Raw genomic sequence first — 283,900 nt, forward strand, 5'->3', positions numbered from 1 at the left:
ACTACCCTGTCACTGCTGGAGCAGAGAGATACTTCTCCTTTCTTATCTGGGAAGACCTGTGCATGTCCTGCATCCCTGGTGGGTTGCTGGCCATAGCATTTGTGCTCTGGGTGTGGAGAAGCCTAAAAAGACTCTTAAATAAGGTTCAAGGAGGCCCATTGGTGGTTTTATAATGGCTAATCCTTGGGGGAGGAGAGTGGGGAGATACAGAAAATGCTTTTTTCTGAAATCTTTTTCTCTCCTTAAACAGGATTGAAAACCTGATACTTCTTATGAGGATCTGAACCATTTTGTTCTGTATTTTTAATCTTTTAAGGTTTACTTTTGAGTTTGGGTATGGTATACATTGTCAAATTCCTCTAAACTAACATTTAATGCAGTAAGGATATAAATATGCAAATTTTTACAGAAAGCGAAGCAACAATCAAAATGATTAATATTGACTTCTATTCCATGGAGCTTTTAATGAAATTGGAAAAGTTTTGTATAGTATTTGATTTTGATGTAAATTGTTTTTAATTGCATATTTTTAATTGCAACACATCTGAGCAGTTGTTTTGAGTGGTTCTGCAGCAATTGCCCTACAAGAGCTAATTTAATTATGCCTGAGTTGCTCTGAATTCTATAGCTTATAGATGGCACTGCACTGGAACAGAAAAGGTAGATTTCCTAAGGGGAAGTGAAATAATACAGTGCAGAAAATGGGCCATGAACGACTGCCAGATCAGAGGACTCTGACTTTGTCCTGTGGACTCTTGCACTGCCTTTTGCCAGTTGTCTGTGTTGTTGAGACAAGAAGATATTTTATATCCTGGGGGGGAGGACGTGACTGATTCCAAGAGCAAGAGGGTTTACCTGCCTTCAAAGGGGTGATGTTTGCTGACCTTCTCACGCAAGCAACATTTTTCAAAGGCTTTGAGGGAGATCTGCTACTTCTGAAGACACCAGGAAACAGAATGGGCTGATGCAGGAGGGCAGTTTGGCATCGGCAGGGAAACATCAGCATAATTCTGTGATAGGCAGTGGGTCTAAGTGCTGGGAATAAGAAAATCTATTTCTCCAGCCTTCAGTGGTGGCTTCTTGTCAAATTGGTTGACTTTGCAGGAAAACTCGGAAATAGTCCCTGCAGGAGGAGACGGCAAGCTCCTTTCTTGTCCGCCTGGGATGACAGCTGTTCATGCAGGTGTGGGCAGGCTCCTGCAAGGTTCCTGCACCCCTGGGAGCTGGTAGAGCAGGTCATCCTTTGCAGAGCCTTCACAGAAGCCTGCTCTAGAGAAGCTCCAATGTCTTATTCCCAGCACAATTACAGGTAACTGGTACCTATAATGTCTGGGGAACTGGGGCAGAGTTTGCGAAGGTGTTGTCAAGTAGGTGTAAATTGTCTGAAAAGTCAGGAATAAGAGCTGGGAGCTGTACTTTAAGGGAGGTAGGTATTCATGCATTTTCATGTGGCTATTGTTTGAAAGTGAATTATATTGTAGCTGTAGCTTAACTTGCTAATTATTTGGAGATACTAACTTTTAGGAAATACAAAACCTCTTTGTAAGGACTGTGTGAAGGTAGGTGGTGTATCAGTGAAGCTGACAAGTTTGTCTTTAATTAGAAATGTCTTGTAAGCTTAGTTCGGAAGAATTTGAGCCTCTGTAGAGCTGGGCGACAGCAAACTCATGTAAAACAGAATTGTTTCACTGTGGTGCAAAATTAAAGGAGGTTAGAGCATTAAAGCGTCAATCCTCAATTTATGCCTGAAGGAGAAATCTCATAAATCTTACGAGCTATTTTCCCTGTATATAGTATATCCCAGTATAAATTGCAGAGCTCATCTGTGTTTGTAGCTGCTTGTGGAGCATATTCTCTTCATGTTTTCAGAATTTGGAAGAACAGATGGTGAAAGCTTTGTCTAAATAAACTGACTCCCAACTAGAGCTCTCAACATGAGCAAATCCTGGATATTAAAACCACAAAGAATCCACCAGCTTACAACCACATCTCTATCCTTGCACTACTGTGTGCTGAACTGATACCTTTCTGTACAGGAAGTTTTTGAGAAAATCCTCATTGACTAAGGCTGTTATGAGCAAGAGATGCAATCGTATCGAAGGCATATGCTGGAGCAGCCATGGAAAAAATAAGCGGCAGCACATGCTGGGCTTCACACAATTCTGGCTCTCCTGAGCTGGGAGGCCAAACAAAAGATGAGGTCACCGCTCCTCATGCTTGCTCAGGTTCTTTGTCTTCTCCTCCCCAGGTAGCTTCAACTTGAAAAAAGACAAAGGGAAAAAACCCCGAAACAAATCCAGCAGCAATGACCTTAATGGTGTCAATACTGTTTAGGTCTCCAATTTATTCCTTGCACAGTAGCTGAGTCATGCTGTGATGGAAATCAGTTTCATTTTTGGTGTAAGGAGTTTAGTGTGCTGATCAGAGTAGGGTGCGTTTATGCTGTGCTTTTGTCTTAGAAGTCCTGCTGGGAGCTGTGAGCATTTTGGCATTTCCTATGAGCTAATTTCAGTGCAATTTTTATCACTGCAATAGGTGAGCTCCTGGGTATTCATCACTGTAAAAAATTACGTTATTTAACTAGGAGCCCATGCATTTTAGGAACTTAAGTTTAAACTCACTTTTAAAAATCATGGCTCAGTTTAACATGAAGCAATCTTTGAATAGCCTTGGTCTTTGAAAAAATGAATGTAGTAGTGAAGGTGAACTGGGGGTTGTTATATGCTGCTCCAAGTTACCCTTGATCAGGTTCTAGTAGGAAATGAAGGTGAAAAGGGAGAAGGGGGAGTCTGTGTGTTGCTGACAGCTCTTCTGTTCCAGTTACTGACGCTAGAGCAGTGGACTGTGTGCTGGCTCAGGTCACCTGCTTAGCCTGGTGGTTAGTGCAGCAGTTTGAGGGATACTGAGATAACTTTTGAAATAATTGGATATCATTGACAGGTCTAGAAATCATCTGGAAAGCTCTGAGGACAGAATTGATTTCTGCAGTGGTCATCCTTACTCCCTATTGCATACTGCATTGAAGTGGTTTTTGTGAGTGTGGTTTTTTTTTGCCTGTGTTTTTTTTTTTTTTTGCTTATTTTTTTCTTTATTTTATGTTTTATAAGAAAAGCACCTAATGAAAGTCTTTGAAGTCATTCAGATAATACTCATGATAGAACTATTTCTAAATCTTTTCCAGAGCCACATAAAGTCAGTGACGAGATGTGGTAATTTTTAAGGGTACCAGTTAATCTGTTTCTATTTTTCTTTAGTAAACCTTATTAACCAGGATTTAAATAGTTTCAGAAAATAGTGCCAAGTGTCTGTAGATTAAACTAGTTTTCCTCAGATTCCTGATTTAGCTGGGACGTAAAACCAACTTAAAATTAGATTATTACGTTGTTCATGCAAATGCATTCAAGCTGTATTTTGGACCATACATTAACTGCGCACAGTGTGTCACTATTTGTTAACTGTGGGTGTTGCATGAGCATTTTTTTAGGTGAAAGTCCATTGTTGGCAAAGGCAGTTCACAGTCATCCTCCCAGAGCATCTGAACTACACTGAGTTGTAATCTTCATCCATGTTCCTATCTCTATACTAAAATCCTCTTCCAGTACTTTAAAATTTTAGTTTAAGGATAAACCATTGTGTTTTCCAATGAACAAAGCATGAAACCCTGCCAGGTGGTGGTATATGGGGGGCTTAGGCAGAAGAGGATGTTTGTTCAGAGCCAAATTTAGGGAGTTTGAAGTTTCATGGCAGATTCTCCATTATTGGTTTTGAGGCCTGTAAATATGATTCTCAATGTTTGCAGACAGATCCTTGCAGTAAACCAAACAGTTAAGAAACAGAACAGTGATTTTTCTTTTTGCATAGGTTTAATGGTTCACTCAGTAGAAACTAGAGCACTTCTCTCAAGTGCCCACTTCACATTAGCTTCCATCAGAAAAGGTGCTCCAGTCACTTCTCAAATCAACAGCATCAGCAGGGCTCTTGGAGAACTAGGAGGCAAATATGCCTGGACCATGGAATGGTAAAAGGGTAGCCCCAGTTTCCCTACTCTGCCAGCTGGAAACCTCTGCTTGGAATATTGCAGATAAATGTGAGTTTTCCCATGGGCAAGAGAGCTTTCCCTCCAGGCGCTGCCCCAGGCTACTTGTACAAAGGGAGGAAAAAGGCAGTGGGTTTGTATTTAGGGGTGTGTATTGGTGCTCTGCAGCAACTGCCTGTGTGCTAATATTCTCCAGCAGTGGGTGTAAGCTCGTGTGCCCTAGCTTTTGAAGGCAAACTGCCTCATCCTTACTGTAAGGAAAGCGCGCACAGCCAGACTGCTTGCATGAGGTTGCTCTGACACCATGCCATGTCTGCCTCACTGAGAATGATTTCTGAAGCCTTGAAGGGCTTTTGCTCCTCTTGGCTCCTGTAGCTGAAATATAAGAACACTTGCTCTTAACTTCACTAGCCATAGTGAAGTGCCTAAAGGATATTGTGATGTGTTTGACCCACCTGTCTTTAGGTGTGATCTTTATTTGGTGTAGAAGTCACGTAGTTCATATACTCTGCATCATATTGGTTCCTTTTGAAGGACTGTTAAAATTGAGTTGGGTGTGGATATCATGTGAACAGGGAAAAGGGCTTCATAAAATTTTGCTAGCCCAAAGGTTGAGAAAAGTTAAACCTTTATCTTAAAAATAAAGGTAAACCAGGGAAGGTGAAAGAGACAACTTGGTGGAAAAAAAAAAAGCTGGTGAAGGAAGGAGAGACAAAATGAGGCTGAAGAACTTATATCATCAGTTGTTTTTCCACATTTCTGCAAATATCACGCTTATGTAGCTTTTATTGCTTTGCTAACAGTGCTGTTCAAGGATTAGCCTTTCACCTTGAGTCCTTTTTCTTCATTTTCTTTAAATTGGGTCAACCTTCAGCTGGCAGCAGTGGCTCCCTTTAGGATATGAAATGGCTAACTTTTTTACAGTGCAGTAGTAGCATCAGGGATAAGGGTCTAGCAAAGTTTTTGAGAGTGTTCTTCAAACTAATTCTTAGTTTCTCGTGCTACAGATAAAAACTTTAATTTGGGTTTCCGTTTTAAGTTGCTTTTAATATCTTTGTGATCTGATCAAGGAGAACCTGCGGATGAAGCACTGTATAGACAGGTAGGAAAAGCCTCACGCTCACAGGCCCTCGTTCTCATGGGTGACTTCAACCACCCTGACATCTGTTGGAATGACGGTACGGCCCCGCACAAGCAATCCAGAAGGTTCCTCGATTGTGTGGAAGACAACTTCCTTCTGCAAGTAACAGAGGAGCCGACAAGGAGAGGTGCCATGCTTGACCTCGTGCTCACCAACGGGGAAGGGCTCATTGGAAATGTGATGCTCCAGGGCAGCCTTGGATGCAGCGACCACGAGATGGTTGAATTTGAGATCCTCAGGACAGTGAGAAGAGCATGCAGCAAGCTCACTGCCCTGGACTTCACGAGAGCAGACTTTGGCCTCTTCAGGAACCTGCTTAGTAAGGTTCCATGGGATATAGCCCTAGAGGGCAGGGGGGCCCAAGACACTTGGTTGATAGTGAAGGATCACCTGCTACAAGCTCAGGAGTGTTGCATCCCAACCAGAAGGAAGTGCAGCAGGAGGGCCAGGAGACCTCCTTGGATGGATAAGGAGCTCCTGAGGAAAATTCAAATGAAAAAAGAGGCTTATAAAAGGTGTAAGCAAGGACAGGCGGCCTGGGAAGAGTACAGGGATGTTGTCCAGGAAGCTAGGGACCAGGTTAGGAAAGCTAAGGCCCAGTTAGAACTGAACTTGGCTAGGGATATTAAGGATAACAGGAAGGGATTCTACAGGTACACAGCAAGTAAAAAACAGACTAGGGAGAATGTAGGCCCCCTCAGGAAGCTCTCGGGTGAACTAGCTACACAGGATTTGGAGAAGGCTGAGGTTCTGAATGACTTCTTTGCCTCAGTCTTCACTGGCAAAGGCCCTGACCACACCACCCAAGTCTTGGAAGACAGACACAGGGACTGTGAGAATGAAGACCTTGGGCCCACTGTAAGAGAGGAACTGGTTTGAGACCATCTTAAAAATCTGAATGTGCACAAGTCCATGGGTCCTGATGAAATCCATCCGCGGGTCCTGAAGGAGCTGGTGAATGAAGTTGCTAAGCCGCTGGCCATCGTATTTGAAAAATCATGGCAGTCAGGTGAAGTTCTTGATGACCAGAAAAGGGAAATATAACCCCCATTTTCAAGAAGGGGAAAATGGATGACCCGGGGAATTACAGAGCAGTCAGCCTCACCTCTGTGCCTGGCAAAATCTTGGAGCAGATTCTCCTGGAAGGCATGCTAAGGCACATGAAAATCAACAAGGTGCTTGGTGACAGCCAGCATGGCTTCACTAAGGGCAAATCCTGCCTGACCAATTTGGTGGCCTTTTATGGTGGGGCTACAGAACTGATGGACAGCGGTAAAGCAGTTGATGTCATCTACCTGGATTTGTGCAAAGCGTTCGACACTGTCCCACACGACATCCTTGTCTCTAAATTGGAGACATCAATTTGATGAATGGAGCACTCGGTGGATAAAGAACTGACTGGATGGCCGCACACAAAGAGTTGTGGTCAATGGCTCAATGTCCAAGGGAGACCAGTAACAAGTGGTGTCCCTCGGGGATCTGTGTTTGGACCAGTCTTCTTTAACATCTTCATCTCTGACATGGACAGTGGGATTGAGTGCGCCCTCAGCAAGTTTGCCGATGACACCAAGCTGTGTGGTTTGGTTGATACGCTGGAGGGAAGGAATGCCATCCAGAGGGACCTTGGCACACTTGTAAGGCAGGCTGATGCTAACCTGATGAAGTTTAACCATGCCAAGTGCAAGGTCCTACACCTGGGTCAGAGCAATCCCAGGCACAGCTACAGGCTGGGCAAAGAGATTCAGAGCAGCCCTGCAGAGAAGGACTTGGGGATGCTGGTCGATGAGAAAATGAATATGAGCCGGCAGTGTGTGCTTGCAGCCCAGAAAGCCAACCATATCCTGGGCTGCATCAAAAGGAGCGTGACCAGCAGGTCAAAGGAGGTGATCCTGCCCCTTTATTCTGCTCTTGTGAGACCTCACTTGGAGTATTGTGTGCAGTTCTGGTGTCCTCAACATAAAAAGGACATGGAACCGTTGGAACAAGTCCAGAGGAGGGCCACGAGGATGATCAGGGGACTGGAGCACCTCCCTCATGAAGATAGGCTGAGAAAGTTGGGGCTGTTCAGCCTGGAGAAGAGAAGGCTGCATGGAGACCTCATAGCAGGCTTCCAGTATCTGAAGGGGGCCTATAGGGATGCTGGGGATGGACTCTTCATTAGGGACTGTAGTGATAGGACAAGGGGTAATGGGTTCAAACTTAAACAGGGGAAGTTTAGGTTGGATATAAGGAGGAAATTCTTTCCTGTTAGGGCGGTGAGGCACTGGAATGGGTTGCCCAGGGAGGTTGTGAATGCTCCATCCCTGGCAGTGTTCAAGACGAGGTTGGATGATGCTTTGGGTAATATGGTTTAGTGTCAGGTGTCCCTGCCCATGGCAGGGGGGTTGGAACATGATGATCTTAAGATTCTTTCCAACCCTAAGTATTCTATGATTCTATGATCTTTTCAGACTTGAATATCTTCTTTGTCACTGATTCTTTCTTCCCTTGTTCCCCTTTTATCATTCATTAATTAATTTCCTTTTCTGTCTTATTTTGATTTTGAGTCAGGCATGTATTATAAAGCACTGGATTATATTTAGAAGGTACTGTACCTCTGGAGTAAGAAATCTCATTATGCTTGTGGGATATTATCCCATTTCAAGTCACTTGATATAACTTGTCCTAGGCCTGCATAATGCCTGATATCATGGCAAAAGGTTATATCTTTTAGTGTTTGGATTGTTGGCCATAGTGAACTCTCTAGTTTCAAACACGTACCAAATAAAATACCAATAGCTTCTTAATGTCCACCTGCCTTTGCTGTAGCACACCAGAGGCAAACAGCTATGTGGTAAAATATCATGTAGAACATTAGCTGGAAAACAGTTCTGGATATTCTTTACTGCTTCTGACACCAGAATTTCAAGCCCTGCCCAGTCCTCAGAAGGATAATGTTACTTGGACTCTGTCAAATTTGGGATCCTTTGAGGCCTGAAACAGTGTTTATTCTTCTGTACCCCAGACCTGATTTTAGTAAGGGAATGATGTTGACCAGTGACACTGAATTAGGTGGGGAAATATTGTCTGTGCTCTGACACTGGGGGGAGGGGAAAAAAAGAAGTTTCATTTGTGAGCCAAATTACTGCTGTTGCATGTATAATGCAGCAGAACTTGTGCAGCACTTGCTGCCTCCTCTGGTGTGGAGAGGGAAGGCTGCCCAGAGCGAGGGTGTGATGGTGTGGGAGGAAGCCAATGTGGTTGTTAACAGTGGGAAAGCTGGAAGGGTGTAATTGGAAACATGAAGACTGTGGGGTTTTCCTGTGGAATTCCATGGAACTATGAGACAGTCTTGGCTGGTGTTCTTTCTTAGCAGTGCAGCTGCTGATGGTGCCAGAGGACTGTTTAAAACAAAACCCAAGTTGGAGATGAAGACTTGAAATACCTTGGGTTAACTGTAAGAAAGTCCCTGTGCTTTTCATATGGAGAAGAGAAACCTGGGCTGTTGACTGACACAATAGAGCTGAAAGACATCATGTTTTGCTTTTTGAAGAATTTGTCTGTGCTTCTTAATACACGCCAGGATGTCCAGTAGGTTGTTTAAATTTGAAAGTATGACTTGCACCACTGTTGAAGCAAATATTGGCTTGGCTGATGTCCATCACTACACTAGGCCATCCTATTCCTTTAGTCACTTGAAAGGGATGAATAAAGAGAAAGACAAGTACTGCATTAGCAGGCAAAATTTTCTTTCTTACTGTTCAGGAACTTGCACTCCAGTATGTGATTATGATGTAAAAAAGTATATGCAACAAAAACCAACCAACAAAAACCAAACAAAAAAGCCCCAAGCAACAAAAAAACCCCAAACACCAACAAACAAACCAGTATGCAAGAAAAAAACATTTTCAGGTGTTTTGCTTGAATCTTCTAAAGGGGAATATTTGCCATTAAAACTAATCACTGAGCTAAAGGACAGAGGGGATTTCATGATCTTAAACCTGACTGATACTGGAATTTTGGCTATTGGAATTCTGGATATTGAAAAATAGACAGATAGGCTGTAGGGTAACATCAGGAAATTTGGATCAACTGAAGAATTCTCAAGTTCTGAAAGGCTGTTTATAAAATAAAAATATTGACAAGTCTTTTATAGTTCACTGATTAGAACTCATATCTATTGGCATTATATTGCTAGAGATGAGTTTGCTTGTGTTACTTAAAATGCTTGGAACTGGTTTGCTTTAAGATGTTGTAAAGAGCTATTTTACATTTTGCTAGAAGGAAGTGGGGGAAAACATCTTGGTCATTAGAAGCAGTTTCCAATCTCTGAAATGGGTATTTGGGTATCTTTTTTTGTTCTCTGAAGTACATAATTAATATTTTTAACCCAACAATTCTCAATCTCTGTGAAAACAAAGGACTTTGAAAGCCTATGTGTAATGCTCAGGTGTATCTAAAACAAACTTACGTGTATTGCTGCATTTGTGTTGTACACAAATGCACATGGCAATCGGGGTGTTCCAGGCCCAGCATTATTTGCTGACTGATAGTTAAAAACAGACCAGCTTTCAAAAGGAAAGAATGATTTGTACAGACTGTCCTCAGCCCAGCAAGGCACATGAGTAAGTTTCTAGGGGGAAAGGGTGTGAACTGGTCTTGTGACTTCAATGCAATTAGTTTAGTTCCTTAACTTATGTACAATGTTGATCAGTTTGTTGAAGATAGTCCTAATGCGGTTAATATGAACAAGTTTGAGCTCTTAACACAGCAACGTAAGTGTTTGCTTACAATGGCTCCTGCTTTCAGTGAGGTTAAACAATGTTGCACTTCTCTGTGAAAGTTATCACAGCTCCCTGACATTTCTAGTACAACATCTTTTTTGGACTGGCTCTGTGTATAGCCAGAATTCATTTTGCTGCTTCCAACTTTAGCCAAATGTTCTCTGCAGTTCAGTATGACATTTCAGTTATTACTTCAGAAACCTGAAAGGTTTAGCAATATTGCAGATTTCCATCTTTCCTAACATTTTGGTCTTCCTACTGAGGATGCAGTCACTACATTTTGACAACATATTTTACATTTCATTTTCTGTGCAGTGTTTTATTAGATTAACTTGGATAGGAAGAATGGCTTCACATTTATCATGAGTGACTTGCACATTCAGTCAAACACTGTGTGATATTGAGTAGTTTAAATCTCCAGTGTATGAACTGTAAATTAACATTAAAGGCCTCTCTTAACATCCATTACTCTGTTTAAACAGTCAAGCAGAATTATTAGTTACAAGTAATTTCTTCTTGAATACAAATATATCATCTGTTCTAATGCTGTCTTAACTCTTGATCTGCATGTTATGAAGAGAATATCCTGAAATTAGGAAATGGCAGGGCTTAATACTGTAATGGATAATTGAGACTTATTGCCATTTAGTACAAGTTTCAAGTTTGCTTGCAACTCAAGTTACTAATTTTACTAAGAGTTAATGATACTGTGCTTGCTGAGCACAGTCCCAGAGGCTAAATACCCATCCTGCTGGGACTATTGATTCAACGTTTTCATAGTCTTAGCATAAAAATCTGACCTGTGGAGATGTTAAGGATGCACTCTTCTGTTGCAAGGGGTGACTTTCTTTACTCAGTAAAGTAGCCCTTTTAGGCATCCAGGTACAAGAGTGTGGGGAGTATTCACTACAGAGTTTTTTTTCTTTTGATACACAGAGAATTTCAGACCCCAGGGCTTTCCATTTATCACATTGCCCAAGTGTGAGTATCTTGGACATAGGCACAGTAAATAAATCAGCAAAAAACCCACAGAGTATGCTACAGGACACATTTCAGAGTGGAATCTAAAAGCAGAACTGTTACTGAAGAGCTTGTCATTTCCAGTTCATGTAGCAGCTGTGAAAAACATCTTAGCTTCTTCATAATACTGCAGCAGTTTATTGATTTGCACTATAAGTACTAGGATCTCTGCTTCATAAGGAGCTTAGGAAGCCCAGTGACATGCACGCAATACTTCTGAAGATTGAAAGGGGAAACTATGGCTACTGAAATCTGTACTGTTCGCACCCATCCATGATAATACCTTCTCACTGTTTTGCTACATACTCGCCCCACCGCGGCATGTCTCTACCTGCTTCTCCTGCTTCCTGTTACCTTTGCTGACTCTTACTGCATGCTGCAACTTGCACAGTACTATACAGTAAAACCTTACCTCCTCATCCACTCTCCATCCCTTCTTGCAACCTGCTGTGCATATTTTTCCAACCTCATGTAGCTAAACAAGGCAAATTAGGGAGCTGGAAATTCATTAGTTCTTTTCAGAACTTTTGATCATGCCTGAATATTACTTGTTTTAAGCTACATGGGGATTAAGATTGTTTGAAGTAACTTGATTACTGTTTAGGGAAAATGAAATGCCAGTTTAAGCTTATGATCTTTTGTAACAGCATATAGAACTTCAGCATTCAAATTTATACTTAAAACAGCTGTTATAGAGTCATATTTAACCAGAAATTATTTAGCCTGGGGGAAAAAAAATGACTAAAACTTGATTATATTTAAGTTTGTATTTCAGTTTCCATCTGTGGCAAAATCAAGACCTATTCAGCTTGATTTTTATTCTTATAGATTTCAAATGTCTTGCTTATTGTCTTTATATATTAAAAATGACCTTATTTTAAAATTCTTCATATTTTAACTTTCTTAGTAGGAACATTATCATGCACAGCTAGTTGAAACTTCTGCAGTGAAAAAAGGCACATGTTCTAGTAACAGAAGTGTGGCTTTGTCCCTGTATTTGCACTGCTTATTTGATCTGTGCAAAAGCTGATCTGTGTTACTGCTTAATAATGGCATATGACAGCTGGCTGTATGTAATGGTAGATCAGTTGTTATAATTAATACATCTACACCTAAGCTATCCTTGTTTTTCTATATCTAATGCTCACTGTACTCATCACTAGTGTGATACTAAGTGCCCTGCATAGATAGATAGACAAACATCCATGGAGCAGACAGTCTCGGATATAGCTGTTTTGCAGAAATATTTGATGAGAAACAACTCTCCTCAAGCAATAAAACGTGAAGCAGTTGACTGCTTAAATCAAAGTATACATTTGAAGTGATCTTAAAAAAACAATAAAATTTTTCCCAGCATGTAAGCTTCCTGTGCTGTGAGGCTGTCATGCCAAATGTCTTGTGGAATAACTGCTGTATAAATAGTGGTCATGCCCATTCTCTGCAGCCATAAAAGAGCGTCTGTTGCTGATTACGTAGACTTCAATGTCTTCTACTATCAATATCCACTTTGTGGCAGTCTGGTGCAACCCTAGCTAAATTAGGCTATCAGGTGTATTTAGAAAGCAAATGTTGGTCTGTCAGGAAAAGTCTATGCTGTAAGCTTGAATGAGCTTAACCTGTCAAGACTGAGGTGCTGCAATGCATGTTTTAAATATTTTTAGTTCACATACTCATTGGACAAAGACTCTTCTGCTTCTTCATTATAACTGTAATAGCTACTATATTAGTAGCTGTCTGTGGATCTGTTTAGGAACAGCTGTAAAAGCGCTGTCATCATGTGAGAATGAAGATGTTAGGAAGATCTTTGTTCCAGCTGACTAAAGTCTACAAGTAACATTCAGAGGTCTGCGTACGTGTGAGGGGCATGATACAGTCAAGCACTGAGACAAGACTGTAAAGAATTTAGTGGGCTGGTAATGCCTGCATCTTCTTATCAAAACCTGCTGCAGTTGGAAAGCTTGCGTCTTGCTGTAGGTACAGGGATGATGATAAACCTTCACCTGGGGGGAGCAGGTATTTAGTTGGTAAAATTTAATTTTTCTTTGAGTTTTGTGCTTTGTACATTTTCTAGCTTCATGTTCACATAACAGCATCCCTCATTTTTTTTTTGTTTTAGTCTTATTTCTTGTGATTAACATTACACTGTTTATGCTAATGGATTCATCTGGGGTTGATGTGCAGTGTGTTCAAGCTGGAGTTTGTACCCTCCTAATCCTAGGTCTCCTTCATGAATATCTTCCTTGCCTGTAGCCTGGGTAGAACCTGTTCTGTCCCACACTGGCATGTGAGCAGACGATTCATAGTTTTCAGTCAATTCATCATTATTTATGATATAATCTGTGTCATCATCCTTCAGTTGATCCTGCATTCAAACAAAAAAAAAATCAGTGGAAGCAAGACTCTTGAGGAGGAATTTTGTTAACGCTTAAATAGAGAACAATTCTAAAGCAATTCCACTTTCATCTCATTGTTTGCTTATTTTTTCAGGTATTAATTTACCACCTTGATGTTGATTTAAAATGAACAATTGCTTACCATATTCTGTTTTCCAGCAGTGTTGAGAAACATAATCTACTCTTCAGATCTTAAAGATATAATTTCAGTGCTAAAATATCACTCATGCGGCCAATGCTTTAAGCACCTGACTGAATTATTTTCAACATGTCACTCATGTTTGAATCTCTTGAGGTATTAGTGGACATTCTTGAAAACGTAGCACTGTACCTTCTGAGGCCTCTTATCCATGACACTGAAGAGATTGTGTAATGATGAGCCTTGAAAGTAATAGGCTTTGGAAAAGGGAGTTTACCAAAGGGTTCTGTTGAGGATGTCAGGGTTTAGATTACACCTTAAATAAAATTAAGCAAACTGAGTACTTACACCATATGCACTGGGGCTGGTCAGAAGCCTGGCAACAGGATTACACCATTCAGGTAATGTCGTTGTAAGTGGTGGACCAGCATGGGTTAAGATAGGTTTTAAGTATCTGTAAAGTTTGTTAAAGAATATTTCTTATAGAAATATTGTTACTAACATGTTTTTCTAGTACACAAATAAATCCCTTTTTAAATAAGGGCATTGTCTAACTGAATGGAAAGAAAAAATACCATCTCTTTACCCATCCATTACTGCATATCTTCACTTGTCATCAGAGTTGTCTAATGTTTTTCAGTAACAACAAACAAACCCGCACACCAAACCAAGCAAAAAACCCACTCCTCATCATGCTCAAAACCAAACCCCCAACCACAAAACAAACTCCCAAATATTTCGATGCTCAAAGTGTGTTACATTCTGAAGGCTATTGGAATGGCTGAAGGGTGATGTGTTGTGGAATACGTAAATGCAGTAGGAAGTGGAAGAGTGGAAACGTGTACTAAATTATCCTGTTTACTGTTATCATCTATTGTTTGCTGTAAGTGTTTAACAGGAAACAAATTAAGATGCAACTGTATCAGTTGCTTTATGTAAGAACAGTAGTGAACACTTTCTGAAACATACTCAGCCTTTTGTAAAATCAATGCATTTTTCTTCAGTAGGCAAAGTATATTTTGGCTAATAAGTTTATTGCTGAGAGTGTGTATAAGTTATGCGCATCTCTGGCTTTTCTGCGTTCAATGTATTTATTTAACACTTGATGTGTCAATACTTCTTTCTATAAAATTATGTTACTATGTTAGGAACAGGCTTTAAGCTATTGTCTTGCACCAATATTTTAATCCAAAAGTCCTTTATTGAGATAAAAGAAAAACCTGCTCATCTTTAACCATTATATCATCCTCATATCTGTCAGTAATTACTTTCCCATGATTCCCTCAAGTTGGCTTACCTTCTCTGCTTTTTTACTTGCAAAATAATTTTCAATGTTCTTAGGAAGCAAGTCTGTCAGCTATTTTTGCTATTAAGGAAAATTTGCTTTATTGATGGCTGTCCTGCTTTCTCTCCCCTGCTCCTTTCTCTTGCTTGCTTTCTTGCGCTTTCTCCCTCATGCTTTCTCTCTGCCTCCTTAAAGAAGGAGGGAACAAATGTAAAACTGAGCAGTGGTTAGAGCTCTGCATCAATACTGTAGAAATACTGAGTAACTAACAGTGAGTCTTAACCATACCTGTGTCTCCTTTTCTTTACTGGTTGTTTATGGTATCACTGTTTTACTCAAAGTACAAATTCTGTATTCTGAGAAATGCCATGTACAATATATATCCTTATGATCTTGGTTACAGATTGAAAGGCTAAACAACTTGCTCTGCTATCCTCTGTGTTACAGCCATGTAAGTTCTATAGTATCTGGTGTGGTTCTACAGTATTTGTGCATTTTTAATTTTTTTTTTTAACTGAATCTGTCAGAAAATTGTGCATTTCCTTTGTCCAAGGTCTCATACTGAGTTAGTGTGAATTAAAATAAAATGTTGTAATACTTTAATTTAAATTATTATCAGAGTGATGATCAGGGTGGAATCTCATTAGGTCAAATTGTAATTGGAAAGTTTAGAGCCTCTTGCTTCTGAAAGAATAAAATCAAACCAAAAAATCCTTTTCTGATCAACTCCTAATTTTATTTGAAACCTCTGAAGTGCCAAACAGTTAATAACTGTTATTAAAAGCTATATATGAAAGCTGTCATAATTTTTGTTTTCAGCATTTGGTAAAAACATACTTTCATTTCTGGTTTTGTAATTAGGAGCCTAATTTCAGATTTTTAATTTTTGGAAATCTTGTCTTTGTTAGTACAAACAACCTGGATTGTTTGAACTGAGTTGTCAGATCCAGCCTGAAAAATACAGGCTTGTAATGGAAGCTTTGTATGATTATACTGAATTCCATCTGCTCTGTTCTTTTATTCTCTTCCAGAACAAGTAACTGAAGATGAATATTCCTCTACTCTTTCTCCTTTACCCTGATGATCTCGGGGATAGGTCTTAAGCTAAGCTGCTTTATAACTTTGTAGTGAGCTTTTCCACCTCACAGTAAAAATTTGAGTCCTGTTTTCCTCCCACATTTGCATGGAGGCCAGCACTAGATCAGATAGGAATAAGGTGTGCATTCTGAAACAGGCAGTCTACTTAGCCACCACAGTAGTCTTCAGATTTTTTGAGGCACCTCTACTTTTAGTGCATCTGGTGTGCTTAATTTGTTGCCATATGTGTAACACTGGTGTTCTTGAATGATGGCTTTATTTTGGGTCCTCTAATTCCCCTTTTTCTGCATGTACTCTAACACATTCATCGTGTTGTCCATGCTTCTGCTTTGAGGCCTCTTGGGATGCAGTTTAAAGTGAAGACAATTTTCTTGTGCTTATTGCAATACTTCTGATTCTGTAATAAATTATTTATCTCTTTATTCCTTACTTAACTAGCTACTATTCAGCCTGCTATAAAGGGGCTTAAATTCCACTGCCTATTTTTCATTGTTTTAATAACCTATGCTGTAAATGTTTCCTCCTTATTGTTGACACAGTTGCTTTATAGTATTACAGGTATAATCACATCATTCAGTGCAGCATGAAAAAAATCCTAATCCATGTGCAGTCCTGGCATTTCAAAAGTATATCAGACTTGGGTCTATAGCATTTTAAGGCTGGCAAGAAGTCTTATCACACTCCAGCTGCTCTAGTTGCACCTCCCAGCATCGCCATGGAGAAATTATTTAAATAGTGAAATAGAAAAAGGTAAATTTTACATTAAGGCTGCTTTAAAAATTGGAGGAGACTAAGTATAAACCTCAGCATAACTCATAAATTACTGCTGAGGTAAACTCATGCCTTCGTAAATCATGGATAGGGAAAAGATAGCACAAATATATTTCATCAGTCATCCCACTTTTAGATTTGCACTTCATGCTTCCCTCGGCCAAGCAGCCCATCTGCATAGCTCAGCTTCTACACTATGTAATATACTGTTAAACATTAATATTATAAAGGTGGTATCTTCTAGTTGTGGCTTAAGCTCAGACAGCAACTAAGTACCATGCAGCTGCTTACTTTGCCCTTTCTTCCGGTGGGATGGGGAAGAGAACTGGAAAATAGGTAAAACCCTGTGGGTTGAGATGAGAACAGTTTTTAGTAAGTGTGAAATAAGTAAAATATATTATAAATAGAAGGAAATAGAAAGGAAGCAATAAATCCTGACACCTTCCCCCTTTCCCCCCCCGCAAAAGGCCCAATCCAAAACAACAAACCCCTAACAAACAAAAAATCCCAAAACACAGGTGATGCACAATACAATTGCTCACTACCCACTGACCAATACCAAGCCAGACTCAAGCAGTTATCAGTCCTTCCCAGCTAACTCCCTGCAGTTTTATATACTGGGCATGGTGTGCTCTGGGATGGAATATCACTTTGGGTAGTTTGGGTCAACTAGCCTGTCTCTGCCGCCTCCTGGCTTCCTTTGCCTCCTCCTCACTTGTGGAGCCTGAGAGGCTGAAGAGTCTTTGGTGAGGGTAGGTGCTACTTAGCAAAAACTAAAACATCTCTGTAATATCAACATTATTCTCACACTAAAGCAAGAAGCATCATTGTATCAGCTGAGAGAAAAATGAACTCTAACCCAGCCAAAACCAGGACACTTCTAGGTTGGGAAACTGAATTCAAGATGCCTGTATATGCACATGTATAGAATTTTAGCTAGTTTGCAGTACTGGCATATTAGTATGCCATACTTTCTTAATCAAATAACAATTTTCCCATTGATTCACCATATCTGCAGTCTTCCACTCCCAGTTCACGTGCTCAGAAATGTTTACTCTGGGTCCTCTCATTGATATTTGAACATCCCTTTGTCCAGCCAGGTTGTCTTCCCTTGCCACTAGCTAGGTACAGCTCCTCTCCCATCCTGTCTCACTGACATCAGACTCAACACGTAAATCTGTCTACCCCTTCCGTGTATAGCTTCAATCTCTTTTGGGTTTGATTCCATATGATGTTCTCTTCTCTCTTGCCCAGCAATAAGCAAAGAAGGCAATGCCATCGTAGACAAGACAGCTGGCAAGTGTCTGAGCAACGTAGCTTAGCTGAATCACAGGCAGGTTGTCTGATGGGGCTGATGAGGCTGAGCAATTCATAGAGGGGCTGTGGAAGGGTACAGCATGTTCAATAGCAACAGGACCTTCAGAATCTAGCTCTTGAAAATAAGTTTTCTTTTTTGGTTTTTTTTTTTCTTAAGTGTACAAATAGCCAAATTTTCAAAGTTTCACAGTGTGATCTAGTTTAGGCTAAATGGCAAAAGGCATCTCCAGGGTTGAATATGAGGGTTTTTTCCTCTAAGTGTAATGTGTTTAACAATAATCCAATTGTCTGAAACCTCTGTGATGGGAACTTTCCAGGCTTTTCAAGTATTGGGTAATATTGGTGAGAAACACTACTGACACTAGCCATATTGCAGAAGATTTAGGATTTCCATTATGCAGGAAATTTTGAGATTTCAAAATAGTTTTTGTGGCATGTCAGAATGGAAAAATCGGAATCTCAAAATTTCTGTTCTTATAGCCAATAATCATCAATTACTGCACTGTTGGTAAAAATCAGTATTTATCCTTTTGCTAAAATGGCACTAGCATGTTCAAATAGAAAAAAAAATATTCTGGCAGAAACATTGTGGTTATTTTGAGTCAGACCTAAAGGAGGTTCACTTTTCTGTGTTGGAGGAACTGATTCCTAATCCAGCTGTGGCTCTGCTGAGGAGTATAATAGTAAGAGAAATAACTTGCAGCTGAGGGGATGGGGACAGACAAAACCCAATGACAAACACCCCACAACAACAACAACAAAAACCCCAAAAGCAAACACCTGTCACACCCCCCACCAAAGCAGACGATGTGGCCACTCTTAGAAATATGTATAGCAGCTCTGCTTCAACTCAGAGCCCTGTATTGGCCCAGGAGGTGTTTGCCTTTTGCCTCATTGCATAATAGGGGCTCTGTAACTCAAGGTAATCCCATCCTCCCTTCCTGCCAATTTGTTCATGCTATTATATTTACTGTTACATATAGTGTTTTTTTTTCCAGAGACTATATTCCTATTTCAAACTGTGCTATAAATACACATTTGTTAAAAATACATTATTTAATATTCTATTGCTAGGTGTGATGTTTCTGCTGTAGGCATAAGAGGTACATTTCACCATTCCCAGGATCTTTTGTGGCATTTTTCTTAAGATTTCTTGAGTTTTGCAGCTTTTTATTTTAAAGTGTCCCTTTCATGAGTCTTTTTATTGAAGTCTGAGTCTGTTATTTTTTTTTATGAGTTTCATATTACTCTTTGTACATAAGAAATGCATCAAAGAAAAGATGTCACTTCTATTTGTCTCTTAAAAAGAAGGGTTATGGTATTAGCTATGTGATAGTCTAAAGAGCAAACACTGCCATTTTATGATCTGGCTAAGTCTTGCACGTGACTGACCTCTGCTAACAGCTGACTGAGATTATTTGGTGAGTTTATACAACAGCTTGTGTGTATGACTGAGCTGGTAAGGCACAGAGACATCTCCAGGTTTTAAGTGCATGCACAGCAGAATAAAATTGCCCCTAAAAGGAGATTATTTTCAAGGGGACTCTCTTCCTGACTTGCACAAGAGTGGGTGTTATTTTTTCATATAACATGGAATTTTCTTCAGAAGGTGGGGAGTGATCAGCGTTGACTGGCTGAAGAGTGCAGGCATGGTTATATTAGATTTGGTAGAATAACAGGTATGCTATTGTAAGGACCATAACGTCTAAAGTCTCTTAACATATAATCTAATCTGTCCTATGGAAAAAGCTGAAAGGTAATACTAAATCTGGTATAAATGATATTTTGAATTGTAGTTGTTACTAGTAAATTCTGCTCTAGTTGCTTGTGGCTTTTTTCTCTTTTTATGGAGTGGATAAAAAAAGAAAAAAAATCCTGCTACCATGTAACTTAAATACGAAACACCCAAGGATAAATGGAATCATACTGTAGTCCTGCAAATTCAAATCATCAGGTCTTCTTCCACTTCCCCTGTTTTTGAGATTCATTCTCTCTGTGTTTGGTTTTTTCATGTCTGAGACTGGGGAGAGTGGATGAAAATCAGTGGTAATAAGAGCAAGTTCAATGCATCCTTAGCAAAGCCTGTCTGACTGTCAGATTCTTGAGCCAGATGTTATGTCAGACCCAAAAAACTAACTGGCTTTTATGTGGAATATGGCTAAAAATTTGCTGCTTTCAACTTCGAAACTGGAAGCATTGTAGAGATGTGGGCAAAATGGAGGAAGTTAAAAGAACTGATCTTGGTCAGATCTTTGTATACATAAGTAGCTGCAGAGAAGTGGCTTGTTCTCTAGTATGTTCTGAGTAAAATGTCTGGGGTATCTACAGACCACGGTCTTCTAGTTGTGAGCTCACTGACGCAGAGAGGAAAATTGAGCTATCTTCCTGAAGTTATTTGAAGTCTATTATGTCCCAAATACAACATCTCCATGAAAAGAAAAAATCTGAGGCATAAATGGAGACTTGGTTATATAATTTGATGAGTGGTTAATGAAGGTACTCTTGAAAATGGAAGTATAGGGGAAGCAAAAAGGATAGAAGAATACTCACATAAGTTTCAAAATGAGTATATGAACAGGCACTAATGTCAGACAAATTAATGTCAAAGAGCTTTGGAGGATGCAGGCTATGCGAGGCAGCTGAAGTGAAAATACCTCCCTGACAACAGTTGTATAATAACAAGAAAATGACCATCTACTGAACAAATAAAACCCCAACCAAAATGCAACCACCAACAACAATAAAAATACACCACCAGAGACACATGAGTCAGCTACACACACAGTGAAGACAGAAGACTGAGGTACTAGTTGGCATTGATAACAGGCATGTGACTTTTCAGAAGTATGTGTGTTACTCAAGGTTGATATCACTAGTAGGAGTAATCTCCCCTATCTTCAGACAACTTATAGTAGGATACCTGAAAGAAATCTAGTCTACCAGTCTTACTTGTCCATCAGTAGACAAATGGCCAAATGCCAAGGCAGTTATTCTTATCTTGCAGTGCTGGAGTTAACTGAAAGGAATTGAAACTGGGATGAGTTAATTTCCCTTTATTTTGACTATAGAAGAGGCTGAACAACTAGATAAGTCTTAGATGGCTAATAATTAAGTATCTAAAATTTGGTGAAATTAATCTAATTTCAGGACATAAGAAAGTAGGACCCCTGAAGCAAAATATAAGAAACCAAACACATCCTCCTTCATGCCAAGGAAACTAGGAGTGTATGAAAGGCATCCACTTTCATAATTAAGAAATACTGTATTAAATGTATTTAGAAGAAAAAAAAATAAAAGAATATGTTAACTTCTGTGTAATACTTATGGCATCAAAGCCAGCAACAGAAACAAGAACTTTTAAAATCATTAAGTTTGTGAAAACCTGAATGACCATGGAGTTAATAAAAAGAAATTTCACCTCAGAAAACTTTTAAAGATTTCCTGGCATGTTTGAAGGCATAGAAAATTTTTCAGGACATTGCAAAACTGGCCTACCCATAGCTTGGCAATAGGGTTTCTTTTCCTGCAGAAAATGAACTTCTGCATGTGGTACATCTTTAGCATGATTACAAAATTGGAGATGCCATTGGCATTAGTAAGCTAAAGTATAGCATTAGAAAGGATGAACACTGGTGTGACCTGGCTGTGCATAGACCCTTAAGGCCTTTAAAAAAAGACTCTGATGCCAGCTGCCTGAGATGAGATCACTTTCAAGCTCTTCACGTGAAGTGTATTCATTGTATAAAATGCTTCAGCCCTGGTACTGGCACAAAGAATGAACGTAGAAGAGCAAGGTAGGGATTTCTGCATTCCCTGTGGAAGATTGTTTCATGAGCGTCCTTGGCATCACCATCTGCCTGAGGAACATTTCAGAAAACAGATGTGTGAAGAACAAGGACTGGCAGCAGTTATACACCTTGCTAATGACAGTCTAATACCAGTGGCACCACAAATCTAATAATTTGCAAGATGCAGGGATAGTAGACTTTAAAGATTAAATGCAATGAAGAACATGTACAAATAATTTTTGATCAGATGAATTACTTCAATCACATCACAGAGGAAGAGAGAAAAAGTCTGAACCAAATAAAGTGAAAGCTATAAAGCTTTTAAAAACATCTCATCAATAAATCATATCAGGTACAATGAAATTGCAGCTACTAAGACAGGTGCTGAGAATTGCAATGGTTGCAGAGTCTCTACCCTCGGAGAGGAGCACCAGGAGGATGGGGAAAGGAGTGGATAGTGAGAAAGTAATGTGACCAGGACTTTCCAAACAAGAAGGGCATCATTTGGCTCAAACTAAAAATACTACAGTGAAAGCTAAGCAATAAAATGGCTGCTACAACTTTGTAAGTAACGGCTGGAGTAATATTCTTGCTACAGCCCTCTGGTGACATGGATTGAGAGTTAAAGCCAGTGCACAAAATTATACTGAAATAGGAAAATAATTTTTGGCATTTTTCAGAAAGTTAGATATTTAATCATTATATAGGTACAACTGCACAGTAACAGTTAAAATAGTTCACAGATCTGTAGAGACTGTTTTTGACAAATCTACAGCTTCTGCATTGCAAATAATCAGAGGATGCTCTCCGTTATAAAGGTGCATATGATCCCCTATGAGAAAATCCTGTAAGGAACTACTGTTGCACAATTTTGTTGAAGGATGAGCTATGAAATTGGAGGAAGGCTTGGATAAACAATGTGCCTTCTGATGATTTCAAAGATGCTAACAAAATCAAAGAAACAAAAGTGATAATTCACTGAATCTTTTAGGAGAGAAAAATAAAGGTCAGCTGTGTAAAAAATAACAGAATCTCTCTTCCTCTATTGGTAGACTATAGAATAAAGCATAAATAAGAAGATGGGTGTCATGCCAGAAAAGAGAACAGTAGCTCTAAAGAAAATGAATTCTGAAAGGTTTTTTGAGGACTGGTTGGTACAGTAGTGAAGATAGACCAGAGAGCTGTACTCTTGGCCCAGTATCAGTGTACAAACAGATGTGTATCCCTATAGAACATAAAACTAGGGAGCCAAGGTGACTTGTGCTGGGTGAAGCCCGTGACAAAGCTGCCAACAACAGGGTAACATATATAATGTGTTCATGAAAATATATTATTGCTTATTTGTACAGCTGTGAGAAACAATGCTTATTTTAGATATGGAAGTAGGTTCAAAACCTGTGACAAGATCAGGATGTGGTTTAGCACTTTTGCAGAAGAGTGTTTTACTCAGTAATGTACTGTACCAGTTAAGTAATGAGTAAGAGGTGCTGGGGGTGACTTAAAAAAAAAGCAGTCTCTTAATCTCCCTATGATGAGCTGAGCCTCTGAGAGAAGGATATCTTTAGTAAAGCTTTGTTAATAGAAAGCTTGTTTAGTTTAATATATGCTCTAAGAATCACTACTCCTGTGAGTGGATTGGTCCAAAGATTATGTCTTCAGATTCACCAGCAGTTTTTTCCAGTGTAACCCATGTTACAAGCACAGTTAGCTAGCTGGATAAAGTTAGATGTCCTAATAGGTTTGTGAAGAAAGCACATCAAGAAGTGGAGGGCTCAGTGTTGAGGAAATGAAGACATTGCACCCGAACAGGCTCCACTGTAATCCAAAGAAAGCAGCCTTCTGGCAAGGCAGATCTTTCCTTCTGTAAAGATATCTTAAACCAGAGGAAGACTAGTTAGTATGTAAATTTCAATGCAAAGAGCAATTGAGGATAATCAACTATGGCAGATATCCTAGGGAAAAAGAAACTACTAAACAAGGATAACAGCAGCTTTTGTACTGCTAGGAGTGAAATAAATGTGAGGTATTTATCCTAACATTACAGTTTAAAATTCCAAATAGGTAAACTGGGATATTTTGTTTAGGAGCAGTAGCAGATTAAAGTAACAGTACAGAGACTACATACTGAAAGAGATCAAACTGACTTTGATCAGCAGTGAAGTTTATCAAATATAAAACAAATAGGAAAAGCTAGCACTAACCTCCTAGTTAGGATAGTTCAACTCACTGTCCCGTCACCATATTAGTCTGGAGGGTTGTAACTGTCTGCACAAAACTCTTTCCTGAGTGCCTGTAAATGCTACAAAGAAGCACGCTCAGTGAGGACAGCGTGCTGTCATGGAGAAAGTTGAAGATACGTGATGTTGGAGGGTGGGTGAGTAGGGCGTTAACAAGACAGATTTCTGCAAATGTGACAAATGACTTTTATGGCTGATTAGAAATATAGTTGTGCAAATGTGGAAAAATAATTTTTTTACTAGAGTGAAGGTATGAAGGGGATAAATCTTTGCAAAGCTATGGTATTCCAGATAAGAAGCTGCAAGGAGTATTTCTAAGCTTTTCTCCTGTTTTACTACATTTTTAAAAGAATGTGGGACCTTAATAAAATTAAAGGGCACTCACTTTCAGGCAAGCAGAAAGATGTATGATTTTTAAAGCAGGTATTCAAGGTGCAACAATCATTGCCTGAAGAAATCATGGAGCCTGTGATAAAAATCTGATACTGTTAACACAATTATAGCTGTGCGAGGTAAGGCAACAGGGGTGTCAGATATTAGGCCCTTGGGAGAGATGGGAGGATTCCCCCCCTTTTTTTCTGTACAACCCCAGGAGAGGTAATTTGAGGATTTTATTTCTTCCATCTACTGCTAGAACATCAGCATGATGGTAAATAATAGATCTGCTGCAGTAGGAGGAAACCTGTGCTCTGCTGATGTTGTCATTGCTGTGTTTGGCTAAAATATAAAATACTTTCATAATTCTTTCTAATGGATTATTTCACATGTTATTAGAGAAGTTGCAGGTCAGGCACCAGTTTCAGAAAGTTTAAGCCAGTTTCTTTAAGCTTGCCTACCTCACATCTAACAGTTTGTTTCCAGTGAAAAATTCTGAAAACAGATTAAGAAAGCTATTTTTGATTTAAGTTGGCACCATTCTCTTCTATTTATTGGCACAATATACTGTGCACATGTACCAATGCTGGCACTGACTCAAATACAAGCAATAATAGAGGTGGGGAAAAGTACAGTGCAGCATGAATGAGCATGAGATTTTCTCATTCTCTGTGTTCCATTAGATGGAGAGGTCAGCTATTGGGGTTCTTGTCACAAGTTACTCATAATACAAATGCCAGCTGTACTGTACATCAGCAAGTGTAGCTGCTCCATGAATGTGATTTTGTTAAGAAACATATTCATGGAGATCACTGCTTTTCTTTTCCTTTCCCATTTCTGGCAACAACTCCACTCAACTCCCAATCCAGATCTGATTTAAAAACTATTTGCTGCCCAGATTTCACACTAATGGCTAGTTTCAAAATATCTCCACATTTTAGTTGATTTGTATTCAAAAGCCTAACTCTTTGTGAAGTTATGCTCAATTTATTTCCTTTTTTCACAGCTTTTTTTCCCCACATAAAATTTGCTTAGTTTTTTTTGTTTGTTTGTTTGTTTTTTGTTTGTTTTTTCCCAGAGGTACAGCCTATTCTGATTCAGTGAACTTAAAAAACTATTGCTTGGCTGTTGATGACAGGTTTTAGAGGGGTCAGTAGAAAATCTGATATTTGGTAACTTCACCACTGTGAAATCTCTGATGATAAAACATGTGGATGATGCAGGACTACATCATGAGGACATAACAGTCATGTACACATACCTTGTACACGTTTCCTAGTAAACTGGTCTCATTAAAACATATTTCCTATAATTATACTCCTGAAAATCAATAAACAAGGAGGGCAAGTTTCCCTGCAGTGCTTGTGGGTTGTAGTGCCATGACTTCTCATGAGCTCTGAGGGAAGTGATGCATGCAAACTGTAAGTAGACAACAAAAGTGGTGTGCCAGTGCTTCTGTATTAGATATTAGTGAGGTCAGTTCTGGAATACCATGCCCAGTGTGGTGGTGGTCCTTGTTTTAAACTGGTTTCCAAGAAGCTAGAAAGGATATAAGAAAGCAGGAGCCCTCTCATTCTTCCCAGAAAATACTAAAAATAAAGGAAAATGTAAAACAGTTATTTAATGAACTTTTGAATTTTTTTTCATGAAAAAATGCAAGATACTGGAATGTTTATTTTTAAAAGATAAATGCAGGCTATAAGCTAAATCTGTGCTAAAAGACACAAACCAGATGTTTTAACAGTGACTAAGCACTGGAATATATTCCTAAGGGAAGCAATGAACTCTCCATTGCTGGTATCTTCTCATCAGGAATGGATGCTTTTCTAATTTCTGGTATCCTTTAGATCACACAAGTTTCTGAAATCAATGCAAGATGAAATTTAAGTCTGATGTCCCAGAGTTCAGACTTGATAGTTTAAAAGGCCCTGTGCAGCCTCAAATTTAAATTTTATGAATTCAGTGAATTATCACCTTAGAAGCTTTTTTACACTAGGAAAATCATAGAAGTGCTCACTGAAGTTATTTCCCTCTGGAACTATAGTTGGCTTAATATATAAGAAATATTTAAGCTTTAAACATCTCTCTTTTTGTATTTATTTTCCTAATTTTAAGTGACTGGTTATCCTAGGTTATACCTGTGTGACTATACTTGCTAAACCCTGCCTTTCTACTTGCTTAGCTCTGCTTTATTTAGCTTGCTAATATTCTGTGGAAGCACAGCATCTAAGCTCCTTGTTCTCTACAAGTGGAATAAGTATTCAGGCTCTTGAATGAGTTTTACAATGCTGTATTAGCTTTTTTCTCGATTATTTTTATTAGCTTCAAGTTTGTCAATAACAGACTACAGAGGGCACTTAACTCATTTAGCATCTTGAGAACATTGCTGTGTGCAAGGTATTTAGATTTAAAGAAATACTGGTGATTTTTTTTTTTTTTTTAACTCCTATCTCAAATATATATGAATACAATTACAGTAATGGACTACTCTGGAAAAATATTTCCAAATCACATTGAAGATCTCATGGAAATGGACACCAGTTGAGAGATTTATCTATCTCTGCAGAACTGTTAATATGCTCTGGCTAGGCACAGCATGGTGCATAGTAAAAACGTTACCCCAGCCAGGATATAATTAGTGGTAGGCAGCTTTCAGAGGGTCAAATGTTTATTTTGTTACAGGTGTCACACAGAGGAGGTGTCCCAGGCAACAGGTACCTTCAGTACTGTCGCAGAAGCTGACTTGTTAACTATAACTTGTAAACTATGTTAACATAGTCTATGTTAGCTAGACTCAATCTTCACACACATCATCATGACAAATGTTTTTAACTGGTGAACGGTAATAAAATTGCCACACTGTGGCATTATCTACAATACTATTTTATTTGTGTGACCCTGTATCACCCTGAATATCTGGGACCATCCTCTGTCTATGCTGTCTTTCACTCCTGTGCTGTCCAGTTCTTATCCTACTGTTTTGCACAGCCCCTGCTTCTCCTGGGGAAGGACTGCTTTTTCCTCTTTACTCCCTAGCCGGTGGTGCTACTTCCTCTACTCCCTAAAGAGCCAGAGACAACTTGTGTGTGATCAGCTGGGGATACCTCAGCCTAGAAAAACAGGAGCAAAGAAAGAAGCTGTGTGTGGGTAGGCTGTTGGAAGTGCCTCTGCCCGTGACAGGTTCTTTCCCAGGGACAGATGCTCATCTTCTGGGGAGTCAGTGAGACATGAGAGCGAGATACTAGGTACGGTCTCCAGAAACCTAATTAGCTACTTATACAGAAGGCCTAATAGTGTAGCAGTAGTTGACAGGTAGTGCATGATGATTTGTGGCTATCGGTAGGTATCATGAAAGACTTAAATGAAGTTGCCCCTCCTTAGTTTCACTTTAGCAGCCCAGCTTCCTTTCATCCGTCTGCATTTTTGGCATTGCCATGACCCAGATGAGAGATTATGAGACCTTTAGTAAAAATATATGTATTTTTCTTCTATAGCTAATAATTTTATTCTGGAGCACCACTAGAGCAGCTCCCTCTGCTATTTTTGGCACGCACACCCCTAGATTACAGACTAGAGCGCTCTGTCTGCCCCTTCCTAAATTATGATTTTCTGTTTTTAAGTATAATGGTGGGTGTTATTCTGGATTCTGTCACAGTGGTTATTGACTATTGCATATCCATAAAAGCATTTTTTGATCAGAGTAAGGGACTCACAATTTCTGTGAGATGCTAAATTAACATTTATAATAAATATCTTTGACTGCTCAGAAAATATTTCTGGGTTTAGATGCTTGACACTTCAGTGAAGAGTCAGAACTTTCCAAGGGTATTTTCATTTAGTTGAAAGCTGCTTTTTCTGTTGAAAACAGTTATGAGGGAAAATATTTGACCAGCACAAGTAAGGTCCAACTATATATACAAATACAGTTTTGTCTGACCTAGGATAGTAGTCAAGGACAGAGAATTATAAATATTTTGGGTCAAGGATGGATATATAAGTCTGACCTCAGTATGAAGCCAAGTCTTTGAACACCTTTTGAAGGAAAAGGGTAATCTAAGGACATGAAGTTCCATGGAAAATTGTATAAAATGCAATGTGTTTTTTAACAAAAGCCGATTGTGTCAGACTAGACCAGTATCTATCTTTGATAAGATAAGAGTAGACCAGTATCTATCTTTGATAAGATAACTGATTTGCTAGGCAAGGTTGAAATAACAGATCAAACTTATATTTAGGCTTAAGTAAAGCATATTACATGCATTGCCTCATGGTAAAATATTCAAGAGACAAAATGCAGTAGTGTGCATTAGAAGATAAATTATTTTTTTGTTTAGCCAGCTTGGGTCCTCTTAAAAAGGGTGTTTAAGAATGAGAGAGGCTGTATGGTGTGTGCCTCAGGCCCTAGTCTTGGGAACATATAGCTGTGAGTCTTTTGGCCTGTTTACAAATGGCTGTGTTGGTTTTTGTTTCCTAGTATTTGTGTTCATGTACTTATGCAGTGGTCAAAAAGAAGCATCTTTCATGTGCCTTACAGCAATAATAAGAGCAGCTAGGCAGATGTCCAACATATATAATACTATTAGGGATTCTCTAGAACTTATCCTTCTGAACTTTCCTGCTGTTTTTGATTTTTTTTTTTTTTGCTCTCTTCTGTGAGAATGGATGTACAGTATATGAAGTTAACAGGCTTCCACATATTGTTTTATGGCTCATGGAAAAGATTTGTTAATCTTAGTTAATGTGGGTTTATATATGCACCAACTAGGTTTTATGCAGCAATTTTCTTCCAAATGTCTGAACTTCCCTATTTGACACTTTTTGTAGGGTTGTATACAAGATACTTTATTTGGACCTATGAGAAAATCTATGAGAATTCTCGACTTTTGTTTATTCACTTGTGTCCAAAGGAACAAAGTAATGAGTTGCTGTATAATGCCCGATTTGGTTTTTCACCCTTTTTACTTGCTGACTCCTGAATTAATTCAAGCAAGTTTGTTTAGTTTAATGGTATTGCAGATGAGTAGACCCAATTCATTACACACAGCATATTAATAGGTCATCTGAACATATTTTCCTTTTGCATTGCAAATGATCTCTCTTTTCCTACCAGGACAAAGATGAAAATGGGAAAATTAATTGCTGATCAGCAATTGTGAATGACAAATTCCAGAAAAAAAGTGTTTAAAAGAATTTAAATTGAAAGCCCTGACCCTTAAAATTCAAACTTTTTCCAGCCAAGTTACTGTTCAGTGATGCTATGTAGCAGGAGGAGAAACGGATTTCTCAAAAATCTGTAGACTGTTCTCCATAATCATATGTTGGAGGCTTTCACCGTTTTATAAAGTAATGGAAAACAACACTGGAATAATACTAGAAAATGTGGCTAGAAACTGTTGTCTTAAACTATTGGAGCTCGTTATTGAACCCTGTGCTAATACTATGAGACATGGTGATATTATTGATTTTGGTGTCTGGCGCTAAACAGTTTGGTGAACTTGCATAATTTCAAAGATGATGTGTCTGCCACATTGGTCTCTGTTAGTGGTAAAGTCAGTCACCTCATAAAACACTTGGAAATGTATGGGTCCAAAAGTCACCATATATGTTTCATAGTTACCCTTTTTGAACAGTATTCATGGAGGAATTCAAGGGCTGAGCAGGGAACTGAGCCACTGTTGCTGCTGAATGCACTTGTTCCAAGACAGATCTGAGTACAGGAGCTGGATGTAGTTCTGGGCAATCTGATCTAGTTGAAGGTGTTCCTGTCATTGCAGGGGGATTGGACAAATGACCTTTGAAGGTCCCTTCCAACCCGAACTATTCTATGATTCTGTGATAGGAAGGTGTTGATGGTGTATTGTAATAATGCATGAATATCTTTTGCTGTGTTTGTGAATATTAGTAACCATAAAATTGTTACACTTCCTCTCTGTATAATTCCCTCCTTGATTTTTCTACTTCTACTTATTTCTCTCTAGTATCAAGCTGATTGTCACTTACAGTAAAGCTGTCTGACAATGTGAGAAAGGTGCCTGAGAAGTACATGTTTCCACTCCTGTCACTCTGGGTCACTGAGGTATTCTCCTGTAAACCTTGTCAGGTGAGCAAACTGAAAGTAGCCCATGACATATTAAGTGGAAGGAATTTAAGACACAATGGTTTAATATCAAAGCACTCTTTTGACTTCACCATTTTGACAAAGTCTTACAATGTTATTTTACCTTGAGGCAAGCAGAGGGCTTTTTTTCCTGAACGAAAAGGTGACAGCAAATTATCTTTTATGGCTGCAATAACTTTATCTGAATGGATGAATTGGACTCCTATGTTTGTTTAAGGATGAGACAGAACTTTGAACAGACCTAGCATCATTTTGAAATGCTGTTTGTCAGGTAGTTTAAGTTGCCTGTGTCTCAATTCTATCACTGACAAATCCGAGATGAATCATTTGTCTTTAGCCATAACCTGCTGAGCTACATCAGCTTCAAATTCTTCCCCTAACATCAACAAAGTACCAAAAATACTCCCTAGATTCCTTTACGAATTGAGGCCTGAAGGTCCCAACTCCCAGGCAGTATTTGTGGCCCTGCTGTATGAAGTCATTCTGGCTTACTCTACATTACATGGTCTTTACCTGCAGAGTTTGATTTTAAGTTAAGATCTAGCAACATGTCACTGTGTGTGTGTGTGTATGTCTGATAGCATTATGGGATGGCCTAATAAAGTGCAAAAACTCAAATACACAATACCAATACTATCTGATTTTCTTATTGGTGCTTTAGTGCTACCTAAAAGCATCCCACTCAGATTAGATAGTGTGTTATAATCTAAATAGTGTTATAAAACACCTGAAGTTTTACTTCATGGTACCCTTATGAAAATAGGAAAGTAGTTAAATAGCTACATTATTTCAGCTCATAAATAGTTTTCCATTTTAAATTCTTTTCTTCCTCTTTCCCTTCTCTCCCCTCTCTCTTCTCCCCCCTCCCCCATTCCTCTTTCCCTCTGTTGCTAAGGAATGATTGTTTTAGGAAGACCTGTGGTTCACTTTTTCCTCCAGTTCTGAACCTGCACTAATCATTTTTGTCTCTGAGACGCAAGATAAACTATTGTACATATGCATTTGGACTTGCACAGTATAAGTTATACAAGCATGAAGGGATTAGGAGGTAATAATAAGGGATGAAGAATAGTGTAACTGGATGAATTTTGCATTTGGGTGTCTGTCAGGCAAGCTAGATGGAGGGATTGGGGAAGGAAGCTTACCAAATTAGTTGTTTTACACTCACTCCTTCAATACCCAAACTATTCTGCTGTCATATACTGTCTGATAACTTCCTGATATATCTTTATCTGTATCTCTTTATGGCATTCTTTCCTGTGCATTGTTGCCCTGTAGGGTGTGTGGGAGATTTTTTTGGCTTTTGTATAGTATTGAGCACAGTAGAGCCTCTAGTTTGTTACTGAAGGTTCTAAAAACAAATAGTACAGAAATAACGATTAAAAAAAATTAACATATGATTTTGTATTTATATTGTGCAGAAGTTTTCTATCATGATGTTTATATACACACTCTCCTTCATACCCCACCCCCCAAACTTTAGGTATAAAATGAGATTGAAAATTAAAATAGTGCTCACTCATATGATTTTAATTATTCGTTTAAAGACCAAAATTAAAACTAGAGAATGTTAACAAAAAAACTTATTCAAACCCTAAGAAATAACAAATAGCAATAAACCCCATATTGTTTATCTTCTTGTCTTTCAGCTTGCTTTTATTCAGTACCATTTTACCCAATGCAGGATTGCTTTCTTCAAAATTATCCTTCCCTTTGGCTTTAATGCACTCATTTCTACTACTGAATATTATCAGATCCTGAAACAGACTATAATGAATGATAGAATGTTCCTGTCAATCACAGCTGCTTATGTGAGGTTTTTTGGGGATGGAAACTGAAAATTCCTTAATAGTGTTGTGTTGGAACTTAGGTATTTCTTCACAAGGGCCAAATGGTGTTCTCTTCCTCCTTGCCCCTCTGTATGCTTTGTACCTGTGACCAGCTAGAGTGGTTATTCTGCCATGCAAAGTGTTGGGGTGAACCTGTTCATTTCACCCTGTGAAATGTGAGGAATGCAGTGGTAGGAAGATGTTAGCTGAGCTCGGGAACTAGCTGTGTTAATCAGCTATTCTTAAGCACTGCAGCAACACAACTGGTGCAGCAGTTGCTGAAAGGTAAAGCTATTGCTGCTCTATAAGACATGAAGGAAAATTCTGACCCACTGCAGGCAGCTGCTTTACCTAGGTTTTGCAGGATACTGCTTGCTTCCTCTCTACCTGCCCCACTCCCAGGAGATGTTAGAATAACATAACATTCAGATATCTGTCCCCAGACTAACAACTGTTATGAATAATTCATAATTTTGTTAGCAAGGCTTGTGTTTACAGGGGTGCCATAAGTTTAAATCATACGCAAAATTTAATGAAAACTGGGAAAGAACAAAAGGAAACATGGTTTTATAAAGTGATGGTAGAAAATTAATTTGTACAAAAGAAATTAAAAATAAAATGGAGTTGTGAAGTATGGGAGAAACCCTCACACTAAACCCATAATTTTCTTGATCTGTGTGACAGAGCTGCTTAAGGACCATTTTCTTTTTTTATTCTTTTTTTATTACTCAATCTCAGTGTTTGTGGATAGCATAATATTAAAGTCTGATTTCTGTCTAACTAAGGTATTGATCTCAGCTTCTTCAGAACTGATAAAACATTCTTTTTTTTTCAAGTTGTTTCATGCACCTTCTGTTGTATATTTGATGAAGTAGGTTGTGTCATAGACTTTGTGGAAAATGTGGTTTAAATCGATAAAAGCATAACATAAGCCAAGCTGTCATACGGCTTCTAGCACAGCACATAGTCTTGGTGCTTAGGAAGTCTCAGGGAATTAACAAACGGGATTCAAAAAATTGTAGCCAGGGGAAAACAAACAGATTTCAGACTCCCTTCCCTGTTTGCATTTCTGAGTAAATAGAACATCTTGGGAAAATAAGCAGAGAACCTCTATGTGTTAATGAAAGCGTGATAACACGTTAGCCTAGCTGAGTGCAATACTTTCTCACAAGAGCGTAGGCTGGTGCTGAATGCACACGAGCTGTGCCGAGCAAATAAAAGGTCTTGGCAACTGTCATGGTCTAGAGACAGAAGATGGCTACTGATAAACATGTCACAGCCTTTGTCAAGTGAGAATGCCTTAGTGTCACAGGCAGAGTTCACTCTATTCCTTTCTTTGGAGCACTGATATTTGTTTTTTAAATAAATTCTTAAAATGGAGTAAACACCTTCCTTATTTGCAACCAACACAATCAAATGCCACCTAGTCTCAGAAGCATTTAAAACATTCTCAATCTGGGTAATTAAACTTCATTTATATGATTAAAAGATTAATGAAGTAGCTTTGCTTACAGGCATGGAGAAATTGCAAAAATATTACCTAAACCACAGGATTAGTCTCAGGTTTTGATTTTAAGGATTTAGTCTATGTAACTATTCATATGAAACAGCTTGAAAAGCAGGTGTAAAAAGTCCAGTTTGTTTCAGAGAGAAACTTTTGAAGTCCTGTTGACATCAGAGTTTTTGATGAAAGCATTGCATGCTGATGATGAAGACACAGAATCCCCATATTGTATGTGTGCACAGATGAATCTATCCACACCAGGAGCCAGTGCAAAACAGATGTTACCTTCAAAAAATTAATTGTAAAGCTTATTTAATCTGTTAGTGTTATGTTGGCATCTCTTCAAAGAACTACTAAAATGCTCAGACTTCGCTGTTTTGCTACTTAATTTGTTAGTTTAGGGCATATTTATACTCAGAGCTGTACTCCTGAAACCTAAATCAAATAATTCAATCATAAATAAGGTGCGTTCAGTGTCTACTGCACTACAGGTGTCCACTCAAGGTTTTGCACTGCTTTAAATAAGTCAGTTTTAAAATATCACCCTTGAGCCAACATGACTTTGAGTAAAGATTGGATGTAAGTTCTCCAACCTGTTTAACTGGGAACAGGAGAAGAGATATTTTTCATAAATAAACCTAGCAGGGCAGCAGTCACATAAAACAAACTGCCAGCTGAAAATAGTTAGCAAGCTTATGCAACACAGTCCTCCAAAGATGGATTGCTTCCCTTTTCTTTTATCCTGTCTAGCCAGTGTGATTGGGCAGGGCTCTTTTCTGAAACAGGAATACTCTGTGCCACTGCCTGGGCTGGGAATCTCTCTTTTGAGAACAGAAAAGGAAGTAACTATTTTCAAAATCAATTGTCAACCAAGTTAAGTGGTAGATAATAATTATTAAAAAAAGTTAATCAAGATTTACATGTAGTTATGAATCTCTTTTGTTATAATAGGTCAAGAGATTCAGTTCTGTAGTCCTTGCTGATTATCTGCTTTCCCACCAAACCCTGATAAGCCTCATCTGTGAAGGTGCCACTTAATGTGCGCAGGAGCTACAGAACTGCACCTGCTGATAGTCTTTATGAAAATTATTTCTAAAACTGATTCTTGGGGTACTTAGGTGTTGTAACACTCAGCAGTGCCCCTAGGATTCCAAACTGCCTGCTGGAATTGTGAGGTTTGGGCTCTAAAATAACAAGACTTAGGCATAAAGAGACTTTAGAGCCCAGATGAGTGAGCATCCACTGCAGTTGCAGAAAATGAGATGCTGAAGGAGGTAGGAAGTACCTCTACTCTTGCAGGCTCTGCCATCAGGAGATCTGTCTTTTCTTGGGATCTTGAACTGGAATCTGGTATTAGACATCCTCTGTGAAAATAATACCTTGTCTTCATATATCCAAACACCTAATGGCCTGGGGGCTGGGGCACCTTCAAAAGACTTGGTTCAGATTTACTCCAAATGATCCAGAGTTGGAAACTGAACCACAGCCAGGCCTGTGTGGCATACTGTGGTTGATCTTCTGGTGTGTCCCATCTGTTAATAGCAGCATAGTAGTATTACATTTGGACATGGCCCTGAGCCTCAGTTTTCCCCACATAAGGCACAGACAGGCTTTAGAGTCCATTCTTCTCTCTGCCTCATGGAGTACTTAATTCCTAGGAAAAGTCATGTAGTTGTAATGGGAGATTTAAGAAAATGAGATATAGTCTCTGATGCAAACCTGTTGTTCTTTATATTTTACACAGCCAGTAAGCTCTGCTGGGATGGGGAAAAGCTGCACACAAATGGTGTTGTCCTCTTCTGAGGACACCTAAAGAATAGGAGCAGGCTGGCAATGTAGGCAGGGGATGCCAGTTTTGCGAGTCACAGTCTAGGATGACAGCAGCAGTTAAGTTGCATGCTTTGTCCACTGGTAGAAATACAGACATTTTGGGGAGAAATTTAGCCACCACAAAATGTAGTTATTTCTGGGGATAGCTTAAATGAAGAATACAATATCTGCCATTTAGGTTGATCAGCATATACAAAAGTTTGGAAGCTTCTAAGTTGTTTTGGACACTTTTTGGGGATCTATAGGACTCTGAAGACCTTTAGTTGAGTATACTAAAAGTGTGTTCTTGAATTTAATGGTTTTGTTTCTTTGGGCTTATGCTCTAATTAATGCTATAGCTATATGAAAAAAGATTAGACCCCTAAATATATCAGGATCATACTATATATTTTAGCTCAGCACTGCAACCATTTCAGAAAATTATTTACACACTCATGTGAGACCTCTATGCAAATCAAGTCAGCATATACTAGAAACCAGCAAGTATTTGATATACTTGGATGACAGGCTAAAGAGGAAAGAGAAAAGAAGTCCTTAACTGTGAGGGTGGTGAAGCACTGGAGCAGGTTGCCCAAGGAAGTGGTAAATGCCCCATCCCTAGCAGTGTTCAGGACAGGTTGAACAGAGCCTTGGGCAACATGGTCTAGTGTGAGGCATCCCTGCCTGTAGCAGTTCGGTCGGAACTAGATGATCTTAAGGTCCTTTCCAACCCAAACCATTCTATGAATCTATGAAATGTAAAAATTATTGTTAGAAAGTCTGTTTAGGACATGTGCCTGCAAAGTGGCAGAATAATTTATGAAATTCCATTTACACTATTTAGCCAAGAAGAATATTTACTGTGAAAAATGTTACCTATTCTTTAACTTTGGATTGGTCCTCTCTGCTTTCAAATGCAGCACAGTCCAGTGCTGAGATATGCATTCATGTCTGCAGGCTTAGATGCTTAGCCAGAAGTTTATTTTCTACTCACACTAAGGATTTCCTGTACTGAAAAATCCAGGTGTGTGGGGCATAGTATTTTCTCATAAAGTGGGCCCTCTTCCAACATTATAACTGTTTCTATTTTAGTACCCAGATAGACACATCCTTTGTGTGTTTGAAACTGAACAGTAAAAAAAGCCTCCTTTGCTTGGGACCTTGCTCCCCCCTGGCCAGGGCTATGGAAAGATGCCCATCCTAAGTGGATAAAGCCCCTGAGAAAAGCAGGAAAGGAGACAGCTGGATAGTGTGGGAGACTTTCAGTGTGACCACACAGAGAAGGGGGGAGGTCTATACAATTGTAATTTCCTTCCTTGGTGTCTTTGTTAGACTGAGATTCATGTAATATTGCTTATTTCACTGCTGAATTGAGCTAGGGCAATTTATGTGTATGGTTGGGTCACCATTTTAGTCACTCACAGATAAAGCAAACATCCTGTAATCTCAACTGAATGCCCTCCCTGCTTGTCTTTTGCCTTTTTGTAGCATCTGTTCCAGGTATCTTTCTCTTCCCAGTGACTCACTTTTTAATATACAAGTAATAACTCATCTTCCCCCTTCCCATCAGTGTAATCAGGGATTACATGGCAAATTTCTTGTGTAGTATTGAATATAGGTTGTTTTTTGTAGATCAGTTATAATTTACTCTAGCTTTTAGAAAAGCAATAATTAATGGCACTGCTTGGTATCTTGCCAAATAACAGCAGGAAACATTCAAGTTTCTACTCTCAAATCTAAACATATTCTTTAGTTGTCACCTGAAACACGTTTAACCAATCGACTGCTCTGCTGAAAGCGCATCCTCCATTGAGGAAAAATTTCCTTAGTGTTGTTTGATAGTTACTACAGGATAAGTGAAGCCTGGAGATCTATCTTGTTTTTCATTCTAGCTTGGATTTGTTATCAGGCATTAGGTTTAATACTAGGGACTGAACAATCTGTGCCTTCCTCAGTATAAAATTTGTCTGTATTATGCATTTATCATGTAATTCATTGGTGCTTGAGAAACATTCTGGCTGTCCTCTGAGGAGCAATTAAATATTCCTATTCAGTAGAGATATTAAATTAGTACTGATAGAGTTAACTTTCTTCTTGGTACAGGGCTGTGTTTTGACTTTAGTCTGAGAATATTAATAACACAGATGTTTTAGTTGTTCGTTACTGCTATTTTTTTTTTTCCAGTTACTTTGCTGTTCTTATCTCAACCCATCGGTTTTACTTTTTCCCTATTCTCCTCTCCATCTTACCCAGAGGACGGTTTGAGCAAGCAGTTGCATCTACATAGTTGGCCATCAAAGTTAAGCCAAGCTTAACCACAGCAAATAGTTTATCTGCATCTTCATTAAAAAAAATAGAGTTCCTATTCTTCCTGCTTGCTTATATATAACCTGAACTCCTGTTTTAGTTTGAACCCATTCCCCCTTGTCCTATTGCTGGAGTCCCTGATGAAGAGTCCCTCTCCAGCTTCCATATAGGCCTCCTTCAGATACTGGAAGGCTGCTATGAGCTTTCTCAGCCTGTCTTCATACAGGAGGTGCTCCAGCCCCCTGATCATCCTCGTGACCCTCCTCTGGACTTGTTCCAACATTTCCATGTCCTTCTTATGTTGAGGACACCAGAACTGCACACAATACTCCAAGTGAGGTCTCATGAGAGCAGAGTAGAGGGGCAGGATCACCTCCTTCGACCTGCTGGTCATGCTCCTTTTGATGCAGCCCAAGATACAGATGGTTTTCTGGGCTGCAAGCACGCACTGATGGCTCATGTTTGGTTTCTCGTCAACCAACAAAAAGAATGGAAAATGATTTTTTGATACTTCATGTGGAATGATACCTCTTACCCATCCTGTCCTGAAGTTCATGATATGCATGTCTTTCACACCTATCAAAATAACAAAAGCTCGTTCCTCTGTATATGACAGATATTACTGCAGCTACAGACATGCCATCGTAGTATGGTGTAAGGTCACAGTGTCCTTAAACTTAAAAGAAAAACAAGCTTCTCTTCAATAAAGTTTTCTTAATCTGGTAAATTTGACTCCATCAACATTGCTGATGGCAGTTTGTTTTAGATTGGCAGTATTATCTGCTTCCCAGAAATATGACAAAAGGGCAGATGAGGAAGACATCACTTACTCTGAGATTCTCATCATGATCTTTGATGGAATTCAGAGCCACACCAGAAACTTCAAGATAAGATAACTAAATCTAGCCTACAATAAAGATACCTGAAGGTCACACGTCATAGGTATATCACCCTACTGGTAAACACAGTTTTTTTGAGACAAGATACAAAGAAGGCAAAACAGAGAAAATTTCATAAAATGGAGATTAAAAAAAAAAGCAAAAAAATAGGGTTGTGCCATGTTCTTTAGAATTTCTTCTAAGAGTTGGGATGCTAGTTAAGAACCAGGGCTTGGAGCTATTCAGTTAATCTATGAAGCCTCTATGTGGCAGCCTGATATGTGAAACAAATGAGTCTGAGTGGTGCTCTGCATAAGCTTCAGTCTGTTTAAAAACTTGTCAGCTAGTAAAGACAAAGCATAGTTAGTATTTTTAGTCATCTGAACAATGCAAGAAGGTGAATTCTTAGTCCCATTTTTACCAACTGTGGTACTTTAGAGCTATTTCCCCAAATTAGATAACTGCAAAGGTAAATAATGTTGCCTGAGAAGAGATGAAGAAATGCACAGTACTTCTCAAATAACCATATGTGCTCATTTGGGTTTTCCAAGAATACGGAAGTTTGGCAGTCCGGCTGCAGAAACTAGTGAATCATTCCCCTCAGAAAACACATACATCAGTTTTTCTCCCTTACAGGGAAAGAAGACTGAGAAGAAAAATGTAATAATAATCCATGGGAATGAAAAAGAGGTCTAACATGAATTTTCAAACAGTAAATGAAATAATTTTTTGGGAGTCTGTATAGTAAGATGCTGCTTTTCTATCATATAAAAATATATTTTGTGTTTGTGGTGGACGAGAAAATAAAAATATAGATCTTTTAATGTTGGTGTGCATTTTTGGAAAGACACTATTAGACTTCTCCCCAGTAGGAAGTCTTCTGAAACCATCAGGCTTCCACATACAAGTAGGTCAGGGAAGACTTCTTTCAAAATTTGTAGTTTTTTAGCTTCAAATAAAAAAATATTTCTTATTTTTATGTAAAAAGGCCATATTAAACCTGACTTCAAGTTTATGTACAGTTTTTCTTGACCTTTATTTAGAATCCCTTCTGCTAGAAAACTGCCTTTTGTTGTCACTTAAAATACACTTCACTGTCAGCACTAGTCAGTATTCAAAGAGAAAAGTTTTCAATCCAGCACAAAGGTACAGTGGAATCCTGACTTCATTGATGTCAGGGGAAATGTTTCCACCTATTGTGGCACTAAGATTTTTTTTTCCACCTGCTTTATTATATCAACTGCTTTCCTTATTTCCCCCCCCTCTATTTTCTTCTCTGGACTACAAAGAAAAACCCCTTCTTTTGACAGAGCAGCATGTATATTTGTATATAGAGAAACATTCAGTTCTGCATTTATGCAGTGACAGTTACATTTGTGTAACTGTGGCATTTTCATCACTCTCATCTTTATGAAAGAAACATTTTTTTTTCTGCTTCTCTTGAGTTGCATAACATCTGCACAAAAGCAGAATTGTCAAACATGCTTCTTGTTATTTCTTCTAAATATCAGCCTACTTTTTTTGTAACAAGAACAGTGACCCTGCCTGCAGACAGCATGCTGATAGCATAAGAAATGCTCACTAGTGAGTTTTGTGGCTTGTTTCTCTCATGATGCCAGATTTGATGAGAAAGTTTTGATAAGTGCTGGGACAATAGCAAAATAGGGATCTATCAAGTTACTGTTTTCTTTTTTACCATTTTTAAATACTCTAGGTTTTTCTCCAGACTAACACAATTTTTTCCATCTCTTGGCAAGTACTTTTGTATCCACAGCTTGTGAAAATAAAATCATAAGAAGTGTAAATAATCTTTGAATGCAAAGGCACAAATTACTGCATGTGTAGAAAGGGACATCTGGGTCAACAACTCGCACCTTAACTACTGTGTGTTGTGGTTTATTCAGCTGCAAAAAGGAAACAGTAATGCTTTTATCATAGGCTACTTTGAAAGCATAAACATTGCAAGGTGCTTTGAGACCTATGCTGATGAGCTACTGATACATGCATTACAGATCATTGGTTTGAAAACTGGGCCCCCAAAAAAGCCCAAATCTGCATGTATTAAATTGGGTGGAAAAGCTGCCCTTGACTTCAGTGCTGATCATGGCCTATGCCACTTCTGTGAAGTTACACAGTGAAACTGTTGTGAGCCTGGGAACAGAAGCCTAAGATCCTTTAATTTGCAAACTTCTGTCATATACTTAAGTAGATGGTAAAGTAGGGGCTTCCTGATACTCTTCTTAAAACATCAGCGGATTTCTAATTCAGGTATTCTTGAAGATTTTGCATATTTTGTGAAATGTATTTCCTAAAACTGGAGAACTTTTTAAGGGGAGAAAAGAAATATCATAGAAGCTGTGCAATAACATTGGTTTTTATGTCCAAGCAGTATTAACGAAATTAAGATGCATAGCAGCGTCATGAAAACAAACTTGCATGCTCTTTTGGCACGTGCATCTCATGGAAGGGTTGCTAATTAGTGAAAATGCCAGTCCTTACACAAAGTGATTCATTCTCAGGAGTAGATGGTATCTACCAGTGCCACATGGCATAGAATCAGTGGTGTGGGAACTGGTCATGACCAATAAGGTATTTGGGAAACATTTCAGCTTTTTAAAATATGCCTCCCACAAAAAGAATTGTACTTTTACCCAGTTTTCAGCTTAGAAAAGGAAGAGCTGCTTTTAGGGGAACACTGGAGTAAAGAAAAATAAATAAATTTTGAAGGAAAAAAAATCTAGGTATCCATATTCTTAATTCTGGTAAAAAGAAAAAACTGCTTCATGCACTCCAAGCTCATGTAGTGATGCTGGAGAAAGAACACCAGTTATGAGGGCAATGATTTGGTGTGAGCACTCTAAGTGCTCAGTTGTTTCCTGACAGAGTAGGTAGGTTTTACTAAAGCCCTGCACTGGGGAGCGGGGTGGTGCTGCATCTGGAGACACAGTCACAGGGCACAGCTGCTGGCATTTCACTAGCTGAACATGCTGTCCTGAGAAAGGGTGGAAAAGTGAGTGGGTGAGCTGTACCTCTGTTCTGTCCCTTTGTTCTTAAGTATTTCCCCAAATGTTCCCCTGTGCCCTCAGCAGTGGGGATATACCTTATCATGTATGCATCTTATGAAAATCATGCAGTCTTCTGCCCATTCTCATTTCCCCAGACTGCAGACTTACCTAAATACCTGAAAAGCTGTCAGCTTCGTGAGCCAGGACATTGTTTTGCTTATGAAATCCAAAGGTTATTCTTACCCTCTAGATTCAATGATATACTTAGTACTTCTGTCAGAGGTGCAACTGCAGCTTCGGTTAGCTAGGTTGGGCTCTGACAGCAGTGCAGGAGCAGCATGGCTTAGCCTGGGCTAATAGCTAGGGAATGTACTCAGCTTTCACAACAGGCATTGCACTGCTACAAGCGAAGAGGCAAGAGTTGTCACAGTCATTAGTCAGATCTAGTAAGATACAGGGCATGCTCTCATCTGTCAGAACAAAGAGCAAGTTATGTTTCATGAACAGGACATTATCAAATGCTTATGAAAACCACAAAATAAGCTTCCATTCACACAAGACTATAAATTTGCTTTCTCCAGTGACTGCTAGTCACAGGCTGTTGGTAATATAGGCTACAATTTCCTAAGCAGTGGCTGTGCTGACAGTATATCTAGATGAAGAAACAGGAAACCTTGAGAGACTTTCACTTGAACTGTGAAGAATAACATCTTTTAAAAGTTTCTAAACAGAATGTAGGTTATTAAATGTTTTGTGGCAATGAAGTGCTGATTTGCAAATGGAGAACAGCTTGGTGCTTTTGTTGGGGAAAAAAAAAGGCAAGCAAGGCTGCTTTGGAGTTTCGCAGACTACCGAGAGGCAATTTTGTTAATGGAGCAGTGGGCAGCACTTCTCCTTTTCTGGCCATATCAAAACAACCATTGCAGAGAAAGGCATTTTATTCTCTGCCATGGAGATTTCTCCAGGTACTGGAGAAAATACCACAGCAGGCTTCTCCGAATCGCAATTTTGCTGGCTTGCAATTTTTAGGTTCAAGGTGGAGAGCTACGTTTAAATATGTGGTCTTGTATTTCCCCCCTTATAGATCAGATCAAAACACAGCAATTGGTCCTTGTGGGGAAGAACAGGGATGATTACAGTGGTGGTAGGCTCTGTGTGTAATTATGGAAATAACCTTGCCACAGTAAATATAGAGCTTTTAAATGTCTCAGTTTGGAGTTTTATTATATTGAATATGGCTTAACTAATAATTATGATCAGGGTTGTGCTTGATTCTTGCATATATCTATTTCTTATCATTTAGCAGTCATGTAAGAAGCCTAAAAATGCAGATTGTACTATATGTGTACTTATGGTAAAATCTGCCAGTCACGAGGCATCTTTAAAGTCTGAAAATGCTACATTGATGGTTTAACTGAAAAAATAGTTGATTCCAGTAAAAATGATGCATCTGTGGGAATGTAGAAGCATATGCTCAGATAACACAACTTTTACAGGTGTAATTAAAATGCAGGGACCAAGGGGACTAGCTGAAATCTGTGCAGAATCACTATGCCCCCTGACATTCCAAGCTCTTTCTCATTTACTGTGAAATTTGTGCTAGGAGACTTTTCTCTCTCTTCTTTTGCTTCCATTTTCCTGAAGTGTGTGCACTCTAGCAGCAGTCGTCAAAACTGCAGGTATTAAAACATAGGGTACAGAAATAGAAGAATCCAATAATCTCCTGACTTCGTGTGATAGATCATAGCCCTTTAGAATTGGTCTTGAGCATTGTTTGATAGTGAGTTAGTGACACTCAGTAGCTCTAAAAATGCTTATTGCTGAGAAGCTTACACCCACCTCTGTAGGCAACTAGGATCCAAGTTAATGATAATTGTTCATACAGCAGAAGGAGAAAAGAATGCAAAATAATTTCTCTCCTGAAGCAGCCTGTCTCCTTGACTCTGTCAGGAGAAGGAACACATACGTTAGGAAATCAGTCTTCTCTTGTTAATTCCAGCTGAAATGTCTCAAAAAGGTTTCTTGCAAGTGTTTTGACAGAAAGTGCAGAGCACTATAAGAGACCTATTCCTCTGGTACTTCAGCTGGAATTAACACAGGAAGGCTTTTAAAGAGGAATATAGTGAGGGTGCTCCACAGTCAAAATAGGAGCTTATGCATTATCTTCTGAGCTGAAGTAAAGCTTCTACATCTGAAAAATTAAAAGCAAAACAAAATAAAAAGCAGGATAACCTTGCTGAAAAACAAAAGCATTTTGACAGAGCAAAAATATTTAACAGATGGAAATAGGGACTTAATAGTCTTCTCCAGTGTCCAAAAGAAAAAGGGCTCACAGGGGCTGGTGCTGACAGCATATAAGCTTATGAAAGGAAGTCAGGGAGGGCCCCATGCACATAAAATGCAAAGCTAATAAGCAATTAAATTCAATCTGCCAAAATTAATTAGAAACAAGATTAACCCCCCCCTTACAATCAGATGAAGCATTAGCTTGTTAATGTTAATTCCTGTTCTGTTATTGTTTGTGATAAACTGAGTCATAGCTATTTGTTTTGCAGCTGACGAACTTCTCTACAGAATGTGAATTTTTTTTTATTCACCTCTGAAGGTTTGAGTGGAAATATCTGTGTGTAACCATATCTAACTGTATCTGTGTGTTGCTGGGGCTGGTGTAGCTCCTGTGCTTGGAGTTGTAGTAGCTACGTTGTCTGTTGTAGTCAGTTTGAGTAGCTGCTGTACTTATCACTGGGATTGGTGTAGCTGTTGTATTTGGAGTTGGAGTAGCTGTATTGTCTGTTGCTTTGCCATCAGTGTAGCTGCTTCCACCATGGTAAGCACATGGTGCTTGCTTGCCGGCTTGGTGGGAGTGTGATATAGTCAATCTGCCAGGCCTCCCCATATTTGTGCTTCAGCCATCGTCCTCCATACCAAGTATTAGCTGAGCCTGACCCTGCTTAGCTTCCGAGATCAGATGAGATTGGGCATTTTCAGGGTGGTGTGGCCGTAGGCCACAACCTCATATGAGGTGTAGTGACAACCTCATAGCCTACCTCCTTAGCTGTGGGGGGAGGGAGGTTTTGGGGGCAAGGCTTCTGCTGCAGGAAGTCCTGTCCCCACCTTAGGGAGCGGCACACCTTTCAGCGAGGGTTATGGGAGTGGGTCTCAGATGTATCTTGCAAGGAGCTTCTGAGAAAGTGTTTCTGACTTTTTTGCCTTGAGCTTCCAACCTGATCTAATCCATGGATATTTGCTACAGCTTCCTAACTGTATTTCTTAGCATATCTACTTTGTCTTTTTTGCCATATGCACTCAAGATATAGTAGCTCTGTCTTGGCACTGCTCTCGTGCAGTGCAGTTTTCAGATTGCAATTACCTTGCACGTGGCCGCAAAGCAAGCATATGCCTGTTTGCTAGCAAATGTGTAGCCTTTTTTGCTCATTTGCATTGATTGGACTTGCCACTCTGTGCATGAAATCACACTTCAAATTTTGTTTATGCCTTATGTCAGGTTTGAGCTGAACAATTCATTAGTAAGATAGTATTGTAAATCCCACTGTGTGATGATGGGGTATTATGCACTCTTGGAAGAACAGCTAAGTGGCTGGACTGAGTGTGGCAAGGTTTGGTCCAGATGTTTATATTGATCAGATCTACGTTAAGAAAACTTTGTAGAGTTGGTATTTTATACTGACTTTGACTAACCACAAGTCACCTGCATTATTAGCCAAAAATCCCTTTAGGTTCCTAACCATATCTCTATGAATGCTAAGAAGCAACCTGGGGTGGGAACAGAAGCATCAGGGGTAGACATCTTAGTATCACTGTAATTTGGACAGGGTTGTGGAGATGTTTCATTTCTGCCTTATTTCCTAGAGTGACATGATAAGTTCTGTGTCCTCGTAGCATCCCTAATTCATTAAGACAGCAGTGAACTCAACCAAAAAATCTCAGCTGCCAGGTGAGTTACTGGCCAATTTTTACATAATAGCCTAGGTGTTAAAGCACTGATCTGGGAATGGAAAGATCAGGATTTTTGGTTCCTCTTAGCCTGAGAGGGTTTGAATCAACTATTTCTATTTCCTAAAAATGTATCCTAGCAGGCAAGATACAGACCAGCCTGTGTGAGGCCATGTTTTCTCTATTGAATCCTGCTACACTGTTATATAAGTGAGAATGAAAGCTGGAGAAACACCAGTTGAAAAATATGTTCAATATTTCTATGCATGCATATATATTTTATTATTCTTATTCTTTCCTTACGCTTAAGATTTAAGGTATTAGTGAATTGAGTATCACAGATAATTAAACATAAAAAGAGTGTCTTTATATTATCTTTTTAAATTCGTGTAGCAACCTGTGGAACAATCAGCTCCAGAGCTGCTTTATCTGCACTTTCATGGATCATTAACAAATAGCATTTTCTGCATAGCAGAAAATATAAGTTTCTAGCTTAGCTAGAAGGACCAGTCCCTGAAGACCAATTACATATTTATTCACTTCAGTTCCCACTGATATTCACCATGATACAAAATATCAATAGCAGCTTAAGGATGTCTAAGCAGACAATATATACGTATTTTTTATATCCAAGTTTTAATTAAATGTGTATGAACCTGATATGCAGTTATTTGTGCAGCAAGTGTAATCATATCTTATGCCTTTGAAAATTTTGGATGCTGGCAGTACATGAAAAGCACTTTATGGGAATTGCATTATTGCATATTTCATTATAATGTAATTCTATGTTAGATATTCTATTTATGCAGAATCCAAAAATAGTTTGTGCTGTGTAGCAATGCAAATTTCAGTGAATAATCCACAAAGAATTTCAAAGCCTTAACTATTTCTGACATGTGCTATTTTGTATCTTTGTTGAGGACTCAATCTTCGAATAAATCATACTAGGCTTTTTATGAGCAGAGTCAATTTCTGTACTTCCCCGGTAAAGAAGGGTCTATCACATCTTTATCATTGAAAATATTTGGGAGGTTATCATTACTCTTCAAAATTCCTCAAACTGGTTTTAGATGTTCTACAAATAGTTAAAGTCTAAATCTGTTTTCTGTACTCTAAGGCTATACTCTCCCTTTTCCACCTGAGGGCTGATTAATGGAAAATGAGAAAGCATAAGCAGTCTCATGACCAAAATGCTATGTAGGATAGGACAATAGCTGAGGAAAAATCCACTTTCCTCACTTTTTCTTCTTAAGGAATCCAATTTAAATCTGTGATGAATGGAGGGAATTTCTTTCCCACTAATTTTGGGAAACTGGATAAGAATAGGGATGCTTTGTTTTACCTGGTATTACTGAGACTCTTAAGATCCTGAACCCAAAGACCTGCTTAATGAAAAGCTTGAGGGCTGTATGCATTGACAGCTTCTCTTGTACTGGTGTAAACTAAGACTAAGGAATTATGCTGAAGTTAATGGTATTACACTGGTGTAACAATCACAGTCATCTCTGAGTTTAGATCACAGCTCCTTAGCAGTGTACTAAACACAGAATGAAACAAGCAAGGAACTTCTTAAACTACTTACAAAAGTTGCAAAGCTGGAGCTTTCTATTCTTTAAACTAGGTAGTACCAAGCAGAATTTTGGCTAATGAGTCTATAAGAAACAAAAACTTACTGTTTAAAATGTCAAGATTATGGTCAATGCCAATTGATTATTTCAACAAATTGTGTGTTTCAAAAAGTGTAGGGCAATGGTTCATTTTTTCAACTGGTTTTCCCTACTTCTGCATACAAAATTAAATATTTAAGGTATCATCATGTGGTTAAAGAATCAGTTCAGGAAATCACCAGCTTGCTTTTAGCAGATTGGAAAAAAACACTCCCTATAAATTTCTAATGAACAGACAGCAAAACACTCAAAGTCCATCAGCACTGCCTAGGAACTTTATAGAACTGGAGTGAGGTTTTACCATTCATAGCACAGCTGTGTTCTCAATACATAACCACAAGGAAGACAAAAAAAGGAAAAACCCACTGTAAAAATTGTCTGTGTAAATAATACATCATTTGCAATAAATTTTAAATAAATATTTAACAGATTAAAACTCTTTTCATCAGATATAATAGTAAAAGCTTGTGGTTTTTTCTTTTCTTTTTCTTTTTTTTTAAAGATCGTAATCACCGGCCCAAAATACTTATTCCATTTCTTCATGTAATTAGGTATGCATTTTTGAACCTGCTGTGATGGTATTTCTTGCTTTTTGAAAATGCAGCTCCAGCACATTGAACCCACTAAATTTTGGTATTATTTTTATGACCTTTTAGGTAAACTAATATCTACTTTGTCAAAGTTGTTATTTTAAAACCTATCTTTATCTCTGTCCATCTGCACACCTATAGGAACAATTATGACCAAGCCATAAAGGAAGCATCTGCAAATGTTCTGTGCTGCCACCTATTCCTCTACTGTTCACCTTTAAGAATGGCTTATTTTTCTAAAAGTAGAAATAACAGAGTTCATAATAATTGTGAGGTCCCATTCTGCTGCAGACCAAACCCTCCAAGTCATAACATTTTCATATACCCTTCTGTTGCTACAAATGGAAAGTAGCAGTTTTTATGCTGCTATCAGAGCAGTTGAACTGGTCCTGTAATTGGATCTGCAGCTTTATCTGTACATCAAACCGGACTCTTTATGACAGCTTGATGCATACTAAAGTTCTAAAAATAATGTCACCAAGATTTTTTTGGCTTCTGGGCCAGCAAGAGAAGATTATATTAATCTGAATGCTGTATTTACGACGAATAACTATGTCACACTGTACAAAGACGGTCAGGTCAGGATGGTAAGTTCTGTCAGCCTTCACTGAGAAGCCCACAAACGTTCAGCTGGAAGGTGTGGTGCTGGCTTTACAGAGAAAAACTATGCTAGGATGACTCAAAGCTACAGAAGTCAAGAGGATCTTGAGTTCTAGGTCTATACTTAAAAACAAACAAACAAACAAACAAAAAAACCCAAAAAATCCCCAAACTGACCACAGCTGATTTTTTAATTTTTTTTTTTTTTTTAGGCATCTAAATTGAGAAATACATGTTTCTATGGGCAATATAATCTGACTTCCACTGTACTTCAAGCTTGCACTATAGTGTGAGATGAAAGGTAGCCTTTGTTTCTCCTGTTTGGGACTTCTGCATTCTCCGACGATAGTTCAAGTGAGCTCATAAGATGTGTTGATGTGCTGCAGTACCTCATACTAACTTGTCAGCCTTAAACCAGTATTTTCATTCTTGTGATTTATCTTCTCTACCTTTCCTTATCATCCCCTTGAGAAGAAGTGCTGAATTAAGAACTGGTACTAAGATTGGTTGATCCACAATATATTTGAATATGTGATGATGCATGTGTTCTAGTGAATCAGGCACCTACTTCAATATCAGAAAATAGAAAATGGCTCTTGAGTTTCTGTGCTGCGAAGCATTGCGTTATTTTGAATCACTGATTGCTAGAGTGTTCTTAAAATTAGAGGCAAATAATTTTTGTCCCTTCGCACATACGCATATTTGCTTCAGCCTTACTGGTGACGCTGTTAGAGTGCGTTAGAGTAGTTTAACTCAAAGCTCTCATTGCCAGCACAAACTAAGGACACCAACAGTGCTCTTTCCAGAGCAACCATCCTAAAATTGAAAGAATGCCACTGTACATGCTGAGCTTCTACATAAGACCTGGATTGAGAGCCTCATGCACGTCCACTGAAAGCAGGGAAGCATGTCAGTGACTTTAAGGGTTTTGCATCTAGACACTAGCTTTCCATAAGAGTTCAATTCAAGAATACTTTCTAATGGAAAAAAATCATTAACGTGCCCTTTGGCAGTCCTGGTGGTAACCTTAATCATACAGCATTCCTTCAGTCTCACAGCTTTTACAGGAATACTATTGTAATTTAACATTAATAACAGACCCTTATTAAGAAGTATTATTAATTTCTTGTTGAGGTGATGTTATAATTAACAATATCTTGCTGTGACAATTGCTGCTGTAAAAGAAGTGCCACTTATAGATGGTATTACATGTACAGTCTGTGCTGCACGTGCATCCAAGAATTCCAATATATGCTAAGTGACTGAAAAGGCAACAGTGAAAGATATACAATGCAAAAAAATATTTAAAACCACTTCAAATGCAATGCAAAGTAGTTTTTTACACATACAGGTCTGCAAGTGAAATAATAAGCTACTTGAAATAAAGTTTAAGTTATGCTTGATTAAATCTGTGTTATAAGTTTCCAGTACTCTTATATCATACTTAGGTCTCCTGAGTGCTATTAAGTATTGTCAGCCAACAAACTATAATTTCATGGTCAAGTGGACTAGTACAAGCCTAGGCTTCTGCTGCTTTGTACAATCAGACTACAGTATGCTGTAATAATAAAGTGAGAAGGAGAGGAAAAAATAAAGTAAAATAAAATATTCTCATGCAGAATAGTAATTAATATGTACCAGTAAAATCAGATGCCTTAATCTATAATTTGTTGAGGTCAATAAACTGAGTCCATTTACTTCACTAGGCTTTAGATCAGCTGATTCAAGTTCTGTATTTTGATTTGACAGGCACTCAAAGACAGCTATGCAGCTAGAAGTAAGCTGCAGAAATGGAAGGGATTTTTTTAAATGCAACAATTTTTCTAGTTGTGACTTTTTTCCATGCCAGGACATTTTGTTGTTGGTCAATAGCTATTAATTTAGCACCTCTGAAATACGTCTGTAAGAGGGATCCTCTGTACTTAGTTTTGCTTTGGTAGAGTATGTGCTGCATTTCTCTTATGCTAAAGTGTACATCTTTAATATCTTTAGTACACAACAAACCAGTTCTGTAACCTGGATTGCCTGACTGAGGCCTTGGTTTTATGGGGTGCTGTGTTCCCTTGGTGGGACTTGTAAGCATCTGTTGTTCTGCTGAACAGATTCAGAAATGGCTCTTGGTAAATCTGAGAGGAATGGCTCAGGTATTTCAGCTCTTGGGTGTAGTGCAAAGGTTACTCAGGTCAGGGGACTGACCTGAGCATTTTAATATATTTTTTCATTAAAAAAAGGTAACAGTCACATAAAGCCCAATGCATTTATACTGGGGCCACTGTGGTCTATGAAAGAGTTGTTATCAGAAATTTAGAGAACCCCTTGAACAGCACGAATAAAAGGTATGCTACGACAAACGAGTTAGGATGTTAAATAGAAAAGCTGGTGATTCTACACTGAGTTGTGTAGAATAAGCTGTAGGCCAGGTAATGCCTCAGATGCCATGCAAAAGTCTTACAAAAATCAATGATTATTCAATGCAAAGAGCAGAAAATAGAACCTGGCCCAGCATGTCTCTGATGGTTAACAACAAGGATTCAGTAACAGCTTACAAAACATTTGTGGTTTTGTGGACTTTATGTTGAATCACTTTTCACATTAAAGCACTTCCCTTTTCTCAGATTGCAACAATAATGACAATTTGTCCCATGCCTGTACTGTTTAACCACTATTTCGACCACTGACTTTTAAAAATCCCGTAAAGTTTCCCCCCATGTGTCTCTTTATTTCTTCCTTTAAAGGGAAAAGCACTGTGTGCTACTATGAAGGCTTTAAAGAAATCAAGAAATTTGATATCAGGTCTTTGCTTCCAAGTGAAACCTTTTGCAAAAAAAAAAAAAAAAAGTATTTTTCCAGAATTACTTAGTTCTTGTATTTTATATAACTATCAGATAAAATTAGACTATGAAAGAGGATCTAATATTTCTGTTTTCTTCCTTGTCAGTTACCTTTCTCCCTAGCTTCATTCACCCTCCCCCCTTTTTTTTTTTCCTAAATTTTATTTTAAACATGTAAATAGACTTTTCTGCTGTGTACTGAATATTAGTGTCAGGATGAAAAATCTAAACAGTAAAAACTTCAAACTTTATCTCCTTTTGATTATATTTTGTGGAATCAAAATTCCTGCATCTCTTTTCTTCCTTAGAATCATGGTGGCGAAAGGGTGAATTCAAAGACTTGTATTTCGTAATTAAATTATCAAGAAACTATCACAAATAATCTTTACATATGTCTCAGTGCCATGGAAGAGTGATAAGGATACGTCAAATATTTGTAAAAGAGCCAGAGTTTTAATTTAAAATGAGTATTTAACTCATGTTTAATAATTTTTCCGTATAAAAATACCTGGCTGTGAATGAGATCTTCAAAGAATTGACTTGTATATTCAGCATGGAATTGTGTAAGAATGATTTATCCAGGTTTCTGTGAATGGAGGACAAACTGAGGTCACTTATTATTCCGGTTAATCATTAGCCATGTTTATTTATTAGGTTAATTTGCAGAGTTTCAACAATCTTGCGTCCTTGGAAAGGGTCAGGAAGTAGCACCAAATCAGATATACTGATTATCTGTGCTTTAAAAAGAATAGTGAGTTTTTCTAGATCATGTACTTGAAAATCTGTTAGTGGAATGAATTTTGAACCAAGTTCAGGCAATTGTTGCTAATGATACAATACCTCCTGGCAATACAGTACTGCTTAAGGTTGCTGTGTTTGAGAAAGCCTTAGGATATAGGCAGCTGCTCTTGTGTCATGTTCATGTTACAACCACTGTAATTCTTTTATTAAGAACTCTCAGTTTTTATTGTGATCTGTTTGTAATACCTGTAAAACTGATTCTTGCTCTCTATAGGCAAGAATGGTACCTGAATTTGCTTACATCACATTATCTGGTGCTTCCTCAAGTCATAATTAGACTGGAGTGTCTCTGAAATAAGATTTTTTTCTGTGTTTAAAAATTGTCTAGCAAAATGAGGTTCTGGTCCAAAACTAGGGCACTCTGTGCTATTTTGTTTTTGCCACTGAAGTGACAAAGAATACGAAATTGGAATATTAGTAATTAAGAAACATTTAATTCTCCAGCAGATAAAAGCAAATGGTGTGCACATGCATGCTTTTACAGTCTCTTGTCTCTTTTTCCTAAATATATCTATCTCTGATATGAGAGTGGCAGGCCATCCCATAAGGAAAATTCAGCTGCAGACCATAAAACGCTGAACTTTTCTTTGATTGTCAGTTCACCCTGGAACTCACTTTTGCTTTTAGTAGCTTTTCCATTTTCACACAGGCACAGAATAGTACTTATCTTACTTCATAGGCGGCCATTATGTCTGTTTTATCCACATAGAAAGCACAGGAGAAATAAAATGATAGGTGTCCTGATAAGGGGGATAAACTCTTGAAGTCTACAGATAATGCAATTCCTTTTGGCTGGTTGATTTCGGGTAAGTGCAAAGGACATAAACAACCATTCTTTTAAACTGAAAGGAATGCATCTGGATGATGGATTACTGCAGCTCAAGTAGAAACACTTCTACAAGTTGCTTTATGGAGAATTGGCTCATTCTGTCCCAAACTCCTGTTACTTTTCAGTGTAACTGAATGTTAGATCCTCAGGTTGGAAAGAAATCTGTAAAGAAGGAGAAAGCTTTACTTCTTCTACTCTACACATGGTAGTGTGCATGTGAGCTGCTCAAAAAGCTAAGCTCTGTGCCAGTTAGCTACATTGCTGTTTGATAGCTTGGAGCAGTACTGAGAATGCAGTAGGTGTGTCACTGCAATACTTATAATATCCATTCTATCGAGCCAAAAAAAAATAATCATCATACCTCTCTTGCTCCCTCTCACTGCTCATGTGTTTTTTGGTCTTGGAGAACCATATCACATGCAATCTCATCCTCACCCCACTGACAGAAAAAAAATTGATTAGCCTTGTCTGCGGGTGGGCCCAACATCAGTATCTTGCAATTTAACACTTACTAAATATTTAAAGAAACTTACCATGCATTTGAAGTCTTTGTCTGTCTTCCTTCCCTTCTTGCTTTCTTCTATTGTAATCTTGCATATGTTTTCCTGTTATGCAGCAACTACTTTTTTTCTCAATGCATGTTTCTGTGTGTACTATTAAAGTATATATCCTGCAACATAATCCTGCAACATAGTGCAGCTTCTCTTTTATGGATGATGGTGAACATTTATAGATGGAAAGATCTTGAAATATTATACTCTCTCTTTTCATCTGCAGTTCAGTTATTTTGCACTTCTGTATTTTAGTGTGGCAATTCCAAATCCTTCCTGTCCTCTTGGTATACAGCATGAGAAGCTGGGAGAACACTGTAGTCATCTTTCTCACTGGTGCTACAGAACAGCCAGTGAGAGCAGAACAGCCCTTATGTGAGGAAGTGAGAATTATATGAATACAGAGAGAAAAGGAAGCCTTAGTAAACAAAAAGTCTTGTGTAAGATCATGTTAAACCAGAAATGATTACAGTTCAGTCTGAAGTAGCTGGAAAAACTGGTGGAGATTGCAAGATCCTTCTATTATATTTTATGTAAATTTTTAGTGGCAGATTGTAACCGGAAATACAGACCTATGCAGAGAAGGTGCTCTAACTCTAGTCAGGTACATAATGTCTTGGGATGAGGCAGGCAAAACCCAATGACATTTGCTGGAGGAAGCGAGTAAAGAGGTTTGGACTGAGAAGAGTTGGGAGCAAATTTCTACTAGCAAGGTAGAAGCGAAATTCTGGGAGCAAAGTTACATTTAATTGAGCTCTGCCCTAATACAGAATCATAGAATAGTTAGGGTTGGAAAGCAACTTAAGATCATCTAGTTCCAATCCCCCTGCCATGGGCAGAGGCACTTTGCACTAAACCATGTCACCCACGGCTCTGTCCAACTTGGCCTTGAACACCGCTAGGGATGGAGTATTCACAACCTCCCTGGGCAATCCATTCCAGTGCCCCACCACCCTCACAGGAAAGAATTTCCTCCTTATATCCAATCTAAACTTCCCCTGTTTAAGTTTTAACCCATTACCCCTTGCTCTGTCACTACAGTTCCTAATGAAGAGTCCTTCCCCAGCATCCCTATAGGCCCCCTTCAGATACTGGAAGGCTCCTATGAGGTCTCCACGCAGCCTTCTCTTCTCCAGGCTGAACAGCCCTAACTTTCTCAGCCTGTCTTCATGCAGGAGGTGCTCCAGCTCCTTGATCATTCTCATGGCCCTATACAAACACAGGCTCTTGCCCTTGTATGACAAGATTTCCACCTACTTATTCATTTGCTTGCTAAATATGGCTACACCTGCCTTGAAAAGACACAAATAACAGTATAAAGCTATGTATATAGTGCTGGAATCTTGGGTGTCGTACTCTGCCCCCCCAATAAATTCTTAAATACCTTTGTTTATGCCCTCACTTTTCCACTACAGCTACAGCCTCAAATGGTAATGCATTGTAAGAAGTAAAACCTAAGAAACTGACGTAGATGTTCTGGAATTTCCCCACTATCACATACCAAGTATTCTATTTTGTTTTTTTCTTCTTTAAATTAATCGAGGTGAAAATCCAAGAGGATACCTCTGAGCATTTAAAGGATCTGTTCTTCATTTTTATTATTCCAATATTAACATTTCTTAGCCTAGATTTCAGAGAATGTTTTGCTTTTTTCAAGTGTCCATACTTGATTCAAAGATACTTCCTTAAGGAAAACGGCCTTTATTGAAGCCAGCTGCCTCTGGATCAGGCTCCTACTGTTTCTTTCAAAATAAAAAAAAAAATTATCAGATTCTCAAACAGAATTTTGGGGTGGTTGTATAGTCCTATCCTAGCAAGGCATGTTGCCATTGCCTAAGGCCACTGAACAAAGTGAAAAATCATTCATATGGGCAGCAAAGGACAGCACACCTTTTTTTTATTTCCTCAGTGATATTTCCTCCCTCTTGCTTTTCCCTTGTGAAATAAATAGGAATAAGGAATATTACTGCCAGAAGAGTGGGTAGATTTGTGATAATGTTTAAGAGCAAATGTCAAACTATAGAAACGTTATGGTTTTGTATGCTTTCGAAGTATATAACCAGATTATTATTTTGCTGTATCTTTTCTTTGAAAACTCTCTAATTGTCTATGCAGTTTTGTACTGGGCACAAACACTGTGCTACATTGTAATTGCTTCTTTTAGATTTTACATCAGAGCTTTGTAACATTAGGCAGGGAAAGGCAAACGAAAGTTTGGGTGGATAATTTCTCTCTCCCTGAAAAGAATGTCTTTCAGCAGAAGTCATTCCAAATGAATGTTCAGAGCTGTGAGTCACAGCATTAGTGGGTTGAACCATTATTCTCTGCAAGTATATGGGCATATATTTTCAGGATTAGTAAAATGGAGAAATATCATTTGTAATAAAAATATATTTTAGGATAATAGCAGGGTTATAATCTCTGAAATTCTAAAGAAAGATTATGACTTGACTGGAAGAGGGATTGACACATGAATAAATCTGTTCTTTTTTAAGAACTTAAAAAAAAATCACTTAAGATATTTGTTTGAACTGCAAAATACATGGAAGGGCAGACTTTCTAGAATAGAGCATGAGACATCCATATTAAAGATCTCTGCCATGGATAACCTCTGAGAAGTGGTGCTTCTGGTGCCTTCTACAGTCCTTTCATTTTGCACATTGTTTGACATTTTCATATTGATTTCTCTTTCCCTCCTGCCTCTGTCCCTTGTTTTCTAGCTCTACCTGAGTCTCTGTAATGTATTTTTTTAACTCATGTCTCTGTCCTGTTTTTACCTTCACGTTTTTTTTTATATATATATATATATATTTTAGCCCAGAGCAAATTTCTACTCCCCCTTCACCTTCCTTGTACGTCTGTTCATTGACTTTCTGACTTATAGTTTGAGAGATACCACAACCACAGGCTGTTCCTTCTGAAAAAGAAGTGGAACTGGGTGTTAGTTAAAGCCAGTTATGCTGGTACTCAGCATTAATATTTAAACGCATTTTGCCCCTTTATATAGCATTCACCTACTATGTCCAGGAATTGTTCTAGTGAAATTTTGAAGAATTGTTCTAGTGAAACATTTTAATGCTAAGTGCTTTTTGGCCTTTAAGATCTGCTCTGGTAGATTAACTTGGGCAATACATTCATTTTTAACAAAAAAGAATCTTTTTCCCATCAAAAGTATCTTTGAAGGATAACTTCACTTGAGCCCTCTAAGGAAGATGTATTCCCAAAGAGTTACATTTTATCAGATGAAATACTTCATCCTAGTTTGCTGCAGCTGGTATCAGAAAAACACCTGTAGCCTGAACATTAATCTATACTCACTAGTGAAGGGTAATGGACCAATAGATCTGCTATTGAATAATGGAGACTACTGGTAGATCTTTGCCTGTTCAGTTCCTGAAGCAGTGTGCATGGAAATTAGCAGATAGGCTTCTCTTACATTCATCATGCATTTCTGTGAAAGGCTTAAGGCATGTTTTTATTGTGGGATCTCACTGATAGCTATGCAAAGCCTTTGCAGAGTCAGTTTAAAATGGCAATAAATTTGAATGTTAGCTTTTGCCATCTTTCCATCGGCACTAGTGTAGTATGGGTGTCCAAGAGTGTATGTTCTACCTTGATTTTGGGAGGATATTCTTTTATTAGTATTTAAAATAATATAACAATATAAAAAAATCAAAACTTTTCTTGAAATGCAAAAGATGAGGGAAACTAAACTTTCTAGAAGAAAGCATCAGCCATGCACATTCAAGATCTCTACACACATGCCTCAGTAGGAATGTGAATAGAAGCGGGAAGGCTCATAAATCCAGGGAATAGGACTTCCTTGGAGCATTTATCTCCTGGGAACTACATGTTCAGATGGGGTGCGTCTTCCTCTGTAAGAGGTGTGGGTAAACCAGTGTTGTCTTATTTTTACTTTCTCTTTGATAGCTGCTGCTTTCTGAATATGCAGTCAGGCTGCAGCCACTGGGCTGCTTCAGCCTCCAACCTTCTGGTTTCCAAAATACAGAATTTACATGCTGATTAATAATGAACTTAGTTTTATTCTGGAATTTATAAAGGTTTATTTAGATAAACCTATTTTCTATCTACTAATGTAGGGCAGAGTTTGTTATCTCTCCCTATACCCTCAATCAGGAATGTACTGCCACTGCACTGCCCAGCTTCACTAGACCTTCTGTTTCTCTGAACTTTCAAAATCTCTTTACTAAACACGTTAAAATACACTACATTTTTGTTTTCAGCATTAGATTCCTGAGCATTCTGACGGTGCCAGTTATAACACATTTATCACCAATGGTTTATAAGAAGAAAGGATACTTATGGTCAAAGCTATACCATATTCTGAACAGCCATGCACTCTCAGCTTTGGTTGTATTTTTATCTGGGTTAGATGCACTCTGCAAAATAAATGAATGAAGTTAAAAATATTTTTATAGTATACATAAAACATGGACTTCCAATATTAAAAAAACCCATGTCAAACCAAATTACAATTAAACTGCACTCCCCCCCCCCCCCCCCGATTCAGAAAGCTTCTTTGGCACACAAATATCATCTCTGAATCACTTCAAGAACAACCTGGCTCATATAGCATTGCTATACACTCATTGTAAGAGTGCAGCATTTATTTTTATTGATTATATCAATTTTATTAAGCAGCTGAGAAGCAATGTATTCTGAGATCAATAAAATGATATTTCAATTTAATTGCCATTGTAGGATTACTTCAGTTTACTCCTACAAGATCAGATGCTATTTGTGTATGTCTAACAAAATGTCATTCCCAAAGGGATCATGATATTCTAATGACACAACTTTCCCTTCTGTATTTCTTTCCAAGGGAGGAGGACCATAACTTGAGTCAACAAGATTGAAAACACTGCTCTCCGTTCTGCAAGATAATTCTGGGCTGTGTTGCACAGGTAGATGGACTGTCCTTTTACTCAGGATTATTTGGAATGATTATTTGGAATGATACATCAGAAACAGCTGTACAAAGACAGCTAATTGTGTTATTCTCTGGGCATAGCATTAGCACTAGCAGAAGAATAAGTGGCAGAATGGAACTAGGAATGGGCTTGCCAGTTCTCTAAGGATATTTCATTATCATCTTGTTTGTGTTTTGCTGCAAGTTAGACTTTTTTTAAAATGGGAATATTTTTCTTTATGCAACGTAATTTATCTATTTTTTTATGCTTTAGAAATATATTAAACATTTCCTATTATATATTAGCTTTCATGTAAATTGGCTGATGATAATAATGTCAGTGGTCTGATCCTCAAAACAGTAAGGTACTAAGCCAACCTGTACATAGGAACTATGACACTGATTTCAGTGAATTTTGACTACGGTTACATAGAGACAGAAACCTTATTGTAGCAGTTATGATTTTGTTAACATCAAAGTGCTCACAGTGAACTTACAAATGCACCAAATAGGCCAAAAGTTATTTTTGGGATTAATTTCCGTGTTACTGAATTGATTATTTTCACAACTCCCTGTAGCAACTGGGGAGGCTGGAGGTGGGAAGAAGATGGTACTAACCTCTAACCGAGCAGAACACTCTTCCAAGACCTTCATATCTGATAGTGCATTTTGGCAGGATAGAGACAGGTAAGGGAAAAGGGTTGAAACATTTAAGCAGGAAGTTTAATGACAAGGAAGGTCTATGTTAGGTCAGAACAACAAGAACACTGAAAGAAAGAAGGTGAGGGATGAGGGTGGACAGGGATAGAGATGAGAAAGAGGACAGGTATGGAAACACACATATCGTGGAGTGGGCTGCAGCAAGCAGCCAATAAGTGCAACACAGAGGAAGGCTGTAAATGGCCCATGTGTCCTTGGTTTGACTACTAATATTTCTGGAAGCCATAGTGTTGTTGGTTAATTCCTCTTTCCAAACTCATTGTGTATGTAGCTTCCTCTTCCGGGAAAAAGATTCCTTGTATTGGAACACGAATTGTTCCTGTATAAAAGCAGTGGACAAAAAGTCTGTGTGAGAGTATAATTCTCTAAGAATTTCCTGGTCCTGACCTGAAACTGCTTGTATTTCTTGCATTCTTTCTTGTATTGTTTCTTTGCTCCGCACCTGCTCTGTTGGCCTGTATTCTCTGGCTTATGTAAGCTCTGTGAGTCTCACGTGTTGCGCCTTCCTCCTTTTGTATATGAAATCTGTGTTGTGTTTACAGCTTTTCTGTTTGTTGAGAATGTGGGTAGTTATTTGTAGTGAAGGTCCTCCTTAAAAAGGACAGACAAGGGATGGCAGGAGATGTTGGTATGAGTGCTTTTTGCACTGTTATAGGTCTTTGGATCCTATGATCTTAGAAAGTAACGTTTCACTTTCCCTGCCGTTCAGAGAGGTAGAAGTAGGGGAGACAGCCCACTACCTATTCTGGACAACTTTTTCTCTGGGAAGTGAGAATGCCAACGTTTCTCACCTCTTACTTTGGAATTATGCTTAGAGAGATTATTCACTTGCAATAAAATCACCAACCAGCTGGCTGATGAAACTGCTGGGGAAAGTATAAATACTTGGTATACTAATAAATATATCAGGTGCTTATTTTTAAAGGTATCAGGTAATTTATTTTGAAAATAAACTATTAGTTTGAGAGAGATAATATTGACATGTGTTTTGCAGGGTATTTCATTTTCTCCTGAGATCAATACTGCGCCTACAACATTTTCCCAGAATGCTTGTAGAAAATATATTCTTACACTGTCTTGGCAGAGATTAACATAGTAAAATTTGAGATACAGAAACCATCTGAATAAAATGGTATTAACTGTTTGGTTTTTCTTTTTCTAACGGGGAATGAGTTAAAAAGCCAACTGCCATAAAAGATTTGGCCTTTTAATAGAGCAACTCTGTAACTCCGCTTAGTGATTATGTATTCTGCATTCTGCTTATTAGTGTTAGATTTAGGTGTTCATACTATGAATGGTATGCAGCAAGCTACTTTTGCTTTTATATATTATTTCCTATAAAATAATATACATTACCTGTAGTATGTATTATGCAATTCATTTATTTCAGAAAAGAGTTATGATGGTGCATCAATAAATAAATGGATAAGAATATGAGGCTATTATTTCTTATATTTATTCTTAGATTGTGACAATGATTTAATGATAAACACCTTTAAGGAAAGCAAGGCAGAACTGACACAAAGAACCTGAGTGATGCTTTTGATGGATGAGGTCACAGTATGGTGAAGACCAGATGCTAGTTATATAATAAAAGGCTTTACACCTTTGCTAGAGATGGAGTCCTGGATTCCAAGTCTTACAGCTTGAACTGGAATTTGCTGCTAGTGGAGTGCTAACATTACCAGTTGAGCCAGCCCAGAATAGAGCATAATCAGAAGTCCAGAAACAACTGTGTACATGGGAGTCTTGACTAAATACATCAAATTCCTTCAGGAAAGAAAAAAATGAATTTATGGCAGGGAAGGAAAGAAGGGAGATCAAGTTGAAATAGGAAAGGAAAAGCGTTATGCAGCCATGTAGCTGCTATGTTCTCTGACATAGTACTCACAAGGTTGAAGGTGTTTAAGATTTTTTCTGCCCCTGAAAATTCCAGGTCTGGTTATAGATACAGACTGAGAGGTTCTTACAACAAGATACCCCATGTACTGGTATTTAGAGTGGTCAGAGAGGAGGTTAGGTTCAAATCTCCACAGTAGACCCTGTGGCTTCACTGTTCTGGCTGAGTCGTCTGGCTGAGGAGAAGCCTAGAGGCTTGTTTTGCACTAAGTTTGCTGTCTTTTAAACATCTTATTCATGAAAAGATATTCAGTTCTTATTTGTGGTACAATCCCCCTGAAGCACATGTTTTCAAGTTCATCTGGGTGAGAGCTTTAACTGGCACTTGATAGGTTACTTGTCTAGTGATATATGCAACAAAACCAACTCCTTTCACTGTGAAGACACACTAACATAGAAAGTGAAAATTAGATAAACTGAATAAAAATATTGTCTTAGAAATAAAGGAGAGAAGAAAGACAAGAAAGGGGAGGAAGAGTTGTGAGATGGAGATGAGATGAAAGAGAATATTAAAAGAAATAACCTGACATAAATTGAATAACTGACATAAATAACTCAGATAAGTACTGTATTAAAGAGGGCTGCAGAGAATGCAGCAAAGGTCTGAATTAGTAAAAGGTTGAGATTTCAAATATAAAAATGTCAGAAAAAGTAGAGTACCACAAGAAGGAAAAAGAATAATCAGAGCAGTGACACTATCTTCTAAGTTAAAATTTGCTACTATAAGGAATGCTGACTTGAACATGATAGGGCATGAAAGGTGTTACATTTATTTACACCTTTTGTGTTGTATAGCTGGGTTTTGTCAACAGAGATAGGTGTTAATTCACAGGGCACAGCTGGGAAACTAAATGTGTTATTGTTATTCATAAACATGATTATTTCAATTTTTAACAATAGAAAGAGGAAATTAGATGCCTATTGACTTCTGAAGAAATCAGGTTTTCACAAAGCATGCATTCAGTCAATTTTATACTACATTCCATTCTCTGGTATTTGATAGTTCTTGAGTGCTGCAAAGTAGAAAATTTCTGACATGATGTTCTCTTTAAAAACCAGTCAAGAATAAATTAAGGTTCTATATTCTGACCTTGGTCAGAATTTGGGTAGAGACATTGCAGGAATTTGCATCAAGGTGTTTAGGAGAGTGATAGTAGTGATTAGTCCCCTCAAACTCAGAATAAATCAGTATCTTGACGTGGTGCAATGGAGTTATACTAGCCCTTCTGATAGTGACTGAGTTGTAAAATTAAGAATATGGTCAGATATGAATAATGTTGTTGGGTTTTTTTGTTTGTTTGTTTTATTTTTCTTCCCCCAAAGAAACAGGAGGACATTAGGCACCTGAATTCCATCCAGTTTCCATCAATGACCTAAATGAGATCCTAAATGCCTTCAGATAGGTGCAAAGGTGTAAATGTTAAGACAGTTCAGTATGTAAGATTTATTAAAATTCTGCTTAATTATATCTTTAATGTATTTCCAAGTGAATAGAGTATCTTATTCATGTCTTACAAATGTAAAAAACAATTTAAGGCATCACCGAGTCATTTAAATTTCAGTTCCTAGTTGCGCAGTCTGAAAGAGTGCATGAGATGGTATTACCTAGAAACAGGAACACAGTATTAGGTACTTTTTTGCTTTGGCAACTTGTCAGCTGTAGCATTGCTTCTCCCTAATTGTACTGCTCTTCCACTTACTGTACGGAAGCACATGTCGTGTCTCTGAGTATTGACTTACTATAGATTTCTACTGTTGTTGCAGGCAGTGCTACATTTGAAATAATGCCATACATGTATGACAAAAAAGGGAAGGTGACAGTTGAACAGCTGCACCTTGTTAAATAGCCTGCTTCAGTTTACAGTTTTCAAGTTCACAATGTACTTAGGTTCCCATGTGAAAAATATTTCCAGAAACCTGATCTCCTAGAATTGAGCATTGCACCTTCTCCTATTTTATTGTAGCAAATGAAATATTGTTCTGGCTAATTTCTATAGATGCAGCATTCTGAAGGTGATAAATATATGGATGTATCAAGGCAGTACTTCTGTTATTTTGTTTATTAGACTTCTCAGGGTATCTTCACGTTTATTTACAGTTTTCTTAAAACTAATAGTTTTAGTTAAAAAATTTCATCATTATATCCACATTCAAAAAACAAATATACCCTTTGTACTTTATAAGATAAAGATACTTTTCAGCTCCTTTTTATTTTCAACCTGACTGTTTTAAACATTTTCAGCAATAACACTGTTTCTGACAAACATGAGCTACCAACAGTTGAACAGATTTTTAATAGAGTATGTATGTCTACAATCATGACATACCTGACTTGCAGCTTCTGCTTTCAGATCTTCATCTGGATCTACGCCAACTCTGTTAAAAAAATCCAAAACAAAGACATATGGTAATGATATGATGTATATTAGAGAGCTTTGAGGGTAGAAATGTTTCTCTTGTGCCACTCATTTCCTGCTAAGTGAGAGATGTGAAGAAGAGCTGAGAAAACATTAAGATCAGGTTTTTTTAATCAAGGAATTTCTTAAGTTTTTTGGAAAATTGAGAGTCTCTTTAACAGCCGGTCATAACACCTGAGATTATATCTTTACCCTGGCTTTGATCCATATCTGTGGCGATAAAATGAAGTCATTAACCTGTGCTATGAAATCCTTAATTACTGGCAGAAGAGGAGTGTTGAGAAGGAACTGGAGTTGGGTATGAGGACAAGACTACCGGACTCTGGCATTTCTTACTGTACTGCATTATAGCTAGCTTGTAGCATTTGGAAAGGGCTTTAGTTGGCACAGAAGGTATGGGAAAACAAACCCAGAGAGGAAATTGCAGTGGGTGATGTGCAAGATGATGAGAACCTGGGTGGCATTTTACTCATACGGACGGGGAAAAAACATTGGCTGTTAAGTGATGTGGTGGAAGAACTGACATATCTTGAATACTGCTCATACTCAGAACTGAGTAGTGCAACTGAGAAATGTTGAGTTGAATGACAGAAGCTTGTGCTGGTGTTCATACCACTAACAGAAGGAGAGCAATGAGGGTCATGAATAATGAAACTTATCACTGGAATCTGAAGCCCACAGCTAGCTAGCTAGCCCACCAATAGTCCCTGAAAACCTCCCACATAGTATCAGGTCCACCGAGATAATGGAAAAGTTACTGATGTGAATACAAGGTACTCTTTCACTAGATTCTAGATACTCATTTAAGATCACTTTACTGTTTTTCTGACAGTCTTCCTTCTTATGTTTTTGATTTTGGAAATAACACATCAAAATACATTTTTAAATAATACTAAATATTAACAGTTACATACTTCAGCCTTATTTCCTGTAAATATTATGCATGCTTATTCAGTCTGAGACAATAACAGGACCTATATGCAAAGCAGATGCTTTGTAGATGTAAATATTGCATGAAAGAGAAAATATATTTGTTTCTATCATAGTTCTTGAGCTTTCAAAAACCTGAGTTCTTCAGGCATAAATATTTAAATCTTTTTATAAAAATTAGTCCTTTTTTTGTCCTATTGTTTTTTAAATTTCTTGAAAATGCTTCTGATGGCACTAACCTATTCATTACTTTGGAGTAAAGCAAGTTAGGTATTTCCATTTTAATGAAATTGAAGTATTTACACGGGAAAAAAAAGAAACATTACACAGAGGTTTAGCCATCTGTCTGACAGTGGGTTTGTTGTTGTCATATACAGAGCAGTCTAGGACCTTCTCTCTTCTCAGTACTGTAAAACAAAGCAGTGTGAGACAGATGCTGTTGTAAAAGTAACAGTGTGCAGACGGAAGAGTGTACAGAGTAAATACAGCAAATTATGCAGCTTGAAGCAGTGGCACAAATGTAGGTGTAATGGTCCCAAATTTATAAAACAGGTCACAGTCAGAGAATCCCAGTCTCCTAAATGCAATTACATACCCTGTTTATTAGACCATGTTTATTTGCTAGATGTGTTCACCAGGAACACTACTTGACCAAAACAAAAATACCAGCAGTACAATAGTTAAGGGTCTGCACAGTTCTGAAAAGTAAAAAAATTCAAAGCATTTACGCATGACAGGTGGCAGCTGAAAGGCAGGGCTACAGCACAAACTTCTCTCTCACTCTCCTGTCTTTAATGAGCTTAACTTTGACCTCAAAGAATCGGTCTCCTGGGACAGAAGTAATTCAGCCTTCAAGCAGTTCTGGACATACTGGAGTAGAGACACTGCCACTTCTGATTGATTGTGTGTGTTGGAGTTGTGATGCGTTTATTATAGAATGAGCTAAGACAACAGAAAACATTTCACCTGGGACTAAAAGGACTTTAATAGTAAATGTAAAAAAGAGTAGGCAATGGAGCCAGGAGGAACCAGAGTTTCTGACTATGATACTATTTCAGTAACTGTCATGGAACTACTAAGTAATCACATTCACAACAGCAAACCACTGGCACAGGAAAAATTCTGGATTTATAGAGTTTCACAGGATTTGTGGTATGCTTGAGTTTCTTTGCATGTATAACTTCTAATCCTTATAGCTGCAGAGACAGCTAGTTGTTCTACCTTGTTTATTCTGCAGACAATATATTATAATACGGCACATACACAGAGAGTCACATGAAATCTTAACAAGAGTATTATGTTTAAAGCCAAACAATCCCTACCCCTCACCCCAGCAATAAATCACACTTAAATTCAGTGGAATCACCCTTCTGTCCTAGATTTTTCACATATGAAAAAGAAAAGAAAGCATGACACATGAAAGACACATGAAAGACATGGATCCACAGAGAATGCTTTCCTTTGATCTGGTCTCTGTTCTTGTTTAAGACACAGGTGCAGATGCTCTTGCTGTTTTTCTCATGGAATAATATCTTGCTACTGCAAATCATAAAATCATAGAATAGTTTGGGTTGGAAGGGACCTTCAGAGGTCATCTAGTCCAACCCCCCTGCAATGAGCAGGAACATCTTCAACTAGATCAGGTTGCACAGAACCACATCCAGCCTGACCTTGAATGTCTCCAGGAATGGCATATCCACTGGATGGGCAACCTGTGCCAGGATTTTACCACCCTCATTTTAAAATACTTCTTCCATGCTTCTAGAGTGAATCTCCCCTCTCTAGTTTAAAACCATCATCTCTCTCCTATTGCAACAGGCCCTGCTAAAAATTCTCCCTGTCTTTCTTATAGGACCCTTTTAAGTACTGAAAGGTGCAATAAGTTCTCCCTGGTGTCTTCTCTTCTCCGGGCTGAACAATCCTAACTCTTTCAGCCTTTCCTCACAAGAGAGTTGTTCTAGCCCTCTGATCACTTTTGTGGCTCTTCTCTGGACCATCTGCAACAGGTCCATATCTTTCTGTATTGAAGACTCCAGAGCTGGATGCAGTACTTCAGGTAGGGTCTTACCAGAGCAGAGTAGAGGGGCAGATGTGGCTAGCAAAATCTTATGTATTGATTTAAAGCCCCTTGGGAAAAGGACCAATCATTCTTTGTGTTCTATAGGAGAGTTTTTAAATGCATTAATATAGGAATACATTTCTGTAGTAACTTGACCATTAACAACTTTATTAAGTATGCACTAAGCAGATTGAGTTCAGTCACTTCTGAATTGGAAGCTAATTATTTCATATCCAAATATAGGCTTGGGAGCTTAACACTGAACATTGAAAATCATGGTCTGCTATAATTAACTCTGATACACTTGCCATGAACTAGAATGATGTTTTTAAACTGCAAATGTTGAAAAAACAAAGTATAACAAATTACATGTGACAGTCAAGACAACTGAAATTAAGCACAGACATACACTTCAAGTTTACGTCCTTCCTCAAAAGACCTGCTATAGGTCTAATGGTATTGCACTAGAATTCCAAACTTAAAATTTGTATAAATTACTACAAATACCTCTAAGAAATACTCTGTTGTTAATACTTGTATAAGTATCTCTTTCCTTTTTAACTTTTTTGGTTTTCCTTTTCTGTGAGAATTTTTTGTAGTATTTTTTTTCTCCTTTCTCACTGTCAACTTTGTTTCTTCTGTTATCTTCTTGTACTTCTTGTAGTCTCCCTTTTCCATTCCTCTCTCCCACTTCTCTGGTTGCTCTCTATTCCTAATTCATTTCTTCTTGGCATTCTTCTAAATATTGTATGTTTTTATCTCTACCTTTCTATTTTTGAATATTTTTATTCTATACATTAAACATTTAGGATGACTTCTATAAAAACAAATGGAACAAGTGCAATGACTTTTTAATTAGATCTATATCGCAGTGGAATTTGTCTGCTCTTACAGGCTTTAGTAATACCTTTAGATTCAAATATCCTAGATATGAAAGAATTCAAATTCTTAAAAATTCCATTATGGTGGGTTGTTTTTTTTTATGCCTTCTTTTTGGTGAGTGGGGAGGGAATAGGAGTTGTGGGTTTTTTTGTATTTAAATAAAGGCTGGATAAAAACCTGAATTCAGAGATTGTTAAAATTTCTACATTTGAAATCTGGAAGTAAAGCTTGTGACTTCAGGCAGTCTTGAGGAATTATGCCTAAGCATTGCTAGGAACTGTGCATTAGTTTGCAGAAGTACACTTTACAGCTGATGGTATTTAAATCCCCGTGTACTACCAAGTGTATAATTTTTTTTTTTTTAGCAACAGACAGAATGCAATTTGTAATAAGAGGAGGAATTTGTCACTGAATACAAAGCAGTTGATAACATCTTTTCTTATGTGGTTGAAATGAAAATGGATGGAAAGATAAATCCCAGACTGTAAAGCAAACAAGCAGCAAAAAATACAACAATCCATAGGGACAGAGAGTAGTAAATCACTGTTCAGGCACTGCAAACTTTTAATTCTCTCACTTCAAATCACCACAAAGTCAACACTATATGGTAATATATATGCTTTCTACAGTGGAAGCCACAGGAAAATGAATATACTCATGAATTCATGAGGATCTAGGCACACGGAGCAGAACTTCTGGTGTCTATACTTACAAGTGTGATTCTCAGCCCTCCCTCACTTTAGCTGCCAAGAAATCTGTAAATAGACACATTTCTCTGAAATCTGAATTCTAATTAGTGAAATTCTACTTCTGGGCTTGTACAGGCTTTGTGTATTTGCAGAACAGAGCCTGGTTCATGCAAGTTGAATCTTACTTGCAGTCCCACCTAGTCTAGTTTGCACCTACCATATACCCACACTGGTTAGCAGTATTCCAGATGAGGCAGTGAGGACTGCTTTTAATTGAAAAATATGTCCTTAGAGCATGTAGTTGATTCCACTCCTTCTTTATTGAACAAAAGATCAATTTGAGTGTCCTGTGAAGAACTGGGAAGCTTAGTTTCATTAGTCACCTCAAACTGAGGAGAGTCCATACCATGCCTCTCAGAAGTGCCATAAATACTGGCCTGAGTGGTACAGGTGGTAGCACAATCCATTGTCCTCCTGCTATTGTCCTGTTGCACCAAGCATCTTTCAATTTCAAGCACCAATGAAGACCCTGGAAACAGTTGTTTATAGATGTATTATTTAATCCATCTAATGATTTAATGAACAAAACTTCAGGCTTGGGAATTTACAAGAGAAATGTCTCTTAATGTGACTAACAATCTTCCTGTACCTAAATGTATGTGAATGTGCTCCTGATGCCATATATTACAGAGGTGTCAGATAAGGATTAGAATTAGCCATGTCTTCTCTACTTCCTTTTCTAGATCTGTGGTGAAAACAAAGGTGACTCAAGAGGAAAAAAGTCTGCCTTTCTGTTTCTGGCCTTATACTATAAAATGGGGATAATAACATTCCCTCCATCCCAGTGCTCATCTGCATATCCCTTATTATGTTTGTACAAGATTTGGCTTAGTAGAGCAAAAAAATTTGGTTTGGAGCCCTAGGAGTGCTCCTGTACAATAATTATGAACAGTATTAGCTTCTTTGCTTGTCAAAGGTTTTACCGGAAGAACTCACCTTCTCAGTGCAATTGCTTCAGCCTTCCATGGGCTGTCTCATTTTAACTAAAACAGTCTTTAATCCTCAGTTTATATTTCAAAACCTGCACATAGCGGGAAAGGCTTTTTTGAGTGATTTATAACGCAATATGTGATTTATAACCCAATTTTCAAATGGCATTAAACAATATTTGCAACAAGAGTCTTGAATATTTTTGCATGAAGAAATCTGAAGCTTGTAGTTATCCATCATCAGAATATTGTGTTCAGTATGGAATTGTTAACTGTAAAGACTAGAAACATGAGCAAACTAAAAAAAAAAAAAAATTGTTTCACCATCTCTAATAAGTCATTACAATTGAAATTAAAAAATATTCGGCATAAATAATGACTGCTCAGGCCATTATTCTTGTCCCCATGGCAGTAAGTATGATTTGTATTCCTAACACACTGACACTGAAAATCTGCTTTTGCTTCTAGATTGCTATATTGCTGCTATATATTGCTACTGCTATGGACTGATGCTGTCAGAAACATCTGTTTTTTTTATAGTACTTTTGTTTGATTGGCACAAACCCCACAGGGAATTATGGCATGAATATAGACCGTCAAAGTTCATCTCAAGCTGATTTTGTTAATAAATGAAAACACTTCAAGGGAAGAATAATCACTTGTGTCTCATAGGAGAAAGAACAAATCAGTTTAATTTCATGCTGAGAAGGATTAAAATAATTTATTAGGTAAATGATGTTTTCTAAATGGTTATGACAGCTGCTTTTCACATGGCTAAAGCTTTCTATTATATACACAACATATAAATGGAACAAAGAGTATGATTTTTAAACCTAGAATCATGCAAGTGAGAGATAATTGTGACATAGTTTGACTTTTGAACTTGCTGTTTCATGAAACTGGGAAAATTATGTTTTGAGAGATGCTGCTGCAAAACAGTCCTATGCTCAAGGTCTATGGACTACTTTGGGTGGGCACATGGAGAAATACGTGGTTGCAGAGTTACCAATTAATGCGATAACTGTATAAATTGCAAGTAAAGAAAGGTTGCAATGGATGAAGATAATGTGTAAATGCAAATAAAAGATAAGGTGGATGAAGGAAATATAGTGCTCTATAATAGATGCACAAGTTACAGTCTCTAGATGTGATCTGAAATATCAAAAAGATTGTGATATTGTAGATAATGTCACTGCATAAAATTTTACCAATTACTTCTGCAGCTGTGCAGCTGTGCGAAGTAAAATGCTAAAATTTAAAAATAGATGATGGCTTGCATTTACATTTACATTATCTGCTTATGTGAATAGTAACTAGAATGATGAATGGGATATTTAGCTATCTTGTATCTGATTCTCTATTCTGTTAATCCTTTCTTTATCTTGAGATATTGGTGGGGGAGGAGGGTGAAATAGTTTGGTCACTTTGAAGTAACAGGGTACATCTGTATGGCAGAATGCACTACTGATGTCTGTAATCATGACATCATGGCGCTTCAGCTTAGAAGTTCTGAAAAGTAGTGATTTATGACTGTAATGCTTCTGGCACATGCAGTAGATTATGAATGTCATTGTGCTATGTAAATATACCTGTGGTGAGGAATCAGGCCTCTGGCTTACAAATATGAAACAAGCTGACTAGAATAAGCATCATTTAACTTATGTGAATGTTTTAGAAATCAGCAGTTGTAGTTGTTTCAGGGCATGTGAATAAGTTGGAATAAAGTCAGCATGAAGGTTGGCAGCAACCAAAATAATGTGATCTTCCGTGTGGCAGCAATGTATGAAGTGGGACTTGTTTTCAGATTCAAGGTAAGATCATTGTAGTAGATTCTTATTATAGAATATGAGGTGTTTGTTACATTGTTCAGTATATTATGACACTCAGGCTTGTTATATGAGTTTATCAGATCTAGATGGATAGTGAATGCAGGTTGTGTTTATGTCTACAGACAACAGTAATTGCATGAATTACACTGAATTCCACATCAAACTGGAAAAATAACAGCTACTGACTCTGCCAAACCCACTCATCATGCTTACTTTGCCCTAATGCCATACTGCTTATAGCTAACTATTGCACATTGTTACAAGTCAGTTCAGAACTTCTTTATATTCAGGCAGTAGGCTGAATGTGATTCAGATTTTAAAACTTGATTCTGAAAAATGTAGGTCAAGGCTGGTTTCCATTCATATCTATAGCTGTACATATGTCCAGTCTTTAGGTATCCAAACTCACAGTTGCTTCTTGCCTCTAACACTGAGTGCAGGAGAAACTTGGTTTCTGTACTTTCTCTAGAACTTGTTTTCTTGGACTTCAAGAGTTGCTCAATTAAATACCTTCACTGTGTGGCCTTTAAACTCTAGTGAAAGCCACAGAGCCCTGGCACCAGTGTTGAACATCCACTCAGTACATCAGCTGATCAGCACTATTTTGCTTCTTTTTTGTGCTGACGTATCTTCTGTGCAACTCTCCCTCACTTCCTCTCTCCCCTGCCTAGTTTTTGGTTTTCATTTTTTTTGTCTTTCCTATTTATATATGCTTATAATCATAAGTTGTTCCTGTACCTTTTATTGCACTGTGGTATGTGATCCAGCTATAGAATCATGGAATAGTTTTGGTTGGAAGTGACCTTCAAAGGTTATCTAGTCCTACTCCCCTGCAATAACAGGGACAGCTTCAACCTACTGCTTTCTGTGTATAACTCTGCTTTATCAAGTAATAATATACTTGCATGTTTTATTTTCTACTTCTGCCTTAGGGATAAGTCTTTAATAAAATGGCATTTTTAGTAGTCCAAATTTAGATTAATAAGCTTTCTGTTTCAAAGTATGTGGAAAAGTTCACTACTCTCCCCCCCCTTTTTATATCCTTATCTGGAAAATGTGTACCTCAAACACAGTTTTTCTAGGAACCTGTCAACATTCAGATCTCTGTGGTAGTTTGGCAAAGCTTTGCTCTATTCCCCATTCCTTAGTAAGGTCTGGATTGCATGCCATGTGCTTGTGTGTCAGCTGTTCCTCTATCCCTGCCCCAAAAGAGTAATTTTTCTTCATTTTTTGTTGTTCTAAAATGCCCCTATGGTTTTTGTGTGGACTCTGATTTACAGTGTGAGGGGAGGCTTTCGCAAGGCTCTCAGCATGCTGCCAACTGCTCCTGTTCAAGGCAAGGTCACTGGTGTCATTGGCTTCAAAAGGAGCCAAGTTAGACCAGCACTGAGTGCTTCCAAAGAGCCATTCCTTAATATTTTTGCCATCTCTCAGCATTCCTGAGATATACAAGGATATGGTTGTCAGTTTAACTTTCCACTTACTGTGCTAGCTTCATTTTCTGATGCAGGTTTCATTAACAGATCAACTGGTGAATAGATAATTTCACACATCTCATTTATGCAAAAATCAAGACCTATAGAACAAGGTAAGCACTTTACTGTCTGCTTTTCAAGCATTTAAACTCTGTAACTTACCCTTGTTTTGAAGAACAGGAAGTCCAGAACAGTGTCAAGAGGTTACATGGCCACAGTCAGTTAATAGTCACAGTTCTTTTCCAGTTACACTCTTTACTCATTAAGCAGGTATGTGATTACTTGTAGGCAAACACAGATTTATGGGCAAAGGATGGGAAAGCTTAAAAGGACTGTAATCTTCCTAAATTTTTATTTTTAATCTTAGCTGCAGAAAAATCCTCAAACCCCAAACCCTCAGCAAATCTAAAGCTTGGGGCAACTCCATTGCTACTAGGATGAAATTGTCATGCTAACAGTAGAATATTTAATCCTAAAATGTTACAAAATTATTAAAAACTGGGTTTGTTCAGTTAAGATGCAAACATCTCTGGATTAAAATGTGGTTACAAGGTCACAAGTCCTACATTGTGATAAGAGAAACTGAAAAATAACGCATGAAAAATAGTGTAACTTAAATAATTTTCTAAAGCTGCAAGAGAAGATGAGATTTGAGGAATGTGCATGGAGGTAGCTGGGATATACACTGTAATTACCACTTTGTCATTAAGGCTGCATTTTGTTATTTAGTTTTCATCCGAATTTCATGTCTGACATTGACAGGTGGGACTCCTAGAATAACAGGATCGATTGACAGCACATTATAGCACTGGCGAAGCATTGTCTTGGGATAAAGGATGGGATTTGGTACCTTGTTGGGTAGTAATGAGGTTACTTCTTGTATCAACCCGGTAAATCCCCAAGCAGTCGCGCTTTTGAAATACTGGAGCACAGAGTGGCAAGGTTGTCATGAGGGAACTGTGATGCCTCCCATCCAAGCCCTTTATCATGTAATTGGTTTTGTTTTGCTTTTATTTTTTTTAGCGGGGGAAGGAAAAGGGAAGGAAGACATGGTTTGTTTTCCCTTACTTTAAACCAAATGATCTTGTATTTAGAATATACTGTGACTGTTAGCAGCATACATGTGTTAAGGGACAAGTGATTATGCAAAGAGAAGGAGACACCAGCGATGGCAGGAGATTTTTTGCTTTACTTTAAGGTGTTGCAAAATAGAGAAGTGTGGACACAGATATATCTCCGAATAATCCTCTCAATAAGAGGCAGTACACAAAACAGAATATTGGTCAGCCTCCACATGCTTTAAGAAAGTTGGTATTATTGCCATGCCTCTCCTCCTGCTGCGAGGAAGGCTATAGATCAAATGCTCTGTAGGCAACATTGGAACTGTATTAATAAAACACCCATAACATTATGAAATATGCATTTTCAGTTAATGCAAAAAGATAGAAACATTACTGCATTACAAGTAGCATCATTTTTGCACATAGCAAATGTCCTAATTGCTACTTCTATGAACTCTATGGAGATGAATACAGCTTTCAAAAAAAAAAATAATCAGGAATTGGGCCTTTTTGTTGGCATCTTACTCAGACTATTAATGAGCTTTGCCAGCCAGGAAAAATGAGAGCTGATTGTACAAAAGATCTGTATGAGGAAAAGAAACTGTGCTCAGATGTATTTTGACAATTTCCTACAGATGAGCTTAGTTAATTTGTGGCTCAGAAACAACAGTTCCCTCCAGTGAATTATGTCAATGATTTTTAGAGTAGTAAAATGTTTCTTCTCTGAATCACTTTAGGTGTCTGTTCCTTTGTTTTCCTTGAACATAAACAGCACAGCTTTGGCAAGAAGCCCAAGCCATTGCAGATGCATTACATTATTGTTAATGTGATTAACCCAAAGTAAAACATTAAATGCTCCTGAGGCATTAGTTGAAATAACGAGATGACCAACTCCCAAGTTCCCTGGGCTCACAGCATGGGGACAAACATATCATGTACTTCATCTTTTGCACTGACATTTGAAATTTATCATATAAAGCTGGTACTGGGAGCAATTCTGTGCATAGTCATTTGAAGTGTTGAGTAATGCTGGTCAAACTAAATGTATGTTACAACCAAAACACACTAATTGCTACTGTCTTTGCTGCCAAGAACTGACAAGGTACCTTACATGTAAAGCTGTCACTAATCTTTCTATTTAGGCTGCTCTTTTCAGAAGCAGTTTGTAAAACAGCTGCATTGCTGAAGTTCATATTTCATTCCTGGATTATAATATGTTCACGTAAGTTCTGTCTGAAACACTCAGAACAGCAGGAAAAGATAGTAAGGACTTGTATGGATTTATTGACCCAAGGCTGCATAAAACTACGGTTTATTGGAGAATATAACTTCAAATATATGCTGTACAATTGTTTTATCGAAGGGTAAATCAAAATTGCATTTCTGAATTAGTGAAATGATGAATTAACGAACCATGCAGCACAATGGCCTTTAGAGCCGAGGTCATTACATTCAGAAGCAGGTGCACTGCAATTGGTAATGTGAGTAAGCATTGATACGATTTTTTTCATGTTTCCTCATCTAGAAATAAATATTGTAGGACAGAGAGTGCTAAGTTAGATGTAGCTAACTTAGTGCTTGTGCTTAGTTAGATGTAGCACGTAGATGGAAATATATCTTGCTATGAAATAAAAATATCTGTTTTCAGATCAGATGCATACTCATTAATTTTTTCCAACTCTGGGCATTCAAATTCTTATGTTTGAAATTACAAATCAAGCTCTATAAAGGAAGAACTTTTTGCTCCCCTTCATCATCCAGTGTGTATCTCATTCCATGTCTCATTCAGACACTCTCCAAACCTTTATGCTACAGAGGTTCCAGAGGGAAGAAATATTTTCTAGTGTAGTTGCCAAATTTGGACCAAATGTCATCCATGATATTGCAAGTTCTCCTAGTCACACAGTGATCATGGAGCATTATATAGCTTTGATAGAATGTTATTCAGTTTGTTGATGTTTGTTTGCTTGTTTCTGTTTTGATTTTATGGAGAGTTTTACTTATACAACAGCAACAAAGATAAATACTTCTACCTAATTGCTGTATTTATCCAGAACTACAAGAAATGTCTTTATTTCACAGTATGTGTGGCTTGATTTTTTAGTAGTCTTACGTTTTTAAATATTCATGACTTGTTCATTTGGAGAGAATTAGAACTTAAGTAGAATTTAATTTATTTAGAACCCCAAGTCTGGTACCCTAACATAGGTGAAATTCAGCTTACCCACGTTTGCATTATACTGTATTCGGAATAATTTAGGAAATATCCAGCACCTATTTTGTATTTGCATATACTCATTCTGGGAAAGCGAAGCTTTAAAGTGTTAATGATGGCTTTTCCTTTTGTGTCAGCAACTCAATTGTGGCTAGAAACCTCTTGATTCTGGTAATTCGATTCATCTCAACTAAAATAATTCCTTTTTTTGGTAGTGAACTGAATAGTCATTCTTGTCTGGTTTACTGAGGGCTCTCTCCTTGTTCTATTTTGAGATTTTTATGCTACCTGTATCTGTCCTTGCAAGCCTTTTATGACTACCCAGGAGGAGGGTTAGTTACCCCCTTGTCGAGTTATAGTTATTAACTGTGACACTGTAGTTAAGGTTGATAAAACACTTTCATTTTAATTAATTAAAGCCTTCATCTTTTTATAAGAGCATTTGGAGATGCTCTTCAAAGCTTCTAGATATTTGTAATTTTAAAAAAATTCTCTTTATAATCATATACAGCTTGAGCATAAAGCCTCAAGCACCTCTTTTGAGTTGGCTGCCATTTAAAATGAATGCAGTGAAAAAGGAATGCTGGGAGGGGAAATAGCTTCATAATTTTATCTATGCTTCTTGTGTTGTATTGCAGTGTGTTGGAAGGTGTTTGCTGCATTAGGGTTAAGAAAGCATGTGAGCAATCATTCTTCTGTAGACTACCTAATAACATACTGGAAGATCTGAACTCATCTTTTCTACAAAGATTACTGCACTTTAGTTGGTGATTCATTTTACATGAAACAGAAACACTTACTTGGACAGGAGCTGAAACCTCCCTAGTGAACGCATTCACCACTAGTCTACAGAATAATTTTGTCACGTTTTCTGGTTCAGTTAATTAAAATTATTTTCTGACTTTGCTTTACTCATCTCATGGATACATGCATACGTGCGTAGAACTGGCGAGGCTAGAATTCTTCCAGAAGGGTGAGGAGGAAATACATATGGGAAAAAAAAAAATCTGAGAAAGACTGAAATATTTTTTTTTCAGACTGAAATGGTAAATATTATATGATGAAAACTTTTATCCCCTTGAAAGGAAACCTTCATTTTAGATTTTCTTGCTTAAGAAATTCTAATATCCTTTGTCAAGCAAAATGGGAGAAGAATGCACATAAAAACTTCGGAAGTTAAGCAAACTAATAAATGTGAAGAATATATTAATTTCATACCCTACTATTTTTTGAGCCAGCTCACAGTATTTCACAGCTCTTAAAATATGAAAGTTCAGTGAGTTTCCAGAGTAATTATTGTGCAAAAAAGCAACCATATCTGATCAATAATAGAGCAAGTTAAGGGATACCTTGCAGGGATATAAGATTCAACTCAGTAAATGTAATCATTTTTTTCTAGAGGCAAGATTTCATACCACATTACCACATATTTATCTCAAACTTTTAAATGTTAAAATTATTTTTCTCTACCCTCTATTTACCCTTTAGCAACACATTTTTAGCATATGCTTAAAGTCAAGGGATCTGTGCTTGCACTAATTTAATTTGGTGTATTAGTTAGAGGTCAAATTAATTTGTCATATTTTGGTAGAAAATAGTAAATCATTACTTTTGTTCTAAAGTCCCATATAATTAATGAAGATATTCCCTAGGAGTTGTTCCAGATAGGCTTCCTTGATTCATTATTTGTAATTGGGGCAATTTCGCTATGTTCATTCCTGCATAGCAGCTACCTTTTCTATGACAGACAGATATGTTTTAATGGAAGAAATAATATGATTCCATAAAATGGAAGAAAGTTGTTGGTTTGTGTTGGGGTTTTTTTGGTTGTTTGTTTTTGGTTTTTTTTTGGAGGGTGGGGGGTTCATACTTGGACTCTTCGAAGTAACTTTATTTTAAAAGATTACAAAAGAAATATTTTAATTGACACAAATCCTGCTGGATGGATTCTATGCCAGGCTGTAGGTTTATTTATAATTTTCTAAAAGTATATACAAACAATTCTGGGGTTTTGGCATGCAGAAAATTCCTCCTAGAATTTATTCCTAGTAAACTGTGAAAAGTATGAATCTCTTTTACTGCTCTGTAATTTCCCTTTCTCCTGTAACAAATATTTTAGCAATAAAAACATATCTTTCATTCCTTCCTTCCTTTTTTGGTTTTCAATAGCCATGTAGAACTAGAAATATGATGTATGTGAGGTGGGATGTTAGGAGACTGGGGCCAAAATTAGATCCCTCTGGCCTATACAGACCAACAGATTTGACAGCAAGAGTCAGGTACATGTCATGCACAAGTCACAACTGCAATCCAAAATCTTCTATTCAATAGCTGTCCAGAACTGCCTTTCACAGTCAGTCAGAAAGCCCAAGTCCTCTTTATTCTGGTCTTTTGTTATCAAGCACAAATGTTTATAAACCTTGTTCAGTATCATTCAGGAGAAATACTATGGTAAGTAACTCTGAGAGACCAAATGCACACCTTATCTTAGCAGAAAAGTACCTTGCAAATAAATAATAGGCCTTTCAAGAGATCACTGAGATTCATTACCTGGATGATTTCTCATTTTCAGATAGAAATGAAAGGAAATCATCCAATTTCTTTTTTATAATAACATCCAATACATTTAATGTACAGTTTCATCCTGCTTCATGATTTACAGCATTTACTAGGCTAATCATGCTTTAGCCACTATTATAAAAGCAGCTATTCTATTAACCCTTTCAGTGTGGGTGTGCCCCAAGAAGCGTTTTCTTTGCTCACAGGTATGAAGTGTGATGTTGACTATCTCAGGATTTGAAACAGAATGCCATTTCCATAACACATCTTTAGTCAAGAATACCAGACCATTTCCTATTTCTTGTAGATGCTACATACACTGTGGGTATACATGCCCGCAAATCCAGAACTGGTGCCAAAGGCTCCCACGCAAAGGGAAAGTATCCTGTATAGCAATATTTTTTCTAATAAAAAAATACTCTAACTAGGATCTAAACCAATATTTTAGTCTGTGCTACTACAGGAGATCGAAGGGAACAAAGTGATAAAGCCGAGTTGTCCTGGGGTTAGCAGTAGCAGTCAATTTTTCTCCTTCTTGGTAGCTGGTGCAGTGCTGTGTTTTGACTTTCAGCCTGGGAACAGAGCTGATAACACCAGTTGTTTTTAGTTGTTGCTAAGTAATGTTTACTCTGACCAAGGACTTAGGGAGCCTCATGCTGTGCCAGGGAGGAGGGGAAGGCAGGAGGAAGCAGAGACAGGACACCTGACACAAACTAGCCAAAGAGGTATTCCATACCACAGCACGTCATGCCCGGGGGGGTAACTGGGAGTTACCTGGAAGGACATGGGGTCTTCTGGGTCAGACTCGTTTTTCGGTGGGTGGTATCATTATTTTCTCTTATCATTGTTGTCGTTGGTGGTAGCAGTGGTGATTTGTATTGTACATTGGTTGCTGGACTGTTCTTGTCTCAGCCTGTGGGAGTTTCATTCTTTCGATTCTCCTCCCCATCCCTCTGGGAGCGGGGAAGAAAGAGGGAGGAAAAGGGGAGGGGGAGTGAGTGAACGAGCTGTCTGGCTGGGTTTAAACCATGACAGTTCTTTTTGGCACCCAAAGTGGGGCCTGAAGGGTTGAGATAATGACAGATCTGACCAGATTAATAGTCACTTGTCACAATGCTGATTTACTGGCTCTCAAAGTTGTTTCTCTTGATCTCACAGTTCCAGAATGTAGTACATTACTTAGACCCCGTATTTGCTGTGTTAGCGTTTATCAAGTGTGGGGTTTGGGCTAAGGTTCTTCTTTATGGCAATGACTTGTAATATGGGCGGGCTCCAGCAGCAGGGTGGGACGGACGTTGCTGTGGACTGGTACCTGGCTGTCTGGCTGCTCCTCACCGTCCTGGCCCTCGCCCTCGCCTCCGTCTGTGTAAGGCCGCGGGGAGCCGAGGGGGGAGCGGCCCCGGGAGCTGGCGGTGGTCGAAGAGGCCCGGGAGAGCGGCCCCAGCGACCAAGTGGCAGCGGGAACAGGGCCGGAGTCCGGCAAGGAGCGACTGCCGGTGGAGGAGGTTGGGGAGGTCAAGGAGTGGGAGAAGGCGGCTGCTGAGCAGCGGCAGAAGGCAGTGGAGGAGCCGAGCCCCGCTGAGGAGCCGAGCCCTGCGGGCGAGCCCAACCCCATGATGGCCGAGTGCATTGCCCAGAAGCTGCCCACTGAGCCCCAGGAGGATGCAGGAGACCACACAGCATTTCCCAGCAAGGCAGAGGAGGAAGATCTGGACTCAGGAAAAGAGAAGCTGGTGGTGGGAGAGCCGGCAAGCATAGCAGTTACACCAGCCCCAGTGACAAGTACAGCAGCAGCATCTGAGAGTTCAGAGGGTTTTGAATGGCTTTTGGGTACCTTTGGGACCTGCCTGCTGATTGTGATGGGGATCACCATGTTGACACACATGCAGAGTATTATTTTGCCCATGACCATTTTGTCTGATTTCAAAAGTTAAGCTGAGTCAGGTTTGGGTCTTGTCTGGGATTAAACAACAATATAGGAGGACCAAGAGATTTTCCCTGAGGCTGGACAGTCATGAGTGTCAGGGTGTGTGGGATAGTATGGGCAAGTATCTAGGTCAGTGGCCCCCCCCCTTTGGAATTTCACCACCAAGCAACTTCAAAATCCAGAAGACTTGGTAAAACACTTAAATGAGGTGTCTGGTCATTCTGGCCATACCAGAGATGGACAAATCATGGCAACGTGCTGGGTCTTGGCCTATGCTTACAGGGCCTTGTTCAACACTATCCAGCACCTTCAAAAGGAAAAAAATGTCGCTGGATCTGAGGGCAAAGCAACAGTCAGTACAGTTACTCCAGCTCCAAGCACAGCAGCTACACCACCCCCAGCAACAAGTAAAGTCGCTACTCAAATTTTGGCTGCAATGAACAGCGCAGCTACCCAGCAGCAAGTACAGCAGCTACTCAAACTTCAACTGCAACAGACAGCACAGCTACCCCAGCTCCAAGCACAGCAGCTACCCCACCCCCACAAAATAATAATAATGATAAAGGAATAATAAGGGAAGAGAATATAACACCTTAGCACCAGCCAACTGATAACTCGCCCTCCCCAGCCTGACCAAGCACTGACTGATAACCCCGTCCAATCACGCAGTCCACTAGCCCTTCCCTCCCTCAGCTCCCCGCAGGATGGAAGGACACGGGGTCCAATCTTATGCTGTGACACATCACAAGTAATCAATAGATTACTGTGCAAATTACACAAATGCTTAAATCACAATGATATCTAATGTGTTGAACCAAACTTGAAAATGCTGATATGCAGTTACAGTGGCAAAATTTCTTACAGCTGAAGGTAAACTCTGCCTCTTCCTCTGTCCTGACAGAGTGGCTGACAGCTATGCAGTTTCCCAAGTCAACTCTGAACTGCAATTTTTCTGCTTGTACCCAGAGTATTGTGTGGGAGCAAGGATGTGGCTCAACAGCAAAACTATGTGTCTTTAAGGTAACACTCTGATAATTGCAGGACAATGTCTTCTCTAAGCTATTGTTTCTGACTGTCCAGGAACTCATAAAAAAGCTTCCTTATTAGTTTAATTTGAATAATTTTCAACATGTTCTTTGCAGTTGTGAAACTTACCTTTTAAGTAGCAATGTAGAATTTGTGACCTAAGTGTCTGCACATAAATCAGTAATATCCTAATGCTGAGAGCTTCAGGAGTCAGCAACATAGTTTCTCACGTACATGCAATTTGTGTTTGCTAGTGCAGGAACATTCAAACTGTCATCAGTATGAAAGGTGGTAGGAAAAGTGCTGTCCTTTAGATGTTCATACATGCAGAAGTTGGCCACCTAAGAACAGCAGTAATGTTATAATAACTAAATGGATAGACTTGTATATTAAATTACATGTATTTCTGGATTTCAGAGGGTTTTGTTAGGGTTTAAAAGACTTTCCAAGCAAAGACTCTGATCTCTGTAGAAAGTGTATCTGGATGAAAAGAAGCTCCATTGGCTGAAGAGGCTAAAACCGGGCTCTCAATAGAATTTATTGCAGCATGATTTAAAATAATCACTGTACCTGCTAACCAGGAGCATGACCCTGGAAACAAAGAATGACATTTGTGTATTGGAGCTATTTCTGTTACTGAGAATACCAGTTAAGCTGATTATGAATATTCTGAAAACAAAACAAAATAATACATGGTACAAAGTGCACAGGAATATAACAGCACTTCAAAACATACTGCCTTTAATTGAACTATTTGTCTCTGTGTTGTGGTTACTTGCAAATTACAGCTAAAGATACTTGGGCTGACATTCTGTTTTCAATAGTAAATCAACAGATCTTCCAGTAAACTGTTTTCCAGGACTCTAGGGGAAATATGACCCAAAGGAATATAGTTATAGAAAAGAGAATGTGCCAAATCGAGGAGAAAACCTTTAATTAAGCCTCCTTTCCTAAATTGGCTTTCTTTACTCTTGACAAACGGTGAAAAGAAAATGTGTTCAAAGGAACACAAACTAAACAGTTAAGTGGGTTCATAACAATTTATAATTGTGAATTATGGATCACATTCTCTTGGCTGTTGCATTCAGAGTATCAAGGGCTAGCTGTGTTTCAGGAGTGGTAATCCTTGTGCACCTGTATGAGGGTGAAAAAGGAAGGCTAAGATACATTTACTCAGAATAAGCATTCCACCTAATTTAGGAATAAATGAGGAGCAGTAGAGATCAAGATCCTATAAGAATCTAGTCATAACAAATGATCGCAAGGCAATGTACTATCTCATGCTCTTCTGTATGAGGAGAGCAGAATTCAGCAACGGAGTACAGTATTCTGATGAGGCTCCTCTTCACCAGGCAGCAGGATCCCTCCTCCTCGCCTTGGCTGACTGCAGCCTCTCTGCTTGGATCAGCTGTCAGGTCACTATTCTTTTTAGTACCATGGTCGTGTCTTATTCTGGTTAAGACTCAAGAAGGCATTTCTTCAGTTATCATCACATGAAACTGTCTGATTCTAAGCCACATTTGACGGCAGAAATTTGCAATATGGCATAGAACGTGTGTTTAAGACTTACTATTATTTGTTTCATGGTTTGGGAATTTACAGTAAATAGTTTATCACTGAAAGTTTTAATACAGTTAGAAGAGTCTCAAGTTTCTCACTACTTGTATTTACAGTGACAGATAGTGTCTCAGGAGCTGAGGGAGCTTAGTCTCCTGCTGGGAAGCAATAATGAGGGCCCAGTACAGTTTGCTCTTAAAGTTTTGTGGCAAGAGCTTGTCAAGCATATGCAAATGCTTTCAGGTCAGTGGAAGGCTGAGATACATGTGACTTCTGCCTGAGTTTATGTGTTTGACCTATGTTTGACCATCTTCTTAAAGTTCCATAATACTAGAGACAGGTGCTGCCAGTACTTTTGGACTGGTAAACTTTTGCAGGTTGTATCCATCCTCTGCATCTGAAAGCCTTCTTCCTCATTATAAGGTAAAGATGCAGAACCCCAATTTGGACAGTGATGGAAGAAGCCTTAAACAAGAGGAATTTCCTGACTAGTTAAATGTGAGCAGTTTTGGGTAATGGCTTGACCACTGAGTACAGTGTTAACACAATTTCAACCTTGTGCCCATAGCATAGCAGATGCTGCGAAGAGAGGGTGATGTGAAAATCCTGAGCTTTAAAATTGTTTATGTCTTGTTTAGATAACTTTAGAATCAGTCTTACTGTCTGAAGAACAATTCTGTTTAGCAAACACTGTGGCTCTCAAGAGTCCAGTTATATCATCACCTCTCCCATAAATTCCATTCATACAGATTTCTAAAAATTTGGTCTTGAAGCAGGTTTCTCTTATAGTTAAATTGACAAAGGCAAGTGAATAAATCTATCCAGCTATAAGCCATATGATGGCAAATCAGAACTTAACTCAGGCAGAACTCAGAAACAGGTATATTTTTGTATAAGAAAGACTTGAATGTCATTATAAAAAAAAGGAAAAATATAGCAATCTTTCTGTAGAACTGGCAAAATATGTAATATAGGCAGCACCATCCACCCTGTCTAAAACAATCTGTTAATCTTTTGATCTAAAGTGTAACCTTCTTTGTTCTTAGGCTGTGGAAAAAGAAGGTTTCTTCTCAGCATCACCTTGCTCTGGAGCCCTGAGGTTCAGTCATATTTTTACCACTATTTCAGCCCTTGAGATTTCTTACCACAACTGTTGTCTTTCTAGATACGGCAGAACTCTTTCCAAACCCCATGATATTGTGGTTTGTTTGTTTGTGGTTGGGTTTTTTGGTTGGGTTTTTTTTTTGGGGGGGGGGGGGGGTGATTGGAAGAGCTTCTTCTGGGAAGCAGAAAGAACAACTTTGGAAGCTTAAAGGACAGCCCAAATCTGATCAAAGCTTCCTACTTAGCAGCAATAAGCACTACCACTGTGGCATTCTAAACTATCTTTCTGCGGCATCTCTTTGAACACAGCTGAATATAGGGAATACTGCTATAGAGTTTGGGAATAATGAATATTTTTGTTACTGAAACAGTAACGCTGTAATACTGGCCAAGGTCATGTTGTTAGCCTAGTTGCTCTATCATAAAGTTCTGTCTTTCAGCATTCTATAATGAGTTGATAAAGGGCTGGGTTAAACAAAGAATCATACTGTACCAACCAATTCTTTTCTTTTTCTGGTAGACAGCCATGGTCACAGCAGTCAAAGCACAGTATTTAGCCCCACTGCCCACCTGCATCCTTAATGCAATGTTCTGGTAAACATACACAGGACCTTAGCCTTTGATAATGGAGCAGTGGATTCAAGTGTTGGATATTGAAGGAACCAAAATCTCAGTTTCTTGAAAGAACAGCTTATCTATGCAGCATTTTCATTGTAAAGGGGTATACTAGCATTCTCCATGACTGGACTCCGCTGGCTCGTGACTTCTGGCTGCTGATGTTTGCTGAATGCTCATTTCGTTTTGTACAGTGGGTTGGAAATATGGAAGTTGGTGGGAATTTAGGAGGCAGCAGTGTTTTGATCATCCAACTATTACACTGTAACACTGATTAATGTTATAATTTTATGTTTCAGATGTGATATAGTCAAATAGTTGGACTTATTTCAAAAGCATTAACAGCAAAGCCAGATTCTCAAAATGTTTTGAGTACAGCTTTATCATGTTTTTTTCATTTTCATTTAGAAAACAGTGCTGTAGCCACGCCATAAGGAAATGCCCACAAAAGAACACGGTCTGTTTATGTTTTGTGGTGGAACTTCTAGAAGTGGAACAATAAAAACTCAGAATAAAACTTTAGAATTTTCTTTTAAAAGCTGACTTTGTCAAAATGCTAATATATCATGTGAGTTGGCTAGAAGTCCTCCACTAGATCTTTGCACAACTTCTAGTCTGAGTTCTTATGTTCTGTCCGTGTTATGTTGTGCCAGGTGAGGTTTAGATTGGATATTAGGAAAAATTTCTTCAACAAAAGGGTTATCAAGCATTGGAACAGGCTGCCTAGGAAAGTGTTTGCGTCACTGTCCTTGAGGTATTTAAAGGACATGTAAATGTGGTGCTAAGGGACATGGTTTAGTGGGGGAACTTGGCAGTGTTACTGTTAATGGTTAGTGTTAATGGTTGGACTTGATAATCTTAAAAGTCTTTTCCAACCTAAAAAGTTCTATGATTCCATGAATAAGTGAACCCTTGAGGCAACTGTTGACCTCGGTGGCTTCATAGCAGTGATAGAGATATGTCTACATATGATCTGTAAATGATTTTGCTTTTCCTTCATTGCTTAACTCTTGGGCAGGGGTTACCGCCTGCTTGACCCTTTCAAATGGCAGATCACTTTTTCATGCTGTTAACAATACTGGTCCCAGTTTACCTGCACTCTACTCCTAGCCAGTTAGCACTGCTTCGCGTACAAAACATAAAGGAGTCTCCACACCAATGATACCACTTTTGCTTATGTACTCATTTCAAACAGATCTGAGGAAAACTTAATTTACAAGATGTGAATCCTCTCCTCTTATTCTTGTTGCATGCATTATATTGTTTTTTCAGTTATATTTTTTACACTTGATGCATTTCTATGTTTTATATTCTCAGAGATCACTGACTATATAAAGCTATGTTGTATTTGTGCCAGTGTAGTGTGGATGAGTGACCAGCTGCTGTTCACTATTAGAGACCTTCTGGCTTCACTGATGCAAAGAAAGTTTCAGAAGCATATAACCTTGACATTTTTAGGTTTAGTTTTGCCTAGATGAGCAAAGAGAAATAGCTGTCTGTAGTTATAAAGCTGGAATCTGACAGTGAAAAGAATAAACAGAGCTTTGGGAAAACTCTGGAAATTAATCTAAAAGTTGGGTCAATTAGAATTAAGGAAGGCAACAACTGAATATTAGAATAGTTTGTGTTGATTAATTTAATTTTCTGGATTGGTACTTTCTCTTAGAAAAGCACAATGAGGAGTTGCTCCTGCTGAGTGTGAGTTTGTACTCATATTCTTGGTCACCCCTCAAAAATGTGTTATGTCAGCTCTCTGGCATCAGTGATTAGAGAAGTTTGGAGGTTTGGAATTGAAGTTTTAGGCAAACTGGAAATGGAATGTTTTGAAGTACAACCAGGGACAGAGGTAGAGGCAGTTTGTAAAACGCATACTCAAGGCAATGGCCAGATAGGTGCAGTATTGAAAGTTACTATTCAGTGCTGCCTCGTATTTATTTAGAATATGGAATAAAAATCTCCTCATTCACTGAAGAGCTGTTGCAAAGAGATGCAAAAAAGGTATGGAAATCCCTTGACAAACCTTTACACAGGAGGTGATGATAAACAAACAGGACCTAATACCTAGCACAATGCCTTTGTAGGACATGTTTTATTAACAGCTTTGTATTTTTGCTTTGCCTGTCAGGTGAATCCTTTATTCCCAAACCTCTCATTGCAGATTTGCTGTAAAATGTAGCTCTCTATTTTTAATCAGAGTATGGGGAATGGAGACATGTATCCAAAAGCATTAGCAGGTAATACTCAGTATCTCTGAAGGCGCATTTATTGAATACTTCAATTTGACTGTGAACTCAAATGACTTAGTTTTGCTGTTGATGTATCATGATATTACTCTCATACACTGATGCAGGTTTATTCATTATCTGCCAAGGGCAGTATATTGTAGTCTTTTCACAGGGGGAGAAAAGGCAATATATATATATATATATATATTTTTGTTACTTGTAACTCTCAGATAAGGCAAAAGACAATGTATTTGCTTAGGAACCTGGTGCAACCAGTTCTGCTCTCAGTGTGCCAGCTGATAACACTGTAACAGACTGTGCATATGCCTATGTACTCAGGAATGTTATATTACTGTGCCACACAACTGGGAACACTTAAATAGGACCACATTTTCAGAAAGGGAGCACTCAACACTTCCTGAAGGTCAGAGCTTCAGGTATCTAAAGAAAAGAGACAGCTAAAATAACTAAATTTCTGAAAATGTATGTCTCATTCTTTTAGAACAATTAAAAAAATTCATACTTTTTCAAGAATGTTAAGACTCATTTTGAAGGCTACTCTGTAAGAGTAAATATACCAGTAATAAGAAATGTAGCTGTAGATTTATTTTAAAACTGTATTTTTACATATAGAAACACATAGACGTTGATTGTGCCATTAGCAGGCCAGGTTTCCAAGGCTTTCAGAGCCTGTCTTATATTAAAGCTAAGGCTTAAGTAGGAGCATGTTTCAGTGTAATTCGTTTGTTAAATGAAGGAATCTAGAATTGTGAATCTTAATAAACTTGGGTGAACTGCTGGGATCCATTTAGGCTTCTTTTTACAAAAGCCTTCAGCACAGCTGGCCTTTGCAACCTTTTGAGATAGCTGAGTAATATTGCTGCATTAAATGGGAGATGGAAATGGAGACTTTTTCAGTAGCACATGGTTGGTTTTGATTATATATCTTACTATGTGTTTTGGCAACAATTTGCAAGTGTTGTATAAGCCACACATATTCCTGGAATAACTCAGCTAGTAGTTATCTTTGAGGACACATCTTCTCTAAAAATAGAGTGACAGATTATATTTACATAAAGTTGAATTTTAACTAAAAAAAAAATATCAAATCTGATGCTATTGCTGTGAGGAGAGGTGGAAGATTATGGGAATTCCAGCTATTATAGAAACAAAATTGATTTTTCAGAAGACTATTTCTACTATTTTTTAAAAATTGTCATTGTTCTAGTCCCTTATACTCTGCTGATACATAAGGAGTCTTGGCCACCATGACGAGAATTTCACAATGTAAGTTACAGAGAGTGCAATAAATCATTGAAACATAGCATAATATGTAGAAAATAGTATACAATAAGAAGGCTGCACAGATCTTGAATACTCTCTTTTATGTTGACTAGCATTGTAATGCATTATGGTAGAGCAAATGGTAAATAAACTAGTGTTATTTGTAATCTATATTATTTTTACATATCTTCAACTTAATGGATGATAGATTTATTCATGTTTTAAAACGAAAATGTGGCTAAGTTAGTCTGTAACATATAAACCCAAAACACTGCTCTTTAGGGTAAGACAAACTTGATCAACCTTGAGGAGTTAAGAGGTGTATTTTCTGAAATACTGATAGGAACTATAGTCCCTCTTCTGTGCATACATACATAGTTGCTTCACCCCTTTTTCCTATAATTGATGACATACCAAGCCATTCCAATGAGTCTTTTCACAGATAGTCGTAACATTTTTGTACTCATAATACAGTTTCCCTTGGTTTTATGAGATGAACCCTTCAAATGAGCATGAAAAATAGAATATTTTTCTTCTAATTTCATATGTTAAAAAAAAGATGGGGATAGACACAGCTCAGAATTGCCATTCAGGCACAGCTCCAAGCATAATGGGGTTAGTACAGCAAGCAAGGTGGTGTAATTTGGAGTCTTACTTAAGACTAAAATGACAAATGCTAGTAGCTAAGGTCAAAATTCTGTACTGAAGTGTAATAAATTATAAAGACAGTTAAATATATGCAATAGAAAGAGGAATCAAAGCCTCAAGATATATTTGTAATTAAAGATGTCTGTTTTAAGTTTTATCTCATTTTGACTACACTCTCATAATTTATGAAGCTGTATGTTCTGATATCAAGAAGTGGGAGTTGTGAACCTAATAGCTTTATAGTAAGAAAATCTACATCCCAGTTACAAACGCAAATTGATTGGTAAATCTGCTTTGCAGATCTGCTGGGATTCAGCAGACATCACCAAAGAGATGAGCATTTCAGACCAATAATGACTGCCTACTTTCAGCATCTTTGGTAAAATCAGTTGTACAGGTGGGTAAAGAAAGCACATGCTTGCATTGAAGGGTATAGTTAATATGAGAAACAACCCCTCACTTGCAGTCTTGTGGTCCTTCCCACTTCTGGGTAGCACTAAGTAGCAGAAGAAATGCCATTGCGTTCAACTAAATTTCTTGTGTTAGTGAAAGCACTTGACAGTATTAATTTAAAAATTACCTAAAGATCTAGACCAGGTCAGGCATCTAGTGACCTAAGTCCTTAGACTATACGCATGACTACTGTCTACCTCCTTTTCCCCTTACTGTATTCTCAGAAGTATTCCTTAATCTCCTGTTACAGTAATCCAAACTCATTTGGTCCACAAGATTTAATGAGAATACTGCTTCTCACCCAGTTGCCATATACAGCAACCCTATTGCTGACTGACAGTGAAAAAGTGGCAAATCTCAGAAAGATGGCTAGTGCTGGCAGAGTATATCCAAACTTAATTGACATTATTGGAAATGAGAGATGTCATGAAAAATAATCGAACTGTCACAGAAATAGAAAGCATATGGATGCCTGCATTTTTGTTTATACAGTACACTCGTACACTAGGCCTTATTTTGTTTGCAAGCTTTTATGTATGATTTTTGTTAAAGCTCCAATTTAGTTATCTTTAGCTGGTATTTTATAGCACCAGTCTGACAGAAAGGCTTGTTAATCAGACATCATTTTGTAAACAAAGAAAGCATATGCTATATAAAATAAATGATAGGGAATTCTGAATTACAAGGCTATCTTGGTACTGAGTTTTGATGACCTTATGAATCATGGCAGTGAGTTCTAAATGGATTATGAAGTAACCAGAACTCAGGAATAGCATCACACAATGATAAAAGTGGGTTTCAAAAAAGCTCATTGCAGGATATGACTTTTAAATTAGATACTTCTTATTCCAGCTTCCTATTTCCCTCTCTCTTATTTAACCTCCAGTGTCTTTCATAGTTTTCTGTGAATAAAAGTGATTATGAAGTAATGTAAAAAATAATACAGTGAAGGAGCATATATAAAACAATGAGTAATAAATTAATGGCTGAATGATGCACCAATCCAGGCTGAATGATATACCAATGCAGGTAAACTTTTCTAGTATATTCACATTATAATGAGAAATCATTTATGACATGTTTGTGTAATAAGTACATATTTCTAGATGAGGGAAAAGTCTGACTTTATAGCTTGCTCTTCAATAGTAAGGAGGATATGGCAAACATTCACAGTGTTTAAAAGGAACAGTAGGGAAACAAATTCTTACAAAATGAGGTTAGGTCTGACCTAGGTCCAACTCCATAATGAATTTGAGAAGAACCAGTTCCTTGTGGTCTGGGTCCTCTACCAGGTAGCCAAATACTTCATTCATGCTTGTAAAAGTGTATTTAAAACCATGCAAGATCCTACACCTGGGTCGGAACAATCCCAGACACAGCTACAGGCTGGGCAGAGAAGAGATTCAGAGCAGCCCTGCGGAAAAGGACTTGGGGGTGCTGGTCGATGAGAAAATGAACATGAGCCAGCAGTGTGTGCTTGCAGCCCAGAAAGCCAACTGTATCCTGGGCTGCATCAAAAGGAGCGTGACCAGCAGGTCAAAGGAGGTGATCCTGCCCCTCTATTCTGCTTTCGTGAGACCTCACTTGGAGTATTGTGTGCAGTTCTGATGTCTCAACATAAAAAGGACATGGATCTGTTGGAACAAGTCCAGAGGAGGGCCACAAGAATGATCAGGGGACTGGAGCACCTCCCATATGAAGATCGGCTGAGAAAGCTGGGACTGTTCAGCCTGGAGAAGAGAAGGCTGCGTGGAGACCTCATAGCAGCCTTCCAGTATCTGAAGGAGGCCTATAGGGATGCTGGGGATGGACCCTTCATTAGGGACTGTAGTGACAGGACAAGGGGTAATGGGTTCAAACTTAAACAGGGGAAGTTTAGATTGGATATAAGGAGGAAATTCTTTCCTGTTAGGGTGGTGAGGCACTGTAATAGGTTGCCCAGGGAGGTTGTGAATGCTCCATCCCTGGCATTGTTCAAGGCCAGTTTGGATGAGGCCTTGGGTGGTATGGTTTAGAGCGAGGTGTCCCTGCCCATGGCAGGGGGGTTGGAACTTGATGATCTTAAGGTCCTTTCCAACCCTAACTATTCTATGATTATATAAGTAACCTTAGAAAGCTGTAGGGATTTAGTGATTGATCTATAGTGATTGTGTGCTATTTTGATTGTTAATATTGTAAAGACAGTACTAACCTTATCTGAAGCCATGTTAGCATCGGTGTTGTGCCCCCACCAAATACCCAGACTGTGAAAAGCACGATAAGCAGTGCTGTTGTAAACATCATCTGTTTGGGTTGGGATTCTGTGTCTCGAATAGCCAATGCAAATGCTATTGCACCACGTAAACCTAAAAAAAAGGTCAAGAATTATAAACTTAATGTGATGGAAAAACAGAATTTTACTCTTTTCAGCCTAAACTTAATTCCTAGGGCAGAGGAAATTTTCAGGCCATGATTATATTTATAAAATGGTGAATTGTCCTGATTGAGAGGATGGTGCTTAATGCAATGTAAGCAACTTTGCAAAAGTGGACAATGAAGAGTCACATAATAATCAAGCATTTTCTTTACATCCAGGGATTTTTTTTTGTGTTGAATAATTGCAAATTGAACAGCAAATAAAACTTTAGGCATGCTAGAGAAGAAATCTATTCCCTATGTTGATTTACTGACTTCAGTGGGACTACTCATGAAATCAAATGCAAGTGAGAAAGAGTGTTGGCATTAAAACCAGTACCCAAATAGGTTACACATTTCTTGCTTCAAACAATAGATTTCTTTAAAATTTTATTAAAATATTCTAATGTGCTAAGAACAGTCAGAAAAATGACTTGAAACCAATGCTTCTTAAAAGATGATTTTAAGTATTTAAAAAAGGGGATACAAAATAACTGTAGATTTTTAGCTCTTAATGTACTTGAAATATTGCAGTAGTTGTAAAATTATAAACCTACAGAGACTTGAATAAACAAAACCTTACAAACATAGACAAAATAGTTAACGAGTTTTTAAAAAAGCCCCATAGGTAGTAATAAGCTGACTAAATAGGTCCTCACAGACTGATACATTTTGAAAAAGGGGAAAAAATGCCTGCTAGTGCCTCCAGCCCCAGATGCATAAACCAAATAATACTCTATATTTCCCAGTGTTTTTCATGTATCTATTTAAATTTACTTTATAGTTTTCTAAAAAAAATAAGTAATCCATAAAAGAAGTCTAGAGATCAAAGCCATTACATGTATACATTACACACTGAATCCAAAATGTACTTTGCAAGTATTCAGAGAATAAATCTAGTAATTAAACCTCTTGTAAAGCTCTGATGGTATATGCAGAATCATTTAATCAGCTGCTAAATGCAGCTATTTTTGAAATAGAATTTTAAAGCTTTTTAAGATTGCATAGCTAGAATGTGAATTATTTGGTGTACAAGAGGGGACAGTTTATCCAGAGAATTAACACAAAGCCATTTCTGCAAGTAAGTACCAGACTGTAGCTTTACGCTAGCTGAAAACGGTTAGTTGCAGTAGGTTTAAAATCTCTGCTTGTATGAAAATAATGCTACAGTCAACAAGTGGTCTTGTCCTTGATTTTAGTAAAATACATCTCTAAGGATGCACATACCTTGCTATTTTCTTATGGGAAAAGAAATATCACTTATTTTAAACATATCTGAGGATGGATTGAGCCATTCTTGAAATGATTTTTTTCCTGGTGGTTATAGTGGTAATCTCTAGATGACTAGCTCAGATGAAATGCTTAAATTACTTATTGATGGCTTTCTTTGGGTGGACAACAATGCTGTTTTCCACAACTGCATCACAGCGATACGTACAATATTAAATTTAGACTATCTCTTTTGGTAAGAGGAAATTTACATATATAAAAACATTGATTACTATGTCATTAAGACTCTGCTTATTGAGCAGTGGGATGGGTATTTCTTCAGTTTAGAGGAAAAGTGAGTGCTTCCACTGCATTTTTTCATAAATGAAAGGCTCAACATAGGAGAGCTAATTCAGTTTCAACAAAAACCATGTCTAAAGTCAAATAAATAATCAAACAAAGCATTTGCTTCCAACTAAAGCAGTGGGAAGCAGACAAATGCAAACTAAAATGTAAAGACTCAATGAGAAGCAAGGAACACTATTATATATATATTAAAATACATGCCAGGTAACAACATGAAGGAAAGGAATCTTAGCTATCTAAGAAAAGACAGTAAGATACTGAAATAGACTGAAGATAAGGAAGGTTACATTTTCTGTAACACCTCAGGAAAAATACCAACAAAGCACAATGGAATGATTTGCTCCAGTGAACTTTGGTACCCTAGCTACACTGGAGAGAGTGGCACAGTAGAAGGAAAACAGTGATGAACCTTTAGCAAAGATTCTCTCCCCTCATCTCTCAGAGATGCAGCACTGATACCAGCTCCACATCTGTAATGTGATCTGTTGCTCCTTTGGGCTCTATCACATATTTTCTATCAGATTTTTTTGTGCTACCTGTGCCAACCATTAAAGGATACTCTTTACTGTGTCAAGGCTTCTAAAACCACCCTTAGGGTTAAGATTCAGAGGCCCACAGAATAGAAGAGGTGTGTCCTATTGGGCTTTTACCCATCCTTTGCTCATGCTCCACACACACACATCACTCAGAACCCATACCCCTGAAGAGGCTTTGAGGGCAGTACTGTTTGTGGGTAGTGTGGAGAGAATCTGCCATGAGAGGAGACTTTCTGTATGTAAATCTGGTGTTTTGGTTTCAACCATAGTTCTCTGCTCTTTTCTTCCTTGCTTTCTTTTCTCTTTTAGCTGGTTTCATATCTGTGTTCTTGGACAGGTTTACTTTGACACTTCCCACCACCATGTATGTGCGAGTGTGCAGATGTAAATGTCTGCACAGCAGCTGCCTGTACACAGGCATTCTTTTTTATTTTGCTCCTGCACTTGTGTTTGACTCTTTCAGACTCTGCTGCTGTTGTAATGTCTTATTTTAACAACAGTCATCTTTGTAGCATAGTATCCAACCATACTCTCTCTTGCTGATTTTTATGCTGAAGAGAAGAGGAAAGCACAGTAAAAAGTAAATAGAGATATTGGACAGAGAATGGAAGGTGAAGTATTGATGTTGTGAAATAGTCCCCTCCTGGTCATGTGGCAGTAATACCTAAATATCAGACATGTTAGTGGCATGAATAAGCACATCCGGATCCATTTAGTTTCCTTCCCTTTTAATTTTTCTTACCAGTTAAAAAGCATCATAGCCAGGACTGAACTGAAGTGAGGCATTTTTCATGCAGCATGGAACACTAGTTTTATTGATAGCTCATTTACAATTTAAGACATTAAAATATTTCTTTTTCACATGAGCAGAGACTGCTGGCATCCACATTTTAGCTGATGCTGAACTTCACCTGAGAAGCTTGGGCTTAATTATGAGAGGACTAATCTAGTTTTGATTTACAATGGAATACTCTCAGGAATCATGATTAAACATGTTTGCAAAAGTAAAGTGAATCCACCCTCTGTCATGCATTGTTAGAGGAGTGACAGAAGCAGAAGAATGTAATAAATCAAAACGCTACATAATCCACTTCCAAGGCTAACTCTTCCACCTTTTCTCAAATTTGTTAATACACCTCAAAAAGTAGAACTTAATGACTTCAGCAGTATTCTTTGCAGAGTAAGGTATACACAAATGCTAACCAGCAGTGCACTTGCCTGACCATAGCTGCATTTTTCAGACTTCGATATTCATGGTGATTATGGCAGTAAAACTCAGTAAGTAAAGCAGTAAATGTTTGGAGCATTCATTAGTGATAAAATAAAAAAAAAAACAAACAACCCAAACCTAACCCCAAATTCATTGTTTAAATCTGAGTGTGTGATACAGTGGTGAGGTATGCCCAGTGTTCCCCCGACTGACTAGAACCTGATGCAACACAGAAATATCGCTGTTGATCTTGTGTAGGCAGTAAGTGTCTTCCTCCAAACTCAAATTCCATGCTTTGTTTACTTGTGTCAGAAGCATGTCTGTTATGGCAGTAGTTTTCTTCTCTGTTTATTGCTACATACAGTATGATCAGTTTCTAGTAAATAAGGATGTTATTGGTAAGTAAGCACAAATCCTAATGCATATTAAAAAAATACAGTTACACAGAAACCCTATATATCTGAAATGTTCTGTGAAGTGTGAATCTGCTGGCAGTGTGAGAGGTAGTCAGTCTTTATTGCTTTACTTGCAGATGATGCCATTTACTTTTTTTTATAGTGTTGTAAAGACATTTTTCTCTACAAAATTCAGTGATTCTTTGAAAACAGTTAAAAACTGCTTTTCCAAGAATTTGAGCATTTATATTTTAGAAGTTTTGAATGTTACTATTTTCAGTTCTCAGCAGCCAGATTGTAGTGGAATGCTCAACACGTGACTCCTCATGTTCAGTAGTTAGCTGCAGGCTGCTCTCTGCTCCTAGCTCTGGGGAGAATGAAATTTGAGTGGAGAAAACAAGGACAGAAAAGGTGACTGATAAGATATAGTTTTGAAGATTTTTAATTCTGTAGTTTAGAAAGCATTCTTTCTATACTGATAAAAACCAAAACAAATAATTGAGTCCAGATGCCAAGTAACTAATGATACAAAGCTATTTCTCATGCTCTTGGCCACCTGCTAACTTTACTAGAGTGATCTACATATAAATCTTACATGGCTAACAACTGTAGGTGAGCAGGCAGTCTGAAACCCAGTTCCTAATGGATGTATGTCATCATTTCTCACTACAGTCTACCTGGTATTAACTGACATTTTCAATGGGAGCTTTTAGCAAAAGGATTGAATGGATACAGAAATGAACCGCTGTGTCACTGCCTAGAGAGATGAAATTACATATGTACACAAATGAGGCACCCTGATGTGGAGAACTCCTGATGAGGAAGCTTGAAATGTGGTGCATTTTATTTTTACTTGTTATCTGGCTGCATAGATCAGTGTACATCAAGGCTGTTAATCAAGAACTTTTATCCATAAAAACCTGGAACTTGTTTTTGTATAAAAAGCAGGAAAATGAGGAAAATAAAATTTTATAAAATTATTTCAGAAATGGCATTGTGCTACTGTGTTTCTGTCTTTTACTAAACAAATATTCTTAGCTTAGAAGTGAGTTTTTCCTAACTAGCGTTATAAAGTCAAGTGGAGATATTTCTAGCTTGGGGAAATAAAAAAATACAGAATCTTGCTGAGATTTTAACAGTACAGGTGATGATGTACAAATCAGTATAGAGCATCACCCCCTCTTCTGGATTTTTCTTTTTTTAAATTCTATAATATTAACCTGTTAAAAATAAATAAAATCTGAATTTGGAAAATAAAGTATTCAAATATCAGGCTGGCATATGTATGAAAAGTTCTGTGTAATTAAACTCTCCTAGTCTTATGTTTCAAAGTAAAACTGTTCCTAAAGCTAAAGAACTTACCACAGACCACTGATTTGAGTATCAGTACGAACACTTTAACAGTTGCATCCTTATTTGCTGGTACATAAGCATCTTGTCAGGTGTACTACAAATGCTTCTAAAACAACACAACAAAAAAACATGGTATCCCAAATTGACATGGGAGTGTAGACAGATGGAGGACAATGGGTTGAAAGATCAGTTTTCTGGGTGGGAGGTTTCAAAAAAGTTCATTAAAATAGGTGCAGAGCACAGTGAGGTTAATGAGAATACATTCATTTGCTTCATTAGCTTTGAAAAGACTATAATGAGTTTTAAGATAATGATAACTTTGTAATAGATGTGGCTTTTCTAGTGTTAGATTTCTATCTTAATTAGTTGTTAAATGGACAGGAAAAATAGCAAAATAGAACATACCTGAGAACATCATCATGTGCTGAAAGTTCCTGGCAATCTTTTGTTTTCGACCCAAATTCAAAAGGAAAGTAAGCGGGTATATGTTGCAAGCTCTTGCGACAAAAACTGCCACCTAAAATGTAAAATGTTGAGGAAAATGGTGGAGGAACTTCTGACAAAACCAGTTAACTTAAACCCAGCATTTATCCAAATTTATTTTAAAAGTGTAATTAAAATGAATATTAGATTATATTCCTTCATATTTTACATGTCAGATCTTTCTGGTTCCAATTTCATTATAGAACTGTTCCGTGGCAGAGATTGTCTTCCCCAGACATCCTGGTTATATATTCATCATTACATATCCAACTTGAATCACTCCACTTCTACTCACTGCATTTATATCGCATGTGACTTCATCTTCATTCCTGCAGTAAAATGGCCAACATCAATTGCAGAGATGGCATTATCTCCTTGAGCAGCAATTTGCAAAGAATAGATGCACTTTTGGACATGATTACTGCTTTCTTATTTCCTGACAATTCATATTGTCTATATCCAGCACTCTTGGTTTTGTTTTCTTTTTTTTTTTTTTTGGTTGTTTTATTTGGGTTTTTTTAAAATGTTTTTTCTTTGGCAATTTTTCTAAAGGGATCCTCTCTGACTCCTGTGTGATGATCACAAAAGTTGTCTTAATTAGAAACATGAGGTTATTTCAGATTAAAAAAAAAAAGAGAGAGACAATCAGAGCTCCTTATATATGTTTTTAGCACGTTCTGCCCTTTCCTTGTCTTGTGACACTTAGGGCTGGGTTTTGGCACTTTTAGTCTGGGAGATGCTGTGGAGCTTAGAATAGAGAAAATACTTGAGTGGCAGTGTCTGTAAGTTTTGTATCTGCTGGGCTAAGATCTGCTTAAAGCTCCTATAGGCTTCGGAGAACATACATTAGCAGCGGTTGCTTCACATGTCCTGTGCAACCCTGTTGTGGTCTGTTGGCTCTTAGTGAGAGGAAATGATAGAGCCAGGTCCCTGCAGTGCTCTGCAGTACAGTCCCCAACTGGGGTGCTCAGTGCTGTTCCTACATTCAACTGTCTTCCCATGCTATGAGTGCAGGACACAGTATTGTACTCACATTCTTGTGGTGGTGGGGTGGAATAGGCTATTGGGATCCTCTCTGCCATCTAACCCAACCTGTAGCCAAGGGAGCTGTGATGCAGTTCTTAGTATTCGTTTGGAAATGACAGGAATTACTGCAAGAGTATGATCCCAACTTTCAAAGCTATTGCAGTTCATCAAAAAGTAGTAAGCAAAGGGCTGCTGCTCTAAGCCAAAAGAATCATTGTGTAAATTGTCAGTGTGAAAAGAATCTGTACCACTGTACAAGGAAGCAACACATTTATGGCAGATTTAGACACAGACTCTTCTTACAAATCCTTTAGGTGTAAATAAATCCATGTACGCTGAAAATATGACATACAAAGAAGGAAAGATTGGAGAAATTCAGAACTGTTTTATTTTTAAGGACATTTTAGGTAGCTTTGGGGAAGTTCTGCTCATGGCACATGTCTGTCTGGAGGCAGTTCTACAGTTTGTGGATCTGCACTGGCCCTGGACAGGCAAAAAGGTTTTGTGTGCCTGCACCTGTTCCTGCTTGTGTCCCTGCACACATCGTCATTTCCCACCCCATTTGTAAACTGGTGGCAAAAGTTCCCCACCTGGATTAAAGTTCTTTGCCTTATAGCAGATCTGCAAAACAGCAACTGCCAGAAGACCATGTGCTTACATGCATTGAGCCAGTTATTGAAATATATGTAATGAACATGATTACCTTCTGACTTGACCAAAAATTTGATTTTTAGTATTTAAGAAACTTACTGGTTTGCTTGTTGACTTTTTTTTTCCATATGGAACACGTTCTTTATATGTATAAATATATATATGCACATACACATGTAGATAGATATACACTTCTTTAAAGCAAAGGATACAAATGCACCAAAGATGAAAAGAGGATTGAAGATATGATTTTGAAACGTGAATAGTGCAAGTCCCATGTAACAGAAGATGACATTCTCAGCCAAAAAATTCATGAATTCGAACAACTTAAAGGAGAGAGAAAGAACATAATTATGACTCATGCCTGTAATGAACTACTGTTTGCCACCAGGTTCCTGGGAAATACAGAACTGTTTAGATGAAAGGAACAGAAATTGCACCTATTTCAAGGGTGGATTGCAAAACCATCTAATTTGCTATACCATATAAATGGTGTCTTTTAGCTTTAAAAAATATAGTTGCTTGCAAGTTTTTCTCTGATTTATGTATGAAAGCTTGACACAGACAACTGATGGAATATGTAAACACCAAGTAAGTTATACAAGCTTTAAGGCAAACTGTAAGGAAGTTGAGAGAATTTAAGCTCACTCTTGTTTACACAGGTGAGCCTGTGGAGCCACAGGGAGCTCCTGACTGCACAGTGGCTATGCATAACACAGTGCTGGATATGGGTACACTAATGTCAAGAGAGAAAAAGCTAATTCCTAAATGGATTTCTAAGAATTTATGCCCATAAAATATAACATGATCTTTTTTTATTACTATGAATATTATGCTGCAGGTGAAAACTTCTGTTGCGGTGTATGAACATCAATATTAATTACTCATTTTAAACCAAACTATTTAATATATAATTTAAACATATTATAAAATAAGCATAAAATACATGATTGTGGTATGATTTCTCCGTGAAAAAACAATCAAAGCCAAAATATTCATTTGCCTTGAGGGGATGTTCTTGATTGCATTTGCAGCTGATTCTATAAAAACTAATAATATAAATTTTCATATTTATTCAGATCTGGAAAAAATCAATCGCTGCTGCCAAGTAACTACAGAAGAGAGAAAGAAAAGGTCTTTTAACTTCTGAAGTTACTTTTGGGCTCAGGAGACTATGCTAACAGATCCTGATACAGAATTAGGGCTGAAGTTTGTCAATCTGTCTACAATCAGTCATAAATCACTATCCAGAATGTTACTATGGAGATATTTTATTCATCCTCAATGGGCTTATGTATTTTTTTGTAATATGTTTGTGCTTCTAAAAATAAATATCCAATAACAGTCACTGAGATCTAACAAAGGAAAAATGACAGCTGTCGGCATTATTATTTAAAACAAATTTCAGAGGCAAAATGGCATAAAATCTACTAGTGTATGGAGAGGTACTTTGCGCCCCATGGCAGCACCATCAATTATCCCAAACAAACATTCCACAACCCCCAGTTTGTACTGCAGTGCTGAACAACATGCAAACAAACGAAATATTAGCTAGTTAGAGGACTTAAATTATTTCAGTTAAATTTAAATGAGAGAAACCAGTTGTCGAAAAACAAAGTATGTGATCTTGTGACCCATAGAAGTTATTGTGATAAATCTTTGCATTTCCATTTTGGGAGCAAACACAATCCCACTTCTTTGTGGGAATGTCATTTGACACATTTTTCTAATTCTTCAAAAAATGTATGGGGAGCATCATGACAAGATCTACATATATATATATACACACACATATATATATGTGTATATACATATGCATATATATATACACATATGTAAAAGTATTTGTGTATATATAAAAACCTTTTGATGGAAGCATACTGTTATGAGGAGCCACAGCAGCATACTTTAGCTGTTGGGATAAAATAAAGGTGCTCCAGTGGTTTTAAAGTTGAATGATATTTCAGTCTTCATTTGTGAAATCTTATTCAAGACTTAAAGAAATGTAAAGTAGATGTATTTTAGAAATTGAAGTTTCTTTCTTGTATTTTCCAAACTTTTTGTTGACACAGTTTTAAAGGAAAACAGATTTTGCTATATCATTACGGCTGCTGTGTACTCTTTCTCAGCTATCTGTAACAATAAATTCAACCATAGTCTCGCCCCAAATGCACTGGGACAATGTTTTCTGTGCTCCCATCATAGTTCTAATAGTTTTCTTAGGCTATATATGCAGTGTACATAAAACTTCCTAGTCATTCATCTATGTCAGATACACGCAATGTTGTAATCTATTCCAGTTCTTGAATCGTATTGCTGGACACCAACTTCGGTTTGTTTGCAAGAGCAAATATAATCCAAATCCCTCTTTTCCTCTTTTTCTTTTCTTCACCTGTGAATTTTGGTGCTAAACTGTGCCGGTTCCCCCTTACCCCTTACCTCTAGTTTCTTTGGTTTTTGATCTTTCACTATCGGAGCACTGCCTACTTGCTAGACTGAATCCAGATTAGTTCCCTTCCTTTGTACAGTAAAAAGCCAGGTACTATTTCAATAGCTAATTTAGAGAAGGCTCCTTCCTAGCCTAGGTACAGCCATGATATGGTCTCTTATGAAAGATTCATCTCTTCGGAATCATAAAACTAGCTTGGTAGCTTCATTCAGAGTCTTTTGTATTCCCTATGTAGTTTGTATTCCCTATGTAGTTTGCTCCTCCTTTTTTAAAAGTATATCACTCTTATGACACATCTATTTATGGAGTGCAACCTAACCAAATTTCTCACCATGAGTTAACAAAAAGAAAACTAAATTAAAAAAATATCAACTGCTTCAGACCACTTATTGTCATAAAAGAAGTGATATCTGGATGCCTTTTCCTGGGACATAATGCTTGTGGAAATAACATAAAATGTATTCATTGTCCTTCAGACTTCACTTTTATTCCTGTATTCAGTGTAGCGTTTTATTTAGTGTTTCTTCAACTTCTGTGTTTTTTTCAACAGCAATACAGAGCCATGCAGATACTCTGTTAAGCACTTAACTGTCAGTGCTGTGCAGCATAAAAGCCATCAGAACAAAACAATTTATTCTAAAGAGATCTTCTGAAAACCATGTTAAGAAATAGCTTCCATAGATTCATTTTCCCAAATAGTTATGCTTTTCTCACAAAAGTTTCTGTCATTATTTTAAAAATGAGATGTCAAGACCTTTTTATGAGAAGCAGAAGAATAGGAGGAATAGGTTTTCATCTGGAATTTATAATTTCCTGGGACACCCAAGTAGTTCCAAGAAGAATTGCAACCTCCACATTAACCTCTGAGAAACATCCTCTTTTGTCTGAGGGGCCATAATGACCATGATATTGTCCACGGTCTGCTTAAATGCCATTCAAAAATGTTCCATATTTTGAATATGTACTTGCAAGTGGGATTACTTGCTTTAAAAAAAAAAGAAAGTTAAGATTAGAATCCTTGTTATTAAGTCCTTGGTATATTTTGTCTATAACCATAAATTCCTTTCCCTTGCCTCCCGCGCAGATAGCTAACTTCTTTCTACTCTAAATGAAATTGGCATTAAATTGCTCATATGCTGCCATTAGTTTTCCCAAGGCTACCAGAAAATTATGCTAGAAACCATTTATAACATAAACATAGTAATAAGACATTTTTTCTGTATAAAACTAAAACCCCTCATTTGTAATGTGTCATTTCTACTTTTCCACTAAGTCTATAAATCTGCTGATAGCTTTAAAGTAAGAGTTGTAATAAATCACCAATGTCAACACATTGCAGAGTAGAGTATTTACAAAAACACCAATTCAGAACCAATCCAGGCACTTAAGAGTAAGGTCTTAGCTCAGTGGGTTAGCGAAACTGATACTTGGTTTGCTTTATTTTCTCCGTAAAAAGTCTCTATTAAAAGATTTATGTTAGAAATATCTATTAAAGTAGACATAATATTTATGTATTCAAAACCACACCATACACTGAACATGATTAGTTTTTCTGTTATTCTTAGTTATTGTAAGTACTAAAAGGGATATAAAAAAATCAGTTTTGAGTTGGGATATTCTTCTGAACTTGCAGTTTATTTCTCACTGGCAGAGCAAAGAATCGGTACAGGTTATCTACACCTTAAGACTTGCTTTAAGTTTATCTTATAATGATGTTTTATTTTAACCCAAGTGAAAAATTTAATATGATATAAAAACTGTATTATTTTTATCTTTGGAGTGAGATAAGGGAAGTGCTTTTTCTCTTATCTTTCCTTCCCTCCACCCTCCCCAGTTACATTAAAGTTAATTAGAGAAACAAGCTATATGAAAATAGGTTTTGCAACTTGATCCATTTTATAGAACTACTTAAATTTTCACTGTTTGAGATTATCTAGGTAATTAGTGTACCTGGAAGATGGGACATACAAAGTTCCCATCTCAGCTGCAATAAAAATAGAATTCTTTAAAGGAGCATCGAAAGGAGAAAATTTATATCTTCTATGCCACAGTCCCCCTGTGGCTGGAGAGATGGAAAATATAAGATTTCTCAAATCCTAATATTTTAAACAGCATTCTTTCATCTCAAGTGAATAATGTTAGTACAAGGGTATTGGGTAAAAGCTGAATTACATCCACAACTTATTTCCCGCAAAACTCACTGAACTTCACTCACTGATGGCAATATTACATTCTTTGACCTGATTTATTATCTTCCGAAGGAATGTCATTCACCTCTTGCAGGTACCTGCAAGCCTTCTCTATTTGCATTGATTTTTCTAGCAACACGGAGGAATGCCATCTGTCTAGGGTTTACATCTTGGAGTAACATACTCTTGAATGACATCAAAATAAGGAGAGTTTCAGTAGTCCAACAGCAACTAGGAAGCTGGGATGTAAAATTGATTATACTTTTTAAGAGAGATTTGAAGGAGACAGAGCTATTAAAATTCCAAGCAGTCAGTGTTAAGTGATGGTTATAAAATTTATTATATTTGAATAATGCTATTTAATTAGAACACAGCTATCAAAAATCTTCCATGAAGTCAAGGATATTGATAAATCAATAGTTGATGAAAATTGCTTTTCCCTATTTTGAATTAAAATATTGTGAAAATTCCAACTACCATAATTTTCCTTAGATTGTAGAAGCTTTTATTATAGTCTAATTGCTTTATTTAATCTGTCTCTTTTGATTAGAGGCTTCAAAATCAGGTTTGAATTTGAACCTCTTGCCTGAAATCCTTTATACAACTATAATGAATCTTCACAGCAAAGTGATATAATGCTTATTTCTAGAATAACATACTTAGATGAATCAGCAGAAGTAACTCAGATTCATGATGGAATACAAACTTGTTTATGAAGTTAATTTTGATAGCCAAGCATATATGACTGTAAACTTACAAACCCACCATCAAAGAGAGATTCTTATAAGATCTTTTATGCCCTGCGGCAAAAATCCTGGCTTTTTTTATCAGTACACTTTGCTACTGAATTAAATGAATTTCACCCAACAGATTTAAGGAAGGCACTCAATAACTTTCTATTTTCCTTTAGAGCTGGGAGGTTGAAAAGATTCCCAAGTCCTGAGGAAGAACTAGGAAAGTAAAAAGAGAAAGAAATAAAGAAAACAGCAGCACCAAGCAATAGGAAAAGCTAGCAAGGTTTTGTATTTACCCAGTATGGATTAGTCTTTTCTGGCATAATTTTCACACTGCCACAAAAGTTCTGGTACAGGGAATCTTAATTAGGGACTGTAGTGATAGGACAAGGGGTAATGGGTTCAAACTTACATAGGGGAACTTCAGGTTAGGTATAAGGAAGTTCCCTGTGAGGGTGGTGAGTTGAAACTAGATGATCTTAAGGTCCTTTCCAACCCTAACTATTCTTTGATTCTGTGAATACACTTCTGACAAGCAACAGTAAAGAAAAAGCATTGGCCCAGACATCAAGGCAAATCCTTTCTATTATTAAAAATGCTATAGGTTTTGAATGGCTTTGCTGGGTAGGAGAAGTTTAATTAATTAGACAGCTAAATTAGAATCTTTTTCTTGTTCTAAACTACTTGGAGCAATGAAAACCAGAGGGAAAATTAGTTATGAAGTAAAACATTCAGAACTTTTAAAAAGGCTTGACCTCAAGGGTGAATGGAAACTGTGTTTTGTATTTACAGTGAATCTGTCAACATCATTAATTGTAGGATTCAAATTAAGCCTCATAAAGAACTTTGCTGTTTGATTTTATCAATTGACAATGACTCTGTTCAAAATCTAACACTCAATATACTTATTTCTTTTACATATAAGGCATGGGGGCAGTAGAAACCTTGGTCTACACTTTTAGTAGTATAGCCAGATTCAGAGCCTCCTGAGAATTTCTGTGTTGCCTTCAATAGACATGGGATCTAGCTGTAGAAAAAATAATTATTCATTCTATCAGTAGTCTTGCGAAGTTGCCTAGGAAAGGGGTTTCTGCAAACTTATATTTTTTTTTGTTTCAAACATTGATCAGTTTGTAAGAGAGGTAACATTTTTAGATCACTATCTCCCTTTCCTGCATCACAGCTGACTTTTGTTATCATACATCAGGCAGGCATTAAGTTGTACCTAAAAATAACCCAAGAATGACACCTTAATGGAAAGTATCTCCAAAACAGAGTAGATGATGCTGTTGCTCCTACAGCTTTTCATCTAAGTTATCATTTGGTTCACAAACTAGAAATAACCACTTTCAAAGTGCTTATTTATCCTAAATTCCTGAACTGAGATGTTGCAGGCAGAAAGGAAGGAGGAGTCATCAGTGCTCTGTTGTATGAAGATAATGTGCTCAGGGGATTACTGCAGTTGAAGCTCTCTACATTTAATTTAGCAGTACTGTATTATTCTGCAAGTATTAAGGAAAGGTCCTGATCAAGATAAGGCGTAACAGTGTAGCTGGAAAACTGTTTGAAGGTATATAAAAAACTTTTAACTGGCCAGAAATTAATGGTGGTACTAGAATCACTCTGCTAGGAATGATTTTGGAAATTTTTGGGGCTATTGACGGCTATTCAATTTTCTGATAGAGAGGGATAATGATGGCAATGGCAAATGAAGGGGCTATGAACAGCCTGTGCTATCTAGGATTAAGATAATATTCTTATAAAGCTGAATTCAGAGAATAAACTGTGTACAAGAAAAAGAATTTAAAAGGCTGCCAAATAATAATAACATCAATAAAAATGAAGGTTAAGTTTATGACCTGTTCTGAACAACTTGAAAGGTACTTTCTTGGAAGGCATCTTTCTGGGGAAGCAAATCTCCAAGCAGGTGGAGGCAGGGAACATGATGGATTTGACAGTGAACAGCTATATTGAACAACAGTTAAAAAAAATAAGCAAAAGAATGAGTAAATTTGTGGCTTTGCCAAAGCCAATTTCAGCTAACAAAGGAGACTTAGATGCTTTAAAACATCACTGTTCTCCTTCTGGTCACAGTAAAATAGTAATGTTATCAGTGTAATCCAGTTGTCTTTGAAATTGCAATGAACTAATGGATTTTTTTGTGTTTCTCTATGTTCAAATTAGAGCTACTGCTGCTGATTTTTCCAAAGTAAAAAACACAACCAATTTCATCTTCCTCTTGTCACCCTTCTCAAGGGCTTTTTGTTTTGTTTTGTTTCCTGTGACTTGCCACCACAGTCCTAACGTTAAGTGATCAATTCAGTTTCTAAGGAGGACAAATGCAATATATTCCATTTCAATTTGCTGAGAGGAAATATTCTCTTATATTAATTCTTGAAGTGAGTTCATAAAAATAATTTCTTTCCTTGTCAAGTTTTGGGTGTTGGAAAGTAAACAATATCAGGGCCTTTAACCTATTAGGAAAGAAAAAACCTACAAAGATTCTTATGAAGTCTGCATGTCTTTTCTCTATGCTTTCCAGCAAAATCAAGAATGCAAAAAATTATCTGATGCTCATGACTTGAAAATTTCCATTTCACTGCATATCTGACATATTACAGGACAAACACTTATTCTCCTTGAAACTGTTCTAGAGAAATTATACTACAGCTTCTGTCTATCTATATTGATGCTTCCCTTTACCATCTAATTCTGTAGAAAACTCCTGTAGAACAGTAAATCAGGAAATACTCTGATCTAGAACACAGTAACGGGATTTGCATGTTTTTCTGGCAACATGCTGTTTTGTTTTTATTTGCTGCCTAATATAAGATGAAAATGTTTACTCAATAAGTTCTCTACTTTCTGTGCCACTGTTATTTTTTCAGGGTTTTCCATATGTGTATACCTGTTTTTTTATAGATCTGTTCATAGAGTCTGGAGGAGAGTGGACACAAGATCTTACCTCTTTCTAAGCTAGGCAGAGCATCCTCCCTCTGAGGACATTTCTTGCTCTAATTGGTATTAAATAGCATGAGATCCTCATGACATTAAGCTCCATTTATTATTCTCCAAGACCTATTACTGATGAGCCAACTTTTAACAATGTTACCTTGGCAGAATGCTATCCTATAGTTATATTTGGTGGTATTATTTGCAATTACTCTGCAGGTTCTAGTACCAGTTTATGAAGCAGGATACTGGCTTAATAGGTTCACTTAATAGGTTCACTGCTCTTATGTTTAGGGTGGGAATTTGGGGGATTCTTATGTTCCATTTCTACAGTTCTCTTTAAACACCCTCCTTGCCTCTTCACGTAGGCTACTATTCAATAATTGATGATTTATTGGGACAAAAAGACTTAGAAATGTGAATAGCAACTGGTTTTGTGTTATATTTTTTTCTTAAGTATTAGAGTGCATGACTTTCCTCATGTAACAGTCCTTTGCACTTAAAGATATAATCTAGAGTGGAGACTGTATGGAGATAATTGAGACATAGTATGTGAGGGGGAACATTATGTGTACTTAAACATTCTGTGAAAGGGTTAGTTTTTAAATGTAGAAAATGTCAGATACTCACTGGTGGGGTACTTTTTGAAAACACTACAAAGGACCATCTTTTAGATAAAGCACAAGAAAGCTGTCATCAAATGCAAGTTAGCTTCCAAGTGGCTGCAACCTTGGCAATTCAACTCTGAGCAAATAATTGGCTGTGGCAAAGGGCTGTCTAACACCCTGCACTTGCATCTGTGGAATGCATCAGAAAAACTGCAGATGAAGGATAATTGGAAAAAATGAACTTGGAGGAAATTATTAGTGCTGTTTATACATGCCTTTTACATAGCACAGAGTGTCTGTGTGCCCATGAGTGTATGTGCATACACTAATAGTATGTGTAAAGGCCGATGGAGATGAATCTGTAGTATTAAGCAGAAACAAGGCAAAGATTAATAATGTCAAAACTTCAAAAGCTACAGCAGTTAGATGTTACTAGGGTTCAAAGACTAAAAAGTGAAATCTTGCTCTCAAAATAAATGCAAACTCAAAGTGAGCCCGTGGATATTTGAATTCAAATGATAGTTTCATAATTAATTTCAATGGGGTAGGTTTGCATCTGGCTATAATGAGACTCTGGCTGAAACCACAGAATAGAAGTTGCTGCAGAAAGTATTGTAAGGATTTCCAGTGTTTTCAGGTCTACTAAATTACCAGTGATTTCCTTGTTTCAGAAACTCCAGAAAAAAAAAAGAAAACACAATCATCACATTAAACTAAAAGGAATTTAAAAATCCTAAACAAATATACAACTTCAACTGTACTTAAATCTGTGATCCTAAGACACTTTCTTTTATATAAAATTGAATATCTGTAGTGAAGAGGCAACTACTCATTCTTTAATGCACCTTAAAAATAACTTCAATAAGAATCTATAGGAAAACAAAAGGTGTGGCTAGGGAAGTACTATCTGGCACCTCATACAGAGAAATGCTTTCTCAATAAAAGTATTAGTCACTACATGAGTGTCTGCTGAGTATGCTGAACGGTGGTCTGGAATTCTCAAACACTCAGAACTCTTCTCAAGCCCACTGGAGGTAAAGGGCAGACAACACCCCCCTAAATTAGTGGAACTGAAGCAGAATTAGATGTCAAAAGCTTGAAATAGATGCTCAAACTTCCATGCTCTTTTTATTACTTTAGATAAATGAAAGCAGATAGGTATGAAAATGTGTGGAAAGAGAAGGCACTTATTTGAATGCTAGTCATGATTTCGACATTTAATCCAACAGATTTTGACAAAGGGCTTTTTAGCCCTTAATTGTTCTCACAGACAGGATCAAGAGAAAGAGATGAGCTATAGTCAGCTGTTTAGTTTTATTTTTTATCTCTGTCACAAATTCTCAGATGGGAGAGTTGGGACTGACTAAGTGAATGTTGTAATTTTCAAGTTTACAAAACATGAAATTGAATAAGCTAAACTAAGTATGTAATGTTAACCTACAGTCTGCTCTGTTTCAGCACATGTTGATAATTCAAGAATATGTTCATAGCCCAGGATTAGCTTGACCTTGGTTTGGTTTTTATGCCTATGCATTCCGAAGTTGCAGTGATGATGAAGGCTGCAATAATTAGGAAGGGACTTGATTTGATAGTGTACATTGAGGAAATTTTCTACACAAGACAGAATATTTGCCAGGACGCAGAGTTAAAAACTAGGGATAAGGGCTATGTACCCACAGTGAGGACCGTTTTCAGACCACTTGTAAGAACACTGGGACAGACGCAATAACATGGCCTGCATGGTTATGTGAACCAGTTTTTGATTCTGCAGTAGCTTACGTAGCTACATACAGTTTGACTCCATGGCACAGATGAAGACATATGAGAATCTCATTTGTGATTCAGGGAACCTTTCAAAGAAACTACAACATGTGTCTAAGCTTGGAATTTCATGACATATTTCTCCATATGCCAGTTATATCTTGGCCTATAGGTTTTAATTCCAATTGGTGTATGTTAGCTAACTCCTGGCATCTGTTATTGTGCTGCAAAGAGTAAACTGGAACCTTAACAATCAAAGAACTTTATTAATATTTAAAGAAAATGTTTAATGTTTAAACAGATTGTAAAATCTTCAATGAAGCCGTTTGGAAACTAGTTTGCATATGGCATTATGTTCCTTAGCCTACCAGCATCAAAAATGACAGCATTTTCAGCAAGATGAGGTTCTCTGTAGAAATACTGTTTTCACTGCAGTTCTGGGTTTCGTCATGGTATGAACTACATTTGAGCACGTGTATTTTCCAGTTCTCATGCTTAAGCAAAATTGTTGATTTCCTTGCTGTTTTCAAGAGAATATATCTTTTTCATAGGTCCAAAATTCTGTTTATTCATAGGGGGAGGCACGTGTAAGATACTAGAATATGGTATTTCTTACAAAATGCTGATGATAAAGGGTCACATGATTGGTGGGAACTAATGAGGCCAGAGTAAATCTGCACATTTTCAGTTAAGGAATCACTAAAGCAAGTATGCAAAAAAAAAAAAAAAAAAAAAAGAGAAAGAAAAGAGGGAAAATGGAGATAAGGAAGTCTAGAACTGAATATTCTAATGGGATTTCTATATGTGGAGATCCAATATTTTCAATATTATGGATAGGATAAAGGATAGAAGCTATTTTATGATATGAATCAAAAATGATGCAGCTAATTACTTGATAAACCACAGTTATAAAGTCCACTGTTACCAGTTTACTTCTAGCAGTGCTTCCTAGCTGTTTACCACCCATCGTGTAGCTCACAGCTAAAAGGAAACAATTACAGCATTTCCACATAAATTTAAGGGGAGACACATGTCATGAGACTGCAGATTAACATTCTTTTAGCATAGTTAAGCAACCAGGAACATCAGTCAGATAATGAGGGATTTTGTTAAGATTCAGATTGAAAGACATGGTAGTATAATTCCTTTTTGTCGAAACCAAGATTTTTTTGTGTTATGATTTTTCTTGTTAAACCGATACAGTAAGAAGCTTTAGCTTTCTTTATAGCATTATACTATTCTACAGGGTTTCATAAGATCTTATTGTACATCTGGTCAAACAATGCATCTGGCACATTTCCAGTCTTCAGCTTTTTCTGCTAAATACAGAAAATAGCTGTGTATAGAACTGGAATTCATTGTACATTTCTTGTCAATTGCAATCCATTTTAAAGGTAATAATTATTACAAGCACTGTGCATGTGGTGCATATTCAATTAGCAATAAGAAGGCAATTTATAAACGAGGGCAGGCTGTTTGTAACAGACCCGGTTGCTCTGCAGAGAGCCATTGAGTTACCAAGCTATGATCGTCCAGCTCAGGAACACAAGGCTTAGCCAGCATGCCTGTGACACAGCTGGAGTTCATTAGTGCCTCAGGCTGGGAAAGCTGGAGGTTACAAGGGAAAGCACAGAACAAGAATGAGAGGTTGCTTGGTTGCTTCTTTTTGGGGTACTTAGGCTAGAGCTGTAATGATAGTTAATACCTAGAGACGTGAGCTTTTGGACTTTTACATGGGCCTAAAACTGTGACTTCTATTGTTTGCAATGTAAGTTAGGTGTCTCAAAGACAGCAGAAATTTAGACCTACAATTTCTGGTACCTCCTCCTAACAGCCACGTGCTATATGCAGGATAAACCATTCATTTTTTTAACTCTGTGCTTACAATGTTTTTATGTCTTTATCATTTTCTTCTCTCTGAAAGAAAAAGAACCAGGGGCATTTCTGTGTCTTCCCTGATCATTTTGAACAGCTGCAAAACAGAGATTTTACTAAATGCCTTGTCTTAAGAAACCCCAACCAACCACCACCCAAAAAGCCTGACCAAACCAAACAAAACCCAATCTGGGTAAAATATAAGAAAACAAGAGCAAGCTTTTCCTCTAATGTAACTTGTTTCCAAAGTATTTGCTTTAAGCAACACAATTTAAAACAAGGGCAAAACTATACTGATAGTATTCCTATACAAATGAATCTTCTCAAATACTATTTTTTTCCTATTATCAGAAGTAGCTGATTCTTCAGACCTTTCTGTTGACCACTGTAAATTCATCATCTGGACTCTTTCCTGAGCAGCACTGCCTGAAGCCCCAATCTTTATTGCTTTTGAGTCTGAACTTGCAAGATTTCAGGGAGATCAGAGATTAGAGGGTTTTCTTTCAGCTGCAGAAAGGGAACCATGAGACAGGAGGAGACACTGCCCATCAGAGCTACCTTTTATGCTTAGTCTCCACTTAAATGGAAGAAAGTACTTAATATATGCAACCTGTTCAATCCTAATTAGGAATTTGGACGTTACTGGATCCTTTAGGCAAAGACCTCCTGAATACTTTTTGAAGAGTGCCAGGCCTAAATGCGGTGTATTAGTTAAAAAGAATTCCCAGTTTATCCTCAGGCAGAGCATTAGTCATCAAATGTTATCCTATATCAGGTGGCCAATGGTGCTATATACTTAAGAAGATAATGGAAAAAACATTCTAGTATGAAATTTTCCTGCAGGCACTGTGATTGTGGTGTGCTGGAAAAACATATTCCTCCTGCACACCACATATGCAAAGACTGATAAGAATCTAGTACTGGTAGTAATCTTGTTTGAAAGATAACTTTCTTTTATTTCAGTCTTTTCTTTGCCAGTAATTTGCATGGAAACATCTGACCTCTTGCAGTGCCTTAAAGGTAATATTTTTCCTACCTAGAGCTCCTGAACAAATCACAACAGCAGCTGCCAATTAGGCTGCACATTTCAAAAGGATGAGAACTATATTTTGTGGTGGTTGCTGCTTTGCTAATTATTCAGGACATTTTGCTGTAAGTAGGGTTTTCCTCAGTCTAGAAGTAACTTTTAAAAGTCAAGAGGTTGACTTGTAAAAACCATTATACCCTGCGAATTGCGCGGCCTTCCCAGAAATGTAAACTAATTATCTACAAACAGTCCAACGCCTGATAACAAAAAATAGTAGGTATATTAACTAGAGATAAATTCAAGTAGGTTGTGTGCTTTGGAAGTAAGCACAGCTGTAGTTATTTGGACTTTTAAATACTCATATAAATAGCAGGACCAAACCCACAGGGCCCACACAAGTCCTGTGTGACTGTGGAGCATTTAAGATAACGGCACTAAACCCATTTAATTTTGTATTGTTTTTTCCTATGATTTTAGAGGGTGCATCTCCCAAATACAATATGGGTGCTACATATCTGGAGTGGGACACCTCACAGATTGACACAGTTTTGGCAGTAGTAGTACATAGCTGTCTCAACTCAGCTGCTCCCCTTCTCTCACAGAAAGATAAAAACGGTAGATGCAGTTGCTGGCATGTGCTTTTGACAAGAAACTCATGAGATATCATTCTGCTACTGGAGCAGAATTTGCAGTGCATTATTCCTTTTCTTATGGAGAGATAGCTGTCAGGAGAATCCTGTCAGATAGTCATTGTAACATGAACCTACAGAATGTGAACTTCTTGTTTCCAGGCTGAGTGTAGGGCTGCTTGTAGCTAGTTTATGAGATAATTAGGCCAGCAGAAAAGTAGTAGAATGACTAGATCACAGGAATGGTGCTTCATTTGGATATAGAAACCTAAAACCTGATTTCAGCCACCTCTTTGCCTTCTAGTCTACAGTGCTGTTTGTAGTAAACATTGCCTGATGCTGTTGGTTCCCCTTCTGCCCTTCTTCAGTAGATTTGGACATATTCATTGCCATACTTTACTTTCTAGTTTATAGTCTCTTATTCCAATTTACTTCAGAGGTGAACTCACTATGGATGGAACAGCATCAGTGATGATGCTATTCAGTGGCACGTCATAGTCAAGAGACTCTGATTTGATTTACAGTTTTTGAGGCATTAAAAAAAAATGTTTCATGACTGTTTTGTCAGCTCGTTTCAAATAATAGGAGTAATTAACATTAAATTAATATGTTTATAAACACAAACCTTTTACACCAAACTCTGTTTGGAATACAGCTCAGTTTATGATCCAGCAATAAGCTGATTGATCCCTAGCCTGTTTCCTTGTTGGAAAATGTATAGCTATATCATAAATGAGCCAAGCACTTTTTAAAATGTAATGTATTTTCAAGAGATTTGCAGGGGATATTAGCTGCTCCTCTGTAAAGTGATGACTTTCAATAATTGGAGATGATGATGCCTGTGTTATAGTGTGGAAATTAAAATGTGAAGCAAGTGGTACTACGTCCATCAGTGAGGAAAGACCAATCTGAACTTTCAGTCCTTCAGTGTAAGTTAATTTGCTCAAGCAGTCTTAGTAAGAACACATGCCTTGCTAAAGCTGCTCAAAAGTTATGTAGCACAGTGTTCTCTTGTTTTACCCTCACCCTGTTCTCAAACCTGCATAAAACCTTGGAGGTGAAGGGCTGCTGAAATCTTAATGTGGTATCTTGTGCATACTGCACGCCCAGTGCAGCTGAACAATCAGGCCAGAAGTTTTGTCTATAAGTCAGGTGTTCCCTAATGGGTTTGTTATCAGGATCAGTGAAAAATGTAACTGTTTAACTTAAAATGTGATTAAAGAGACTATTATACCTAACCTGAGAAGGCAACCTTCAAGAGCTTGTTAGAACAACTATTTCAGAGCTGACTATGCAAACAAGGGTTAGACTAGTGGAATGAACAGAGACAGGCGGGGCAGTGTGTGACATACCCCCTTGCTGGTTGGACATGCTTTCCTGTGTCTTCTAGTAATTCTCTGGCTCTTCTTCGATAGGAGATGTTTTCTTTCAGAATTCCCTTCCCAGAATTTATTTGTTGGCACTGTATTTTGTGTGAAAGCAGAATTTTCCATACCCTTGCATACTTAACCAAAGAGAGATAGTGCTGTTTTCTGGTCTCTTCATTGTAGCTATTCTCTGGAGTTAAGGGAACATAAATAATATAACTCACAAGTACGATGGATAAAATTTACAGCCATTACAGAAAGGCAGAAGCCTCTCTTAATACTCCACTACTAGGAAACTGTGTTGGTCTCAGCCTGGTATTTGAGTAAAAGTGCTAGAGGGCAGAGAGGAAAAAATAGCATGGAATTTCGTCTCTTTCTGTAGAAAACACAGTGGTGTCCATGCATCTCTTTCTAGAGATGACCTGTAGGATTTTACAGTCTACCCACTTTCAACAAACCAGTAATTTCTGTTTATCTAGCAACACCCTGCCTAGCCACTGACTGACTTGCAGCTGAGCAAATCCACACAACCCAACTGTGCATCTGAAGAACCTAATGTAAAATCTGAACTACAATGTCCCAAGAATTAGAAGCAACTGTTGCTTGCCTGCAGCATAATATGAGGTTATAATAGTAGCTGTAAATAATTCGAGAAAGCTGCACAGAATCAAATAGCTTTCGATCAGGTCCTAACGGTTTCATCCTCCCCTTTGTTAAAGACATATTGGATAAATTAAACTTTAAATGTATGACCGAACCTTTTTTCCACGGATGGCAGTGTCAATTTTAATGTTGAAATAACAATGACCATAGTCAGGTCAATGGTGATGACAAGTTAAAAATACTGGTATCAAACATCACTCATGTTAAAAAAATAAAAATAAAATAAAAACACCCAACCAAAACCCACACAAAGTTAATGTTTATAGGTACTTAAGAGAGAATTGGGATAATTGGACTGAATGAAACCTCTCTAAAGCCTGCATTTTCACTAAACATTTATTATCTTACTTATGACAATGTTAAAATAAGCCATTGATTTTGACAAAATTTGTAAGATTCTTTAAGCTTCAGATGCTTAGAATCTAATATTTCTCTTTCACAGACTGTCAAACAGTGATTGACTAGATAATAAAGGATACATGGGGACTAATAATTACACAGCATCTTTTGATGAACGTTCTTAATAGAGGTCCTTGAATTCTCATTTAAGAACTGTAGATAAGTTTTCATTTTATATCAGTATCTGAAGAAAATCATACCAGGTTTGTTATTTCTTTTTTTTTAATCTATTTTTTTTAAGGCAAATGATGAGGTATTGTGAGAAATGCAGAACTCCCTATCATGGCCAGAAATACAGCCTCTATCATTGTGTACCAGATTTTACCATCAAGCTATGAAACTTTAATAGCTGGTAAAAATGTAAAGAAAAATGTGCGAAGCAGTACAGAAAAAGCATTTGTTTAAAAACAGGTAACACAATTTCATAATCTGATTTACAGTTTTAAATCTAATTTCTGTGGGGTTTGTTAGCTTTAGCTTTGGTCTTAACTTACTGTTCTGTCAGTGTGCATTATAGTTCACCAGTCCTTATTGAAAGGTCTGTCATATTGTAACAAAAGAAGCTGCTTTAGAATAATTCAGTAAGTGAACTGAAGCACCCTTGCTTTTGGCCTGTAATGAGTGATAAAAATGACTTAGATTAGGAGCAAAGCTGTCTGTCCAAGCAACCATATTAACTTAAAATGTTCTCAAGTCATATAGGATTGTGAGAATGCCAAGTGTTTGGCTTAGTAAATTTGCTTGAGAAGAATTCTTTTGGGGAGAGAAAGAAAGAGGTAGTGCAGGTCTTGCTGAAACAGCTGCATATGAAAGGGTAATCTTTGGATTAGAAAAGAAATTAGAAGAATTCACAGGAATTTAACAAAAATTTTTGAACCACATTGAAAGGGAGGTAAGGATTAAGAGCTCATAGGGGAAGAGAAAAACAGAAGGGGTGCATAAAACTCACAGCTCTATAGAGAAACACATAATCCCTTTTCTGTGTGTTCAAGGGTAGATTCAGTTTATTTTCACTGTTTTGTTTTGCACTGTTGAATGCAAGGGAATAACAGAATAAACATGAACAAAACCACTATGCATTTAAACTAAATGTTAGTTACTTCTGTAGTTGAAAAGCTTCCTATGTAAGTAGAAATACCATGGCCTCTCTTTTTTAATTTCTCTCTCTGAGGCTATGCATCACTAAATCATGCAGATGAATCCCTGAAAAAGTCTTGTATTCAAACTGTAACAGTCAGATGCAAGGGTAGTAATGGCATATGCAATTCAGTATTTCTGTAAAATAGTAGTAAACATAAATGTTATTCCCTTATTGTGCAGTTATCAGAGAAAGGTTATTTTTTTTGCTGGAATGTTTTTGGAAACATCCGTCCCTGCTGGTATGAAGAAATGCAATCCTGTTCAATAGGTAACAGTATATTCTAGAAACACTGTCCAGAAACTGCTTTGGTGATTTAAAATCTGAGAAAGTCTGACAGTTGAACTGATACTGTGGCCAGTATTTTTTTCTATCTGCTTTTGTTAGAAAATTGGATTTTTTTATTAAACTGTGACGTAAAAGAGCCATCAAAATTTTCTAAGTAAAATTTCTGATGCTTAAAACAGAGGAACTGCTGAAAAAGGTACCAGATAGAATCATGAAAATTCTCGTCACAGACCATATGTTTCCATTTAGTTCTAGGAGATAGAGTTTCTCCAACCAAGGCTTCTTGGGACATTTGTGTCAACATTAAAAGGGAAGAAAACTGCATTTAAATGACTTCTTATAGGACCTAGGTAATGATGAAGTAGTTTAAAATTACCCCTTGTTCTGAAAAGCATTTTGAACATTGCAATGACACATATCTAGTACTGAGAACAGCCCCCAGTTTTAAAAAGATAATTACAATTGGACTAGTAACCTGTACAAACAAAAAATGGGTGCCCAAATTTCTCCGTTCTTTAAACTAAATAGGCCAACATAAAAAAGTCATTATCTTTCTAGTTATGTCAGATTCTTAATGAGGCAGAAAATAAATTATGTCACTGCTCATGTCTGTGGGCTGGGCTGCAGTTTATACAGTCCCTTTGCAAAAAATCCACATGGATCCAGTGTCTCAGACCACTTCTCTCTGATTTACTGGAGCTCTTTGATTTCCTTAACTTCACAGCATTTTTGTACTGAAACTAGCATAAATTGTTATTTCCTTACCCTTCATCTCCTCAACTAACATTTCAGGTCTCTTGGGAAGAACAGATTCTTATGGTTTTTGCTTATCCAGAAAATTGTTACTGTTTTTTTGGCAAAATCTCCAGTCTTTCCCCTAATGAAAACATAAGCCTCTTCCTTTGCATTAATAATGAAGTCCCTTCCGGATACATTCCAGTACCTCTGAGCATCTCTTACCCCATTTGAAGACACAAAGTCAGTTATTTCTGTGTCATACCTGTTTAGTTCTCATTTTGGAATCTGGCGACAGATTGTTGTAGGTATAATGTGCCTGTGTGACTCCACAGAAAAGGACTGCAACAATACCTGAAATTCAGAGAGAAAACCAGAGTTAGCTGCTTCTGTTTTCTTAAGTTTTCCAAAAGGCTGCATAAAAAAGTTAGATTGTTAGTAGCATTTTATAAGAAAATAACTTTAAGATATAGAATCACAAAATCATAGAATAATTAGGGTTGGAAAGGACCTTAAGATCATCTAGTTCCAACCCTCCTGCCATAGGCAGGGAGACATCAAGTAAACCATCTCACCCAAGGCTGTGTCCAACCTGGCCAGGGATGGAGCATTCACAACTTTCCTGTGCAGCCCATTCCCGGGCCTAACAGGAAAGAATTTCCTCCTTATAGCCAATCTAAACTTCCCCTGTTTAACCTGTTATCCCTTGTCCTGTCACTACAGTCCCTAATGAAGAGTCCCTCTCCAGCATCCTTACAGGCCCCCTTCAGGTACTGGAAGGCTGATATGAGGTCTCCACGCAGCCTTCTCTTCTCCAGGCTGATCAGCCCCAACTTTCTCAGCCGATCTCATATGTGAGGTGCTCCAGTCCCCTGATCATTCTCATGGCCCTCTTCTGGACTTGTTCCAACAGTTCCATGTCCTTTTTATGTTGAGGACACCAGAACTGTACACAATACTCCAAGTGAGGTCTCACAAGAGCAGAATAGAGGGGCAGGATCACCTTCGACCTGTTGGTCACACTCCTTTTGATGCAGCCCAGGATACGGTTGGCTTTCTGGGCTGCAAGCGCACACTGAAGCCGGTTCATGTTCATTTTCTCATTGACAAGCACCCTTCTCTGCAGGGCTGCTCTGAATCTCTTCTCTGCACAGCCTGTAGCTGTGCCTGCGATTGCTCTGACCCAGGTGCAAGGCCTTGCACTTGGCATGGTTTTATAAGGCATCTTTCAAAGAAACTAGATTTTTCTTTTCTTTGCTAAAAGTTAGGAAGGTCTTGAGTCTTCTACCTGGTCCATCACACATTCCATTGCTATGTATTTGGCTAAAACTGTAGAAAATTTCTTATAATTAATACATGGTAGCATCTGACCATAATCTGACTGACAATTAGGCAAGATTAACATAATCATAACATGAAGGACTTTTGGAAAATTTTGGCAGAGGCTGGTAAGCCAAAAATAATTTTATTACATTTTAAAAAATGTAATACTGGTCCAGAATGACTGAAATCAGGGAAAGTCATTTCAGTCTGTGCCTGATTTTTAGCCTTATCATAAACAGTGTGTAACAGTTTGCAAGGTAGACAACACAACATCACTTATAAAGTGATACTATGGCAAGTGTGAGCTGCTTTGCACAGGATGACTAAGTTTTCTGTAGTCATGTGGCAGTAATTATACTTCCCAGCTTCTGGAAGGTCTTAAGGAGAAGGGTATCATGTTTGTCAGGAAAAGTGACTCTGTATTGTAGTGATATTTCTAATTTTTTAAAACTTCCTCTCTGGCCCTGGTTCTAATTCACTAGAATCATTGAGTAACATCACTGTAACGCAATATTATAATTAAAGTAGCCGATAAGAGTGTAGCTGCAATTTTGTGTCAGCTCCAGACACTGATAAGGCAGAAGGAACGCACACAGGGAGAAAATAGAAAACAAACAAGCAAAACATATCACCAGTAATCATACATAAATGCCCATGGAGAAAGAAAGTTCTATGCTTTCCTTAAACTTGGGGCATGTCTACATAGACAATTATTTACGCAACAGCTCAGGGCTTGTTCGTGTCCATTCCAATCATCATTCCCCTGGAAACCTCCACATGCATTTCCTGAAGTATGTGGAGCATGCAAGTTCTGCTCAGTTTCTGTCTAGTTTTGCAAAAAGAGCACAAGAGCAATGACCGGTTTTACGCAAAGCCGGACTGCAGTGTGATCACTGCACACCTGTGATCTCTGGGGTTCACATATAGGTAGTTTTCCACCATCCCACAGTGCTTTAGTTCTTGTGCCTTTCAGTCCTACTCACTGCTTCCCCTCTGAGCCCTAATTAGCATTTTAGTTCTGCTTCCTCATGGGCTGCTCTGCAAATTGTTAGGAAATATTTAGCTCATAGGCTGCTCACTTGTACTGAGACAACACTGATGAATCCAAGGAAACACACTGAGGCAATAAAGGAAGCAAAAAGATACCCGTCCAGGTTTAGGCAATATCCATCCTTGTAATATGCAGCAGCTTTCTAGGCATTTATTGGGTTAAATTAGCATGAACCGAAACATATAAACCAGTACTGAAAGCCAAAAGCATGAAGTACAATTGTGAAAATAATCCCAGTCTGTGCCTTCAGTCCTGGACTTGAAATTGGGTAAGGATTCCTCCATCTGCTCCAGGATGGTGACTCTCCTGAATTTACAAAGGCTGTCAAGAAGGGGCTCAGCGAGGGGGCAGAATCTACAGTGCTGCAGGCTTTAGCATGGCAAACATGATATAAAACAATCTGCTACTTCAAAAGGATTAATAGAAGCAGGCCAGGCTTCACATGGTCACAGGAAAAAATGGATGGTAATGTGCTGACCAAGTTATCAGGGGAAAGCACTGGTGTCTCAGTAAGTACTTTAACAGGTTTATGCTCCTCCCCTAAAGCATTGTACAGATAAGGAAACATGGCAAAGGAAAAATTTAGACAATGCTGAAACTACTTCAGTGGGGGGAGTGTGTGAATGTGTGTGTGTGTGTGTGTGTGTACACTACACACTGCCACATACCAGTTAATGTAATTAGTACCTCACCATGCTTTTCTCATATTTCTGATTCTATTTGGATTGCTAATGATGAAAGTGCTGTCCAATAAAATCCAGCTTCCTTTACTTGCAATCCCCTCTTTTTTCTGGGAAGAACTGAAGCCTGGCATTAATATGCCTTTGATGGAAGAAAAAAGTATGGAATAAAAAATTCTGAGATGAATTTGGCACAAGGGATAACTGCCATCAGAAAGAAAATGAGCAAGCAAATCTTTTCTTTCCCCCACAAACCACAATGGACATCTTTGCTTCTGGGTTCTCTTTATATTGTAAATTTACCTGTACTACTTCTACAGAACACAGTCTCTGTAGCCAAGAGAAATTCCACTGAGCTTTAACTTCTGTGCCTTTGTTGTTTAATATTTATTTTCTTATGTCTGTTTTGATATTTAGATTTTATAACTACACTAAGACTTTTCTTCACAATGTGGGGAGTAGTGAGATTGTTACTTCCTAAATACATTCCAGAAATCCATGTTTTTCTGAGGTCTAATTGTTCTCTTCAATGCATCTAAATCTTTTTTCTCAGTAAGTGTGTTTGATTGTGCAGAACTGATCTGGGGAGTTTAAAAATTCTCAAGGCATTAATAATATGCAAGGGGATGCTCAAACAATGAAATTTCAGTAAAAAGAAACAAACCAGCCAATCAGTAATGTTGCCAAGTATCACTGGGCTCAGTAACAGAAATGGAGATAAGAGTTTCTGATTCAATTTCTTCTAGATGAATCATCATGCCAAGTCTTGCATTTTTAATATTGACTATTAAATTCCACTATGATTATAAATGTTTTTTTGACTGCTAAGAAACTGTTATTTAGAGGTAGTGAGAGAACTGAGTGACATGAGGAATAAAATAGCTAAATCTAATTTTACAATAGGAATAAATGATCTGAACCATGCAATTATGCAAGTGTAGAAACCAGATACCCTGTTTCCAGGGAAGACTGGGGGAATGCAGTGGAATATTTCAATTGCAGCAATTGAAGGCTGAATATGCACCAGCCATGCCTCTCAGAATGAATGGTTCATTAAAAGGCTTGGAGGAAATTGTTTGTAATGCATTGCCATAAAAATGATTACTTAAAAGTAATGACCAATTACATGTTAATGCAACAACAAAGGATAGAGAAGTACCTAAAGAGGCAAACACAGAACTTTTTAGTTAGAAGGAAAAAAAAACCTGGATTTCTTTGTAAGGCTATCAAAGCTGGATTTTAAAGTTAGCTGGGTATCTAAATATTGTATGAATGGTGCATGGCAGATTAATTAGGTAATTAAATTGTTGTAGGCTTTTTTTCACAGAGAAACAGGTAAGACCAAACATGATAATATTGAGATTGGAAACAGAAAGTATTTATTAGATGAAGGGAGGCAGATAAAGTGAGATGGTCCTTTGACCTGTCCTTATTGCTCAGTGCTATAATTTTGGGATGTTGGAGTCTTAGCTCACATTTTCAGTGCTGTCACATTGTTTCATTTTTAAGTGGCAAATTTAGTAATTACTAAGATACTTCGTACTATAATTGCTGATTTATTTAATTACTAACCTAAAATAAGCAGGGAACATTTTTAATGGAAATGTGTGATTGCTTGTTAAGTGCAATACAGCTGCTTGTGTTTATTAGTGAAGTTAGTGATTTTTTTCACTAACTCACAATAAAATGGTTATAGTCACGATAAACTTTCACCTGCAACTCAAACTCTTTGAAAAGGTTTTATTAGAAATAAAATCCTAACATTTTATTTTATATTTTTTTTTGTAACACAGAGAAATAGTGATAGGTTGTTAATACAATTAGAGAAATTATTCATACGTTACTTTTGCCCAGTACTTGTAGTTGAAACCGTTGTTAGAACAAAAGCTTGTAATATCAAAAGATAATATAGGATAAAGGAGTAACTTGTATTTTTAAAAGCATTTTGCTGGCAGTGTGAACATTAGCATGATAGTGTAAGCATTAATTTACAAGTGTTAATCTAAAAACAATTCCTATGTTGTTTCCAAAAGACAAATCTTGGTTTGGATAATTTTACAAATAGGCAAAATATAACATACCCTTGCTTTTTAATATCTGGTGCTAAGAGAGAAACTGTAAAAAGGTTTGTCTTTTGTCATAGAAGGCCAGCAGGTACAGTGTGCTTTTAATGCAAACCCGGAAGTGGCTGTCTACAATTTAAACTTCAGAATTTGCTAATCTAAGAGAATAAAACTGACATTATGTTTCCAGCTGTCAGGTCTTTTAGTGGTTAAAAAAAAAACTAAACTCAGAACAAACAAACGATCCAACCTCCATCTAATAAGGGAGTGGATGAAATGTATAACTCCATTTGAAAAGATCTACAGGTAAACTGACTGATTTTCGTCCCAAATTTGAAGCATCTCAGAGCTTTTGAGATGCATTTTTATGATGCACAATATTCTGCAAATGCCACAGTAAAACAAGCAACAAAAACTGGTCTTTCACCAGTGACAGTGAAATATGTGAAAAAGAGAATAACGAGTACTGGGTAATAGAGAAATTATTTAAGTCAGATAACGTTTACTTTGGAGTCATATTTATGTCAGAGTATCCCTACAGCAGTTACTGGGCACATCCCAGTGCATACTGATTTTGTGAGTGGCAGGAAATGAGGCACTGTGTTCTTCATCAACTTGTTGCAATAATAAGGCTATAAACCCAGTAGCAACAATATCCCTATTCAGCCTGTTTTCACTGAGGGTATGAAGTGTGACAAATCATTTTCTTGATACTAAAGCAAAGATTTAAGGTTTCTTTCCCCAGACCTGCACCAATGCAGAACCAAAGCTGGTCCTTTGTTCATGAAGCTTTTATCTCTGAAGTTGTCTGAGATTGATTTTATGTTGAAGTGACTTAAAGGAACAAAAGACAGAGCTGAGAGTTTTTTAGGCCCTCATATGAGGACTGATCATTGGTATTGCACTTGACTGCTTCAAGCGAGACCTGAGTGTTGTACTGTTGTAATCAGAAATGAATTGCTGAATTCTATTTGGATTGGAACTCCTATGCTGAAACATAACAGGTTTTATTCTAGATACACTGAATGCTTACCTGTTTATCCTGAACCTATTCACTAGCAGTAAGGCTTCCCTGCTATGCAACTGATCAATGATCTCAGTTAGAGCTCCGTGCTAGAATATGTACTTTTCTCTAAAAAACACCCTTCTGTTTTTCTCTTACACTGTTCTAGAAGGATGTCCCTCCAACAGGACCTAAATTAGTCGAAGCCAAGCATTAACTCAAATATGCACGTAGACTGGTCAAGTGATGCTGTTGAATGGGATAACTGAAACTACACAGGCTATTGGATCTAGCTTATATGTCACCATAGTATGTCTAGAGCTTCCGCTGAAGTAAAGAGTCCACCTGAGTTTAGAGCCATCTCTGAAGGTCTGTAGGCAAGTAACAGATTAGTAACTCATAGCAATCTAGCCCAGTTGTCACCTGAATCTACACAGCAGTCCAAATGCTGTCTACTTATCTATGAATAGATATCTAAGAATAGCTAGTATCTATCTAATTAGACCTAAATTTCATCCTTCCCTCCTAGGATGGCAGAACTACAGCTTAAGGCAGTTGAGGTCTCTTTCCTTTTGACCTAGAAACCAAGCTCAAATCATCCTCATTGCTGGGAGAAGCCTGTCTACTTCTCTGTATAACATAACATGGCACATTACTTATAAAGAAAGGAAAGAAAACCACAAAGTTTAGAACTTAAAACCCAGAATAACTTCCTTTTCTTGAATTATGTCAGCTCTGTGAACTAAAGCCAATCAGGTACCAACCTGCATTATGATCACAGTGCAGTCAGAAATGCTTGGGTAGATCCCTTCTGAGAGTGATACAAGAATAACCAGTCACAACATTTTAAATAAGGGAAGATACAAAGCACAAAACTGCCCCAGTGACAGACTAGATCTTCAGACTTGTCCTGGGTACATCAGTCATAATAAGCTGCTGCTTATTACCATTTTTTTTGAAGAAAACCTTTCTCACTACGTATACTCTCTGCTCCTGTGAGCCCCTGAATGAGAAGGCAAATGTCAGACATATATCACAAAATGTTCAGATAAGAATTGCTGAAGGTAAGGAAGCAGCAGTAATTTATTATCACAAGTTATTTCCTTTATAATGATCAGAAAACAAGAATTTTGGGCTGGGCTCTGAAAACCAATAAAGGAAAAAAGATGAACCCACCGAAGATATTTTTTATTAAAGATCTATTGTCTTTCTTGGCTTCATAGCACAGGTCTTTAGCATGTAAAATTTAGAGGTGGGTGGCCATACTTTTGATGCTTTTGCACTGATAGATTCTACATGACTTTGAAGTACGCACTTATTAATTACATGCATGCAAATAAATTCACATACATATATTTGAGTGCTTTTTTTTGCAGGTATATTAGTTTCTTTTTATTTGAATGGCATTTAGTTCAAACAGTTGTAGATGGAGAAGGTCTAACTGGGGTGAACGTTAAACGACCACGCACATCATGGAATCTTTCTCAGACTAATGACCAAGTATTTATGATTTCATATTTTTTTTTAAGAGCCTGCTAGTAAATACTCTACAATGAAGCTTGAAAGTTAAAGCAACACTGACCTTACTATAAGACTATTATTGCGACTTTGATCCACAGTCAGGTGGCATGTTTTAGTGTGAGGTGTCCCTGCCCATGGCAGGAGGGTTGGAACTAGATGATCTTGAGGTCCTTTCCAACCGTAACTATTCTATGATTCTGTGATCTACTTCTGGGCAAATCAGGAAGTGCACAAATTAGATTCTATTCTATCAGAATCAATTCATCATGCATATGTCACAGCCTGATGATAATCGCTATAAGATTAATAACCATAACATTAATTTATTATTTACATTTATCAGTGTAACAATAATTGTGTACTCATCCCAGTTTTTTATTTTGATTTTCTGTTTTGATCACATCCAGTTTTCAACAAGGGCCAGGCCATACATTGTGTGTTCTATATCATGGGATATGTTGAGGTAGAGGAATAAAATATTTTATAAAATGTCCACTTGCTCTACTCTCCATTTGTATTTTACTTTAAAAATCTGCAAGCTAAATGAGTGAGTGCCACCACCTACTATACTTACACAAAGCCAGTATAGCCTATTATTTATAAATTATGACATACTTCGATATTAGACTTCAAACGACCCATAGTGATTGAAGAACTAGTATGGAAAGCATTATAAGAATAAATTATTTTGCAATTATATTACTTAATAGCCACAGGGAAATATCTATGTCTAGTGTTAATCTTTTGAAGATGAAGAAAATGAAAAGGAGTATAGGCATAAGTGTACAATGTATCAAGTTAATTTTTGAAGCAAGTCTAAAGTTAAAAGACTGCAAACTAGGAATTCAGTTAATTGAACAGAGTGGTCAAGCAGTGTTGCATGGTTATGATGCGCTCTTACTTCTAATAATTGCTTTTGAGGATAAATACACTTGTCTGTAAAACTAGACGTATGCATTAAGAGAGACAAAGGGAGTAAGCTGGAAAAGATTGGAAATGATAGTCAGTGGATTAAGAACTGTGTTCAGAAGGATAACAGGCTTTTTCCTGGGCTCTCCACACCTTCTGCAACAGGTATTTCAAACATAACATACCAGTGTGGGAGACTGCACACAATAACTGCATTTTCACAAATTTCTTAACCATTACAGTAATTCTCCTGCTGAACTGGATGTTTAAAGTAATATTTTGAAAGGAGGGCAGTTCGAGCTATTTCAGATGAGACTGAGAGATGAGAGCAATATAAAACTTGGTTAAACCAGACAACTAAAAATAACCACTCTAAAGTGTAGTGTTAGCACAGTGCTAATAAAATCAATGCATTTGCAAAACACAGCTTTGAACTTCTGAAGCTACAAAAAAGGCTCCATGAGTTTTTTTTTTTCCACTCTAACAGCTTCTAACAAAAGCCTTTCACTGAAACTAAATGAGAAAGACTCAACTGATGAAACCTTCAAGATTAAACTTTGCCTTCTCACAAAAGTATGATTAAACAATCTGCACCTGAAACTCAGAACACACCCATGAATTAAGGCTAGTGACAGACCCAAAAAGACTTGATATGTTTCCTTGGAATCTGTGTGTTGGCAGAGCACTTCTGCTTTTTATGCCTACATCAAGTCCTTTATTTATAAGAAACAGATAAATTTCCCAATAATTTTCTATTTTTTCGCTTAAGTTACAACTTTACTTTTATTCCAATCTCTTTCTTTGGCTCTTCCTCTGTTGACTTAAAATTCCTTCCCATCTGTGGTGTTTAATAATTAAGTTTTTTCTTTCAGATATTTTATAGATTGCAAAAGAAAAGTGAAAGGAATAGCTTTTCAGAGTGACTGCCAGGAGAAACTATGCTGTCTGTCATCACATCTGCAATACACAAAAAAGGCACGCCAATTATTTTTTGGCTGGACATACAGTCTGTTCCTATGCCCAAGAAATGGAATTGCCTTTGGTGCAGGCTGTGAAAGATATTAGTGTTTCCCTTACAAATCCACTTTTTGGGTATAATGTATAACTTCTCAGTTGTGCATTTGCTGAAACATAGCATCCTTGTTCTCTTCTAGGAATGTATTTTTAAACAGACTTCTTCCATGTCATTGGATTAGGAAATCAGTACCCCCAGTTAGGGGCAAGTGATTATCTATCATCCTTCTTTGCTTCCATTTTTGTGAAGTAATCAAGTCACATTTTTAAGGGCTTGTTGTGGTTTAACCCCAGCTGGCAACTAAGAGCTAAGCCCCACATAGCTGCACACTCACCTTCCCTTGGTGGGATGGGGGAAGATTAAAAGTGAGAAAACTCATGGGTTCAGATAAAGGCAGTTTATAGGTAAAGGAAAAGCTGTGCACACAAACAAAGCAAGGAATTTATTTGCTGCTTCCCATTAGCTGACAGGTGTTTGGCCATCTCCAGCAAAGCAGGCTCCATCCTGCATAATGGTGACTTGGGAAGACAGACACCACCACTTCAAATGTCTTCCCCTTTCCCTCTTCTCCCCCTCAGCTTTACATGCTAGGATATTTCATATATAACATCATATGGTATGGGATATCCCTTGGATCAGTTGGGGTCAGCTGTCCTGCTTGTGTCCTCTCTCAACTCTCTGTGCACTCCCAGTCTACTTGATGACAGGGTGGCGTGAGGAGAGGAGCAGAAAGGCCTTGGTTCTGTGTAAGCACTGCTCAGCAATAATGAAAACATTCCTGAATTATCAACACTGTTTCCAGCACAAATCCAAAACACAGCCGCATCCCAGCTATTCAGCCCAAACCAGCACAGAGATGTCAGAAAATGGACTTTTATTTCAGCTGGTATCAGATTTTCATCCATGTGATGAAATATCACACTTTTGTTTAGTCCATGTGCCCCTCTTTTTATTCATTGGCCTGAAGATTTTGGCAGCAAACACGATGCAAAATTGTATGTTTAATAAGGCAAAGTTGCCTAAGATGCAGACGTTAATAACCATTTGGAAATAGTAAGATTGTGTGGCTAATATTAAAAAAGTAACATGCTGGCTCCATAAAAGCCAGTAAAAATATAACTGTTGACTCCAAAGAACTTTGAATAATTTTGCAAACAGAACAGCATGGGCTGCATTAACACTCCATTAAGCAGTTTTCTTCCCCTGCCTTACCCTGACTTTAATTGGAGCACTAGATTTCAGAGGTGACAGCATCAAGAACATTAAAATGACCAGGGTCTTACCAACTTTGTTCTTTCAAATCAAACTATACAATAGGTTGCCGTCTAGGTAAACTACACCCATTTTCAATTTTTGCTTAAACTCCTGTGGATTCTGTAATGCAGTCCCTGGGTATGTACTTGACTGTGATTGTACAACTCCTTTCTCAGTGTTAATAAAAAAACCAATCAGATCGCAAGTCTTTCTACCTGTTACTGGGACATGACTGTACCCCTCCTGCTGCAATAGGTGCGCCGAACAACGTGATTTTAAAAAAACCCAAAAAACAAAACAAAAAACCATCCAGAGATGGCTGCAACCCACTGGCAGTGTTGAGGATGGCCCTGTCCAACGTTTAGTCATGGATGGAAAAAAGGAGAGACCAGGACAGGCAGTGCATGCAGAGGAGCACACAGTCTCTGACAGTCACCCGGCACTGCGCATTTGCTCCCTAGTAGTTACCGACATCTTTGGTTCTATAGCTGGGCAGAAAATAGTGGGATTCATAGTGGCATAGTGGGACTCATAGGAATGGGACAATGTAAGTAACATAAGCAAAAAAGACTGAGGACTTTAGCCTGATCTAGTAAGTCTGTCTGGAAGAGCTATCCAGTGTCTCTACAGATTTGTTCTTAAAGATGAAACTATCTTCAATATGGTAACTGGGTTTTAGAAGCTTTATGTATGATGTCATGCCCAATATAAATGTACCATTTTCCCATACTAGAGGCATATTATGAAACTGCTTTTATTCAGTATGATGCAACACTTACCTGTAAGACCAGCAGCTTCTGCTGACAAGAAGGCACTCCAGGACAGGAGGAAAAACAGACCTGTTTCCAACATAGGAAACTCATGCAGCTTTGTAAATTTTGTCAAGTGCAAAAAGATTACTAAGGAAAAATAAAATCCCAAATGTTTTGTAAGTGAAAATTGCCCCCAACCTGATAAAGGATGAAAGAAAGCAAGCTACCTCCCTACACCACCTATACATGTTGAGTTCAGAAAAAACTGCACACCTTCTAAATTATCTTAAAGAGGAAAATCCAGTGGAGGTTTTAAACAGATAAATTCTACAAGTCAGCTATCTCAAGTAGTTTTGTGAGTTTTGAATTAGTGCCTCACTGGTTGCATTTGATATTCTTTGCGCAGGAAAAGGGAAAAGTAAGTCATTTTTTTCCAGTTTTGTAAACAAACTGGCATTTATTTACCTTTGCATCAATGCAAGAAACATGAAAATCACTGCTCTTTCTACAGTTGTATTTTACAGTAAAAATGCAGGACAACAGATATACCTTGTATTTCTAACTTAGATAAACTGATGGACTGGGTTTGTAGTCTAGTGTTTTAACCTCAAAGTACTTCAAAACACTTCCCTGAAAAACTAACTATAAATAGTAAAATAAAGACCAGAGTCTTGCCTAATGTTGAAAAAAATTTCTTTGTGGCTTCTGACAGATGAACTTTCCTGGCAGTTTATGATTTGACAATTTGTTTGAGAAGTCTTGAATCACCAGAGGAAAGGTTAAGGCTCAAACTAAGGATGTTCAGTCTTAGATATCACACATATTTTTGAACATCTATAGATTTTCTCTCTGAAAACAAACCATAAAGGATATTAAAGCTGTGACAATAGCATAAGAAGATCCCATGGCAAATGATCCAGCAAATATTCCCAGGAAATTTCCCACTGACTGGAAGAAAGCAGCGGCATCAAATGTGTTAGGATTCTCCTTAGGACTGTAAATGGATATGGAGCTGAAAAGAAAATGAAGGGATGGGGGAGAGGAAGAGAAAAGGGAATAATTAAGTCAATCACATTGCTATGATTTTGGAATGAATAATTGAAAATGGACATCTTAGGGACTCAAAATGCAAAACAAGGCTTCTCTCAAGGCTTCTTGTCTCTCTTAATGCATAATGGCAGATTGGAGAGCAAAGCAGATGGTGACTAGGGGGGTGGATGGACCAGTTTATTTTCAAGGTATCATAGTGGAAATCAGTAATCTACTGCCAGTCAGTAAACATTTTTGTTCTAGAAGTGCCATAAAAATATTATTTCTAGGCCAACTAAACATTAAAAGGTGGTAGGTGTATAAGAAAATTGCAGGGAACATAAATAACTTTGAATTATTTATTGGTCATATGTCTTCAGAGCAGTTACATATTCACAAATATTCTTGATAAAAAGTGCAGCTTTATGGCTGAGGCTCAAATGGGTGACACAAATCACAGTAGGTACCAAATCTGCACAGCAATCTTGTCATAAACTATCTAATAGTTCCCTTCTTGATATAAATAGAGCTTCATAAATAGAGCTGAAACCCTATCAAGAGCTCACCAGTAGAAAACCTTGTGGACAGAATGAATATTGTCCCACAGAAAGAAACTGCTGCAGTTGACAAAGGTCACCTTCTGCATCCCAGCCCTGGGTACAGCCAGTATGAGTACTTCTGAATGGGAAATGATGCTACCAAAGGGAAGGCTGTGCACTAAAGCATTTTTCAGTGTCAGAGCTGTTACTTGCCTCTAGTCAGTTATTGCCCAGAATACTAGTAACACAAAGTATGTATGCCTTTTTTCTTGTCCAAACATTAAATTTAACAGGCACAAAATAGTTCTAAGCCTCCCAAACTAATTAAGCAACATTTTAGATCTTTGTGGTTCTGTTGCTTTCAGTACTGTAGGTCTTTTATGTTCGTTGTCAAAGAAAATGTAGTCAACTTGGCACTGGATTCAAGAAAGCAGATTGGATTGCTGGAAAATGATTGGTATTTTAAGCATTAAAAATTTAGAATCTTAAAAATGGTTTGAATATTTTAAGCTCTTGCATATTAAGACTCTGATCCCTGCAGTCTGATGTCTTCCATCTGGAGATGAGGTTTGGAGATGAAGCTCTGTATGGAGGATATTCTAAAAAGTTGCATTCATTTAGGAATTCATTTAGGAATGATGAAGACATGTGAAAAGAGATCTTATGCTTTCAGTCTGTAAAAAAGGCACAAGGATTCTAAAGGCATATGATGGAGAACTACTAAAAATGACTGGTGAATATTTATCCTCTACAACAGTGTCCTGGGGGGAGAATGGGGGAGCGAGAGAGCAGCTGCATGGTTCTGAGCTACTGCCTGGGCTTAAACCACAACAAACAGAAATTACATAGCACCAAAATCTGGCATCTCCAGTTACGCTGATTAGCACCACTACAAAAAATAGTGAGATGATTTGTAGCAGAAAGTGCTATTAATGTAAGTACATAAAATATGTTTCCCAGAAGAAATGCTAATTAACAACATGTTCTATCTAAATTCTCAGCCCTCTTTCAATTGTGACTCTCCTGGATCAGGGGTCAGTTATAATTCTTTGCTTTTCTTGCCTTCAGATGATTCTTGAAATGTTTATCATCTCTGTCCTACTCAAAATGTATTGCTTTAGACCCCATATGAAATAAAGAATTGTATTAAGTCATAGATACATTCTGTAAACTGATGGAATAGTTCTATCAAAGGAAATGCTATCAGCTGTGACATTGTATCTTTGTAGACTAATTTACTAAGTGTATTTTGTATACTTAAGGAGGGCTTTGGTTTAGTCAGTTATTTAAAGTTGAAACTATTTGGTAGTGTAGCTGGAACTGTAGGACCTAAAACTTTTAGGCGGGTCTTGACACCAAAGCAACCACTTGGTTCTCTGATTTGCCCCAAATAAGTATACAGCTGCTGTTTTGTATTGCTTAGTGAATTATAAATCCAGAAATGATCTGTTGTGCCACAGGTGCTGCTGCAAGTATTGAGTGGTGAATTCAGAGAGGTCAACCTGACTACATCGTAAAATCAAGGAAAATTATTCTATGATATTGATAGGCTCTGCCTATGGAAGGGATGATCAGTAATAAAAAATAAAAGAAACAAACAAAAAAACCCCAAAACAAAAAAAACCCACCTCCAGCTTGATATGGAGTAAAAGTTTAGTAGTCAAACGTAAGCCATAGTCATTAACTGACTTGATATTATATACTAAATGTAAAGTTAAGATACTTTATATGAAGTAAGTTAACCTTAAGTCAAGGGAAGTTGACTTTGTTAAGACCAGTTAGAGTTCCAGTTTGCTCTCCAGTTTACCAACATCTTTCAGGTATGGAGAAAACAAGAAGAAAGCATCCTATTCTTAAGGTAGCTATTTCAGGAACAAATATGGAGTGACTCATTCTCACTGGGAAAATTTTCTATTCAATATACCCCCAAACCCCATGATTTTTTAAAAGCATCATAACACAACATATGCTCATTATGCTAACTGTGGTTTCTGGTCTAAATCTTTCCAGATCCCAGGCATCCCTGCAGCTCAAAGAGTATTTAGTTCTATTTTTCATTTTGCATTGTTCTGTACTAGAGCTATAATTTCTTTTTCTAAATATGTTCCTTATTTAACACTAACTTTTAACCCTTTCAGGGATCTAAAATGCATACTAATTTACCTGGTAATTTTTATATGTATCTGCTGTATTTCAACAGAACAGCATTTCATCCTGTTTATTCTAGTACTTCCTGCCAAGCCAATTATTTGACCTATAACCAAAATTACAGAGTTTAACACTAGAGAGAACCATAACTAAAAGTACAGTGCCTCTACTCTTACTTCTTTTCATCAGCAATGCAAGAAACATGCTGCATGACTTGCCATTTCTGCTATCTGTGCCTGATTCAAAGGGGTTTATCACAATTCATTAACAAGCAGTATGTGAGAGTTTGATACTAAATTTGAAACTGTATTTAGTTTTTAACTATTAGGGGTAATTGTTGACCCAGTATAAGAAAAAGGTGGGTTTATTGCCCTAAATTTGTATCGGAGTTGAATTAAGCAAATCCTGAAAATAAATGCAGTAGAAAATTATTTTTTCAAAGATTGATAAATGAACAGAACTAATAAAAGTTATGCTTTATTGGCCACCCATTATGAAATAGAGTGGAGGGATACGAATAAAAGGTTTTGTTGGTTCCTCACCGAATGCTTGACTGACATATCTCACAAACACCTGCCCCAGTCCCTACTATCTATACGTAAGTTTGGTTACCTCTGTCTCTCCTTCAGGTTGGAGCTATGAATACTACTTAGGTCCTTCGCTGGTTCTTATAAGGATTATCCAGCACTTTCTATATTAGAAAACTATTTAATAGGTCCCTTTTTCTTTCCAGTTCTGCTGTGCTTCCTTGACCAAGTAACAGTGGACAGGGTTAAGTGCTTTTCCAGCTTTTATAAAAAGGAAATCTAGGCAATATGTATTTATACAACAAATTGCAAGTTAGGATGGTAGCTTTTGCTTTAAACAGAAAGAAGGATTAACAGCTTGTGTCAGTTTTACCACGCGGATGATTCCGTTTCTTCCCTCTCTCATCTGTTGAGATCATTTTAGGATGAAAGCTCAACACGATGAAGAATGTTTCTTTCTATGGACTTCTATAGTGATATCATACTAAAGGTCTTCACGACAAGCAGAAGTGCTATTGCAATGGAAAGTATGCAGTCATGTTTCCAGTTACATCTTATTTGGTTACTTTTTACATCTTCAGTTGTGCTCAAGGAAAATATCATTTATTCATAAGATCTGTTTCTTCCTGTATCTTTTTTTTTCCTGTAAGTTTTCCCAGCCTGTGAATATAGCACAAACAGCTTTTTTATCTTTAGAAAGGAAGATTTCTTTCCATTTGCTATGTCTAAGAGCTTTCTTTTGCCCAGTAAGCTCCTTCCTATTTGCCATACTATCATGCACCACATAATATTGCACAGAGGAGGATCAGAAACAATCTAAAGTTAAAAAAAAAAAAATATCATATCTGAAAATCCAAGAAGGTCACATATTCCTTGAAACAACTTCACTGAAGTGGGATCTCCCTCTGGTGATGAATAAATATAGAACTACACAGTGATTTCATCAGCTTCTAATTAAGAAAAATAAAGCAGGCCAGGAAAAAATATTCTGAAGTTCAAGGTTATTTTTAAGAGGGGAAGGAGGTTACTTCTTCCTGACATTATAGAGAAAATGGTAGGTCACTACGTTAGAAAACTTGTAGCTTTCAGAGAAGTGGATTGAACTAAACAATTTCTGTTCCCACACAACTTTTTAACTACGTAGTTTTCCTAAAAGTGTTGGAGGAAAGATGAAAGGACTGAACTATAATTTTCCCCAGAATGTAAGCGTTTGAGCTAGAAGTCAGATGTGAAAGTTCAAGTATAGCACCTGCCACCTACATCTTCTCTTGACAAGTTATACGTTGGTAAAAGCTTTCTCATAAAACAGCTTCTCACACAGTAAGTGTAAGTAGATGAGCTATAAAAATGAAAACAGATAAAAGAAGCTTGGGATATGTGCTAAGTCAACAAAAGCAAATATGAAGTAGAGAAGGTTTGCAGACAATTAAGGGAGAGCAAAGAGACACAATAGTGCAGGAAGACTTTAGGACTAGTAAAAGCAGCCAGTTGTAGCAGTAGTTTGAGGCAAATTATAGAGAACTTCTAGATGAAAATTTCCTACAACAAACTCACTGTCAGATGTGTTTAAAACACTGATCAGTAAGCAACACAAATGCACAGAAGGTGCAATGAAAGAACATAGATGAGTTCTCTGTACATCTTTCTGCATAAAGAAATCTGTCTCCCTGGAGTTAATTCCTGACAATATTTGCAAATGTTTAGAGATTTAAGGCTTCAGAAACATGAATTTCACAGAAATACACATCTTAAACTTTCTATTCATATGTGTATAAGAACTGCAAAACAAAAATATTGCTAGTGGCAGCATTACTGCTCAAGTGGCTAGCATCTGAACCTTCATTTTTCTAGATATCTAAAACTTTATTCTCCTTGGAAATACATCACATTATGTTTTTTATTCCACTCACAGCCTGGTTTCAGCTCACTGCTAGCAGTGCTATTGGTTTTAATTCTAGAAAAAGGTCCAATAGTATTTTAGAAACTATCTTTTAGCTGGGATTACACTATTCTTTTTCTCCATGTCATGGCATATTTGCTTCCTCTCTTTTCTGTTCTAACTTTTGTGACTGTCTAGTCTTTTCCAGACTTTATAAACTATTAGAGGACATTTTATTACTTTGAACCAAACTAAAGCTTACTGTTGTCATATATAAGACTTTTACTGTTCATGGAAACCTTTCTCAGTATGGATTGTTACCAGTTTCAAACTGGATGGCTGATGGCAGATGCCAAAGCACTAGCCAACCTGGAAAGGTAAAGCTGTCACAGACTTTATGGAAAACATAAGTTTTCCCATTTATGAGGAAAAACACCATCTGCATGAAAATAAAAAGTGGAAATCAGGCTCTCTGCTAGATTTTCACTTAACATAAAATATCATAGGCTAGGTCTACACTCAGGCTCCTTTTTATGTGATGTAAAGCATTCTCATACCTGATGTAACTGGATAGCTTAATACATTTCTCAGTGGTATTACAAAGCAGATGCAGAATTTGAGTGACACTGTCCATTAACATGGGCAGTCAGAAATCATTTTAGCTCATCAGGAGTCATTTTTGGCTGTGAATGATAAATAATTTCCACACCAGTAACTACTTCAGTTTTGTTCTGTGATCAGACCCAAGCTGACACAGCAGCAGTTTGCAGTACTGTCAGAGAAAATAATGAGTAGCTTGTGATGTTCCAGGTACTTTCCATAATGCAGATCTTACTTCTCATCTACCTTCAAACATCGGAGACTGCAAAAGTCTGTCATTCTCCCTCCTTCTTCTCTCCCTCCCTAGCCATTACTCAGGAAACCTGCTCTACCTCCTTAGGGAGCCCTGGAAACCATCTCTTTATCATGGTGATCTCATTCTTGCCCTGCAAATTCTAACACCTTTGCCTTTAAATTATCTGGTAGCTCACCCACCCCGTTGGGGTTGAACCCAATATCCTAGTGCCTAGGAGAAACCTCTTTGAGCCCCTCTTGACATCGGTGCTGGGAACACTGATTACAACCCTGATTACAACTCAGACCTGTAGTCGTTTGAGACATGTAGAAAGGAGATGTGAGATGATAGTCTTGACAATGAGTAATGGCCTAATGGGCCAGTGAGACGAACAGTTTCAATCCTGAAGTCATATCCGATCTTGTGTGGACCTTCTCTAGCCCTGCACATCTGAGAAATCGTATGTGCTGTCTTAATGCGTCTGTACAAGTATCTTAACTTTTCATCTTTTCATTACTTCATTCTAGGGAGAGGTAAAAAATCCTGATGAACAGCAACTCGGACTTAAAATTCTTTGTAAAAGAAAACTAAGGCTTTAATAGTAAAATATACTCTCATTTATCTGAGGCTTGGTACAGGAATATTTCATTCTTAAATCATTGCTATTGCTTCTAAATATCTAATTTTCATAAATCTATTTGAAAATATCACAGTTGTTTTCCAGTGACAACTCTTTTACAAAAAGCTTGTCCCATGTCTTTGAAAAGGAATGAAGCACAGCAGCAGAAAACAGATGGCTGATAGTGGGTCATCTGTGACAGTATGTGCTACATTCTGTGTTACGCTATTACCAGCATCTGACTGCCTTTACTTAGGAGCTGATCATACCAAAAGGCACATAATTTACAGATTTCTGAGACTGCAACTATGATCCTGTCTCATCTGGATACCAGAACTGTAATCCAACTCATCGTTTCCAGTCTTTTCAAATGTTGCTTGAAAAGAAATGGCCTGTGCATCTACAGCAGCTTGAAATCTGCCCTCCCAGTTAGGGAGCTCTTAGTGCTTCATCTACTGCATAGATGCTTATAGTGCAAAGAATTAGAAACACAGAATCAACTATGAAGGATAATATATCTATAGAACTAATTATTATTGTATTAATATTAAGAGCTCAATTTCTCCTCTGCCTTGCATATCTGTTATGAGAGAGATATGCCTACTCTCTTATGCCTACTCAAAATAGAACTTATAAATTAGAATGATACTGTAAAAGATACATATTTTTCTGCATAGAAAACGTGGCTGTAAAAGTTACAAACCAGTGATTTGTCAAACCACCAACTCTCTGAGTTAACAACAAACAATGAATGAGGAAGAAGCTCTCCAGTCAGTATCTAGAGGAAAAAAGAAATACATTCCTACATGTTATCAAATCCTGTATGTTATTCTATTCTTATATGAATCAAATCTGCTGCATGCTAGTTAAACAACCCAGGCAGAGCACATTCAATGAATAATAGTACCTCATACTTTGTAAAGGCATCTTCAGGCACCTAAGAAATGCAATAATCCTTAAGAAACATTTCAGTTAAAACTGTTTCCTGAACAAAAAGAAAATGGAAAAAAAAAAAAAAAAGAAATCCTAAAAAATTTAAACATATATATTTGCCATTAATGAAATTAGATGTGCTGATAACGCTATTACTAACATTTGTTTATGAGCCTGAACTATATTTTGCCTTCCTCCTTCTGGTACTCTTGTCGAGAGTTATCATTCACTCACAGCTCTCACACTCAACAATCTGAACTTGTAAAATGCCTGAATGATTTGTATTTCTTTAACAACAACATAGTGTGCAGCACTTCCTTCCTTCATAGAGGGATAGATCTTTATCTCCTGTCATCTTTCATAAAACCACAGAATGGTTTGGGTTGGAAGGGACCTTAATGACCATCCAGTTCCAACCCCCTGCCATGGGCACAGACACCTTCCACTAGACCAGGTTGCTCAAAGCCCCATCCAGCCTGGCCTCAAACACTTTCAGGGATGGGGCAGCCACATCTTCTCTGGGTAACCTGTGCCAGTGCCTCAACACCCTCACCTTTTTTTCCTACTGTCTAATCTAAATCTGTCCTCTTCTAGTTTAAAGCCATTTTCTGTTGTCCTGTCACTATGTGCCTGTGTATAAAGTCCCCCTCCAGCTTTCTTGAAGGCTTCTTTAGGTACTCGAAGGCTGCTCTAAAATATCTCCAGAGTCTTCCCTTCTCCAGGCTGACCAAGCCCAACTCTCTCAGCTTGTCTTCACAGGACAGGTGCTCCAGCGCTCTGATCGTCTTCATGGCTCTCCTCTAGATGTGCTCCCGCAGATGCACATCCTTATGTTGAGGGCTTATTCTTCCCCATTATAGCATTCTTTACTTTTGTATTACCCTTTAATTTCTTGTCTGTGAGCCACAAGTCTCCAAAGTTGCTCAGTTGATAAATAATTATAAAAAACATCTACAAAGTCTTCCATTTATGTGACCTTGCCACCAGTTCAGGGTGATGAGACCCTGTAACAGGGATTTTCAGTGAAAATTATGTATGTCTTCAAAAAGTCAAAAATTGAATTGATGTGTATTTGCAAGTGTTCTATGAGTGTAGGCAAAAGAGTTTAATGTGCTCTTGGAGGCTTAATTCCATCCACAGCTCAGGTTTATTTGTACAAAAATGGCAAAATATGATACTATGAGACTTGATTTGCTCTACACACATGGACTCCAAAGAATAAAACATTAGAGCACAGTAAGCAAGTAGCTGACTGGTGTGTCTGTAAGAGGTAGGGAAGGTGATTACTGGAAAGATGGGTGGTCTTAATTAAACTCCCCTTCCATACTAAAATTGCAGGGATAACTCTAGGATGAGGTAATGAAGCCTTTCAACCACCCTTGTCTTTTACAGTGACCACACTCTTGCAAATAAATGTGACGCTTGTCTATGTCAATTGAATTCTACCTCCCTGTTGATAGAACGATGTAGCCTGACGGTTGCCTGCACTGAGTGATACACGTTAAAACACTGGAGCCGATTGCCACTAAATGACTATGATTTACCGTCATTCTGCTTGAGCACTCTAGATGAGACACTGCCTCAAACTACCATTAGAATGATGAGTATCTGAAGTAACTCCAATGATTCAAGGCAGCTGTTCCAGATTTACACTGGTGTTAAAAATAAGTAGAATATGACCCAAACACTTTAGAGAACCTCTCAAAGACCTTGGTTATTCATGAAAAATCCTTTGCTATTATGGGCAACTAGTAGAGATTAAGCAGAAATAGTCTGCACTAAACTTTTATTGAATTGGAATTTTCTTAGGATCACACAGCCCATGATTTTGCTCAGGAGAAGCTTAAGGCTGAAATAACAGAACATTATGTATATTTTATTCCAGACAGCATTATCTTCATTAGGGTTTGACTCATAACATTGTAGCAGAACTCGCTACACCTGTCTGCAGTGTGAAATACTAAGGGATGAATAGCAGCCTTTCCTTTGTAATAATAGCTAGTCCTTGTCCTTCACAAATGCATAGTCCTACTCACATCACCCTCCTCTGGGGTTTAAATTAACTCCTCCCTGAGAGTTAGATGGTTTAACAGTACTGCAGTACACTACAATCTTCTCTGAACCCCTTGAATGAATCTGAACGAAGGCATGGAGGGGCAACATAAAATTACTGATCAATGGAAGAACGTATACAGCAGGCTCTTACTTAATATTCAGAGCTTTCTTTTTTTTTCTGTGTCCTCTGCATATGAAGATCCTGTGACTGATGCTTTCAAGGGTTGTGCATCTGATTTGTGTTCACAGACAGCATTCCAAATTCACTCCCAAAGACAGCATGAGGAATCTTTAAGTGCCCAGTCCTCCCTGTATTGAGGAAAACAAGCAGCCTGTTCTTCCACTCCTTCTCTCCTCTTTGTCAGCAAAACAGCAAAGAACCCCATTCTTACCACTGGTCAGCCAAACCTCAACTGTTCCGTGTAACTGCCCTGTTTTAGGTGTAATAGAGGTGTCAAGAGGAAGGACAGAACTGGGACCATGCTACTGGTGATATGATACAAAGAATTCAAAGCATTAAGAGAAGGAACAGGAGAAAATGGAAGGAAACTGTATCTTTGTGATTTCTATCAGATCTCAGTTCCTTAAAAATATAATGTACGAACCACATGCTTTCATAATTTTTTCTCAGGCACAACAGAAGTAGGTTCTGTTTTTCTTCTGTTTTTCCTCTATTTTACCTCCCTGACATAAATTGTCCATGACATAAAAGTAATTTAATGAAGCTGGACTATAAATCTTTGGAATAAATCTAGAGTTTAGTAAGTAGTCATTGAAACATGGATACTCTTTGTCTGTTAAGAAACCTGTAAGCTACTGTTTGCATTTAAAATAAAACCTATACAGAGCTAAGTCTGCTGCTAGAGGATGCAGGTGGTCACTAGGTCACTAGGGATAGCCTATTGCCAATATTGAAGTGCTGTGCCACATTTCTGGCCTCTAAACAGCCTCAGGCTTTTTCACTTCCTGAATGCTTTCTATAAGAGATTGAGAAAGGATGCCCCAGTCTCCCTTCACACAACTCCAGCATCTTTAGGAACCTGTGAACAGAGTACACTGAGGGTCCTGATGCTGAATGAAATTGGTGAAGATAAACTACATTAAATCACATAAGAATTAAGAGTGAAAGGACTCTGAAAGTCTATCCATTTTTTTTTTCTATTTCAGTGTTCTCCCTCACTCTTGCCTAAGACTCTCCCTCACTCTTGCCTAAGACTCTCCAATGTGTAACAAATAGGAAGACGCATGATCCACAATATGGTATACCATCCCCGTACTGTCTGTGCTTGCAAAAACTTATTTACCATAGTCAGAAGGGGTTTAAATAGGAAAATAATTTTACGTTTCATGCACATTTGCCATCTCTGGAGTGCAGTTTGTCAATCTGATACCTAGATTCTTGTGGAGTTAAAAAAAAAAAAGATAAATTGAATGCTTTGAGAAATATTGGAAACAGATTCAAACAAAGTGGTCTATGTGATTTCTAATGTACCTGGGCCATAAGCTGGACAAGCCTACCTCAATTCTGACTTGGAACAACATGGCCTTGAGGTCAGTGCAAACCCTCTCTCTTTAGCCACATTTTAATACGGAAAACAGCACACTAAAATCTCAGGTAACATAGTACGTTGCAAGAGACATGAAGCAAAATCTTAAGGGAAGGTAGTTCATTTTGAACACTTTTGTGTTAACATTGTAAACTGCCTATGAATCTTTCCTTTGCATTAGACATTAACACGTTTCAAGAATGGGTCACATCTTCCCCTCCTCCCCTCCCCCCAGTGAAGGTACACCCAGTGTACCCAGTTTGCTGTTTGTTCTGTGCTTGGCTACCCCTATCAATTTTTTTTGCCCACTAAACAGATGATAATTTTGCCTCTTGCTAATCTAGATTTGATATGAGCCAGTAACCTAAAGAAGAAAGTCTTTTAAATCTCCAGAGCTGTTCAATCCCACCTACACTTTATTATAGAAAATATTTTCTGTATAGCTCTTTTAAAAAATAGGGCTAGTGAAAAATGACTCTGGCATTGTCTGAACGAAATACTATACTGATAACAGCTTCTCTCTCAAATATTAGTTCCACTTCTATTGCTTTATAATAAATGGTTGCAGCTGTTGCTATGGCAATTTCATTTTAAAAAATGTTTCCGAGTGAAGACAAGAAATGCAGCTGTTATCGTGAGAAAGTCTAAAATAAAACCAGATGTGAATTGTATGCTCTAGTGTTGGCAGTAATAATGTCAGAAACAAAATATGTTACATGTATTGTTTTCTTGATTTACTGGAGCTGAGGATGGGGATTTAGGGATATTCTGAATTGTGGGTCTCTGTTCCTGATCCAAATATAGCAAATGAATAGAATGAAATTTCACCTTAGGGAAAGGCACTTCACTTGCTAGAAAAGTTGGTCAGCCTTGCATAAAGAATAGCAGTAATATTCCTGTAAAAGCAAAATATTCCTGTAAGAGCAAAAAGGCCTGAAGCTTTCCTCATTTACCTTTCTGATAATATGCCAGCATTCTACTTTTTACAGCTTAGAAAAATTCAAGCCATGGTAGAAATTAAAAAATTGCAGCCTTACCTATTGCTTGTTACCTTGTCACTCTGTAGCCTGAAGTTCTCTAAAGTCACTGCTATAGCTTTAATGTTAGACACAGAACATAAAACCAAAATGACTGGGCAGTTCTCCTCAAAGAAGGTGCAATTCAACAAGTCCCAACACATGTACTAATAGTAATCTGCTGTAAAAATGCACTCTGTTGGGGAAGTATAGTCCATTCAGTTCACTTAGGAGAAAAAACTATTAAAAGAGAATTTCTGAGAAGCTGAGAGAGGAATAGCGCTGGAGTTACTTCAAAGTGGAAAAAAAAAAGAAATAAAAAAATTGCAGTTATATGTCTGGTAAATGCTGTCTGAAAAGCAATTGGCCAAATCTTGAACAAGAGGTGTTTACAGATGGACCGCGCAGTCTCACACAGTATGGGACTCGGTCAGGATGGTGCACGGATTGAAAGGTGGCTTTGCATCTGTCTTGTACCTTTTCTCCTTGCCTAGGAGCTGCAAAAGACCATTTGGCTGAAGCCATTCTGAACTGTAGCTGGCTATCCACAGTCGCAGTAGCTCATTTAAGCAGCTTGGGGCTGCTGAGGACAACAGAATTGTAGCTGCTGAACCTTGCGGAAATTGTTTTGCTCAAGAGTTAAGTCAGTGGTAATTATGACACCTGCAAGTAATCATTACTCTGGGGGATTACTCATTGTCAGTCATGGTAAAATAAAACAAAGAGGAGGAATTACTAGGCAGGCAGCGAAGTTGATGTGGATAGAATTACAGTCCCAAACTCTAAGGCAATCACAATGGTAAAAATTCTTTTTATCTTTAAAGGTTATAGTAAGAAGAAAAATACTAGAACACACACATTCCATTTTTCTGATTTCTATCTTCAGGGATAGTTTTCTCAAAACTGTTGCTACAGTCTTTATTTCCCTATCCCTGGGACGGAAGTTTCAAATGATAAGCCAGTTTCAAGCAGTGCTACATAAACATATGCCACTCTTGAAGAAAATTCTAAAAGCTATTTGGAATTGTGACAATAATCTGGATAATATAATCCTAACACTCCCCTCCCCTCCTCCCCCCCAGCTTTCCTAAATACACTGCAAATCACTTAATCTAAGAGACTTTATACCAAATATACCGGATGGGAGTTCTTGCTTTGATAAGAATACATTATTCAGAAGTATATATGCTAAGATTTTTTAACATGTAACTGTCAGCTGGTAGTGAACTATTCCTCAAAGGTAAGATTAAGAGTCAAGTAAGATCTCCCTGTGTTTAAAATTAAGGTATCTGCTATTACCTGTGGCCTAGATCCAATGACTATGGAAAATCTCACAGAAATGATAGGCAAATAGACAATATTTCTTTCTGGATTTGTGAAGACTTCATTGATTTATGGATAAACATTTAGTATAACACACTAATTTTCACCAGTTAGTTTTAAAATAGATACTTCCTCTTGACAGGCACTTCCATGAGGCTTAAACGCAGCTATTAATAAAATGGAAATAATTCTGGCTAGCTTCATTACCCTCATAATTACTAGAACGAAGGAGTCTTGCCTCACAGGTTTTTGCATTTACTTCAATCTAACAATGCACAATGAAACAGTGAAAACACTCTCCTAGCTATGGGCTAAGCCCTGCTAACTCTAGAAATAGAATGTAAAACTATGAGCGTCCTAAAATGTTGGTTTAGAAATACCTTTAACATTACTCTGTAGGTATAAAAATACTGTAATAAAGATGTACACTGCTAAATGATCCAGGAGGCTGAAATATTTTCATTCAGCTATAATCTTTTCTCAAATGTGTCTAAGGGAGAGAACAGAAGTCTGCTAGGCACTCTATTATTCTCATCTCACTATCGTTTTGGCTGTGCTTGCTACAGATCAGTAGAACAATGTAGAAAGGAAGAACTGTTTGATTTCTTTTAAGCAAGTATAAATATGCAATGAATGGGGATGCAAAATGAAAATGCTGTATGCTTAAAAATTATTTAACTTTTGTGAGATTTTGTAATGACGAAATTACTTAGAGAAAATTGTGAATATCAGTTTATTCAGTGCATTGTTGGATAGTATTTTATTCAACGTTTTAATCATATTTAAACCTTCCTTTTCAAATCCAGATTCTAACGTCAGTAGGTATTCTCAGAAATATACTGAAATTTCATTATGAATCCAAATGACATACACATATGCATACTGCATTCAGAATAACTCAATCATTATAATTAGCAATTAGTTAGGGAACATCAAAGTACCAAACACATTAAGAGGAAACTGGTAGCAAGACTGGATTTTTTCTTCTTTGGTACAATGGTCTTTACAGGACATGCTCAGAAGTCCCATTTCCCTGAACACAGCAGAAATGAACAAGCTTTGTCATACTGTCCTCTTTCAGGGCCACTTGCACAACTGCTGTCCTCAATGTTTCTCCTCTTTCAGTCTAGCTCATACCTGCAGTATGACAGGAAATGCTCTAATTTTATTTGGGTTGTGTTTTTGCATGGTTTGTGACTTTGCCACAACAACACCATTTAGGTTACATTTCTGTGCTGCATTTGCACTTTTTGTGACTACTGTTTCTTTAAAAAAAATAAATCAGCTGTTTTGCAGAACCAGTACAAAGAGAATACATTTGTGCTTATCTTGGACAGAAACCTTACAACTACATAATTACAACGCTGTGCCACTTTGAAATTCAGACTTGTCACTTCTAAGGGGAGGAAATAGGAAATTGCCCATCTGTTACTCATGCATCTTTCACCCTTCTGAAAATGTGCCAAAACTGAGCAATTTTTTAAGGTTTCTGAAATGTTTAGTTGACAAATCTCAGCAAAAAAATCTGATAAACTTCAATAGCTAAAAATCTAAGCTCTCATTTGTATTAGGCATGTGCCATCTAAAACTCATGCATTTTTTTTTCCTGCTATTGCTGATCCCCAAACTCTGCAATCTACTGTTCTGCCAGCTTTCAGAACTGATCAGCAGCATCGCTCTGTCTGGTCATCTGTCACAATGCAATAAGGAGGTTAACAAAGAGGTGTGCCTATCTGAAAGAAAGACAGGGTATCTCTTGGCTTTAGGGAACGAAGGCGATTGGGTTAAGAGTTTACAGTCCTAGCTTATCTTTAGAAATATTTTCTTTCCATCTCAGGTGGGAGACAAAAGAACTGGTGACTGCAACAGGATTGTTGGGGTAGGTCATGCAATTCAGGAGAATGGGTAGAACAAGACAAGAGATGGTGACTCTTATCTATTGGAAAAATAAAGGCAAGAGAAGGAGTAAGATTGAGACCAAAGCAACAGCAGATGGAAACAATGAGTGAGTGAGGCTCTATAATCATTAGAATAAATCCTAAAACCAGAAATTTGCTGAGTCTTACTATTTAAGCAGCTATGAAATGCAGTAGCTAGAAGTATGCAGTCTCTCCTGATGTGCCTGGCACTCAAGGAAGTCAGCTGCATGCTACTCTTATGAATTATTTGCTTTGCTCAAGTGATAAAAAGTGTATTCTGAAAATGCTGACGTTCCTAATCTGAAAGGTGAAATGTACACACTGAAATGATGCCTTGGGTATGGAGAGGGGGAGGTTTCTTTGAAGGATAAAATGAACCTAAAAAATTACATTTGATTAAAACATTTACAGAAGGTGCCTCTCGGCTCTTCTTCTGTAAGACATGAAAATCTTGGGGCATTATGTAGCATTTGAGTACTTGATAACCTTTGCATTATTTTGATGTGCTTTATGGATAATTCTCCATGCACACATAAGTAGGTACGTACACATGTGCACACGCAAAAAAATTTCATGTCAAGTTATGTCAGTTCACTCTAACAGACTCAGTAACTTAAGGATTTGAGCCTTAAAAGATCAAGGCTTGCAGCAGGAATGAGTTTACCTGATGTTGTTCTTAGTAAATAAAAAGGTTTTAAAAAAGGATTTAGTGCAGGTCAGAATGATGAAATTCAAATTAAACTGCATGTAGAGCACATAGCTTCTGGAGGGGTTCACAGAAGGATCCCTAGGGACTTCAGTCTTTCCAAGTGCTTCTGGGTAGCCAATGGAAATATGCCGTCCATTCTGCCACAGTGTGAAGGGGTTCCTCTTTCATGTAATCACAACTTGATCTTCAAAGAAGAAAACAATTTTGATGGGAGTTTTTCTTCTTGTAACAAAACCTAAGTCATTTTGAGATAGCTGTACTCTTCAATATTGTATTTCTGGAATGAATTTGAACAATTAATAAGTATTGGTGGCTACCCAGTAGCTGGAATGGCAAGCTCTCACCCACCTTTCTGATACATTCTCCTCTTCTGTCTTCCCTTCCAAGAAGACTTGAAAAATATGTTGATCTACTGTAAGTCCTAGACAGACTCTTATGTATAGTATCTCATCCAGAGAGGATGAAATGAGCTTTCTTTTGGAACACTTCAAGGGAAAAAGTATCAATACATTCATTTTAAACTGAAAGGGAGTTGTCTCAGTAAGTAGAATTAGACTCTGAATGTAATTATCTTGCTCTCAGAAAACCTGTCTTTTTCACTGGAGAAAGGTTATTTGGATAAGGGAAAAACATCTGGAAGAGCTCACAAACAAGCTGACTTTTACCAGGGTGTATTTCAGTTCTGAAGAGTTCCCAATAGAAATCTTTGAAATAAAGATTTGATGTTGTTTTGATCATTTGTACAGAAAATGTAGCTAAATAATTGCATTTTAGATGTGATTTGCAAGCACTGTAAGCAGCATTCATAATTCTGAACTTGCAGTTCATATTTTTTAATTTTATTGGTTTGTTGGTGTATAAGTGGACAGATATACCTGCAGCTACTTTGATTTTATTAGATATGACAAGTACACACATTCCCAGCTGATTTCAGCTAAGCTATGTTTTCATACATCCCTGAGGGCAATCTCTGTAACAGTCCTCACTGAAATCTATTCTAGTTTAGCAGACTGCAACTGAAGGCTGCCTATTCAAATATATCCCTTATATAAACAAAACAGAGCCAATTAGGTTACTGTGGTGGGTTGACCTTGGCTGGACACCAGGTGCCCACCAATTCACTCTACCACCCCCCTCCTTGTCAGGGAAGAAGAGTAAACAAGATAGGAAAAAGCTTGCGGGTCACAATAAAGGAAATTTAATAAAGCAAAAGCCGTATGTGGAAGCAAAGAAAAATGAAAGATTTATTCTCTACTTCCTATCAGTAGGCGATGTCCAGCCAGTTCCCAGGAAGCAGGGCTTAAGTAGGCTTAGTGGTTGCTCCAGAAGACAAATGTTGTAAGAATGAATGCCCCGTTCCTCCTTCTTTCTGTTAGCTTTTATTGCTGAGCAGACATTATATGATGTGGAATACCCCTTTGGTCAGTTTGGGTCAGCTAGCCTGGCTGTGTCCCAAGATCTTCCCCACCCCTAGCATACTCGGGGGGGGGGGATGTTGGATGCCCTGATGCTGTGGGAGCACTGTTTAGCAATAGTCAAAACACTCTTGTGTTGTTAACACTGTTCTACCTACCAATACAAAGCACAGCTCTATGAGTTCTGCTATGGGGAAAATGAACTCCATTTCAAACAGACCTAATACAATATCATACAGCTAGAAAGACCTTTAGCATTTATTAACTAGAAGCTAAGTAGAATTTTAATGTGATACTAGAAAAGGAGATATGAAATAGTAAAAACTGGAAAAAACAGAATGATGAGAATTACCTCCTAAAACCACTCTGGTCAAAATCACCATTTTCACACTGAAATTCCATCAATAACAAGCATTACAGACATTCCAGCACATTTCCCCCCAGTTTATGCACAACACTGGTCAGTACAGTAAGGCTCATGGAACAAAAAGAAAAGAAGTTTTATTAAGTAAGGACACCATCATTTTATGTAGGATTTGCTCTATTCTGGGAAAGAAGCTCTTTTAAAGTTCCTGCTAATAGCAAGTTTGGTTAGTTTCCCAGTGCTCACATCTCCTGTTCCAGATGGTCAATGACGTGAAGCTCTAATTATCATCAACAAAATAAGCTGGGAGTAAACCCTTCCTCAAAGGTAAAAAGAGCAGATGGACAACCATAATTTCATTATTATAGAAATAATAGATGGAAAGGATTCCTCATCCATCTTTTAAAATCATTCACTAACTTGTTGCACAACTCTGTTATATCAGTGGTTTCCATGGTACATAAGGCTTGGTACATAAGCCTTTCTCTAAACATTTAGAGGAGTAGCCACATTCATCTTGTTTAAGAGGCGGGGCAGTAAGTGAAATGTTTGGGCTGAGAGTCCATCCAGCATTTTGCTTTCTTTCAAGTAATTCTATTTTATTCTCCTCCAAAGTGTGACAGTCATCCTTCCTCAGGAAACTTTGTGGGAATAAATTTGCAAATAATATTTATTTGGAATGAGGTAATGGTCAATTCTAGAGATCCAGTTAGTCATTTGTCCAGATCTGCAGCTCAGAGGCACTGAAAACCCTAGATTGTCAAGATTCAAGGTCATGCAACTCAGTACCATTGAGCAACACTTCCTATGCCTGTTGTGGTCCAGCGCTGGTCTTACTTTGATCTGCATGTCCTATGCCGGGTTTTGTGAAGGCAACCACCTCTCTAGGCCTGCCACAGGGCTCATAGAAGCCTCAGTTCCTCTAGCTCTGCCAAGTGAATTTACATTAAGACAGCTACCAAGAAAAGGTCTGGGAGAAACTCCCTTTCTGGCAGAATCTCATTCCTTTTCTGAATTCAGATGCATTGCCTGATTACAGTGTACTGCTCTTTAGAGCTGCTGTTCTAATTCCTATACTTTTCACAGTTTCTTTACAGTTCAGGAGCACATTTTCATGTCCTGCGTAAGGATTTTAAACATAGACGTTCCTAAAAAACCAACACAGAATGCAAAATTTCACCAGAGAAAAATAATCAGTTATTTTATCTGCAGCCCTATGAGTAAACAATCTTTTTTCCCCTCTAAAGTGCCCTAGCTACAGGACTGACAGGATCTGTATCTACACAGTATGCCTTATCTTTGTTTCTCACCATGTCTTGTGTTTTCTCACCCTTGTTTCTTTTTTCTAGCCAGGTCTTCACAATGTCCATTTGTTACTTTCAACAGTTCAGTTTCTTACTTTCTCTTTCATCTCCCATTTCACCATCTTTTCCCACACTTAGAAACCTATGTGCCACCTATTTTCTTTAAGCAGGAAAATGTTGCATGTGTTAATCCCTTTTACATTTTTGTCATCTGATGGCACAGGTGCTTCTATTTCCCTCTTTTCTTCCTGGGCTAGAAGCATGACTCTGTGCACACTTTATGCAATAGCTGGCAAGGAATGAGGCTTATACACTTTGGAAAGAAAAGCTGAACATTATTATGTGTAGGTACACTAAAGCTACTAACTGTGTGCGCATAAGAGCCCACTTAGGAATAGAAGTGGGTTTTTTCACACTATTACTTACGTACTGATATGCCCAGGATGAGTGAATAACATCTTGTCTGCACTCAGATACATGTTGGAAATAAATAGAACTTAAATAAGTTTCTTTTTCACTCCAGTGGCTGAAATAGTATGGTAAAAGACACTAAGAAATTGCATGAATAAATGGTTTAAAAAAAAAAAAGGCTAAAAATACAAGGGCAATAGAGAAACATCCTTTTTTTATCTGTAATGACTCAACACTGAAGCATTCATATTTTTTGCCTAACAATGCCTAATATGTCCTCAGCATGAGGTATGGGATAAAGGCTGACAGACATCACCATATTCATACATTGAATGAACTCCCAGATACCTGCGGATGAGAAGAAAACTGAAACAAAGACAAAAGTACTGACTGATAAAAAATTCCTTGTTTCTTAATTGATTAAACATGATAGAAAAGAGTTTGAGACAGTATGAATGGAAGCCCACAATGTCCCTTTTGAAGGCCACTTTCTGAATATAACCACGATTTAAGTGAAAAATATGAGAATGTTCAGCTGACTTTCCTCTGCAAAACTTGTTATTCAGTGGGTTCAGGGATCAAAGTGTGGCAAAATTCATACAGAATAATACCCCAAAAACTGAAGGGCAAAGGATCCAAATTAGAGACAGTCCATGACAAAAGAACAAAGCTTAAAATAGTCCTAAAGGAGCCTCACATCTGCTGAGATATGCATCAAGGAGACACTCATCACAGCTTTCAAAGCTGATACTACTTCCTGCAAATCCCAGCTCCCAACTTCATTATTCAGCAGCACTGTTACATCTTTTCATGTCCTTTATAGAACTGCTGTTTTTAATGTACAATACACAAAGAATCACAATTAGAAATTGTGAAAAGTAGGAAAGTAGCACTTACAGATAATGGATAGTTACCTCACCAGGTCAACGACAAAGTGAAACATAAACTGAATACTTGTACCTTTATTTGGTGTTTGTCCAATGTCTGTTTCTTCAGTCTCTGATTACATTTTCTTCCTGTGTAAACTATCTTCAGGTTCAATGACATAATAACAGAATTAAAACCACTGAAGTAACAAACATGTAGGGAAATCAATAACCAAACCCAGAAGGGTTTAAAGGTTCCTATGGATTTTCTATTTGAGGTCCATTTGATGAAAAAAAGTTTTGTAAAGTTTGAAGAGATCTAAACTGAACTAAAATTAATAATATTATGATTGTACCTATCAGTATGAATAACCAGTGTGACATAAGGAATTCCCTGACTTCCTAAGTCAGTTACAGTGATCACTGAGGAATGTCAGCCTCAGAGGGTGCTCAGCACAAGCTGAGTGGAGCTCTGGCTTCTGAGTTATTTCTCCTGGAAGCCATGCTGGGTTTCAAGAAATCTGTCTCAGTTACTTTTGCCGTGTTATTCTAGAAAGCCCCATACAAGTTTTCAGCAGAACTTCTGCCAAGAAAGAATAGTGTGAGCATTATTTTAACTTGTATATATTACTAGACTAGAATGAAAGTATTTTTTGAGCAGGAAAGAGGTACGCTATGACATATGTTGGTATATGCATATCCTTGAAATATTTAAGATGAGCGATGATACTACTTTTACAAGGAATTTCCTCACTGGACATTGTAAAGCTGACCATTATCTTTATCAATTTGCCCTGCCTGTTTTCCCCTCAATACTTTGAATGCACATTGAATAATTAGAGTTCCTCCTTTACAATTTATCCTACTGTAGCAGAAAAGCTCTGTTTATACTACAGAAGGAAACACAAAAGCAAGGTGAAATGGGCAACCTGCAAACAATTTGTCATAAATTTCAAGCCTTTTAAACTATTAAAAAGGGGTCTGGATTCCATGGAGAGTTAATTTATCAAGCACAGATATAGTGTCATACATTGTAGCTAGATCATGAAAAACGGACTTGAAATACATCTATTGTTAGAGAAAATGTTATATTCCAAGAACTTTGGAAAATGAACTTTCTTCATCATGGTAAAACACTTAGTAAATCTTTGACCCAATCCATAGAAGCTTATTATGTAGAAGGGGGTTGCAGTACTGTTCTACAATCACAGATTTTTTTGGGGTGAAAATAAAAAACCAACTTGACTGTTACCTATTTATTTGAGACCATCTTATCTGGCCAATAGATGCTCACTGAATGTCTGCTTCTGTGAGCATCACTGGAAATATGCATCTCACCCACAAATACTGTTCTTATCAGCAAGGGTCATAAAATAACAGGATTACACCTCCAGTTCTTACCTAGTTCTAAGAATTTACCCTTTTGGGGCTGGTCCTAGACTTTTGCCAAGGGAGCCTTATGGCCTGACTGTATCAAGTCTGCACCTTCCATTGCCAATTTTTTTGCAAATAGGCATCAATAAGCTTTGTAGAAATCTAAACAATCAATAGATACTTTACACAAGCTGCAGGATACCCATTTGAAAACAGTTCCCTTTTTGGGGGGATCTTTACTTTCCTTTTTACTTTTGTCTGAACCTCCAAGTTTATCATCTCTTCCTTTATATACCTAAGGTATATCACTTAAAAATGGCAAAGCAAACTTTACAAGAAAACTATGCTTGTAGTATTACTTTTACCTCTGCCCCAAAATACCTCTACTTCTAAGCCTTCTAGGCAATTAGCATTTTGACATGAGAGGTCCTCATTTCATGTGTCAGCTAGTTTCTGTATTCACTGGTTTCACTGCCATGTGATCATCAACCACACTTTTTATCTCCAGGATTTCCACTTCATTCATGTATCTAACTTGACTTGTGCATAACAAGTTAGTAAATTCATTCCTTGCTGTATGTCTCACATGTGACAATGTCACATGTCCTGTGTCCCCTGGCTGCCACTCACTTGTTTTGATTACCTGTGAAAGACTGCCATATGTTGATGTCCTTGCTGACCATGTGACTTCCACACTATCACCTCTTTCAGGAAGTGGATGAAACTTCATCAGGCCTACTGAGCAATGATACAGAGCCAGCAGAGAGATGAAGTCATGTCTTTCACATAATGATGATACAAACACTTCTGACATTAGTTACAATGGAAACATCTCTCATGTAATGTTCTCTTAGATAATTTGTTAGCAGGAAACATGTATCAGTATTCATTACTGCTTTATACATCCTGCACTCACTGAGCACTCAGCATGAGAAAGATCAAATAGCTCTGCTAAATACACTGCCTCAATGCTAATGACCTGCTCAGCTACTTCTCAGTCACATCTTAAGCTATTCAGTGCTTTTTCTACAACTTTTCCACACTTTCTTCATCAAATTTATCTGCAGATGTGCACCACCCATGCCAAGCCCAAAACTATAGTATGTGCACTCAAAATATACGCAGGTGTTTTCTTCAACAAGTGATATATCATACCAAGACAGAACAACAAAAAAAGGATGAAAGTGAAAAAAAGGTTAACCTTATTTGCTCAAAAATATCCATAAATAATTTATTCAGGGACTTGGATGGCAGAAGGTTAAGTTTATAGCTAACAGAACGGCTTATGTGTGCTGGAACATCTGCAAGCTATATTTTGCTGTTAATGTTTTTGCAAAAAAGCTGAAGAAGTTGAAACCTCAGGAGTTAGGGGATATAAGCAGTGGTAAAAAAAGCCATCATCTGGAATCTTGTATGAAAGTACTCACTGCATCATAGACCAACACCCAAGAAAACAAAAGAAGTCATTCCATACAGTATATATTATGAGAGAGCAATACAAGAAACGTAATCTTAGGTGACATTCTTTCACTCTGGAAGCTACAGAATAAACTCAGGTAAACCTCTTGGTGATGAAGTACAATGTACCTAAGAATTATTTCTTTCTTAAAAATTGTAATACAAATATGATTGGAAAGACCTTTTCATAAAAAAGTTGCAGTATTTTGTTGTCTAAAATTAAATTCCAGAGAGTGAAACAATCTGTAATTGTAAAGACTATAAGGATATTTAAACACATGTAGAAGAAGCTCAAATATCTTCAGATATATTTTGCTACATATGTTTTATTTGTTTGCTTTAATGTTAGCATATATAAAATACTTCTACAGAAAAAGTTTATGCTGCAGGTAGACGTAGAAGGTGGACAGGGCTGCCAAGTCAATTTTCTGGAAAACAAAGTATGTAGGAAACACTTGTGGTGCTATTACTCATATAGGTTTTTCTGGGTAAAAGCAGACACGTTTAGTTATCTAATAAGTATTGTAGGGCTTTGTTTTCTTAAGTGTCTTGAATCCTTGACATAAAAGAGGCTCAAAAATTACTCATTCTGAATATCTGAATTTCCATTTTCTTCCAAAACTTTATTTTCTGTGAGAATTCTCACAAACTTTCTGTTAAAAGGAGACTTTTGTCCTAATAATGAAAAGTTGTAAGCAACTCGGTGAGTTACTTATGTAGAAAATCCTTGTTACAGCTACAATACCCTTATAGAGAGGCTCTTGTGTGTATGACCTCTCCAGATGCACAACAGCTTGTCAGCCTTTTTGCAGCTATGATTGTCAATTTGATTCACACTGATCCCTCCTGCATGGATTATCTTGAAATAGCATAGTATAAATGAAATATTGCAATTATTACAAATATTCAGGTGTTTGTTATGGCAAGATGGCCTATAGGAGAGTTGCTGATTTGACCTGGAGAACTTGTGTGCTTGATAAATATTTTCTGAGGACAACTGGCCCTGTGCACACAGCCACAGCAACATGCAGCTTGTCGTTGAAACAGTAGTGGTAGCTGGTCCTGCTGCTGTCGTTTTTAAACTAAGTGATAAATAGCACAGGAAAAATAGAGGTTGGAGGGAGAAGCTGAAGGAAAAGGGAGATACCATATAAAGCCTTGTTGGCCCACAGCCATGCTACCTTTGGCTTGCCAAATTGCCACAGCTAGCCATCAAGGCCTTCCCTTTTTTCTTTTCCTCCCTTTCCTGCAGTGAGTCACTCTTGCAGACATTCACTGGGTTATTTTGTGAGCTGATGAAACACACTGTGTATTCTCTTAATCTGTTTTCTGTTCACCATTACATAGTGTACAAAATTACTTAATATTGCTTTTCTAGATTTGTAAACATTATTCTCACACCTTTTAAAATAGTTCCCTATTACTGTAACTATGAACATGTTGTGTTTGCACAGCCTGAGAAGTGTTATGTGTTACAGAGACAAAAAGTAGCTGTTCTTTTGTTGTGAGAGATAAATAATATTCTTCATTTATACTCAGTTTGGTTTAGTGGGGTGTTAATGCACTGAGGCTGATATTATCAAGAGGGTATCCTTACTTAAAAGGCAACAGGAAGGAAAATCATGTTAAATTGTGGAAACATTGCATTTTTGCAGAAGCTGATTATTTAAGCCAGAAATTAATGAAACATGGAACTGATGACATCATATATTCTCTCCAGTCTCTAGAAATTATTAAATATGTTAGATAAATCAAAGTATCAGTCACACTGAATATACAGAAAAATATGCTATTTTCCAGTGACAACACACATTCTGTAATAAAGAAGACTTGCAATACCCCATGTATACCAAAGAAAACAAGAGAAGGAGATGGCCAGCATTTGCATCAGGCATCCTTCCTATAGGTTTCTGTATCCATGTGCAGGCTGAGGGTCATAACTAGGACTTGAGTACTGGGAAGAGTAGAGGTTAGAAACTCGTGAGTCATATACTATCTGATAGTACTTTTCTTTCTAGATTTGCTTTGCAGTTGAGTTGCACCTTTAAGAGATCTATGTGCTTTGACACCACAGCAATGGAAAACTAGACAGTTAAAGTATTTTAGGTCTCCTTGAGCTCCTTGTAGCCTAACAGTTCCCCAGTCTATAGGAACCTTACACTAACAGATGAAGAATCTAAATGAACTATGAATGTTCAGGCCTTTATTAAATAAAGCTTAATGCGAGAGAAAAAAAATCACCGACGCACTTATTTCCAATTCTAATAGCTACTTTAATGCTTTTCTGTCTGTTCTCTCTGTGGAGTTTTCTATTCTCTGCTCAGTTTTCCTTTTGCGTTTTTTTTTATTTGATGTACTAGATGCTCTCCTAAGTGACACATTCCAACCACAGCCATTGCATGTGACAGCCATGCTGTATCTAGTCATGAAATGCTGTGCTCAGGCACTTGACAGCATTTGAGAAAAAAAACTCTCTTGCTCTAAAACCAGTGTGAGGTGTTTAGCTTAGGTGAATGTAACTAGACTGATAATTGCAGAATGATAAATTAAATAGGAATACTATTTTTTGTATTGTGAAACAATTTTGAGTATTTTTGCAATTCAACTATTTTAAGTTTCTAAATGAGATTTCATAAAATATAAACAAAAAGAATACAGACAAAATATAAACCTCACTTTTTAATGCCTGTAAACTCTGTAAAAGTCTGTTTTCTGAAGGATGGAATAAATCCTTGTTCAAGGATCTGTGTTTTAAGGAGAGAAAGGGGGGACTGAATTGAAGCTTACTGTGAAGCATCTTCAAGCATCCTGGAAAACTGAATTCAATTCTGCAGAGTTCTGTTACTTTCAAGATTATCTGAGAGGATTATTTGTATTTCTAGCTAAGCTCCAGGAAGCATATAATACATATAGAGTGGAGTTATAAAGCTGAGATCCTGTTAATCATGTACTTGGCATCTGTGCTTTTAGGACAGCACTTGTGTGATTTTGGTCCACCATTTGTGATCTGTTTGAGGATTTCTGAGAATAAAAAAGCTATATATAAATTTAAGATAATATTATCAGATGAAGGTCTGTCAGATTCAATAATCTTAGGTAGACAAACTGAGTTCCTGTGTACCACTTTGTGGTTTTAATTTTGGAAAATAGCAGATTGCAAAAAATAAAAAGAACCTGTCTCCAAATTTATCATTGCCCTATGTCCTAGGAGCTCATTCAGCATTATTTATTCAAGATATCTTGTTGAGAAAGTAAATAATAATAAATTAAACTGACATATTTTACAGAATATAGTGCTTTCTAGGTTGAAGAAAATGAACTAAAATTGCATTTTAAATACTCAGTTACCATTAACAGTATTGGAAACCTGGTGTTAAACAAACCAAGAATGACTCCAGAACTACACCTCTGTAATGAGATCTTCAAATGTTTTATCTCTAACATAAACTATATCAGTGAGTATCGTATCAGCAATTCAAGCCTGTAAATATCTCACTAAGAATGGAGGTGGGTATACTTACTAAGTCAGCACGATAGCCACGGCATCATTTAGGACACTTTCTCCAAACAGGAGTGTGTACAAATCTGTATCTACATGCAGCTCATGGAAAATAGCAAGAACTGTCACTGTATGGAGACAAAGCAAAATGAGTCTGTTATTTTCATATTCCTCTGGCAGTTCAAGAAATAAAGCAATGCTAGAATATGGCTTTTGAGAAGTCCAGTCCTATTTACTGCCCAAGTGGATAACAATAAGTTAAAAGGGATCAACTGAAGTATATAATCCAGCAAGTCTATGAGTTTTGATGCTTCAACTGAGCTAGGAAGAAACTTTATTTTTCACACAGAGAATCATGAATAAATGAAAATGTCACAGCATATTTTACTGTGCATAAAGTATTATGATTTTGTGACCAAGGAGAAATAAGGGTGCTGAAAAGACTTGGGTTTTGCCATGGACTTTGTGTGCAATGAGTAGTAGTTTACGTATTTTAAGAAGGATATATAATAACACTTATCTACCTGTTAATGCATGCTCGCTGAGAAACATGTATAATAACCTCATACGCTGTCCCACTAACAGCATAACCACTTTCACCTGAGGTGTAGCATATCTGTAGTTATGAAGCTCTCTCATCCACATTTGGATATCTGATACTTGTAACCCATTTTAAGGTTCCTTCAGCATATCACTAATTTAAGTCTTTACCTTCTCCTTAAGTTACATGCTATATTTGATTGTTATCTTACCAGTGAAATAGAAAACATAGAATGTGTTGAATTTAAATTGAAGTTGGATAAATAATTTAGACATACATTTCCAAGGGCATTTAGATGCTTGGATGATATCCAGGTAATTAAGTCCTATTGATATTGAAGAACGCCTTATTTGTTTTATGCCTTGGTTTTCTTATCTGTAAACAGGAGATCACAGTCCATCCCAAGATTCACCTAGCACTTTATAATCTCCAAATGAAGGTGGCTATCAGTGTGCTGTGTTGATATTATTATTATTTCTTTGCATGGACAAAGCAGAGCATTCTCTTTTCAAACAATTTAATGCAATGGGTCCCAATTATTTGTATGGTTAAAAATTACATGTTAACTCACTGCTTCACTGGTGCTCATTCTAGTACATAATTGTGCAATTGACTCAATCTTTGTAGCCCAGGGATCCCAAAGATTAGCAGTGCTTCTGGGATGCCACATTAACATCTGACATTTCAGAAATGAAAATTACTTTTACATTGAGATGGTTGCTGATAATTCACACAAAAACATGAACAGGTGAATATGCTTTGCCTTAATAACGTTTCTTGGAACTTTGAAATCATTGCCGATAAGATTTTCTAATGGCACTTAAATGTCTGTTTAATCTAAAAATCAGTTTATAAACCCAAAGTAGACTCTCAGTTCTCCTGTGAGGTTTTATGTCAAAGTGATCTCTGTTGATGTGTTATCTTTGAAGAATTTTGGAAGTGTTATTCTACAGAAGACAATCTGGGATATGTGCGTAGCTGAACATTTGCTGATATAGCCATATTTAAATTAGATAGTTATATTTAACCATCCTGGTAATCTCACCCATGTACTCCCAATGCCGTTATAATTTAAACTAGGAAGAGAGCTCTTTCTCCAAAAAAACACAAAGGTGTAGGAATAAATTTTTTTAGCAACAGATACCTTCATGGTTCATTAATACCTATATTCAGGTTTTTGCTTGATTAGCAAAAGCCTTAATGTGCTAAATTTGGACCCAGTTTAGGTTCCTGTTCTTTGATGTCATTGGCTTGTTTTCTACAACTATTTGCCACTTTCAGCTTTTGCTTATTAGCTAATTAGTTTGGGCTCACGTTAATAGAAGAAAAAGAAAATACTAATCAAAGTCCGGCGTACTGTTGGTATGTATGTGTAGCAGGCCAAGCCAATCAGACAGATGCCTACACATTCCTCTCGTTCCTCTTGCCTCCTAAAAAATCAGTTTTATCTTCTTGCTTTCTCTTACAACTCTACCACAAAAATCTGACTTAAAATCTTTCCAAATGAAAGTGGAATAATAAAGCAAGCAACACAATAATGCATTAGTTGTCTTTTCTGGGAGAGATTGTCCAGTTCACCCATTTCTTCCATTCCCAATGGCAGTTACTGCATCTTCTTTGCAGCATTGCCTGTACCTGACTGAGTAATTCTAGTTTCTTCTCTGTCCCTGTGTTTTCCTGGCCCAAGACACAGCAAGCTGCAGCCATATTACTGGTGACAGATATTTGTCTGATGATGCTAGTTCCACAAATTGCAAGGGAGATTAACCCACTCTTCAGTATTCAGTTTATAAATGCAGTTATTCCTGAATTACTAACCTAAATCTCACCTCTTTCTCTTCAAGTCTGTAATTTCCATTCCTAGCCTAATGAGAAACAAATAATTTGTCACATTTATCCCCTTTTCTTTTCAGCAATATTTTACCTATTCAAAGACTCATTTAATCTCCTGCCTAAACTGACTCATTTCTTTCAACCTCCTCCTTTCAGTGAGTTTTCTAGCCTGCTAATCAATCCTAATCAATTGATAACTTTCGTGACATCAGTGCCCAAAATCAGATCCAACGACTGTAGGTGACATTTTCTGTTGAGAAGAAAGAAAAAAGAAGGGATGTGAAAAGATGCTTTAGAACAAGTAAATAAATTCTGGGTTTCGTTTTGTTTTTTTTTTTTTTTTTTTTTTTTTGCTACGTATTGGTACTGATACATATTCATTCAAAATTTTCAGATTGTAAACTTGAAGTTTTTCAGCAGTGAATGCTTATTTCTGATCTTCTACCTATGAAGTTGATTATTTCCAAGCGTATCATTTATCCTTGTTGATTTTAAATCATTGCAAGAATCACACTGAATTCTAACTATTCCTTCAAAGTGTTTACAATCTCCTTTCAGCATAGGGTTATACATTAAAGAAGCATTCTCTATTGCAATAGCCAACTCATTAATGAAAATGTTAAATAGTGTCTGCATAAGAACAGAGGACTGCATAACTTTTAGCACATTCACCCCATTTAAAAGTTCAATAAAACATTTTCACTTTGTTTTGCCAACCACCAATCATTTCCTCAAGACCACATTTGCCTTCATTAATTAAGAGAATTTATGGATATAGTTCAGAATGAGCATATTAAAAGGACATGATACTCTACTATGGAGAAAAGTTAATTTAAAGTATTCTCTGGATAGAATAATACTCAATGAATAGTCATTATTGCCCAGAGTAGTCACATCACATTTTGTCTGACGGGAGACTTTAAGACTCAAGGGAATAAATTTCAAAATTCAGTATTGGCAATCATATACTACTGTAACATATCTACTCTGAGAAATTCCATATCTAAGGCTTTCTGAAGGCACTTTTGAGGAAGAGTAGTTAGGGCTTGGTTTTTGTGTAGTAATTACTTCAAGTATTGTATCATTTATTAGATTCAATATGTATTATGAAAATGCCAAACTACTTTTCATTAAAGTACACAGCATCTCTTAATCTCTTATTTCAATTAAGCATATGAGGACAGAGATATAGGTAAAAAACTAGATGGCTAGAAGGACAGCTAATTGGGGAACAGCAAACAAGCATCTTTTATGGCAGGAGGATACTAAACCAAATAGAAGTAACAAGTACCAGAGTTTCTGACTCAGAAAGGGGTTGTGAACTTTATTAAAACAGTCAGTGATGGGAAGCATGGAATAGTGAAGCATCTAAGATTTTCACAGTGTTTGTGACAACAGAAATCTCATTCAATTCTTCCTTAACTTCATAGACTGAGGCCACATCTGTTAGATGTTAAGCCCAGCATGATTTGGATTGTACCCGTCAGGACAAGTGTCTGTAGACCTGTTTGTGAAAGATGTCTTTTGATATATGTAGAAACAAATTGGCTTGTTCCTAATTCCTGTAAAATGTATGTCTAACTGAAATACAAGCAAACCACAATAATCCCTGTTAACTGTATCCAATACTTCACTGTTATGTTTGAAGGTCAGAGAATAAATTAGACCATTATATAAAGTACTGGTATTATATATACCCCAATCTTCTGACTAGAACTATTAATATACTTCATAGCTCATGGGTCTGAATTCTTTTGGGAGGGCAGTATCACATGGGCAGAAAATAAGATGAGAGAAATCTCGCATTTCCTATTGATTTTTCTCTTAAAAATAACAATTCTAATTTTAATTATAGCTTCCTTTCCCTACTAATCTGTCATGACACTCACAGATTAGCTCAGTTTTGAATAAAGTATACAAATATTTTAACTAAAACCACATTTATAAACAGTCTTCTATAACCAGTGTAGAAAATATATTAACTTACTCTATTTATGCATTATGCTTATAATGCAAAATCCTTTGGTTTTATGAGAAACTGCTCTGATAAATATCCAATTTTATCAATAAAAACAGTAGTGCAACTCACATCTCCAGCTCTGCTGTAACCATAGTAACTTCAAATAGAGAAGAGCCTTGTGATTATCAATTTGACCAAAGGTAAGGGAGTTCATATAGTTCAGAAATAGCTGTGCTTCAGCAAACTTTGTGAAGGTAAATGTTTTCTATGCTTGAAATGTCAAAAGTTATAAAAAAAAGAAGTGTTAAAGATACATGAAATATCTTTGGATTGGAAGGTCATTGTGCAGAATGTGTTAATAACACCAGCAAAGACAAACTGCCAGAGTTGTACTTTTCAGTTATTTTTTGGTAGCTCAGGCTGAGGTCAAATCTTTTCACTCTTTTTTTTTTTTGACAGTTTTTTTCTGTCATTCACCTTATTCCATTACAACCACTGATACCCTGAAGCAGCCTATTGCTGGGGCTTATTGCTGTGTCTGCCTTTCAGCCACAGAGGACAATTGTCAGAATGTCCTTATCCATGCTCAGAAATAAGGCAGTTTCAATCTGAAGGTCTCTGATGCTCAGGGACTGAGAGCTGGAGGCTCCACTCCCCACACCAGCACCTTTCCCACTGTTTCTTTGCTGCTCCTGATGACCGATGCGTGTAGAAGAACATACGGACAAACTACTCCATTTCCTTTGAAGGGATTACACCAAAAAGATTCCAGAGTCAGGTTATATAAGAAATCAAAACACAATTCTGCACAAAGAAACCCTTTCAACAGCAAAACAGTGAAATCTGGTATTTTACACAGATGAAATAACAAGAAGAGATGATTTCCCCAAACACACGGTAAATGATACCTGTTAATCAGAATAAGGGAAACCATAAATCCTGGTGTGATGTTTTACATCAAAGACTAACAAATGGAGAATTTTTGAATTTTTAAAATTCTACTTTAAAATTCCTCTTATCTGAAGTCTTGAATTGTGAAACTTTTTCTGCTGGAAATGATAAATTATTGGAAGGAGATATTTCCTGTAATATGAATGATTCACTTGAAGTAACCTTGTTTTGACCCTAAAGTTTCTACCTTTTCTTTCTAGAGATGTGAGAGTTTTTTGCGGCATTCCTGAGTATCACCAGAGTCTACAATGCAAAAAAAAAACCTAACATTTAGACACCAGAGTCTACAATGCAAAAAAAAAACCTAACAACACGTTCCTAAGTATATCCAGTCATAAATTATTTTCTTAATCTTAGTTCAAGTGCTAGTTTTCTATATAAAGAAAACCCCAGCATATAAGATAAATTCTTCTGAATTGATTTTATGGAAAAAAATCTGTATATTAAAAATCTTCAAATGCTTTTCAAAAATAAACCCTACATAATGCTATGACATTATTTCCTTCTTCCTAACAATATTCATAACTTTTACCTGGCATACATTTGTTTACTGCACTAGTAGTGAAATTATTCTTTTGACATGTAAACATCTACCGGTTATCTTTACTATTACAATGGAGCACAACCAGAACAATTTCTGTCAAGTCAGCAGATCAGTTTTTAACATCTTTTGAGACTTAATTGCTTTCCTCAGCCAAGGGAAATTAAATCTCCTTTTGAAATGATCTTATAATCCTACACAGTGAAGAATTAAATAAAGATCAGGTAGCAAACCTGGCAGGAATTTGTTATTTCATCTTAGGATAGTAATTTATTATTCTATCCTAATTCTATAACACTAACAACATTTTATCAGATTTATTTATTTTTTTAAGCTACATATCACTTATAAAATCATTAGACTGACTATTTTATGCCCTAGTACATATCAGTTCTCCAGGGTACCATATGTTAACTGATTTTGGAATTCCAATGAGCTCTTTACATGGCTTGAGATTATAAATAACTAACAAATCCTAGCACACAATGCAACATTTTCAACAGTTTCTACCATTTAATTAATAAAGGTTAATTCAAAGTACTTTAAGTGTTTGAGGGACTCAAATATATAGATAAGACTAGTAAAAAATATTTAACAGCTTAGAATACTGTGAACAGACAACAGAGGGAGCAAGACTGAACACTAAAAAAACTCTTGGACATGCACAGACACTATAAGCATAAGATTAATTACAAACTGTTTAGTTCATCACACTAGAAGTAGTTTTCTCAACTGCAGTGTCAGCTTTTTAAGCCTATTTAAAAATCTGGGAGAAGTAATCCTTGTCACTTCTTATTCCTTCCAGCACAAGAGGAGCTTCTCTTCCTCCCTGCTCCCTCCCCCTGCCAATGATTGTTTCAGATGAATCAGTGGTGATTTAATGCTATTATAATCAAAATCAGTGCATCTGTCTTAGATATAGTTCTTCTCATAAGTCCATGCATTCATTTGTGAGACTAAATTGTATTGGACTGGAAAATGGGAAAAGAAACTAAGCCAACTGCAAAACTCTATTCATAGCACAATCAAGAAATGTATTTGGAAGCTGTAAGCAGCCTTTTATTCCATAAGCAATTTGTTTTCCCAGGTTTTCTTTGTGCTTTCAGTTTCTGTGTTTTTCTCTTGCTCTGAGGACAGGCTGCAATCATGTGCTAAATCTTATTAAAGTACTTGGGTGATTTTATAAGTGGCAGCATATTGGATGCTTGGATTAATTTGAGAATAACAATTTGATGCAGCTTTTACAGCAACCTACCACAACTAGTTTTGTGGAAATAAGTTGTTTTACACTATATTTTTAAGCCATCGGAATGATAAATCACAAGTTGAAAGTGTTCTGTTAAATAGTGGGTGTTTAAAGAATGAAACAGATTTGTAGAACAGTGTTTCTTTCTGTCTTTTCTTTTAATAGCCATGAATTTGAAAGATTTATTTTGAAAGAAGCTTCTCAAGGGTAGTTAATATTAATGCAGCATGTCATGTGCATCACAAAATACTTTTTGTTCCACTTCCTGTAACAGTTCAACTGATTTTTTTTCTTTTTTTCTTTTTTTTTTTTTCCCCTCTAAATCCAATGTATATTTGCAGGCTCTGAACTGTGTCTCCCTGTAACAATGTATCAAAAAATCCTTTTCACTTCCTCTTTCACTGTTGTTCCACTGATGCAGAAACCAATGTTTTCATTTTAATATCAGAGTACTATTTACATTATCAGCGTAACAAAACCTAGACAAATGGAAACCTACACTGACTCTGAGGTTAGCCCTGTTTTGATTAGGAGGTTGGACTAGAGGATCTCCAGATGTGCCTTCAAATCCAGAATCTTCTGATTCCAAAATTCACTGAGTCTGTTTCCCAGACTTGGAGATTTAGTGTAACTTTAGTCTTTAAATCTCAAGTCTGCAATTTCAAGTCATCCTTGTATGTACCTTACTAGAATTCTATTTAACATGAAACACTGCATTCAAATTGTAAACTGCCACCTGATAAACAGTATTTCTATGGCCAAATCTGAAAGCTACATTTCCTGTATCTTTAAACTGAGTTAGATCACACATGAATGCAATGTCTAAACTATTAACCATGAGGCTTTGGTTGGAGCAGTTTTCATATCAGTAATGAGCAGATTGGTGTCCTGAAGACTGAAAAACATTTTTCCAGTCTCCCCAGCAATCTCATTTACAAAGTTTGTGAGCTAAACATAGGTAAACCAGTTACTAAAGAGGCCACAAGGGATCTCTGGAGCAAATTTGACTTATGATTATCATAATATCAGACATTTAATACCTATGGGAATAAAAATATCCAGAACAGAGACTTGAAACGTTTCTAGGGCACATGCAGTTGATACATTCTTTTTTACTCTTCTGACTTTTGAAAAAGTAGTTTATTTAAAATGTTACCTGGATCTGTGGCAGACATCAGAGATCCAAAAAATAAACAGTCAGTGAAGTGGAATTCCCATTCTTTCAACTGGCCAATGTGTACCATGGCCTTCACAAAACCATACATTATCAACCTGTCAGGGGAAAGATAAGATGGCATCCAGACAGAGTATATAACACTTATGCTTAATTTACAGTGTTAATTAGGTTCTTATTCTCTTAGCTTCTTTTAAATAAACATATCACGTGAATGTTGAACACAAACTGATAGCATATAAAAATTCTATTCCATATTCAAGTATCGTATTAAAATGTCACAGACAATTCCAAAGCAAAGACTTTTCTGAATAACTGTCATTGCTGGCAGCAGAAGACGAAGGAAAGATAACGTAAGCTTCAGAAAACATTATTAAGGCTAATTTGGCTAATGTTGTAGAGCATTTAAAGAAAGACAGTTCTACTGTCAGCTCTATGGCTTGCTCTAATATTTCAAAATGAATTGTTTTATTCTATAAGCTTTTAAATGTTAGCTGTATTCAAAGTTCCAGATAAGGTCTCCAAATGTGACAGATATTTAACAACTTACAGTGACAGCAAGGCAACAAAGTCACACTTCAAAATGCACTGCTAAATCCTCACTAGCATCACAGGAAATGCTATCACTGGTTTATATAACGAGGTAATGCTATCCAAGGTGTGTATTCTAACCAGGATCTTGAAATATATAGAAAAAAGAAATTCTTGTTAGAACCTGTTGTAGATTTTTTAATTTTTATACATTTCCAATTTAGTTAATAAAAAAATCCCATAGCATTTAATACCTTTTCCATAAACACAACACATAAATTGACAACTGTGCTCTTCTAACTACAGGCTTTAAAAAAATAATTGAAGCAGAGCTACATGCATTCACACAGCTACATTTTGCCCTGAGCTGAGATGTTCCTGAAGTCATGTACAAGCAGATTTGAGCAACAGATAATATGGTACAAAATAAACAGCCTAAGAGTTAATTACAAATCATTTTCAGATACTTTACCAAGCTGTAGATCTTCTGAAGTTTTGTAACCTTATTACATTACGAGGGAAGCAGAGAGTTCACCACAGAATTTCCCAGTGGTCCTATGTATTTGTGCATATATTTACATAAGCTGCCTAGCTAAGAGCTCATAGATCATAGAATGGTTAGGGTTAGAAAGGACTTTAAGATCATCTAGGACCAACACCAAAATTACCCACCAATTGTTCTTAAATAGTTTATCCAATTGAGGGTCTCCTTGATTGATAAGCACACTTTCTCTCCACTCCCAAAGAATAACGATTCAAGACCCTTCAGTGGAGTTAGTCTTTTTATCCCCAGCATGAAGATTCCTGATAAGAAATGGGTTCTTCAAAAACTGACTGTAGTGCTGTATCCTGATTTGCAATTGCCTCAAAAGTCAACAGGAATGGAAATGAACATATGCATGCCTTTTACAAATATTGCCCAAACCTGCTTGCTATTTTGACAAATGATTCAGTTATAAATATTTTAAAATATCAAATAAAATTAAGTTTTGACTATCCAGCAAATTTACTTGGGGCAATTGTTTAAACACCTGATGTAGACATCATCCTGGTCTTTAGCATTCTTTCTTTACACGTTATTAAATATTTTCAGTATGCCTCAGTTTACCATCTGTACAAAGTTGCAGATGAACTGGGCAAAACTGGATTCAGGAGTCTTTCATTCACATAGAAGGTCTACATTTGCCATCAAGTTTAGTACAGGACCTAGTCTTACTTCATATACCATCCAATTCTTGGCTGCACTGAAATGGGAAATAAAACTGAAGATCAGACGAAATGGTGCTGATCTAGTCACCGAGATGTTAAACTTTATCCATCAGAGAAAGAGAACAGCAAACTCAGAGTATGATACCTTCTTATTTTTTTAATTAATTAACCACTTAATACATTTTGGTAATGCTAAAATGGTAAAAGTCCAAAAAACCCAACTAAGTGCAGACAAGCATTTGGAGTATGTGAGAAACTGCTGCTTTAAATAAACCACAAGAATCTCTATTTGTATCTTCTCCATCTAGTACATATGAAAACATGCACAGAAATAATTTCCTACTGTAAATTACCTTTTAAACCACACTGGCTTATCTTTTCTTTAGGAGCTGTGCATTTTTAATAAAGGTAATACATTTAAGTGACCATTAATTATCGTTTATCAGTGATTTCTTAGTAGACACAGCCATAAAAAGTGCAACCCTGCTTTCACTTTAAATAACTTTAACTGTAAATATTTTTACAAAAAAATTTAAACCAGAAATAACTTTTTTTTTCAGCTATGATTTTCTAGTCATATCAAAATTTGGTTACTTATTATCTTCTCGAGTTCTGAACTGGAGTAAGTTGTCTGTTTGCAAGATTAACAGAAACATGACAGTTTATACCAGCTGAGAGATTGTAAATAATTTAATAAATTCATTGTAATACAGGATATACTCACACATCCACTAAAAAAAAGGGTATTTACCTTATTGTATTCTTCTAGATATACCATAAGCTGAATATGTCATGTTTTTAGTATTCTTTAAATTGCGAAATTTAAATAATAAAGCAATTTATCTATGAGAAATGTTAATAACTCTTTTGAGAGTAGTAGTTGATGATGTAGTGTAACTATTCCACTCTACATTGAAAAGTTGGATCTCAGCTGGATACCTGAGCTCCCAACAATAGTGATGTAAATATCCAGTTCTATACAGCATAGCTGTTCTTAATGAAAATCCAAAGAGGAAAACATACCCCAGTGACAGCAGGAAACACCCCGCAGTGATGCCCCTATTGCTATTATAAGCTAGAACTGAAAAAAAATAACCTTTTTGATTTTTAGGGCTGCTGTCATATCATTTGATACATTAAAGTTATTTTTAGCAAGCTTACACCCACCAAGTTTCAACAAATCTGATTGTTTTATTAATCTTCAAAAATCCATTTATATGGTAAAAAAAATGTATTAACATATCTGTTAAAAAGTTGTAAATCGTTAAAAGTGTCAGTGACTGAATTTCCTCCAGAATGTTCCTGTACCACTAAAATGGGACAACCAGTGCTCAGCCCAGTGCTCACTGTTGACAGAGAGCAAGCCATCGACACAAGTCAGGCTAATAATGTTAGGAACTCAGAAGAATCTTTTCAGTTCCAGTTCCTGTCTGTGAGATCTTTTTTTTTTTTTTCCCACTTCACTTTTTACTAATCTAGAATGCTAAATTATTTTTTTTTTATTCTTTTAGAATATTAGAACTGAGCCCTTTAAGACTGCATAAAGGAAATAGCAGCTGAGTTGCAAATCAATGTAACCCTTATTTCCAATGTGCTATGAAAATCTGAACATTAAAATACACCTGTAATGTAATTTTAATTCATAGACTTTTTAATCTTGCTTTTAATTTATCTTACAAATTCTTTAGGAAAGTGGTTGTTCCATAGACTATGGAACTAACCAGTAAGAAACCGTCCCTGGAGACTTCTCACCCGGACTTAGTAATGGTTCAGTACTGACAGTAATGTTTGTGAACCACTGATTTGGTCATGGATTTGGAGCATTAATAAACTAATAAAGTAGAAGAACAAAACTCAGATTAGCTGTGCTGCAGGAGAGCTGACATTTTCTCCACCCAAAAATCTTTTCATATTGTGGGAGGAGCCCATCATGTATTTTGCCACTTCAACAGGGAAAGAAATCCAGTGATGTACCAAAACTCAGGAGAATTCAGAATTTTCCAGATTATGCAAGTCTGGCAATTACAAAGTGCCTCATCTCTAAAAAATGCTACATATGAAGCTGTAGTGGAGATACCATATAAACACTGACCTGCTGAAGCAAGAATCATTTTCTGGCAACCTGCACTGTAAATACCATCATTTCCAGTACAAATCATCAAGTGGACATAAAATCTCAGGACAGCTATGTAAAATAAACTTTAGCCTGACAAAAAACACCAAAGTAAATAAGAGACAGTGAAGAAGCAGAGTAAAACCTGTCAGGTTTAATGGTTCTGAGTATTGGGTTGTCCTTACATTTTTGAAGCTGGATGGAATTAAGGCTTGCCTCTGTGAAAAAAGGGGTAAGAATATGTGTAAAAGGTCCAGGTTTTTTACTGCCACCAGTTCTGCTGCTACTAACCTTTTATTGCCATGCATCAAGGAAAGGAGTTGGGAAAGTACACTGGCTGTCTGGGTACTGCTGGAAGTTTCCAGTGAATTTATTTATAAAGCAGCTGTCTAGGAAGGCTGCTCTTGGACTGGCACACTCTTGATCTAGCTGCTGTTTAAACGCAGAGGGAAAAAAAAGGAGTTCTCTCCTAAGGACTTTACAGACTAATTACTACACAAGAAACTAAATGCTAAGAAGAGCTTTAGGTGCAGCTGAACAGAAACCTATTTTTTGCAAGAGTTTTCTTTAACACCAGTTGGTTTTAAGAAGGGATCTAAAAAGTGATACTGAAGTTTCTTTGGGTTTTTTGGGGAAGTTCTTGTCAGGAAGTTCTAAATAGTGAAACTTTTATCCAGCATTCCGCTAGTAAAAGAGAGATAATTTGTAGTTTTAAAGTAGAGACAAGCAGGGTATGTCTGATGCAGAACTGAATAAGGAGGCTAGAGGAAAGATGCAATGGAGGAAGCTGTCAAGGGACCGGGAGAATGATTTTAACAGAATCATGTGAATAGCCATAAATGGGATCACACTAGTCTGTGAAGGAAAAAGGTACTGGAGTCATCTAGACAGGAAAGATGAGAGTCTGGCAAGAGCTTCAGCCACATATGTGGATGAGAAAAGGCATATAAAGAATATGTCAGTAAGCAGCATACTAGACATCTAAATATACAAAAAAAAGGCTGTACTGGACTTAAATGCAGCTCATAAAAATACAACCCCAGTTACCAACATTTCTGGGACCACAACATGTGTCCAAAAGAACTGTTGAGATGGGGTATACACACACAAACCATGAAGAAAGGGGGACAAGATGACAGTGACAAGCAGGCTACTTTTGTGATATGAGACAACACTAGTTGAAATGTATCTTACAAATCTCTCATGGTAAAAATATGCCTGAATGGTGCAGTCAGGTGAGAAAAGCTGTGCTGAGATTTGTTTCCTAAGAAAAACTGGCCAAATCTGTAGCTTGCAGAAACTGGCATCACAGCACCTATTCCTCCGCATTAGAGCAAACTGAAATATTTATGTCAATAAATAAATACTGGCATGCTAGTTTATAGGATACAGCTTCTCAAATGAGCAACTGCATCCTCACATGCAAACTACTTGGAAAACCAATCAGTTCTAAAAGACCCTACTCTTAATTTAAAGCTGTCTGGGACAGAATGTAGCAGAAACCGCCAAGTGAAGATGTACAGTACACATACCATGTCCTCAGTACAGACAGACACATCTGCCTAATGTTTTTGTCAGCAGTTGTATTTTCTTCAGTTTTGTTATTCATTGCAACATAATTACTGAGTCTCACTGCTAAGGGTCTTTATTATGTTAAAGGTTTAAAAAGCATAATTCCAAATTTAAGGTGTTTGTACAGTTATGCTATGTAGCATGAATGAGACTTGTAATTTAAATCTTTCTTGCAAAATATATTTTATAACCTGCTGAGAATTTTTCTTCTCATATTCTAACTCCCTAAAGATTCCTACTCTATCTAGACATGATTATCTTGTAGCCTGAAGCCAGTTGAACATAGCTGCAGATTGTAATCATGCAAGCAAAAGATGAAAAAGAACTGAGTTGCATTTCTTTCTTTTCAGAAGGAATAGTAATATTAATAAGCCAAGAATAGGAAAAAATAAATTATTTTATTCTTGCTTGTGCATGAAATAGCATAGTGACTGACTGATATCACAACAGTAACAAAAAGTCACTAGTCAGAATTTAAAATATATGCTGGGAAACATAAACAGTAGAGATGAAAATGAAATACACATTCCTTTATTCTGATCTATTTCTACCATACCAATATATTCCTATAACTTTTTCTATATAGGGGAATGCTTCATATCAAATGTTTTGGCTACAGTGATTCATTATTTGAAAGTGCTTTATGTACTATTATATTCTTCTTTTTGTCATCTTTTAAATCAGTTTTGTCACTAGAAAGGGTTTTATGGGTTTTTCTTCAAGAAATCATTTTCTAATTCAAAAAAACCCTCAGTGAAGTGTCTCTGGTACAAATAAAGCAATAATAAATTTACCTTAAGCTATTCTGTATAAATTGAATAAGAAGAAAACCCCTTTGGCTGTAGAAATAACAGGAAGAACAGAAAAGAAACTGGCTTTACAATTCCAGTGCATACCTAGTTACCTGAGGCACAGTGACTGCTCAACAGCTGAGTATTAGAAATATAAGCATAGCTTTAGGTTATAGATCTGACAAACAGTTCAAGTGAGCACAGCTGTGCTCCTGGCAGAACATTTGGTGATGTAAGAAGTGCTTTTGCTTATCATTTTCCACTGAGCAATGGGAAACACCAAGTAGTTTTTTAGTAGTCACAGATTACCTTCTGTTTGCTTCGTAAATCAGAAGTTTTGATGGGAAGGCCTACTGGAGAGAAACACACTTTACACCTCAGAGATATGTATGTGGAAGAAAGGCTGTGTTTCAGCCACCATAGCTCTATAGGTAACTCAACTTACTAAGGTATTCCTGTGGTAGTGGACTTTTGGGATAGTAATGCCTGTTCAGATTTATTTAAACAATCAAGCAAACAGATACAGAACATGGATTAAAACATCCAGCACAGGTTTCTGTATCAGTAATTTGGGGACCATCAGTAACAGAAAAAGTAGAGATGTGATACATGCTTCAAAAGGTTTACCTCAGGTTCTGCAACCCATCTTTACTGTTACAGGACCAAAGTGAGAGATGGCCCTTAATGCTGAAACCGGGAGAGATCAATTGAAACGCATGCAAACACATTTATTTGATGCTTTAGGACTGGCTTTAATGAGACTGTGCAGAATGCCTGTAGTGGTCAGAAAGCCTGAATGTCTGAGACTTTCCTTGCTTAAAAACAACCTCCTATGGAGTTATGCTCATCTGAAGACCTGCTACATGTCAGTATGAATTTTATTTCGGTTAGTCTTCCATTGTACATTTGACCATAGAAAATATCAACTGAGATACAGACATTCTTTCATTTAAAACAGAAAAAACATTTTGCCCAGGTTTAAAATTTCAAGATGCAGTTGTAGATTTTGCAAAGTATGCTAACAATACAATATAACAAAAGTGAGTGAGGAGTGAAGAAAGGGGAGTAAAGTGTGGACTATATATATAAGCTGAAAAGTACTGTACTGTAGTTTTACAATGTTTGGCATCAAAGACATATAAATCAATTCACCACAGCTCACAACTGCACAGTACTATTTAATGTGTTTTTAATATGCCTCTAATGAGGAAAACAAAGCTTCAGGATCTCTGTGTTCCTGAGCTCTATTTAAATCAGATTCATTATGCATTACATACATAAAACCCTGAATCTCTTTATAATTAAAAAGCTGTATTCAGTCTTTGAGTGATGACCAAAATCTCATCATTACTTGCGTAAATGAGCCATAAAACAGTGTCAACTGTACTGTGTCCATATCATAGTGACACTGAATATTTAATTGCACTACAAAAATTTAAACATTAATTCAAGATTTACTTTACTCAGTATTATTAATGAGAGAATCTCCAATAGATAATGAATAACTGACAATCCTACACACATATTTTGAGACAGATATGTTTATGACAGTAAAAATAAAATCTAAAAAAATCAATCAGACATAAAATCTTCCAGATATAACAATGGTAATTATTTTAGAAATGCCTAAATCATGGCTGTACAGAAGGTGGTGGAATTCTACACAAAATATTAGTGACACTAAGAGACTTCCATATGAAAAGAGAAAGATTGAAAATACCTACTTTACATAGGGAAAATAAAATAGTGACAGTAGCACCTACAGTGGCTAAAAACATTGTAATTAAATGTCAGTAATTCTGAGTTCTCAGATTACAAAACTGTTGTCACATGCTGAACTAGAACATAGTTCAGTCAGGGTATTAGGTAATTCAGATTCATTACTTGGCTAAATCATTCAGTCAACAATTAATGCAGTCCATCAACTAATTATTTCAGTTGCTATCGTTATTACAGCAATCATAACGTGCAAGGTTCTTCTTTACCTACAAGATGTCAATTTATCCTCAAACCATCCAAGAGTTTTATAAACTCAAGAAAACCTGTTGCAGCAGTTATAAAATCGCCTTCTCTAAGAGAAGTTTCTTTCTATTTCTTAGCTGAGTGGGTGTTTTATATTCTGAAATGTGAAGACTCCTAATCTCATCTCATTATCAATATAAATGTCTGACGCTATTAAAAACTCTGCTAAATCCACAGCTTTAACAACATCTGATAGCATTAAGTATATCATGGATTAGCTACAGACCAAGAACAAAAGTCCGTATCCATTTTCTTCACCTTTGAAGCTTTAGATGTGCTAACCTTTAATATCACTATCACCTCATTATTATATTGACAGAGGGATATATAAGGATCATTTTGTCTTTCCTTTTCAACCTCAAGAATATTCCATGTGCCAAAAGAAAACTTTTATATGAGTTTTGTTCAGAGCTGCATGTAACAGCAAAATCCTACTTTGAGAAGTAGGTTTCAGGACAGCTGACAATGTTAGTATAAAAGACCTGTCTAGGGAAATTCTTCAAACCTCACAGACCTGAATGATTAAAAGACAAAAGAAAGTCTGATTAAGCAGAAATTCAGAAGAAAAGTAATTTGAGTCAAGAAACTGAGAACCAATAATGTTTTGAACTCCTTCTCCAAGTATAGAAACATTGCTAGATACTGACCTGCAATCTGGTCTATGTTTCTGGTAATTATTCAACACTAAACTAATACATGAATAATTCAGCTATTCTCTAAATTTCAGAACTAATGCCCCCAAAGATTCTAAAAAAGCAACATTTTTCCCTGCATTTAAACATACAGTGTAAATATTGAATTTTAAAGATAAAATATGAAAACAATTTCATTTACTATTTCCCATTAAAATAAACCCCATGACCTTATTTGCAGCAACCTATTACAGTAGATTTTCACTGGAGCACCTGATGTTCCCTTTAAACAAGCTTGTATTACCATTAAAAGATAATGACTAGTTTATGATTTCAGAATAATGTAAATTAGCTTAGAGAATAACCTGCTGTAAAATAGGGCATGAAATGAACTATAGAGAAACACATTTGAAACCACTTCAGCATTTTTACTGGATTATCTCAGTCAAATTATGATACAAGTGCTCAAGAACAAACAACAGAATTCATACTCACACCGTGAGAGAAGGCTGTCATGTGCCAATGATGGACGTTTAATTTACAGTGAAGTTTTGAAACGTAAAATATATAGTTTGGGGAAATAGCTGACTGGTTTTAGAACAGACAGGGATCTTGCTATGGCTTGAGAGTTCTCAGGTATCTATCTGGGCTTAGTCCAATCTCTCACAGAAATAAAGGAAACTTAAGAATACCAATCCTAAATTTCACGTTTCTAGGTTAGGGTGTAGTTACCTCTTGGGATATAGTTCAGTCTTATGCCAGATTTTCTGCCTTAGTAACTGAAATCCAAAACTTAGCACTCTGAAAGGTTAAGAGTCTCTGTAAGTGTGTAGACAGCAAAAGAAAACTATCCAACCTTTACCAAACATATTAAATTTGATTTTATTTTTTTAAACAGCACTCTTTCTATAGCAAACAAAGGTGGAGGAGAATGACAAGTTTTCTTATGTCCAGGCTAGCTCTTGTTTCATGGGATACAATAGTACTTATGTGCAATACTGTTAATTGGTGAGGTGAAAACTGTGGTATTTTTCCTGAAAAAAAAACCCAACAAAACAGAACCAAAACAAACCTTAATGACAGGCATAGAGGTAGGTCTAATGTGTCATGAAACTACTGTGATAAACTTTTACAAAGAGAAACCTTCTAGGCCAGTAAGTAACCTCTAAGGGTGAAAGTATTTGTCCTGATATCACTCAGAATGAGTCATCGGGACATGACGTTTACAACACTTACTTAACTCCTGGCAAACAGGTTATCTCTTGCTAATATTGCTACCCTTAACTCCTGTGCTGGATAGAAATGTTCTTTTAATACATTAAATATAGCTGCAGAGTCCCAAAGCCCACTGTTGTGCTACCATTTTTTTTTATTTTAAAACACCCTTATTTAATAGGTTTGTGGCTTCTAAAGTTGTAATAATATAAAATTTGGCAAGTATTGGTGTCCTAAAGAGATGTTGAGGCTGCAGTTATGAGTTTGCAGTATTACAAGAGCTGTATCTTCCCCAACTTGATTATATTACTGTCCCATACACATCACCTTGTTCAGCAGGTACACAAATATTTTAATCAAATCCTTCACACAGTGTTGTTTTTCTGTTCCATAGAATCTAGCTCTCTCTTCATTGTAGTTTTGTTATTTTTATATTAAAATGCATCAAATATGCATCTGCTAAAATAGTTCTTGATTTATGATTAATTATGAGAAGAGCAGTGTTGTGCTGAAGACCTGACTATTTTGTCTCTGATGCCACAAGAGTGGTCTCTGATGCCAAAAAAGGCAAAGATAGCTCAGTTAGTTACCATATGTGAGGAGCACTGGGAATGGGGAAAGAGTGAATACTGGGCAACTAGATGGAAATAAGAGGACTTGTGTTTCTACACTCACTGCCCATTCCCGTCCCTACTCCTCAGGCAGCCTCAGAAGTAGTCTATGCCACTGAAAGGAGGTCCCGGAAACTTCTGCCAGATTGGTTGCCAAAAATATCTACCTTCAGCCTCGAGAGGACTTTGAACTAACTTGCTTCAGCTTTTTCTCAAAATCCCTTGGGGCAAATACTAATAATAACCAAACATGTTGCATGCTAGGCATCTGCTTTTTGGGGAGAGTGTGAGGGATGGGATTTGAGAAGCCATTCCCTAATTCTCTGCTTTTAAGTATGTTTAAAAGCAACTCACAAACTCAAGGTAATGAATGACAACGCAAATGAAAACCCCCTGTGCACGCTACCAAGAATATACTAGATAACCCAAGTGCATGCTGCTTTTTGTCAGGCCTGCCCCATACCAGGGTGATCCATAAACTTCTGCCTCACAGGCTTGAACCCTGTAAAAAGCCCTGTGTACAGATTATTTTTGTTCTTTTAATGGAGTTCAACCCTAACCCCAGACACACAGCAGTACGTTCTGTGGCTCTGTCCTGTGCCCATGCTCCTCACTGACATCAACCAAGGATGGGTCCTGTATAAGCTTAGCAATTGCCAGGAAATTTGATCAGTTATTGCTAATAAACGGCAGTAGGTGGAAGCTATTGCTTATTCCTTCTGGTCTGTAGGATATAAACCTATGGGATCCTGTAGGGTATATGAATAAACCTCTGGCATAAATCTCAGTTGTGTCAAGACTTACTTCACTCCCTCTCCAGTTTTTCATTTCCTTTCCCCTGAAGGCAGAACAGCCTTCTAAAGAATTGTGTTTTATTTTACTAGCACTAGGATTTGATTAAGAAGACTTACACAGGCACAAGTCAGATGTAGAAACTGTTCATTTCTGAACAGTTTGTAGAAGTAGCATCCTTAGGACAGATTGACTCAATGCATCTCAGGAAGGGCACTTTTTCTGAACTCCAAGGCTTGCACATACCTAGTTGCAGGACATGCTATTCCTATTACAGGGTTTTCATAATGGTTGTGTGTCTTGTTTCACAAATAAAATTTCCCATTCTACAGGATGACGTTTGACAATCTTCAAAATCTAAAGCTACTACTGTAGCTTTTAGTCGAAATAATTAAGTGGAAAATTGCCTTAATTGTTTCCTGGGTGAGGCAAATGAATGATAATTAAATTGATTAAATAGAAATGCAGTTGCATAGTATTGGCTGCTTTCACATGGAAAATATAATTTCTAAATATATGAAGAATAAATGGGTTTGATGAGAAAAGATGTTGACTTTGGAACAGCTCTAATATACTGACAGTGGATTACATGTGATATAGTTCTTAAATGTGTATGTAAAAACATCAAACCAGGGGACAAATTACATACAAATGTGAATAAGGCAAGCATATGGGATTCAGCTAGCTGGAAGTATCACTAAAAAACTGTTTGCCTCCTTTTCTTCGCTTGCTCAGATTTAATATTACTCCTAGGGTGTAAATGGGGAGTAACTGCACAAATAACTTTGGACTTACATTGCTGTTCACCAGGCACGACTCAGTCCCTGAACATGTTTTGAGTGTTTTATTGATATTTGAGTATTTAAACAGCTGGGATTAAAAATCCCCTTTTCTTTTCTAGATATGAACAACTCTGTCAGATGAATCATACAAATATTTGCCTACCCATGTGACACAGTGCTTAATAAGATTCAGTGTTTACTAATGTAAATTAAGTGATAATCAAAAGCAGGAAAGTAAACTCAACTTCCCCTGTTAGAACAAGCTGATTATTTCATTGCAAGTTACACTTTTGTTTATTTGTTGGGATTTTCACCAAGCCTATGACAGCTGATTGGACAACATTTTCCCTTTATGTGGTAAATTAGGGCTCTTTCAACTGAAGCAAGGGCTATCAAGGAGTAAGCAGAGCTGGAAGTAATGAATAATTTGTCCTCTCCTCCAGCATGTCCATTGCTCGCCCGAGCAGTTTGACAGCGTGCCAGCTCTGTGCCACCTCCTTTTCCTATAAGGATCTTTAACCTGGCCAGTTGCAACACTTCTGTGCTGGGTGATGGAAACAGAGGCTATATCAGACCTGACAACTGCATACCAAGTTTAATCTGACCTTAAATTTCCAGTTTTATGAAGGCAGAACAACATTAGTGATTGGTAGAAAGGCAGATGTAACTTGCTGAGATTCAGGGTAAGTTTATGTGTCGCATTGTGCAGTTATGTTTGCATCAGAATGCAGCAGTTGTCAATGGTGCTTATCAATCTGATAAAGCATGTAGAAGAGGAAATGAGAAATACAATCAAAACTGCAGGGGAACTCTGGGTGAGAAAAATACAATGTAATTATTATGGCTAAAGCTAGGAAGGACACTGGGGCAAATGTCACCACTCCTGCAAAAGTGTGCCATGGGATCTTTATACACATGCTATTCAGAGTTTTAAAGTTCTAGAAGCACAGTTATCTTGCATGTGATGCTGGGCAGTATTCTATTAGGGGTGAAAGGAATATTTACTGAACCCCTGACACTGTTATGTTTCCTGCACACCAGCGCTGGCTTCAGAAATTCTCTCCACAGCCCTCTGCTGCTGTGAGCCAGAACATGGGAGGAGTTAAGTGGCTATGGAGTAATGCACTGCAATCAGACACGGATTTGACAAAAGGCTGGAAAATATTTTTCCAGCAATGGGACTGATTAGACATTCACAGCTAGAGCTGAGGCACTGTACAAATGCAAATAGATTTGTTCTCTATAATGGCAGCGATTACTGCTTTGCTTCGTCCTATAGCTGGATCAAAGCAGAGAGAAAAGGATTGACGTTTCTGCAGTTCTGGAATTGCTCTTTCGTTATTTCCATGCTCCCACGTTTTTATGTATACTGGACAAAATACCCAAGAATGCACTGCAGAGTAGCCTTTTAGGGATGGAATAACGAGCTATATGGTCTAATAGCTCTTTTCTTGCTCTAATTTCTGTGTCTCCATGATCTCCTCCTTCATTTCATCACTTCAAAGAAAGATTATATTCCTAAATGAGCAAGACTGAAGAACATTCCTTTCTTGGGAGGACACTGATATAAATTAACTGATATGTCACTAAGCATTGCCTACTATGAACTGTGATAACTTTGAGTTTGATTTTATACAGCAGCTGTACCTGAATTTAAGACTGGACAGAGTTTGTGTGGCAAGGTTTTGGTAGTGGGGGGCTACAAGGGTGGTTTCTGTAAGAAGCTGCTAGAAGCTTCCCCCGTGCCCGATAAAGCCAATGCCAACTGGCTCCAGGGTGGACCTGCTCCTGTCCAAGGCTGAGCAATGGTAGTAGCACCTCTAGGATAATATATCTAAGAGGGGGGATGGAAATGGTGCAACAGCAATTGCAGCCATAGGGATGAATGAGAATATGTGAGAAACAGCTCTGTAGGCACCAGGACCAGTGAGGAAGGAGGGGCAGGAGGTGCTCCAAGAGTCAGGGCAGAGCTTCCCCTGCAGCCTGTGGGGCAGCCCATGGTTTGAGGCAGGCTGTCCCCCTGCAGCCCATGGAGGACCCCACACTGGAGCTGAGGGATGCCCAAAGGAGGCAGTGACCCCATGGGAAGCCCATGTTGGAGCAGGGTCCTGGCAGAACCTGTGGCCCTGTGGAGAGAGGAGCCCATGCTGGAGCAGGTTTGCTGGAGGACTGACTTGTGACCCCACAGAGGACACACACTGGAGCAGTCTGTTCCTGAAGGATGCTGGCTATGGGGGGGACCCACACTGGAGCAGTTCATGAAGAACTGCAGCCTGTGGGAAGGACTCAGGTTGCAGAAATTCGTGGAGGACCATCTTCCCATGCTGGAGCAGGGGAAGGGTGTGAGGAGTCCCACTGAGGAGCAAGGAGCAGCAGAGACAATGTGTGATGAACTGACCACAGCTCCCATTCTGTGTCCTCCTCTGCCACTGGCAGGGAGGAGGTGGAAAACTTGGAGTAAAGTTAAGCCCAAGAAGAAGGGAGGGGTGGGGGAAAGGTGTTTTTAAGCTTTGGTTTTATTTCTCATTATCCTATTCGGATGTGATTGGCAGTAAGTTAGATTATTATTCTCCAAGTCGAGTCTGTTTTGCTTGTGATAGTATCTGGTGAATGATCTCTCCCTGTCCTTATCTTGATCCGTGAGACTTACATTGTATTTTCCCTCTTCCCTCTGTCCAGCTGAGGAGGGGAGTGACAGAGCAGCTTTGGTGGGCATCTGATGTCCAGCCAGTGTCAGCCCACTACAAACGCAGTTTTACACAGTATCCCTTTAGACTTTTCTGTAAGTTTGGGGGGTTTTGGTATGGTTTGCTTTGGTTTTTTTTTTAATCTCATATGGACAATTGATTACTCAAAATGTTTGCCAGTTGCGGTTGTACTGTAGGAGTTTGTACTGTAGGTTGAACCAGAGCTCATGAGATACTGCTCATACCATGTTAGAGAAGTTCTTCTTAAATCAGGCTGGGCCTCCACAGATGGGAAATTTTTTTGAGACTATTCACAAAAGTAAAAGGTTCTTCAGGAATACGCAAGCAGCAACAGCTTTAGGTTGCCTGCTGGTGTAGCTCCAAGCAATTAACTCCGTAAGTATTTCTGGAATTTCTTGACAAAACTTTAAAAATCGGCCTTAAGAGCTCTACTTCCTTCAGTTTGGAGCACTTGCTATGTTAACTTACATAGTATACTTCTTATACTACGTTTCAGTATTTTATACACACGCAGCCTACTTTTCTTTCACAGTGATTTCTCCTGTACAGTAATCACTGGTCTATGTTTTGGAGCATGGAAAGAGTCAGAAACATTACAGAGCTGCTCACACGTGTCAAACACCTACTGAAGTCAACCGATGTTTGGGCTGTACAAGCAAATAATGATGACAGTGTTTTTTAATAGTAACCGAATGTACAGTAAAAAAAAAACCGATGGAGTATGAAAGACAAGACCGAAGAGCACAGCTGTCTGCAGTTAAGCAATAGCACTAGCGACAAGAGATAGGGGAATAAATCTTGATCCCACATGAGAGATGCGGAAGCCTCAAGACTGGAAATGAATGATAAATACCCGCTCAGTCACACGATAGGGAGACGTGCTTTCAGCACCCACTAGGACCGTCCGAGAGCTGGGCTTTACCACCCTCTGCTGTCCGCATCCTGCCGAGCAGCAGTTAGTCATTTGACCAAGTTAAAACCTTACTTGAAGCAAATGATGTTTTCTGGGCCACATAACCAGAAGAGTGGGTACCATTATCTCCCAGTAGCCTTTTACTTTGCAAAATATTACATGAGCTTGATTCTGGGGTGTTCCCAGCTCCCAGCACACACTCAGAAAGGGAGCACTAAGTGTAAATTTGGTACATTTTGGTGGGTACCATTATCTCCCAGTAGCCTTTTACTTTGCAAAATATTACATGAGCTTGATTCTGGGGTGTTCCCAGCTCCCAGCACACACTCAGAAAGGGAGCACTAAGTGTAAATTTGGTACATTTTGGTTGCCATATCCTTTTCAAATTGCAGCTGGACGAGACACAGCGCTGAAAGCGCAGGCAGGATTCTTCACCAAAGCTTCTCGTCCAGAAGCCAATTTTGCACTACCATGCAGCGTATAACTTTGGCCTGGCCTAAGAAGTCCCCTAGGATGGATTGTTCCCAATTTTCCTGCTTTCCCTCATCCTACTGCAGCTTGAGCCTGAGCTTGAGCCTCATTTGTGCTAGAAAGACTGTTTGTACCTGCTTCTGCTGACTGAAAATATTTTCAATCTCAAATTAATTTTAGTGAGGGTTAGAACTTCTAAAGGATAAAAAACAGACCCAGGAGCTCCATTTGCATTTGCCGAAGCTTGAATCTATTTGGTGGCATAGAAAGCAGAACTGCCTGCAACACCTTGCCAGGAGAAAAAGCACAGATGAAAGGAGGAATCACGGCACTCAGGATTTTACATTTCCTTTGCACTTTGATGTTCAGCTCTCGCTCCCCTCCCTACCCGAAGCTAGCTAACACCACGGCGTGTGACTACATGCTTCTAAGTGGTTGAATCTGCCTCCAGGCACTCTTCTCCTAGTCTTCCTTGCTGCGTTTGAAAGATCATCTGCCTCCCCAGCATCTGTTCATGAGTTATGATGATCAATGCTAAACGATGAGAAAGGGCATCCCAATGGCAGTTTTATCAACTGGAAATCATCTAGTGGCTTTCAAAATGGGCTAGCAAGGGGAAACTAAGAATAGGTTAGACTAGAATGATCAAGCAGATCTAAGAAGTGAGAGAAGGAGGGGAAAGTAACTCAGATGTCTTTTTAGAGGCAGAAGGCTCTGCAGTAAAAGGAAGTATGAAGGCACAAATATCTCAGCGTAGCATCTTGGCACTGCACTGTTACACATTCCCTTGAGATAAGGGCTTATATAGTATCACTATGGAAAGAAGACAGCATTCCAGCAGGGGTATTGGCTGCATAATACAGCACTGTTTCCATCCCCAACATGTTAAAAAAAAAATAACAAAACCTAACCAAAAGATAAATAAGTTCGCAAACAAGATTCTCATTAAATGACATAGTTTGTATTCTTTGGATTATTCAGCTTTTAGTTTGCAGTTGGATCATGCTTTCCAGTTCTTCATAATGAGGCATTCAAAAATAATTAAATATGAGGGTTTTGAATAACAAGAATATTCTCAAGTGTGGCACTTTAATTAAAATATCAAAGATGATGAGGTTTGCCAATAACACCAGGTTTCATAACACAGAGGTGTGGCACACCTCTGAAATGTGTTGCCTGGCTTCAGCCATCTGTCCTGGCTGTTACCAAAGGTTTTTGTCCTTGTAACACAATGGGGTTCGCTGTTGTTTAAGAGATATCTAGGCAGTGCTTGAATAATTATTTCAAAACAGAACCCACTCGGAGGCCAGTACCTAATGAACAGAGGAAGAGCACAGAGAAGAAATAGTTTGGATGGTGTGGCTACAGACACCTTTTTTTACAGCCTGTGACAAGCTAACCTCGTGGTTTTTCTCTTATCAGCAGAGAAGCCATTCCCAAGGCTCTTTCATTAAGGGGAATATTATCTGAGAAGCTTTGTCCTTCACAAAGCATTTGTGCAATTATTGGGAGATGTGTTAAACTGCTACCAGTGTGCTCTACTGATGTTGGAACAGCCTTCATGGATGCTACACAGCTTTCCCAGGTCAACCTAAGGGAAGAGGAAATGGATTTAAAGAATCTATGAGAAAAACTGGAATTTGTCTTTGCGTTACATTGAACATTAAAAAACAGACTGTATGTCTTTACACTGTAGTGAAAGCCTATGAACTGACACTCCAGCCAGAGAATGAGGGTGAGTACTCTGAAGGAATGAAATGTGAATTGCTTATGAACCTTGGGAGACCACTGCCAATTGCCCTATCAGGCTATGTTTTCTCCTGGCCTCACTCTAACGTGCATGGATATGAATTTAAGCCCTTCAGATTTTACTAACAGGCACTTGTTCTAAGGGCAAATGCTGAAAACAAAAGTACCCTTCTTTCAGAATGAGCTTTGACCACCAGTTGATGATGCTCTCCTTGCTACTCTAATAGAACACTGGTTTGTTATCCTGGCTTTGTTATTGTTGTTACTCTCTTTTTTCCTACTCAATTGCTTTACCAGCAGGGAAATTGTCTTGCTTCCTTCTTAGTTTCCAGACATAGTTAAGAGATGATAATGCTTCTTTACTATGTGCATCACATGTGTTTTCGGCCAGACTGTGGTGTGAGGGATACAAACGAGTGCTTGTAGACACTTGTAGCAGGCATATTCCTAATTGTGTAAATTTCTTGCATTACTGGAGTACATGAACAGGACTACCTATTGCCTGTCTGGTAAAAACTGGTATTGCCCTATAGTAATGTTAACACATTGCAGGTCAATATGTCATTAACAGATTAATCTACTCTCTTTTTTAATTGTTATTATATATATCATCCTTGTCATGTATAGTAATTATATAGAACATCAACACCACTGAAACAGTTTCGCAAGGAAAGGAAGTTACTTTATGTTATTTTATGTGTCTTGGCTCACTGGGGAAAATATGACAAAATTCATGTGCTTGCAATTATCATTAGATCTTAATTTTTGGCAGGTTTAACCACTGCCTTCTCTTCCCATTTATTTTTAAGTGAGTTGTGTTCATGAATGTGCCAGTTTCATAGCCCCAAAGACAGAGAGCATCTGTTTGCCTATAAAGGAAATATATTTACAACATTCACTTCCACAAACTGCTCCCAAAAGAGTGCTTCAGTCACACACCTGAGGGGCTAACAAGAGGATCAGTAATGTAAAACCCCCGTCATCTTGCCAAGGTTATTAATGAGGCTGCAATTTGCCAGTGAGAGGTTGCAACTGTAATGGGTTTTGCAGTCTCTTACTAGAAGGGCATTGTAGCAACTAGTTCAGGCTTCTGAGTCACTTTCAATTCTGTTCCCATAACTAATGTAATTTTATTAGTGATGTCCTTGCATCACTGTCATGATTACAGAAAGTCCATACTTACAAAACTAAGTGAGAACATTTTGAAATCAGGCTGATGATTAACACTCTGACATTTAGCATGCTGGACAACAGTTTTAGCTAAAAGACCCCATCTCCATGATGTCACCAAAACCTGGGAAACAAACTCTCCAACCAGAATGACAGGTTAGAAAGCCAACATCACCTTATGATGGTAGCAGGTAGCAGGGATTGCTCCGCCTACCACGCACACCCAGAAGAGACAGTTTACAGCTTATATATCTTCATTATATACATACTTTTTATAATTCCACAAAATGCCTACCCAATTCTTGTTACTCATGCATATGGTAATTGGGGCAGGTAAGGTCATGACACAGGTGCTGTGGGGGTTGGTTGGGGAGAAATACCCCTACTCATTTTATCCCATTACAGAAATCCATTAGTTAAGGCCACTGGAATGTGTTTAGTCTTTCCAATTAACTGCGTGTTCTTGTTTGGTCTAATTTATGACCCTGAGAGGCTCCTCAAGTTGTTTTCTTTTGCAGCCATTTACCTATTTCTCAGGCCTTATCAAAAGGAGGAAGGCCTACACTGATTTGAGAGAAGACATCTAGTTTTCTTATGCATGCTTTCCTTATCTCTGTATCCTCTATACGCAGTAAAATCCTAGTTTAAGGATCCTTATAGCCCTGTCTAAATCTCTATCTTCAGTGAAATACTAATTTAATCCGGTATCAGTGACATCCCTAATTTTCTAATATTTATCAGAATTGATTCTTTTACTGTGTTACTCAGAATCCTTGGGTAATTAGTGTTTGAAAAGTGACATGTAAAGGGTGGTAACCTGTTCTATATCCTAACAACCAGCACTCAAAGTTGGAGGAAAGAGAAACAAGTGTCCCTGCTCCTGCTGGCTTTGGGAGCTGTTCCTGTCACAAACACAGCAGAGCTGGCACTGGTGCTGCTCGTCTGGGAATCTGAATGCCCCAACTAAGCCTGCCATGCAGCTAGCTGCCCCCAGTACTAACCTGGAGACGGGCTCTAAATAAAAAGCAGGAACTTGGGGAAAAAAAAAAAGGTTTTGCTTGAGATAAAATTAAATGCTTCTTTCCCTAATATTTTTCCTTAATCACCTAAAAACTAACGCACGGTCTGCCTTCAGATTAGCTTGGCACTTCTACTCTCCTTCCCCGCTCAGCCATGCACATAAGATCACGGGGAACCGAGGCACCCCAGGTTTAGATGGGTTCACCCGCCAGCCTGACCACTAGGGCGTGCGCTCAGGAGACAACACCCCGCCGCCCCCTCCTCCCGACACAGGAACACGACAAACAGCGATGGGGCCGATGGGGCCGGGAGGAGTGGCGGGGAGGTTGCCACCTGGCCGCACTGTGCCGTCTCATATCAGCGATGAACGCCACATCCGAGTGTTGTCTGATATAAACACCAACCACATCAGCGATCAACAGCATCCCCAACAGACTCCCTGCTGCGGAACACCCGGTCTGTGGGGCCGGGCAGGCGCAGGCAGGGCGCGGGCGCCACCTGCTGTCCCGGCGGGGGCTGCGGCCGCCACTGCCGGCGTGAGGCGGCCACGGTGCCCGTGGGGGAGCACGGCCCTGCAGCCGTCCGTGGGTGGAGGTGCGCGTTATCTTGACCTGTTACCGCCGCAGCACTGCACGCTGTGGTTAGACACCCGTGCTGTCCGTTTCCATCGTCGTTTACGTGCATTTTAGAAGTAGTTAAGATGCGTTTTCCCCCTGCTCTGTGACACATATGGAAAGGCATGCCAATGGCTAGTACCTTTAACAGAGAAGAGATTACAAAAAGCACAACCCCATGTGCAGCATGTTAAACATAGAACAGAATTCAGCAGCAGAATGGGGCCATTCAGAGTGCTAGTAAAACCCTGGCAGTGAATGCCTTGTCTCACACAACTGGTCCTTTGGCTGTGCTGGAAAGGTGCCAAAGTGGGATTATGATTTGGACAGGAAACCAGATCTCTAGTAACCCAGCTACCCAGTAAGGCCTCTTGCTCTGGCAGGGCTCTTTGATGCCCACCTCACCGAGGCTGTTCTCTCCTCCACTGCACATGAACTATTGGACCACCTGAATGGCGATGGCAAAAAAGTGCTTTTCAGGTACTCACATTTCAAACAGCTAATGGTGTATGTACCATAGCCCAGCGACTACAGCAGGGCTGTGGATTTGCCTCCCAATTCTGCCACTGACACCGTGTTAACAGTCCCAGGGCCAGAGGGGATGCATGTATTCCATTTCACCAGCACTGTAAAGTTGTTTTCTCTGAAAGTTAATATACAGACTGCAAGAGTAGTGTTGCAAACTTGACTTCCAAATGATGCTGCACCCAAGGATGCTGGGATACACATGCATGGTGTATGGGTGCTCTATAGCGAGAGGAATAGGGGATGCCTATCTTTGGAGACCACATGGGTGTTAGTTCTTAAAGAATCCATGAAGATCAGGGAAGAAGACATTATGAGATCTATCCAAAAGTGTGCATTCCTGCAGTAAAAATCTTCAAATTCAAAGGGAACTGTGAAGAAACTTTAAAAAGAAAATGCCCCCCAAACAAACACCCCCAGCAAACAAACTCTTCCCTCCAGTGTGGGGTTTCTTCGAGAGTAACTGGACTTGAGTGTTTTTCCTATTTTGCAGCAAAAGCCATTTGTGTGTTTTTCAGAAGAGTGCATTTCATTGATTTTTTTTTTTTTTTGATTCCAGGAGATTATCAGGAAAATCAAATATCAAATTAAACATCCTTTGGATTTTAGATGAGTCTCCTGATATTCTACATTCTGTTTGCTTCTGCAGTCCCACACCTCTGGTCTTCCCTATAATACAATTCTTTCAGTATCCTCAGTATGCTGAGGGATTCTTCTGGAAGATACAGATAATTACACCCTGCTGTTCACCACATCTGTTTGCAAGCAGAAAAACTATGTTTTCTGCATGATCAGCTCTGCTGCAGTAAACAATGTCAGATGTTTATTGCGAAATAGCTACAAATTCTGACTGAACTTGCACCAACACATACTTGAATGCATCAAAGTACTCTTGGAAGAACTTTCAGCTGTGTGGGTGTTAGTGGTCTGGGAAACACTCTTTTATACCAGTGTCTTGATTTAACACAGCTTCTTATCAGTATGTTGACAAATCATGCAAATAAGAAGCTCTAGTTTTACTGCTTTATAACTTTTAGAACTGTTAGAAGTCTGTAAAAGTTATGGCTATGAGAAAGCCTCTTCCCCTTTTTGTTCTCTTAGCAAAACTCCTACTCCCAAATATAGTGGGTGTATATTTTCAAGCTTTTCTAAACTCAGACTTTACTATGAATTTTGAATTCAGCAATTGCCTTTAAACAAAAGCAATAAGGAGGATCCACTCCTTGCAACTGCAGCTGTGAGTTGTACTTTGCAGCACCATACTCTACAACAGAATTATTTTAGGTTTGGACTGACCAAAGCATCAAAGTTACTGCACTGGGGTACTGAGCTGCACATTAACAACTAAACACACCAGTTCTCCTGCTGGGGCTCAGTGTCAGGTTGCCTTCTTTGGAGAACTCTGGAGAGACTTAGTTTGATTTTTCAGCTAAATCATGCCTGTTGAATTTCCTCAAATCAATGTGCAGTACTGCCTCATGACTGACAGAAAACGCCTGCTTTCACTCCAAGATGGATATGAAAGCAGACAAAAAAACCAGAAGATGGTACCAGCACAGGTACTATACTCTTGAAAATGTTATACGACATTCAGATGAATGTCTGCTTACTAATTTTGACTTTATTTCCAGTCACAGGCTCAATATCTGGCTTCAAAAGATTAATAGAAATTATTAAAGCCAGACAGCTGATGTTCAAAGGGTTTTATCACTGATAAGCACAAGTGGTCTATATACAGTATTTCCCTCTTTCTCTCTCAGTTAATCTTTATAGCACCAAGATACTGTAACATTCTCCCTTACCAATTTCTGTTTGTACCAAATAAAGCTTTTATTCTTGCCTGTAGGCAGGGTAAGCATTTGCTGTTTACAGGTGGTATGTGGAGAAAAGATGGGCCTGGTATTTTTTGTGTCACAGGAACATGTGGTAGAAAACAGTATTTCTATTGGAAAAAAAGTACTACTTCCTTGTACATGAACTAATTCTGAATGAATAGGAAAACGATCATCTGGGAAGGCAAGAGTTGGTGTAGCAGCAGATAATCCTTGTGAAGGTATTTGCTTAGTTTATGGAGAGCTCTCTAACAGAGAGAAGACTTTTTTTCTGTTACCCTAAACCTGGCCCCATATTTCCTTGCAGAAACAGTTTCCAAACCCCAGAGGAACCCCGTATCACTGTACAGTAGATTCAAGCCAAACAACATTTGGTTTTGCTCAGCTAAAGTACATAGCTACAAGTATTTAGTTTCCAAACTGTGAAGTGTATCCATAGCTTTCAGATGAGAAAGAATATTCAGATTATAAACTCAATACTGTTTCACATCAGCAGACCCCATTTGTATAACCCATTAGGCTTCAGTCAGAAAGTAATATAGAACACACACATAGGCTAACTAAACATACATCTAGCATTTGCCCAAATACCCAAATACCTATTTAAAACAAAAGTAATAATAAACAAAATTCCCCAGTCATGCAGTGCTCAGTAAATGTAACTACTGCGTGCTGAACTTCTCGGGTGGGCACTGCCACATGCTTAATGAGAGACAGAAACGGTGTCTACTAAGAATATGTTAGTACATCAGTCCTGTCTCGTGTTTCTATGAGGCCAGAGCAAGCTACCTGTTGTTGAGAAGGATGTTGTAAAATAAGCTAACTTTTCAAGAGGAAATGAATGCACCTACACACACGCACACACACACACACAAAGTCACACCTTTTTTTTGTTTGTTTTGAAAGACTCTTTTCTACTAAAAATGATGAATCCTAATAGCCTGTTTAAATGGTATGCCAGTGCAAGGAATTTGTCCCCTAACCTTCAGAATAGCTGAATATTGCTGAGAGACCTAAATCTTTGTATGGTTATATCAGGATGCATCACACCCATGTAAGCTGTGTAAAGAAAAGTTGAACATTTCTTGCTACTGCTGCTTTCTGGCAACACTTCTTAATTCAGCCATCCCTTCCTTCTTTAGGAGGCACAAAGAGGGGCTGTCAAAAGTGTGCAGTTAAGAACGAAGAAAAAACATTTTCATGCGATGATGGAATCTTAGTACCACAAACATTTAAATGGAAAATGTCTATTTTCTTAGAAAGGTTATGATGGAAAACATGATTTTATGCCCCCCCCCCATCATGAGTGGTATTTGCTATTTCTTGATATTCCTTTCGTTCTGTCTTATAAATTTCTATTTATATATGTCTCTTAAAAAAAAGTTCTGGTTTTCACACAAAACCATCTGCAATTGAGTTTTAGAAGATATATATACTACTGTATCACATTATTTATATTATCTGTTTTATTCTAATCAGTTCTTAGCAACCATACTGTCAGTCACTGCAGTTAAACACAGATGCACAAAATAAATATTTTGATTCTATGTGCTGGTTTGTTTGTTTTTTTTAATGAGAAGGTCATTGTTTTAAGCACCAATTACCAAGAAACAGTCTAATATGGTTATTCTAAAGCAAGCATACATGTGCTCACTGCGCTTGGACTGGAATTAACTAGGTCAGACTAACCAACTTTGGGTGTAGTTGGAATATGGAGAAGTCCTGTCTCTCCAGCCACAGAAGGCGACGCTCTCTGAGATGCTAGTAAAAAAAGCCCTACTTTCTCCTTAAAATAGTAGTGATATTGGAAAGATTTTTCCTAACACCAGCATTGCCAGCTCTTTGTATTTCGTAACTTCACTGTCTTGAAACTATGTAATTACTCTGTTTTTGCTTCTTTTTTTCTTTTTTCCCAATCCAGTCACTTTTATCTCAGCTTTATTCAAACAAAATTCTCAGTGCAGCCACAATGACAGATCAAACTTGGCCTAAGTTGTATGCAAATGTGTTTGCTATTTGAGTAGCACATTCAGAGAGCTTTAAATTCTAGAAAAATCAGGCCTTGCCATATCTCCTAGGCAGACTGAAAAATATGACTGACTGCAAACATCTGCATTCTGAATGTCTAAAATGTGGTTTTGGCATTGCAATTCGAGTGAACACAAGTGAAACTGAATAAAAAAATCACAGATAAGGCCAACTGTGTGATGTCAGTGCTCCTGTGCACAAGCATCTCGGCCCTGGCTGGCACTGAGAATGCTGACCTAAAAAGTCAGGATGATTTCAAGGAGGGGGAATGCAAATCTTTCTACTCCTCCTGCCACTCAGTGCCTCACATGTTGCTCTGATAGGATGTTACCATAGTGTCAAGATTTTTCCAAACACTTGAGCACTCTTATCAAAATCCATCATCAAAATTGAAATTATCTGTCCCTGGCATCACTTCTCGAAGATGCATCCCATCAGATAGCACAGGTTATTAAAAATAAAAACGGAAGAGAACACTATTCCTTGCGGAAGCTGTTAGGTCCTTCTCCCTGCTTCTTCCTGAAAGGTGTGGAAAAAAAAGCAAGACAGGCCAATGTTCACCTGATTTTTCAGCAGCACAATTTTCACAGGCTCATTGCTCACTGAGTAGCATCAGCTCAGTGCTGCTACAGCTTACAGCCATCAATCACAGCTAATATCAGCATATTTGAAAGACAGAATAATCCCACACAACAGTCATGCAGGAGCATGACTGGCTACAAAGCTAGCTGCAGAAACCACATGGAGTCCTGGAGGCTATCAAGTTGAGTGTAAGTCAGAAGTAGACTTTTTAATTGCAGCTGTGAAGGCTAACTTCACACATTCATGGAAGTGGAGGAAGCAAGTCCAGAGGAATGATTAGTCTCTTCTTGGCACTTGTGAGGTGTCATCTGGAATAATGGATTCAGTTTTGGACTCCCTGTACAGGAAAGACTGACAGGAGACAGTCCAGCTTTGAACCACCAAGATAATTAGGGGGCTGTAGGCATGGTGTATGAGAAGAGAGGAAGGGCTGAGTTATTTCAGCCTGGAAAGAAGCAGCTCAGCTTTCTTTTGTGTCTAGGAGGGGAGCTAAATGTTGTCTTCAGATAATAGGTGGCTGTAGAGAAGGTGAAAGCATCTTCTCTGTAAGAGGGGTGCATAGTGAAAGGATGGGTGAAATAGTTGCAAAATGAAGCAAGGGAAATTCTAATCATATATATAAAGAAACAATCTTTCCAGTAAGGGTGGTAAAGACTGGAACAGGTTTCCCAGAGAGCCAGTGGAATTTGCATTCTTGGAAATATTCAGAACTTGGCTGGACAGGGCCCTGAGCAGCTGGATTTAAATTTGAAGCCAGTAATGTGTTGATTAGCAGGTTGGACTGCAGACATCCAGACATTGCTTCCAACCTAAATTGTTCTCTGAGTCTATGAAGCTCAAGTAGTCTGCTACAGCATGAGTCTTCTACACCCTGTGACAGAGAAACCCTCAGGGAGACTTAAACTGTATGATTTCTCTTAGGAATAAAGAGCTGTCTTACTGACCATCTTCAGGAGACAAGGAGCTGGAAGCACTGCAGAGAAAAAGGTATGTTGAGATACTGCGTCTCATATGATCTTACGTTGTGCAGACCCAGTGTCAGCACGAAGGGGCCAACTTCAGCAATTCTGCAAAGCTGATACAGCTTGGAGTGGGGGAATTTCTCTCTGCATGGTTCCTTGCTAGTCAGACTCAGTGCAAAAGGCATAATTTGGCCTGTCTGTGAGAGCCTGGGAATTAAGTTAACTTGCATCTGTATTGAGTGGCTGAGGGCAGTATTACAGCTAACATGGACAGGCATTCTTTAGAGCAGTTGAAAGCAATTACATTTCAGCACTGCCTTCACTAAAACCCCAGCAATCTCTCTTCTCCTTCCTACCCTGCCCTCAGTGGGAATATCTGATTCTAGCCTTTTCTCTCAAATTCCATGTAGCTCCTCTTTCTTGATGCTAGAAGACAGCCTTTCACACAACAGCAAAGATTTACAAAGTGGATACAGGCACCATTGTTTCATGTGTTCCATGGCAACTATTTAGCACCCTAAGTTTGCAAAAATCCAAATGATGTTTCTGTCCTTTATTAATGGTACTTTCCATCTGTTTACAAAGAGCATCCTGCTGCTTCTTTGTTACAGGCTGTACCCTGCCAGTGCAGCCAGCCCCACAGGAGGAGCTCACAATGGGATGCTTTGTAATTCACTTGCGAAGGGAAAAGCACAGTCCCAGTGAAAGCCTGCAGGTGCACAGAATCTAAGCCACTGTGTTGGACGGGGCTTTGAGCAACCTAGTTTAGTGGAAGGTGTCCCTGCCGACGGCAGGGAGGTTGGAATTGGATGATCTTTAAGATCCTTTCCAACCCAAATCCTTCTATGATTCTATGATTCACATAAGCCCTATTCTGAATATATTACTGCCTTCTCTGCAGTAATTTCAGTGGGGGTTGTGGGTTTGTATGGAACACAGTACAAGGCCCAGTGCTGCTCAGTGCATGCTGCTCTACCTTAGGGTTTCTTTTCAGTCTTTATCCCTGAATATGGGCTTGAACTTTGAATTGCCAGTTAGAATTGTTCCTAGTAGAAACTTTCTGTAGGAGATTCTATCCACATTTATTCTGTTTTAGATGATAAAATAATATGGATACAGGAATTACAGCATTTGGAATTAAGGCTAAAGTGAAAATATTATGTTTCTTTTAACAAGCTTATCAAAGCTGTTCTGGCATTTTCCATTTACAAAGGCAACGATAAGTGTCAGCATACTTGGGAGCACCACAGGGCTGGACAGCCCTACTGCTTTCTGCAGTCTCACAGAGCTTTTTTAGCAATTGGCTTACAGGAGATAAATGTTCAATGGCTAAGACAAGTGAGAGGAAGCACAGGAAGTCCTAATGAGATCCAGAACCACTGTTACCTCAGTAATGTGCTGGCATTCAGCTCAAACTGTTAGCAGGATGTAGATTTTTTGCTGAATTTATAATTCCAACCTTAGGGATGCTATTTGCTGTGCAAATCAGAATGAAAAGAAGCAGCTACAAGAGGTAGGGTAACATAAAGGTCTCTGTTATTTACTGTGCTTGAGCAGGGAGGTTGGACTAGATGACCCTCAGTGGTTCCCCCAACCTCAACCATTCTGTGATTCTGTGATGTTACTGCAAATAAAGATGTGGGGAAAGTATGAGCGGTGTAGTCCTCAAAGATGTGATCTTCATGGATCCATATGCAGGCATTCACCCCCCAAAGTGACAACGCTGTGGTACTGATGTTTCTCTTTCATGTGGCTAAGTGCTTTTGGAGCTCTATTGCAAGCTATAGAGCCTCACAAAGAAATTAATGAGGAGGTTTAATGTAGGGAAATTTCTGCAACTGGGCAGGAAATGGTTCTGATTGTTTAATTATGTCATTTGGTGGAATCCTGTCCATTCTGGGTCTCTAAAATTCCATGCCCCTTCCCATGAGAAAAGAAAGATCCCCAAGATCCAGAGCTTTCTGCCTCACATCCTTCTCCAGAGGAGAACAAGCAATAGCAGAGGTGAGAAGATGAGGTGTCATTTCTCAAGGAAAGCAGAATTAAGCAGATTAAGCTTTTCCTCACCAGTTAGTGAGACACATGGCACATTGTCTCCTGGAGTTACAGATTTGTGTCTGAAATCAAAGGTGTTCTTTCTACTTGGTCCATAGGTGTTCAGCAGTTTTTCTCACAGGAAGGGGAAACAGCCACATAGAGAGCTTAACACTCCTTTGTATGTCAGCACAGAAGGTGATCATACTTTGAATGCGGCTTTTCATTGTGGAGTCTAAAATTTCATGGTATTTGGAGTCATAGCTTGCAGAACATTTAATAGCCACCATGCCTAAGGTACATTATGTTTACTAAGCTACTTGATTATTAGGAATCTAGGATGTCAAGATATATATTATGACATACTTAGAAAAGGTTTAAAATCAGGTTAGTCATGTGCTTTACTATTATCAAAACTACATGAAAGGAGAAAGCTCCATCTCGTAATGATGCCAGCTTGTATCTTGCAGCACATACATCTTTACTTCTAGATCCATTATAAAGAAAGGGAAAGGACAGAAATATAAAATTAATTGCTTCTATAATTTGAAAGTGCTGTTCATAGGTTGGCTGATGCCAACCTCATGATGTTTAACCATGCCAAGTGCAAGGTCCTACACCGGGGTCAGAGCAATCCCAGGCACAGATACAGGCTGGGCAGAGAAGAGATTCAGAGCAGCCCTGTGCAGAAGGGCTTGGGGGTGCTGGTCAATGAGAAAATGAACATGAGCCAGCAGTGTGCGTTTGCAGCCCAGAAAACCAACCGTATCCTGGGCTGCATCAAAAGGAGCGTGACCAGCAGGTCGAAGGAGGTGATCCTGCCCCTCTACTCTGCTCTTGTGAGACCTCACTTGAAGTATTGTGTGCAGTTCTGATGTCCTCAACATAAAAAGGACATGGAACTGTTGGAACAAGTCCAGAGGAGGGCCATGAGAATGATCAGTGACTGGAGCACCTCCCATACGAAGATAGGCTGAGAAAGTTGGGGCTGTTCAGCCTGGAGAAGAGAAGGTTGCGTGGAGACCTCATAGCAGCCTTCCAGTATCTGAAGGGGGCCTATAGGGATGCTGGGGATGGACTGTTCATTAGGGACTGTAGTGATAGGACAAGGGGTAATGGGTTAAAACTTAAACAGGGGAAGTTTAGATTGGATATAAGGAGAAAATTCTTTCCTGTTAGGGTGGTGAGGCACTGGAATAGGTTTTCCAGGGAGGTTGTGAATGCTCCATCCCTGTCAGTGTTCAAGGCTAGGTTGGACGAGGCCTTGGGTAATATGGTTTAGAGCGAGGTGTCACTGCCCATAGCAGCAAGGTTGGAACTTGATGATCTTAAGGTCCTTTCCAACCCTAACTATTCTATGATTCTATGAATTTTGACCAGTTTTAAATTCAAGCACCCTCACAAAACCTGACACATTTCCACAAATCTTTCCATACCATGCAGAGATATAAATTTTACATTTCAGGTTCTACACCCCAGGACCTCAAACAAGTCCTGCAAGACGCAGTGTGTTTCCTACTCTAAAACCTGAATACCAGAAAGTTCCGTGACTTTTTCCTATTTTGACTTTGCACAAATCCCAGCAAGATCAAGGCCTCTCAGCAAGACTTACTTTTACATGCAGCACCTCTCCATCACCTCCACAATACCGTACAGACTCAGCTAGCTCAGATGTCTCTGCACCACTCCATAGCACAGAAATGCCACGGAATGCCTAATGGTGCTATGGTTAAACAGCGAACAGTGCACTGCTTTTCTCAGTAAGGCTTTGTGCAGGCACAGACACTCACTCACTGCAGAATCCAACCCTGGTCATTCATTTTTGCCTGCACCAGAAATTTTCCCAGAACATGAGAGCTGAAGTGGTATCAATAAATTGTGTGAAAAACATGCACTTTTTAAGATCCAAAAGGATTTTAAACGGTTTGCTTAATTTTGATTGAGCTAACCAAACAGATGAAGTTTCATACCATGCCAGCCTAGAAACATACGATCCATCTCTGACTAGCAAATCTTTTTTTTAATGAGGAAAATTTTGAAAGAAAATCAGAAACTTTTCACTAAGGAGGTACAGAAATAAAACATGATTTTTTTACCCCTCTGCTTTTTTCCCCCTTTTTTGTGCCAAAGCCATTTAGTCATATCTAGGCTAAATTCACACAGAATACCAGACTGAGGCTTTTGGTGTGATCTTCAACTAAAAAGTTTCACTTAGCCTTTGACTATTGCTCTAGTTATTTTACATATAAGCCACTAGGTATCTGTTCCTCCCCCTTCTGAGATTTAAGTCCTTCTTTAATGTTAGTTGTCTAATGTCCTCAAGAAAGAATTCTGGTTAGAAGCATGGAATTTCAATTAAGAGAACGGTTGTATTTCTTAGGACTGCTGGTTAAAGCTACAGGGCTGTAGAAAGCATTTCATGCTTTCATCAATCACAGACCAGAAATGAAGGACACAACTTCCTGAACGCCCTGAACAGTTCTTACTGTAGAGTAGCATTTCTATCTCAGCATTCCCTGGTAAGGAATTACTTTATCTGTTATACAAGTTGTGAAGTATATTGACCATACAGGGTCCACTATTCTTTTTACAATTTAGTTTTTAACTGAGAAAAATACCAAGCACTAATGATCACTTCAGTAGTAATAGCAGAACGCATTCACTTACCCTATGATGATGCAGGAGATGGCAGTTCCCAAAAAGGCGTACGTTAAAATTGATCCTAAGTTACGAAAAAAATGCCTCTGGGGAGGAAAGTTTGAAAACAGTGATTTGTAATACAGTCAGTAAAAGAACATTCAGACCAAGCTGAAACACTGCATCTAGAAGTGACACTTCTTAAAACCCCTATCTCAATCATAAGATGAAACAATATAGGCTACATCTTGTGTTTTTTAAATACAATTTGATTAATTTTTTGCCTGAATGGAATACCATCAAAATTTTCTCTTTTATGTGTCTGGTCGAATGCTTCAGGATCATAACAGAAGTTCACATTGAAAGTATCTGATGCAAATACTATCATAACCCATCCCTTGAACAAACAAAGCCCTGATGATGCATTATATAAAAAACAGGTAGGCTGCTGCCTACATGCAGTGTCACCAGCTTCAAAGTGGTTTCTTCTGAAAAGAGGAATGCTGAAGTGTACAGTCAAACCTTTGTAAAAGTGCAGAAAGGGAGAAGAATGAGGTCTGGGCATCTTTCATTTTCTTCCATTCCTGTCAAGTTCTTCCCATGCAATGTAATTGTTAACTGACTCTTTTCTCTGTCATTGGCCTGGTAGGTATAGAAAGTAGCAGTCACGTTCAGTCACTTTTGTAATAAAGAGACACATACCTTCTTTAAACTATATCCAGCATGAAATATAATGGGTGGCAGCAAAATATTGAAGAAGATGGAAGGATCAAATGTCATCTGCCAGAAAGGATGAGAGAGAGAGTAAGGACAAACAAAGTAGCGTTTAATTTGATAGAATAGGTTTTAATTGTAACTTCTGATCAGGATGTGATGTGACTTGTTAAACTATAATTGTATCATCAGTTCTGCTGATTATACAGTTACAAAACCTGCCAGCACAGGTTTCTGTGTCCTAAAGTTTCTCAGTAAATCTGCTGACTGCTTCTGTATCATCATTTCCTGTATACATTTCTTGTATTTTACAAGATGTAACACATCTTGTAAAATACAAGACTTTTCTTTCAGATTTTGATTTGAGGGTTTTGTGATGGCCTTAATTATTACCAGCTCAACTATTTTATCAGGAACATCCTCAGATACTTGCTGTTTTTTCTATTTCGATGTGTGCAGACATTTTAGGTCATATTGTCATGGAAATGAAACTGGAATTTGTTTCTGGTGACAGTTATCTATATCTGTGTTACTGAAGATCCATTATATCAGTGTGTTATGAAACCTGAGAGGCACTGACACTGTCCTATTGCCTACAAATCATGTATCTGTTTTGTAGGCAAATGGGGATTCCTTATATTCTCTATAAGTTAAGGACTAGTTTCAGCCGTGCAAAGACTAACAGGATTTTCTGCAGACATTGCTAAGGTGCTGCTTGCTTTCAGAACTGAAGGTATGCTACCAGGTTAGTTTCTTCATGGTTCCTGTTCCACACCACTGGCTGGCAAAGCAGCAGGTACCACTTCGTCCTCTGTTACACAGCCTGTTACACTCATATGCCTATGTAATGACAACCCCATCCATGTGAAACGCATTTTTTTTCCTAGAACAGCCAAAAACACTTTATAAAATACCCATTAAAATGTTTAAAGTAGTGCTAGAATAAGGATGGTGTTAGGCAAAGCAAAAAGTTCTTATTCCAGCTGTTGTTAGTACAGTTCATATTTGCCTTCACCTTCAGGCACAGGGAGAGACCAAGGACAATATTCAGTCACTGCAAGTCATTACGAATAGCTTCCAGTAAAATAGAATCCTATTTCAAATCCCAGTATTTCTGGAGGAAAACATATTTTAATAAGAATGTGTACAGTAGACTGTTCTGTCAGTGGGCTATATTATGCCAGTAATTTTAAAAGAGACAAGATGTAATTAACACAAAGGCTTGCAGCTCCTTTGTTCAAATAAAGTGGTATTTTAAGGCTATTTAAGTATTCCAGATGAATTATTTAGCTTCAGAAGAGTAAGACTTGCCTACAAAATCACTTCTGTCTTCTTACTAGCAGATAGCTCGATTTGATAAACAGGAAGTGAGAGCTCAGCCTTTTGTCCCATTCTGCTGACTTTGAATTATAAAGTTGAAAAAAAATAGCTGGCAAATAATGTGCCAGCAATTTTAGCTATGCTGGTAACTTCATTGAAAACATGTCAGAAAAAGGATTTTCTTCACTTGTGAACTAACAGTCTCAACCTCGGAATTAATTCAGCAAATATGTTAAAACAGTTTTTCTGCAGGCATCAAAAATCCTGACTGCATGTTTTATTATTCAAAACCGTGTTCCAAAGAATACACATTTGTAAGGCATGGCACAGTCTGTTCTTTCTGATAAATGCACTTTGTAAACTCTTAAATGGAGGTCAGAAGGGAATTACAGTTGCACAAAAACCAGAGCATGGTGTCACCATGTTTTCTGTTTTTTATGTTAGTGCTTTTGCCAGTCAGGAAGGTTGCCAAGCTTTGTTACTGTCTCCTAAACACTGCTGAGTTCCTCCCTCTTTCCTTTTTTATGTATTTTCTTTTTAAGAAGGCATTTGCAAGATAATTGTGAAGGAAAAATGACTGAATATCCAAGCAGGCTGAGGCCTCTCCAGTAATACAGAGAAACACAAAATTCACAGTTGAGACTATGGAAGAAAGATTGGGAAATTCCTTGTAAGAGCAAGGAAGTAAGAGCAACTTCTGGGTAATTTAGTGCTCCTTTCTCGTAATACAAGTCAGCTTCAGTATACCAGGTCTGATGAAGATGTTTAAATGCAATGAATTAGTACATGTGCCTTGGAAACTAAACACACTTTGACTAGTACAAACCTCTTGCAACCATCTAACAGGAAAAAGGATGAAGAATCAGCAAAACCTGAGGAGTCTGACTGCCACAGTGTTCCTGTTTCCACCCACCACACCTCTAATAGTGCTCTAATAGTCCTTGACAAGCTAGTTCTTTCTGAGAATGCAGTAAGGACAGACAGGCATATGACAGTGCTGCCTCAGCAACGGATCTGAGCAGATGGTTAAGCCCTAATTCTGCTGAGTCCCCCAGTGTACACTCTAAGCTTAACTTAAAAGTTTTTATAATAATAACCACGATAATACACAGGGACATGCATTACTGTCCTAGATAAACACTAATACTTGGAAAAAAGGAAAATAAGATATCCCAATATTGTAAAAAAAATGCTGGTTAGAAGCTTCATATGAATATATGACGTCTTTGAGCATAAAATCCATGTTTTAATAGTCCCTCTGCACTCCTGAATTCTTTAAATTGATGCTATTTTAAAAGAGAGTGTTACAAGAAGTAAATATTGCAAGGTGAGAAAATAGTATAACTACAAAGTGAACTATTTGAATTGTTATATACTGAAAACAAAAAATACCATGACATGCAAAAGACTGTAGACTACCTCCCACACTTCCCTTTTTGCATCCAGCATGAATTGCCCCAGTGCTGTCTTCTCATGCTGGGGGCATAGCCAGTGAAATCCCTGCTGAGGACCATGCAGTAATGAATGAATGTACGAGAACTCTGTAAAGCATTTAAATGTTATAAAATCCCCCACTTATCTGTGGAGCTTTACATATACACAAGTTCGTATTTTTGTAAAATGTTTAAAGTTTGCAGTTACTTCTGCTGTATACAGGAGGCAATCCTCCCTTGCATTGTGCTGCAGATGAAGTCACTTTTAAGACAGAGGACAAATTAAGATATCAGTACTGTTTATAAAGTTTTGATGGCAATGAATCCAAGGTAACAGCTGCACCTGCAAGTGAACTCAGTGTCTGCAGTAGTGGGACTGTCAACTGAAAGAGTTTAGCCAACTAACTATTCTGCAAGCAGTCAGTTGTATGCTAAATGATGGGCAGGTTTCTACAGCACCTTATTTCCGTTCCTGTTCTCTTTCCTCACCCTTCTCACCCTAAATATAGAATAGCCTCTCTCTCTCTTGCATTTTAGCTTGAAACTTGTCTTCCTCTTTCACAGGTGTAAATAAATAACTTACGCAGTTTAGAACAAAAATAATATGGGTTTTACCTTTTGAAGCATTGCATTGCCCTGGTGACCATTGACATTGTGGTGGCTGATCTCTCTTTTGTATTGATATTCATAGACCTGGTTAGTTATATTAATAAGTAGAGTGGATCGCCCAGATTTCAGCTTTTCACATTCATAAACAGTTCCACTTTCAACATCTGAAGTTTTTGTTGCATATTGTATGATTAACCCCATTACAAGACCTGGAGAATAAAAAAATAACAAACCCAAAGAGATTCAGGTAATTTTAAGTATCTGATGATACACAATTACTGATCAAGACAAAAATGAACTCTATTAAAGCTAGGACACCACCTTCTCAGTATTGTCACCGTCAAGGAGGTACACCTCACTCCACACTTCATGGATGACCATAAAATATTCTTCCAAATGGGTAATTTCATTAGGATACAGATGTTTGACATATGCTCAATTGTGCTCCTATTTTTGTAATCCAGTTGCTGGAATCATTCTGATATAGTTAACTGAGTTGCTCATCCACTTAATTTTCAATAGATATTTAGAAAAGGGGGATGCCTGCAGAACTAATGTGTTGTACTGAGCATAAAAAATCTTCTTTGGTTTTGGTGATTTTACAAACTTCATTCATGAGGGCAAAACTGACACAGTATCCTCAGGCACATTCTGCTTTCTGTAGTAGGCTATATATTTTTAAGACTGTATAAACATGGGAAAATAAAAGCAGGGAGAAGGAAAGGAAGATTAAGACTGGGATTAATTTATTTGATTATCTACAGTATAGGACTCTTATCTAAGATAGGTACTTTGGCTCCCTTTACAGTTAACTGAAAGGAAAATACATTTCTGCAATTGTCCTCTGGAAGGTATGTGTCTTTCTATTGGCTCTAGTGGGAGCTTGCTTAAGTTATTTCCACCCTGAGAGACTTGGATTTGGTTTCAAATTTAATTTCCATGTTTATTTTATCTCCTATAAGTCCCATGTATGATGAACAGCTTTACAGCTACTAATTGTGAACACATTCATCAAATGCTAATAATACTGAGATTGGTAAAAGACATCTAAACATCTAGATAGATAAAGTTACTAATGAGGGATAAGAAAAAAATAAATTACAGGAAATAGCTGATATGCATCTGAAAAATACTATGCCAAAATTTAAGCTTTATCAAGCAATGAGATACCATGGTGATAAAAGTGATCATAAAGGCCTAGAGAGATAAATAGGATGTCTTTGTTATTGTCACATTTTCACATAACAGAGTCTCTCTGAACTGCAGATTTCTATCATACACGTTTGTAGCTTCCGGGACTAATGCTACAAGAGAGTAACAGCTGTATTGCTTGGTTAGTATGCATAAGCATTTGTGCTTGGATTGTATTGATTGTTTAGTATGGGTGGTTTCTTTAAACAGTAAAGTTTAGATAAGCAGTAGAAAATCCCAAGGCCACTTTAGTTATGCAGCAGTTGTGCAAAAAAATCAGACAATGGATCTAGCTGTAGTAAAAGACACATTTCTTCAAAATCTTCGGGGAAAGCATATATGAGAAAAGGGGAGCAAACATTACATGTGCTACTATAAAAAAATGACTTCTACAGTGGTCACCCCCAGATATCCAAAATCATGAGTCAGAACCCAGGAAACCATTAATTAGCTAAACCAGTCAGGGTTTTCATCTTATTTTCATGAGATTTCCTTAGAAGAACCACATCTTTAATTTTCTCATTCTGAGATTTCTTGAATGTGCATTATATTGGTTAGTACAGCATATACTTTGAACCAAATTCTGTTTGATTGTTTTAAAAATGAAAACAAGTATTGTCAGGTATAGTAACGCAGTTGCATTGAATTCAAGAGTAAATTATCTGAACTTGTAGTGTCAAGTTTAGACTAAGAATAGATGGCTGTTCTGTATTCTGAGAAGACAGCTGTGTTCTTCAGCTGTAGTCTCAAGCTGCCTCTGTAGAAATTTTCTGGAATGGAAACAAATGCAAACACTGTAGATCCTAGTCCTCCAAGACAGCTTGTGAGTACAAATAAATCCATTTGCAGAAAAGGAGTCTAAAAAATATGATCCTGGTAGCTGTATAGAAATAAAGAACAACCCTGACTGAGATTTGCAACTGGAATTTGGATTTTCTTCTCCCAGCTTTATATCTTATCCTCTGATGGGCTCCAGAGATGAAATGATAGTGAAAGAATAAGGAAATTGTGAGAGTATCCAGCAGCATATACATATTGGAGGAATTAAATTAGAGAAGATTCTAACAATCTATATTCTCAAGGCATCAACGGGTCTTTGAGGTCCTTGTAGCTCTCAAGGAATCTCTATAATGTATTAAATTTGAACAAAATGTGGATGGGATCCATAGTGATGGGCCGATTCAGAGTCTTCTCAAATGCTCTATAAAAGATTCAAAGACAACTGCTATCACTGAACTGTATTGCAAGAGTCAATATAAGTGATGGGTTTGTATTTTGTCTTCAGTAATAATAAATGTGCCAACCGCCCTACACAAAACCCGCAGTGAGTTAAAAACGTGGGAAGACTGCATTTAATATTTTAGTAGGTGTATCACTTATGGAATGCACTTTCTGCTTTAGATCATTATATAACATTACTTTTGTGGTGGAATTCAGGAGCCCAGATCATATTCTAATAGAAATGATTTATTTTTAAATAGGTGTATAATGTACTTTCTGTTCCCCTACTCCCCCTTCCAAACTGAAGTAATGCTTTTGTAATGTATCTTCTGGAACATTTTTTGTAGTTCAAGAAAAAAACTAAATTGGGAAATGTCATTTGGATGTCTGTACTATGAAAAAAAAAAGACTAATATTTTCTAATGTCCTTGCAACTAGAATTTTGTGGCAGAAAAATTAAACATGAAAATTTTCTCACAAAGTTCTATGGACTCTGGTACATAAAATCATACCTTCTGTACAAATAGTACAGATAATTCTGATTTCATAGTGGCACGCATAGAAAGCCTAGCTTTACCATGGGAGTATAGGAACTCAGCAGTTAAAAACCCCTGGATGTGAGTCAGAAAGGGTACTACATCCATTACTTGATATAACACATAGGTATTATTCCAAGGAACTGATTAGCAGAAATAAAAACAATTCAAATAGTATTACATCAGTTAAGATTGTAGGTAATTATAAATGTAAACTCTGATGCAAGGCAAAACTTGAGTGTACTAGCACAAAGTAGAGCACCTATCTTGTATTCTAGGAGTCCAAATCTGATTACAAATGTTTTCAGCTCAGCTTCCCCTTACTTAACACGCTGTCCTTCAAAACTAGTACCAAGTCTTCATTTAATTCATGTTTTCAGCACATTTAGTTAGGTGCAGCATTGAAAAAGAAAACAGTGTAACCAATGTTGCAGATTTCTTAAAGTCTCAATCATCCCTTGAAGTTACATCTTGCAGCAAAATCTCACTCTACAGCTCAGTCACGTTTAAATGGAAAGCAGCGCAGGTTTTCCAGCTTCAGTGGAAGCTGGATAAAAGCCTTGCATAGAGTATTGGAAGGGATTTCTTAAGTCACTCCTTCCAAACTCCTCAGCTAAACAGGACTGTTCTTTCCTCAGGATTTTACCTAGTCAGCTGTTAGATGCCTTCCTTAGTAACAACACTCAGGGATGCAGTTTTAGCCATTACTTGATTTCATCAAACATTTTAGAATTTCTTCCAGATTTCTTTGTTTGCCTCAAAAATGTTGTTCCTCTCTTCAGCTGCCCACTACACAATGTCAGTTTCTGCCTTGATCGTGATTTTCCCAAGCCCTCTGAATCCTGACAATCTTTCTTCATTATGAATGTTGTAGGCAGGAAGACAATGAAGTACTCTATTTTATTGGGGGCTAGAGATTCCTCTTTTTTCGGCAACTTGTTACATCCATTACTGCCTTTGAGAATTAGGGCTTCTCAGAACACACAATCAGAAGGAAACTACAGTTATTTCAGACAAGAGGCATAATGGATTTAGAAGGTGTAAGAATTTAGAAGGTGTAAGGTTGCCTAATCATTAGAGACCTCCACCAAAGTTTAATCAAGAACCCTGATTGTTCCTCACTTCCAAATGTGCTGCATGGGATCCTCAGAAGAGGCTGCAGAAGGGCTACTCTTGCATCAGCATTCACACTGCCCACCTGCCAGGTGATGAAGGAAAAAGAGTGGTAGACCTTCAATCCCACCCTTGCAATCCCCTCAAAAGTTCCAGAAGGATCTCTAACCATTACAACACAAAGCCATTTCTTGTGAGTGCTACAATGGCTGTGTTCTGTCATTCATCCTTTTAATGTTTTCACTCCAGTCTGATCAAGTAGTCCCACAGAGCAAAACTTTGAAGGCAGGTACATCTTCAATCCGCCTCAAAAATGTGTATTGTATTGGTGGATTGATTTGTAGTGAGGTTTGGGGTTTTTTGTTGTTTATGATTCTGTGAAAGTTTCTTTCTGGCTGCCTGTTGGAGGACTAGCCTCCTAATCAGAGGTAACTGGTGGCACCTGTATGTAGCTCTGACACCTAAATTCTGGGAAGGATGAGAAATCTGGCTACTCAAACCCGGTTTTTCAGTGTGTTAGCTCTGAGTTATTCCTGCACTAGTGTGGAGGGCCATGGCTTATGTATTAATATAGGGAATTTGGCATCTAGTATTTTATGACTGAGGTAACTAATGATCCCAGGCCCTATAGCAGCTGCCTAATAGACACTGAAGTCTTTTATTGTCTAGTCTTAGGGAGGTTTTCTGGGGTCTGGTGTTGAAAGAGGGGCTACCTACTCTTACCTGAGATAAGTGGCATTCAGTTTTCATCACTGCTTGTGTAGATAATCTACCACACTAATTCTGACTGCAGTATTGCACAGCAAATGGTGCCGATAATATATATAAAGGATGCTACTCCTTTTCTGGGTGTCACAAAGTTACTCTTTTATATCCACCACCCTCCTTATCCATAAATTGGGAAGTAAGTAGAGTTTACTATTTTTGGTCTGTTTGTCAAAGCAAGGTTAAAGTGTTCAGGGAAAATTGTTTTCCAAGATACTGGAAAATCAAAGAATGAATGAACAATCAGGTAAGTGTGTATTTTTCTTAATTGTTGTAACTTTTCAGTATGGCTTCAAAACAGAACAATGTGAGTGTTTAAATGCTTTCAAGCTAAGTGCCTTGAAATATATGTATACATATATATGTACACAGGTGGGGTTTTCATTTGTGAAATAATGTGGAGTCCCTGTTGAATTAATTCTGGGTTATGCTAAATGCTTTTGTTTTTTTTCTTACAACCGCAGAAATTTTTTGAATTTAAACATAATTATATTCAGTTATATAGTTATAGTTACGTCATTGCTTTGATTAAAAAAAATAACATCTCAGTTTTAAAATGTAATTTAAAGTTTCTAAAGGGACAGTTTTCCAATATGGGCTTTTTCTAGCTGGAAATATTCAGCCTAAAAATTAATTTATTACAAAACTTTTTTAAACTCATCCTTCTCCTCCCCCCTCCCCTGTTAAAAAACAGACCTTTTCTTTGTTCTGGACTTCAAATAGAACTTTCTATCAGGCTGTTTTTAGTGTTCAGTTTGTGTCTGTTCAGCACTTTGCAGTAGCTGCAAAACTTCTTCCTGTTTTTGTACTTCTGTGGTGTCCTATTCTCCCCCACCCCGATCTTCCTCCTGCTTCTCTTTGTCCTTTCCACTGCTATACACCTAATGGTACACTGTCTTGATAAGGGATGCAGACCCATGCATCACGCTGTGGGCCACAGTCTGCAAATAAATGGCCATATTCTGACACCTGAAGCAAAATTATTGGTTTCTTGTGCTGCTATTCATGCATCTAGGAAATAGCTCAATGGGCTGGAGTAAAGCAACCTGTAGGGCAGAGACCTCTGATTTGTACAAAACAGGTATAAATCAGAATTGTTCTGGTAACGAAGATAAAAACTGAGGGCAGGATTTAGCTCACTGTCAGTGCTTGGTGCCTAAAAAGGACATATAATCAGCTTTTTGGATCCTACAAATCAGCTTTTTTTTTCCCGTGTTTGAAGGTTGCCATAAATATTGCAAGACCAAATAGACAGTTTATTTATGGTCATGAGGAATATTTCCTTTGTTCATGAATGTTTTAGTAATTCAAAAGCTCTGCCTTGATGGAGCACTAATCTCTCAACTGATCAAAATAATATAATGAGCTGTTTAGCCTCATGAAGTGCAGATTATGGTTTGGACAAGCAGCAAAACAACCAAAAGACAGACAAAATTCTAATTAAATTGTGATTTATTTGTGTAATTTTGAATTCCCCTACATTTAATTTCTATTTTGATAGGATTTTGTCTAAATCTTCAACAAATGTCGCCAGCCACACATAGGAAAGAGTGGAATAGTGTAAAGGAAGGTGGTATAGAAGAGTCAGCCATGTAATTACAAAACCTTTATAGTAACTTACAAGCCAATTATAACGAATATATTGCCCAGTGTTTAATGGTTTATCTTTTAAGAGATGCTAATAGAAATGCAACAAGCAAATGTAATTTCAGCTGTGCTCTGTAGCTTGTAACCTGTAAAACTGCTAAACAATAATCTAGGTGATGTCTGAGAATGAAAACCATTGTGTTTAAGCATTGTGTGATGTGTAGTTCTGTCTCAACTGATTCAGTTGAAGCACATTTTCTATGTGCAACAGACTTAAAGATTACAAAATTGGTGTACGATCAAATAACTAGTTTTTCACAACTTTAAAATACATGCAAAACAGATGAGAATGAGCGATCCCACAGAACCAGGTGTTAGGGGCTCAGTGACTGGCTTACTACAAGAGTTTGTTTACTTGCTTTCCTTCAAAGTATCAAGTCACTTGTGAAGATAGTAAATGAACTAAGATGGTGAAATGGCCTGTGTTCTTGAAATTTCACACAGTTAATTTAGCTAACAAAAAAGTTTGAAGGGGATGCAAGGAAAACTAATCTTCAGCTACAGTCCTGTGGAACTGAAATGATCTTAAAATGCTTGATATAGAAAGAACAATGAAACTTTCTCTCAAAATGCAGGGGTTGGTTGACTGTTCTGTAGCAGGCTTGCAGCTGAACCTCCATAGGTGTGCCATGATTAACAAATACTCTTCAGAATATGGAATCTTAACAAAAGCACTTTTGGGTAATACACTGTTAGGGTATATGATGTATGTAGAATAACTTTGAATCAAAATGGGTTGACATTTAGATATGGAATAACTGTGCTGCTGATTTATATGTTCCATTTTGACAGCGTTACCCTCCTCTATGGCACAAGAAATGGCAGTCACGCACTTTTCTCAAAGTGAAACAACAGTAGAGAGAGAATGACAAGAAAAATCACTATACATGTAAGTGTATGCCATTATTAAATTAGTAAGTCCTTTTATCAGTGGACAATGCAGAAAGTTCTACATGAAAGTGATAACAATATTGCAAAATTTCATTAAAGAAGATTAGAACTAGACAGGGAAACTGAAATTACAGTACAATGACAGCATTCAGAGATTTGAGTGAGGAATTCTTCGTGGTGTGTCTTTCAAAGGCACAGGGAAAGGGCATAAGAAAAATCTCAAGATCATTTAAACTTTATCAGACAACCTGTGTGTATCCACAAGGCTCCTTAGTCTAACACCTTTATATGTTATGCAAAACAAACAGGGAAAATAAGCAGATTATATAGTCTGTTTCACTGAGGGCATTTCATTCTTTTGAAAACCATAAACTCCTTAATTCCCAAAGTGTCAAAGCTGTTTGAAAAAAGTGAACTCCCTAACTTCTGAAGTGAGCTGTCTGCCCATAGAGAAACATAACATGCACATCGTGAAGACAACCAGCTCATGATAGTCACTGCCTTAAAAAGTCAGCCTCTAGCTACTTTATGAGAGATGCTGTTATATTAGTATTTTAGTGTACAGTTATGGAGCTGATGACACTTCATTCAGCACATTTTCTGAGCTTTGTCAGCACTTGATCTCCAATGCCTGATCATAAATATGCAAGTAGCCCCATATTAAGCTGGCACTTGAATTTATACTCACCGTAGAGCATAGCTCCTCCAGTTTCATGCAGAAAGCGGAATCGATGGTTTTTAAACAACCAAATCGTTAATATTGTAAGAATGAGAAGAAAGTTAAAGACTAGCAGCTCCACAGCTCCCTGATGATAAAACTGATCTTCATCTTTCACTGATACGTATTTCTTCAACTTCTCCATTGCATTCCCTTTGTGGTTGTGGGAAATATGTGCAAAATAAAAGAAGAAAAAAAAAAATCACAGGAAGGAAAGTATTATTGCCTTGGGTACAAAACGTCCAGATACTACAGAAATTCACAGCAAGCACATCTGTTTCATTTGCAGCCTCATGGTAAAGTGCCCCAGCTCAGAATTCAGAGGGATTCTAGTTACAGCTTCCTGTTTCTCTCTTAAAGCTGCCCTGTCTCATTTTGAATGTTACAGTTGTGTAGCCCGGCTGCGCTTGCTCTGGCTGTAGATGTACAAATCACCTCCAGGGTTCAGGCTCTGTCAGCCTCTAAAATTCTGTTGTAAAACTTAGTCTGCGTTCACAGTGTTTGTTCCTGTAGTTTACAGCATAAATCCCAATTTTTTATGAATCCTAAATGAATCCTAAAAATCATATTGTCTTGATAGTTTCAGATAGAAAAATGAGATTAAAAGAACAGTATAGCAACCTTCGTTACATTTTTGAATCTTTCCTGTTTCCCACTTTTAAATGCAAGTGACATAAAATAAAGGTGGCATTTTACTATGGTGCAAAGACAGAAGAAAACAAGGAATGAGGATTTCAAGATTTAGACCTTGAACTCCTTGTGATCCTACAGAAAGACTGAGCACCCTCTGTAAAAGCAAGGGTCCCATTATGTGGGACTAAAAGCACTTAATCCCCCCATCAAACTGAATAAATGAAATGTAGAATTTGCTTTCCATCATTTCTGCTGTTTGTATGATTTCATTTACATTACTGAAGCCAGGAAAACTGTAGAACTTGTCCTATAACTTATAGCTAATACGAAAGTTTTTCTGTCTGAGCTCAAGGCTGCAATACATGTGTTATATTGGAGAATTCCAAATAAAATAAAAAAATATGAGAAAAATCTGATTCTCACTAAAAAAGTACAATCTTGTGGGGGTTTTTTGTCAAAATCTCGTAAGATTTTTTTTTTTTTTTTAAAGTCATTGGGCCAAGCTAATTTGTACAGAGACTATTCCAAATCATGTATCTGTCAAAGATGAATAAACCAGAAATACTTATATATGTAATTTGAAGGCTGTAGCTCATAATAATATGAGACCTCACCTGGAGTATTGTGTGCAGTTCTGGTGTCCTCAACACAAAAACGACTTGGAACTGTTGGAACAAGTCCAGAGGAGGGCCACGAGGATGATCAGGGGACTGGGGCATCTCCTGTATAAAGATAGGCTGAGAAAGTTGGGGCTGTTCAGCCTGGAGAAGAGAAGGCTGCGTGGAGACCTCATAGCAGCCTTCCAGTATCTGAAGGGGGCCTATAGGGATTCTGGGGAGGGACTCTTCATTAGGGACTGTAGTGACAGGACAAGGGGTAATGGGATAAAACTTAAACAGGGGAAGTTTAGATTGGATATAAGGAAGAAATTCTTTCCTGTTAGTGTGCTGAGGTACTGGAATAGGTTGCCCAAGGAATGCTCCATCCCTGGCAGTGTTCAAGGCCAGGTTGGACAGAGCCTTGGGTGGCATGGTTAAGTGTGAGGTGTCCCTGCCCATGGCAGGGGGGTTGGAACTTGATGATCTTAAGGTCCTTTCCAACCCTAACTATTCTATGGTTCTATGAATTTTGTCTTCCATGTAAACAAACACTCTCACATTTTACAGGTTTTCATTTATTCTTTCACTTTGTATGAAAACCAGTTTCCTTCTAGTTATTTTTAAATTAATGCTTTACCTTGCTTACCAGATACCAGATTTTTTTTCTTTTTTTTTTTTTTTTTTTTTTTTAAGTATCACTGTTGTGTTTTGGTGTTGTTTTGGTTTTGTTTGTGTGTGTGTGTGTGTGTGTGTGTGTGTGTGTGTGTGTGTGTGTGTGTTTGGTTGGTTTTTGTTTGGGTTTTTTGGTGGGTTTTTTTTCCCCTTTGTTTTACAGAAACAGTGAAGGCATTTTCAGGCTTCTTTTATGTAAGACAAGACATCTGTGTCAGGAAAACCTTCACTGTCCTAGGAATGAGAACTTAGACACTAGTAATGTTATTTCAGACATCACAAAACCTTGCCCTTGTTGAAAAACTTGTGGGGGTTTATGTCTGTTTGTTTTAACTGGTTTTATTTTTTCTATTTGCTTTAATTGTTTCTACTGAACTAAACACCACAAGCCTGTTCCAAGATTCACTTTTTGGGGAGGTTATAATTTTCTTAAGTTTGTCTTAACAAAATAAGGGCTTCACAAAAGACTGTATGTGAAAAGTAACACCAAGTGTCCCAGCCCTACAAACTTTTCATCATGTGCTTAAGTCTTAGATTTTATCACTGAATCAAGCCGCACTTGCTGAATAGGTTCTGGACTTAAAAGTAATCTAGACACATACCAGACACAGACTTTACTGATAGTTAAAGGGCTATGTTTCTTAATATTGGCATAATAAAACGTGTTTATACTTCAAGAGCTTATTGCTGTAACAGAAAAGTGCTCTCTGAATAAAAGGTGATCTCAATATCAGCTTTTGGCATTTGCTTAGTTAAGTTTCCTTTATAAATGGGAACTGGCGATAATGGCTGGGGACATTGTGAAGCAAAATTTTCAGATCTGAGTTTTAAGTTACTAATAACTTCTAAGGGGTCCAGATGTTCAGCTGCAGCAATCCACATAAAAGTTTGCTTCTATATTATTGCTCTAAAATAAAATATGCAAAACATGTGAAGATATGATGATTAAGGAAAGCTAACTCTGATGCAATACGTTGCAAGTGGTTATTTTATACATAAATTACAGGTGGAAATATACTGCAACTAACTGCTCCAGGACCTTAAGAATGCTCTTTGCTTTTAATACTCTGATGACATTTTGGCATGTATAAGCTACTCAGAAGTATGCCCCACATGTTCAGGGTCATACAAGGAGAACAGCTAATGTGAAACTGGTAATAAAAAAGCCTGATTTAAAAGTTTAAACCCAGTTAGTTTTGTTATATTTTGTGATGAATGGTATGACCTTATTCTCTGAATTATTGTTCTCTGTATACCGTATTATTTTATTAGAAATATAGGTACACCTGTAGAACCAGATACCTCTTGAGCTAGATGAAACAAAATTGCCTCTCCAGTGTTTCTGCAAGAATGTTTTGTGAATTACAGTTCTGGAAAAAACCATGAGCCTGGGTAGATGAGAAGTAGATAAGAAGCAGCTTTACTGAGGAAGTGGAGCTAGCTATGAAAAAACACAGAAAACACATATGGCCTCAGAGAACCATGTCAGTGTTTGGAAGATCTCATTTGACAGACTTTTGGCACTGTGACCAGATAATTGGTTTATTCTTTCTGTGCTCAGGTCTCTCCATGTTTTTATATGTAACCACAGTTTCAGCAGTATCCAGGCCATTCATCAGTTTCCTCTCCTAACTGGCACAACCCCTCTCCAAGTTTTGGTTGGTTTGCAGGTCATACAGAACAACAGTATTTTGCAGCAGCTGCATCATGTTTGCAATACTGATAATAAATGATAAATCATCATAAAGGAAGAAAGGGATATGGATAAAATAAAAAGTCACTTTTTGGCTTTCAGAACAGGCTATTTATTGGGTGAATGAAGAAAGTTTTCACAGGGAAGATATTTCAAGTATTATTTAACAGGTCAAATACAGAGCCAAAGTAAGTTAGTTCCTGTTGGAAGGTAGTATGTCAAGTAATTCTCATAATACCTTGCTCTTACCACAAATAATATTTGCTTCATCTCCCTTGGCATGTCATTTTTATGAGCAGAGGTGGTAGCAGTCTTGCTTATTTTCTATGTTCACCTTATCAACTCTACTTTATGAATTCTACAGAATAATAATCCTTTCCTCCCTTAGCTTGGCAGATACAGAAGTCTGCTCTTAACAGAAACTATTAAGGTTAAACAGAAAGCAGAAAAGGCCTTGTAAATCAGTTGAGAGATTCTCATCTTGGAAAATATAAAGTCAGAAAAGGAGCACAATGCAAAAATTGTAATTAATTATAGTAATTATAGTTATTGGGAATTCCAAGCAGAGAAGAGGATGCTTTGGCAATTATGCAAGCATAGGAATAGTACAGCCAAAAGTAAAAACAAACATTGAAAACAAGTGCATCTAAATATGTAAATAAAAACTGAAGCGAAACCAATTCTGAAACTGAGAAATCAACCACATTGCCAGTGCACAGATAAAAAATGTTCTGTCACAGCTCGCTTTCCTAATATCCCCAGGCAGGCTGGAACAGGATTACTGGGATCACAACTGGTTATCCTTCTCTAATCCATTCCAGCCAAGAAGATCTGCACTGCTAGCTCCTGTTCTTATACAGAGCTGCTTATGAATTAGTGTGGGCTAAGGCCACTTAGGGCCACTAAGCCCCCAGTGGTGGACTGTCAGTTTATAACTGCCAGGCCTCAGTGTATTTGGATATCTGTTCTACTGCTTAGAAGAGCTTTTCTATGAAATTAATTTATTTGCTGGTTGCTATTGACCTTACCCTCTATTTTTCTTTCTTTTTTAAATTTATATCTATATTTATATTTATATTTATATTTATAGATATTATTTTTTTCCTGAGGTCAGACTCTGGTATTGAGTATATTAGTATTGCTGGTATTCTATCTACATGGGTCACATGATCTCTAGTGACAGAAACAAGTCCCCATAATCTATATATCTAGGACATTACAGTTATTACTTTTAGCTGAAAAATAGATTTAAAAATAATTCCTGCTTACTGGAATGTATCTTTCTATGCAGAATGCACTATTTTGTTATTTTGGTTTTGGGGTTTTTTTTTGCCCCTCCTTGGTTCAAAGCCTATTTTATTGCCTAATCAAAATACAATATTAGTTATGATTAGTAAATTGAGTCCAGTGAAACTGAATTTTCAGTCTCCCAAGAGAATTGTGATATTTCTCCTCATTTGCCACTGTCTCCAGACATTGTATCAACACAGGAAAACCTTTTCTCCCTTCAGAGCACTAATGAGCTCAATGCACCCTGTAATGTAACGACCAGCTCAACCCACTCTAATTGTCATGATGGAACCAACCGTTACAGACCAATTTCAATTCAGAAAGAGCTGAAATGCTTGCGTGCCAGTGCTTCTGGAGAAACTAAAGCTCTGAAAGGAGAAGAGTTTGATTCTATGAGCTATCACTGTATACTTGATCTGCTCTGTTTCAGCCAGTAGGTTCAGAACTAAGGCAAATTCTTACAAAATTCTGTGAAAGTGATATTGCCTATTTATACAGTTTATATTAACCCATGTTGTTCATTGTCAGGATCATGAAGGATATATTTCCAAGGTTTACTTCCTTGGATTTAATGTTCATTTTTAGCCTGAACTGCTACACTGCATTGTTTTATTTTTATATTTTAATAAAATGAAAACCAGCCTAGATAAAAAAATTAATTTAAATATACCAATTCTAAAGATAATTTTTTAAATTATAGTTTCCTGGTGGGGGACTGCTTGGGGAGCTAAAAAGGTGAGAAGGGCTCACTATGGAATAGAATGTTCGTGAAATCTCAGCACATGTAAAGGTTGATTTGCTGCTTATCCCAGGCAGCCTATTTTTGCAAGGACCGTGGCACACTGACTCATGTTCATGTTGTGGAACCATGGACTTGTGCATGTCGACTGGTTTAAGTTCAGCTTCCTAAGAAACAGGTAAATCAATCCCATAGACTCTGTTGCAGGCTGGAAGTTGTGAAGGTGAACCATAGCAGTAAAGACTCAGGCAAAACTGTTTAAGCATTTCTCTATGCTCAGGTAATGTCCCTATACTCCTACTGGGTTGCCTGATCCTGCTTCCACCTTCTTTGTGCTTCCTTGTCCCATTTGAGTTCATCCAGGTGTTCCTTCTTCATCCACACTGGCCTTGTGACATAATTGCTTGATTTTCTGCATGCTGGGAGGTTCTTGTCCTTTGAGAAAGTTATCTTTGAAGATAAATCAACTCTCCTGGGCTGCTGGCATTAGTAATACCCCAGTCTTCCATATGAAGAGTGATATTGCATCACTGATTCAATTGCATTTGGTACACAGCAACTACAGAAATGCAACTGCATCCATGACTGCCACGCTGCAGCACTGAACATCCTGACTGTGTCTGACATCTAAGTCTTTAAAAAACGCAAAACAAAACCCCAAACCACCACAAACAACAAAATGAACACTAAAAAAAAAAAGAAAGCTGCTTTACAAACTATATTGTGACAGTGATTTTTGTTTTTCTCAGGGACATTTTACAACAGTATCTAATTTGGTGATTTGTGTTTCAGATATAGGTTATATTAGAGTGTTCTGTGGTGTAACAAAGTACTGCTAAGGAAAGTGTTAAAAATACCTGTTATAACTGATTTACACTACTTGGACTAGTCTTTTACGTTACTTGAATCTGGAGGTATATTCCGCTAGAGGGCTCTCTTTACACGTGAAATGAAAATCTGACTAAGCCGTATATTAGATCTTTTATCAATTCTTCAGGCTAAAGACAGGTGTTTTGGTTTATGTAAAAAAACATTTTGTAGTGCATCAGTATACTGGATATGACTGGATAGTTTGTAATATATAATTATTTTTGTGACTTCATTTTCTGAGGAAATATGTTAGTCCAACTGAATTACTTTTAGTCTGTAAAGACAGATGTTCCGGGTAACTCCCAGTTAAATTTAACATCTTGCCCAAATTTGTATCTCCCCGAGGTCAGTAGGAATTGGATTAGGCTAACATTTTTATTTTAGGGATTCTGCTAATACCATTAAACTGTTTTTTGGTGCAGGTTTATGTATATATATGCTGGCCAGCCTTATGTGAAGATAACCCTACTATCTTCCTACCTGAGAGCCTAAAAACATACTTTACTAAAACAGACCTATGATGAGCAATGCTGTTTTCATCTCTATCAGTATCCAAACAGCAGCTGTTCCTTTTTTCACTTGAACACTGTTTAAAAGCTTGTAAATAAGAAACATTAAGAACAGTTAACCACGTTTCTACATAATTGCACTGTGCCATCATCGGCAGCATTTCAAGAACACAGGTTGCATTCTTGCATACAGAAGACAACTGGGGCTATGTCTGTAAAGAAATGCAGGCACAAGAAGTGCAGGCAGGCACTTCTGAAAATCCTGGTGGACGTAAACTCCTATTACAGACAGGGTTTATCCCTGCTGCTCTCCTGTGGAAACCAGTCTTTCTTTAAGTGAATCATGTCCAAAATGTAACTAATTTAGATCTGGGAATATCTGCCTGGAGTGCCATATTGCTTTCCTTGCCCAGGGAAAAGCCTGAATTGCTCCTTTACTTATCTCTAGCCTAGTCCTTGGCCTTTGTTGTCTCTTCTTTTGCCTTTGTTTGCATAGGTTCTGGACAACCATTGCTCTCACTCGAAGCCATGTCTTATCCTTATGCTGCTTTTGGTTCCAACCTTTTTATTCACAGACCTCTTTTCTTCCAATTGACAGTTTTCAAATATTTTTCTCTTGTTCTCTGGAAACTCTAGTTGCTATAGAGACACCTGATGATTACAGAGACAGTGACTACCTTTGTTAGAACCTCAGTTGCCATAGCAATGACTGTTGGCTATGGGTTCAATGAAATCTGCTACATGGTTCATGCCCTTTTACACAGCAATATAGCTTGTAAAAGCTTCTTTTAATTGTTATGCTCAGTGATGAGACTGTGAGCCAAATTCTGTTCTAATTGAAGTCAGTGGGAGTTTTGCCATTAACTTAGAGAAACCACAATTTGGTCCTAAACTCCCATGTGCCTAAATAACAAAAGGAATCTACTTTCACCACAGTGGCAGAGTATGGTTACACTCAGTTAGTAATAGCTAAACCTTGTAATAAAACCCAGATGTCTGTATTTTACTAACTGACTTATATGATAATATCTTTTGACATATTACAGAAATAGTCAATTCTCAGATCATGGTCCATGTGTGTGTGCATATCCTTTTAAAGAGGGAAATTGTGAAATAAAAACGTCATCTTTAAAATTCTTAGATAACTTATTTCATCATGCAGAAATGTTTCTCTATGGTTACTTTGTGGAAACAGTGACAAGAGAGTACACATTTTTAAGGAAATAGCTTCAATCACAGAAGGGGTATCCCTACTGAAATGGTAGATATAATGCTGTTTCAAAGGCCATTATTTCTCAGCAGTCTCCCTGAATTTTTGTTTGACACTATGGGAATGACCTCTGAAGAATGTCTTAAAGCTAACTTTGCCTTTGAGCTATTTCTGTTCTATTTAAGGTATCCTAGAGATAGTTTCAAAGTTGTGGGAATCCAATTCAAGGATAAGTTGAGATTGGAAAGTGCTGTATTTGATGTGTCTTTCCACTTAAGTTTGTTTTGTTAGGGTATACCCAAATAATCGTATCTTATAACTGTTGTAATAATTCCTTCCTTCATCTGCTGGCCTTTTCAGGAATTCATTACTGCTCTATTTAACCTGTTTTTGTGAAGCTGTGTGGAAATCTGCTGTGAGTTTGTGTCAGAAAAACAGAAGTTCTTCCCCCTGACCCCCTTGATAAGGTCTAAGTTATAGGCAAGATTATAAAATACCTTATTTTCAGCATGCTCAGAATAAATACTGGCATGCCCACTTCAACAGCTGCTGCAAAACTGAAAAAATCTCAAGTCCTCTTACAGTGTTTTACCATGCATATTTTGTATGAAAGTCTGCTCACTTTAAGCAGTCAGGAACAGATGACAGAAAATGATGGAAGTAGATGAAATAAATATCACTGATCCCTTTCTAAAGATTTAGGCTGAAATCATCACAGTGGAGATTTTGATTTGCTGTGGGAAATGTACAGAATGGAGAAATGTTGCCATTACAACAGAAAGCCTGAGGTCTTTAGTAAATCACGCTTTGTATTAGCACATAGTTTATAAAGATTTGTGCTAGAGTCACTCCGTAGGTACTTCCAGATACATGCAGAACACTAGAACTCTTTGTGTGTACTCCCATGCTTTGGCGTGCTTACTGTTCTGTAGCAGTTTTTTGGACCGAGGCCAAAACTCTTAGCAAATCCATGCTCACTTACCTTTCTTTTCCTTTCATATGATTTCCTCAAAATTTGGCATTTCTTCTTGGTGCACCAGTCATGTCTGTTTCTCTTTCTTCTGCTCTCCAAAGATAAGCTGTGGAACACTCATGAAATAAATCATGAAAAAATATCCTCTTATGAATTCTACTCTCCCTTGATGATCAGACTCATCTGATGATCAAAGTCCATAGTAGGCATTTCTTTGTTTCGATTCTAGCCTGTTGGGCCATTTGGTTGTTCCTGGTATTCATGCATGCTATGTTTTCTGTGAATAGAGACTCCACAACTGTTAATAACTGTGCATTTATAATTTGGAATTTATGATGGATTTAGCATCATAAAATCAAAATGAAAGAATAACTTGGGTTTGAAGGGGCTTCTGTGGGTCATCCAGTCCAAAGTCTGAGTCAGCTTAAATCAGGCTCCACACTGCTTAGTGGCTTGCTGTTTTTTCCCTTTGAATCTTTAACTTGCAGCTAGAGAAGAAAGGAAGCAAACAAGTATTGCATTCAAATTAAGTTGGCAATTTGAAGAAATTGCACAAAAAACCCCACATTTTATAATGTAGATATCAAATTAACAAGTTTTACATAAATTCCATCGTACTCAAAGCATTATGTCATGACTCCTGCATTTTCATTCCTTTGTCAATCTGGTCATGGAATAACATTAGAACTATTGGTTTTGTAACTGAAGTTTCTTTTTCTTAGGCATTGCATGAATATTTTCCACAAATCTGTTCTGAGAGACACAGGAGACCTGAAATCCTGAAAACTCTTGGGGACCACTAATTTTAGTGAGATTTTTTTGCTTTGCAGGAAAAAGCTTTCTGAACTATGAATTGACTTTTTGAGGCATGAGAGGGATTCTGTCCTTTCTTCTAACATGCATACGTAATGTATTTAAATTATTCATATGTTTTGCTTGGCTGCCTAGTGCTTTCTTGTATTATCTATGGACAAACTATATTCTGGTATTTGAGAGACATTGTTTTCCATATCCTTCTAGTAAGAATGTAATATCTGAAATGAAGTTATGTCTGTTCCTAAACTAGGCAGAGGAAAATAATTCCCTGCTTGAGGAATGCCCCATGTAAAACTTACAGCAGTTCTCTGACATTGGTAAGGAGTGGAACTATAGAAGCTCATCATCCCAGTTTACTGAAGGCCTGGAACAAAGCAAGATTTGTGTCTTCAAATCACACATTGTTCTTGCAAGTGCTCCTTAAGTGCCTGATTAACAAGTGTGCTTCGAGGACAAGGATACTTCTGTGGATGCTCATGTCTCTCACAGTTTAGGTGCTTCTTAAGAAAAACAGCATATCTTCTCAGTATCCTTAAAAGTAAAAGAAAATCATTCTAGTAGAAATCAGCGAAGTACCCCAGACAGAAAGTGGCAGGAAGTTATTCAAACTGAGCTACCACTTGTGGTATTGCTCCTTTGTTTTCAGACATGCTGGTAACAGTGTTCCTTATCCACCTTATTGTCCCTTCTCTTGCCAGTTGCCTTCAATCTCTGTTGAGTGCAGGTCAGGAGAAACAGTTGTTCCTTATGAGGCAGCTTTAGCAAAATGAAAGAAAAAGCATGTTGTACTTAGATTTATACTGTTACTGCTTAACTTCTCTCCTCTGGAGCACAGCTTGAATTCTTCCATGAATAACGTTCTTTCCCCTATGTCTGACAGTGTGAAACTGGCAACGCTCAAGCTGCTCCAGGTGTATGGAAGATAGCAGGATAGGTCCTCACCTACCAGAACAAAGATTCTATGACTAGAGGAAAGTCATAAATGATGTCTCACAGCAGTCCTTTTTTTTTTGTTTGTTTCAGTAGCAGCAAACCCCAGAACTTTTGTGCATCCACTACTGTCACTCCAAAGTGGAGTGAATTGAACTCCTCTTAGAAAAGAGGAAAAGTTGCAGCTTTCTGATCAGCTGGACTTGGAGAGACAAGTCATAAATATTCAGCACTCCCTGTTACTTTTGTTGTCTTCCCCACTTCTCAATGTATACAGAAATAGCCTTCAAACATAGTTCTTCATATATTCCAGATGAAAATAGCAAGGGTGTTTTGGGGATGTTAAATATGATATATTACATTATGAAACATGTTTTCCAGGTTGAGTTAATGTGCAGACTTAAAGGTTCTCTTTGTGACTCTGGAAGACTGTCATGGAGCATAGGCTATTTTGTTTGAATATTTGTTAAGTCTGGTTTTGAATATGGCTTTTTGTTGAAAGACACATTATGGGTGACCAAAAGGTCAGTTCTTGGTTCTGGAGGAAACTAAGTTTTTTTTTACATTTGCATCTTGCACACTAATTTTTAAGGGGTTTAAAAGAAGTAAAACTGAAAATACCATTATCTGACCTTTGGAGTTGTTCCTTTATATAGGAATTATCCATTTTAAAAAATTACATGAAATATTTGGAGTGTGGATACGGTAATGTTTTATAATGATAGGTATTTTTCATGTCTTAAGATGGTAGAAGAAAAGTGAGACTATGTTAGTATTCTGACAATACAATGGGTTGCATTTCCCCAATTCAGATTTCAAAGTCTCCTCCTAAATCCCCCATAGAAATCAGTTCCATTGAATTTAATAATTCACATCTCACATAAGAGATAAGCTTTTTAGGAAAAACATTTTAATGTATTATTTAAAGTTTCTGACTAATATATGTCATAGCCTTGAAATGGAATATTGTGCACTGAGAAAAAACTTCTACTGCACTGCTTTTTAAAAAGGAAATTGTGGATCATGTAACTTTTTGTGTGTATTTTAAAAGATGTATGGCATTTTAAAATATATGATGAGATCACATTTTAAACTGAATTGCACTCATAGCAGGCAAATAGGGGAATATTGGTGTTCCAAATGGAAATTCACACATTTATATGTCCTTCCTTAATATTTTTAGAATTTCTACTAAAATACTTTTGTAAAGAAAAATAGTATGATTTTTGTAATTGAAAGCACCCCTTTGAGACAATCCTCAAATTTATCACTCTTTTAAAATGAATGGGAGGGGTCACAAGAACAGCTAACCAGCTAAACAATGTATTTTTAACAGAACTTTTGCTCTGCAATCAAATCTAGAGTTCACCTGAGTCATCTGCTCAGCTATAAATTATTGTTATTCTGCTTTAGCTTGTTTTTTTTTCTTTCTGCACAATCTAGCAGACACACATTTGTTTTGCAGTTCATAAAAGTGATATTGCCATAAAACCAAGCAATTCGCTACTTATTACTCTCGTTCTGCCATTTCTACCTGGATTCAATATAAAACTAAATCCCATTTCACATTTTACATAGGAATTTAGACACCTGAGGGCCTGTATTTGTGAAAAATACTAGCTAAAATGATTAGAGTGTATGCTTTGTCCTAAGGAAGCACTGAAATTACTTTAACTTGTCTAAACATCTTCATGTGAGATAACAATTTCAAAAGTACAGTAAATAATGGATTTTTTTTCCCTAGGGTTCATGTCTATAAGCAAAAGTTGCTAGCAATACCATTCTTTGAGCTTCTGTTGCAAAGCAAACAGATATCAATACAGTGTTACTTAATTAGGAAAAAGATACTTATTTCTCAAATAATGCTAAAAAATGTTGGGGTTTTGGGTAAATAGGAATTTTATTTTTTTTCTCCTCCTCTTCCCACTCCTTTTCATGTGATTTGCTGAGGGAGAGCCAAAAAAAAAACCAAATTCAAAACCCAACTAATCAAACAAAACCAACAAAAACCAGTCAGTGATTAAGAAATCTCGAATGAAAATGTAAGAGAGTTTCTGAAATAAATATACTTTTGGACAAGTCAGTAAGTATTTTTCCATTTTGCTGCTCTTGAGACATTGGAAAACTGTTACAGCTTATCTACAGCCATACATCTACAAAGGAACTGGGAATTGCCCTCATCCCTGTCTCTTGAAGAGGCAGCAACTATTTCCTTTGAGACAGTTATTTTGTCCTGTAAGAAAACTCATATAGGAAAGACAAGAAAATTCAGCTAATACATAGAATCATCTAAAAACTCTGAGATGTCAGTGTCAAGACTTGTGTTGAGATGGAATTGGGAGAAGACAGCATCATTGCAAATATATGGACCCTTTAAACCAAGAGGAAACACTGTACCAAAGCACAAAAGTGCTAGGAAGCCACTTCTCAATCCCCACTCTGGGCTTTTTGTTTCTCCTTTAAATCCAGCATGACTGTCTCAGGGGCTATGATATTTTTCCTTTAAGAGATCTTTTCATATGACAAACTCTACATGAAAATTGTTCATAAAAAATATAGAATCGATGAAGTCTACTTCTAAAGCCCAGATCTGAGAGATGAGACATACGAATTTCTTGCCTTATACTTTGCCAAGGACTTCCTGTAGGGATGTAATCATTTACGTCTTGTTGTGAGATTTAATTTACCCATGTTTCTGAATGATTCTGGAATCCCTAAATAGTTACTCTACAAGCATTCAGTGGTGTTGTTATGAATTGCCAAATAATTCAGGCATTTTCCTAAAGGAACACATGCAGCTGTACAGGGGCTTAATATTTTGATGCCACCACACACAATCCTTTACTTGGATATGCTATTGAAGAAAAGCTGCCAATAGCTTTATGGAAGATGCATCTTTTCTTTCAACTCTGCCCTCCATTTCAGTCCCATTTACAAAAACCGACTGTTTCCTATGCATTAAACTATGGAGTGGAACTTACGGGCCTCCATTTTAAAATTACTTCTACAGTGCACAGAGGTTTCCTGGGGAGAAGGGCAGTTCTAAAACTGAAGAATCACATAAAACTGGACTCTTGCTGGTTAAGGATTATAGCACCATACCAAAAATATCTGTCCAGATATGGCACTTGTCACTTTTGCTGAACTATAACACGTTCGGAATCTTTAGGGACATTGAAAAATCCCATGCTATAATCAATGCCTTAGGTGATGTTTTCTTTTGTCCTGTTAATCTGCAGTAACAATTGCCTTTGCTTCAGTTTAAGACAGGTAAATCAGAAACACATGAAATGGCTTTCTCTAATTTTCTAGAAGTGTTTTATACTACCACAGTTGAGCTGTGTGAGTATAAAATCATGGTTATTAAATGTGAATGTACACAATTTCTTGTGTACCTCTACAGCATGAAATGTATATTGACTCCACTGAACAATTTTATATCATAAATAGGTTGAAGGAGAGCCTTCTGTTAACTTGAATACTCAATAGTATATTGAGGAAGATGAAATCGCACCATTTAGTGCCATACTATTAAAAATAAGTCCGGAAAAAATACAATGGAATCTGTGTTAAAAGGTATTTTTCAGAACTGCAGACCTGGCTATTCAGCATATCTGAATACATGGTATTCTTATTGCGAACTCTGCAGTCTTTTCTCCCTTGTAACAGTAATGCCTAGGAAACAAGATTTTCATCAGTAGCAGCAGCACTGAGCCAGGCCTTTAAAAATTTCATTGAAAGAAGAAAATTATCACAGTGAGTTGATTTACTGTTCTGTCCCTGTTGGAGACCTAAAGTTGAATTCTGATCTGGGTGACAAATTAAGAAGTAATTTTATGCCAGTCACCATCTGTGCAGTATCACAACATTACTACACATTCTAGCATCATTCAGAATGCTATGAAATCAAAGTTACAAAGACACACATCCTTGCCTCAGTGGTGAGATGTACTAATACTGCTGCTTGGGAACACTTAAGCAGCACTACTGCATGATGGTTCATTCTGTTACTGCTTTGCTTATTAAAAGCAAATTCTCATCTCTCTTGCATCTGAGGAAATAAGATCACAATTTGGCCCTGTAACAGCGAAATAACTCATTTGATACTTAATGTGTTATTCCATTAAGCACCAATATACCAACCAGTCACAGATATAATTCCCTACCTCTTGTTTTAATCCTACTACACTTTAAAATGTACTTCTAATGTTGGAGAATTTTTCCACATGGAAATATAATTACATCTTTAAGTTGGGGCCATGAAACATTCGCATCTGGCAACGGGGATTTTTGATACCTGCAGATAGACTGCATTAAGCTAACTTTGGTACTGAAGACTGACAGGGCTTATAATTATGCTGCCACTAGATCTGCAAAAGCAGAGCAGGGAAGCAGCACTTGTAAGACTGCTTTGTGCCAGATGGCACACCATGTCAGAAAAATCTATTTGAGCCCTTGTGTTCTTGCTTTATAACCAGCAGATTGTCGGCTGGAGTAAAGTACAGAAAGTATGTAATTTAACTGACCTTGTCTCCGTAGGAATTGATTCAGAATCAGAGGATGAAACTATTGATGTTTTGACTTGGTGAAGCAGTTTCTTTTTTTCTTCTTTATCTCTCATACAAGATGTATCAGTGATTGATAAGGACTGCTGCAAAACTTGCTCTGAAATGTGAATGATTTGTGAACTTGAAAGAAATACCATTTTAGTAAAATACTGCCCTATAATACTGCTCCTCAATCCTATGACATCAGATACCTAGAAGTAAGTTTCTTTATGTTGCACATTACAAAATACAGCTCTATCCATTTTCATGGTTACATGCTAGAAACCATACATATTTGAATTGTGATTTTGAAGTCAAACTTCAGACATCAAACTGATCTGATAAACCACTTCAGTTTGAAGACCCAAAGCCCATTGTCTCCTAACACAGTGTGACCAGTAAGCATCAACCTTTAGGTTGCCTTCAGGTTCTGTTGTTAATTTCTGAGCAATTACATAACATTTAGGTAGTGCATTCACAGGGGAACTGTTTAGGAACTGTCGTAACTGGGTATGTCGGGAGGAAAAAAAGGCATCTAGCTCACTCTTCACCAGCACAGCTTGCTTGGGTGCACCCTCTTTATCTCTTTCTCTTGTAACAGAGGAAAAACGCGCAGACTGTCCATTACTATAATGGCTGCACCCTGGTAGGGCTCTGAGAGCACCCTACCTTATATTCAGCAAAAGTTTGTTGAACCCAAGATACTGAAAATTAACTACCTGAGAATCAATGAACCGGTGTCTTCTAACTATGTAACCAGCAACATACTAAGGTCTTTCATGCAACCCAGTTTAAAAACTGGAGGGTTGCCTTTCAAACCAGTTACTAATGTTTGTTCCTATGCGCTACTCATTTTTCAACCAAACCCAGTGAAAATCAAATTGTAAATAAATGAAATAAAAATTGATAGCTTAACCGTATCCCCTCAATTCTTCCAGCGCTTTAATTTTAAGCACTCAGCCAGATTTCCAGGAAATATGGGGTACTCTTTTTTTTTTTTTTTGTCTCTTTTTTTTTTTTGACCAGAAAACACTGCAATCATTTGAAAGGTGACTTCGAACGTGGCAGATGTTCAAGGCCAATGCAACTTATGAAATCGAACTGGAGGTATAGCTGTCTCCTGCACAGGAGGCAGGTAAACAGGAAAAAAAATATGGAGCCTTAGACTTACCTTTTGAGTGCTTTACAGTACGAACAAGAAAAAGTATTTATTAGCATAGCAACTTCAAAATATCTATTACTGGCAATGCTGTCTTCATTAGTGTCATATGTTTCACCTTGTCAAGCAATTTTCCTTTAACTTTAGTAATCAGTAAAACAATAAGAGAATAACAGCTCTTAAAAATTTTTGTTTGGTTTAGATCTCTAGGCCTTTTTCAGTTAAGGAAAGTCTAGATCATGCAATGAATTAATAAATAGAAAAAAAAAAGAAAACAACTTCCACTTCTGAACACTGTTATCCTCCTGGCAAAGCCAAACTGAAGTTATAAGTTTCAAATAGCTGTGGGTTAACTTTATACTATCTAGTTGTAATATCTAAACTTTAGTAACTAAAATTATTTTAATGGGATTTTTGATCATGGTGCACTTGCATGCCAAACCAGTATTTGAGCACAGGTGATTGCATTTTGCTCACCGTCATGTACTAAGGTGATGAATAGATATGATGCCCAATTTCCATGTATCATTTTTTTATTTACCTTTTTTACCATTGTCTAATTTATGTTCCAAAACTTTAAAAAGTCATTAACTTTTCTGTCTATTATATTCCTAATCCTTTCATTTCCATTTACTGTAAGTGAATTTAAATGAAAACAGTTTTTCTTTTTCATTCTATGTAGCTGGTTTTTTTTTTCCTTTAGATCTGTATTGTGATTACTGAATCTAAGCTTAGTCATTTCTCTTGTTCTTGCCACTATGACAGGTCTATAATTTGATCCATATGCCAAGTTTTCTACTTTTAGACTACTGTTTCTGTATCTATAAGAGTACATCTTAACACTCTTACTTAGTTTGAATATACTACTGTATCTATGTTATCCAAGATTAAACCATACCCATGTAGTGTTTCTGAGGTCCACTTAAAGAATATTTCTAGTTATACAAGCTAAAACTGAGTATGACTTCAGTAGACAAATGCATGTCAAAAGTCATAAATGCACCATGGGCCACTATACAACACTTGGAGAAGGAAAAGATAATCTAGTATCACTGAATTTCAGGCTTGGCTTAAATCTTGCACTGGGATTCTACATGTACTTTCAAGACAATCTCCCAAACTTTTCCTGACCATTCCAGCTCTAACACTGGTTGTGGTTTTGCTACTTATTTTTTAAAGATACAAATTCAGTACTTTTCCCCTTCTTGGTATCTTTGACTGTTAACTTCCTGTGACCAGAGAATTTTAATTAGCTCTCCATTATCAGTGAGTTTTAATTATCAAGTGGTTAAACCCGTTTCCCTCTTAATGAATTTTCTGATTACGTTTTACGATACTTTTTCTCTCAATTTTTTTACTAGTGGCTGAGGGTTTCCCTTTCATTTTTCTGCTCCCAATTCATTCATTTTTATGTAACTTAGGTAAATAGCCACCTTAGTAAGCACTAAAGCAATACTTTTTTTACTTAGTTGTGCTTCTTATAATAAAAGAAACATATCCTTCCAGATTTTTTAAGCTGAATTTGCTGTGGCTATATAAACCACAGTTTTGTGGACATAACCCAACTTTTCTGAAAGTCTGGGGCATGATTAGCCATGATACTCCTTATTCTGCTCATCTCCTTATTATGCTCATCTGCATGCTCATCCTTATTATGCTCAATACTCCTTATTATGCTCATCTGCAAAGCAGGGTAAGCACTGTATGTTTTTCCATATGTGAAACTGTTGGCTGAAGCAAAAACTAACTAGAATTGGCTTTTAATTTATGCCAGTAAATTGTTATTTATTTCCCAACAAAGCTTCAGTAAAGTGTTGAGCAGATGACCATATATATCAAATCCATTTTTCTACTTATATCTAATATTGTACCATAGAATCACAGAATCAACTACATTGCATTTTCATGAGCTTCATGGTTTCCTAGACCAGAAAGGACTACTAAGCCCTCCAGTCTGGTATCTTACATGTTGCATACAACTAAATTTCAGACAGTTACTCTTTTAAGGTAAATCCATTGCTTAATCAACCAAGAGTTTATTCTGTAATTCTGATTTGGAAAAATCACAGAATTGATTATTAATTCAGGTTGCACAGGATGTCTGAAGATCATCCACTTCCCTGATGAACATTTGCCCAGCGTGGGCTGTCTTCAACTAATTTAACAAGGTGCCGGTGATGCGTTTCTAGGCTTGTTATCAACATGTTATAAGACCTTGGGACAGCAGCAGTATGGCTCTGTGGTACTTCACAGGTAGATGGAAATGAGCTAAGAGTGATGAAACTAATTTGCAGTTGTTGTTGTGGTTTAAGCCCAGCTGGTAACCCAGAACCATGGAGCCTCTTGCTCACTCCTCCCCCTTCCTACCCCCACCCCTGAAGGGATGGGGAGGAGAATTGAAAGAATGTAACTCCCACAGGTTGAGATAAGAACAGTCCAGTAACTAAGGTATAACACAAACCACTGCTGCTACCACCAATAATAATAGTGATGAGGGAAATAACAGGGGAAGAGAATACAACCGCTCACCACCCGCCGACCCATACCCAGCCCAACCTGAGCAGTGATCCAGCCCTTCCGGGTAACTGCCCCCAGTTTATATAATGGGCATGACATGATGTGGTATGGAATACCTCTTTGACTGGTTTGGGTCAGGTGTCCTGTCTCTGCTTCCTCCCGGCTTCCCCTCCTCCCTGGCAGAGCATGAGACTCAGAAAGTCCTTGGTCAGAGTAAACATTACTAAGGAACAACTAAAAACATTGGTGTTATAAGCGCTGTTCCCAGGCTGAAAGTAAAAAAACCAGCGCTGCACCAGCTACTAAGAAGGAGAAAAAACGACTGCTACTGCTGAACCCACGACAGTTGTTCACTTTTGTAAGATGGAAAAGCCCAATTTCAGCTTTTGGGGATTTTCTCCATTCCATAAAAATGAAAGCTTTATTTAACAGTGTTAAAGTGGAAGAAAGTCTCTCAACTCCTTAGCAGCCCTGCTCAGATTGAGTCAGGGAGTCTTCCACACCTTTTAAAATTCCCTTTAGTATTTGCTGCTCTAACTTATACTTCCTTGATGTTATTACTTATCAGATATATTTGTGTTTAAAATGACTAGTTCATTTATCATTTACACTTGAACCTGTAAGGATTTCATACTGGTGTGTCTGGAACACTGTGGTAATTCTGACAAAGTCTGTGACTTGAGTTCTGACTTAAGCAGGAGAAAATAAGGTGGGAAGAGAACCCACAGGAAAGAAAGTAAAAATTATCCTTAGTTACAGTGAGGCATGTAGGCAGTTAGTAGATCATGGTTAAACTTTCAGTGTTTAATCCTTTACTTAGAAAGCCTAATCTTGACTGCAGCGCTTTTCTAATTAGAAGCGAATTTCAGATCTTCACTTCCTTAGGAAAAATTCTTAAAATGGTGCAGTCCCTTGATTATAATTATTCATTCAGTCCCTTGATTATAATTATTTACAATAGAGTTTGTGGTGTATTGCAGAAGCTCTACTTAAAGACACAGTTATATTGGCAGCCCTTTTAAAAACATTTGAAAACGAAAAAGTGGTACCTTTTTTTACCTTGTTCAAGACTTGATTTTTTAATTATTTTTATAAACTTCTTGAGATTTAAGAGGTTCCTTTAGGTTAAATCTTCATTTATCCATTTCAAAAATTTTTATGAAGTAAACAACAACAGTAACAAAAAAATTCTGGGCCAAGTTCCCAGACTCTTCAATTCAGCAGACTCCAAAGGAAGGAGGTCTTTGGGCTGTTATGACGGAATTCACAAAGGACACCATTACAGGGAATGCTTCATACTGCTTTTCAGCTCTTGGCCCTCAAAGTGGGATCCAAATTCCTTTGTTAGGGCCTATGCAAAGACAGAATGACAGGTAAGACGCTCTGACAGATGCGATACATCTGGTAGATGTGTCCTTCCTCCTATTGAATTAACCCATTCACGTGACACAAGCAAAGAATTGCTGTTGTTTTCAATTCTGAAGTCACTAAAGCTTGAAGAGATGTTCAGCCCTTCTGAATACAGCAGAACCTCAAGCACATAAATATTTTTACTAGTAAAATATGCCCCCATGGTGCAGATGGCATTGTAACCTTTTAAGATTTTGAGAAACTAAGGCTTGAAATTAGCTACCAATTCCTACCTGTATTCTACATCTAACTTTAATTTTTAAACATATTTATTACCGTACAATATTCTGTCTTTATTCTTCCTATTTTACTCTTCTCACTAAAACTTAATTCCTGTTACAGCTTTATATTTATTGTTACTGAATAATTAATTACCATTCTCATTAGCTGTCATAAACTGTTCTAGCACATACTTTGTGCTAAAATTTATTTAATTACTGTTTTACTTCTGAATAGTTCTTTATCTGCTAGGTGGAGCTTTAAGATTGTTTGGCATGTACAACATATCCAATATAGAATCGTAGAAACACAGAATTAACTAGGTTGGAAAAGACCTTTATGATCATAGAGTCCAACTCTTAGCCCAAGACTGCCAAGCCCACCACTAAGCCGTATCACTAAGGGCAAACTGATCCCCCCCTCCATGGCTGCCCCTCATGATCTCCAGTCACAGCCACACCTCACAGCTGCCCTCTCACAGTGGCCCCACACTGCATAGCTGCTGCCCCTATCCCTCATGGCTACCCCTCATGGTCCATGGCTGCCCCTGCTCTCCTCACAATCTCCCCTAACAACCACCCCGTTACTCCCGTCATGATCTTCCCTCATGGCCCCTCCTAATCTCCCCTGCGATCTCCCCTCACCTCTCATGGCTGTCCCTCCTGTCCCCTCACAATCTCCCCTCACGGCTGCCTCTTCTGTCCCCTCATGATCTCCCCTCACATCTCATGACTGCCCCACCTCTCCCCTCATGATCTTCCCTCATGGCCAGCTCTCCTATCCCCTCACAATTTCCCCTCATGGCTGCTCCTCTTGATCTCTCCTCATGACCACCCCACCTCTCCCCTCATGATCTTCCCTCATGGCTGCCCCTGCTCTCCCCTAATAATCTCCTCTCACCCCTCATGAACAGTTATCAAAAAACTTCCCTAGTAATTAACCCAATTCTCTGTCTCCCCCTACTTCCTTTGGTTCTGTATTGCATTCTATAAAAACCTACAAGAACCTGCTAAACATCTCCTCTCAGTCCTTGGAGCTGCATTTACCATCCCACCAGGAGACTCACCCCAGCAGAGAAACCTGAATGAGATTTTCAACATCACCTGTGTGACCTGGATACAAATGGCTGATTTTATCTACGAGGCTCTCCAGAGCAGGAGGGCTCATGTGGCCTCAAGTTCAAGGGTGGGTTTTTTTTAACATATTTATTCATGACCTCTCTCTACTAGCTTGCTTCACATACACTCTGTAAATTTCACATATACACCTCAGAGATACCTGTAATAATACAGCAAATTCAAGCAGTCTTAGGGAGCCCCCTCCCAAACACTGTCTCTGAGGAATCTTTAAAAAGTGCTCAACTAAACACTCTTAATCTTTCCTTAGAAGTTGGAGAACTGTAACACAGTATTTTAATTCTTTTGACCCTTTCTATGCCAAGTAATCTATTTCTGTAAGTAATACTAGACATTTCCATCTGACTTGTAATATTTCTCTGTTATTTTTTCCTCACCTTTAAAGCACAGATAACATAAAATACTTCTCACACAAGTTTCTTAAGAAGATTAATGGGATTATTTTACTCTTAGTGACATAAGGAACACACTTCATGCTTCATCTGCCTGCTGGACCAAGAGGCACACTGTTAAGTAAATGGAATAGCAGAATGGCACAGTTTAGGTCTAAAGACATCTCTGAAAAAGTAAAATAGAGTACAATGTAGAACCGAAGGACAACTGACTGAATATTAGTTTTTGGAGTATGAGACATTCGGAAGGAAAAAAGGAAAGAAAAAAAGGGGGGAAAAAGAAAGAAAGGCCTACTGGAAGACAAGTCCCACTTACGTACTAGAAAGGTTGGCAAGTGAGGAAAATGTCTTCATAACTATTGACTATAATTACTAAAAAAAATTACAAGTAATTATAATAAAGACATTTCTGAAACTGAATTACTGGAAAATCTTCTCATCTTTTCAATCTGACAAAACAGTATGGAAGGAACTTCATTGTGTTACCCTTTGTGCAGTAGCTTCTTATGGCATACAAATCACATTAAAGCTAAGGTTTTAGCTAATTTTCAACAACTCCAAGACTGAAACTAAAAGACTAAATAATCCTAACTCATAGATTAGCTTCATCTGACACTAGATGTGTAGCTTTTGAAATGCCGATATCCTTTTCCAGGTTAAAGATATTAAAATTGAAAGAAGAGACGTATTCATCTTTAATGTATATATGCAACAGCAAAGAAAAACAAGCAGCTGCTGTTGTGGATCATGGTTACCATAGCAATGCATTCCCACAGTCACTAAGAGATTCGTTTATAATAATAGCAGCTTTACTAAAGAAGAATACAGAAGTTGTCAATAGCATTAATGTGATTTCCTGTATTACAGATTTTCGCTGCTTACAATAAGATAGCTGTATTAACAGATGGACAGTCACCACCGAAGGAACATGATAAAGCAAATTAGAGAGTTGGTTTTCAGTTCCTTTCTTCCAATCAGAGTAATTACTTTTAAATAATCCTTTGAAATCGGTAACATCAGACCCAGGACAACTCACTAAAACCCCAGGCCAGTGTCCAATTAATAACGATCTACTAAATTTGGTGCATTCCTGAGGTTCATGCTTACATACAAAATTACAAAAAATAAGAATAACTTTAATGGGCCCACAATTTCCATGCCATGAAAATTCTGATTACTACAAAACTTGCAGACTGATCATTGAGTGGTATATAGGAAGAAAGGAAAAAAAGCCCTAAGCCTTCCTAGCAGACAAACTTGAAAATCCACGTTAAAGAATGATACATTTAAACAATCAGATGTTATCAAATGCTATAGAATACTTAGACATAGGCTTAATTGAACAAAATCAAGATACGCGTAAAAGTAGCGAAATTCTGCACTGAAAGAAAAAGTCTTAGCTGTTTATGGTAAAAATGGTTTGAAGATGAAAACAAAATCATTGGGAGATTTCAAACACTGGGAGAGTTCAAATTTCCACAAGAAACAGATTAAATAGACTTCACAAAATAACATGAATACTCCCACCTTGTTGTTACACCAATATAAAGGCCATACTGTACAAAATCAGAATAAAGATAGACGTTGACTTTAAAGTACAAAAATAATGACCATCCTTAATCTATAATTGAAGATGCAAGGAAAGAAAAAGAACTTTAAAATACTTTTGCAGCTTTTGATATTCAAGTTCAGTACTATAATTAGCAAATGTATCATGATGATCAAGCACATTTGCTAGGATGTTGATTCAGCAAAAGTACTTGTAAAATTGTTCAGCTGTTATAAGCATGTAATACTTAGCAATTAAAGGAAGAAGAAATTGAGGAAAAACAAATTACTCAGGGCAAAAATTCTACAGAGCCACTATTTCTATGTTATGCTGCAGTATGTGCAGTATGTTATCTGCAGGAAATATGCCCCAATTAAAAATTTGGTGTTTTATTCATTAAAAAATGTAATTTTGTTGCTTTTTTCTTTTTTTTTTTTTGCTTGTACTTCAAGCAGGAATTAGTACATAGGCAATTAAAACAGCAATTTACTGCAATTGTGTACTGGTTAAAGGACAATCCCTCCTACTTCTCATATGACAGATTAAACTAAACCACCTTCTAGGTGTTATTTTTCCAGAACCACAATGCTAATCTCATTTTGCTGTACAGTGAGTGGTATGACATGGTAAAACATATTTTGAATCTGCAGAAGGTAGAACACAGAACAGAGTTTATGCTGCACGTCCTTAGACAACTTCAGTGTCCCTCCCTCTCGGTCTCTAAAACAACTAGAATAGATGGTTGGCTGGACAGTTTACACAGCCCAGACATATATCCAGATTTCCTCAGGAATGTCCTCTTTTCTGCCTAAAGATCAAGTTTTACAGATGTCTGAGGATATTGAATGTTTTTTTCCCAGTCTGCAGATATCCCCCAACATAAAAAGGCAAAATATTCAGAAATCTCTGGCACTGCTTGCTGCGGCCATTCCTGTGACACAAGCTGTGTATGCAATCAGTCTGATGCATGTGAACAGAAGTATGTAAACTCTTGATTACAAAGGTGCAGAATTTAGGATTTCTCTTCCTGGCACATCTTTCAGACTTGCTTGGTTCAAGCGACAATGGTCTCTATTTTGAAAGTGGCAAGGTGATTCTGTGATTGAATGGGGGAATGAATCTCTAACCAATTTAAAAACAAACAAACACAAACCCAAAATAATACTCTAGATGATTTTCAGTATCTGCAAAGATTTTGAGACACTTGTCATTTTGGACAGCTGCTTATTCTGCAGTTTGAAATAGAAGTGCTTTGGGTGAAGCGCCTTAGTGAGCCAGTCTGTTATCAGTCCTTTACATAGAGTTGCTGGATTATCTTTTTGTTCTAAACTGTTTAAATTCTGGGCACTTGTTTGTTTTGCTTGTGGAGAGAAAAGGCCTGGATCTATTCAAATCTTCTTTCAAATCAATATACTAGATAATTTGATGTTGTATAAGATGTCTCTGTAGCCATACAGTCTGCAATTTTCATGAAGCCTATTAATGTCTCTGAAAATAGTGGGAATATATTATGCCCACTTTTATTAAACATCTGTGCATAACTCCATTACAACATTGTTATGGGAGATGTAAAAAATCCATATATGGAGCCAGCAATAATAGGTAACTGTTAGAACGGCAATTCGCAACATACAGCAAACTGACACCCTATTGCTGAGGTACTGCAAAGAAGCCCTGTGTAACCGCACTAACCTGCTGTACATTGGAAAACTCCACTGTTGGTCTGTATTTTCATTCCAGTCACTGTAATTTTTGATGACTTATATTGTCATATATAATGAAGTCTTCACAGGCAAACTACTGTAATTTTCTTTTTGAAGCTTAGTCAGAAGGTGGCAACTGCAGAAAACCAGGAAATGTGTGCATTATAGTGCATTATCTTCCTTATTGTGCATTACCCTGCACCCTGAAGTGAATTCCCCTCTCCTCCTGAAATAGATCATTCACATATCAGGCTTTTTAAACATTACAATACATATATGGCATTCTTGCAGAATTAACCATGTTTTACTCAGTGGCTCTCCCTCCTCTGCTTTTTACCTACCAACTCTGCCTCAATTTTTTTCCCTCCACTTTTCTGTCTTCCAAATTATATCATTTCCATCTTCCTTGTAGTCTCCTTCACTTCTTTTATCAAAATTAACCTGTGAAACTAAATTACAGTCACATTGTATAAAAAGGCAGCCTCCACCTTCCTTTATCCCTCAGAAACAACCTCAATCTCCTATGAATACCAATGAACCCAGAAATAGCAACTTTTATGTAACTCAGAACAAGTTTTCTGATCTGTTTAAAACCAGATTTGTTTATGGATTTGCAATGTCAAATACTTTAAGAACATGTCGTTGTTGGAAAAGCATATTAGTTAAAACTATGTAAAAGATTCTTTGTACTATAAAATGTTTTTATGTAGTAAAAATTAAAATATTCAGTTCACATTCACAAGGATCAAGCTGTTTCCCTATAACTGTGCAAATGAGAAAGCATGAGAATTAAGCAATGTAGAAGTAAATGTTAATTCAATATATTTGTTTATATTTTGATTTGTTAGTGACTTAGTAAGCTACAGACTAAATATTGTTAGATGAAAAAACACTGCCAGCATGTAAAGGAGACCAAACGTGTTTGGCTAGTGAGTCTGGAGTTCACATCCAACAAAAAAAAAAATCAGTTCACCCTTCAAGGATCTATTATTGCTATTTGAAATGTGGCATCAAGAGTATGCGCACAAATGAAGACGGGTTTGGTGCTGTTCAACATCTTTGTCAGCGACATGGACAGTGGGATTAAGTGCATACTCAGCAAATTTGCTGATGACACCAAGCTGTGTGGTACAGTCAACACACTGGAGGGAAGGGATGCCATCCAGAGGTATCTGGACACACTTGAGAGGTGGACCAGTATAAACCCTATGAAGTTCAATGAAGCCAAATGCAAGGTCCTGCACCTGTGTCAGGACAAATACAGGCTGGGTGCAGAATGGACTGAGAACTGGCCTGAGGAGAAGGGCTTGGAGTGTTGGTTGATCAGAAGCTCAACATGACCTGGTAATGTGCATTTGCAGCCCAGAAAGCCAACTGTATGCTGGGCTGCATCAAAAGAGTATGTCCAGCAGGTTGAGGGAGGTGATTCTCCCCCTCTGCTCTGCTCTTGTAAGACCCCACCTTGAGTACTGTGTCCAGCTCTGGGGCCCCCAGTACAAGAAGGATGTGGACCTGTTTAAGCAAGTCAAGAGAAGGGCCACAAAGATCATCACAGGGCTGGGGCACCTGTCCAATGGATACAGGCTGAGACAGTTTGGGTTGTCCAGCCTGAAGAGGAGAAAGTTCATGTGAGACCCTACTTACATCAGCCTTCCAGTACCTAAAGGAGGCCTACAAGAAAGCTGGAGAGGGGGTTTTTCCAAGGGCATGGGGAATGGCTTTAAGCTGAAAGACGGTAGATTTAATTAGACATTAGGAAGAAATTCTTTACTGTGAGGGTGGTCAGACATTAGAATGGACTGCCTGCAGAAACTGTTGCTGCCCCATCCCTGGAAGTGCTCAAGACCAGGCAGGACAGGGCTTTGAGCAGCATGGTCTAGTGGAAGGTGTCCCTGCCGATGGCGGAGGGGGTGGAACTAGATGATCGTTAAGGTCCCTTCCAACACAACCCATTCTGTGATATAAATGTCACAATACAGTACATTTGGAGATAATTGCATGCTAATGTAAAAAAGAGAAATGTACTTCCAATATTCAAAATACTAAGCACTGAGTTTATTTATCAGGTAAGTGAAATAACTGGAAATTACCCAGTCTGCTACACTTCCTCCCCCAATGATCGTCTCCCCACTGCAAATTTGAGACTGAACAAGTAATGTGCAGGTTGTTTTTAACTCAGGAGAGCACATGCTGACTTCAAAAAAAGAGAGATTAAGACTTCTACTTTTTTCTTCTTAATATCTTTCACTCTGCTGTTTTACAGAATGGTTCTTAATCCGTGGCCAGTAACCTCGACACCATTGACAGGGAAAGATTGTGACGGCAGCCTGCACAGCACACTACATTCTTCACTCATTTGTCTTGCTGGCTGCAACTTGTAGGTTCTTCACACAGTATCTGGGATGGGATGAACACACGTCAAAGAATAGGTGCAGTCCCACAGTAAAACCGAGGCATTAAAGAACACCTGAACTGTCCCTTGCCAGCACTGGAATTTGAAACCAGAAAACCTTTCCCATGGCCCCAGCGAACCAAACTGGTTTACCCACTTGGATTCAGTGTTATCAGGTGTGTGTAAATTACACAGAGTTGTGTGAGGTGTTGCGCAGGCACTTCAGTACTGTGCTGCTTTGCTGATGGGAAACACCGTAAACCGGGCACGGAAGGCAGGGCAGCAGCCTCCGCAGCCCGCCGGACACCAGCCAGCCCAGCACCGCGCGGGCTGCGCCTTTCCCGAGGACGGGAGGCCGGGTCCCGCCGCGCCTGGGTGCGATGCTGACACGGCACCGCGATGCGAGCCAGTGAGCAGCCGCTTCGCGACAGGTCTGAGCCGTGCTACCGGCACCTCCGCCGCGCCGGGCCATATCGGCGGGCCAGAAGGCCACCTTTGAGGGCGGGCGGGCAGTGAGGGGCGGGCTGGGCCACGCGGGGTGATGGGAACCGCACCGGTGGCAAGAAGGTCGGTGCTGCAAGTCGCGTGGCACCGCTGGGGGCTCACGATCATCGCCACCCTACGCCCCGAAGTGGCTGGCGAACATGGCGGCTACTGGGGGAGACCCCGCTGCCCCCTCCCCGGGCGGCTCCGGAGTCAGACGTGGCCGGTGGGTGAGGGGGCGGGAAGGGCAGCTCACCCCGCCTCCCCGCCCCGCCCATTCCCCGAGCCCCGCCCTCCTCGCGCTCGTGGCGGCCCCTCCCTCCGGCTCCTAGGCGGGGAGGTGCGTGGGCCGCACGCGACCTCGCGGCATCACGTGCAGCCAACCGCCGCGGCCGCCGGCGCTCGCGCGAGACCCCTCCCCAGGTGGGCGGGGGTAGCGGCGGGAGGAGGGAACCCCCCTCCGGAGGCGGGCGGCTCGCGCACACCTCCGCGGCGGCGGGAGAGGCGGCGGAGCCCCGCCCCCGGGGGCGGGGCCGGCCGGGCCGGCGGGCTGCTGGCACCTCCTCCCCTCCCCTCCCCTCCCCCTCCCCGCCGTCCCCTCAGTAACTTGGCTGCCTTTTATCGGGCGAGCGGCGAGGCGGAGAGTTTATTGGTGCCGGAGCTGCGGCGCGGTCGGGGTGGGGAGCGCGTGCGGCAGAGGGCGGGGGGCCCGGCTGGGCCGGCCCGGGACGATGCTGCGGCTGGTGTCGCTGAAGTTGGGGCGGCTGTACCGCTACGTGAAGCTGGCGGTGCTGGGCAGCCTGGCGGCGGCGCTGGTGCTGAACACGCACTCGCTCCTGGCCTCGCTGCAGCGCAACGAGCTGTCGGAGCGGCGCTTCCTGCAGCTCAATAAGTGCCCGGCCTGCTGGGGCACCAGCTGGTGCCGCAAGTTCCTCAACGGGCAGCTGCGGCTGGAGAGCTGGGGCCGGCTGCGCCTCTTCGACTTCTTCAATGTCAAGAACGTCTACTTCGCGCGGTACGGGGAGCCCCGCGAGGGCAGTCGCCGTGTCGTCCTCAAGCGCCTGGGCTCCGCGCAGGAGCTTGCCGACATCGACACCAAGATCTGCCGCCGCGCCACCGGCAGGGGCCGCTGCGACCTCCTCCAGGCCCTGCACGCCACCGAGTTCGCCAGCCTCAACGGCGACGTGCGGCTCCTCACCCCCGACGCCGTGGAGGGCTGGTCGGACCTGGTGCACTGCCCCTCGCAGCGCCTGCTCGACCGCCTGGTCCGCCGCTACGCCGAGACCAAGGACTCGGGCAGCTTCCTGCTGCGCAACCTGAAGGACTCGGAGCGCATGCAGCTCCTCATTACCCTCGCCTTTAACCCCGAGCCGCTGGTCCTGCAGGTAAGCGAGCCCGACGGCACCGGCGGCGCGCGGGTGGGCCCCTGCCTGCTCTCCTTGGTGCTGCACAGACGCCCCCGCCTGCCACAGGCGGGTCGGGCCCCGCGGGCTCCTTGCTGGCAGGCCCGCTGCCGCCGAGCGTTCTCCTTGGGCCCTTCACCGTGGCCGGGGTGTCGTTTGGCGGCGCGCCGCGCGCAGGCAGCTGTGCCTGTGGGCAAGGGAGTGGGGCTCCCGGGAAGCTGACCTCAGGCAGCGGCGGAACGCTGGGGCCCTCCTCTTTTCCCTCATAGTGACTTATGTAAAGGTATCAGGTGGGCAGGCTGAGGAGAGGGTCTCTGGTTCCCACTCTGGGAAAGAGCCGTTTCATTGTCTCACGGAGTCTCGTAGTCTTTCTCTATTTCCTTCTTATAGTTTTCACGATTTGTCTTCCTTCACGGTACTACTGTGCCCCAAGGCATTAACTCCATCCTTCTTGATTTTCTGATCTAGGCAGGGAGCTTGTCTGCTTGGCAGCTAACGGTGAAAGCAAGCAGCTATCCTGCAGGAAGCAAGGCGGGGTGGCATGCTGAAAGGCAGATAGATGCTTTCTGGTGGGTTTATCTGCTGCTTACAGTCAAGTGTGTGGCTTTAATCGTATGGCGTCTCCAGTAATACATATACTCCTAGGCAGCTATGGGAATCGGTGATTAGCTTCTTAGGGTCTAGTTTAGTAGATAGTGGGTATAAACATTAATGTTGTTGAACTTTCCCTGTCAAAAACTGACTCATGCTCTGTCGTGTTCTTGCGGGAACTAAATATAATTTTTGTTTTCCTCTTGGTAAAAATTAGGAATAGCTGTTTCATATCCTGAAAATGGAGTGAAAAATACATTAACAGTATTCTCTTTCAGTAGTTCCACGTTTTATATTCATTAATTGGGAGGCCTGGTTATGTTCACAGGCCAGAAATTTGTGCTTTAATGTTGCATACATTTGTAGGTGAAAAATTTGTAGAAAGCTGTTTTATTCTGTGGCACCGCTCAGTTGCTTCTGTTTCGTATCTGTTTACGTGGGGAGCTTTGTATTTCGCTTATTCACACTGCTGAGGGAACTCCAAGTATGCCTCTAATGTGTAAGTTTTGACTTGGACTTGTTTTGACTAAGTACTGAACTGTCCTTGCCTTTGTCTGATGCTTGATAAAAAGGGTATTTGCAGATTTGAAAGCGTCACTGCATGATTACTGTTGAAAACATCTGCTGTTTCTCTAGTGAGAGGCCAAGAAATATCTAATGCTCAAAAAGCAGTGCTGCAGGCTTTGCCCTACAGCAGGTTCTCCTACTGACTAATTTCTAGAAAACACATTTATGAACTCCACTTAATTAAAAACATTTTTTTAAGTAGAATGCCTTTTGGTCTCTCCATGTACAGCTCTTAGGTTTGTTTTCAGAATAAGTTTACAGTTTGCTTCTGACTGGACTTAGGGCAGAGTGTGTCTTCCATTTTGCCATGAAGTTGCTCCTAAGCACAGTGAAGAAGGAAACTCCACTTGAGAAAATCAAAACTGTTTTGCTTTGCTGAGTATATTTTGAAGTTCTTTGAGAATCAATTTGTTTTGGCTGCATTTCATGCAGCTTACAGTTTTGAACACTGGTTCCAACGTACTGAGCATAGCCTTAGGTGGCCAGAAAAGAGCTCTGTATGTTTCTTCATAATTTGTAGGGCCAATTTATTATGTGGCACAATTGCAGCATTTACTTTCATGGGCTGAATCAAAGGCAGTGGCCAGCATGGGTTAATTTAAGAGCCTTGATTCCTGTCAGCTTCTTGATAAGCTGTGTACGAGCCCTGAGGCTGTCAAACAGATCTGTTGAAGAGATGAAAATACATGGACATGAACTTAACAAGCACTTTGCTTGCTGTTTGTCATAGGGAAGGTGCTGCTGAGAGCAAAGCAGGTCAAACTGGTGGCAAGTGAGGCAGCCTTTACCTTTACTTTCCAGAGTGTAGTGAAGTTGTCTGTCACTTCTTGTCAGATGAGAAGTGTTTTGCAGAGTTTTTAAAATTTTTGTGAATGAGCATATCCTGGAAAATATTTTTGGGCAACTTCAGGTCAGGTTTGTATGTCAAAATGCTCTTAATGTGTTCTCCAGAAAAGTATTCATCAACTTTGGTAATGGGCACTGTAAGTTCGAATACCTTCCCTCAGTTGGAAATCAAGTATCTTAAATACACAAATCTGAAGGAACTCTTCTCCTTTGCATAATCTGTTACATACCACTCTATTCTCAGGCTTTACTTGACAAACACATCAGGAATAGATAATTATGTGTTATGCCACTATTGCAACAGCAAGATGCAAGGCATCTTTTACAAGAGGCAAAGTTATTTTCCAGAATTGATAACTGACTGCTGAGAAGTTTGCTTATAAGTAAGATATATAAAATGTCTTATGGTATAGCTTCTGCAGTATTGAGGGCAGATACTGGCATGGGAGTGAGACTTGTAAGCTTGTTTTAAAAATCATCTGCTTCCAGGAAAGGAACCCTGCATGACATCATGTAAAGAATGAGTTTTTATTTTTAAATAAAATAAAGTAGAATTTCAGTGCATTTAAGTGATGCTGTCTGGTTGTCACTGGAAGGCACAAAGCGAAGTATTGGTAGTTTTTTGCCTCGAGCCTTTCATGAAACACTACTGTGACTGTTTAAATCACTGTCATGAATAACAGTTTTGGTTTAGAAGTTGAGATAACTTCTAAACTCTTCAGTGTTCCATACATGAAGTTCTGTGTTGGTTAATTAAATTATAGGAGCAGTGAAATGTAAATAGGCACTGAATTTAAAGCTTGATCTTTGATTTTTTTAATAGAAAATTCACTGCAATCATCTACTAGAGAGTGTGAGTTGTGGATTACAAGAATTTTTAGTAGATTGAGATTTTAGCTGGAAATCTATTTGGAGTATGGATTATTCTTAAAGTGGTGTTGTTTACAAACTTCATATTGTCACAACTGACTTGCAGCATTTGCTGTAGGAAGTTTTCAGGTGGTGGTTTAACCTATAGCATGGTAATACTTTTGTTACAAGTTTCTGAACAGTAGTAAACCAGCACAGTTTTGTATAGATTACTTACTGTAATTCTAACTCAGTATTTGTATTTTTTATAGCTTTCTTGTTAACCTTTATCCACATTTGTTGAAACAGTTGCATACGTGTACTCAGTGAAGAATTCAGCCGCTTTTGCCATTTTACTTCATGGAGCAAATGAAAGAACAGCTGACTTACTATTCTGTACAGTTTACATCTTTTTCTGGGTATTAAAAAATTATTTTTACTTATGTAGAATCTCACTAAATTAGTCAGTAATTAAGTTTTCTCCTTTTTTATCTGAATTCACATTTGAATTAAACAACCTATTTGTGAGGGTTGAGGAAAAAATTGTTCAACTGGAAATGTAAATGTCTAAGATTTAACTTCTGATAGGTCTGGGTTTTTCCTTCCCTTTTCTAGTAGTCCTTTTTCTGCAATAAAGGCAAATACTTTTTAGTAGAATAAATTCTGATCTATAATGAAAATTTGCTACATTTTTTATAGAAAGATTTATGCTTGTATTTTATATAAACATGAACAGGTTGTTCAGGTAAAAGCAAGAAAAATTCTTGCTGATATTCTCTTCAACTCATTTAATGGAAAACAGTATTTTAAATAGGAATCACCTGGAAGATAGGTTCTGTGCATCGTATGTAATTCCTGATTGAATATGATGACTATGTGCATCAGACACTTGCAAGTATAGGTTGGCCAAAGTTGCCTTGTGAAGAGATAGCAAAATTTTAAAAATAAATTGAATTACAGACTTAGTGCAATTTGAATATTCACTTCTTGCAGAATTCATAGAACCACCATGGGTGTAAGCAAATTTATCCTTACCCTATGACTTCTTATAAACCATCCTCCTTCTAGTTTCTCTTTTAAAAATGAGTGTAGTGGAAAAACTGTCAGTTTTTTTAACCATGATGTACACTCAAATAAAGAATGATATTCAACTTCATGAAGTAACATCGTTAATTTTTATCTTCACTGGCAAATAGAAACATAAACTTAACCATTACAGAACCAAAAATATTGTTAATTTCAGTAGAGACTAAGGTAGTTGTTCATTCTTTGATTCTCACACAAATTCCACCCTCTCCCTCCCCCCCCCCAATTCCTAACAAGTTCTTTTTCCCCAAACCAAGGCAGTTCAACAGAAAGATTTGGGGAAATGGTTAAGCTTTCTCTATACATGCCTCCTATTTTCCATAGAGCTCCTGCACTAATCTCTTACCAGCCTCCAGATTTCCTTAGAGCCCCTGTGGCTCTTAACAGTTTTTGAGCTGCTGTTGTGCCACTGTAGCTACCATGCTGAGAGCCATGGTATGCAGCCATGTGTTGTCCAACACATGAAGGCCTGTGTCAAAGTTTTAAATTTTGTGCTTAAACACAAAAAATCCTGAAACTGTTCAAAACAAGCAAAGACCAAAGCAGGCCAAAGTGAAGATTCCTACTTCTGGGGGTTGGGGAAACTACAGTGTAACTCATGATGGCTGAAGTAAGAAACTGTTTCTAGGTAAGAAAAGCCTGGGTTTTTTGGTGAAGTGGTTGTATTCCTTCTAAGATCTAACGTTTAGCTAAAAAGACAGTTTACATCTTTCCTAGAAAAACTGAAACAGAAGTTCTATAAATTGTGGCAGAAGTGCATCTAGAGCTGGTTGCAATATGCAGTCTTGCCTTTGTGTTGGCTGTTGCATTGGTGTATGGCGCTGACAGATGCATTATTAAAATGACAGTGCATTTGCTTTGTTATCCAAGTATTGCAGTTTAACCCCAGCCAGTGACTAAGCACTACACAGCTGCTTGGGGGTGGGGGAGAGAATTCGAAGAATAAAAATGAGAAAACTTGTGGGCTGAGATAAAAAGGCAGTTTAATAGGTAAAGTAAAAGCTGCGCACACAAGCAAAGGAAAACAAGGAATTCATTCACCACTTCCCGTTGGCAGACCATCTCCAGGAGTAATGATTACTTGGGAAGGATCTCCACATGTAATGATTACTTGGGAAGACAAATGCCATCACTTAAAAAATGGGTTTAGAGTTTCTTCTTCCCCCAGCTTTTATTTGCTGAACATGATGCCGTATGGTTTGGAATATCCCTTGGGTCAGTTTGGGTCAGCCGTCCCAGCTGTGTCTTCCCCAGTCTACTCACTGATGGGGTGGTGGGATGAGCAGAATAGGCCTTGGCTATGTGTAAGCACTAGTCAACAGTAACAAGAACATCTATGAACTACTAACACTGTTTCAAGCATAAATCTAAAACACAGCCCCATACCAGCTAGTATGAAGAAAATTAGCTTTATCTCAGCTAAAACCAGCACACAAAGCAAAACTGAAGTTTGCACACAAACTTTATTATTAAAATAAAAGTAATTACAATGCTTGCAGGTAATGTGTGTGTTGGGTTTTTTTTTTTTTTTCAAACTACAGAAGGTGTCTATGAATTATATTCAGAGTGCATTAAAGCAGCTTAGTCTCAAGATGTAGCTTTTAACAACCTGTTTAAAACAGAGCTTCTTCAAAAATGGTGAATGTTTGCATCTTGTATGTAAATTACAAGTCTTAAAGACTTTTTGTTTTTCTGACTCTAAGAAAAATTCAAATACCTATATGGAAAGTAGCAGTATTTCTGCATTTTTTCAAATAAATTGTGTGAATCGTTGCTCTTCCTTCAGATATGTATTTAGCTTTCTAAATAGTTAAGCTTAATGACTTTATTTTTCTCACAACTTCTGATCATCATTATTCCTTGTGGGGAAAAAAAACCCAAACCAAAACAAACCCAACAGCTGTATCTCTATTCCTAGTATAATTACTCTGCATGAACAGTCTGTTGCCACATAACCGAAAATTCTTCTGGTTTCTCTTCATGTCATCCTTGGGGTTTCTGTTTGGTTTTGTTATGGGAAGAACAATAATTGACATCTGGTAAACATATATTAAAACATAAACTGTGATCTCTTTGAAACAATTCCTTGCACTGAATTCACTCAAAGTAGCAATTTAGCTAAATGTTTTACGGAATTACTTTGCCGATATACACATAACTCAGTCTGAAGTAAATGGCAAACTTCTTTTGCCTGAGATTTTTTTTTTTTTTTTTTTAAAATCATACACAGTGTTCTAGTCATAGGTTATTTTCTGTACTTCTAAATACATTGGTAAGATGCATCCAGTTTTAATACTTGGTGCCTTTTAAATTTTCTTAATTACTCAATTTGGTGTTCCTGATACACAATTCCTATGCTAAAAACCAAACAGTGGATTTAAGACAGTTATCTGTACTACGTGGTATGTCATCTAGTGGACTTGAATTATTTAAGTCCTGGCTCATATAAATACTGTCATTTTGACATACTGAGTAGAACTTAATGTGTAGTATTTTAACATGTTCAGTACTTTCCTCTGATCTTTATGAAGAAGTTAAAACCTAGTTTGAGATCAGTTTTTGCTAGTCATGTTATCTCCAGTTGCTTTGAGGCTTTTTGATTGTCTGTAATTTTGTATATGATTTAATTTTAAAGATTCACTGTATTCTGCTCCATATGATTATAAATCGGGATTTTCTGCCTCCTCAAATTGCTTGCATGCAGTTGAACTATTTTTTTGTTTGAAAGCTATTTTTTTCTTTTTGCAGTAAGCAAACCATGCTTAAGGAATGTGTCTACAAATGCTACTTTATGGGTAAATGTTTTTTTTTCTGTTTCTTTTCAAGTCCTTAACTTATTTTTTTTTTTTTTTCACGAATCAGTTGACACCTGTAGAAAAGATAATTCACAAAGCAATGGATTTGGCTTTTGGATGTTAAAGTGGCTTCAGTCTTTCTTGAATCCTGTTTTAAATGGTTGTAAGTATTGTGGAGAAAGGGGGTGAATTTGTTGTCTGTCCCTAAATTTCCATTGTTTACTTTTTTAAAAAGAAAGAATATTTTGTTGAATTAAAATTGAGTAACATTGTATAACAAAAATATTCCACTGATTTGATCATACTGAAAAATGAAGAGTTACTTTTTTTGCAGTGACATTTGAGTGTACGTATTAGGCCAGAACTGGCTTGTACTTGTCATCTTACCATATTTAATAATCTTGCTCACATGATCAAAATTATTTTCATTCTTCTTTCTGGTGAACTTTCCTAGAGTGAAGACATGTCAGTAAAGTATAAGGAGTGTCTAGAAATGCTTGAAGTTACTGTGGGGTATGTATTATGATGAATGACTGTTGTAATTTGGAAGATCCTGAGAAATCACTGTACAGACTTAAACAGAAATCCTCCTGATAAATTGTAACTCTGTGCAGTTTTCAGTAACGCAGAAAAAATATGTTAGACCACATTCCAAACCTTGAAATACCAGTGTTGTCCTTTTTTTTCTGGTATATCTGATATAGAGGGGGAGCTGTGTTTTACTTCCCTGAATTAAGTAATTGAGGCTTTGTTTTAGTCTCTTTAATTTTGCAAATTAACTTTCTGAGATAAGAGTAGGCCATCTCTACCAGGAGTTCTTTATAGTGAAATATTCCAGGCTCCTAACAGATACTGTAAATTTAATCTGAATATGAACTACAGACTAATATGAACAGGTAAAAACTAATACAATATTAAATTTTACTATAGTTCTGGTGTTTAATCATTATTTAATAATTTGTTTGGAGAAATGGCATACCTCTGCTAACATTCTAAAATACAACTTTTACAGTTTAAGCGTTCAACTTAATAATTGAGCAACTTCAAATTCTGAGTATTTAGAGTGGTCTGTGTATTTTTGTCCTACAATATGTCAGTCAAGCCTGGTATGTTCCACTTGTTGGCATGAATTGTATGTAGTAACTGATTGAAATGTAATAAAACTGAACAAAAGCCAAGTAAATGAAAGCAACCTAGTTTCAGTGGGAACACTAATATTTGGAATGTTCGATGAAATCCACTGGGTGTGTAGGATATATATATATATATATGTGCTTAACTTCTGTGGGATGTCAAATGATTTGACATATAGTTGAGAATGAAATTGTTTTCATTATTCTCACTAGCATTCACAAATATGTTTGAATATATATCTTCTAGAATACAGGTCATTCCTGACATAAGAAGGCAGCTGCATTTAGACTGTGCTCTTCAACTTTCTTTGAGCTGAAACCTTGCTTTGTAAAATCTGCTTTCTAGCTTTTAGTGGTTCTAGAGCTTCACTTAACTTGCCTTGGTGACTAATACCAGTGTTAGTTCTGTTTACACTGCAGAATCAACAGTACTCTCTGAGAGAGAACTAATTTTTTTCCATTTGAGGAAGAGGATATTATTTAAATTCTACTTGCCATGCCAGTTTGTACCTGGGCAAACGCAGCTTAGTAGGATGATTTAAGTGAAGAAGGTGTCAAAAAGAGTTTAATTTTGCCATGAAGGTATTCAGATTCATAAGGAGTAGGAAGTCCCTACTGTTTTATGTATGTCTTTTAATTTTATCACATTTAAGGTATAGCTCTTTGTTGTTTTCTTTAGATGGAACTCACTTGATACAAAAATTGGTAGTGACATATAGCATCATCTAGAATAGTTTTGAAAATGCAAAGCACATTGTTTTTATTGATACATTGGAACAGTAGCTTAAAGTTGTCAGTTGTAAACTGGTTTGGCTTTTTTTGGACTTGATTATTAGGATGAATTATATGCTTGACCATGATAAACCAATATTATTTTAAGTGTTTAATTCAAAGGGGAATTGTGTTATTGCAGACTACAATAGGCTTTATCAGCTTCAAGCTGGTGAGTTTTCACTGTGTGATCTAATTCACAGCTCTGAACATTTGAAACCAATGGCAGATTTATATATCTTCTCATGTTTAAACAGATGTGAGGACAGCAAATGCACTGATAGCGTGTTTTATGCTTCTGTGAAATGATAAATTCATCCTATTAATTCTCAATATTTATTTTTAAACTACAGTGTTTTTATTGTTGTGTTTTGTTTGTTAAGACATAAATGTACCATTATCCTTTCCGGAACAAACTGTTCTTTGTCCCTTTGACAGGGTTTGCTTAGGTTTTTAAGCCTCGCTTAGATATCTTGTAACTTTGCTAATTAGGGCAAAAGAAAGATTTTTTTTGATGTATGTGTCACTGGGAGTGGAGGTAGCAGAGGTTTTTGTTACATTAACTGTTTTCATTCTTTCTGTTAGAAACTTACATGTATTTCAAGAAAGGTAACTAAGGCCACAATGGGTGAAGTTTTGAGCAACCTGATGTACTGGAAGGTGTCCCTGCCCATGGCACCTGGCTGCAGCTAGATCATCTTTAAGGTTCCTTCCAACCCAGCCCATTCTATGATAACAACTGTAATGAGAAAAAACTTGAATTTCATATGCATTACTGTATTTTAAAACACATTTCAGGGCTTGATTATTTGTGGTTTCTGTGGCATTTGTGTGTATATTCACAGATAAAATGTGAGTGGGTGTATCGGGGTTGCAGATTCTTTTGTCAGATAGCTGGTTCTGGTTTTGAAGAAAAGCTTAATTTTTATCTTGTCAAGTGCACATTTTAAAGTCTTGAAATAGCATATTCAAGTACAGAATTATCTTGTTATATATACTAATAGTAATTTGAGAATTAAAATCTAAAATAATGTTATGCATTACTACAAATAAATCTGAGATTTTTCGCAGCTATCTACTAAGCCTTTTTTTATAATTGAGACTTGTTCATGGAAAACAAGTTCAATGACCATCTAAATTTGTATCATGTCTTACTTGCTTTCAAAAGTCACTTAATGAAGAAAAATTAAAAATCCTCATGTTGTTAGCTGCAGTTTCATCTAGAAGGATGTTTTTGGAATAGAATAGTACAGAAAGATACAGATCTCTGCTTGCAAAGACAACAGATCAATTAATATTCTTGTTAAATTCACTGAGTGAGTATAAAACTGCTCAATGAGGAACTTGTACATTTTTTTTCCCTCTTCTTTGGCTACTGACTTGGGTAATGAAGTGTAGATGTGGCTGTTACATGCCAGTTGGAAGGGAGCCAGAACAGAGATGTTTGTACATGTGCAGATGTTGGCAGGATTCCCTGCACTCCTGTTGTCAGAAGATCTTTTTGTTGCCACAGAGTTATAAATATCTGTGTTAACAGTAGGGCATGCAGATACTTTACTAGTAGTTTGGGGGATGTTCACTTCTTAATAAACTAAACTGCTCTTAGGATTTCTTATGTGCAGTGAAATTCAGTGTACTGAATGCAGGAAGACAGTAGATGTATTTTGACAATCAGTGTACCATTGTGGCTAATGCTGTACTTTCAAAATCGGTTTAATCCATTACATAAATCCCTGGTGCTGCTGGAGAGGAGGGGGTCCTTTCTTCAGCACCTGGCTATTTAGGCCTTGTGCTTTCCTTTTGTCAGTACTAGAATGATTAGGTCATGTGATGAGCTGGATCAGGCCACTGATAGAACCAAACAGTGGCCTAGCAAGTACCAGCTGCACTGCATTCCTAATCACATGGAGGGGATTGAAATGGGTGTGCTGGATGGGTTGGGAGGGATGAACACCTTTGCTTACAAATTTAGCATGGAATTTGCCAGGTTCAGCTGTTTGTTGTTGAAGTTTTATTTGGGAAGGGAAGCAAAAGCATAAGCAGAGCAGTACTGAAATACAAGAAAAGAGAGGATTGAAAAAGAAAAGTAGTGGGGTAGTCCAGAGTCATATAAAAATATTTAGGCATCATTGCTGTAGCAATTGAATTGACTATATTGCATTAAATGCTGACAAAATGCAGCAATACAAGAATGTTGTGCACAGTTGGTGGAATTGGTTAAACCAATTTATTGGTTTTATTTATAAAAAAATGTAATCAGGTAAATTTTCTCCAATTTGAGATAGAAATTTAGGTTTCTAAGGTATGGATAAAGGAAATTTGTGTGGGTACAGGACATATAGGTACACACATTTTGACTTCCCCAATACTAAGATGTATACTGGTAGGCAGTATTTTGAATTTTCCTATATGCCACTGGATCGTACTCACTGGAGTAGTTCTCAGGAGGTTATACCTCAGCACCAACTCATGCTTGCTCCATTTTGAGTGAAATAATATGTTCCTTTGTAAATAACTCATTTGATGAACAACAGCCACTTGTGTATTGGTTTGTTTGGATCCAGAACTGAATACAATACTGATAAATGTGCATGAAATTTCTTTTTGGTGATTGTCATGTTTTAAGCCCAGCCGGCAACCCAGAACTACGCAGCCACTCGCTCACTCCCCCGCTTCCTCCTCCAGCTGCCGGAGGGATGGGGAGGAGAATCGAAAGAATGTAGCTCCCACAGGTTGAGATAAGAACAGTTCAGTAACTAAGGTATAACACAAACCACTGCTGCTACCACCAGTAATAATAATGATAAGGGAAATAACACGGGGAGAAAATACAACTGCTCACCACCCGCCGACCCATACTCAGCCCAACCTGAGCAGTGATCTGTCCCTTCCGGGTAACTGCCCCCAGTTTATATACTGGGCATGACGTGCTGTGATATGGAATACCTCTTTGACTGGTTTGGGTCAGCTGTCCTGTCTGTGTTTCCTCCCGGCTTCCTCTCCTCCCTGGCAGAGCATGAGACTCAGAAAGTCCTTGGTCAGGGTAAACATTACTGAGGAACAGCTAAACCCATCAGTGTTATCAGCGCTGTTCTCAGGCTGAAAGTCAAAAACAGCACTGCACCAGCTACCAAGAAGGAGAAAAATGACTGCTACTGCTGAACCCAGGACAGTTGTTTATTGATGCCACAGGCATGATTTTTCTCAAGATTGGTCTATCTGTAGAATAAGTAAGGAACACTGAATTAGCACACACTTCATTCATTGGAAGATAATTTTGCTAGCCACACAACAAGCGAAAAAAAAAACCCTTCCAATTTCTTAACAGTTGAATGTATCTCTTGACTTGTCTTGAACTAGTGGATAGTTGACCATACTTACCACCTTCATAAATTGCCCTGAAGCCTATAGATAAAAATATCTTTATTGCATTGTAGATTTGGTTGGTGAGAGAGATTTAGTTCTGCTCAGTTACCTGGTGTCGCAGCTTGAAAGCATTGTACTGGTCTCAAAGCTATCAAATTAGTTCTGTGTCATCCTCTGGATTTTTCATGACCAGATTAATCTGTGCCGGTTGATCAGGTGTTCAAAATAGAGTAGAAGTCCAGACACATAGGCACCCCAAAAACTTTGAACCTCTTCTGTTATTTTTATGGGTCTGATGTCCTTTTCACTGACCGAGAAAGGTTGAAAATTTCTTTATAGTGATAAACATGGTTATTTCCCCTGAAATTGTCTTCTACACATACCATGTTAGAGGCTGGCTTAATGGTGTTTGCCACAAAGATAGCAAACCATGTCAAAAATGTATATCAATTATGAGATGAATTTCTTCACATGTACTATATAGACAGGATTTGCTATGTAGAAACTTTGAAGAGTCCTTGAAAATTCCATAGAAGACATCTTAAGGCAGAATAGTCTGGAAAGGATGCTGTTTCCAGTAGGATCCAATTATCAAATAGTATTAACACATAAGTGGGCATTTTTACTGTCTCAAAATTATATTTAAAATATTAAATAATTTTAAAACTGTAGATGACCAAATTGGAATGTTCTTAAGTGATCTAAGCAAGGACTGCTGGAAGCTAGGTATAAGTTAACCTGGTACTCAGCCTTCATTTTCAATATGGGCTCAATTAAGGCCTCCATGACATTTTATTAAATGCTTTAATTATATCAAACAAAAAGTGTTTTAATGACTGTTAAGTCATGCCCATTCAACAAAAGCCATTTAAACGTGAAAGTGGGTATTTTTCATTCTGCAAATGAGAAAGCTCATCTTGATGACAATAGCTAAATAACAATGAACAGCATGTCCTAACATCATAAGGTGTGTAGTCAGAATGGAATCCAATCAGCTGGGAAAAATGGGAAGGGGTGTGTGTGTGTGTGTGTGTTGGTGAGAAGGTGTCAGTTTTTAAAGTTTTTCCTTAGGTTTTTAAGAGTTGGTTTTAACTAAAAATATCAGATGCAAAATTATCTTAGTGGGAAGTGTACTTACATTAGTACAACAGATGTGTATAAAACACTAATAGACAAAGATACTTGATGGAATTGTGTATGTATAAAAAAAAAAAAAAAGGAAGAAAAAAGTAGTGTATGGAAAGCTGTATATGGGTTGTATATTATTTCAGGTTATCCAGCTCTTCCCTTTTCATAGTCCAGCAGGGCCTGTTGCTCACATAAATGTGTTTTTGTGTTGTGTTTTCTTTCCTTTCAAAGCTTAGACGTATACGGAGATGTAATGTTGACGGATATTTACAGGTGTCTTTTCTAAATATTATTCATCACCCTTTTAAATCTAAGCTGGTTTGTATTAATGAAAATTAAAAAAAAATCTTTTTATATACAGAGTTTTCCATCTGATGAGGGTTGGCCATTCGCAAAGTACTTAGGAGCATGTGGAAGAATGGTGGCTGTCAATTACGTTGGAGAAGAACTGTGGAGTTACTTTAATGCACCATGGGAGAAACGAGTGGATCTGGCCTGGCAGTTAATGGAAATAGCTGAGCAGCTAACAAATAACGACTTTGAATTTGCGCTCTACCTCCTTGATGTCAGCTTTGACAACTTTGCAGTTGGACCAAGAGATGGGAAAGTTATCATTGTAGATGCAGAAAATGTTCTGGTAGCAGACAAAAGGTTAATCAGACAGAGTAAGTGTTGTCTTTTTCTCCCTTCCTCTCTCTCCATATCTCTTCTCTCTTCTTTCTCTGTAAGCACAATATTTAAAGTGTGTGTAGCTTCTAAACAGAAGTTTGGCTGGCTTTACAACTAGACTACTAATTAACAAACAAATTAGCTTTCTTCTGCAATTAGATCACTAATTAACTTGACCAATTTGTCAATTTTACAAAGTGTTGAGTTTACCTGAACTTGATTTACACTTTTAACCTCTGCAGTTTTAAGTGGAGAGGTGGGAGTGGGAGGAGGGAGTTTGGATGTTGGATGGGTTTGTACAGATGGGTGAACAGAGAGGCACAGGGGCTGGCTGACTGTCTTGTCTGCCTTTGCTGAAAGAGTTTACTTTTGTCTTTTCCAGACGTCTGTAAGGACAGAAGTCTTGGCATTCTGTTTTCTGTGAATGATCAGACAGTCTTACTGCTCGATTTGCCTTAGTTACATAGCCTGCCTCTGGTTCAGTTGTTCAGATTGGTGCTCTGTAATAACGGAACTGAAGGAATGGGTAATTTTAGTGCTGTTTCCAGGTGGGAGTAGTGAAAATTCATTCATCTTTCTGTCAGCTGTAAAAGCTCAAAGTACTGGCAGCAGGAGAGATGTTTGACAAAGCAGCATTACATAGGTTCATATTTCTTTATAAGGAAAACTTTGCAGACCTAAGGGCTAGAGACACTGAACATGAAGCCCTAGGTTCTGCAGAAATTCATAGCAATAGGCCAAGTGTTTCCAGTTTGCTTTGCATAATTGGATTATTTTTTTTTTCAGCTTTGCAAATAGACTTCATCTGCTGTGCTGCTGAATTAACTTTTAAGACTATTTTCTATCCACACACATCTCTGTGAGGACATGTGTTGTATGGGTCTTTTTTGTTTGTTGGTTTGATTATGGGTTTTTGTTGTTTTGGTGTTTTGTTTTTCATTTTTTTGTGTTGTGTTTTTTTTTAAATTAGATTTAATATATGCTCTCAAGGAGCTTAGATTAAAGTTGTCTGAGCCTACTGAGAAAACCTTTTCATATGTTGAATATCCAGTACATTTACTTTAGCACTTAATGGGCCACACAAATAAATATTATTTCTTTTTCTTTTTTCTCTACCCTCTTAAAATAATATTACTGAAGAGTTTGACTTCTGGAGCATGTCTGAATTGCTCAGTCACAAAGATGACCAAATGAACTCTGAGAAAATTGAGGTATACTCACCTGGCCTAAGCAAAATGCTGAAAGTGTCATGCTTAATCTGTTGTCTGAAGTTCTCAGACTAATTTTGCTGCATGATTTGTAATCTAACAATCAAGAACACTGGAAGCAAATGAGGACACACAATAAAGTTCTGTCTTTATGTAAAGTTGACATTTAGTACTGATTTAATTAATATTCTGTGAAGTTTCATTAAACAGTCTCAGTCTAGAGTGATTAATATGCCTGTTCAGATATTTGATTGGGTATATTTATCCAACTGCACTGTACAGTAGTATCTAGTTGTACTCTGTGAGGATATCATATTTGAGTTTGCTGAAGTTCTTTTTTCCCATTCTCCTTGTTGCTGGCTTTTTTTACGTTTTGAGTTTGCTGTTCATTGTACAAATTTTACATCCTGTTTTTTATAGTTTTAGCACTCATTCTTCAGTAGTTTTTTTTTTTCCTAGACTAGCTTGCAGTGCCCCATAAGTAAGTAGACTAGTAGCAGCTCAGAGACTACCAAACGAATTTTAATATGTACATCACAGTGCTAAAAGAGATCTGCAAAATGATGAGACTCCATGATAAGGACCTTTTCTCAAAGCTGGCAGTAATCTAGAAACTTAAGATGAAAGTTTTCTAACAAAAAAAAATCTCACACTTAGTAACCTTATTATCTTGTTGTTATTATTGTAGAAGATATTTTCTGTAAATCAGGGTTTAAGTTAAGGAATTCTTTGTGATAAGGGCACTATTTACATCTTCAAATTTTGATAACTTTGTATATATAAGGTAGAGTTTAATATGTGCCTAAGTGCCATTTGTTTTATGGATATTTTTCTTTTTTTGTCAAAGATTATATTTAATGCATCTGCTGTTTTATATGCACTTCTTAGTTACAAAAATGTCTAAAGTAAGAGATTGGAAGGTCATGTTTTAGAAGTTTATGGCAATTTGCAATGGCTGGTTTTGTTCTTTGATAAACCAGTTGTGTTACTTCCCAGGGCAACTGGAGAAACCAGAACTATGTTGCTAAAATAAATCATGTTGCTTGTTTGTTTTTCTCTTGACTTCAGCTGTGGATCATTCTCTTGTACTTGTTCCTGCTACATTTTTTTCCTCTGGGTATGTGTGTGAATGTAGATTTCATGTGTTCAGTGTTCTGTTTTTTCTGCTTCCCTCTCTTTGCTATTTGTTTTACTGTCTTTTTTTTTTCTTTCCCTTATTTTTGTATCTCCAGGGCTGTTTTAGCAGAAGAGTATATCAAGCTGTCAGATGAATTCTTAAACTAGAACATTTAAGAGTGCATCTAAACAAAGTTGGTTTATAATTTAAATACAACCAGTTTGCTGTGTATTGAGTTTCTGATTGTATTCAAACACACATGTGCTCTCTTCTCTGCTCTCTCATATTTTTATTTTTACTGTCTCCTTATACTTCACAGATAAACCTGAAAACTGGGATGTATGGTATGAAAGCAAATTTGATGACTGTGATAAAGAAGCTTGTCTGTCCTTCTCAAAAGAGATTCTTTGTGCTCGTGTCACTGTGGACCACAATTATTATGCTATTTGTCAGAACCTTTTATCAAGACATGCCACGTGGCGTGGCACTTCTGGAGGACTACTTCATGACCCACCAGCTGAAATTGCCAAAGATGGCCGACTTGAGGCCTTGTTGGATGAGTGTGCCAACCCAAAGAAGCGATATGGTAGATTCCAAGCTGCAAAAGAACTGCGAGAATACCTTGCACAATTGAGTAACAATGTGAGGTAGTCCACAGTGAAATTTTTTTGCAACACTGGCTAAAACACTATTGCAAAGACACATAGAAAATGAAGTTTTGAACTTATGTATTAAAAAGAGAACATAAAACCCCCCTAGTTTATCAGTTTTATAAATACCATAAAATAATAAATTTATGGTGTTGTAATGTTCCTTTGCAAACAGACAAGGTACTTAGTGAATTAAAACTTGAGCTACTATTGACTCCCCTCCCTAACTATTTAAAAGGGAGTAGGTCATTAAAGACTGTGATAGCTTAATTGACAGCTTGTGTGTCAAAGGGTACTTTACATAAAACTGCATTAGTGTCACAGTTTTGTGAAGCTGATGTTCTTACTTGGAAAGTCAAGTTAGACTCCTGGCCTGTTTTAAAGGCCTTTTTCCTGACATCATTGTCTCATTTTTGTGTTTGTTTAAACACCTTGAAGTGGCATTTACATCCAGGTAAATCTAGCTGTCTACATTCTTTCAAATTTAACAGGCTTTCATGATAATGGTGTGCAGTACATTCCTACTGTCAGTGCAGGATTCCTATGTTTACTGTCTAATTTTAGGGGGGGTTACACTGTATTTTACTATGCTTAGACGTTGTGTATGTTGTTTTTTTTTTAAGAGTGACATAAACTCAGATGTCATTTGAACTACATTCATTTTATGTCTTTTGTAGTCCAGCCATTGGAAATATCACTTAATGTAATTATTGTACAAAACATTTACCCTTCATGCCAGTATATACACCATTGTTTAGCAGGAAATCATGGGATGAGCAAACTCTTGCTTTTAACAGAGAGAACTTAAGAATTTGAGAGAGCCTACAATGAAAATATCTGTATTAATTTAAAAGTAAGAATTAACTAGGCCAGTGTAGTTATGCATAAACCAAAGAAAATGGTTTTATTAGTTTCTAAACAGTAAAAGAAACGCTATACCATAGTGAAGCTAATAATTCTGAAGATTCAAATTTCAGTGATCCTTGGTTATTCTGTGAAGAACTTCTGAAACTATGGAAGAAGTTGGAAGAAGCTGGAAGAAAACCTTAATTTGAATAATAATGTCTAGAAAGTTAGAAGTTGGTTTTGCATTATTCCCAATTCTGTTGAATTCAAGTGTAATGGAGTTTACTGAATATTCATTTTTTGGTTTACCGGCTAAATTGATTAAGCTGTATTCACTCTAGACACCTTTTCTTGAACTCAGTTTGACTATTCCTAGTGCAGTCAAAATGGACTTGTTGAGGTTTGTGTAAATACCGAGTTCTCATAAAATTACAGTTTTGATAAAACCTCAGTGCTGCAAGAACTCACTTCAAAGCTTGTTTGTTTTTTATTCTTTTTTTGACAACTACTATAATGCTTCATTTTCCTGAAGTCTTAATCATAAAAAGATACTTGCAAGACATGTGTGCATATTACTTCTTGTAATGGTAATGAAGGAAAGACCAGGTTGGACAAAGCCTTGGGTGAGATGGTTTAGTGTGAGGTGTCCCTCCCCATGGCAGGGGGGTTGGAACTAGATGATGTTAAGGTCCTTTCCAACCCTAACTATTCTATGATTCTATTCTGTGAAAGTAGTATATCTTAAATGTGTGTATAAACCAATACTTTGTACAAGCTAAAAATAATCTGAGCAAGGTAGTATGTTCTACTTTCAAGAGCAAAGCTTAATATGCCTCTCACACTGCATCAAAAGACTGACGGAAACTGTTGCTTTACCAGATTACTGCAAAGTGCAAGGTGAGGAAAACGGCAAACTCACTCTCTGGCCATTCTTCTTCAAAGCTCAAAAAATAGAGCTGTATAAAGACACAGTGTGCATTTTGATTTCTTAGTTGATTATCTTAAGGGTATTTTAGAATTCAAAATTCTCACTTTAAGTAATCTTTGCCTATGTAGGCTTAATTTGCTCCCAATCCCTTGTTTCATTTTCTGAAGTTAGAATGCCCAATGCAGCTTTTAATTTTCATTTCTCCCTTCCCCTCACTTGAATATGGTTTTGCATGCTTTCTCTGGCACAAGCTGTCAGAGAAGGTTCATGTTATTTTTCAACATAAAATCCACGTATTTTGAGAAAATACACTAACCCTAAGACTAGATAATCCTACTCTGCCATAAAAGCCTTGACTTACCACTAAAGTTGATTTTATAAACATCTACCACATTTCCCAATGAGTGAATGGAGTATGATTGTTAAAGTTGTAAAAGAAACAAACACTGCCAGTTCTGGATAGTATTCAAGGCAGTTCTGTAGCTGTCAGAATGTCCTGTCAGATTTGATTTGGGGTCTAATTGCCTCAGAAATAAGTTACTAAAGTTGATTGTAAAAGGAATTTGGAACTTTAAAAAACAAACAAAAAACACTACAGGGAAAACATTGTGGAGAGCAATAAATCTTGTTCCGTTTGTACCTGTCAGATATTTATTGTATAATAACAATTTATATTTTTAGTCATTGCCCATTATTGATGAACACAGTGAAATATTTTTGAATGAGATGTTTGGGGTTTGTATGTGCATTACAATTGTCCTTTTGTACTGTAAGTTACTGTTTGATTGGAATATTTTATCAAAACTGTCTCCCTGTGCCTTTATATTACAAGAAAGTTGTTTCTGCAACTTCTAATGATATTAATAAAGAATACTTTAAGAACCTCATCTCAGCTATTCATTTTCAGATTAGTAAGTCTTTTAAGATTGACTTACTTTAGGGTGCATTAAAATATACATAGAACTAGTTTTTGTAGTGTTCCAGAATGTGCCTCTCAACAAAAGGGATAGGAACTTTCTTTCCTCCTCCTCCTTTCTAGTAGAGTGATCCAAGTTGTGAATTATCTGTGAGGAATATTTTTGTTTTGGATATTATCATAAGTGGAACTCATTTTTGTGAAAATGACTTGATCAAGCCATTTCTTTCTATTAACTGAAAGAAACTATTCTCAAATTAACTAACTTGATATCTTCATTCTTTATTGTTTGAAAAGCTTATTCTTCCTTGTATTTCAGTTAATTTAAATTGTTAGTACCACTTCATCTTTAGTCAATATTCCAGCAGTTAATGTAATATAAATATATAATGACTTTTGATGTTTCTCCTGTATTCTGGATTTTTCAGTGAGCATTTGCATTTGAAACCAAGTTCTGCAGTTATACTAGAGCATGTATTCCCTTCTAGAGCATGTATTCCTTTCTGACTTTCTGAGCCTGTGTAAATAATAGAAATGTCTCAAAACCACTTGAATTTTTACCTAAGATTTATTTTATTTTTTTTAGTTGCACTCCTACTGCCTCAACTTACATTTCCAGGAACTGCAAATGTGCAGATTGAAACTAGTAAATTGTACAGTGTGCCTCAGATGTCAAGAGCATTATGATCTTAAGATGAACTGGCATAACTAACTGCCTTTCGTTTCAACAGTTTCCAGAGTATACCATAGTCTGATCCTGGTTGCCTCAAACTTCAAGACAATGGTGTAGCTGTTACTTTCTTACCAGGTACTTGTTCATTGTGAGATACTCTCTTATGAGACACTTCAAATATGTTAAATTTTGTACGCTACTCTGATTTACTACAAAGATGAAGTTAAATACTATTTTCTTTACATTTATTAGCGTGGACACCTTGGCTACCTTAAAAGGCACTAAAATGTTTTGGTTCTGTACAGTCATTCTACTATTTTTGTACAAACCAGCAGCGGTGCTTTCATGGATTACTGTTTTTCTGTATGACATGTCTGAATTCAGTACTAACTTCTAAGCTGTTTTGTTAGTTAGCTGTGTTGTTTGAAACCTGTAATTTGGGGGTGAGGATAGACTGGACTGTCTGTAAAATGCACGTGTCCAGTGAGTATCAGATAAATGTTCTGTTAAGGAAATTAATTTCTCAAATTGAAGATTCAGTGTGCAGCCTGCTTAAACTGCTTTTGAAGTTCCCCATGGTTTCTTATCTTACAGGCTTCCCAAGACTTAAAAAATACAGTCCATCAAATGGAAACTTAATTAGTGTTCATTTCACACACTTTTTTCTTCTTTTTTGTTGAAGTTGCAGTAAGCAGACATGCTCATTTGTTTGATAGCCTTCATCTGACAAGTTCAGTAATTATTAGCATCACTGTTATTTCTACTTTAAATGTCTTCCAGGTTTTTGTTTTCTGCCTCCTTACTTCCAGGTTATGTGCAGAGATGTGCAACTAATTTAAATAGACATTTATCTCCTTCTAGTTTAATTTTAGGGTATTTTAAAAGACATTTCTCCTATGCTGATTTATCAGCTTCTTAATGTGACTTTTCAGATCTGACAAGTGTTGGCTTGCCTGGTGTACTTCCATGCATCAGATTCTTATGTCTTAGATGGTTGGGGCAATACAGGCTAGGTGGAAAATGGATTCAGAGCAGCCCTGAGGAGAAGTACTTGTGGTGTTGGTCAATGAGAAACTGAACGTGAGCTGTCAGTGTGTGCTCAAAGCCCAGAAGGCCAACCCTGTGCTGGGCTGCATCAAAAGGAGCGTGGCCAGCAAGCTGGGGGAGGTGATTCTCCCCCTCTACGCCACTCTTATGAGACTGCACCTGGAGTCCTGCCCAGAAAAGAGCAGCAAAGTTGGTGAAGGATCTGGAAAATAAGTCTTCCTAGGGATGGCTGAGGGAACTGAGGTTGTTTAGTCTGGAGAAGGCCCAGGGGGGACCTTATCACTCCCTACAGCTGCCTGAAAGGAGGTTGTAGTGAGCTGGAGGTCAGTCTCTTCTCCTGAGTAACAAGGGATAGGACAAGAGGTAATGCCCTCAAGCTGCGCCAGGGGAGGTTTAGATTGGATATTAGGAAAAATTTCTTCAGAGAGACAGCAGTCAGGCATAGGAGCAGGCTTTCCATTAAAGTGGTGGAATCACCATCCCTGGAAGTGTTCAAAAACTGTGTAGATGAGGCCCTCGGTGATGTGGTTTAGTGGTGGACTTGGCAATCCTGAAGTAATGGTTGGAATTTATGATCTTAAAGGCCTTTTTCAACCTAGTTGATTCCATGGTTCTAAGTCCCTTACTTATGAGGGTGTTGAGGCACTGGTATAGGTTGCCCAGAAAAGTTGTGGCTGCCCCATCCCAGGCTGTGTTCAAGACCAGGCTGGGATGGGGCTTTGAGCAACCTGGTCTAGTGGAAGGTGTCTGTCTGTAATAAGGGTATTGAAACTAGATGTTATTTTAAGGTCTCTTCCAACCCAAACCATTCTGTGATGATTCTATGATTCATACGGAGTTTCATGAACACATCTCACTATGCTTCCAGAGTAATTTCTGTAATAGTCTGAATTGCACTGTACACTACACTAATGAGCTTTTGCTAGAGGCAGTAAGGACCTGTGTATGCTAGATATCTTTGTAGAGTGTGCATATGATGTTAGGACAATGGAAGAGTTGTTCTGGCAGTAGATGAACGTTGTACCTGTTCTGTGTGGTTCCAAAGCTAGACAAATTTCAGAAGCGTTAGTAATGAACATTAACCATGCGAAGTGCAAGGTCCTACACCTTTGTTGGAGCAATCCCAGGCACTGCTACAGGCTGGGCAGAGAAGAGATTCAGAGCAGCTCTGCAGAGAAGGGCTTCGGGGTGTTCGTCAGTGAGAAACTTAACATGAGCCGGCAGTGTGCACTCACAGCCCAGAAAGCCAAACGTATCCTGGGCTGCATCAAAAGGAGTGTGACCAGCAGGTTGAAGGAGGTGATCCTGCCCCTCTACTCTGCTCTTGTGAGACCTCACTTGGAGTGTTGTGTGCAGTTCTGTTGTCCTCAACATGAAAAGGACATGGAACTGTTGGAACAAGTCCGGAGGAGGGCCATGAGGATGATCCAGGGGACTGGAGCACCTCCCATATGAAGATAGGCTGAGAGCGTTGGGGCTGTTCAGCCTGGACAAGAGAAGGCTGCGTGGAGACCTCATAGCAGCCTTCCAGTATCTGAAGGGGGCCTATAAGGATGCTGGGGATGGACTCTTCATTAGGGACTGTAGTCACAGGACAAGGGGTAATGGGTTAAAACTTAAACAGGGGAAGTTTAGATTGGATATAAGGAGGAAATTCTTTACTGTGAGGGTGGTGAGGCACTGGAATGGGTTGCCCAGGGGAGCTGTGAATGCTCCATCCCTGTCAGTGTTCAAGGCCAGGCTGGACAGAGCCTTGGGTGACATGGTTTAGTATGAGGTGTCCCTGCCCATGGCAGGGGGGTTGGAACTAGCTGGTCTTAAGGTCCTTTCCAACCCTAACTATTCTATGATATGCCATGAATATTGACTTGCATGTTCAGGTCAGAGCAGGAAATTTCTGACTAAGAAATAGCTAAGGCTAGGTTTTATACCTGGTGGGTTAACTCTAGTCTTCTGAGAACAGCAATGTGAAAGCAGAATATACTTCAAAGCAACATGGGCTGTTTAATATGCAGCTTGTGTTCAGATAGAAGCATATTTTGGAGGTGGGTCAGGGTTTCAAATAGCTTGGCTGTTAGCAAACAATTTTAATATACATCTTTCTATCTTAAAATGATGCTTTTGTATATGCTTATTTTTTACTACAGATACTAACTTTTGATATTATTAATGGAGGCTTAGTGCATCCATTTAGTGTGGCCCTGGTGTAACTACAGTTTCCCAAATAGATTTCCTGTATACTTTTAAAGCAGTGAGGGCTTCAGAATCTAGTGCGTTTTTATTTTGTCGTTTGTTTGTTTGTTTCTCCAGATATAGTTCTGAAGCTCCTCAAATGGTTTAATTGCTGCCAGCTATTAATGCAATTTAACTGTGACTTGGAAGTTCTCATTTCCTTTTGTTGTTCAGGCTAGGGTAAGAATGTCTGGGTTTCTGTAAAATCTAGCAGTTCTCAGTGTGTAGCTATGTCACCTGGACCTTAATAGATGCTTTTTCCTTACAATGTAGTGGAAGAGTTTTTTTATTTTGTGGGGATTATTGGCAGTTTCTTATATTAATGTTTTTTTCTTACTGTTGCAAAGTAAGTTGTAGTTTCACTGTGGGCTATTTCCATCTGGAGAGAGGACAAAGAAATACTGATCAGAATTCTGAGAAAATAAAAAAGTCAAGAATATCTTGAACTTGTGGACTTCAGTGCCTCACAGTAGAATGTTAGTATACCAATAATGGGCCTAATTATTTAATGTCTTCTGGAATATAGAGAGCAGTCCTAGTTGTTTATTTAGATGCACTCATTTTCAAAACTGTATGTTGAGATGGTTGAGCTTAACATGCTTGTGCTTGCTTTCCTAAGGGTAAACTTAGAGCTCTGGCAGAAAGCAGATGTACTTGTCAACAACTTTTAAGAATTGGTGTGTTTAAGAGAGCTCTTTCTTTATCAGCAGCCAGCACACTCAGTGAACGAGCAGAGAGTATTTGTACAGTGACTGCAAAAAGTTACATGAATATTGTAAAACATACTTAGTATTTTACTTTCTTGAAACTCATCTCTTGCTTGTTATCTAGTTCTAATATGGAGCCTTAATATATTAAAAAAAATAATAATTTGCTTACTGTTTTATAAAAGCTACGCATGTGAAAACCTGATTTTTTTATAAAGTCTGGCAGCTGCCACTGAGTTTGTTTTCAGGTAGAATAAAACTTGATGAAGGATGGAGAAACCAGGTTTCTTTCTCAGGCTACAGCCTTATGTTCTTTGACTTACATGGCTGTCAGTTGTGTTTGTTTTTATTGGTGGTGATGTTTTGTTTAAAAACTTCCTAGTTTACAAAGGAGGAGAACTTGACAGGGAGGATAACAAGTTTCACAGCTCTCCCTTCAGCGGTTCACCTTCCAGTCCTTCTGAGCTGTACAAACTGTTACACTTCTTCCCAATCTTCTTTTGCAGATACTGTCAGCTAGTTATTTACATTAGTTTTCTAATTATTTTTCTAATTACTTGGAATACTGTAGTTTTTTCCAAACTCGTTACACAAAACTTCATATTACATTCTTTGTTAGAATAGGTCATGTTTTGTCTTTGCCAGATAGTAAACATACGATATTAAATGATGTTTCTTCTTTTTTATATGCTGTTTATTTTCAGCATAATTGGAAGCATGGTGGTGTTCATTGATTAAAATGTGAAAAATTATGCTATGCTACAAAAGTATGGATCAGTATCTAGTTTTATATAGCATAGACTTGGTATGATGTTCACCTGCCTTATGACCAAATGCATACATTATTAGAAACCTTTTATCAGTTTTGTGGAAATTCTTTGCTTCTGGACACAGCTGTTTGAATTTGTAAAGGTTTATCATGTATATGATTGCATTATCCAGATACTTTAACAGCAAGAGGAAAGAAAAAAGGCTTTGCAGTTTTTGTCCCCTGAGCATAGCCATTCTTTCCTTGGTGCTGTGTCTGCTACTGCAGAGTTACATCTTTCCTACCAAGTAGTTCTGTGCAGAAGAAGCTGCTCAGCAGACTGCAGCATTGGTGCCAAAGCCTCCGCACCTTCACTGTGTACGTCTTACATTTTGCTTCAGCCTAAATCAAGACTTGTCTCCTCAACTGAACATCTTCAGTATGCTAATGCTCAATTAGCTGTTTGAACTTGTATTTATCTGTTAGGGCTTGAAAGACTCTTGGCGTGCACATGAGTAAGAGCTTCTGGCTTAGTTTTTGCAAGGAACCTGGTTGATGTGCACGAACGCTGCTATGCAACCAAACCAACACCTGGAGGATGTTTGAGAGATTCACATCAAATCTGCTTACTTCTCTGAAACAAAATATTTATGTAAACCCAGACTAATAGCTAAATGCTTTTTTTCACTAGTAAGAATGAGGACCATGCATTGAATAAACTTCCTCTGAGTTCTTAAGTTTATATAACATTTATCTATTCTTTTTTCTAAGTGTCATACTCAAGTTGCATTTGTATATGTAAATGTTTATACATGTATATGCACATACACACAAATTTTACTTAAATATATAAAAATGAAATTCTTATATAATCTACACAGAAGCTGCTATTGCAAAATTCTGATTGGACTCTTGACTGAGGCTGATGATTTACTTAATGGAAGTGTTTTACTTGTGAAGAGTCTGATAATCTCATTTCCCTGCTTTGTTGTCTTTATCTAACTAACTTTGATCAGCAGATCTGATGCCTTCAGTACCTAAAAACTGATCTTACACTGGTGTTAATCTGTAACCAGCTATTGTTTGGAACAGATTAGTGATCTTCCTATTCTTGTTTGAAACCTTTCTTAAGTAAGTTTTTTGATTTCTAATGTAACTGAGCATGCATGTCGCTGTTGTATTTGTACTTTTGTGCCTTACTGGTAAAGAACTGTGGTTTCTGATTGATAGTTACAGCGGTGTTTCTTTTGCCTCAACTCTGTATACCAGCCTTACTTTGAGATGTTTTGTCAGTAACGTGAGAAAAGGGTTGCAACTCTGACTTTTAAATGTCCAGTGGTCTTCCACAGAGCCCGTTGCAGGAATTCTGAAATACACCCACAAGGACACCATCTCTTGTGACTCCCTATATGCAGGATTGGGGCAGATTGTTTCTGTTAGTGCCTGGATGTTGGAGGCATGAGAATATTTCTGTGTATTGGACCAGTCATAGTTGTTTGTGTGTCTCCCCTCCACTTAAGTCTAAAATCTTATGAAAAAGAGAAAATACATTTTCATAGCTGATTTTTTTGTTAAATCTTTTGTTGTTCTACATTATTCCATACTTATCTGAAGTTTATCTGATTATAGTTTATGAGATGTAACTAATTATGTTGCCTTTTTAATGTTAAAAACTTGCAAAAGTTTTTAGGAAATTTATATTGGTGATTTTTTTAAGCAGAATTTTATAATTTTAATGTGATGTATTTGCATAAATAACCAGTAACTGAAAACACTTTTGCCAAGTGTAACCACATTTTTATATTATGATTGCTTCTAGTCACTTCTTTCTGTAGCTGGGCTAGCAATATGCTTTATATATTGAACTTTTGCTGCCCACCAAAAACATCACTAGCATCACACTTGAATTTACCAAAGAGGTACTTTCTTTCCTGTATTCACTAAAATTGGTGTGTGGTGTGGATACAATTGCAGTTACACGTCCTCTCTTAGTTGGAATACCTGTCCTTGGTTTCTAGTAGATTATCAGAGCTTCTTTATTATGTGTATAAATAAAACAAAGTGCTACCTTGCTTAGGTACCATTACATCAGCCATGATATGAGGTATTTTTGTGTGAACTGTAAGCACCTGTGATACTGCAAGCAATAGCAGCATTTGAATTTTCCAAAGAAGGGTACTACTGTATGGAAGAAACATCACAACTTGGGTAAGTAAAGCATCATAAATTATGTTGGAGTTTACCCAGTACTCATTTTTTTCTCACTAAAAAAGAGAAATGCTGTGATTGGGATTTCTGTGTCTTGGCAGAAAAGGAGCATTGCAGGAGTTCAAGGCACTGAACAGTAGCACTTGGCTTAGCAGCAGAGAAACCTTTGCTGCCAGTGCTCCTAGGGACCTCCTCATTGGTCTGGGTTTATTACTATTCCTGTGATATGCCAAAGCTCCAGCCATACTAGAGTCTGTATCTAAGCATGAGCCATTCTGTTGATTCATCTCCTGTTGCTATATAGCAAATTGCTGGGGTATGTTTTAGCTGTGATAGGTGGGTTTCTGTTAGTTTCATACAGTTCACACCACAGATCATGTAACCTACCATGTCTTGTCAGGCTTGCATTGTGATCATGACAAGCAGACAGGTTGAGCAGCAGAGAAAGAGAAGAAATATATGCATTGTACAGATGGAAAACCTATATTTGATTATTTTTGTTTGTGGTCCAGAAAACATAGGGGAGATCTTTTATAGATGTGGGATGAAATAATTTTAGAAAATAACTTTGTTTAGAGGGACATGGCTTTCATCCTAGAGATTTTTACAGAATACATACAAATTAATCATAGATTATTCAAAGTTCCTTCTCTGTTTCTAATGAAGCCTGTGTTAGATACAGAATAATGTTTGTGGATTGCAGGTAACACAATTTTTTCAGCTCAGGCACATCGATCCAGATACACTCTTAGTATTGCTTGAGTAAGTGTTCATTAGTGATTCCACACTTCCATGTGTATTATCCGTTGTCAGACTGTAGGACTCTTTTCTAGTCATCCTATTATTGGATCCTGCTTCAGGAGACTTGTATGACCTGTGTCATCTGGTTTGATGATGTCTTTTTCTTCTCAGTCCTCTTTGAAAATGTGCTACACAGACCAAGGTGTTGGTCTATATAAAAAGGATACCTGAATTCTAACTTATATTTCCACCTATATAAACTACGACAAGTGTAAAAGTGCCCTTCAAATTAGTGATCTCTAATCTGAGATCAATAAAGAGGTGAGTTAAATCACAGGGAAAACTGCTCAGCAGTTGTGGAGCAATGGTATATTTGGATTACTGGCAGTTCACAATGAAGCTAGGGGTACAGAGCCAGGTACCTGAACACTGTGATGGCTAATGAACTGCAGACATGGTTTAAATGGACTTTTTAAAAGAATATAGAAAAATACTACCTAGTACTTGGAGATGCAGGAGATAAGGGTTTAAAGGGGAACTCTAGATGACTGAATACTGCTCAGCTCTGATCAGGAGGTTTTTGCTATTATGTAAATGTTATTAAAAATCAATATCAAAATTTAATGTTCTTTGCCTAATTCTAACTTGTAGGATAAAATATCAAGGCATGTGGGAAACTATACTCTGTGGGCAAGTGACTGGAAGATGTGTAAAGAAAACTGGATTTGAATGTCTGCTAAAGACATCAGAGATTGACATATCTACAAAAGACCTATTTATAATTTATAATCACCATGTTGTGCTGAGATTTAGATTCTTTTGATGTAACACAGGAGTGTGTTACAGTGAATATCTATTGAAAAAAACTCAATCCTGCAGTAGTTCTAAATTAAAATTGGAAACATTTCTCAAGTAATTTGTCTTTTTACAGATTTGTGATGGATTCCCTACAGTGAGCATGGGGAGGAAGGTGCTGCATAGTCCAAACATGGTGCCTTCTTAAATTCAGCTGGTCCTGTGAGGTGTTCTGTCTCCATGAAAATGCTGGGGATAGGTTAAAAATGGTATTAGTAGCAGCATATCTGAGTGATAAATGGTTTCTAAGTGCATACGGTGATTTAGGAAGTATTGCAAGAAGGTGAACGTGATTGCTTAATTTAGAGGAAGCGGGCTAATTGAAAATAGACCATAGCAGTGGGGTTGTAAATCACACTTCTCTGACTCCACATGCATTGCAGGGAGAGTAAACTGTTTAAAAAAAACCCAGACAGTGGAAAGTCATTCATGAAGAGATGGTGTTTATAAGAGCTGTTGTTCCCAGTGAGCTACACATGGTAATTTGCATCTGGTATACAATGGTATCAGTACATTGAATTGCAGGAAGAGCAGGTATTGGAGAAGGGGATGGGGCGGGGAGGGTGTCAGGATCTGTTTTTAAGATTTATCTGTGCTCAATATTTAGCAAAAAGAAAAGAAATATAATTAGAAAACCATGAACCAGGATAAGAGTTGTTTCTTCCGAAGAACAAACAATGAGGGGAGGATGTCTGCTAGTGCCTGAGGCAGCTGAAAGATGTCCAAGGAAGGAAATCTGTTCAGCAGCCCATAGTCGGCCCGAATTCCAGGTAGATGTTTATCTTTTGTTTCCCTTTGGTAACTGTTTTCTGCTTTACAATCAAGAGCCAGAATACATTTGACTTATGCTTTTCGTTACCTAGGGACAAAGAAGCTTAAGGCCCAGTGTTAGCAGACACTGGTAGCTCAGTGCAGAAGCATGCAGGTAGAGGCAGAATGCTTCAGCTCCACAATGTTTCAGCGTTCAAAGTCTTGGGACATATTATTTCCTAGTTCAATTGATAGAAAGTAGTAGCTTGCAAAAGGAAGCCTACAGGGGCAGCTGTTAGCCATTGTACCTTTGTCAGATCCCAGTTGAAGAGACAACTGTTTAGCTCTGGGAATAGCCATGTCTCTTGGAGATTCCTTGGCCATTACTGTGACTGGGCTGAGTCCAGTTCCTAGGGAACTTGTATTTCATCAGTATCTTGACTGCTTGCTAGGGGATGTAATAAGAAGGGATACTGAGCAGTGATTCACAATGGCTGAAATGCATGGTCAGATGAGTCCCCTACAAAAAAACTATTTAACAGATTCTTTAGGTCTTAAAGATCTATGTTATTTTTAATGATGATGTTGAATTGAGGCCCGTTCGTTTCTAGCCTTTTGATAAGGCCTCCCTGTTCTTGCTAGCTGTCTTATTTACAGATAACTAAGTAGCCCTTGAAGTCTGTAACACTTTGACAAACCTTGAGGAGAAAATGAGACAACAGTCTACCAATACCTTATGGCTTTCGTAATTTTGAAGAGATGTCCAAGCTGTCAGAGATGCTTTGAAGTAATTTGGTCTGCTAAGAAAAGTGCTGCATGCATTCAAGGACATCAAACCCAGGCAGTGTTTTTAAAATGCATATATTTTACACATTGAGTCAGTTTGGGTCAGAATGTTCCCAGGTGCCCTTTTCATCCTGGTTTGTACACCTGCAGGGTTTTTTCCCCAGTATGTTTTAAATGTTTTAATAGTTACAGACCACATTTTTACAGCTGAGTGTGGAAACTGGTAGCATTTATCTTCTGAATACACTAAAATCCAGTAATATTTAACTAGTTTGATAGTGTAAATTCTAGATGACATCCTCTTAAGTGCCAACTTGTTTTCCTGGTGAAAAAAGATAGAATAGAATAACAGTTGTTAATTGCCAGTTAAAATAGTACAGCAGGCTGTGGTAAACCTCTCATGTCCTCCTGTTTGCTGTGCGTAAGGTCTCTATTTTAATAATACCATGTGATAGAAGATCTTTTCATTGCAGTTAATCAGTGTGCAACAGTAAGATTTATGCAAAACAATGAAATTTTTGGTACCACTTTGGTTTTCAGTGAAATAAAACAATACCTGAAGAAAATAAAAAGGAAAAAAAAAGAAAAGGAAGGAATAGAATCTGCTCAAGTTGTGCGCCTTGAAAATTCCTGAAGAGGTATCTTGGAGTAAGTACTGAATTCACCTACTTCCTGACCTGCTACTCCACCCTGTCCCAGAGAAGTGCTTCCTCCAAAAGTCCTTGAAAGACAATGCTGTGTTTTGAAGACAGATAGTCCAGAAAAGCAGGGGAAGGGTTCTGTGACTCTTCTACCAAAAATATAGTTCCTGTCTCCTTTCCCCTAGGCAGCACTTGCTTTTTCCTGGTAATATGTACCACAAAGGGCAGTGCAGGTCACTGTAGCTTAGGCAGAGAGAACTCTGTCACACAGTTATCCCTATAGAAATGACGTACTTCTGGGTTTTCCATGCAGTAATGTTTGGGTACTAAAACAACACTGTGAAGGCATATAGTGTATCAAAGTTTGTGCAAAGTTTTAAAATAAAAGGGCTGAATTTCTCTTAGTGTTGTGCTACCTGTAGGTGAGTATGTTACCAGAGATTCTACCGGGTTTTGAAGACTGGTATTTGTAGAGAGCTATTTCAGAGGGGACTATTGATTGCTGCTACACTGAGATCATAAACAGGAGATGTTTATAATGTTTAAGTGTTAAGGTTATATTTTAGTACTGCTATTCAAGAATGGTCTCAGACATCAAAGCAAATCCTGGACTTGTTTATGGTGCTGTTAGAAATCTTTCTCTGTATGACATAACTGGTTACATTAGCAGTGATACCAATATTGGCTATAATTCATATTATGGTAATGTCTAGGCACTGAAAGGACCAAGCCTATCCATGAAAGATCTTTGTAAAATAGAGAAGCTTGACTCAGAGAATAACAGTTTATTCTACATGTGGATGGATCAGCAAAAGGTGCGGGATGTGATAGCAGTAAAGCAAACCTGGTCAGCACTGGAAGCTGCTGTCTTAGGTGACCAACCTAACTGTCACTGTCTTGTACTGTCCATAGGCATAGCAGGAAACTAGGGTATCTTTCATCACTTTACAGTTCAGCAAGGAAAGGGTGAGGTTCCAGCAGTGAAGGACACAGAAGAAATCCCTGCAGTTGGTGTACAACATATGGATTTTAAGTAGTGTTCTAGGCCAAGTCTTTCCCTGAAATGAACTCTTGATCGTTGCTGAGACTGCTTAAGCCTGCTAAGCAGTTATTTTTGGTAAGTAAAGTGCTGTACTTGGGGTTTTAAGTGTGGCTGAACTGTGAAAATCTTTCTCACAGAGAAGTGAGTGTTCAAGGTTTGTACTACAACATCTATATCCTCGTTTATTTGTAAAGCATAAAACAGGAAGCATGTCCAAGCCTGGTAGGAGAGGCATAATAATCTTCCAGCCTGTTTCCTTTGCACATGCTGGGTTCCTGGAAGGAAAATGCAGGTATGTGGGCTCGGAGGAGCCCAAGAATCCTCTGAGAAGTGGGCTTGAAAATACCTTGCAGCTTGTTGTAGCAAGTAAGCTGACGTGCAGAAGAGAGGCTGAGAGGTTGCAAAGAATTATTTAACCCTGAAATGTAAAATACATGAAAAATCTGGGCAAAAGTTCTGATTTTTCAGGAAATACGTATTGCTGGGTCAGCTTCGCTAGGATTTCATATACTGAAAAGCTTGAATCCTTCCCCAGCTTTCTCCCAGGTTATTCATACAAATTTTTCTTCTTAGTTTTTCTTCAGCTTTTAAATCTCTATTTACAGTGCTGTAAAGTGAAGGCATTTATTGCCATACCATATAGGATGATATTTGCCTGTACAGACTTTCATAATGCAAACCTCTGTGGAAAAAGGAAACCCTAGAGTTCCAGCAATAACTTTTCCTTGTTCTGTCTTGGAAAGAGAAAGATTTCTTTGTGCTCTTGAATCTGCTTACTCCAGTGCTTTCCTGACAGCTTGCAAGGATCAGAACAAGTCTGTCCCAATAGAACTGGTTTTAAAAGATTAACATTTAAACAGTGTAATCTTCGCTATACCTCACTGCTGAATGGATTCAGCAAAGCACTTAAACACACATTTTAAATTGAAGTTTAAGTGAAGTTGCACAGTATTAGGTTTACTTTTGTGTTCTTTAAAACGTGTTTGAGGACCATTAAGTGCATGCATCCTTTCAGGAAACCTTAATTAGACATCAGAAGAAATTATGTCTAGATTTGATGCAACCTTAATATACAGTGGGATTGCTGTCCATTAGTTTTTGTTTTTAATGACCATAATAGAAGATTAAAGACAAATTAAATAGTAAAGAAACTATTATTATGCCTACATCAAGCTGATCATGCAACTAAAAGGTTTTAATAGTAGTGAAAAGAGTACGCTTTGTAAATTTTAGAGTTGTTTATGTTTTATTTTTCAGCTGTTGAGTAAGATGTGTGGAGCTGGTAGTTCCATTTAAATTGTTTCTCTGCTAAGTTAGGTCTATGATCAGACAGACATTTAAAGAAAGGTTGATCTCCAACGTTCCCTTACAGTTGCAGTTATATTTGACTCAAGGAAGGCAGCAAATTGAGTAGATGGATTCAATAGAGCACATCATCCTTTTCATGTATCTCTAGTACCTCTTCAGTTAGGAAAGAGCTTATGTATCTATTAGATGTACCTGCAAACGAGAGTAGCTCTGCAGCAGGCAGTGTAGCACGGTTTTGCCTTGGCTTACAAAAGGGACAAAGTCAGGTATACAGCTTCAAATTCTTGCAACTGTCTTTAAGTAGTTATTTTAAAATGTTTACCTTAGTGCAACTAAAACTTGTTTTAACTTGGCATGATGACAGAGGAATTTAAGTATTGACTTCATTGAGAGGGAGTCTGAATATCACCCCTTAAGTGCCTAAGTTCTTATGCTCTCGTCCTTCTATAGTTAATGGAGAGGCTCTTTCAGTGATTGAAAACCTACTTCTAGAAATACAAATTTTACAGTATTACCTAAAAAAAGAAAAATAAAAAGATAACATTTAGGAAATTCTGCTGAAGAAGCAGAGAAAGCAAAATGCTGGTGTATGGATATCAAATTTATTGGTATGAATTTTCTGATACAAGAGGCATAAATGGAGGTGGAACTCTCATTTGATATTTCCCAAATGAGATTAAAAAGTTAAAAATTGAAGGTGATTATTCTAGTAGTGTGTGCATAGGAGAGCTGGCTAAAACTGTAAAAGGTTCTTCTTCAGTATTTTGAACTTCAAAGATGAATGTTTCCTGAAATGTCACGATTCCATTACATCTGGCTCATAACCTTTAAACGTGGTTACAGTAAAACAAAACCTATTTCAGACTTAACACATTAATCCTCTGTGAGAGCTCTGCAGAGCTGTCATTTTCACCAAGCGTTCATATGTGGTCACTGGGGTTTCCATAGGTCTATTCCACAGAGACACCTTGCCTTTTAGCAGGTAAACACAGATTTTTCGCTAGCAAAACTGAGGAAGATCTGTCCTCAGAGGCAAGCAGCTCCATACAATGTGTAATGATACCCTCTTTCTGTAAAACTTTTGAGAGCTAAGAAACCATTTTCACAATGCTGCCATAACATTGTGCTTTTAGTGGCAATGTTTTTAAACATCTCTAGTAAACAGTGTCTGTGAAGCTGCATGTTGTCACCCAAGTGCCATGTGGAACAATCAGTTTTCCAACCTGAGCATTTAAAAACAAGGTCATCAAGCTGATAATGCTGGATAATATATGGGTTGTGTATTTTTGTTTGCAGATCCATTCATAACATGTGCCAGGCTGCATACCCCCCTGTATTCAATGGTTTGGGAGAACGGCTTTTCTGATGAGTGCAGTGTTTATTTGCCAAACATTATATATGCAATGGGTCATTATGTAGCACAGCACTGGAGCTGTATTGTTCTAGGGGGATAGAAGTATTTCCAGGAATATTTTTCAAAGGACAAAGGCAAATTGTTCAGAGGTGGAAATTCAGTAGCATTTGGATCCCTCTATCCCTATGACTCTTATTCCATAAATTAGGATAGAAAGGGAGGAAGGAAGTTGAATGCAGAAACATCTGTGTTAAATGCTTAGTAACTTTGGCACCTGAGCAGTGGACTCTCATAATAACAAATAGGCCCAGCTGGTGACTGGGGGAGAGACTGGGAAGAAGAAGAGCAAGAAAACTCCTGGGTCAACATAAAGACATTTTAGTGAGTGAAGGACAAGCCCCAGTGATGTGAAGGCAATCCCTCACCCCTTCCCACCAGCAGAGCGATGCCCAGCCAGTCTCTGAGCAACAGCCACCTTGGCAAGACTACTTCTACTGCCAGCTTCACTGCTGAGCCTGGCTACGGCTCCAGTGGTATGGAACGTCCCTTTGGCCAGACCTGGCCATGTAACCTGCCTTGTCTCTTGCCCACCCCTAGCCTGCTCCCAGGGGACAGAGTGGGAAACGGAGAAGGCCTTGTTAGGATGCAAGCCGTGTTCAGCTGCAGCCAGAACACCGGTGCACTATCCAGCCTGTTTTAGTCACAAGTCCAAACCTCAGCACTGTACAGGCTGCTATGAAAATTTAAATTAGTCCTGGTCGAAGCCAATACAGAAATGATCAATGTGAAACTGCAAAAGAGACTCACAAAGGATGCTGTTACAAGCAAAAGTACGTTCAGGGCAGTATTTCATTTCAACTGTTTATTTTAACAATTTATGCTTAGTTTAAGTCTCTTGGATTTTGGGGGTAATACTGTCTTGTTAGGAGAAGATGATAAACTGATCTCAAATGACTAGAGGTTTATTGAACATGACCTAATTATAATGAGGTGAATGGGAAATATCTTCTGACAGGCTGAGAAAAGCTCTGTGGGAAAGAGCTATGCAAGGTTGTCTTAACTGTGGCAGGAGATGAATGGAAGTTAACTCTTGAGAGACTGCTGCAGGCACTTAGATAATTGGATGATAGTAGCTTTACTGGAACCCAGATAGAATAATTCAGATGCGTTTGAAGTTGTTAAAAGGACTAAATCCACTTCAGAGCAGCAGCATGACTTAGACTACAGTTTCTTTGGAAAGCCCTGCAGTGAGTGAGCTTGTGTCCCTCTGTCTCTTACCAGACAGATAAATTAGTGCCCACAGTACTTTTCTCAAATGGATCTGAGTTTTTAGCAGTTAAAATTCTCCCCATAGAAATCAATGTTACCGGTTACCTGAACAACGCCACAGAATTGTGCTATTTTATGAACACAACTTTCTGTGGGCTGTACAGTTTATTTATTTCAAATTGCCTGAAATGTGCCAGTAAACAGTGGAGGAGAATGTAATCTTGTATCTCAAGCCCCGTAGACAGTATACATTTCCTACTAGTTGCATGATAATAAAAATGGTGGCAAATGGCGCCGAAGGCTCGGAAACTGAACCAAGGGAACAGTGAAAGCAGTGGCTGTGCTGGGGTGTTGTGGTGGTGCACAGATTTGCTGCCAACTCTGTGTTTTCTCTCAGGATAGAACACAGTAGAGGAGCTGCAGGAATGGGGCACAGTTGAGTTTCAGTGAGTGTTTCTTGTTTTTTCTGGCCTCTGTTGTCTACCAGCTAAAGGTGAAAACCTATAATTGGAGAAAGGAATCACATTCTAGTCTTAAGCTCTGGAGATCTCTCATTTTAGAAGCTTTGCAATTGATTTCAGGCGTGTGGTCTGGGAGAAATGATAGCTAAGAGACAGCACCATGTTGGAGTCATCTGGGGGATAGAATATAGAGAAATTGGCTGTAAATGCCACCCCCTTCCTCCTTTTTTTGTTTTAAAAGTCTACAGAGCTCATAATACCAGAACTTTAACCTGTAAAATTGCCATTATCATAACCATGACTAGCATGGCGAGCAAATGATTTTTCTTCTTTTTGTTCTGATTTTATGATAATGGTTTAGATACAATAGAAGCCAATTGCACAAAATAACTGTAGATTCTGAAAAGATTTTTGATCATTGTTAATGTTTGAAAATATAACAGCTGTAATTGCTGGGGAAAAGTAATGTGCAGTATAAGTTCTCTCAAAATTGTATTTAATTTTCAATTATGGACAATTAATATTTGAATGCACTCCTATAACCTATTGTCTTGCCATTATCATTATTATAATGTTATCATGACAGTTTGATTTCAGTGTCACAAAACTTTGGTTTCAACTGTTACACATGTAAGGTCATACTAAATTAAATAGTAATTTAAAAATTGATTCTGATAATTTCAAATATGGATGCAGAAAAATTAAGATTGGAAGAAATGTTAAATATGGATTTTTAAAGGTATCTTTATTGTATTTCACAATATTTTCTCTTTTCAATTTTTTTTATATGGTATTCAAAGACTGGAAAATATATTTCCTTTAGCTAAGAGGAACAGGTTGTTTCTTGAGGTATCAAGCAAAATAAACTTGGTTGCTATAGACTTTGTTGTACCATAAGACCCCAAAGAGGTTGGTTTCCTCTGCTTGCCATCCACTGTGATGCTATGGTTAGGAGAGAGGAGCGCTGACCAGTCAGATGGCTTCTGACAAACAAAAGTGGTTGAATCCTGCTAATCTTCTCTCTTGGGATGTACTCATTTGCGTCTCTCTTCTCTATAAACACAAGTTGACAAGAAACCTCGAGGAGTACAATTAAGTTTGAAAACACAGCTCCTTTTCCAGAATAGCCTGAAATCAGCTAAAGGATTAAAACCTGTTTTGGCAGGCGGTGTGACTGGGCAAGCATTGCCTTCATAGGAAAAAAGGCTAACCCGAACCCTTTCACAGGTCTCCTTCTGGAACCACCTACTGCCAACCAAAACCTTGCTCCCTCTGTGATTATTTTTTGTCTAAATCACCCCGTCCCCATACTGAATCCTTTAGGCCTTTGCCAAGGCTGGAGCCTGGTGCAACAGCTCACTCGTCTGCAAAATCAAAATCACTGCTCTCCCACAAAGTGCTGGTTGAAGATACCAAGGCTGAGTCCTGTATTTGATTGATGGTTTACATTTCATTGGAGTTTCAGATGTTTTACAGCATGTAGGGAAAGAAATGTGATCCTGTGGAATTTTAATTAACCACTTAAAATGTATCCTTTTAGCCTCATGAAGAGGTGCAAAGCTCAGTGTGTTTTATAAACTGGACATGAATTCCATTCAAACAGAATGAAAGCTCTAATATTTTAGTTAGCATTCAGAACAATATGTTTGCCTTGTCTTGCTTTACTTTGATATTTTCCTTACCACAGATCTGTAAATATATTTTGCTCTGTACAGGAAAGTTGTTTGTAGTAAAGTGTTAGAATCTATTTTCCTCCCTTACAGTCTAAAATGAGCTCTTCTTTATCCTGTATTAGAAGTGTTACAACTTCTCTGCAAAATGCATGTTCTGTAAGAAGTTAATAACAGTAGGAAATTAAGCTAAGAAGCAGGTGCCAAATAACCTAACTGTACATTTCACAGTTATGAGTAATCTGCACTTCTCTTTCCTAATGCCTTGACTAAAAAGGTTTATTTAGCGTGTGTGCTTCAAACTGTAATATAGTGCTTCATTTCCCTCATAATTTCTGAATCTGGGAGCTAAAATAATGTTTTTCTGGGCCTTAGCACATTGCTTGATCTTGCAAAGTCTATTTCATGGTCTGCTAGATCCTAATGGAGGTTGTTTGTAATGAGATAACATTTATTTATATAGAAGTAAATTTACTGCCAACTGCCTAAAACTTACAAGCAATTGAAGTAACAGGTTGTTTTAAGTTTTTAGTTTATTTTACCAGTATATAAGAAAACAGAGGTCACAATTTCAGCTCCCTTAAAAAAAAACCCAAATACTATACGTGTATGTCATGGCATCAAAATACATTGTCTTTGCAAACTTTTAAATGAGTCTGTGTATTCATGTTTCTGTTGGAGATGCATTTTTGTTTGCAGCTTCTGCTTCCTGGGCCATTAAATAATTTGGCAATAAATGTTATACCTCATTCAGTAAAATCAGATCTTATGTGCATCTGTTAATGTAATCACTCTTAAAGCTCAACCATATGCACAAAGATGGGGAACTTCTATAGATGCTCTTGACAGGCTTTGAGAATGACCTTGATATTAGCTGTGTTAATAGCATTTCTAACAGAGAATCTGCAGTAGGCTTTTTGCCTACAGCCACATTGTGAATTATTGCTGCAGTGGAGAGCACAGTTTAATTGTTCAAGGGAAGTGGGGAGAAATTACTATTCTGAATTCCCAAGGCCAAATGGAAAAGTCTACTATGACAGTACAGACACTATGGAAACCAAAGAGAATCAAAAGATTGTTCTTCCCCCAAATTGCTCATCATGCTATGTATACCATCTACACTTCAACTTACAGGATGTGACGTTTTAGTATGCATGTAGAGCTTTATTTTCAAATAGTAGTGATGTGAATGTCTGATTTCAAGTGTTTGGGTGTTGCTAGTTTTTGGATAGTGAGTGGTTTCAAATCCAAGATTTCTGATTTCGGATCATCAAAATCACATTAATTGAAAACCTGAAAAGAGTTATAAGCAACTAGATACCCCAAAATCTTTATATCAGTCCATTAATGCATTTAGGGGAGAGGGAGAAAGAATATTAGAAAAGCTCTGTCTGTTGTTCACAAGGTTAGTAATTGGATTATATATTGATTTTAAGTTCAATTCTGTATCTATAGAACAGAGTGATAATGTAATGAGTTAAAAGGTTTCATGAGTTCAAGTTTGAAATAGTGAAGCCATAGCTTAATTTTGTAGGTCATATCAAATCTGTGCCAATAATTCTTTAGGTGATGGCACATTATGTGTGCACCTCCTACTTTTAAAGGGTAAAGACTCTTAAAAATGTCTATTAGCTCTCTTTTAATAAAACCTTCATATCTACAGTGTAGCGATATCGATGATTAAGATCTACAGTACAGTGACCTCAGGCAAAAGGGAGCATTGTGCCTAACTTTCAGAAACCTTTCCAAATTATTTTAAATAATAACTTTTTCAGGGTTTTCTTTTTTCTTTCCTTTTTTTTTTTTTTTTTTGTTAATATTCAGGGTCTTGGTAGTTTCCAAAGCTGTAAAATTGTCAGTCCTTACTGAACAGGAGGGTCTACTGAGAGGTTTAAATTTTACAATCAAAGCATTTTAGGTAGGTACATTACCTTTTCATGTGAATTTATACAATGCACAAGCAATGTGGAAAGTAGTGTTTTTAAAAGGTTGCAAGTGAAAATATATAATAGTAAGATGATGGAGCGAAAAATAGCAAACTTTGCCAACTTTATGGGAGGTGAGATAGGTTTTGCAGTGATATGCTTTATCTTCTTGGCAAATGGTGTTAGGTTGAAGTTATACAGTTTTGTGGTGGGTTTAGAGGGGGTGGGGGTGGTGGGGTGGCGTTTTGCTTTGCTTTGTTTTGTTTTGTTTGTTTTTCCTGTAGAGAGACAGTTTAATGTTATCTGTGACTGAGGAGATGGTAGTCGTTCCTGAAGTAATTAGCAGTGTGTGCCTCTGTGCCCAGTATGGCTGTCTGCCTGTCCTGAGATGGCAAGGTGGCTCTTGGCAGGGTGTGAATGGCACTCTGCCTTTTCCCCAGAACAGCTTCCTCCACTGGGGATAGGGTTGTACCCTGTATCAGGAAAAGCACAATTAAAGCTGCAACTCAGCTAAGTAGATCACTTTTCTTGAATGCAGGTTAATGCCAGAGCAGATTTGTGTTTTTCTTCTGAATTAATAAAAGGACTGGCATTATCTGTTCTGCAGGCACTTCAATCAAACAAATTAAAGCACATAACCTTGGTGAATAAACACTATAATCAGGCAAGAAAGAAAACAGCTAGTAATCACCAAATATCTAATTCAGTAACTATGCAGTGGCAATGATTAATAACAATACTGCTACACCTGTGGCATGGCCACCCTTCAGCACATTTAAAACACAAATCCAAAAAGCCTCACTGCACATCCTGGGGGTCAGACATCTGGCTATTTCAAGTCAATAAGGCAAGAGCACAGAAAAGGTGCTGAAGTAGCTTCTTACTTTTTCAGTGTAGGGCTGGCCCTAGAGCATTAGCTGATTTCAGCTGCCACATCGCATTTGGGGGCCAGAGGCAGCCTCTCAGCTAGTCAGGTAGCAGATCTGACAGGGCTTAGGTTCCAAATTGCACCTTGGATAACTGCAGGTCGCTCCTATGTGCCATGAAACACCCACTGAATGTGTTCATGGTCACTTGCTCTACTTAGACTTTACATAAATTCCTTCCGAGTTGCTGTCTTGTTCTGTTTCTTTCTTAAGATGACTACATGCCCTGCCTTGAGGCTTGTAGCAAGCTGACTGAAGAAGATAATGTGGACAGAAGTTAATAAAAAATGTGAAGAACAGATGTCACTGGGCTTACCAAAAACATGCATGCCAGACTAAGCATATGGGATCATCATTAGAGGAAATACCAATTATACTGTCTATGAGGTATAGTGGTACCAGTGATATCATTAAATCATTCAGGCTGTATTGTTTCCTGAGTTGAAACCCAGCCTGGCATTATAACAGCTGAGGCTTTTGTATGTGCTTATGGTTTGTGGAACAATAAATGACATTTCAGATTCTGAGTGTTTTTCACATGATAGCCAGCTGCAAATAGCACAAACCCATCAATATCAGTAGACTGTACAGACACAATTTTGTATGCCTAAAGGCGAGTGCTTCCCAGGGGTGGGTTGTGAGGCACTCTCCAATATCAGCCAGTTTCTCAGTGTGGATCTAGGGTGCTATACTGACATTAAATTATTGAATTTCCAACTTTATCTGGATAAATTGCACTTTACTTTCTGTGGAAGGTTGCTATCTATTATTAAATGATTCCTGTATTCAACATCTGAACACTGCCTTGCAGAAGTAATACTTCACAGTAACAGGCAAACTAAATCCTCTACAATCCATACAACTATTTTCAATTTTCCAGGATGAAAGGTATTATATAAATGGAAATAATCATTTTTTCATGTATATCTGGATTTTTTTCATTATCATTTTTAAAAAGTGGCTTAAATATTTAGAGTGTAAAATTAATAGGTCAGTTCCTACTGAAATGTTAGACTAAGCTCTAAAAACAAAGTTGCTGCATGTTTTTAAATGTTAGGTATCTATTTTATATCTGAAATAGGTGCTTTTCAGAGTAACAGAAGTTCATATTTTAATTGAAATGGCAGAAAAAGAACATCTGAAAAGAATATGTTCTAGGAACTGCAGTACTTTACTCTGACCATTGTGCCTTTTACTCAAATACTGCACAAGATTCTTTAAAAAAGTGATCCAATTTTTGAAATATTTTAATCAGCTGAGGTTGTTTTTTGAGTTCAGAATACATCAGTGCTGAGAGGCAGAGGGAATTACAGAGCTGTACTGGAATAGAGCTACTATGGTAAAATATTAATAACAATGATTTTGATCTACTGTGCATTGCCAAGAACCAATGGCTTAAGAGAAAGTTGTCACAAAGATATGATGTAGCTCAAGTGGCAGCTGGAATTGAGAATGCTGAACAAAATTATATGCAAAACAGAACCGAAATGCCAATTCTGAAATAGTGCCTATTACATGTGTGAAACCCAAATTGAAGGTTATGGATGAAATTCAGAACAACAGATCTGGGACTGGTGTAATTATTGTGCTGATCTGTTTTGGTAAATTCTTCATTCAGCCCAGCCTTCAAGGGTACTGCATATGATGAAGTTTAGATGATCTTAATTTAAAGCTGCATGCTCATATAGGTCAATTCCTTTTGGCAATGCTGCCAAAACTCGTTGAATCTTAAAAGGGAGCTGCAGGCTTTAGGAAGTTGAGGTGTTACATGTGAATAACTTCAGTGGACCCTGATGGATTTAGAGGTTTTATTGAAGTGTAGAAGGAAAATAGAACAATACGATGTCTCATGATCCATGGGGATGTGAGCAGATGAGGTATGCATAACCATCAGCCATGTAGAGAAATTTGAATGTGTGTGCATCTGAGCACAGCACCTGACCAACTTCTGCTTTGGCTAACTTGAAAAATGCAACTGGATGAATCCAGGTTCAGATCCACACACTTCTGCATGACAATAACTATAAGCAACATGTACAGCCCTGTATATGTGAAGGACTGTAAACAGTGCTTTAGACAATGGATACACTGGAAACTGAAATTGCTATCTCCTAATTTTATGGCAATTATTTTAACATAAATTTATGACATAATGTTAGAAGCAGCTATCTCATGCCCCTCAAATAATATGGGAAATGGCAGGAGTAAATTTAAAGCATTTTGAAGAAATGCCAAAATAGTGATGGAATGGAAAAGACTTTTAGGGATGGCTGGAAAAGCACTTGGCAAAGGTTTGGTTTAAAAGTATCTTAGTCTTTTTGAGCACAAGAAGAAGTAGAATTGTGGCTAACGTTTAAATATGATCTCAGTTTACCTTTGATAATTGTATAGCTGAAGCTGGCTGGGAATTGGCTCAATTTGTGTGTCCATACATTTTTAAATGATAGATAAGAAAACAATTTGGACTTTCATTTTTAGGCCACTGTGAAACACTGATTCTTATGTACTAATTGACTTACCCTATAAAATGCGCACCTTGAAGAACTGAACCTTTTTCTAATTGCCCTTGTCACATTTTCTTTGCTGGTATAATTTGGCTGTGTGGCTTAGCTGCAGCAGTAGGGCTTCTATTTTTGTTTTATTTCAAGGAGAAATGTGAATGTCCTTCAAAATGTGACTAAGAAAAGATAAGAATCCTGGTTACATGCATTCTGTTTGCAGGAAGAAGTAGTCTTCACAAAATAAATCTTCCTAAAGTAAGATCTCAGCAAACAAGACACAGCAAGTTGTTAGAACTCATGTTTGGCTACACTAAGAAAGTTGTACAGGGCAGAGGAAATGCAGATATTGCTGCCTTTGGCTCCTCCTAATTGCTAAATTACCTTACATTCATCAGAATGCACCAGTTGTGAAAGGCTGCCAGTTTTGATGAAAATAACCAGAAACCTGAAGTGAGGGGTGACAAGACTGTAACATGGAGTTTTTGTAAGGATTAATGAAACCAAAATGAAAACTGAGTGACAATGATGCCTATATGGTAAACACTAGTGGGTTAAAATCCGACCACTGCTGTACCCTAGGAAATTGCAGTTATATTTAGGAGAAAGAAATAATAAAATAAAAAATAATAGACAATAAAATATAAAATAAAACAAAAGATAAAAGAAAACAAAAGATAAAATAAAAGATAAAATAAAAGCCTGAAACTTGCCTGTCAAGTTGCATTTCTCTTACTCATGTTTACTCTTTCACTGTTGTCTCTTCAGCTTTTCCTTTTCTGTGCCTTTCCTTCTGAGCTTTGACAAGACAGGCAATATTGTTACACTGACACAGAAGGGTAGAATAAGAAATTTAGAAAAGTATTGTGAGAAAATGATTGTCAGCACAACTTTTCTGGCGTTCTTCTAGACTTTTAGTTAAAATATTAAGTACTGGGAGCTCCTTTGTAACTCTTACTTCATAATTTAATCTGCCTTCTGGGATACAGAACCAGTATTCTGTATCTGGTCCTTTCCTCCTTTCCTTTGATTTTTGCACTTGGACAAAACAGGCCTGCCAAATGAGTAAGTGGATTTGATAAAAGTAGCTTCTTCATGCCACTGCCTGCTCATGTGCCCAATTTAGTTTTAGGAAAATACATCTATCCACAGTGGCATTCAAGCCCATATTCCAGTGTTTCACTGAGTCAGAATTTCAGTGATCTGTTTTTAAAATTATACTAAATTATACAAATTACTCATACATGGCTTTGGAGCATAAGTCACTTTTTTGAGATGTCAGCCTTGTTAAATAAACAAGACTAACCTCAGAGGGAAGAAATCCCATTCCTTTTCTAGATTTTAGGCACAGGATTCTACTGCAGCCAAGCCTTGGTCTTCCAATAAAAAACCCTGTGGGGAGTTTAAGTATAAATGTATTTTGTTTTTCTCTACGATGGTTTTGGTGTTTTGGAGGACATGGAATTCATGCTCCACATGTCACTGGAAAAGTTTTATAGATACTACTTACTCGTGGTGGCATGGCACAAGCCTGCGGGCCAGGAGACATGAACACATTTCTTTTGCCTATTGTAGGTGAAAGAAATGTGCTTTCACGTCAGACATTTTCTTTAGGATGGAAGTGGATTGGAAATCAAAATGACATTCTTGCAGATTTCTTTCCTTGAAACAGGCTGTTGAGGCTATCTTTGCTTGTCTGAGTAATGGACCGTGAGTTGCACTAAAGTCATAAGCACAGCCCCAAGTGTTCCAGTGAAAAGGTTTGGGATTAATCACATGCTTACAATTGAAAACGTGTTTACTTTCTTTGCAGTGTTGCCAATCAGAGATCATCCTATCCCAGTACTTGCCTTTTATGCTATAAAATGGCTGCAAAACAGTTCTACTTCTCTGACTTTTCCCAGTTAGCCAAAATGCATACATA

General features: G+C 37.9%; 2 protein-coding genes across 6 annotated transcripts; one reads left to right on the forward strand and one right to left on the reverse strand.

Moving 5' to 3' along the window:
* Nucleotides 1-9,744: 9,744 nt before the first annotated feature.
* SLC9A9 (solute carrier family 9 member A9) lies at nucleotides 9,745-209,166 on the reverse strand. 5 transcript variants are annotated; one of them, XM_061365287.1, is made up of 17 exons: nucleotides 208,796-209,165; nucleotides 200,750-200,952; nucleotides 197,370-197,447; nucleotides 196,698-196,774; nucleotides 174,755-174,823; nucleotides 165,135-165,250; nucleotides 156,929-157,034; nucleotides 130,011-130,149; nucleotides 129,165-129,270; nucleotides 117,832-117,920; nucleotides 98,965-99,078; nucleotides 96,998-97,109; nucleotides 91,321-91,474; nucleotides 63,513-63,561; nucleotides 57,957-58,036; nucleotides 13,841-13,946; nucleotides 9,745-13,322 (listed from the first exon to the last, which is right to left on the reverse strand). In XM_061365287.1, the coding sequence occupies exons 1-17, from the start codon at nucleotides 208,968-208,970 to the stop codon at nucleotides 13,107-13,109; spliced, it is 1,989 nt and encodes a 662-aa protein (XP_061221271.1). In that variant the 5' UTR covers nucleotides 208,971-209,165; the 3' UTR covers nucleotides 9,745-13,106. The 5 variants fall into 5 exon arrangements, with proteins under 5 accessions (XP_061221271.1, XP_061221273.1, XP_061221274.1 ...); XM_061365289.1 differs by lacking the exon at nucleotides 197,370-197,447 and having other exon boundaries at nucleotides 208,796-209,166; XM_061365290.1 differs by lacking the exon at nucleotides 98,965-99,078 and having other exon boundaries at nucleotides 208,796-209,166.
* A 28,689-nt stretch (nucleotides 209,167-237,855) lies between these two features.
* On the forward strand, nucleotides 237,856-256,886 carry DIPK2A (divergent protein kinase domain 2A). Its single transcript, XM_061365292.1, has 3 exons — nucleotides 237,856-238,651; nucleotides 252,163-252,466; nucleotides 255,115-256,886. Exons 1-3 carry the CDS (start codon nucleotides 237,998-238,000, stop codon nucleotides 255,444-255,446), a joined length of 1,290 nt encoding a protein of 429 aa, XP_061221276.1. The 5' UTR covers nucleotides 237,856-237,997; the 3' UTR covers nucleotides 255,447-256,886.
* The last annotated feature ends 27,014 nt before the right edge of the window (nucleotides 256,887-283,900 follow it).

The sequence above is a fragment of the Neopsephotus bourkii genome, unplaced genomic scaffold (assembly GCF_033783945.1).
Source record: "Neopsephotus bourkii isolate Nb327-2 ecotype Australia unplaced genomic scaffold, CSIRO-AGI_Nbou_v1 NB_1279, whole genome shotgun sequence".
Classification (NCBI taxonomy): Eukaryota; Metazoa; Chordata; class Aves; order Psittaciformes; family Psittacidae; genus Neopsephotus; species Neopsephotus bourkii.

Coding starts and splice junctions, on each gene's coding strand:
- SLC9A9 (XM_061365287.1), bottom strand. CDS start 208,970: ATGGAGAAGTTGAAGAAATACGTATCAGTGAAAGATGAAGATCAGTTT. Junction 99,079..117,831: donor CCAAAATGAGAACTAAACAG/GTATGACACAGA, acceptor CTCTCCTTTAAG/TTGTTCGAATTCATGAATTT. Junction 13,947..57,956: donor TGGTATAGCTTTGACCATAA/GTATCCTTTCTT, acceptor CAAACTTTACAG/ATACTTAAAACCTATCTTAA.
- DIPK2A (XM_061365292.1), top strand. CDS start 237,998: ATGCTGCGGCTGGTGTCGCTGAAGTTGGGGCGGCTGTACCGCTACGTG. Junction 238,652..252,162: donor CCGAGCCGCTGGTCCTGCAG/GTAAGCGAGCCC, acceptor TTTTATATACAG/AGTTTTCCATCTGATGAGGG. Junction 252,467..255,114: donor CAAAAGGTTAATCAGACAGA/GTAAGTGTTGTC, acceptor TATACTTCACAG/ATAAACCTGAAAACTGGGAT.